This window comes from Vanessa cardui, chromosome 4, assembly GCF_905220365.1.
Source record: "Vanessa cardui chromosome 4, ilVanCard2.1, whole genome shotgun sequence".
Classification (NCBI taxonomy): Eukaryota; Metazoa; Arthropoda; class Insecta; order Lepidoptera; family Nymphalidae; genus Vanessa; species Vanessa cardui.
Genome location: NC_061126.1, coordinates 6,144,515 through 6,387,214, shown reverse-complemented (window position 1 = coordinate 6,387,214; position 242,700 = coordinate 6,144,515). Strand labels below are relative to the sequence as shown.

General features: G+C 32.9%; 19 protein-coding genes and 1 long non-coding RNA gene across 27 annotated transcripts; 11 read left to right on the top strand and 9 right to left on the bottom strand.

Annotated features, from left to right (window-relative positions):
- Window positions 1-11,180: 11,180 nt before the first annotated feature.
- Window positions 11,181-15,868, bottom strand: LOC124544461 (protein krueppel-like). Its single transcript, XM_047123026.1, has 3 exons — window positions 15,697-15,868; window positions 15,540-15,578; window positions 11,181-12,049 (listed from the first exon to the last, which is right to left on the bottom strand). Exons 2-3 carry the CDS (start codon window positions 15,574-15,576, stop codon window positions 11,181-11,183), a joined length of 906 nt encoding a protein of 301 aa, XP_046978982.1. The 5' UTR covers window positions 15,577-15,578; window positions 15,697-15,868.
- A 46,674-nt stretch (window positions 15,869-62,542) lies between these two features.
- On the bottom strand, window positions 62,543-66,762 carry LOC124544222 (SUN domain-containing protein 3-like). The gene is made up of 4 exons (XM_047122687.1): window positions 66,160-66,762; window positions 65,358-65,510; window positions 63,072-63,358; window positions 62,543-62,840 (listed from the first exon to the last, which is right to left on the bottom strand). Exons 1-4 carry the CDS (start codon window positions 66,343-66,345, stop codon window positions 62,543-62,545), a joined length of 924 nt encoding a protein of 307 aa, XP_046978643.1. The 5' UTR covers window positions 66,346-66,762.
- Window positions 66,763-66,930: 168 nt separating this feature from the next.
- LOC124544362 (eukaryotic translation initiation factor 3 subunit M) lies at window positions 66,931-70,909 on the bottom strand. Its single transcript, XM_047122880.1, has 7 exons — window positions 70,733-70,909; window positions 70,381-70,560; window positions 69,931-70,025; window positions 69,435-69,650; window positions 69,068-69,333; window positions 68,392-68,535; window positions 66,931-67,150 (listed from the first exon to the last, which is right to left on the bottom strand). The coding sequence occupies exons 1-7, from the start codon at window positions 70,775-70,777 to the stop codon at window positions 66,936-66,938; spliced, it is 1,161 nt and encodes a 386-aa protein (XP_046978836.1). The 5' UTR covers window positions 70,778-70,909; the 3' UTR covers window positions 66,931-66,935.
- Window positions 70,910-71,687: 778 nt separating this feature from the next.
- On the top strand, window positions 71,688-74,505 carry LOC124544102 (elongator complex protein 4). The gene is made up of 7 exons (XM_047122538.1): window positions 71,688-71,950; window positions 72,022-72,057; window positions 72,164-72,279; window positions 72,523-72,760; window positions 72,907-73,175; window positions 73,583-73,817; window positions 74,364-74,505. The coding sequence occupies exons 1-7, from the start codon at window positions 71,839-71,841 to the stop codon at window positions 74,453-74,455; spliced, it is 1,098 nt and encodes a 365-aa protein (XP_046978494.1). The 5' UTR covers window positions 71,688-71,838; the 3' UTR covers window positions 74,456-74,505.
- Window positions 74,506-74,712: 207 nt separating this feature from the next.
- LOC124544386 (CD151 antigen) lies at window positions 74,713-78,342 on the top strand. The gene is made up of 5 exons (XM_047122914.1): window positions 74,713-74,845; window positions 74,936-75,154; window positions 75,648-75,830; window positions 76,946-77,143; window positions 77,912-78,342. Exons 1-5 carry the CDS (start codon window positions 74,789-74,791, stop codon window positions 78,227-78,229), a joined length of 975 nt encoding a protein of 324 aa, XP_046978870.1. The 5' UTR covers window positions 74,713-74,788; the 3' UTR covers window positions 78,230-78,342.
- A 676-nt stretch (window positions 78,343-79,018) lies between these two features.
- Window positions 79,019-110,383, bottom strand: LOC124544054 (neurogenic protein mastermind-like). 4 transcript variants are annotated; one of them, XM_047122452.1, is made up of 9 exons: window positions 109,733-110,383; window positions 101,379-101,595; window positions 92,935-93,687; window positions 88,223-88,346; window positions 85,471-85,593; window positions 83,734-84,003; window positions 81,596-81,728; window positions 81,178-81,253; window positions 79,019-80,646 (listed from the first exon to the last, which is right to left on the bottom strand). In XM_047122452.1, the coding sequence occupies exons 1-9, from the start codon at window positions 109,795-109,797 to the stop codon at window positions 80,296-80,298; spliced, it is 2,112 nt and encodes a 703-aa protein (XP_046978408.1). In that variant the 5' UTR covers window positions 109,798-110,383; the 3' UTR covers window positions 79,019-80,295. The 4 variants fall into 4 exon arrangements, with proteins under 4 accessions (XP_046978408.1, XP_046978409.1, XP_046978410.1 ...); XM_047122453.1 differs by having other exon boundaries at window positions 83,734-83,997; XM_047122454.1 differs by having other exon boundaries at window positions 83,734-83,994.
- LOC124544055 lies at window positions 103,589-108,184 on the top strand. 2 transcript variants are annotated; one of them, XR_006967518.1, is made up of 4 exons: window positions 103,589-103,733; window positions 104,028-104,112; window positions 106,159-106,260; window positions 106,348-108,184. It is a non-coding gene; the product is annotated as an uncharacterized LOC124544055 (long non-coding RNA). The 2 variants fall into 2 exon arrangements; XR_006967517.1 differs by having other exon boundaries at window positions 103,589-104,112.
- A 2,520-nt stretch (window positions 110,384-112,903) lies between the features above and the next one.
- LOC124544194 (heat shock protein 75 kDa, mitochondrial) lies at window positions 112,904-118,070 on the top strand. The gene is made up of 13 exons (XM_047122654.1): window positions 112,904-113,214; window positions 113,300-113,448; window positions 113,524-113,685; window positions 113,774-114,009; window positions 114,093-114,202; window positions 114,284-114,357; window positions 114,445-114,721; window positions 116,273-116,342; window positions 116,429-116,576; window positions 116,862-116,989; window positions 117,107-117,294; window positions 117,377-117,608; window positions 117,785-118,070. The coding sequence occupies exons 1-13, from the start codon at window positions 113,097-113,099 to the stop codon at window positions 117,957-117,959; spliced, it is 2,067 nt and encodes a 688-aa protein (XP_046978610.1). The 5' UTR covers window positions 112,904-113,096; the 3' UTR covers window positions 117,960-118,070.
- A 3,086-nt stretch (window positions 118,071-121,156) lies between these two features.
- LOC124544252 (neurotactin) lies at window positions 121,157-127,527 on the top strand. Its single transcript, XM_047122725.1, has 7 exons — window positions 121,157-121,388; window positions 121,540-121,882; window positions 122,137-122,275; window positions 124,022-124,191; window positions 124,283-124,355; window positions 124,575-124,725; window positions 125,138-127,527. Exons 2-7 carry the CDS (start codon window positions 121,607-121,609, stop codon window positions 126,573-126,575), a joined length of 2,247 nt encoding a protein of 748 aa, XP_046978681.1. The 5' UTR covers window positions 121,157-121,388; window positions 121,540-121,606; the 3' UTR covers window positions 126,576-127,527.
- A 991-nt stretch (window positions 127,528-128,518) lies between these two features.
- Window positions 128,519-132,367, bottom strand: LOC124544482 (golgin IMH1). The gene is made up of 6 exons (XM_047123063.1): window positions 132,068-132,367; window positions 131,595-131,764; window positions 131,330-131,478; window positions 129,542-130,973; window positions 129,311-129,457; window positions 128,519-128,959 (listed from the first exon to the last, which is right to left on the bottom strand). The coding sequence occupies exons 1-6, from the start codon at window positions 132,099-132,101 to the stop codon at window positions 128,735-128,737; spliced, it is 2,157 nt and encodes a 718-aa protein (XP_046979019.1). The 5' UTR covers window positions 132,102-132,367; the 3' UTR covers window positions 128,519-128,734.
- Window positions 132,368-135,168: 2,801 nt separating this feature from the next.
- On the bottom strand, window positions 135,169-136,338 carry LOC124544133 (splicing factor 3A subunit 2). The gene is made up of 3 exons (XM_047122584.1): window positions 136,032-136,338; window positions 135,668-135,931; window positions 135,169-135,584 (listed from the first exon to the last, which is right to left on the bottom strand). The coding sequence occupies exons 1-3, from the start codon at window positions 136,183-136,185 to the stop codon at window positions 135,217-135,219; spliced, it is 786 nt and encodes a 261-aa protein (XP_046978540.1). The 5' UTR covers window positions 136,186-136,338; the 3' UTR covers window positions 135,169-135,216.
- Window positions 136,339-138,403: 2,065 nt separating this feature from the next.
- LOC124544440 (40S ribosomal protein S10) lies at window positions 138,404-140,007 on the top strand. Its single transcript, XM_047122995.1, has 4 exons — window positions 138,404-138,535; window positions 138,723-138,935; window positions 139,430-139,673; window positions 139,944-140,007. Exons 2-4 carry the CDS (start codon window positions 138,736-138,738, stop codon window positions 139,977-139,979), a joined length of 480 nt encoding a protein of 159 aa, XP_046978951.1. The 5' UTR covers window positions 138,404-138,535; window positions 138,723-138,735; the 3' UTR covers window positions 139,980-140,007.
- An 860-nt stretch (window positions 140,008-140,867) lies between these two features.
- On the bottom strand, window positions 140,868-145,479 carry LOC124544317 (NADH dehydrogenase [ubiquinone] 1 alpha subcomplex subunit 9, mitochondrial). The gene is made up of 7 exons (XM_047122814.1): window positions 145,321-145,479; window positions 144,944-145,137; window positions 144,144-144,367; window positions 143,827-144,030; window positions 142,863-143,024; window positions 142,509-142,695; window positions 140,868-141,164 (listed from the first exon to the last, which is right to left on the bottom strand). The coding sequence occupies exons 1-7, from the start codon at window positions 145,364-145,366 to the stop codon at window positions 140,982-140,984; spliced, it is 1,200 nt and encodes a 399-aa protein (XP_046978770.1). The 5' UTR covers window positions 145,367-145,479; the 3' UTR covers window positions 140,868-140,981.
- A 1,473-nt stretch (window positions 145,480-146,952) lies between these two features.
- LOC124544436 (synembryn-A) lies at window positions 146,953-152,476 on the top strand. The gene is made up of 8 exons (XM_047122986.1): window positions 146,953-147,171; window positions 147,249-147,388; window positions 147,465-147,933; window positions 148,110-148,315; window positions 148,439-148,577; window positions 149,360-149,603; window positions 149,982-150,199; window positions 152,278-152,476. The coding sequence occupies exons 1-8, from the start codon at window positions 147,091-147,093 to the stop codon at window positions 152,431-152,433; spliced, it is 1,653 nt and encodes a 550-aa protein (XP_046978942.1). The 5' UTR covers window positions 146,953-147,090; the 3' UTR covers window positions 152,434-152,476.
- Window positions 152,477-158,446: 5,970 nt separating this feature from the next.
- LOC124544497 (spondin-1-like) lies at window positions 158,447-168,530 on the top strand. 2 transcript variants are annotated; one of them, XM_047123088.1, is made up of 15 exons: window positions 158,447-158,680; window positions 158,790-159,022; window positions 159,179-159,370; window positions 159,454-159,660; window positions 159,738-160,004; window positions 160,180-160,345; window positions 160,545-160,764; window positions 161,397-161,609; window positions 161,711-161,759; window positions 162,747-162,932; window positions 163,224-163,374; window positions 165,597-165,776; window positions 165,875-165,967; window positions 167,190-167,281; window positions 167,848-168,530. In XM_047123088.1, exons 1-15 carry the CDS (start codon window positions 158,515-158,517, stop codon window positions 167,983-167,985), a joined length of 2,553 nt encoding a protein of 850 aa, XP_046979044.1. In that variant the 5' UTR covers window positions 158,447-158,514; the 3' UTR covers window positions 167,986-168,530. The 2 variants fall into 2 exon arrangements, with proteins under 2 accessions (XP_046979044.1, XP_046979043.1); XM_047123087.1 differs by lacking the exons at window positions 167,190-167,281; window positions 167,848-168,530 and having other exon boundaries at window positions 165,855-165,944.
- Window positions 168,531-168,771: 241 nt separating this feature from the next.
- Window positions 168,772-183,539, bottom strand: LOC124544348 (zinc transporter 1). The gene is made up of 8 exons (XM_047122853.1): window positions 183,317-183,539; window positions 175,385-175,594; window positions 174,873-175,125; window positions 173,483-173,593; window positions 172,641-172,763; window positions 171,487-171,662; window positions 170,799-170,898; window positions 168,772-170,443 (listed from the first exon to the last, which is right to left on the bottom strand). The coding sequence occupies exons 2-8, from the start codon at window positions 175,571-175,573 to the stop codon at window positions 170,316-170,318; spliced, it is 1,080 nt and encodes a 359-aa protein (XP_046978809.1). The 5' UTR covers window positions 175,574-175,594; window positions 183,317-183,539; the 3' UTR covers window positions 168,772-170,315.
- A 3,134-nt stretch (window positions 183,540-186,673) lies between these two features.
- LOC124544221 (cingulin-like) lies at window positions 186,674-199,431 on the top strand. The gene is made up of 18 exons (XM_047122686.1): window positions 186,674-186,779; window positions 187,453-187,544; window positions 188,968-189,030; window positions 189,154-189,259; window positions 189,348-189,460; window positions 189,543-189,723; window positions 190,330-190,478; window positions 191,010-191,131; window positions 193,839-193,992; window positions 194,499-194,681; window positions 195,214-195,329; window positions 195,409-195,517; window positions 197,235-197,385; window positions 197,511-197,650; window positions 197,722-197,834; window positions 197,911-198,028; window positions 198,409-198,615; window positions 199,177-199,431. Exons 1-18 carry the CDS (start codon window positions 186,749-186,751, stop codon window positions 199,429-199,431), a joined length of 2,403 nt encoding a protein of 800 aa, XP_046978642.1. The 5' UTR covers window positions 186,674-186,748.
- A 970-nt stretch (window positions 199,432-200,401) lies between these two features.
- LOC124544218 (interaptin-like) lies at window positions 200,402-213,507 on the bottom strand. Its single transcript, XM_047122683.1, has 19 exons — window positions 213,334-213,507; window positions 213,008-213,102; window positions 212,886-212,924; window positions 212,702-212,794; window positions 211,578-211,676; window positions 211,019-211,072; window positions 210,267-210,372; window positions 209,570-209,655; window positions 208,083-208,257; window positions 207,521-207,669; window positions 206,912-207,033; window positions 206,679-206,829; window positions 205,854-206,036; window positions 204,756-204,871; window positions 204,328-204,575; window positions 203,748-203,872; window positions 203,552-203,673; window positions 203,356-203,467; window positions 200,402-201,349 (listed from the first exon to the last, which is right to left on the bottom strand). Exons 1-19 carry the CDS (start codon window positions 213,368-213,370, stop codon window positions 200,402-200,404), a joined length of 3,060 nt encoding a protein of 1,019 aa, XP_046978639.1. The 5' UTR covers window positions 213,371-213,507.
- Window positions 213,508-214,234: 727 nt separating this feature from the next.
- LOC124544365 (centriolin-like) lies at window positions 214,235-223,918 on the top strand. 3 transcript variants are annotated; one of them, XM_047122884.1, is made up of 21 exons: window positions 214,235-214,374; window positions 214,704-214,846; window positions 215,557-215,613; window positions 215,690-215,740; window positions 215,817-215,949; window positions 216,136-216,189; window positions 216,318-216,667; window positions 216,752-216,965; window positions 217,070-217,200; window positions 217,362-217,492; window positions 217,647-217,791; window positions 218,039-218,221; window positions 218,461-218,576; window positions 218,673-218,905; window positions 218,991-219,127; window positions 221,528-221,646; window positions 221,726-221,843; window positions 222,522-222,653; window positions 222,811-222,918; window positions 223,485-223,693; window positions 223,777-223,918. In XM_047122884.1, the coding sequence occupies exons 1-21, from the start codon at window positions 214,332-214,334 to the stop codon at window positions 223,793-223,795; spliced, it is 2,826 nt and encodes a 941-aa protein (XP_046978840.1). In that variant the 5' UTR covers window positions 214,235-214,331; the 3' UTR covers window positions 223,796-223,918. The 3 variants fall into 3 exon arrangements, with proteins under 3 accessions (XP_046978840.1, XP_046978842.1, XP_046978841.1); XM_047122886.1 differs by lacking the exon at window positions 215,557-215,613; XM_047122885.1 differs by lacking the exon at window positions 216,136-216,189.
- An 863-nt stretch (window positions 223,919-224,781) lies between these two features.
- Window positions 224,782-230,902, top strand: LOC124544417 (splicing factor YJU2). The gene is made up of 5 exons (XM_047122949.1): window positions 224,782-224,953; window positions 225,038-225,250; window positions 225,668-225,842; window positions 226,230-226,407; window positions 230,410-230,902. The coding sequence occupies exons 1-5, from the start codon at window positions 224,930-224,932 to the stop codon at window positions 230,768-230,770; spliced, it is 951 nt and encodes a 316-aa protein (XP_046978905.1). The 5' UTR covers window positions 224,782-224,929; the 3' UTR covers window positions 230,771-230,902.
- Window positions 230,903-242,700: the final 11,798 nt, after the last annotated feature.

The following is a 242,700-nucleotide window of genomic DNA, read 5'->3' as shown; positions in this document are numbered from 1 at the left end:
TAATACTAAATTAATTTCATAATTTTTTTATTAATATTTAAAAAAAACATTGATTAACACAAAGTTACGCGGGGGTAAAAGTTATGCCCTGTGGTTATAACTTATAAACCGTATGTCGGGCGAGTGCAGGCTTAAGTCAAAAAAATTTAATAAAAAAACTATTTATGACAGCAACCATTATCGTTTAATAAATCAGCTGCCCACTCTTCTGTTTTCGATAATGATTCTATTATTATGGAAAGCGTTATATAACTGTAACTTTTTTTATGTGCCTATGTGTGGAATACGCTTTTTTGTTGTAAATACGCTATCTTGCTTTTAATGAAAAAAAAAAACGAAATATATATCAACTAATTAATAAAAAATGTATTGATTAAAGTATAAAACAATTATAAATAATACAAAAGATTGGATTGCATTACCTTAAGTATTGATAAAACAGGTAACATATGAGAGTTTCCGTAAGCTAAAAAACTGAATTCTCTATTTTAATATTTCCAAGACGTTTTCAACAGACTTTTGGACTACCTCTATAGTTATATGTGAAAAAAGAAGCTTTCTCTGTAGTGTTTAGCCGCGTAGGTTTTTATGCGTGTCGGTGGCGCGGCGCCCACTGCACGGACACAACGGGTTACAAATTGTGGGGTGAAAGGGGTAGTTTTTTTCTAATCGACTTTTCTAACAGTAATAAACGATATTTATCTTTCTTAATTATAGTTTCACTCCGTTATTTGGTAGCTACATTCGTGTTTTTACTATGGCTGCTTATGTTATTATCAAATTATGTCCATTTGTCGCTAACGTATTTTTTTGTATTCTCCTTTACATTATTTAAATTATTGACTGCTTGACTTTTTACGTAATTCAAATTAAAAAACGTAACAATAAAAAAGAAATATATATACTTTAAATTATCTGTCCGAAATAGATAGTGGTCGAATATATTTCCAATGTGAATATTTAGTAGTCTTATACGTCTATAATAAAACTTCTACTGATATACGTACGAACTTATTTACAAGTCAAATCTCTTGAATATATAAGAGTAATATAATATTGAAATGTTCTTCTTTTTAGGGCACGAGTGTCACTGGACACATCAATGAAGTGTAAATAACGTCTCGACTACAATAGACTCGCGAGAGATCAGATTCGTATAAAAGAGAATGATGTTCGCAATAGTTAGCACTACGTCACCGAGGCTTAAAAATATTACACGATATAAATATATATACTAACGTTACTATTATTATTTCTTATAACTACGTTATTTTTATTATTTCTTATGAATCCCTCTGTCTATTAGTGAAAGCTGCATGAAAATCGGTTTAGTAGTTTTGGAGTTCATCGCGAACATAAAGACAAACGGACGCGGCAAAGAAAGGACTTTGTTTTATATGTAGTGATAGTATATATGTATGTAATGTAACGTATAGTTAATTGTTTTATTGATCATATATTTTGATTTTTATTTGCATATACATCATTAGTCCGTTACTTAGTTCAGTCAGCTGGTTACCGTACAAAAAGATTCACAAACAGAGTACTAAAATACACTAAATAGTTGAACTTAATCCATTTATAAAAAGATTAAAATATACTAATATTTTCGCAACTTTGTTAAAATACAATTATTACATAGGAAATGTATTATAAACTTTTTATTGTAAGGTATCACCTTCTGAGATTAGAATGTTTTTGAAACGAACATAGTGTGGTTAAATTTTTATTAAATACTTTTTACACAAAAATTGTATAATTATTAAATTTTGAGTTATACAACATTAAAAAACAAATCGAATTATTGATGAGACGATAAATATCCCTTGCTATAGGTAAAGGTAAATTTAAAAATATTAACTACAATAATAAAAAATTAATTGTTTGTCTAACGGCATCGTCCTAATTTACCTGTAGTTTATTGTTGGTATAGCACTTATACTAAATGATATACTAAAAAAAAACTTGTGATATTTGAATTCAGAATACACTTTCGATTTAGATCTTATTATTTATCGGCAATACAAATTAAACATATTCAAAAGTAATTTTAAAACGAGAATCGAGGGCAGTGATCCCACGTGGCGCATGCGTAATAACAACCCTTTTTTACCCTTTCGCTTCCCTGAACGTTTTTTGTGAGTCTTTTTGTAAAGGGTTGTGTGTGGGGTACCTGCCACGCTACGGAAGGGTTAAGTTTTTTCTATATGAACCGTCACGCTTATAATGCTTACCCACGTTTTTTCTCTATGAAACGAGTGCAGAGAACAATAGAAAGTACATTGAACTCTCCACTAGCACATCAGCTGATGCCGTAATAGTGCACTTGTCCCTTTATTGTATTGATTTTTACTATCGTTCAAGGTCACACTATTGTTATTGACTATTATCTTATGGCTCACGCATTCTGAATGACACGATTGTATACAACACATAAATATATAAATAATTCATTAAAGTTATTCACTTGATTGGTATTCGAATACAAGTTTTGCTAGTCTTTGTTATTTATGCAATTACATTATATATAATTAGCAAATAAGAGACGATTAAGACGGCCAACGATGCATTTGAAAGTAAAGCGATATGAAGTACTGGTGAATAGCAACTAGCACGGATAACGGCTAGGCTTTAGCACCGGATGGTGTCAATTTACGCCGACGCGACACCCGTTCATTTTTTGACAATTGCAGGAAAAAATAAACAGTTTGCTGCATTCTAGTAACCCACATTGATCAAGGTGTTAAAGTTATCAAGTTGCAAGCCCGTTAGTGCACAATCATTCTTTTAAACCTTTGTCGAATCCTTTTTTGCGTATAAAAAAATGCCCCTTTATTTGTTACCCGTTGTGTGTTTTTAAACAAAAAACTGATAGAGAAAAAAGGATACGCGCTTCTTAATCTCGCACACCTTGTGTTGTTATAATTAGATACTTATAATTGTACTTTATTGACTAAAAGGAATAAAAAATATCGTAATACGAACTAAGAAACAAGAAAGGTCGTTTAGTATGATAATTAATAATTAAGATATAAATTCGGATTTTATCGAGCCCTTAAGATTAACCGAAACAATTTATCTCATTACGTTTCGTATCTTACATCTCAAAGATGACGAGAGTTTCTCCAGTACACGGGACATTTTTATGAGTTCTTTTTAATTATAATCTGTCTTCCTCAAACGAGGTCGTGGCTCAGGTGCCTCCATTATTTTCGTAATCTGTGTTTTGAATACAAGCAACGTGAAAATTATATTTCCGACGTTAATATAAGAGTAAACATTAAAATAAATTACGTTATACGTTATAATTAAAAATTTGAATAATTATTTTATTCAGGCAGGTACCTACTTATTAAAAGGTAAGGTAAATAATCACAATCATGTCTTCCTGCAAAGAGAATGCCGCTTCTGCTAAAAAAAATACACTAAGAAATACTTTTAATATTCGTGCGGGGTTTCGTCCTATCGTAGAAACAGTGAATAAAAGGAATTACAAACGGATTAAATGCAAACATACCCAGTGGCCAGGGTGTTGTTACATTAAACAACTAGTGCAAAGCGAACACAAACAAACACTTTTGTTAGAAGTCTTTCGGCATCGCCGGCTACATACAGCAATATACAAGTGACAATTAGGCATTGTTACTGGGCTACTGGGCGGCGTACGGGAGTGATACTCGGAGGATTAAAGGATTATGCGTATAGTAAACAACTTTGTGCGAAAGACTTTTCATCTTTTTTTGCTATAAATATATATTTTCTGTATTTGCTAAAAATATCACATCGAAATCTTTTGACATACATTTTCAAAGTTGTTTTATATAACTGATAAATTCGATTTCTTTACACTGAACTGAACAATATTAAGATGACTTGCTATCACATACATATGCAGAGGAACAATCTGAGCCGAATTGAATTCTTCAAGAATACACTCGATCGCGACAAGTTACATACGCGTTATTAATGACATTGTGCAGCTTCATTGTGCGCTCGAATTAAAAATGTTTTGTTAAAGGAAGTATGATTTCGATGAATGGAATTTTCGAAAAAGGGAATATTTGGCGTAAAAATCAATAATCAAACGACATCGCGACAATGGCCAGCGGTAAACCGAATTCACTATCAAAATAAAGTGTGCTGCGTGACGCGGCGCGGGTGGATTTTTTATTGCATCGGCTCGAACTAGAGTGGTGGGACGAATTCGCGCCATAATGCTCCGACGCTCTTACGACGCTCTACAATAACAAATATAAAAACACCTTGAGTTGCAATAAAAAGGATTATTACTTTCAGCTATTTATAAGTACTTCTTTATTCAGAAGATGAATACAATAAATAGTAATAGGTATATACTTAACTAATATAACTTGCATTAACGACACGTAGAGTGCATATAAACTATTTTGTATAATCAATCAATCATGTTACATTCAGGATTACAATTTGAAACAATTTCGATATATTTTTAATACTAACTAGTTCGTCTTCAAGGATTAAATATATATCGTGTAATATATATATTTTAAAATTAAAATATTTGACTTGATTTTTATTATAAAAATACAACTACAAAGAAAAAGGTTTTATACGTGGGATATAAAAAATATTTTAGTCAACATCATCATCATTATGATCATTTCACACAGTGGTTAATTAATATGATGCAAATTTTTTTTCGAACAAGACTTAAATAATAATGTGTAGCATCTCCGACGCACGTGCAGGCCAGTCGCGGATGCATACCAAATTCACTGCCTCGGCATGAAAGCACAAAGCGTATCGAAGGCATTGACGAGTATTTGCTTACTCCGATTATGAACTATTGATGCGAACTGAACCCTTGTGCTTTTATCGAAGATTCTTTAAAATCATTGTATTCTGTAAATGTCAACGTGAACGATTGGAACTCCCACGCTGCAACCCAGTTTTATTGGATTGTTTTCTATTGTTTCATCATAATACTTATTCTAATAAAATAATGAAAATTATCAAATTGTTTCAAATCTACGTTTTATGTATCTAAGTTTGTTAATTAGAATAAATTACGATACCGTGTCTGTAGAATTTAAAATTATACTATTAGTTTCGGTATAAACTTAATATGGTTAAAAGTATTTGAGTATAGGCATAATGATTATAGGTGTGCGTTCTGCCCGGGAGCAGAAACAGCCGGAGTGGCAAATGTTGCTGGGTTGAAACAGAATGTGGGCAAAAAGAGTATCTTCGTGTTATTAGCCGCGAAACAAAAACTAGCTTCCCGGTGCATCTTCCGGTAACCAAATTATTACTTGATTTCTTTGTTGGTTAAAGTTAAGATTTCAGATAATATACATTTTAAACACTTTGTAGTTTAGTCAAACGTTTATTAATTGTATAATATATATAATGTAAAAATAATTAATTAGTTCGTACATTGGTAAATTAATTAGTAGTTACATTCATAACACATTCATACATTTGTAAATTTTAACGATCTTTTTGGAAAAATAAAACAATTTTTTTTTATTTACTTTGAAAGCTATATATCTTAGATATCTAGAGCAGCACCTGTCGCTGTATGGAACAGAGCGGACGTACCTTAATCAATATCCACGTTTCGTTTCCGCCACTATGCACAAAAACAAATGAATCCTATACGAAAAAAATGTATAAAAGACGAAAGTGTTCCAAGCCGCAGATTATGAGCACGTTCATTTATTAATTTATACGTAGCATCGTGATAAAAAACTCAACCCCACTTAGACAAAAAACGTAGCGCGCGACGCTCCGGAGGGAAAGGGTGTCTCGGTCGACTCGCGTGCTGCATTTTGTTTTTAACCGAATTCTGTGGTTTGTTTTTTATAGACGAGTTTCTGTTTTTTAACAACACAATACCGTTGTTAAGAGATGTTTTAAGAACGTCATATCGACGCGCGCGAGTCGCTGTCAAGCGCTGGGCGCGAGCGGTTGGTTTACATAAAAAAGATTATTTTTAAATCTCTCTTCGAACGTATGGGAGGAACCCTTTCCGATGTTTAGTCACGGATGAGTTTTGGATGGATGTTTCTTGTGCGTGTTTTTTTTTCAACAATGTGATACTATAGAAGAAATAAAAGAGAAAATACATCACGTTCCCCTATGGTGTGATGTAGTTAACGAAATTAAAATTTTAATGTTGTCTTGATTGTGACTTATGATATGTAGTAATTGAGATATTTGGGTAACATTTTCTTTTTATTCGACTAACACAATCGGACCTAACAAATATTTTGTGATTCAAATATTATTTAGGCGGAGTCGTCTTTAATGACAGACTCGTGTTAAAACAATGACACCGATAAAATAACATTAATAATGTTAGGAATTCTTAAGAGCGCTATAAAACATGAGCCATGAAAATGCTATTAAATATTAAAAGTGGAGAAATGGAGAGCTTAACAAGAAATAAAACATCGTTATAAGAGGCAAGGAGAAGGCAAAGTCGCCCCCGGTCGGGCTATCGGCGCGCCTCAGTTAATGCCTACTTATACCTTATTATATAGCGGAGTTTGCGTTGAGGAACAAAATTAATTGGTTAAAACTCCTCTTGGTATCCAGGGCGGGCCTCCCCCCGTCTCCCTCTTAATTCTACTCCCCCCGCAGGACCCGCACCCCGCAAACTCCTTTGAACGCAACCTGCCTAAAAAAACAGAAAGTATGAAGTTCACTGAAAAAGAGTTGTAACTTAATTAATATTTAATTTTTTTTTTATATTTTAATAATTTATGAATAAATTCCAAACATTAAAAATTCTCACAATGTTGAAACCAAAAAGTATTTGTTTTTAAATATTTGTAAGATTCTAATATTTATTTGTAAATTTTTAAGATTTTTGTTCTAATAAATAGTGTTTCAATCATTAAATATATAAAGTGACAATTTCATTGATCTCATAGGGATGGGAGATAGTGATGATGAAAGTATGATGTGATAGGGAGATGATGATGAAAGTTATATACTTTAATTATTAAGCTAATTATGTCCCAATCATATTGGTAACCATTTACCAATCATGACAAATACCTACCTTGGTGACCCAAAAGTTGCAAAAATTAAAAATATTCGAGTTGCAACGTTGTTGTAGCGAGCGCGTAACGAAGGGCGAAAGCAAAGGGTAGGCCGGCGAACGGGGCGCGGGCGGCTCGTCGCCACTTCTCCAAATAAATTATAATTCGCTTGCTCCGTCCCTTTCGCTGATATGCCTTACTGACTACTATTTTGGCATATATTCATTAACAAAACTTGACTTTATTTTATTCTCCTTAGATTAACATTCATAGCGTTAAAAAATAAGTTATTTGAATAAATAATTAATTGTTCCAAAACAGTGTATACTGGAATTGAACATAAACAACTAATGTTCGATTTAAAGATATTGTGTAAAACTAATAATTAAGAAATGTTTTATTTATATATCATTGCTATAAGGATAACTTATAAAAAATATTAAAATGGTTATTGGAATTGCCAAGGTTCTAGATGGTTACTTTAAACACTAATACTCTACTTAGTCACTACTTCTACTCAATTTACGTAATAATACTTAAAACTATTAATTTAGTATAAAATCAATATATTGATATAATGTTTACTATCTATATATCAATAGAAATAATGAAATTTTTAACTATTTTTTTAAATAGGTTGATAGTGCAAAATAGGTGCTATTAAACAATCTTGACTTTGAATAAAAACTAACGGTTGGCCCAGACTATTTAATTGGCTATAGAACAAAATTTAGCAGAAAACAAAACACAGACAATGATCAGTTCGAGAATAGAGTCGCAGTCTCGTGTAATATGAATTCGTATACATATATTAGTATTATACTAAGTGAAAGTAAAGTAAATAACAGGACGTTCATTAGGTAAATATAATAATTAGAGGAATCGTAATCACATGGAATAGCGATGTTGAAAGGCCTATATAACGTTTCGAGGATGATAAACGATACTAATATTTATCGACGGGTTATGAAATGAATAATACCTAATTTATATCGTTTCAAGTCTCTTAAATAAAGCTAGTATTTTTGGCAGAAATAGCTGTACTGTGATAATTTTTAATATTGTCATTATCGACTCTGGCTAACAACAACAACAACAACAACAGCCTGTAAATTCCCACTGCTGCGCTAAAGGCCTCCTCTCCCTTTGAGGAGAAGGTTTGGAACATATTCCACCACGCTGTTCCAATGCGGGTTCGTGGAATACACGTGGCAGAATTTCTATGAAATCTGTCACATGTAGGTTTCCTCACGTTGTTTTCCTTCACCGCTGAGCACGAGATGAATTATAAAGACAAATTAAGCACATGAATCAGCGGTGCTTGCCTGGTTTTGAACCCGCAATCATCGGTTAAGATGCACACGTTCTAACCACTGGGCCATCTCGACTGGCTAATAAAATATCTGTATATATGAAGTAACTTTCCCTTTTTTGTAATAATAATGGCAAAGAGAATCTGCAATACACGTTAAGACCGTTACCAGCCAAACGTTCGGCAGATGTTCTTGGACAGACATTTATATTACGTCTTGCATCTATAAACACTAAATCAACAAAGGAGGTTATTCTAAATTCATATATATTTTAGTTATGACATACATTTGTCGTATTTTATGTTAATTGGTTTGTTAGAATATATATAATACTTATTAAAGGTGTAATAAAAGAGAAATTAAATAACAAACATCTCTTTATTTAATAATCATGTACTGGACATTTATAAAGAAATACATTTATGTAGTAGTACAATAACTATGTCACATGTATCTTATAGTAATTTGTACAATGAAAACGGTTAGGTTAAAATCGAGTCCATTTTAAAATAGAACACCTGAATTGCAACTATGAGGTAGTTTGTATAAATGGCAGTTTTTGTAAATTCAAACACAGGATCAATTTAACATATTTATCACATAATTTTCTATTTAATTGGTTGTTATAGGAAACAATTGAAAATTAATAAATGGCACAGAATTCTCGATATATTTTAATAACTATCAATATAAACAAATTTGCGATGAAACAATAAATTAAAAAATAATTATTAATAAAATAGGAACTCAAATCGATTGCGAATCATGATACAATCACAAATTTCTGAAAAACTTTTGAAAAATATAAAATTATTTTAGTAATAAGAACATCCCGCGTTAACGACGTCGTATGTTTAATTAAGTGACGGGAAACAAAACAAGCGCAATACATTGGAATAAATCAGTCTTAAACAGTGAAATTGTCTTCGATGTAATGTTACTGATAACGTTAGATAAACCTGTCGATTGTACATTGTCTCAAAAGAGGTGAACAATAGAAAATATTTGAAGAACTTTGGCTCTTTACCCTGACACGGTGTCACCACTCGAATGAGGTAGATAATGGCACAGCACTAACATTACTCTAACTACCAATAGTATAATTACAACATTGTAACATTGAAATTACTAATTCTAATTGATTTTAATTTTTTTGTACATATTTAATTTTGTACCTATAATTTCTTTGGGAAAAATATTTTCTTAGACTTACGTTGAAATATTACACTAGAGAAAACCCTTTCATGATCCCTTAACACTAAAGAAAAATAAAATAATAATAATCAACAATCAATACTGCTTAAATACATTCATACATTAAGTATAAATCATGTGCGCTAAAATATTCGGAACAACTAATAATTACATTCAATTAGATTAAAACGAAGAAAATAATCATACTACTCCTAATAGGAAACTAATACCCGTAGAACAAATTGCAATAATGCTCAGTATATTAAAACGTACGCTAGTACCGAAACGTTGCCACGCTTGACGTTTCTTCTTACATACATATACATACATACGTACACAATACAAGCCATGTACATTGCGAAATTCATCTTCATATTATATACAGAATTTTTAAATTAAATATTTTGACTCAATCTTAGGCTAAGAATATAATCTATAACAATGATAGTCCGCGATGTACATTGCTCAATGATTTACGACTTTAAATATTTCTATCTAAGTCGTGACACGAACTTTATAACTGTTGGACTGAACGATGCACACTACAGTAGCCTGTGCAGCTCGGCCGTAAATATATACATACGGTATTAACAATAATCGCTTCCACGATAGTTATAATTTATAAATTCCTACAAACTAACAGATAAATAATAAATAATTTTATAATAGAAATAGCCTTATGTACAAAAGCTTGCCGCGCCGGTCGACTCGTCCTTCAGCTCGTTAGCGCTCTCTGGACATTGACTCAAATACATAAGTAATTACTACATCTAAAGCTCCATTGATTCCTAATAACAGTCCCCTATCGTAATATTATTACTGTATATCGGTTACACAACGGTCCGCTTTTTGTTACAAAACAAATAAATACTTATAAAATAATCAAAGTTATAAAGCCATTGAAAACTTTAGGAAATGTTCACAAATAAGGGTAATTGAGAACTGGTTATTGAAAGGCGCATGGATTTGGGCGCGAACAAAAGCAACGTCTTTGTCGTGCAAACCTACTGACCGAATCAATACTCAATAATCGGCGATTGTTAACTAGTCATTGTAACTGAAATATAACGAAGCAATTTCGCGGCCTTCTCAGTCTCGATCCCATGACGGTTATCGTTGGACGAGCGTGAGGACATCAATTGAAGACGAATGTCGAATAAACTGAACGCATTTTTTTATCCCATTAAGAACAAAACATAATAAATCAAAAAATATCTTTTGTGCAACATGTTCTTTCTACATTTCGAAACAAAAGAACAAAAAAATGGTCTGGTTTTTGCACTACCTCGCCTTGCGATTATGCAAATGGCACGACAATAAACTTCCAAAGTGTAACATTCACGAAACGATATTTTTTATGGTGGACAATTGAAATCCTAAATAGTTTGTATAATAGACAACTACCTAACAATTCTATATCAGTCATCAGTCATCTTACCAAGAATATTTACACAAAAGTATAAACGACTGTTAGAATTTTTCAATAATATTAGGGTATACCAATGTACTTTTTATAATAATAGTGAATGTCGAAGAGAGCTAATGAGTACAAGTTGACATCAAGCGACGTTGGCGCGGCTCTACATGGGAGGAACTCGTATACCGGCTCAGCGTCACAAGGCGCTAGGCCCGACGCAAGCACCCACTACGCAGAGTGCATGCGTAAGTCAGTTGGCGAATCTGGCGTCGCCGGTCTTCGTGGGAGTGACAAGTCTTCTGGTTCTGTTTGCTCAGGCCACTCGTCCCAGCGCCAATCAGGCGCAACGGTTGCTGGGGGGCTCGGTGTGCCAGGCTCACAACCACTACCTGAGCATCGGTGAAGAGCGGCGGCCTGTCGCCGCCTAAATCTAGCACCGCAACGGCATGCGAATGGCGCATCTCCTTCGTGTACCAGTGCATGAGCTTTGAGCTGATTTGAATCTGAAAACCGAGCGGGACAGCGTGCGCACGCATACGGCCGTTCGCCAGTATGAACGCGGAGATGTCGCCTCAGATTAGCGACTTGTACGAAGTGACGTGGACAATGCGGGCAGCTGTAGGGTTTCTCTCCAGTATGAAGGCGAAGGTGCGTTTTCAAGTGATGGTCACGTGTGAAGCGTTTGTGGCATTCGCCACATTCGAACGGTTTCTCACCGGTATGCGTACGTTCGTGATTCTGAAGGACATGTTTGTAGCCGAAGGACCTAGAGCAAACCTTGCATGTAAATAGTTTGTCTCTAGGTGGATCAGTAGCTCCGGGTGAAGATCCAGATGAGGGAGGTGAAGGTGGTGCATTTGATGATGTATCATCGAGCTTTGGAGTGCGTCGGCGTTTGCGTGCTCGCTCCAACTCGGGTGCAGGTGGAGGTAATAAAGGTGCAGGCGGCGACGGCGGCCAGGCGGCTAACAATGCTCCAGAGTAAAGTTCTGCTGGTAGACCTGCCACTAAGGCGGCGGCTCGGCTCGCTAACAGTCTTTCCGCCAACATCGGTAGTGACTCCTCACGCATACTCGACAGCGATCTTACCGAGACTCCTGTGAACAAATAGTTATTGTTAGTAAATTGTTTATATTATATGCATAATATGTGCAATTATTTTACATGTAAAAATTTCTCATGAACACTTCCGTCATGGTTTAAGAAGTCTCGGCCTAAACAAACAGGAACCCATACCTATCGATAGCATACTTATCAGCAAAAGCGAACAAAAAAACTAGTAAAAACTACGTCAGTCGCAGTGAAGGAAACATTTGGTCGTAATCACGGCGTTGCAAGTTGTTTCCGCCCCGACCTGTTGCGCAAATGGCCACGGTGACTATTTGTACTTTTTTTTCTAATTTATATATTGAAACCTTGTCGTTCATTAATATTATGATAATTAAAGCTTAATATTGTAAACTGAGTTATGCTTCCGTTAATTATTGTAAGGAGGGTAGAGGTCGCGGGCGGCGTGCCCGTCCGGACCACTTACGTATATAATGGAATTAATTATTCCTCAAGCGGCAGACTCCGCCTGCGCGTTCCACCCAAATTATATTCAAATATTAATTCCGACGAAGAAAAGCCTTTTTGAGAACACTTAATTAAAATTAGACAAAATCATAATTGAAAGTTCTCCTCGAGGCGTGAAGACTCCGGCGAGGAGGGAAGCGCCTACCTAATATTATCTACTTAACTGTGGAATTAATTTTGGACCGGCTTCGAATTCTGTCCTTACACTTAATTAACTAAAGCTATGTCTTTTATCTATAAAATAATAGAAAACGAATTTCATAAATGTTTTTGTCGCACAATAATGTTAACTAATGAATTTATTATTCAAATTAATTAGTGAAAACTTAGATATTCTAAGTCTCGATAGCATTCACTTTAATAATAATGGAGCGAGCGTGTGGGTGCAACGAAGCTTGCAGATGAGTAATATATAATTATAGGAATGTGAATACTAATACAATAACATACTTTTGAATGCAGGTTTAGTTACAGTATATATTTACAATTTATGATTAGACAGAGCTCGCACGTACAGCGGGCTTATCCCTTAACTTTTTAATAACATTCCCCTCGTTGTTTCGAGGACGAAATGCGAACCGACTTGCGATCGGAATTATAATTTCACTAAAATTATAAACCTGGTGTGAATGTTTAAGGCGGTACGTTGATACATTTGACGCGATTTAGTGTTTGTTGTAAGTACTTGATAAGTATATCATTATGCTATTGGTCGAAATGCGCTCTAAACCATTGACTGCATATTGCTATCTTTCAATTTAGGCACAGCTGGACGACAATGTAATGATTTTTTTTTATTTGACATAACGTAAATAGAATGTGGTAATTAGCAGTATGAACGTGATCTATAAAAGTTTTATTTAATTGAATTTTAATTACATATTTGCAAAACGTTTTATGTGTTAATTTTAGCTTTATTAAACCTTACATTCCTACAAAGTTTTCTTTTCAAATTTTATTGGTACATATAGATAACAAATTTTAATAAATTGGTAAAATATATTGCTGTTATCAAAATATTGATTAAAGTCATTGAGGTAATAAAAATCATGTCGAAATATAATAGTATTGTTAGCGTCCTTTTTATTATTTAGGGACAATCCGTCGGGTAAAGAGGAGGCGATAAATTTGAGCATTACCTTATGGCGCACCCTTCCGTGGAGCGCTTTTTATGTGCTAAAGAGTTGTAATTATCCCCTCTTTATACGCCATAAATATTTGTCAATAACCCGTACTCAATACTTTTATGGACTGCCTGCGGCCGCCACTCCATAACTCATTATTGCGCAAGGGTTTCATCTCATACATAATGACTCAATGTATTTTTTGTAAGATACCGTACAAAGTGCCAACTCGCTAAAAGTATCATCTCTCTTTTCATGTATTCTACATTGTTAATGAATAAAATAGGTTTCAATTAATTGCTATAGGTATAGAATCCTAGCTTCATTTATGTTTACATGGTAAAATAGTTTATCTATTAGATTAGTTTTTGTTTATATACCGATTTTATCGTACAATCCTTTTTTACATTAGTATCTTTCTTTTAAATGTTTACCATGAAGCCTTCTGGAACTATATTAAAAACAGATGTTAATAAAACATTTACCATATGTATATAATACTGAGTTTAAGGAAAATTTTCTGTTTAAAATATAATTCATTTCGCATATAATTTTATTACTAAAAGTTATAAAATTATATGCGAAATGAAGACTCAGATAAAGACTCGGAGTAAATATATTGTCAAAACTTAATGTTGTTTGCTGAAAGGCGTTTCAAACCATAAACCCAATTTAATCAAGGTAACATTAATAGGATTTACCTATTTTGTTTTTAGTTTCAAGCTACGTAAGTGAACACCGAAATGTACGGATTACGAAATAGTATGGTTTCAGTCTTTAAGGGTTAAGCGAAAACCCGTACATGCCACAGAAAATTACTTTGGCTTCTCCAAAACTTTTAATTACGACACACATAATTCAGTAATTACCTTTCATACGGGTTATACCTGTTTTGTTTATAGCTTACAAGTTATTTGTACCAGATATTAAAAAAATAATTAAATGTATTAATTACTGTTATCTTTTTATAAATATTTTGAAGATACAATGTACTGTATATTGTTATAAGTTCTGTGAAGGTGATCGGATATTCGTTATATATCTTGGACATTATTACAAACTTTGCTTTTAATGGCTTTCTCAAATAGTATTAAAAATAATTATTATAATAGAGTAAAAAATTTACAATACACAAAATCAATAAACAAAACAGTGAACTGATTCTACTTTATTTTTATAAAGGGTCAATTAATAAAAATATTTTGTTTAAACGACTTTATAATCGTTTGAAACTTTATTTTAAGAAATGGGCTTATTACAACAGCAAAAACAAGTGTAATTAATAAATCACCCCATTATTGTGTAATAATACATTACTCAATTTTATAATTGGTTTATGTGAATTATCATAATAATAATTATCTTATAAGCTATATCTAATCACATATCGTTATTAAATTAAATGAATTATTATTATTAACTTACTATAAATAATTTGAGCTTGACATTATTCAATTTTATTTTTCTGTACACATAACGGAAAAAGATACACATTCTTAGATAATATTTATATTAATGTATAATCCAAATATTATTATTATGTATACACATAACAATAATTTCCACACATTCACGACACGTTCATTACAAAACAATAATATTTAAATTGATAAAAAAGTAGCCGTAAGTAAGTGCTACGCTAGCGTGTTTTTTATTATTCGTAGCGATTCGTAGCACGACACAAGACGCTCGCTACAGACTACGGTTCACTGAATCTGCAAAGCTCTCGAATGCAAATAAACCATGTGTGCGACAGCCTCGCTCGCTCGTCCAATCGCGGCGTTCGCTACACGCATGTCGTGAACCGCTAACTTTTAAAACTTTTCACATGTTACGCATTTGAGAACTCAAGATATAAAACATTAAAATAAATAAAAAATTTACAAACCTCTGGAATTCTGATTCGACTGCAACGACAAGGCCATCTCTCACTCCAACTTCATGAAATTCATTTATTGTCACACTCGAAACGTCTTAACTTGCGCGTTATAGGCTACTCAATGGGAATGATTAGCGATATTAATTAGAAACAAGTTAACTAGTACGACGAGGTTGACATGTTCCGCCGGTACGGACTCGCGTTTACGAATGAAGGTTGCGCAAAGTACGAACGCGCTCTGTGGGACCTACCACAACACTGGCGATGGCGCGCTGCTGTCCAGCCGCCCCTCGCCGTAAACACACCCCCACGCCCCTCCCCGGTCGCCGCTCGCCCCCCGCGCCCTGCACCCCACCCCGGTGCACTCCACGTGCACGCAATGCATTCACTTTTTATGGCCGCTACTACATTATGTTCCTCTCCTACTAGTTTTTTAGCCCCTGTAACGAGCATCACATAAGCACTTTTTTATGTTTACGAGCAGCTCCCGTTTTGAGCGGGCGGTGCTTTCTTCTGTTACTAATTTGAGTTCGTCCATAGTTTTTTTATCTTTAGTAAGACTTTTACTGCGAATATATACAAATTTATATATTTGTACCATTCTTTGCTTACACATTTCTTGTTTTTTTAATGGGTTGCGTTCTTAATTATTTGCGGTATGTAAGAAAAATTATTATGTAAACACATTATTTGTTTCTTTTATGATACAATTTTATTGAATTTAGTTAATATATTTTTTTTTCAGATCATGCCAATTATTTATAATTATGGACATTAAAAACAAAAATACAAGATCTTGTATGTATTTCTTTTTTTTAACGATAGGTCACAGGGTCAATGTTAGAATACAGGCGTTCATACGGATAACCCTGTTATGATACAGATTTTTTTTAGACTTCAACCGGATGCTTTAACACAAATGTTATACAATTTAGTTAATGAAAACCATTCAAGATTAACCTGTCAATCTAATTACTAAATATGCTAACGAAGTCGTTATCACTAAAGTTCAATTAATGAAATACATAGAAAACCTACTTAAATTTCTTTTGTAATACTATTTGTCACCCGCGGCTTCGCCTGCGTTTTAGGGGATTGGTTGTCATTTATTAGGCAAAAAAATATCCTATGTCCTTTCCTGAAGTACAACTCTGCTTCATACCAAATTTCGTCCAATTCCGTTCACTGGTTTGGCAGTGAAACAGGGACAGACAGACAGAGTTACTTTCACATTTATATTATTAGTATACATTAGTAAAATCATGTAACATTACCTATTGCTAATAATAAATATTAATAGTCAAAATAAAAAAAAACAACTGGGACGAATAACAACACGTGCCTTAACAAAGTATTTTTGTAATTATTTAATGTAGTATAGGCGTATTGCTCTTATATTCTGTTTCGTGACTTTGTCCTTCAATAACTCCCGAGGCAACTATTGACTCAAAGACAACACATAAAAAAACATAAGTGTCAGGACACAGTGGCGTATCGCGTAAATTAAACGTTTTTATCGCGCACACGGCTTCGTCTATTTTTACCGATTCCACTATTTATACCGGCTCCAGTAGCACGCGCCCTTCGCTCTGCGCGCTTTTTATCCAGACATGAGGAAGCTCTGCGGTCGTTCCTCTAATAACTCTATTATTAGGATAACTTACGTGACAGATGCTCGATGTTTATTACCTAACTTGTACATAAGAGAACTTCGTATTGTGTTAAAATCAGTTTCCAATTAAATAATATTAAAAAAAATTAATTAACAATCAAACGCTATTCAATTATTAACCCTAATTTATTTTATAATATTAGATCAGATGTATTAGATAAGCTTGTCATATCAAAAGTCTTTATATAGCATATTGCCTTCTATAGTTTTTCACTTAAGCAAATCTTGCTTTATTTGTATAAACAGTATCTGTAATGCATAGTAATAATATTAAAGTATATATACATACAACGGAAATGTATGATATTAAATTTAACTAACATAAAATACTATTATTAAAAAACAATCCTGCTTCTTTCACTGCGTACGGTTAAAAGATTGTTAGTTTTTTTAAAGAAGTGTTTCCCACCTGCTGTTGTCGCGTGCCGAAAGTCTCTGTTTAAATTTCAACTTTATTTCAATACTGATAAGAAGCATTTTTATTTTTTTAATATTTTAGACTGTGCAGTTTTTTATTCTTAAAAAAGTATTCTCCATCTCATTCGCTTGAAAGCCATTATCCTAGTTCATCAGGATGTTTAGGTTTGTTATCTCGCACACGCCGTCGCACCTTGCTTCGGTTTCGGCAGCATGCCCTCAATGTTTTACCAGGCTATCTATAAATTAGACAACAACAGGATCTTTGTCTCGCTAACATTTGCAGATAACGAACCTTTAGGGCAGGTGTTTGCGACTTTATCTATAATCAATATTAGTTATAAGTTAAACATTAATTAGCGAAATGTAAACCTCAAAAGACAAAATTCGGCATCTCGTTTTATTGGCAGATTTTATCGGCACAAAGTTGAAGATTTATGTTATGTGTCAATCTATTTAAACTGAGGTAGGTTCAGTTAATTTGACACTATCAATATTTTAAATCGCCATAAAAATGTGTAGGTACAGCACGTAAAGTATATTTATCTATTTATATATCAGTGTTAAAAATTACATATCTAAATTCCGAGCTCATTCAGGCTTTATATCCGTAACGTAATTTCATAGTCCTAGAATATCAAGTAGATAACATAGTTAATTAAACGAATTATTTAACTTATTTAAATTATTATTTTAAACATCCAAAGCTAGACATACTTCTATTATGTTACGTCGATTGTTTAGCTCCATCTTTTTTATATCCGACCGTACATTTGAGGACGTTATTTTCAGGCATTCCAATCATAGAGATCTTAATAAAACATTAGTTTCATTTGTGAAGTTACATTTTGATCAGAATTTATATCCGGTACATTGTTCTAGTTAAGTATTTCGGGATCTGTAAGCAAACTGCCGCGGAATCCCAGCCGATTCTAAAGGCAAGCAGGAACGACTGAAAACACTCCCCATGCAAATATATGTTATGTGTAAAATAGCAATACTTTCATTTTCCTTCATGTATATGTATATGTTATATAAGAAATTCATACCTTCGTTAAGACGAAAAAATACAAGATAAATACGAATTGACTACAAGTACGTCAAGTACTATAACCAAATAGATTACCAAGAAATTATTGTTATTAAAATTATTTGTTAAATATACATGCATAACTAATTACACGCATACATTTAAAATTTATAGACCGTGGCTCCCTTGTCTCTTCGCTTCAAAGTTTTATTTTATATTAAACGATAAGTTGATGCTTAAATAATAGAATAATTATAAATCACATACATTTAAAAATTGACATTCATAAACACTCTGGCCTATAATTATTTACTTACACTAATTTTGCCAATATGTTATTACAAAACTTGTGAAACATATTGCAAACATTTAAAAATCAGAAATTTATGTAGAATTTTATTTAAATGCATTAATAAATACATTTCTGTTAGTATTTTAGTTCAATGTAATAGCATTTTCAAATATTACTACTCGATCCATAATAATGACCCATACTTATAATTTTATATATTTGTATATTTCTTTCTCATATTTCTATCGTGATAAAAGTGAAAGTTCCTTTGTTTCGAAAGAGCCACGACCCTCTATAGAGCACTACGTCAAAGGAGCTAACTCTTTGAAGCCGTGAAACCACAATTAAGCCTTGCCGAGGAGAATTGAAGGACACGTCACTTTACCCCAAACGAAAGTACTTCTTAAAATCCATCCAACACTTTTGCTTTCTCTTTATTCGCATTGCTTATTCGCCTTTTGTCAAACTGTGTGTTTAAAAACAATAAACCCTTTTACAGTTCCCATAGACAACTCTCCGTGACCACCCAAACATTTGTTTATCTTGTTTAATATTGTTACTACGACTGTTTCGTATATCTATATAAGTTATTTGTAAAAGTAGTCAAAAAAAACGAGTAAAAAATTAAATAGATTTTGCTTGTTTAATTAAATATCAATAAATATTGTTAGACTTTTATAAAACATATTAAACATGTAGAATTTTATTCAAATCTAAATTAATGAATGAAATTTCAGTTTCTGAAATTTTATAGATATTCATTTAAATGATTATAAGTTAATTCATTTATTTGTTAATGATATCTTGATAAATTTCCATAAAAGAATACATATTCAATTGCAACTACTGGTATCGCCTACATATAGTTTTAATTATATGTAGTCATTAGAAAGACCGCACTAACTGCTTGTATAAATATAATAGCCTACAAATAATAAAAACATATATATGTATGTATTGCATAATTTATTCTCCTTTCACATTATAAAAGTAGGTAAGTTAAAGATGTAGTATAAGCTCTGTTGCATGATGATTGATTTTAAAATGTATCCTACACTTGCGTTACATTATGAAGTATCAGAAAGATAGACGATGGATATTTATGCATCTGTTGATTCTAAGTGAGGCAGCTTCAAAAGGCAAAATAAAGAGTACAACATAATTTCCTAGCATCCTAAACATTTTGCTATCTCAGTCCACGCGGGCAAATATGTATACTCATTCAGATAACTACCCCAACATCTATAGGTATAGTTTTTTTGATCACAATTGCAAACCTCTATAAGTCATTATGTAATCATAAATTCAAGTACGTATGATATTCTCTGTAACATGAATAACATGAAAACATTTTAAAAAGACAATCCTCAATTATCTTTTAAATTTTCATTTTAGTAAATTATTTTCAACGATAATATTATCACTCGCTTAGAATATTTTTTTTTCAGCGATATGGAATTCATTTATATATATTTATTATACAGTAGTAAAATTTTATACAATGCAATTAAAAGTTCAAGTCGAAGTTAAAAGTTTCCTATTTCCAAACAGCGGGTCACTAAAATTCCCTGTAATTTAAAATCGTAAAGTTTAAAAGCGAAAGCTAGGAATTCACTCGATTACAAAGTACCCCGACATGCGCAAGCAATTTGTCCAGTTGCGCTGCTAAATTAAAACAATAGGTAGTCAGTCTACTTACCTAAATTGGAGCAACCCGCTTTTATGACACTGGCATTGTTTGATAGATCCTTGCAAAACATATCAATGGTGCCGGCTGCCGGTAAGCATCTTAAAGACAATTGCGAAATCCGACGTTGACTATTATACTAACAAGGCAAAGTGTTTTAATATTTTATTTATTTATTAAATCGTTTTGTTATCAACAAAATGAAATAGTTACAACCGATTTTAATTGAAACTAGTAAAACCTTACTTTCTTGTTAAAAGTATTGTTTTGTGACTGTGAATGTGATTGCTGACAATGTGATTCGCTCCCTTCCGTGTGAACGACAGATGTGCACTAGCGCCGCGGAAATTATAAAAATTGTGAATATTTCATTCACATTATTGCGCATTCGGCCGTTACGAATCAATCGCGTACAATAGCATCGGCTTTAAGCAATTTTTTTTTTATTTGATGGTGATTTTAATGTAAATTTTAGGTAAAACGAACCGTCTGTTAAAATAAGGGTGAACCAGAAGCTAAAGTATAGTAACAATCTTGTGATTGATTACAAACTTGTTTTTACTTGTATTTAGATAGACTGACGTTTCCATGACACATAATTGACATATAATTGTATTTTTATAACAAATAATTCCAAAAAAATGTAATTAATTTTAACAGCTGATGAACCAATGAAATGAATCTTGATTGCGCTGTGTAGTGTTGGGTGAATCGAATCCAGTTGTATTCTTAACAAAACTTTAAGTACATATGTTCTCGGAGAATTTGTTAAAATTCCGTTAGTCCTTAAATAACTGAACGATACAAGGCAATATAACTTATAAAAATGTGATCCGTTGTTCGTTTATCGTTCCGGTACATCACGCAGGTGAGAGCCAGAGACAATTGAAAGAGGATAAAATATAAAATATCACCTCCAAAGGATTCGCATTGAATATTTATCCCCGGCCGCGTAGCCTTGTCCGAGCGCCCTTTGTTCTCGACGGCCGTTTAAACTTTTGATTCTGCAACGGCAACAGTAAACTGGACCCTCGGAGTTGACAAAATACCCTACACATGTCTCATTGCTGAACGAAAGTCAGCTATATCGCTTGCCATTTAAGGTTCAAACAATCCTGAATGCCTCAGCGGAAGATACGTCATTCGGTCAATGACAGGTGGCTATTTCTATGCTTGCGTCATGGACTCTCCCCTTCCGGGTGTGATGAATAATTCCCTTTTCTATTCGAGAGAATTGTCCTTGCCAACTAGCTCGGCGACTCGATACGCGCCGTCGGTTTCTTCGCATAAATGTGAATTATATCCTACACTATCCCACTTAGTGAACTCCTCTTTTTATTTCAACCCTAAAGCGGGATTTACGTTTTCTCCCAAGTGAACATTACGACCTTTTATATGTTCATATGCCTACGGAGGGAGCATTTAGGTATCCTACACCGGATTTACCGTATTACTGCTTACTTTGTAAGATAATTTTGCGGGTTACCTCTTTGATATTATTTGATTATATTGAATTTAAGACAATTTAAGAAATTAATCACTCGATTGGAAAATTTGAAAGATTACATATGTTAATAGAACTAATTAAATGGGCAGCAATTAGGGAATATTATTGGCCACATTTTGTGTACAAGGAGTAACAAAATAAAACGTATTATAGTATTCAGAGTGTAATCATAGAGTTCATTATAGTGACTTACAGTTTTACTGTGTGTGAAGGTTATTCGGGTACACAGCGTGTAATAAGTATATATTTGCAGAAAATGTCCGGCTGGACGCGATTAAGGGACAGCTCGATCACTCCTTCTATCCAACCCCATTCATAACGTCTTTCAAATGTCTCGGCTTTTGTGTCTCTTGCGATCGCCAAAGCTGTCACCTTTTGTAACGTGCGACTCATCTCGTCCGCTGTCAAACGTCTTGCACAAATTCAAAAATAACATCGACATGCATTTTTTTCGATGTTCCTGTACAAACGTTAGATAAGTTTAGCTTTTGGACTCTTTGTTTGATGCAAACAAGGGACGTGTCCTGTTCCTTATCTATATTTTTCGATCGCACGAATATATAATCGCGTATTGACTATAAAATTTCCTTTTTTCAATAGTAATATAAATATTATACATTATACAAAGTTTTACTTTAACAGTGATAAAAAAATTAGTTGACTAAAGTGGGTACTAGTTAATTCAAGTAGTCAATTAATCCATTTCTAAGCTGTTATCACGCCATATTTCGAAAAAGAACGATCACTATAGCTTACAAGTTAAACAATATATTATTAGTAAATAATACCCATTCGCATATTTATAGCAAACACTCAAACCTTAATTATGACATGTCTTCTGTTTGCACAAAATGTATTGTGAATGACAGTGGCTATCACAACACGAAGTGATATAAATGGTTGCGAATTAAATAAACGTTATCTTTTTTTTAACAACAAATTAGCTTACAATTTATATGTTTTATCTAAGATCTTATTTGTCACAGTTTTGAGGGTGAACATTTTATGTGGCGGAAAGACGCCACACACTACAATAGACTCTTAGCTTGACATCAATTCGCAATTTTTAAAAAACACAATGTCTACGCACTCGTGCCGCCGCGGGCGACGCGCGACTCCATTGTAATGCATTGAAATGCATAATTTGTTGAGCACATGTCGGTTTTTTACTTAAAAAGTAAAATAAAAAATGACCTATAGTTCGATAGGTAACAGGGATCCAATAGATCTCATTTGTTGAATAATAATTTGACCCGTGGACAGTGAACAAAGGAACGTCCAGGTGGGACCTCGAAAACGATACTACAATTCTATCCAAGTTTGTTGTTGCGTTAGAATATTATTTTTGTAGTAATGTTTTTTATCATAGGCAGAATTATCACAATAAAAAAGAATTCTGTTTTTCTAGTACAATCGTTCTTGTAGTTAGTATAACTAATAATAGTTAGGATTCATAAGTTGTATTACTGACAAATCTTAGAGAGTCTTAAAGTAGCACGGCGTTTAAAATAAACATTCGAATAATATCCCTTTTTTAAAAGGAGCACGAGCTATATTATTTCACTAGACGCGTTCAAGCAATATACACCCTGCAGAGCTAAAGTCTTGGTCAAATGTGATGTTTGAAAATACGAGGTATTAAATTTCTGATTGTGATAGTAAAATACATTAAATAAATATTGCAAATTGCAGTAAAATATTGAATTATGTTAAGTATGTGTGTATGTAATTAGTTTTTTTTTAATAGATGTTTATTTTTTATAATTTTTGGATTAAAATAATGAATTTACTGTATTATTATGATTGTATATAAATTATACAATAAGTTATAAAACTGACATTATACATATGAGACGGTATATTTTAAAAGACATATTTTACAAAGTGTTATAACAATAAAAATGAAAACAAAGCTCAAGATTTGAAATATACTGAATAAATCAGAACAATGTATTTGTACAGCATGTCCGGCGCTTTATAATCGGACGCAGCAAATCCTTCCGATACGTTGAGGCGGCGTAAGTGAGTGGACGAGCGACCTTTGTAGCCCTCGTCTGTCTTTGACAACTGCGATTCAGCTCTTAAGTAACTGCCTCGTACACCACACAACCATTTTGACATCAATTTTCAAAGACAAATCATGCTTAAATTGAATTCTATCAAAAATTCCAGAACGAAACCTTTGCCAATATTTCAAAATATATACCATAGACACACCAAGGGGTGTGTCTATGGTATATATCGTAATTCTATAACAATAAAAATGTAGTTTAGTCTTCTATAAATTGTTGCATAATTAATAAAAAAATTCAAGTGTGCCTTAGATGCAGATTTTTTAATGGTACAAAAGTAATACGATTACTCGAATAAGGTCGAAGTATATAAACTAAAAACTTACGAAAAAGAATTAAAAAAATGTTTGATCGGATTACCGGGACGGACAGCTGCGGGGCAGTACGCGGACCTCGAATTTTTTTTTAACTCTCGCAAAAATGTATCTCAAATTGCATCATTGATCAACCCTCCATACTTCCGATTTCAAAAGTCCAATTTCGATTCAACTCGGACGTATCTAATTCAAAAATCATTAATCTTATGTTAGAATGAAGATCAGCAACCAAATGTATCCACTTGTTCATGGTCAGTTGCTGACAGGAAATTGATTGTATTTTTTACCATTGATTCCCACAGGCAAATTATTACTTTGAACCTTTTAGTAAATAACGACTTTTTCATTATATTTAATTATTTATTGCTACGAATGATTGTAAATACAAAACAACTCAAATAAGCTGTTGATGTCTGTCTCTACAGAAAACATATAAAATTATGATTATATTTTATTAAAACGTTATCTATTATTTCTAACACTCTGTTTCAAAGATATATAATTCAATTTAAATGTTTCTTATACATATATTTGATACAGTAGATCAAAGTAATGGTATTTTTTAACTATAAATCTTTATATGACATCTTGAATGTCTAACTTGAATGCCACATCCTGTCCGATTTAGCATTTAATGCAATGTTATTGAAGATTTTTGATCACAAAAAGAGCATTTAATACCGATTTTGTATTGTGCGGCGACACCTACGTCACTCAAAATTAAATCAATTGTAATCGTTTTCGTGTAGCCGATATTCAGTGAATACCACGAATAAAAAATAAATGTAACTTAAATTCTTACTTATTTACTACATTTTACATTGTCTTTGTTAAATATTGAAATAATAATATTGCTTTAAATTGTTTTCTTCTTAATTTGCTTGAATGTTAAAGTTTTATTTGTAGCTTCTCCGATACGTTCCATAATGTATACTATCTGCAATTGTTCATTTATTATGTGTTATAATCTTTTTGCTCTAGATCAACATAATACCATCGAATATTATATTTCTCGAAAGAAAATATCCCATTTCCGCATCTTGCTATAACAATGGCAGCGCCCGTCCAACTATTCAAATATAGCACGGCGTGGGTAAACGCGAGGCTTTTTTGCACATCGAACGAATTAATGGATAACCAAAGATCGAACCAAAATAAAAAAACACATGCTTATTAAATGTTGGTTTCACGTAATAACACGTTCGTGGTTTCTTTCATTGTTTCCAAGAGCGCCGAAGTATCCGGTTACCGCCGTTAAATATTTTGGCTCTCGTTGAAAGGGAAACTTCATAGTTTTTTCATCGACATTTAGTTTTTGCTCCTCAAATACGGAAGTCGAATACTTATGCAAAAGCTGAAATTTGGAATCGATTTCGCTTTTAAGTTCAACAACGGTCGGTTGCAAATAACATACAATTACAAATATTCCATTCACCGAGTAACGAATGTAGGCAGTAATTGCGGCTTTATTGTTGGAGCTTCATGAGCTGAGTAATTTTTTTTATCATTCGAGCTCATAATTTAACGTTTTAATTGAAATATCTATTTTATTCTGAAGCCAAAGAATTTGCGCGAGGAACATTTATCAATTCACAAAGAGTGAAACCACTCAAAGAAGCCTGCGCCGGACAGATTTAATTTGTTGCGAAGGCCTTTATAATTGGAACATAAAGATTTTGAGTAATTAATTTTCGCAGCGAGTCAGAAGCAAAGAGACTGCATTGAGGCCGGGCGGCGCGGACAACCGCACCGAGCCTAATTAATATTAATGACCTCGGGAGGCGCCGGTGCCTCGGCCACCTCGCTCTGATCTTCTTTTAACTAGTCCTTCGTCATGCCAATTTTTTGATTTCTACTGGGAACATTTTGCCTTTCGCCATTGTATTTACTTCCACGATTCAAATAATCGAAACTTCGGTTTCCTATAGCAATTCCTTTAATCATTAACGTATGATTTCTAGTAAAATTTACAACAAATATAATTTTCATGACGAAATGTTTTTAATGGGTATTTTGGAATATGAAATCATTGAGCAAGTGATATTTCTTTTGCACTTGAGATAATGAATCTGAGGAAATATCAGATTTTGTGTATTAGTAAGTAGAGATCGGTGTGGGAGGCGCGGAGGTGCGACGGCGGTGACCGATGGGACGGCGCTAAAAGCCGGACGGAAGCCGCGGACGCCCGGCTCCGATTACACCAACCGTGGGAGTCGATGCAAACATCAACAGGGCTACCTCAATATAAGTTGAACTATTTGTATCATATATTATATAATACTTATAATACAACATTATATGAGAAAGTTTTGTTTTATATATTTTAATTCTTGATTCATAATGCTATAATCATTTCTATTTACCTCGTCAGATTGTTGATTTTGTGACGAACTTGGCAAAATTTCAAGCGTGAATACCGCAGGGCAGCTGAAATATATAATATTTATTTATTTATTATAAAAAAGTGTAGAAAATGAATGGAAAAGATTTGCCCTTTGCCTATAAACGCAGTATATTACGAGTGATCTATATTAAATGCACAATGCATTTTAGGTACTTAATTGGATAAAGAATATTGTTGTATTGCTTGAAATTACTTCGTAAACGATACCAAATTGTTACTGTGGATTTTCTTAAGACGTACAGATATACCATCGCGAACTTTTTTGTACACCTTTTTAACGTGTACAATGTTGTGGTTATTTCGATCTATTTCGTTGGGGTCAACTTGCGTTGGCAATGTAAACGCAAAAAATGTGTTTATTTATATTAACAGTCTTCCCTTTCAATATTATGCATGTTTTATACATGTAAACCTTTTTTAATAATTTTGAAATCAATAGCGTAGTTAAAAAACAAACATAGGGACAGACATACAGCGGGAAGCGACTTTGTTTCATACTACATGTGTAGTGATGAGTCATCCATTTTTATTAAAATGTTAATGAATATGTGACCGGTCAATTCGTATCTTACTATTAAAATATTATGACTTAATGAATAATATTTTAATAATTAAATTAAATTGAATCAATATCACTTAATAAACTGTGTGAAATCGTCATAAAAAGTGTAATTAATAAGGGAGACAGCTGAAAATCAGCAAAGGGATAAAAATCCCTCATAGCCTGAGCTGTCTCCGTTTGACTGCACACAAGTTTTATTTTCATTATATATATATATTTTTTCTTTATTATTATATCTTTTTTTGTTTATCTTGTTTTTATATATATATTTTTCTTTATATGTGTGTATGTTAATAAATGTTTTTTCTTTCTTCTAATTATTTCTTGAGTATATAAAATTGATGATATTATAAAATGTTGTGAGTTCGCGGCAGCCCTGGTATTATTGCACAAAGATGAGAGCTATGTATTCCGCGAGGCCTTCCTGCGTCCATGTGCGAGCCATCTCGTCTCTCGATGTGTTATCATAAACACGAACCTTACACCACACTTCAGTTTTTTTCTTTTCGCCCGAATCCACACTGTCTGCTAAGCATTCGTTTGTATGTTTCAACAGTGTTGTATTAAAATTTGTATTTTATATATATAATTGTTATATTGATATGAATTGTAAATATAAAAAATAATATATAAATTTGATGTATGCTAAAAATATAATTTCTATCCCACCAAAATAGTAAACCAACATCGAGCATCTAATTCGCGCCGATGTCTCAAAGATATATATATAAGAATACTAATAAGTTTATATTAAGGATGGCTTAGCTCTGCTCTGCTCTGCTCTCTCAACACTTTATCGACGGATGATCAAGATTTCGTCCATGTTTTTTTCTTTTTCCCAAACTATGATAAGCTAATTTCTATCAGGTTTAAAAAAAGTCTATATATTTTAATACCATATGTGAAAACACACAAACACACTGACAAATTGATTTCAATAAAATTTGTCAGGTGTTTTCACACACCACATATAGTTTTAATTGAAACGCTTCTTATATACTTCACGTAAAATGACCACCTTCTCTGTAAATATTGGCACCGCATGAAGGAATAGCCTCTTTAAGAAACCAACAGTACGTTAATTACTAGCCATGGAATATAAAATATTGTAATGAGAAACACATATGTTTGTAAATACAGTGGTAAGCTATTGCCGATAAAAACCCAGAATAGTTATGTTAAATAACTAATTAATTGTTTAGCTGAATTTATGCTTCCTACTATTTACTTACTATATTTTAATTTCATTCTGAATGTGATAATTGAAGTAACACTTTGTTAGTAATATATAGATTAAAATTGGAATTTTAATCGTTATTCACCTACTTTTGAAATACTCAGAATATGTTACAATTTTGGCGGCTTTACTTATACAAAGACCGAAGCAAATGTAGGTAAGAAGGTTATAATCGAGTCTAAAGTGGGTTAAGCAAAAAGCGGCATATGTTTTATTGTAAAAAATCCTTTGAAAGCGTAATCTGCACGTGTGCTCGCTCTCGAGTGCAGGCGAGCGAAAGTCTTCGCGTGCGACGTGGGCACATACACGCATAACTTTAACTGTTTCATTTCAACCGAGCAAAAAAAAAAATCATACACTCTTATATTAATTAACTTCAGTCAAAGAAAATTTTCATATTAAATTTAAAAAGGAGTAATAGTCTAGTAAGATTATATCAATTGTTGAAAAACAAACCAGAAATTGACATTCACAAAACCAATGAAATAAATGTATTTACTAATAAAATTACTAATCATATTTTACTTTTCTGCACACCTGAATAGCGAATATTGTTATCAAAGGTTTATTGTAACAGTTGTATGTGCTTTACTTGCAATTTTATGTGGTCTCTCAAGCAGCCGTGCGGCAGCGGTACTGCAACTTCAATCCACTAGAGTGTGAAATCACCCGTTCTCGAGCTTTTGTAGTACAGACCGACAAACGATACCTTCCTAATTCCGATGTTAAACATCATGCGGACAACAACACAACAAGTATGAGTAGCGTGTATTATAATTTATAAACATCATCATATTTTTTACTATCTGACTACATATGTACATGTCTCATTTCAACTTCTATAAATGTTGTATGTAAATAGATTAAAAAATATGAGTAAAATAAAAAACACTCTATCCTAATTTAATATCCAAATTAATAATAATAAATTATAAAACTCATAAATAAAGATTGCCTCAATTTTTATTCACTAAGTCGAAGTCTTCTTGTTGAAACTTGGGCGAGTACCACTGAATTTCAAATGCTTAGTATTAGCTTATAATTCGTCTCGTGCTCGACTGTAAAGAAAAACATCGTGAAGAAATATTCAGGAAGTATCATATATTAAAATCCATGCCAGAAGTAGTAAAACAAACCCCAAAAACCTAATCGAAAAACCAAGATATCTGAGCTCAGTAATGAGACATTTTCAAATTCCTAATCAAGAGTTATCAATCGTATATTATATACATCTAGGCTTAAAAAGTCTTTAGGAAATTGTATAGAGCCACACGTGAGGCACAAAAGAGTGCCATCGGATCTAACAGGCGATTGAAAGTGCAAGTGTTGCAATAATACTTCATTTCAATTCTTCTTTTCACATTCCGCTACTTTTTCTATCCCGAGTTTTATTCACCCGTCGAATACTAGTAATAAATGATCGAATCGCTGATATCGATTTACATCACTGAGTTCAAATTCACAAACACCGCATAAATTATTGAACGAATATCAACTGTATGCTCTGGGCGATAGAGCTCTCGCAGCGACTTAACTATTTATTTAACAAAAAATAAATTCTTTACCTGAATATAACAGAGAGAATTGCATTTGCTTACGAGATTTAAAACTTTCCGAGAATAATTGATGCAAGTGATTTCATTCTTCTTTGTAATAAAAATAATATTAAACATTCTCACTTAAATTGTTTCATAACGATATGTATATAAAACAGTTCCTAACCTATATGAAATTCAATTTAATTATTCTTTATTCTTTTATTTTTAAATATGAATTCAAAAGATGATTTTACTAATTGTTGTATTAGTATACCTATTCTGAATATTTATTTTGTCTTCTACAAACGTTTTATTTAATCTAAAATAACTTTTTATCAAACAAAATGCAAGTATTATTTCTGACTCGTAAATTAAAAAATGTTTGATCCTTTCATGGAAGCCAGCGAAAGAAGAGTAATTAACCCGCTTTTTGTGACTATCCCATATACATTTGATTTATTTTAGGACCCCTTCGAAATAGAAGAATTTGCAAAAATTGCAGTCCATTGCCGCAAGACCCACTGATTCTCAAACTATATTTATTTAAGGTAATTAAATTGGTTATTTTTCTCATTAAGGCACTTTTATATGTATCAAATTTATTAAATTAACAAGTTACAATAATACATTTTGATGATTATTTGTTTACTCCGAATTCTTGTACTATAACATTGTGTTCTGCCTTGGGCAAGGTATTATGTGTGCTAAAAAAATTCAAACACTCCAAATGTTTTATCATATCGCACTAGATGTTTACTATTTTCGAAAGTTTGAGAACAGTAGTCGGTTGCCTTTTCGATTCGTAGAATAGTGTAAAAAGCGCAGGTATAGATCGAGAGTGAAAGGGTCGATGCAATTCGAGAACTAGCCCAGTTTCACTCGTTTACTGACCCCGCTGTTTTTGCCTTCCATAAGCATCAGATGAGCCATTGATTGAGCACTCGCGTTCTGACGCGAATTTAAAGTAGAAACACGTGGGAACACATCCCGGCTGACAGATCTTACGATACTGCATTATTTGCATTTTCTAAACCATGGATGGCATTTATTGATCGTATATCGGATTACGCAAACCTTTCTTAGAACTAGGAACATACAATTTAAGCGTAGAAACAATGAGATTTATTGTGAATAAAAACGTCTTCTGTTATTATATCTTTTATATGTAGAACTACTAGTAGTATTTACACTGAGATCACGAACAAGCTTTTATAAATTTACGATTTATAGGCACAGCTTTGCTTGGTCACAGTAAGTAAATAAACGTGTTTTTGACATTTTTGCAATATAAATTAATTTTCTTGCGCAGGCAACTCCCGATTAGGTCCTAGAATATAAATTAAGGCCCATTTACTGGACAGTCTGTATTCGTCCACACTCAGTAAGCACTATTTAGTTGTACACATTATTAATAGTTTCAGATTCATTAGTTCAGGTCAGGTTCAGATTCATTACAGAATCATGCAGGTATTAATTGTACTAACCTGGTATTTTCCCAGCGATTTTGCGTACTCATTTTATTTTATTTAAAATCTATCAGTATTTCTTCCCACGCAATCATACAATAAGACTCTCTCCATTCAAATAAATCGGACCCTTTGAGGTAAAATTTAAATGTTTGACAGCAAATTTTATTTGCGCAACTTTTTTCAATATGCTCCATACGCGTTGCACTTTCTACACGTATCGTGGGAATGCAGGTGAGGAAGGGTTCTAACTTCTACCTACGCATACTTTTTGCTGGGTCCGAACCGTTGCGGTTGCACAAAAGTTAGAATTATTAGCCCTTTGTGAAAACGTCAAGTGATGTTCGACTAATAGATTATTTATGGAGCCATCGCGGAACATGTCTGACGCGCAACTTTAAATTATTAGGGTTTGCTGCTAATGCGGCTTCAAAAAGATTTTGCGATATGAATATGAGTCTTATCATAAACGAATGCCTTTAAAGAAATATTTTATGGCTTCCGATACCATAAAACACTTTAGGTAGTAAAACAAAGTTTGCTTACAATTTAGTTCGTTGGTATTAAATATCGTTTTTATTTACCTTATTTTTCATATTTTATTTAATCCTGCAAAATTTGTGATAGAAATGAAATACTAGACCAAAGCCATTTAAGTGAACTTACATTTTCTAGGTTTTCTTGACTCTTTTAAGTTAAAAATTTTAATGTTTTTTTTTAATATACCTATTTCTTTTACTTCTTAATCACGATATTACAAACAGTTAGTAGGTTTAGATGCGTCAATTTCGTCTTTTACTAATTTAACGACAAAATGAAACATTGTATTACTTTAATACCTCAATTATCACGAGTTAATCCATGTGTATGGAGATGTATGGATGTAAGAGTTTAAGCGTTGACAAGCGCTAAAACTGTAAATGAAATGAAAAAGGCACGGTGTTTGTAATCCGCGTGTAGTTGTCGGAGTCACGTCAGCGCGCCACGCGTCCTGCTTTACGATCAGCGATCACACTCAAAACTAACAAAAGTCAATTTTAAAAGTCATCAGATTAACGCTTAACAGTCACAATTCTTTGCGCAAAATTAAGTCATAACCAAATCCGCATTTTTGGGACACGTACCAACCATCACATCCAGAATAACTAATAGCAATTATATTTGACATAAATCTTTAAATTGATTATACCATAACTATTATTAGACCCCCCTACTAATATCCTCTATGTATTACAGACAACCCTTTCTCTCAAAGGCACCGCCTATATCCACACCCGTTGATGATGCATCGGATATATTTACATCATAACCCTTTCATATCAACCAATCAAAACGCGTCGTGGCAATGTAAAAAGTGTATGGAAGCTCTTGTAAAAAACGTAAAAGATGAATCGGGCGCGGCGCGAGTCGGCGCGCGCGCTGCTCGGATAGGGGTTTAATAATAACCCTTTCACATCAGAAGGGTTAACCGACCAATCGAAATCGAGGCGGGGCACCAGTATAATTATAATCACATTCAACATTTTTATTACTCTAGCTTTAGTCGTATTCAATATAAAAAAAAACGCTTTATTAGAAATCAAAAAGCAATATTAACAGTACAAAAATATGATTGATATATTTTGAATAATACAAGCAATGAAATGGTATTCTTTATTCACATTGACACTACGACAATATAAAACAGGAAATCGGTTAAATCATAATTGTTGCACAGTTAGATGCTTCAAGTATGTTTTCTGATAAAATACTCCCGCATGCACGGTCCGGCCACAAATGAATTAAATGCAGTCACCCTCTCCTAGCAATTGAAGACAACTGGCACGCATATTATTCGTACACTCACAAATAAAATATAAAAAAATAAGTTATATTTATGTTTTTATGACTATAAAATTGTATAAAACTCATGTATAAACTTACTGATACCTACAAAGCTTCTACACTTATTGTGTCATTTATTGGTAAAATTATTTTACCTTTATTACATTAACTTAGTAACTATTGATTCTTGTTGTCACTTTTATTTACATTTCTTACCGGTAGTTAATATTTAATATAAATATGTAAAGTGACGATTTGAAAGTCATTATAAAATATATATTATTTATTTATATTTTGATAAAATAGGATAATCTATAATATAAAGTGAAACTAAAGTGTACTATCATAATAAGTAAGTATTACGTATAAAATTTATTGTAATAGCTGAATGTAAGACGCGTTGACTGCACGACTGTATTTACAATTTAAAGAGTAGTATTTACAAATTATCACATTGTTGGTCATCTGCATGTATTACTTAAATATATCCTTGTTAATAATTTATATATTTGTTATTGTTATGTTACAGAGTTGTTGTTGCATTATGTTTGCAAAATTGGAACGTTATTACTTAGGATCGATTAAATTTGTGACCTTGTTTTTAAACGCTTATATTTGTACACTGAGAAAAACATATTAAAATGATATAGCTGAGATTACAGGTACTGGCCGATGATTACAGGTTCAAACACAGACAGGCACCGCTATATATATGTGCTTAATTTGTATTTACAATTAATATCGTGCTCGGCGGTGAAGGAAAACATCGTGAGGAAACCTGCATGTGTCTAATTTCATCGAAATCTGCTATATGTGCATTTCACTAACCCGCATTGAAACAGCGTGGTGGAATATGTTCCAAGCCCTCTCCTTAAAGGCAGAGGAGGCCTTATCCCCGCAGTGGAAAATTTACAGGCTGTTACTTTACTTTTTTTTATAGTTTTATCGAAACAATTAAATAGTTTTATTTACGAGCTTGATTTAACTTGCAATGTTAGTTTGTTAAGGTCATACTTTGCAAACAGAATTAGAATCAGTTAATGACATTAAATTTTTATGTTAAGTATGACCTTAATCTATAATGAAGAATGTTCCTTCAGACGAAGGAATTACTCTAACTTGTGTCAACAGTATAGACACGAAAATTTATAAATAGTATAGAACCAAGCCGTATATCGCCATCTGTCTTTGCTTAATTCTTCATAACGAATCTTGATGCGATTTCACTAATCGAAACGGCGATAAACGAAGTTTCGTATATACCTATAAAATTGTATTTTTCTTGTAAGTACAAAATGGTTTAATCATTACATGTTTTATTGAAAAATAAATTATACGCTTACATCTCTATCGCTGGTTAAACTTTAAGGTTGATTTGATTAAGATGATAGAGATGTAGAGATATGATATAAGGTAAGAAGGTATAAACCAAAACTAATTAGATAATTGTAGACATTAAAAAAGCTAAGCTATTCCTTATTTGGTCAAATATAATGTTGTCTTAAATTTTCGCGAATACACATTGAAATAAAACTAGCTATAACGGATTTGAATCGCGTATATTAATTATTTTTAACATCCCGACGTTTCGAGCACTTTACAGCGCTTTTATTTTGTATTTTTGTTGCTTTTAAATTTGTCTCTTACTCTTTATCATTCAAATGAAAACTTTAGAAGATATTACAGACTCCAAATTAAGTGTAACCCAAATTAATTCATTTTGACATTGGCATTTAAACTTGAATCTATAAGCCGTGATCAAAATACTCATCTAAGTAAGTTTCACAAACATATAACGAATCAAACCATTATGGTTTCGCGTTTGGCGAATGTCAAGCGTAGCTGTCACGCTCATCAAGACCGTAAAGTTGCCTTGTTTGTTTTAGTTCTTATGAAGTGTAGCATTTCTTCCAGATACACACGTAAACAATCTTAGATATAAAGTATGAGATACAAATTAATTGTACATATTATTAAACTCTAAACGAGCGAAGCGGAGCAGTTCGCCAGCTTTTATTTAATGATTTATTTATTTTTATTGTACTATTATGTTTTACTCTCTGGGTACATCTGTAGAATAATGAGCATTGATCGATAGTGAAATCGATCCGAAAACAAAACGTACAACTTATCTGGCAAGAGTTAGCGTATTATACAAAATAAAGAATATATTAAGATCATATAAAATTTAATTTGTTAACATTTTACAGTAAAATACGTATCAAATAGTTTAACATCAATAAAATTATCTTTACAATGTATACGCTTATGGTCTAAAAAGGTACTTATTTTTACTTTTACATGTATAATCACTTTTATTACATTATACATAACCATAAAGGGGCCTGTAATACGGCAACAGTTACCCTAAACTACTTTAATTTGTTACGAATGGAAATGGAATGAAATAACAGCACAGACACCTTCATTACATAAGTTATGTACGAACAACGCGTTACTATCACAAAACAAGTATGACAGAGCTGTGGGAATCATAAAATAGTCCCCTATCATCGGAGTCGAATAAGTTTTTAGACTTTTCTTTTTTTGTAAATATGTAATCGAGCTGGTAATGAGGCGGCTTTGAAATACTATAAAGAAAGCAGAAGTGGTTTAGCAAAAGCGCCAGTGTAGCGTCGATATAGGGGCGTATTCACCGTGGAGCCGCCATGAGGGCGATTGTTTCATGTCTAATTGGTTAAGTATCACGAACTAACAACCGCTGGACACGAAACTTACCGCGCGATTGATGTTACTATCATTTATATTCATTACAATCACAGAAATTCTAATAAAAATTTAGATCATGCCCTGAGTGTTAAATATTGTTAGATATAATTAATATAGCACATCTGTATAAAAGACGAAAGTCCAGTTGAATTTAGCAGTGTAAATATCACTTACGTAATCGATAGATCTGTTTTGTCGATTAGTGTATCATATGTTTCAAGCGAATTTTAAACAAATAATCATTTAACTAGCTTGTTTGTGGAGATGTCCTGTAAACAGTGACTCCTCATGTATATACATGAGGCTATCAGCAAGTAATCCGACCCGCAGCAGGCCGCTAAGGAGCATTAGTCAAATTAACACGGTATAAACTTTGCCCTGCCCCTGATTAGTTAGCAGAGCGACCCGCGGGCGCGACTCTACCTAATTGACCTAAAAGTGCTCAACACGAATCGGTCGAAATTACACTTTATAACACACAAGGGCTGTCGATGCCTGTCACTGTTATTATTGTAGTAAATAATTAAAAAAAACTACAATTTTGTTTATTCATATTAAGTTTTAAATTAAAAAAAACATGACGAGGTTAACTGCATAACTGAAATTTAAATAATTACAAATCTTTATCAATTATTTAAAAATGGAAGGCATTTTTATGCATGCAATATATGCTCGATACAAAAAAGAAAAATATTATTTTCATGTCATCAAATTGTGTCATAATTAGTCGAATACATGGTAAAGTACTTTGGAGGTTAGTTGTAGCCCTGATGTCCAGCGACATGGTAATGTGGCGGATTGATAGCCTCGCGCCCACTAACCCTAATCAAATTAATAGCGACTGGACTCTGATTAACACTGCGCGCAATATATTTCCATAGAGTCCCATCGCTAAAAGGTGTGCCTGATTTATCGCCTTGCTTCCTTTGATCTACTATCATTAATCCATTACTAATCATAATCGTTTGGCGATTGTAATCTTGCAATTTAAGCGGCATTATAAAGAGTTTCACATTTAAAACACATTTTTAAGGAAAAAAATATGCTTTCATTTATTTTAAAATAGTTATTATAAGTTTCACGATTCATGAAATTATGGCAATTTGAATAGAAATCGTATTATAAACTAAATAGTCTCTCTAAAATCTAGTCATTAGCGTGTTGTTGCCAACGCGTGCCGGCTGATTGGTGCTCATGAGTCAATATTAATGGCATCGACTCGGCTCCCGGCAAACTTCGACAACTTTGTTTGACGTAATTAAAATCCATCTCCCTTGAACGGCACGCAGGCATCCGACGTGTAATTTTCCTTTCAAAGAGAACTTCCGTTTTAGCTCCTCCCCACCCTAATGAAAGATTACTTTTCTGAGCCTAAAAAGGCTTTTAAGCAACGCCAGCAAAAAGACCGAAGTTTTATACTTTAATGACTTAGTACAAAATTTGCTGATTCCCAAAGAAATTTTAAACTTAGATTAAAATTTTGATGTTTGAAATTACGCGATGTTTTCTGAGGATTTTCAAGCGCCAACTACAAAGTATGAATATTAAGCAATCATGTCTAATTGCTTTTTAATTACTTTTCTGTACGATGGATTTTAAAACAAAGACAACGGCAATAACTAATTTTTGTAATGGCTGGGGAGTTAGTGAACGAAATTTCTGTATTATTAATAATTTATGTTTATACGAGTATTACATTCACCTTAGGGCCGCGTTTGTCACCATGGTTGCGTTGTCAATTGATAATACCTCGAATTTGTATCGCTTTGAAAACGAGGAAAAACGAAAGCCAAACAATAATCACTATGATTTTTTATTACAAAATAAGGTTTGGTTAAATAACGTGATATGATTTGTGAACTGTCAAATTGAAAGACCGCCTTAAGTTTGTATCTGCGTTTGACAGTATTGTCAATTGAAAATTAATCCGCATTCGATTATTTTAAGCGGTCTCTACACTTACATGATTTTCACTTGTTTAATAGTGCTCGAGTATGAGGATGGTTTTGTACTCGAACTCCGTTCTGTTACGGGTAGCGTGTGCGAATCGCAAACCTCCTGTAAGAGCAAACACAAAGATTTTTTTTACGATATTGAAAACACGCAATGTTGCGGCCATGACATAAGGTAATATTTTCATATAATTACGATCACATGAGCCAAACTAAACTATGGTAATAAGCTGTAAGTAAAGGCCTTTTAAAAATATATGTTTGCAGAAACCGATTCCTAGATATAATATTTATTCGTAAATATAAATTATTGTAACCTTATTTCAAGGAATTATATACAAAAACAATATCTGCCACATTTGCATTGTAACCCAATAAAATGGCTTCATAATAATTAATCAAAGAGAACCGAATATCAAAGCTTTTTCGTCTAAAGAGTATTTTTCAACTAGGCACCGTCATTGCCAGCCATGGATCTGTTCGTTTTTATAGTTATACTGAAATTAATATCAACGATTAGTTCTTAAGCGAAATATATGAACCGCGTATGCCTAACATAATCGTATGTCGAATGTCTGAAATCAGTTAATTTAAAAAGAAAAAGGAGTGTTGGTAGTGTGGTTTGAAAGCTTCTCGCGACGTAGGCAACGGCCGCACACTTATTAATTGCTCGCTCCCCTCATCACTGGACCCGCAGTGAGGGCGCAAAAACGTCCTCCCGAGTCCTGTCAGCGAGGGAAAAAATCAGTGAGCGATCGTCCCCTCGCGACCGAGTCCATCATATTGATTGAGGGTGGGGCTGCCATTGGTCAGCGTCCCCGCGCCCGTTCATTTATTATAGACAGTGATGCTGCCGCACAGCTCAGTACCGGTTCTACACACTAGTATAGTGTATCTATCTATTTGTACACTTTACAAACATATTTGATATTATTGGGTATATCCCATTAGGACAATTAACGGTTTCAATTTTTATTTATTACTCATAAGTCCCCTTAGTATTGCTTACCTACAGCTAAGTAGGTACAAAAATATTAACTAAATAATATAAGGTATGTCTTATACCACTTTTACATTTTAAGATAAATTACGAATGTAAGATATGTACATAAAATAAACAATACAAAGAACATTATATTTTTTAAGTAGCCGATAAAATAAAAGTTACACTATCAAAGGCAGTCTAATCCCTATAGTATTTTATTTGTCTCTTTAAAGGGATTTCTTTTAGTACGTAAAGATCTGTCACTACGACGGATAACGAGACAGGTAAAATTTGCTTAAAATAACTTTAGATAACTTTGTATAAAACACGTACTTATCTTCTCTTTAACATTATCTTCTCTTAAGTTAAATATAAAAAATATATACCCATAAAGAATACCTTTTTTGTAAATTTATTTATATTTATATTTCAATTCCTAATCAATTTGTGTAATTTCAATCAAAACGTACTATTCCACATTTTTGTAAGATTTCTCGTATCAAAAAATAGTGGCAGCACTTAAAAGAAAAAGGAAAAATAAAACCGGGGTGAAGAGAAAGTTTTATTCTCCTTAAAATATGTAGAGAAAGTGAAAAGTAAGTGGGGTGTGGGGGCGGCGGTCAGTAGGAATGATGGATCACCGGCGAGGCTGCCAGGGCTCTCTTTTCTTTTATTCCCAATTACACCTACAAACACAACAACTTATTTAACTTGCGATGGATATAGCCTTTTTATTGGTCAATACGAATATTTGCACGGATTTTTTTCTAAATCATATTCTCGAAGTGTGACAAAAATTTTGAAGCTTATTTACAATGGTATAATAATTTTATAAATGGTTATTTATTACAATAAGTAAAAAAATATATATTAGTATAGATACACATAAAATGCGATTGAAGTGTTTGGAAGTTGCAGTTAATATCATTAAGTCAACGAAGTGTGCGTATTGATTAAAAAGTCTTATGAGTTCTGGGTCCATGTGCATCTCGAAATAAAACTGTGTGTCATACATATGTGGGGTCGGATGCGGTAGTCGTGTGGGCGCCCCCGCCCCGCCGTTGCTTAGCAACCGTTTGTTTTCGCGCACCAGCCGACATTGGGCGGGATAGAAGGGGTAGGCTCCATGATTGATCAGCCTATCTCGGTACCGAATGCCTACAGCCACATTCGTTTCTTAATATAGTTCATGTTTTTGAGACTCACTCGAGTGATCATCGAGGCTACATAAAATCTCTGAAGAGTTACATATATTCAAATTTATTAACCTCATTTAATATTCATTTCGCGTATTACTTGCGCATACAATTTATGTGTTTAGTATTAAATAAATAAACATCTTAGGTACTGTATTATTGTACTCTATAATTACTGTATCACACTAAAATTAAACTTGTTAAATCGTTACAGAGACATCTCCGAGGGATTACTGAAAATCTTGAATCATTACAAGAATTATATGAACATTACGTAACATTACAAGTATTTAAAACGGGATATTTCCCATGTATTTTATTTTTCTTTAGTGGAGCTCGATATTTCAACATTATCTACGAATGTCTAGTTCACGATACTGACTCTAAAAAATACTACATTACAATATATAAAAAAGACATTTTTAAGGTATCTTATAAAAATAACTTCGTAGGCAGTGTTGTTAGTAAAACATAATCTAATCTAGCTGCGTGAGATCAAACAGCGACTGATGTGGCCTTGATTTTTGTGGGTTTTTTTTAATATCACGTATCAAACACGATAGTAGAAAAAGCTTACGCCGTTCAATCTGACGAAAATCTCCGTTTGATTACAATTTAAGGAGATCCCTATTCCTATTAGGATATGTTTTATTTGTAAATTCTATACCTAAATAATTAACACAATATGACAGAGAATTAAAAAAACCCACAAATTATGACTGCACAAATAGATGATTAGTAAGTGTTAATTAACATTGCGCTTAACATTGAAGTGCCTTAATATACATATACTTTTTTGTGGCATATGTTGGCGGACGAGTATATTGGCCACCTCATGATAGTGGTCATATAGTGGTAGTTACACTAACTCAATCCCCCTTCAAACCGGAATACAAAAATACCATGTACTGTTGTTTGGTGTCAGAATATTTGATGAGTGGATGGCACCTTCCTAGACGAGTTTGCACCAAGCCTTACCATATGTCTGTTTACAATTCACCAAAACCAACACAATTGCTTTTATTTTTTTCTTTGACTGTTTGTTTGGGTAATCTTTAAAACTGACCTAAAATACAAATGTAGATCATAAATCAAATCAAATCAAAATAAACTTTATTCAAGCAGGCTTTACAAGCACTTTTGAATCGTCATTTTACAATTAAGTGAAGCTACCACCGGTTCGGAAAGTAGATTCTACCGAGAAGAACCGGCAAGAAACTCAGTAGTTACTCTTTTTTAACATTTAAAAAATACAAAGTCATGTTAATTGAATACAATTATTTAAATTAATATATTCTGCTTGGAAGTCAACAAGTATTAACTTCACGCTTTTTTATCATCTATAAAATCTTGTATCGAATAATATGCTTTTTCTACCAATGTATTTTTTACAAACGATTTGAATTTACTAAACGGCAAAGTTAAAAATGTCTGCGGAATCATATGTATTTATTATTGGCAGTACCTAGGTTGTGTACAGTATTACCGTTACAGCTACTTTAGGAACATTTGTATGTAGTGGTCATCTCCGTTAGACTGTTCTAAAAAAATTTTAGTTGTTACATTAACCGAAGAATAATATATATAAACCAAACATTATTCCTGCGAATTATCGCGGATCTAGGCCCTTACGCTACTAAACTTATAATTATAATCGTTGTTTTTCTAGTGTTCATATTGTTAAATTTTAGGATGTTTATTATTTTGTATTTTCACACAAATTTAATGCTGGTAACACAGTCAGTCTATGACATAACGTAGTTGTATATGTATGCGAAATTTTAAATAGTTTAAATGTTTTACAATTGAACGATAACAACAAAAATGTTGGGCAAAAATTTATTGACCACATTGTTAACTGACAAAATTGGAACATTTTACTCAGTAAATACCATAAATTGTAGTTTACTTTTTAATTGTTTTATTACTTGTCAGTGGTAGGACCCTCTTTTTGCTAACACTAAAATACAATTTTGCACATTTAAAAATTAGATCACCATAGACTATGGAGTTCCAACCTCCATTTATAAACAGATACCGGCAATTACTTTTAAGTACACAACAATCTTACATGAAATTTGTATGTATAAAAGACACTAAACAAACAGTCATCTTCAAATTATGATTATTATTATACCTATCTTTTAATTTAGTTTTCTATTTTATCTGTTACCATTTTTAATACGTTTCATTGAATAAAAAAAACTGAATGTAATGTTTAATCATTTTATAATACGGATGGATGTACTGCCCTAGGATGTTTGTATTGACATTCCTTTTTAAGGTACATGATATTGTATGTTTATTAAAAATGAAGATGTGCACTGTTCTTGATATAAATTTAAACACTCTTAGAAGTTCGTTTTGATTTTGCTCTATTTGAGTATTATTTAAGAAAATAGAATAAGAAATCACAATATAAACAAGATAACATATAATAAAAATAAAATATAAAATAAAGTAATGGATAACGTTCAATATTTGTATAAAGATTGAAATCCGACCAATTCAACCTTGGAAAAGAATCAAATAACCTGACAAAAAAATCAAAGCTGACAAAAATCTATTCTCTGTTCAGAAGTTAATTATTCATGAAGCAAATTTTTTAGGACGCTACTTTATAATTATATAGACAAAAAGGTACTTGCAAAAAATTGGGTTCAATATTTTATAGTCTGCTTTACATTTTTGCATGTTTCCCGAAAGCGTGTCGACCATTTTTAGAAAATATCGCAATAACATTTAAAAATTTTTGCTCCTTTTCAAATGGCCTCTGTATTGTTTCGTCCGTAAACCTTTTATGTAGGCACAAAAGACTATGTTCGATATTTAAATTCGCAGAAAAATTAAATGCACAGTTTGCATAACCGTTTATGACAAGACTACGAATGTCGCTCAGTTTATAATTGTTCGTAAAATATTAATAAATATGTAAACTTATTTATAAGCTATGTGCAAATATTGTGTTATGCATATTATTTTACTATAATATTGTTTTTGATATTGTTTATGATGTTTGTGCATATGTGTTTTCGGCTAAATTTACACTTTTTTTATATAAATGTTGCATTTTTTCGGAATGATACCGTATACAAAAATTTAAAAAATCTCAACATTTAAACATTTTTTCAATAAACATAAAATGATATAATTCAAATTGTACGTTACGCTATGGTTATTTTAATTGTTTTTTAAAAAATATTTTTTATAGTTAAATATAGTCTAAGAGTTTTTATTTCTTATGCTTTTATCACCTGCCTTATATAGTCACATCAATCATATCCTTGGCCGTGGCAAAACGGAAAAGTTACACCTATAGATACACCTATACTCAGTAGTACTGGAAATTAACTTCACGTTGCAATCCTCAAGTACCTACTAGAAGAGTAAAAATTGCCTAGCCACTCGCGCAATTACCACTGTATATTCATATACTTAAATTCATCATATACTCGATGGTAAAGAAAACGATTTCTAACCAGTTCGCGTTGTCAAACCCACACCTCATAGAATCAAAAAACAGAGAAACTTAACTCGGCGGTAGTAAGTAACTCAGAATAATATTATTGGTAAGTAAGCACTTACCAATAATATTATTCTGGACGTGTAATAGTTCACCTCTAACAACAGCTACACTTGTCCAAATTACTAGTTAAATCAAATGAATTATATATTTAAAAGAATAAAGGAAGCAAACTAGCAGTGATTAGGGCCCACTTAATTGCCTTGACGGACTACTAAACTACTCCTTTAATAGAATTTAATGATAGGCCTTTGGAAAAAAAGTATAATTACACTGATCAACAGTGGTCATGCCACACGAACTCTTGTAGGTAATCCTATTTTAACTACCTACCCTCATTACGAAAGTGCACTTATTTTATTTCAATCACCCTCAGTGTTCTTGTGATAAGTCAAGTTCATTATTGGCTTTACAGCGATAAATGCATGTGAACGTTCGTAAGAAAACAGTGATAATTCCATTAATTTTCTTTATTAATTTAAATTGCGTTGTTCTAGTCAAATACTGTGCTTGTGCAAATATGTCTAGAAAGTGTATTAATAATCCTAACTCTTTTTGTTATGTTTGTGGTGAATTGACTTTCAAACAACAAAGGCGAAATTTTACAGAGCTAATATTGCAGTGTTATCACGAGTATTTTTCCTTTTCGGTTGCTCATCAAGATAAACCTTGGGCACCACATATTTGTTGTATAACATGTGTAAAAAATTTATTAGATTGGAAGAAAGGATTACGTCATATGCCGTTTGCTATTCCTATGATATGGACTGAGCCTAGAGATCATGTGTCGGATTGCTATTTCTGGGTTACTAAAATCAAAGGTATAAAACCTTTAGTTCCTGGACAGAAAAATGTGAAGCATTTACCACTTGTCAAGCCGTCTGATGTTTTTCTTCCGCCGCTCCATATCAAATTAGGTCTTATGAAAAATTTTGTAAAGGCGATGGATCGCAATGGATATGGTTTTTAGTATTTAAAAGATAAATTCCCCAAAATAAGTGATGCTAAAATCAAAGAGGGCATTTTTGTAGGACCTCAAATCAGGGAATTAATAAAAGACCAGAGATTCGAAGAAAAATTGAACGTTTTGGAAAAATCGGCATGGCAATGCTTCAAGAACGTAGTTGCAAATTTTTTGGGGAATCATAAAACTGAAAACTACAAAGAGTTAATTGACGAGCTCATATTGGCATACAAAGCTTTAAATTGTAACATGTCACTTAAAATTCATTTTCTAGATTCACATTTGGATTTTTTCCCTGAGAATTTAGGGGCTGTAAGTGATGAGCACGGGGAAAGGTTCCATCAGGACATTTCGGCAATGGAAAAGCGTTATCAAGGTAAATGGAGTCCAAGGATGTTGGCTGACTATTGCTGGACAATTAAAAGAGACCAACCGGAAGCTAAATATGCCAGAAAATCGTATTAACTTTTGTTTCATTCATATTTTTTTTTTATTTTCGAGAACTTTCTTTTTTTTCCTTATAATCAACTATAGCTAAATAAATAAAATTAATGGGTGATAAAAAAAAATTATCTGTTGATTTTTATTTACAACACCTTTTACTATTAAGAAAATATAAAAAACTTCGTGTGGCATGAAGAAGTTTAAATTTTGTTAACCAGTGTTATGAGTAAAAGGGAGATTTTAAAAATCAAACTTTAATAGAAATTTTACGTAGCAATCATTTTTCATATAACTTGAAATTGTAATTTGTATAATTCATAAGGTTAGGCTTATTATTCATTAACGATTCAATGTTGATCATTAAGCAAATTTTTTAATATGTTTTTTGTGATCTCTTCAAATCAAAGTGTGCTTTGGTCAAGTAGGTCACTTGGATTATAGATTACACCGAATGAACCGGCAAGAAGTAAGTAGTTTTCTCTTCTCTTCAATACATTAAATAACACGGATATGTTAATAAAATACAATACATTTTTAAATAATTTAGATCTATGAATAACATATTTCAAATTGTATTGCTTCTATATATTGCTTCTTATTGACTTTTGAACATTAAGTTCATCATAATAACTAAAACGAAAGTTAAGAAGTATTGATCACTAGCCCCGGCTTCGCAAGTGCAATGCTGGCACTAAATATACTACCGAATGTCTTTAAATACAATGTTCATTGCAGTCATTTCAGGGCCAGATTTGCCAATATTAAAGGCAGAATTTAAGGTACTTAATTGATAAGGATTAATGCTGTATTGCTTAAATTCGCTTCGTACATAAGCCGTTATTTCTCGTAAAAAGTAAAGGATAAAAAATGGTTATTGTGGGTTATCCCTAAGAGATAGATAGATATATACTAAACATCGGTACTGCTGTAGTACATTATTTTGATCTATCTCGTAGGATTAAGCTAGCGTTTGCAATGTAACCGCGAAAAAATGTGTTTTTTACGACATCACAGAATCCCAAAAATAAAGTGTTTGTCTTCCATATTATACATATAAACTTTCCTTTTGAATCACTCTATCTAACCCGCATCAAATTTAGTAACGTTTTAAAGTTCTAAACATACGTAAGGACAGACAGACAGCGGGAACCGAGAGCGTTTTATACTATCTAGTGATATTAAATGGTAACTATGTGAGTGTAATTATTACATAATAAACTTGTATTGAAATAAATAATAAAGTTATATTAATAAAGTGTATAAAATATTTAATTATATGGAATAAAATACGGGTGTCTTGATTAAATGGATTCATTTGAAAAAATGTAATAAGCCGGGCATATTTCCATGCATATCTTATCAGGACATTCCAGGGACGGACGCGTGCCGTCCTAAATTACTCCTATTATTTTATAATCCCTCCTACTTACGTTTTGAATATTAATGACATTCCAAAGCTTTTCTTCTACACGACCCATTCTGTGAAAGGAATTTCCGCCACTGTTACAATTTCGTTAATAAAGATGTACTTGTTCTCTTATCTTGAATAAAATCCTCGTAAGTATTGTGATATTACATTAAAAGATTATTTGATACATTAAAATTAATTTTTCTTTAATATATCTTTATTCTGCAATAGTCCTTAAATACATATATACATTACATCCAGGATATTTCAAAATATAGCATTATTATTTTTCGGTAATTAAAAAAATGTGAAGTTTTAAATCACTTACAATAATTAACTCACATCTATGCAAATTATTTTAATAACCTTATCAAAATAGTGTGCCTTATTAATCATTTAACTTGAACCGTGATAAGAATGCATTAATGTTTGTACCCTTTGCGTAATATTACTTTTCATTTATAAAACAGCTAGATAGTTGTTTTATGTTCTATTGTAAATAAATAGAGAAAAAAAAAGAAAAAATACAGACGAATTGATAAACTCCTTTTTGAAGTCGGTTGATAAATAATAAATTTGTTAGAACTACATATAAGTTTAATAATATTAGTTTTAATTAAAACTAATTTAACTGTTGCAAGAACAATAAAAACGTATTTGCATATATATGATCAAAATGTATAATTTATACAAAAAAAGTCATAAAAGAGAAGTCAAATTATTTCACATCCTGCAGCTTAGTGAACTGTCTAATTAAAACATTCACCTATCGCGTTACGACAGACGATAAAAAACTTAACCCTAACGGCTACAATAAGGTGAATTGAGGTTTTTATGAATGCTTATAAAAACAGCACACGCGCCTTTGAAATCCGATTAAAAAAGGGGTAAGAACGCGTGTCTAAGAAAAAACTCACGGGTCGTATAACCCTAATTCGGGCCGATACTGATAGAGCTATTTGAGCGTCTTTAAGGTTTGAAACGGTCGATTGTTTCGATATCTACTAATTGGATCATACAGTAATCGATAACCTTTCTGGGGCAATGTGTTTTTACATCTGCCCCTTAAAATATGCTATTTAATATTATTGAAAAAATACCTAACCCTTAAACAATATTATAATGTAAAGTATACGTTATTCAAACGGGCTTAATCGAATTGTTTTTCATAATCAGTTTCATTTAACAATGCACTGTTTCTTTTTTATAATCATAAATTTTTATTCTGAACATAAAATAATGAAATTTCAAAAAACCGTAATAGTTATATATTTTTAAACGATAATAATATTTGTTATAAAAGTAATAGATATTACGACTACACAAACTCAATCTCTTTAACGTTCCCATCTTTAATAATTTTTAAATAAATGTGTTAGAAGAATATTTAAAGACCTTACTTTGCTATCCTTTATCTATCCTATCCTACCCCTTTTACTGTCACGTGCAATTACATTAATTATATACCACATAACATAAATGAACCTTATTATATTAGAAAAGTAAAAACAGGCAAAGCAACACTATTATACATGTATATAGACCCACTAATCCAAATTAAATTATATGTCTACTGTTGTGTGAAATTCTTTATGACCATATCATCAACATAAAGTCCAGAATTTGGAACAATCAAACACATTTACTTCATCTCCTCTTCCATAACTATTTAAAATAAGCATGTACTAAATACAGGCAAGTGGTCACCGCCGTCCATTAAAATTAGAACTATAACAGATATGTATAGAATACAGAGTATTGCGGTTAGGCGGTAGAGATTGTGTGGTACCTCCCCTGATATGCTTCAAACAAACCAAGCCATACCCACATGTTATTTAGGCAGAATGTTGTGCTAAATTAGCGGAGTACCACCGTATAAAAGATAATAAAAGTATAAATACATTATTTTTATGGGTTATTAATACTTATTAGCTACAATGTATTTCTCTTGAATGGTTCTTATTGTTACACTTTTTACAATGACACCTGTATTTGAATACACATAAAATTATGATAGTTAATCTAATTCAATATTTTTGTATATACGTCTAACAGGTGACGGCTGAAAAAAAAGCCGTGTCCACAGAAAGCTGTTTCGATCAACTGTCACGGTTATATTATTTTTTGTCCGAAATAAAAACTTACGATGATAAAAAAAGAAATCAATAACAAGTTTTTAACCACATTTGCCGTCCTTAAAAGAGTTAAACAAAGGAATCTAAACAGTAATAAAAAATATGGGTTAAACAAGAGAAAAAGTAGACTTGTTTAGCCTTGAGTAGAATTATAAGTTTAATACATTACATTAATACTTATTTCATCTTGTGAACTAATAATAAATTGACTTACTCTTTTATATAAAAAAAAGTGAAATAACAATCATTTTCTCATTGACACACAAAAATATTAATGTGTTTGGCAGTTAAAGAGAAGTTGTTGAAACAGATGTCGTCATAATCTTAATCAATGTTAGAAGTGGAAATGACGACCTTTCAGTATCAGCTTCTTGGTAACACATATAGCTATTTCTTAAACAGCTATATTGCTAAGCTATATTAAAAGCACGATTTTTTACTTCAATATTACACACCGAAATAGATTAAATGTACCGTGAATTAACATTCATTAGTTAAATAGAGGCGCGTACAATGAACAAGTGCATCGATATAAAAACCTACAATAGAAGGGTTGGCGAAGGGTTGTAAAGGCATGATATCCGTGTAAATATCATGTAATTGCACGAGACAGGTAAAAGGGGTTTTGTATAAACATTTGGATAGTGAAGGTAGAGTTTTAAATATTCTTCTAACATATTAATTTAAAAATGATGTAAGATAGTGATGCTTAAAAAAAAGGAGTTTATGTAGCCGTAACATTTATTTCTTATTAAAAAGATGTAGAAATCGCTTCAATAAAAGATATCTACTACATAACATACTAAAAAAAAATTCAATAAGTTTGTATGCATAACTTTGTAAATATCATGAAAGTTTTACAGTGTAAGGTTTCTCATTAAAATTGGTCATATTAGATCAATAATAATGTTATTTAAATTTTTAATAGACATAATTCAAAGTTCCAACTACGACCACAAATGTTCATATGTGAACAGATCATAAATCTGTCGCAGATAATAAATAAAAAATTGGAAAAAAAACCTACTAACAATCAGTCGTACCCTTTTATTGCGGCCGATTGTATAACTGATAAAGGGATGAATACCGTAACTGTCCGCGAAACTAATTTATAAATGATTGAGACTTCATTTTTTTGACAATTTCAGGATATATGTATCTCTACGCATTGCATAGTTTAAAAGAAAAACCTGGACAAGAAGAAACATCATCTATTTATTTAAAACAAAAACAAATTAAGCTTCTTTTGTTTTTTTTTAAGTTCATTTTTATTAGAAAAATGAAATTATTTCTAATTGTTCGATTTCATCAAAGCAACATTACGAAACTGTAATCTCATAAGTTCTATAATTGGCTTATAATAAGAAAATAACGTTTACTGAAGTAATACTCCTTATAAAAAACACGAGATTTTATATTTTTTTGTATAATAACGGCAATCAATCGATGAAACGTAATGATTACTGGTTTCAAAGCACCCTTTCTGACCCACTTTTTATCCATTTTTAACAATTTTTCTTTTCCCTCTTCAAAAGCTCCCTTTGAAAGACCGGGCGTGAACGAGTTGATGATATTACATTTTTTTTTAAAAAAAGGGAATTTACGAACAATCTACTGTATTAACAACAAAACAGAGCTGTTGTGTCCTTTGTATTAGTTTTTTGCAAGATCGCGTGCGCTTGCGCGTCGGCGGGCGTCCTTGCAAACCCTTCCCAGAGCGCGGATTGAACTCAGAACCCTTCTCGCCTAGCCTATGTACGGGAGGGTTGCCCTACATGAATGTTACATTTATCTGAAAGGTCATAACTCCAACGGTAACTCTAAACACATACGTCTTTTTTTTCGTGACGTATCCGCTTCAATTCGCATGTGTGCGACCGACAGCTGCATCTAGTTTTTATATATGCTCTCACATTTTTTCACAATGGTCGAATGCAACGCACCCTTGAAACAGTTTGCGTAATCGATGACAAAACTAAACATTCCGCCCGATGATTTCCGTATTTAAGGATTTTATAATTTTGAAAATAAATTTAACCAATATCAAGATAAAATATGATCCTATATTTAACATGAGTTGGACTGTGTGTGAGCGATGGTGAACAGTTAAACAAATTTCATCAAATTATCGAATGAATTTAAACACTTTAGCAAAATTCACGACACATAATAAGTCATTCATTGTTTGTAAATTAAGTAGCTACTGCGCTCGTATATCAGATTGGAATAAGAAAAATTACCATCGTTTGACGTAATAAATCGTGTGTGATTTGTTTTATAGCAATTGAATTTTAATATGTACGAAAAAAATGGCGCAGGTATCACACTATCCGATCGATTTTTTAAGAACATTTTTACATATATCAGCTACTTATTAAAATTAACATATTACAATCGGTATATTTAAAAAGAAAAAAAAATCATACTCATATCATATCATCGTATCACATAGATATATAACGTAATGTTTACATATAAACATAATCAAGTGAATTATATCAAATTTTTTTTAATGAAATATATAAAAATTTAAAGTTACTTTCGCCAATAAATCTTTGTATATACTATTATCGACAATGATTTTATGTATTTCGTAACTGGTCGTTAGATGTAAGTTGATTAATGCACGGAAAAGCAATGCAATTGTCCACTTTTTGCAAAACAGCCGAGGGGTGAGTGGACAGTAGGGTAGAAAGTATACACGATGTATTCTTTCCATTCTATCCGTTGGAAAAAAAAATTGTTAGTTGTTACCATCAGGTTTAATTTAGCGATTAGTTGATATAAACTAAAATTGAATCAACAGCATTTAGCTATGTAATAATTACATCATTATCAAAATGAATAATATTTTCTTATTACATGAAGATCAAATTAAACTAATGCATAATTCTCGAATATTTAATATCATTGTGCCGAATGTATGAATAAACTGTTACTACATTGAAATAAACCTACCTATGACTACTTTACAGTAAGTAAAAAAAATAAATGTTTTTGCAAGGATCTATGACATATAAACAAAAGAACTAAAGATTATTTGTAAGTAATAAAAAATCAAATATCTGAGTCTGAGTATAAGTAATGTTATATATATAGATATACATATATAATGCTAAAATAATATTAAGAAGACTCGTAACGCGTACCCAGTGAAAGGGTCTTTCCTATCATAGTATCGATTGAAAGATACAATTAAAGTTAGAGTTAGGTAACTACGCGTTTGTTGTCTCACACACGCGTGTGTGTAGTTGCTTTAACCCCACAGAACTTTCATCTCCAGAGACCCTCCGTACGCTGGTGTGCGGGGAGGGCCGGTCCTCCCTCCGAAGGGAGTAAAAAGTTGTTGTGACTTGTTCACCTCTTTCGCTGTCGCCCTCCGAAGTCTCCGTAGTGTGCGTTTTATTATACTACAGTCGTTATATATTACATAACCACAGATGTCGATATTTTAATGCTGTATATTTTTAGAAACTTTCGTAATCGTCTAGAAACTTCTGATATATATGAACCTATGTATTTATATTTGATATACATTCATAATAAGTAGGTACTATGGCCAGTATGCAGGTGAACTATCCTAGATTTATACCATACCATTATTTATGTATGTATACGTATAAATATAACATATATGTACATTTGAGTTTAAAACTATTTTGTACTTTTCTATTTACACATTGTAATACCAATAAATAAAAATATACTTTTCTCATAATGCAATTAAAATCGATCTTGCTTATGCTTCTTAAAGAATTAAAAATCGAAACAATAGATCGAGCCTCTATTATAAAAACATGTGTCACAAGACGAGACAAGTAGACGTCTCATCGCTGGCAGCGTGGCACACACCAAACTATAAAAAATCCCTTCTCGACATAAAATAGAACGCGTGCTCATCCGACACGCAACAATTGAATTCAACTGCGAGGACACTTTTTTGACTAAAAAACTAATTTTTATTTTTAAAAAATACTTTTCCCCCGTTATAGTGTCGTTTAAAAAAGCCATAATGCGTCCCTGAACGACGAGCGCGCGCCGGCTGAAGATTTGACGCGCTCGCGCATGTGTTTATAATCGTCCCCTCGGAATTTACAATTTTTTCGTAAATTTCAATCCAACCAGTACACCGATAATGGCGATCGATATTTGGTTAAAAAAAAATCAAGAATTGTTACACGCATCGAGCGGACATCAAAAGAGTAAAAAAAATTAAGTAGGCAATACCGTACTTTTTCACCGCCGTCGGAGCCGACGGCTGGACATTATGGGCTCAGTATGTAAGTTCAACGGTTTTTGTGTGACCCCCAATTTACAACACAAGAAGGGACCGACCGTACCTCGACATCTTAGCATGTATGGAATCTAATGTAAATTTGGTACAAAAATGGGAATTTAAATAAGTGTAGCCCCAACGATTTTTGGGGAGCCCTTTGCATAAAGTGGCCGTTACTAATACCGGTCCTTCAACAAAGCACCTAAACGGAAAACAAAATGTCTGACGTCAATTCAATCATAAGATTATTTTAATATTTCCTTCGTTTGACTTCATATTTGAAATTTACATAACAGCTATAGTTAAATGTAAAATATTCGTACGATATAAAAAACAACCACATTCTGGCATGTATTGTATGTTCTATCCTATTTTACAAAGATAACTTACATTCGAAGTCGTACAGGAAATTAACATGATGCGAGTTTTCCTCTGGGTGAAGCTGAAGATATCGGTAATAAATAAAATTGCCAAAAGGCAACGCGGCCACGGACAGCCGACAGGGTGGAACAGATAAAAAACTAGTAGAGGAGAAACTTCATCCGACTACTGCTTTCGATTGTCGATATCGATAAATTAATCCTACATAATATAGTGTGTCAAATTTTCCTTTAAAAATGTCTGCTATAGACTGAACGAAGCGTATATAAACAAGAACTATGGAAAATTGAATATATATGATTGTGTTACAGTATTATTTCAACTTTATTACTGTTTCGATTAAATGTGCGTGTAGTTAATAGAAATGGAGGGATCAAAGCAAAGCTAGCAGGCGCTCTTCGGCGACGGGAGACTGCGAGGACGAAACTTGCTCTGTTAATCTAAACGCATTTACATCAATATATCGTTACTATCTTCCACTGCTCGCCTCGTCATCGACAATTGTTATCGAGTAAGATATCCCCTTTGATGAGTTTCATAATTTTTATTCCTGGCCACGAATTTATACCCCAAATCCAGAAATAAAATAAATAAATACCTACTTACGATTAAGCATTTTGTAAACATAAATGGCCATTTTTAAAAGTTTAAATCTCGCAACATCTGTAAGCAACGTTAAAAATATGATAGCTACCTACCTAAAGTAACCCGAACGGAGGACTTTTGTTTTTATTACTTTTGTAATGGTTTAATCCTAATATAATTTACCAGCCACTTATAGAGATTTCTTTAAAAAATCTTTAAAATATCATTGTCAGATAGTAACAGTTATCCAAGGTCACTTTGTATCAGCATAACTTGTGGATTATATTTTTTTCTTATGTACAAACACAAAGTATACAATAAATTGAAAAGTAGTTGCGATTCAACATGTTAATGTGGTGTTTCACTAAAGCGCTCACTATGTGGCACTACATAAATAGACAGTAGCGTGGAGAAGGAGAGGGTTAGTCGCCCTAACCCTTTACCGCGGCGGTATGGGGCTGGGCGGAGGCGGGCAGCGGAAGGGTTGCCGCCCGCGGACAGGGCGGCGCGGGAACTCTGACGCACCCCGCGCCCGACGCACTTTTACGACGAGGTTTTTTATCGTGCGTGTCGTCGTTTTTCCTTTTCTATTTTTTATGTTTATTTCCCCAAGATCATAAATTATGTTTGAAAGAAGGGAACTCTCGGACGTTCACGGCGACAAGAACCGGGGTGAGGCGGAGAGTTTTCAGCTTTCGTTTTTTTTTATGGCTTCCAGTATGTTGACGTAGGGCTGCAGCGTTACCATGACGACTGCATCGCATTAGACAAAGACGAGGGAGTCGCTACGTTTATCTATCGAATGGTAGCCTGATTATCGATGCCACATAAATAAACAAGAATATTTGTTGTTGTAACGCGATCTACGGCAAACACGTTTGTCTATATTCATTCCGGTCTTGTTTACGAACAAACTAGCGAGATGGACGCTATACCGCGTGTTTACCTACACTCACTAGTCTCTCAGCCGTGTAATTTCATCCGACAATATTATGGACCACATTTATAATGTGTAACTTCAGTTCCATAGTTTTAGTTTAGTCGGCTGTTTTCCCTTGAGATTGCCGTGGCCGAAATCGGTCACTACGGAATCATTATGCTCATTCATCATTTACTTTAGTTACAATTAACAAATCTTCAAAAATTATAAAGAATTTATAAGTATAATTATGAATAATATGAAATTAAAGCATACATTCTAAAAGCTTTTAACTACTACTAAATGTTGTTATGGAATATTTGTTACAAGAAAAAATAGTGCTAATTTTCATTGAAGAATTTCGATATGGTTAATTAATTTATTACTTGAATCAGAAGTCCCTTAAGTACAAACAAAAACATTTATGTAAAGCATTATTACTTACTGTATTATCATTTGTTACTGAATTGCGTAGGCACATATTTTATTATATTCAAGAAATATTACTCTGTAAGTTATAGTAAGCTACGCTTTTCAAAAACATCTACGCATTTTTTTTTTTAAATTTTTAGCATTGATGTTGTAATTGCGGTAAATTAATTATGGGTAGTTTCTTACATTGTAATATGTAATTGCGGATAACCCGCAAAGGACCAACAAAACGAGCCTTGTATTCGTTTAATTGGTTACCCGTGCCAGCTCCGAAAAAAACCGCAGCATATTGCGTCCAGCGGGTTAACCACCCGCGAAAGAGAAATTTTCAAATAAAGCTAAATAGTTACACGCTGCATTTAAAATTAGAACCCTTTAGGGCGCCACGCCGACAGACAAAGAGAGAATGGCGAATTGTCGGCAGGTAGCGAATATGCTACAGCGAACCCAATAATTACTAAGGGTTCCAGTTTAATAAATGGCTCTTTTTCTAAATTATGAAGGGCCGATCGCGCCATACGGACATACCTGCCACGAACCCTTCGCCTGCCGAAATAATGAGCTGACTATTGCCATTTGCTGATAAAACATTGGATATATTGATAATACCATGAAATTTTTATGTTTTATTGTCTGTCTCTGGTTACATTATATCAAAAGAAATAAATTTGAATCGTTCATAAAAGCAACTTTATTATATTCAACTTATTTGAAATGTTTCTTGATATACACACAATAGGAATAAATAAATGTTTTGCACTAAGTAAATACTTATACGTAAACACGTTACCTACGATATGAAAGGGTAAGGATGTGACAACAAACACCTTTTAGCCTGGAGGCAATGGAGTGGAGCATGATGATTTGTAATTCTGATGTTTTCGCTATTAAAATCGCATTTCCTATAGGCGACATTTAGCAAAGTCACTGAAGCGCACACGAGAGCATTCCTAATGCTGCTACAAAGCTCCGCTAAACAATACCTTCGAAGACGACCAAAAAAGAATCCATCCACATCGCCTTCTTGCGACGCACTCGTGGGTTCGGCTTAAGTTACAAGATGACACGTAAATTTTATTCCGAAAATATTTACTCAAACGTAAGTAATTAAGTACTTATTTATAATAAGTTTAACATATTTATATTCCGTAGATTTTTTTTAATAAAAACAATATTCGATTTATTATTATATCAGATAAATGAACATTAAAAAAAATAAAGATTCGTAAAAATACTCAAATATAAAATTAGTATATCTGAATATTTAACTTGTCACTGGCAGAGTTATAAATTTCTAAATGAATGTTTGAAAACCTCTTGCGTCCTTACATTTCCATCAATGACTCGTACATGATCGTTTTCGCTTTAGATTTGTACCATACGCGGAAGTTAACAGAAGGATCGAATGAGTGGCACGCTACCTACTAAACTATAGCAAGACACTCAACCGTAAAACTACTGCCGGTAATCCTTTACCGAAGCAAGCCTTTGACGAGCGATAGCCTAGAAATATTTGTTAAATATTTTGGCGGATGATACATTGTGTTCTTCATATAACAATTGCTAAATGGATCGATCGTTTGAAGCTTTGACGGAAGCAAAAAAAACCTTATACCTTAGTTTAATATCAAACGGATTAAACTTATGTGCTAGTAATTTCTACCATACCAGACCTATAGGTACTTAATATTGGAATATTTCATATACAAATTCTTCTTCTTCAATTTTTTAAGCATCCGATAGTTCTTTCAGGGTAGTATTCGTGGCGCTAGCATAATATTTCTACTTTTACCATAAGATGAACTAATTCGTTGGTACAGCGAGGCCACATTTAAGAATGCTAACACTGTCTTGAGCTAGGAGGTGTGATGACTATAACGCCAACTACTTATATTAGATTTACGGACAATTCACACTGTTTCTACCAATGCGTCGAATAGAACACCTCTTTCAATGGCTTATCCTTTAGATTGATGTCCCGTGAATGAAATTCGTTTAAGAGGATATACTTTAAGCACATACTTTAAATTTAATGAAACTTTATCTTACATTAATTCAATTCAATTCTTACAGCAATTCATATAGCACTCACTAATAAGGGGGGAAAATCAATAACAAGTTGGTATAAAAAGCATTACATTTACATTATTATCGTACGGCCAGTATTCACGTCATGCGATCTAAGTTAAAAAGTGTAATCGATTTCCTAGCGACTAACTAACTACATCTTATTTACGGGAATTTGAGAATTTGTATCATTCGATAATCGTTACTTATTCAGCAATTCCATAGGCTACAAACAAATTTGGAGCAGAAGTAATTTGGTGTATATCGTCGTTTAGCGCAAAATATATTGCAAATTTCATCTTAAATAGTTAAGACGACTTTTTATTTATGAAATGGTATATTCGAATGATCTAATGATAAATATCAACCGGATGCTATTATCTGTCAGTACCATATCTTTTAAACATTGCGAAAAATTCCTTTAAATATGTCATTTATATCGTCTAAGCACATTCATGTTTGTACAATATTACAATCAATTTAATTTAGGATATTGTCGAAAGGGAAAAACGTAGATTTACTTATAAGATATTTTATTTTATCTAAACATATCAACAAATATATAAAAGTAAATAGTGTTTCAATATTTTTCTGTTTTAATACACTCTACGGTGTAACACTCCAGTTGCTAATAAAGTTTTAAACTTTAAGGTTTTATTGCTATGAATCGAATTACATTAGTAATTACCATTATCAAAATCTTTATTAATGTTGATACTACGTCCAAGAATAAATAAATTCGCACACTTAAAATCATTGAATACAATATGTTGTAAATTATCAGAAGTTTTTTTGAATATTTATCTAGAGTATAATAGAAATTTGTAACACGTGTCCAGACATGGCAAAATGTATTGATTATTGTCAACTCTTCACTTAGATAGGTGAGCGGACAAAATCTGAACATAATCGCTTACCATTAATACGCGTCAAGCAAACTGCGACACTCATTTGAGCTAAGATCCCATCATTAATATTGAGTAATAAGTGTAGGCGGGCCCCGTAAGAATACATTTCATAGGAGACGCTTTCACCCTTTACGGCTCTCATCTATTTGTCACTGAAAAGGTATTCTTTCTATTGAGAAAAAAGAGGTCTACGATGGACAATTGTGCTTCCGAACTATATCCATTAACGAATATCAGAAAACTCCATGTTGCCGATTTACACGCTTGTCTTACGATTGCCACATCGACACATCTAAATCAGCTTAATTTCGTACATGTTTATATATTTATATTTCGTATATGTTTACGTATATGTATATATTTATACGTAGTACATTTTTTTATTTCAAACAGTAATGTGAAATAGTAGGTAAATGACATTAATGCTACAAACAATATTAACAATTCCTTGCAGAGTCAATGCACCAACCGTGGAAACCAATATTAATCTTATCCTTTGGGCCTGTAGTAACACTAGCTCACTCCCTTTTCAAACTGGACAAATACCGATACTGTTCTGAGTTGAGAACTCTCTAGAAAAGAGCGTACTTCTTCTTTTAAGGCAACGCACCTGTAAACCCCCAGGTGTTACAAATGAGCATCTACATATATGTGCGGTGGTAATTACTTTCCATCAGGTGAGTCTTCAGTTCGTTTTGGTGTTTGGTGGTAGAATATATAATAAGTGTATGTTCACTCCTAGTGTAATCCTTATATGTCGGACTTCCAAAAATCCATATCACCAAGTGAATACAATATAAGTTAATAATAATTGATACGATTGATCCATTTAGCAACTGTTATATGAAGAAAACAAAGTCGTTTCCCGTTGTCAGTCTATATATGCTTAGACTGATTTTTAGATTTTGATGCGGTTTTATCATTGGATAGATCGATTCTAGAGAAAAGCTTATATAAAAAGTAAATGCCTACTAGAGTTAAAAAAGACATTCATTTACATCATTTTAGAGATTTCCAAGATGATGTTAATGATTTATAAATGTATATTTTGCGCTTACATTGCAAACTCTACGAGATAGGTCAAAATAATATCCTACATTATACATCTTAAAACGCACTACAGAAAAGACCGCGAATACCGGTATAGATTTATCTCTCAGTGATAACCCACAATAACCATTTTTTATCCTTTACTTTTTACGAGAAATAATGGCTTACCTCATTGATTCTTATCCAATTAAGTAAGTAGGTACCTTAAATATATTGTACTCTACATTTAATATTCAAAATAACCCATAACAGCGTGTTATTTAAATGAATATATTCGGATATGTTATAGATTTAAAATGCAATGGACATTGTATATGAAGATTCTGTAGTATATTCAGTACTAGCATTATTTTATAAGCTTAATTATTAGTTAGTTAATTATTTTTTACACTTAAATAGATGAATATATAGCGGGAATACACGGATAAAATGTATATACATCAATTACAATTATAACCATAATTAATCAATAAGCATTTTGACTATATGTAATTCTAGAATATCATATCTTTAGCGTGCCTAATCAAATATACCCACGCCTTTTTATGCTGCTATATTTGTATGAAGTGCGAGTAGGCTTCGCATTCGATTCTCAAGGATTTATGACTTATTATTAGAATTCCACTTTCACCACAAATAATATTGTCAGTCGAACGTTATTGCTATGGTAACATATATCATATCTCCTCGCTGATACATATGTGTATGTAAAAGTATTGATTTGTTACAACACAAAAACTAATAAATATATGAAACAGCTTAAGTGAAACTGCCGCATTTAGGGTTGTCCCGTTTGTTTCTGCAATATTAGAGCCTACTTGTTCATTAGGTTTAGACTCTACAACTCGGCTGTGTCTTATTATAGTTGTTCGTGGCAAAACATTCAACTACCCAAACCATTAAGTACGGATTAATAGAAACATGACGAATATATAAATTAAACTTTAGAGGTTACTTATCATATGTTAGGCAAATAAAGTAGCCTATGTCCATTCCTGGGAGTTCAAGTTTGCTTTACATCAAATTTCATCTAATTCGGTTCATTGGTTTGCTCGTGAAAGAGCGACATACAGATTTACTTTCACGTTTATAATATTAGAAAAGATAAGATAATAATAATATGTATCATAATCATAATAATGTATAGTACAGATAATATAAAAATATCTATCTTGTAATATCACTATAATTAATTACTACATAAAAAGAAATATTTTAGTAATAATAATCAATTTCATTAGTATATTTTCGAACAAACAAATGCCCATATAATCGCACGACCGATTGGATCAAACTTTTTTTTTAATATCACTGAAAATGGCTGAAGATACGCTTAAGTTTAAATTAAACTGTTTGTTTAATTGCCAATGCTGGGCAAAGGCCGCCTCTCCCTTTTGAGGAGAAAGATGACAAGAATGAATACTAAGTGTTTCAAATAATTCTCACTTCATTTAAAGAAATATAGGTAAGTGTATTTAATATGTAACTAAAAAACATGAAATCGATTTCAATAACGAACTGTCTATAAAAAAACGGGTTTTAATATAAAAAAGCTAAATGGGTCTAAATGTATATTAAAAAAACAGCAGTGGCTAAGTGTGCAGCGACTACAATTCTCATTTTAGCACGACAGCACAACAAAAAGTTCTCTTATTTTTGAGATGATCGAAGGCAAATAATGAGGTACCTACATCATACATAGTATTTGATCATAAAACATACGAAATATTCTTATTATTTTTAATCTTTTTGAAATTAAATTTGCGACATGTTTTCAATAGGCACATTAGTATTTTAATTGCTTTTTTTTATAATATCTTGGTAAAAATGTATATGGGACAAATGGAGTATATTTTTTGTGGCATTACCCGTCTATTATTTATTTATTTAACGATATATTATCCTTTCACATGTCCGTCTGTGCATTGCAACCAGGCCTCTATACAAAAGGGGAGCCGTCGGTCAACCCATTAGCTCGGACGCACTGCGGGGGCTCATGATCAGTTTGCTCATGTTAATTTATGTACTTTGTTGCTTTGTACAATGACAATAGGGACATTTTATAGCATTCGGCTGCCGGGCAGCCAGATTAACTTCTATGCTCGCTTTCGGCTTTCACTCGTTTTGTGCAACACAACAGTCAAACAGGCACCTGGCAATAAAAGATTTAATGTCATGGAAACGAAAAAATACTTTTTTTTTCTTCTAAACAGCTTTTTCACATACCTGCTTTTAATTCTTATAATCAATTTACGATTAAATTTCGGGCGACACAAGTGCTGAATGTCTTTACGGAAACTGATCTGGGAATCATTAACTAGCAATGTAAGTATGCGTTCAACAGCAATTCTTGACGCTGCTCGGGTTATGTTGAATGTTGGTGAGTCAGTAAAATCAAATACATAAGACATATACCATACCTATCCTGCTGTTAATATCTCTGAGTGCTAATCTACTGTTGGTATCATTCTCTATTATTTATTTACCTGATTGTTATATCATTTTAGATTATGCCTTAAGTACTTTTGCTACAACTTTAGAATGATGACGTCCTCGTGGTATCGTGTTTAATCAGCCTTGACGGCGATCAACGGAGACTAGCTAACTGCATAGAACATTTTACAGCGCATAAGTGTTTTGTAAAAATTGATGCGCTCTATATTCCCTCATACTAATATTACGGTGAGACGGCAATGCGATACGACCGGTGTGGAAAGAGGTGCAGGACCAAAGTCCAAAAGCTTTACTTGTTTCAACTTAGTTTACGTGTGGCATAGCAGTGCTACACTGACTTACTAATTTCGGACCACTTCTGAATGTTTCTGAATAAACCAAATCATTAAGTGACCAAAACCACATTTCGAATAAGTACGTGCCATCTGCAGGCAGCTTTATTACCTAACCAAGCTAAAACACGGAGGCTGTTGAATAATGCTGGAGAATGTTTTCGACATTATTAAATAAAAGCTTGGTAATGTATCTTAATTTTATTGTACATCATCTTAAAAACAAAAATAAAATAAAAAATATTCCTACTCATTTTCAATAAGTAAATCATCATCCTTTGCAAGCCTGTGTGATCCACTTCCTGATACTAGCTCACCATGAATTCTCACACGATACACGCAAGTATACAACGAGTGGCCCCAGTTCGAATATATTTTTATACGAATCAAGTTGTATCCTTTATCTGGATTATGCAACACTTCGAAATATTGTATAGGCTTCCCCTCTCTTTCGTATTCGAATGTTCCAAAATCAAACGGATAAGGATCTCCTCGATACTCTAGTCCTTCGATTTGAAACAGCCGTGGTGCTGATGATATTTCCCTTAAAGTAATAATCATAGGTTCCTTATTTGAAAGATAGAATAAAAATAAAGAAAACATAGCTTCGATTAAAATTTATGAAGTTAAAAGCAAATTTATACAAAACCTATCTTATTTTTTTCAAATGCTAATTAAACAATTTGTAATATGTGTACTTATAAAATTATCCTGTTATTTATTTTTTGCAAAAAGATACTAAAATAACACAAACAAAAACATTACATTAAAGTACCTGGTGGGTGAAATATGAGATGGTATATGTTCAAGACTAATGCCGGTTACATGAACATTTCCGATTAATCGTATCGTCGCCTCTCCTCGAGAGCCTTTGAATGCCCAACATTCACCGGGCAGCGTTCCTGGTCTAATGATAGCACTGGCTCCGATACAATCGCGACAAAGCAAGGAGCTGATAACGTGTAACATCCATCCGACTGGAGATTCATAAATGACGTGCTCCAATGTATCGCCAGTGTCTATAATGCGAGCTCCGGCTGACTCCAATGCGTAATCAGCCATCTGTTATATAAAATTCATTTCTTAACATTTATAATAATAATCCAAGTAAATAAGAACCAAAGGGCATTACTTAGACCAAAACAATCTGATAAAAATAGTAGATTTTCAATTACACTATGTTAGTCGATGGCTTGAAAGTGTATTTATGTCGAAGTATATCTATTATTCGTCAATATGAAAATTTTTAAATAATAGTTTTCATGATTATAAATTTACGTTTTAAAGCAAGCTACCTTGTATCGTGTGGTGCGTATAGCGTATGCCCGCGGTTTCTAGTCGTAAGGGTAAGGGAAAAGTAACTTATGATCGGCCTTAGAGTTAAAGCTTGCTTTATATCAAATTCGGTTCTAGAATCCCAGGGTTTGTCCGTGAAAGAGTGACGGACAAACTCCGTTACTTTCACGTTCATATATTAGTAGAGTATCAGTATAGAAGAATAGAATATCAGTAAAGAAGTATAAATGTTTCGGGAAATATAAGCCCTGTCTTATACTAACTGATATAAAATTTACCTACTTATGTTATATGCAAAGCTAAAAATGTTGTTACGCGTTAATATTTTTGGATTACATATTAATATCGTACCGTATTGATACATAGCTTTCTTATAACAATGTTTAATTAATTGTTCATTTTAAGTAATTAGCTATATTAACTGTATAATTTAAAAAGAACATACAGTTTTATTGTACACCAATGAACTAAAATAACAAAGAAAAATAAAATAATGTTACAATAGGCATTCTTTTAAGATGAATCTCTTGTTTAGTGTCAGTGAATTTTGCAAGTCTAAAGTAAATCTGGAGATCAGCCTGGAGTCAGTATAAAAATGGCAGAGTAAAATTATATTACGCAAATAAACAGATACTATATAAAAATAGTGTCGGAAACTGGAGGAACCGAGGAGGACATCGCATCGAGGATCGCCAAGGGGTGAGCAACCTTCGCACAGCTCCGTGCTGTATGGCAAACGCGGAAATTGACCGGAGAGTAAGATAGCTCAAGATATTCCGGGCCAATGTCAAAACCGTATTGCTGTACGGATGCGAGACGTGGAGGGTCACCAAAGACATCTCGCGCCGACTCCAAGTTTTCGTCAACCGCTGCCTTCGCCGCATTCTCGGTGTATACTGGCCCGAGAAAATCTCCAGCCAAGATCTTTGGGATCGCTGCGATGAGACTCCGATCGATCTACAGATTAAACGTCGCAAGTGAAACTGGATCGGCCACACGCTCCGAAGGGACCTTAAACACATCCCGAGGCAAGCCCTAGACTGGGTTCCTCAAGGAAAGCGAAAACGTGGCCGCCCTAACCAATCCTGGCGGCGTACAGTCATCTCAGAAGCGGCGACCATTGGCAGAACGTAGAACGAAATTAACCGCGAAACTCAAGACCGAACCGGCTAGCGAAGCACTGTGGAGGCCTTCACTCTGCCCCATCTAGGGGACATAGGAACTTAAGTCAAGTCAAGTAAGTCATATAAAAATTTAAGAAAAGGTTTAAAGAATCTTTCCTCGAAATACACGATGGTACCTCTAAGTACACGCTGTTATCAGACAAAATCCTGGATTCGTATAAGCTAACAGTGCCCAAATAAAAGCAATGAAACTAGTTTATTTATCGATACAGGTAAAATTAAGCGCATTTGGAATAACTAGTATCTAAAATATCAAAATCACCAATATTCACACAAAATGAACATGTCAAGTAGATGTACTTGCCATATATTATATATCTACCTTTAAAATCTGTTAAAGATATATCTAATGAAATAAACAAAATAAGAGATATTGCTTTTAAACAAACGGTCTGTAAGGACTTTCTAAGTCTACATTCATGAATTTCGTTTATAAAGTAATGAAACTGTGACAATCTCTTTAAGATATATTAAGTGCCAATTATATGCGCCTCTTGAATGATTTTATAGACGAATTGTGAACTAATAGAAAACTTTTCTTTTATCGATCAATAAGGTCAATCCTTTTAGGATTTATATACCTGGCGATCGTAGTCCCGCATGTCAAAGGGATGAGATAGATGCTGCGAAGGTTCTAGCGCTTCTTTAGCTCTACCGGCTGCCGCTGCCACTGCTGGCAGTACAGAAGAGATACGTTCCATCTCATTTTGTAATCGTTCATGCTTGCGGTTAACCTAACAAATTTATGTTTGTAAAATGCTTAAAATTAAAAGTAAATATGAAAAAAATCCTCTTCTCTTAGCGTGGATATTTATAGCTTATTACGGAATTCTACAAGAAGTGGTCTCTAATTGGTTGGAAGGAAAATATCGTGAATAAATAAATATAAATAAATATGAGACAACATCACATACAATACTCTGATCCCAATGTAAGTAGCTGAAGCACTTGTGTTATGGAAATGAGAAGTAACGACGGCACCACAAAGAAGAAACCTACATGTGTCTAATTTAATCGAAATTCTGACATATGTGTACTCCACCAACCCGCATTGGAACAGCGTGGATGAATATGTTCCAAAACCTTCTCCACAAAGGGAGAGGAGGCCTTAGCCCAGGAGAAAGAAATTTACAGGCTCAGTAGTACAGTAAGATATACATATTTATCACGGCTAAGACAGAAATATAGCTCGATACTAATTGTATCAAATCTATAATATAAAAAAAACATGTATCGTAGGAAAATTAAGTCAGGAAAACAAAGGAAAATTAAAGCGTTTTATGTTTTTTTTATGATCCTACTTACCATATGTATCTTATCAACTAATGCCGTATAATCAAATGTCTGTCAATATGTTCGAATTAATGTAAAAAAAATAGTAACCTCTGTAAGCCCGTGTGTTAGTTGCATAACCACATATTTCATATCTGAAAAGTCTCCGTCTATTGCCTCCTGAGAGCCCCCGAAATGCATATACACTTGCATTCCGAGTAACAGTGTCAGCACCACGCAAACAAACGATCGAAAAGTGTTATGAAAATACCCTTCTGATTCGTATTCATAATCCATATAGCCACACAAGTTTTGTACTGTGCGAATATTTATAGAAAATAGTTTTTAAAACTCGTAGAAATTGATTTTGACAACGGTTTGATAGAAGTGAAGAAGGTTCAATTACGAACGTTTACAAACAGTTAGCATGGTAACGAGAAAGTTTAAAAAGTTTCCAAGACTGTAATGAGACTATAATAACAGACAGCAGTAATACTGCTTGCTGTGGCATTTCTTAAATTATTTTAGGTCAAAATAAACACATGCTGGGTTTATAACTTTATTGCTTTTTATACCAAAACTGTAAAGGTTGTGACAATACATAAAATAAATAATTGTAGTCCAATGTGTCAGTGGACAGCTCCACGGGAGTCATCCACACGCACTCGGCTAAAATTACCGACTTTTATACTGTTGTATGTCAATATAAAGTAACTTAATTGACAACGGAGGCATTTCACTATAATCGCTTTATTCTCAAAATAGATAAAAATATAAATAACTCGATTGACAACGGAGGCATTTCTCTATAATCGCTTTATTCTCAAAATAGATAAAATATAATACAATAAGAGTACAATGTAGTAAAGGGGGAGGGGGGGGGTGGTTTAGGGCTTCTGCTGCGCCACGGTGTACTCGATCTGCGCGGCGGCCACGGACTTCATGGACTCGTGCGCGTTGTGCACGTTGGCGCGCCAGGCCAGCAGCACGTCGCGCAGCTGCTGCCACTGCGCGTGGCCGAACGTGCGGTGCATGGTGCTCGACACGCGCACCGAGCGCGCCGCCTGGTCCATGCGCGCGCGCACCAGACGCGTCTTCAGGACTGCGCGTCACAAACATATTATTATCACTTACTAAATTACATTAAGTATATACATAGTAATAATAAAGGATGTGCATTTACATGTGGATATGCTAGGTGTGTGATTGCGAGTGAACGAGCGAGCAAGAATGTAAGAGCGAGGGTGTAACAGTGTAGCGATGACAAGGACAGCATGAGAGAGATCTATGAACAGCGTTGCCAATGTGTGGGGAATTCCCCAAATTGCGGGGAATCGCAAGTCGATAGGGGATTGGTGTGGGGATTGTCGTATGTGGGGAAAATGAGGGGAATTTATACTTATGCGTTTTATACCCAAACGATCAGTAATTGATTGTTTACCCGTTTTTAGTTAGTACAAAAAATGAAATTGTACTCGATTATTAGTTAGCATAGTGGCAAAAACACACTATATATAGACATTAACCATGACTAGTATGAAAAAAAAGATCGTCAGTAACCATGACCAGTCTGATTCAACGAGAAAAAAAATAGGTGAATAGGCATTGGCAACCCTGTCTATGAAGGTGTAAGTGACAGGAAGGGGAAAGAGACACGATGGCGGTACGATGTATAAGTGTGACGTACTAAATTTTAAATTGAAAACTAATAATAGTAGTGGTTGATATTTCGTGGTATCTTTCAACCCCACATCCCACATACGCTATATTTTTTTAATAACATTAATTTCCCTCTAGAATATGCATTATATAAATAAGCTATAGCAATGAAGAATGGACAGGGCTGGGTAGAGGTAAGGGGTTCTACTAATTAATTCATTTATCTTTCTTACATAAAATATAAATTAATAATAAGTATAAATTCGTTCAAAAGTTGCCTGATGGATATTGCTGATATCAGTGAGTTTGCACTCACTGTCTTAAGAGTAATGAAAATGAATTATGTGATATTTATAGGCATTATTTAGATCCTTTACCATTTATAGTATTGTGTAAAATTGGTATAAGCAGCTTGTGACATATACAAATGAGTGTCAATAGATACTTAAAGCTTAGTGTTGTCTTAAATTTTCGCGATTATTACACATTTAAATAAAACTAGTTATACCGGATTTGAATCGCGTATATTAATTTAAGCGTTCGTGGTCACGGGTCTACCCGTAGCTGTAAAGTGCTCGAAACGTCGGGATGCCAAAAATAATTAATATACGCGATTCAAATCCGGTATAACTAGTTTTATTTAAATACTTAAAGCTTGTTTTGAGCTTAATGTTGTAATAATACCTTCAATTATAAAAGCTTCTACATTTTTCTCTTCAATCTGCAATTCGGATATAATTTCGTCAAAAGTAATTTCTGAGTTTGATTCCGCCATTTGCATGAAGGACAATATTCTCATCTTCTTTATATTTTGTTCATGATTTAAGCCTGAAAAACAAATGAAATCAAATAATTATTTAAAGATACTTACGAAAATTTACATATTACATACTATTTTTTAAATGGCGATGAAACTGATATCGGAATTTTATTATTAGTTATTTTAAGTGGTATTTAAATTTGGATAAATAGTGTTGTATTATTAATAAAGGTATATTAATTATAAACACTTAGTAATGCACTATATACTTAAGCTGAGTTATTAACAGATCTTATGAATTATTTAAGTCTAAGGCTTGTTTATTTTTATTCCTACTTTGATTCAAATAGTTTATAAATATGTTTGAAAGGATTATATTTGTAATGTACTATATTCTCATCAAGAAACATTTTAGTAAAAGAAAGAATAATAAACAAGTTATCTGGTACTACTATGTCTAAATACCAAATAATTATGACAATTACAAAATATATATTTAGAAATCTGAAGTACTTATAAGTTTCAAATACAAATAATTTAACATTTTTTGCTTTAATCCATTACATAAATAAAAACTTAATGAATATATTTATATTTTACCTTGAGACTGTACAAACTCCTTATGATTGTTATAAAAAGTTTGGTAGCTCGACAATTTTTCCGAAACAAATATAGTGAGCAAGTCATAAATAAGCTCGCCTTCCAAGAAACGCACAGGTTTAAGTGACAACAGTGGGTCCAATAGGAATGTGTTGGGATCGGCAAGAGCTGTAACTATACACTTGATTGCATCCTCTCTTGCATATGAAGCATTCTCATCTGTATAAGTACCAAGTAATTCAATCATCACTTTTGAAGCCAGCTCACTGAAAACAAAAAAGATTAAATATTTAATCATAATTATACATTATCTGTGCAAGTTAAACTTGAGCAATATAACTGAGATTTATCTTTTCAATATATTCACCTGTTTTGATCTTTTAGTACTTGGTGTAACAGTCTGTAGAGTTTCTGCATTTGTTCATTAGAGGGAGGGCAGCTAGCAAATTCTCTTTTTAATTGATCCACTCCCTTAAATACTTCGCCCACTGAACTTACGCGAGCAGCCAACTCAATCACGTGATAGTACACATGGTACCGTAAAGGTGAATTGGCTTCTAAATTATTGTAGAGGCGCCACAGGCTAAAGTGTAAAAAATAATGGCATATTAATACATTTTTTATGTAGTTGATATTATAAATTCAGGAACAAGGAAAAAACCGAACATTTGGTGCAAGATAATAATTAAAATAAAATACCCTCTTGCAGTATTTCGACTGAAATACAGCTAATAATTTTTGTTTTTATATGTGTGGTCGAATTTTGCAACTAGTTCAATCCTTATTTGGCCCATTTTTATTTAGTATACTTTAATTTTGATGACAATGCTAATTAATTAAATGTATGTGTACACAATACTTACGATTGTAATGAAACAACACCAAGTTTTGGTCCAGGAGATTTAGTTAGCCTTTGACTGAATGCTAGGATAAGGTTTTCTCCTCTCTCCAATGGAATCTGGAAATGTAATCAAATAAATCAAAAAAGAGCACACTTTGCTTTGGATTCTTTCCATACATTTATTTGACAAGACATGAAAAAATATCCTACAGACAAAAATATGTAATCTTGTTATAAATAAATATTAAAATAAATACATACAATGTATGCCGATCACACTGAGTTTGGTTTGACATGATTGGTATTCATTTTTTTTTAATTTGGTATGTACACTAAAGTATTAAAAAATAAGTATATGAATAACCCAATTAATTAGTAGAATTAACAATCATAACTAAATAATACATAAAGTATTAAAATGTGTACAATTGTTTAAATATATTTATATCCATTGAAGACAAAAAATACTTACTGAAACCATAATAGACACAATACTGTTTAGAATAGCTTCAATATCAGCTTCATTATTTTCCTTGAAGCACACATCACATACTCCAACTATTTTGTGCAAATCATCTTCAATGCCTTTCGGAGACTTTTCCTCTGATATTTCGGCACCAAGACTTTTGAAATATTTTCTTAATTCTAGTGCCTATAATTATTAAATAACAATAAGTCACATATATATTTAGATGATGATAAATGTTTTATAAAACAATATCTTATTATCCAGGATGCTAGCTAGTAAATAGTTTTATTTAGAATAATTTCACATACGCCAAACATTCAAAACCCTTGTTAAGGTTATGTTCACGTGAACTTACTTGATCTTCAAGCGATATGTCCATAAAAACCGCTGGCCCTTGCATTTTGGCTTGTCAATACTTGCACTAATAAGTAATTGAATTATTCAGTTTAATTTCACAGTAAAATACAGTTTAAGCATTTATTTGTACGTGTGCCACCAAATCGCTTATGATAGTGACAGAAGTGACAGATGCATAATCCATAGATATACAAAGAGTAAAAAACACTGTTTGATTTTATACCTAGACCCTTAGTCAAAAATGTAGATTTAGAGTGTAAAGGTTAGGAGAAATAGAAAGATAGTATCTGATATATAACATCTGAATATCTTTATCCGAAAAGTATCTAGTTGTCTTATTTTTATAATTGTATCTTAAGTCTACTTTCATTTATTTTTTATTTAACTTAGTATCTTCGATTATTTTCCCATAACACAAGTGCTTTAGCTACTTACATTGGGATCAGAGTAATGCATGTGATGTTGTCTCATATATATTCGGCTGTTGACCTTACTTGCATAATAAGCTGAATACAAATTTGTCTATGTACATAAAAGGCTATTTGACAATGGGAAAAATAAAGAGGCAGTATATATTATGAGTTTTAAAATGGTTATGAATTAATGAAAGTTGGACATATTATTTAATTAATTAAAATCATTTCATATAAGATTTTAAATTAACATGGTTTTTTTATTTTTATTCGGTGGAGCTCGATATTTCGACATTATCTACGAATATCTTACTCACGAGAAAATAAAAAACATGGTATATATCCCGAAATTAATAACTTTAGTAATAAAATCATTTTTTTCAAAAATCCATAAATAAAAATTATACTTTAATTATAACGATACTTCGATTCGATTCACTGCTTTTCGATATCGATTTATTTAATCACATCAATTGAAGTTGATTGAGGATAGACATTGACATGTTATTTATTTACATTGTCAAACTGAAACTCATTCTGTAGCATTCATTATACGTAGACATAAAAAAACGTGTGTTGAGAAATAAAAAAAATAAAATCTTCATTTTTCATTTTTGTTTACTATTCATAAGCACAATTATATTTTCAAAGTACTGTTTAGCTATTTTAAATGGAATAGCTTCAATTCAAAATGTCAAGTTTTCATAAAACATCCCTCTCTATTTCAAGTATTAATGGAACTAAATTAAAAAATAACCTTCCTTATATCTCAAGTGGTATTCCATCATTAGATTTTATTATTGGTAAGATACAATACACTGTATAAAATTGATGTACTCAATGAAAAATATTAACTATTATATTATTCTTTTAGGAGGAGGATTACCTGTTGGTGGTATCTTTCTTGTAGGTTAGTATTATACTTATATCCAAATTATCTTTCTGTCCTACAATACTCATATAGAATGAGTTTAAATATATAAAATAAATATGTGTGTTGTCATTTGATTTTTCAGAAGAAGATGTTCTGGGCAGTTATAGTCGAGTCTTAACAAAATATTTTCTCGCTGAAGGTGTTGTGTGTAAGCATGACTTGTTTATTGCATCAGCTGACGAGAATACAGAAGAAATAGTATGTATCATTGATATATTTAAGAATTTAAATAATAAATCATACATAAGAATTAGAATGTTAATTTCTATTTGAATTACGGTTTCAAATGTTCTTATAATGAAACCAATAAGAAACTATAGTTTATATATTGAATGTGAATTAAAAATCTTGTTTGAATATCAGTCTTCTAATATATATAATAATCTTATTAGTGTATACACTATTTGAAAATATCTTAATAGAATATACTTTTTTTCTTAGGTCAAAGAATTGCCTCAAGTGTGTACATTGCCTTCTGATGAGAAAGCCAATGAAGTATCAAGTAATGAGATGAAAATTGCATGGAGATATGAGGGACTCGGTCAAGTGGAATCTTCATTTGGTAGTAATGCAAACTTTGGTCACAATTTTGATCTGAGCCGACACATCAGTATTGATACAATAAACAATTGTAATATCACACATTGTAGACTGGAACAAAATGAAAATAATGTAAATAGTAAGTAATGAGGAAAGTTAAATTAATTTCTGACATACCTGTTGCATATCATTAGTATATTAATAAATATTTTTTTAAGTAAAATTGCTGAAATTAATATGAAATAAGAAGGCTAAAAACAGTTTTGTAATGATTTTTTTTTACAGGCTTTAAAAATGATCTTTTCTACACACTTTTAATAAAAATAAAAGAGGCTCTGTTAAAAGAAGAATATAAGAATAATAGTAAAAATAAAAATATTCTCCGTGTATGTATTCAATCACTGGGGTCACCTATATGGATGGCAATGGATTGTGACGATGAAACACACATTACTTATGGACAAGATCTTTTAAAATTTGTATACTGTTTAAGAGTCTTACTCCGCAATACAAATGCAGTAGCATTTATTACAGTACCCTCACATTTATTTGATGTAAGTGATTGACAGATTTGTATTATGATATAATTTATTTAAAAAAATATAGCAAACAATATTTAGCAATATTTAGCTAATGTTTCTGATTCTATTAAAACTGATTTGACATTCAAAAAAAGACACATTAATTACCCTCAGAAGAAAATTTTCAGTACAGCTCTTTAACACTATAAGAAAGTACGACACACAGTGGCGGCATAAGGCGTGGGCGGTGTGGGCCACAGCCCACAACCTCGCGGTACAAAGGGCCTCGCGCCCGAAATTTGAAAAAATACAACATAACATTGGGATCAGAGTACTATCTCGCAGAGTATCTTGCCCACATTAAGATTCGCTTTTGCGCCGCCACTGCTAATACATATGTCATGTAACATCTTAAAACTTAACCATTTTGTTTTTTTTAGGATGACCGCATCATGAAAAGACTCCTATATTCAGTTGATAATGCAGTAAGAATAGAATCATTTGCGGGATCGAGCAAAGAAACGAATCCTGTATACAGTGAATACCATGGTCTTTTTCACATAACCAAGTTGTCTGCTGTTCATTCACTCGTTCCCTATGTACCCCCAAGTCTGGACCTAGCTTTTAAATTGAGAAGGAAGAAATTTGTCATAGAAAAACTGCATTTACCACCAGGTACTAACTTAATCTCTTGTTATATAAACCTGAAATTTTACTAATTATAAAATGAATCTAACTAAAAGATTGCAGGTTGAAATAAGCCAATCTTCTGACTGAGAGCTGAGAAGGCCCAGTGATTAGAACGCGTGCATCTTAACCGATGATTGCGGGTTCAAATCCAAGCAAGCACCACTATATGTATATATGTGCTTAATTTGTGTTTATAATTCATCTCGTGCTCGGCGGTGAAGGAAAACATCCTGAGGAAACCTGTATGTGTCTAATTTCTTCGAAATTCTGCCACATGTGCATTCCACCAACCCACATTGGAACAGCATGGTGGAATATTTTCCAGACCCTCTCCTTAATGGAAGAGGCCTTATCCCAGCAGTGGGAAATTTACAGGCTGTTACTTTACTTTTACCTACTTCTGCCCAATAAAGATTATAAGAGTTAGTAGAGTTATAATAGTATTTGCTATAATATCCAAAATGGGTTGGGTGGCTTAGGTGCTGTTACTTGAACTTGTTATACAATAATGTGTTTAATAACTTGTTCCAGAACTTCAAGAATCAAGTGAGCGTGAACAGGATGATATAACAGCGATTCCTAAAACATGTGGTGGATTTAAGAAAAAGGATATCGAATTTTAATAACATTTGTTACAATTTTAAAACTAATTAAAATATATATTTCTCACTAATTTCATTTTTTTATTTGACCTATTGACCCACGATAAAATATTTTATAGTTCATTTAAAGAGTTACAAACTGATGTTAAAATAGTTCATGCATTATTTTTAGGCAAAACTGACTTAATTATTATTAGTCACCCCACCTGTTCGGCAGAGCGTATCTCCCTAAAACCGGCAAATGTATTCATCGCATATTATTCAACGGCTTACCATAACACGATCACGCGCTGTGAACATATCGTATTTACACTTTGTAACACAGTTTTTATATATTTATTATTAAATTAAAAAATGAAAGAAATAGCGAGTGCACGAGTTTTATTTGGTTGTTTTAACACCATATTCTTCGTAAGTTAAATGAAATATTGTATTGGATAACATAAATAAATATGATTGTTAAAGTGATTATATTAATTGTTAATATTTCTTCATTGCAAGGGTTGTGGGTTTTTGAAAGTGGTCTGTGGATTCCTGCTTCTGAGTGATTCTCGAAGGATTCTTCTATCTCGATTGCTTGCGATGCCGGAGGACGGGCTGTATGAGCCTCCGTTCTACTACGTCGCTCTCGCGCTCTTGGGGGCTGGACTTATTGTCTGCACTGTAGCGGCTATCGGTGTTTGGGCCACTTACTTGCCTGGATACATTATTTTAACATTTGTAAGTATTCTTTTGTTGTTATATCTTTGATTAAATTGAATTAAACAAATCATGTTCGTAAAAAGGTAGGTTTTAATGTGAAAAAATCTCCGTAGCAGCCTGAAATTATGTAGCAATGTTTACATAACCTACTTGGATGAGCAGGACAGGTCCAACGACTTTAGTCCTGCACCTGATAAAATAGAATGATGAAAATTGAACTCCCAACACTAAAGGATAGCGATCCTTTAGTGTTGGGAGTTCTATTTTACTTATATATTCATTTATGATGGCTGTTTATCTGACCAACGATTTATTATAATGAGTTTGTTTATTATTGTAATATGGTTCCAATTTCAAAGTTCAAATGGCAATTTAAGACAGCAAACACGGTTAAAATATTTATATTATTGAACAAATAAAACTGAAGTACTTCAATAAAATGTTTTTGTTAAAGTTCAATGTTATGTTTTTTTTTTCTAATATATGCAACGAGGAAGAGTTTTGCTTCCAGTACTTCCTGATAGTGCTCGGCTTGCTACTTTGCGAGTGCGCCGCGGGTGTGTTAGCAGCAATATGGTTGCGGTGTTACGGCATCCAGGCCACCCGCGGCGGAGCGGTCGGCGCTCTACAGAGCTACTACGCGGTGCCTGACTTCGAACATTTCACAGCGGCATTGGATCTAGCGCAGACTGAGGTATATAATTTATACAAATCTGTTAAGGTCATCAATAATGTAACGCGCATTACACCGGTAGTGTATTGAGTACGAAAATAAGCAACATACTTGAAGTAGGCATACTTAATTATAATGACTGCTTTAGTTACAGTTTAATAAAGTAACAAAGATTGTCAAATATGTAAACGAATATTGGTACACTGAAATGTGAGTGTAAAATAAAATCGTCATCTCTATTGGTGGCTTTGTCCATATATAGGTAATTACATATTACTACTAAAAATGCCAGAATTTACTACTTACCACCAGCTAGCTATTGGTCTATTATTTATTTATGCTAGCCCGTCTCGATTTCGCACGGGCGAAATAAGATCATATTTGTTTCATTGTTTGGCGGTAGAATAACTGATGGGTGGGTGGTACGTACCCAGACAGTTCTTAGAAATAATCCTTTCGCAACGCCAGTACAATCTAAAACATCCAGAAAAAATACTAAAATAAAAAATATCAAAATCAAAATATATTTATTGTTCCCATATCAAATACATATCTCACAGAGGCCCTGTACTCCTAAACTAGGAAAACCCGTATCTTAGGGGCCAGTGACTTCCCAATCAATATTTTATTTTATATATAATAATCCAAGATATACGTAAAAATGGAGGTTTTAAAAGTTGTTACAACGAGATTATAACATATCGAATCAAACAAACAACAACAGCCTGTAAATTTCCCACTGCTGAGCTAAGGTACTCCTCTCCCTTTGAGAAGAAATTTGGAATATATTCCACCACGCTGTTCCAATTCGGGTTGATGAAATACGTTCTTACAAGTAGTAGAATTTCCATGAAATTAGACACATATAGGTTTCCTCACGATGTTTTCCTTCACCGCCAGGAACGAGATGAAATATTAACACAAAATAAACACGTGAATATTCAGCGGTGCTTGCCTGGGTTTCAAACTGCAATCATCGGTTAAGATGCATGCGTTCTAACCACTGGGCCATCTCTGTTCATTCTAACATATAATTTAAATTAATAAATACGACGATAAATCATTTTTATTATATATGTATTCATTCGTATCAATCGAAAAGTAAGTTTTTATACTAATCGATTATAAACATTCAGTTGCAATGCTGCGGCATGACGAGTGCTCGAAACTACGACATGTCGCTGTGGCAGCTGCGGCGACTCGGGCCGCGCGGCATGTCCGTGCCGCTCAGCTGCTGCGTGCAGACTGAGCACGTGTCGTATCTCAACCCCGCGCCCGTCAACCAGTCACGCTGCCAGGAGGTGCAACCCATTCCGCAATTCAGACATGTTCATGTAAGTTTGTTTCCCCTTAACTTGGGATTATATCAAAAAGGTTCAATGTTGGTGTAACTGATGTTGGTGTTTTATTTTATTCAATTATAAATTACAAAATATGATGTCAATATAATTTCTCCTAATAATATCTATAAAAACAACAACAACAGCAGCCTATAAATTCCCACTGCTGGGCTCAAGGCCTCCTCTCCCTTTGAGGAGAAGGTTTGGAATATATTCCACCACGCTGTTCCAATGCGGGTTGGTGGAATACACATGTGGCAGAATTTCTATGAAATTTGTCACATGCAGGTTTCCTCACGATGTTTTCCTTCACCGCTGAGCACGAGATGAATTATAAAGACAAATTAAGCACATGAATCAGCGGTGCTTGCCTGGGTTTGAACCCGCAATCATCAGTTAAGATGCACGCGTTCTAACCACTGGGCCATCTTGACTTTTATAATAATATCTTTAACTTCTTCCAAAATACTTTTCGCAACCCCTTTTACAACATGTAACTACTCAGACAAGTTACATATTCAATTTAAGATTTCATTTGCATCTCAGATAGTAAGAGAACTCAGTTGATGATGATGAGCAAGCACCACTTACACTTTTTAATTAATGTTCTCGGAGGCGAAGGTAACCTTCCATAGGAAATGCATCAACTCACACTAAGGCGTGGTAAAATAAGCTTAGAGCATTCTTCTTTAGACGGGAGGAGGCATCTGCCCAGCTGTAAAACCATTACTGTTTCTGTACTTCAATATTGTTTGATTTCAGGGCTGCCAAACAAAACTTGAAGACTGGTACCAGGAGCAATATTTCGTATTTATGTTAGCATTATTTGTAGTCGCCGTCTTCAAACTGGCGATATTATTAAGTACAGTGTTTTCATGTATTCGATTAAAAAAGAGCAAGCAGGTGAAGCATTTCTTTACGTTAAAAAGTATGCAGAGTAAATCGAATGAAAATATTTACGAACGCAATGTAAGCTTACACGATGAACCGATAACAGCTAAATATGTCCAACCGAATAATTTCTACAGTCCCCGTGTGCGCAATCCGAGGATCTTCAACAAGCCCAACGAGATGGTATGAGAATTAGCCGCGGAGATAAATGCTTTAGAGAGGAAGTTAGAGTCATTCTCGGATATACTGTATAAACATCAAGCGGACTCTATTATGTGGTGATAATTTTTTAATCTCTCCAACGATCAGATGTTTTAGAAAAGCATATTTGTTAGTGACTTTCGCCATATCCATGCAATGTTAAATATGTAGTGTTGTATGTGTATGTTGGCAATAGTTTTTCAAGTTATCATACTTTTATAATCAATCTTTTGATGGTAGATTATCAGGACACTTCATTTTATAACTGTTTATACAACTTTACTAATTTAATATAATAAAAAGGCGATTAAATCTACTTTTATATGGCCTAGATATGGACTTGCTCAACAATGAATACTTTTAATTATTATTATGTACAACCAGAGTAAGAAAACCTTCGTCAGTTAGATTCCTTTATCAAGTATTAAACTCTTAGTATCTTTTGAATCTATCGTTCAAATTATTGCGACGCAATACGTCATAAATCGGTAAAGCGGATTATCGCTCATACTAAGCACACAAAAATAGATCTTAAGGTTGCGAACATTTTCTTACCCCGGCTGTACATAACTCAGCTAAATCGGAAGTGCCATAATTATGTACAAAATATTTAGAACAAAAGCTTTAAAATCGATCAAATAACTGCTGCCTCGTGTTGTAGATTTCGCCATCTCTGAAGTTTTATCTCCGTTTATTTATAAGGATTTGTATTATAAGTAAAAGACTGTACCTAGATTATAAGATGTTATAAAATAAGTGTAGGAAATGAAAATCATGTTTCAATAAGTAATATTATTTTCAAAAGAACATTCAAAAATTGGTCCTAAAGTTAAAACATTGTTAACAATGGCTCTGGAATGTTTCTATCATTCATAAATGGATTTACAGTTGTAACAGAGAGCTAATGTTTCATTTTACGAAATGTTTGTCCATTTTATAAAGGAATAATAAGTGCATTATACATAATCATACGTTTTTTTCTTATTTAGCTATGCTTTTTTTTAATTAGAATATAAATTTTAATGCCATCTAAAATTGTAAAATGTTCATAATGTATAATATACATATGTATACGATAAGTTAATTTTAATAACATATTGACAGAAATTGTTGAATAAAGGTAAAAAAGAAACCAACATTCTGAATATTCCAGAATCCCACAAACCCTACGCGATACATGAGATCCTTAACAATAACAATATTCTATTCATAATAATTGATTCTATTTTAACCTATAGACCATTGAGACCGACATCACAGTATAATCTACTAATTACATCTTAGGTACAGGAATGACCTTAAAATAAACTTAATTAATAAAATTTACATTTGCACTATAAATTAAAATAGATTGGGTCGTTCACAGGCGGAAAATGAAACCTCGCTAACAATCCCGTTAACCGTATAAATAATTACAAACACAATCCCAGTAACTCGGCGCCCGCTGGCGACGGAAGATTATCAGCAAGGCTTAGATGGAGGTCCGGAAAACAATAAACTATATTGTAATGTCAATTTACCTCTATTATAATATTACAGACGTTGTAGATGTATTGCCCCAATTTACGTCGCCATTTCGATAAATAAATTTATAAGCGTGTAAATAAAATCGTTGAAATGTCTTTTGTGCTATTCACTTATATTAATATTTGTAATAAATATACATAGTATATAAAGACTACTTCGCAAAAAATGAGGAAATTATATATCTCACAAAGATAAAATTAAGTCATGTGAGAAATATTCCGCTACTAAGTTTAATTATTTTAATATTCTATAAACAACCTTACTATACAATATTTTTACAAACGAACTATGCATGAACAACCATAAAAACTATAAACTCTAAGAAATGGAATTCTTTTAGAATAAATATAGTTTATATAAAACAACGCATCAGAAATGTTTAAAAAACATCGGAAGAACCGCGGCGGGCGCGCTACATGGTTGAAAACTTTGGTCACAATTAGTTGCACGTTGGTCGCGAGTCGATGCTATGTACTATACGGAACATCAACAATGGGAGAAAATGACAAGACAATGAGCTATCCAACTCATAGGATATCGTTGAGGAACGAGTTATCCAGCGAATTGAGCAACTCCTGGGCGGTGAGGTTGCTGGCGTCCGTGGAAGGCATGTTGTCGAGGAAGTCGAGATTGAAGTCCGCAGTTTGTCCGGTGAAGGAAGACGCTGAGTGGAGCGAGGGGAAGTGGTGGGGGTTGTTCCCGTTGCCCTGCATGGGTCCGTTCTGGGCCATGATGGAGTTCTGCATGGCGTTTGTCTGCGCGTGCATGGGCTGCTGCGCGGTTTGCATGGGTTGCATGGGCGCGTGCGCGCTGAGCCCGCCCATGCCGGCCTGCTGCATGCTCATGCTCTGCGACTGCGACATGTGGATATTTGGCATCTGCAAGTTCACAGTTTTATTATATTTACTATTTTATGTAGGTAGCTCTTGGTATTAATGTAATCCTTCGTTTTGTTTATATATTGTGTATTGAGTCGAGATGGCCCAGTGGTTAGAACGCGTGAATCTTAACCGATGATTGCGGGTTCAAACCCAGGCAAGCACCGCTGATTCATGTGCTTAATTTGTGTATATAATTCATCTCGTGCTCAGCGGTGAAGGAAAACATCGTGAGGAAACCTGCATGTGACAAATTTCATAGAAATTATGCCACATGTGCATTCCACCAACCCGCATTGGAACAGCGTGGTGGAATATGTTCCTCAAAGGGAGAGGAGGCCTTTAGCCCAGCAGTGGGAATTTACAGACTGTTGTTGTAGGTAACGCTTAGTATTCATGTAATCCTTTGTTATAATAGTAAGTTTTGTTTATAAAAATATTAGGAAAGTCTATTTTTTTTAAAAATAAAATAGCACTGTATTTTAATAAATAAATCACAAAATGTGTAGTTGTTTTCAATTCAATGTTTACCTGTCCTTGCACGCTCATCATTTGATTTTGTTGCATAATTAGATGTGACATTGAAGACTGTTGCTGATTCGACGCCCTGGAAGTAAACAAACGCAATGAATAAACAACTGACGGCGTCAACGAGGTGAGCGCTGGAGGTTAAAGGGGGGGAAACGCAACTAGTTAATTAATCATTACATCACTATGATTGCTGATAACGAGATATATTTGTTTTATTCGTGTCCACTATTGTTTATATCAATTGTTTTGTATATTTCAGATTACAAAAAAAATATTAAAATAATAATTTAAAATAATATTTGCATCTATAATGACAAAAACAAAATTAGAAAGTATTTGCAGTTCATGAATTAGTTGTAATCATTGCATTAATATTTGAAAATGCATATTCGATAAGTATTCAATATTCTAAAGTTACCTTTGCTGTTGATGCTGCATTAGTTGCTGCTGTTGCTGCAGACGCGCCTGCTGCATTTGTAGCTGCTGTTGTTGTGCCATACTGCTCACTCCGCCAACATTGCCCATACCCCCCATACCACCCATATTGAATCCTGTAAAATAATTAATTATTAATTTCAATAAAATATGTAAAATAATTGGCTAATTATTGTTTATGTTGTCTTAATGATTAGCCGTTAAAATATCAATTGGCGAATAGATAATAAAGAAAAACTTTCAACGATATATTCAATATGGTAATGGAATAGTTACAATATATATTTCATTTTTAATTTATAAATACTTTAAATTATGAATAAATAAGTATGAGACAACATCACATACATTACTCTGATCCCAATGTAAGTAGCTCAAGCACTTGTGTTATGGGAAATCAGAAGTAACGACGGTACCACAAACACCCAGACCCGAGACAACATAGAAAACTATTAATAATCTACATCGACTCGGCCGGGAATCGAACCCAGGACCTCGGAGTGGCGTACCCATGAAAACCGGTGTACACACCACTCGACCACGGAAGTCGTCTTAATCATACAATATTATACAAAAATACACATACGGTATTACTTTAAAAACATTACGGTCGTATGAACCTTTACTCTACTCCTAAGTAATTCTAAGTCATATTTGAAACCATTACAAATCAGCAGCAAACAAGGTATTCGTAAGATTAAAACTCGTGTTTACTCTACTTCTAAGTCATTCTACGTCATATTTGATACCATTAGAATTTACAAATCAGCAGCAAACAAGGTATTCGTAAGAATAAAACTCGTGTTTAATAATGTGTCCAATAATCTTAGCTTGCAGTCTATACTCTAAACTAATAATTTTTCTTTCAAAATATCCTCCCCACTAATTTCAGTCATAGAAACCATCTCAAGGAAAAATAGACCATACTATAGTGCACTAGAGCATGTGCAACATAGGTGTAATTTATATTTGCACATTCATAATGAAACGGAAAATCCCAAACGAAATATTTGAGACTCATACCAATGATCTTACGTGCTTTCTGAGGAGGAGTGAACACTGATAGACTACGGGCTGGTATTAATTCCGAGATAATGATAGCGAGCCTCACTCTGAACAAACTTTTGAAAAGCCACGTTTAAGCGAACGAGCAATGGAAACGCGGCGCGCCCCGTGTCACGAAACGACCGTAGGCGTGTATTCTCTTAACAAAGGCGTAGGCGGTTTTACTTAAGCTTACTACTGGTAATTATACCTGAAATAAAGTTATTAATTGCGGGATATTTACCATGTTTTTTATTTTCATTCGGTGGAACTCGTTATTTCGACATTATCTACGAATGCCTTGTATGGTTATTACATGGTAAATATCCCGCAATTAATAACTTTAGTAATAAAAATAAACGTGTTAATTTAAAATCTTATATACCTGAAATAATTTTTCAGGTTTTTATTCGCAGATTTTGTAACATCTGTGATTATCATTTTGAGAATATATTGATGAGATTCCATTTCAGAAGGTAACAGAAGTATATTTAGCTAATGATTTCAGTCACCCGTACATAATGACATATGTAATAAAATAATAGCAACAAAGTTTCTCCTTTTCACCTCGTTGAATAATTCACATTCCATTCTGGTTGTAAATTAACGATTAACTGACACGATACATTTATTAAACAACGCTTTAAGAATGCTTGTTTCAAAACCTACTTCATAAAATGTTTCCATTAGATCTCATAAGCATTCAGTATCTGTCATAATTGTAATTTTTGTGGATAGGTACTTTTGTGTTTCGGCGTGATACCTTGGTTTCAAAACCTACTTCAATAAAATGTTACCATTCGTTCTTATAAGCATTCAGTATCTGTTATAGTTGTAATGTTTGTGGATAGGTACTTTTGTGTTTCGGCGTGATACCTTGGTTTCAAAACCTACTTCAATAAAATGTTACCATTCGTTCTTATAAGCATTCAGTATCTGTTATAGTTGTAATGTTTGTGGATAGGTACTTTTGTGTTTCGGCGTGATACCTTGGTATCAAAACCTACTTCAATAAAATGTTACCATTCGTTCTTATAAGCATTCAGTATCAGGTACTTTTGTGTTTCGTCGTGTTACCTTGGTGGTGGTGCGGGAACTGCTGGCGGGCGGTCTGTTGCTGTATGAGCACGTGGCGCCAGTCGGGCGCGTACTGGCGCGCGTGCGGCGCGAAGGCGCGCGGCGCGGGCGCGGCGGGGCGGCGCGGGGCGGGGGGCGCGCCCGCAAAGCGCGCCTTGTACTCCGGCGGCGGCGGCCGCATCTGCTGCTGCTGCGCGCGCAGCATCTGCTGCTGCTGCTGTTGCAGCAGTTTGGCTTGCTGCTCGCGCGATATGCCAGCCGCTGCTATCCCTGTTTTACATTAAGAATTGAAATTCGAAAGGACAATTACATTAAAGTAATTTTAAGGGCGCATCAAAATTACGATCTCTATCGAATTCTATGGTTTTTTATATTAGTATATCTATACTAATATAGATATTCTGATTGTCTGCCTGTTTGTCTAAACCAAACCACTAAACTGAATTTGATAAGATTTTGTATGAATCTGGCTTGAACCCCATGACATGGAGTACTTTTTATTACCTAACACTAACACAAAACGCGAGCGTAACCGCGAACTACAACTAGTTGCATAGTGTAATCAGGGCAATGCTTTATTTTTTAATATATACTTTTGGTATAAAAATATAAAAGGAATTAGTGTTGGATTATTGAATCCATTGTTACGCAACACCCAAAGAGTAAGAGAAAGTGTTATATGTTTAACAAAGCGTAAGTATAAGATGTGGAACGAAATTGAAATTAGTACATAGTGTATATAGTCAAACGTCAAATGCACTTTAATAACAAAAAGGTTTGACCAATTATTACCGTAGGTTTTTACTGTATTTTTATAATCTAACAACAATCAAAAACCGACAATTATCAAACATTATACTAAAAAAAACTCATTGTATAAATGAAATATTCATTAAAAAAATAATTTATATTAAGTAAAATAACATATTTAATTGAGCTCGAAATTACAATGTAATAATAAATAAAAAGAAAACGTAAATACGATTAAATATGTGCACATATCCGTCGTGTACGAATTGATGGCAAAGTCCGCTGAATGCGTTCTGTCTGCATTATTAAACATAACCTCATCTACTTGTACCGTCTGGGTACTGGATACCGCCGCCGTCTATAATGCATTCGACATGTCGACCTCGCCCATATAATTATTACCACGTAAAGATTTTCACATAATACCAATCGATACAGTAAGAAACGAGATCGTGTACTAATCGTATATTCCACGTAATAGATAAGCTAAATTTAATGTAATAATCGTTTGGATTACGTAAACATTCAGACCGTCGAAAACACTTTGTTATTAACTTTCTAACTTGTTCTTTTATTCATTCAATTGAAATAGTTTCGCTGTTCAGTTTTTTTTTTTTAAATTAGGTCGCTATATTTTTTAAAACGATAATATAATGTCAGTCAATAATATAGGGAGAAAAGACTAATACAATGTGCAAGGAAATACGAAATAGCAGTGCTTATTTGACTACATACTGTCATTAAAAAAATATACATGCTATTATTTCAGGAAAGTATGGAAAGTAATGATACTAAAAATATCCTGAAATAATTATACACTATGCATAATTGTTTTTGTCTATGGCAACATTTAAGGTTTTTTTTTATGAGTTTGAAAAGGCTGGCGAAATAAAACGGAACCAAAGTATCAACAACTAGATCTAAGCTGACTCAAACTACGATATCTACAAGTGTAACAGTCATGATGTTAGTCATGAGTTCCTTTACCCAGCGTTGGTCCCTGCCCAGGTCCTTGGTTCTGCTGCGGAGGTCCGGTCGGCCGCGGTCGCATCGACGGAGAGAAGTTAATGCTCTGCGACTGAGACACCGAGTAAGAGTCGCATCCGTTACCTGTTACAATAAAAAAAAATTATACATATATTCATTTTTAATTTTCGTCAAATAAAACAGTTATTTTGGTAATAACACATACAGATTTAATAATCAGCATTTATCTGCATTCATAAATTGACCGGTTGTAGAGCTAGTCTATCAAATTTTAAAAAAAATGAGGGACGTAATACTTTTTAACGGTCCATATATATGTTATATATAGATAATTTCATCATCGCTTTATTTATGATAAAAGTATAGTATTTTTATTTGTAATTATAATAAACTATATATACTTTGAAATTATTATATTTTTTTAATCCATAGCAGAAATAGATCTTTAATAAAATAATGACGATAATATAAGCATATGTTGGATCATTGAATTTACTGAAATACTAGCAGTCTCTCGCGGCTTCGGACGCGTTTTAGGACGCTTGTTGTCATGTTAATAAAAAACAAGCCTATATCCTTTCTTCAAGTTTAATGTTGCTTCATAACAAATTTCATCAAATTCGGTTACAGAGTTACTTTCACATTTATAATATTAAAATAGATATTTTGAACCATCAACTCGTACGTCATAATTTCGCTCAACGTTTTTTTTTACAACAACGTGACCGTTTTGTACGTTATGTTTATCACAATTCTTTATTGTTTATAAATAAACTTTGATAAGAAATGTTGAGTCACACGAGTACATGTATCAATTTCTGTATCGCAGCACACGTATGGAGCAAAAATGCAAGTTACGATTTTTTTTCGTTACAAGAATTGAAAAAGTAATAATTAAATCCAATCAATAATACATAAATTCTGATGTTTACCTTGAAAGATATTATAAATAATGGTATAATGTATTTTCATAATGCAGGTAATTATTGATTCACTTGATTAACAATTATCTAATTAAAAAGTTCTATTAATTATATAAGCTTTCGTCATATTTGTTTATATTCGTTTTTTTTTTTAATATTTTTCAGACACTGGTTTGTTTTTGTATAATTCTGTCGTCGTATTGTTTTTAGTTCCTTATAGAATTTAAAATATCATCATTACATAGCTCTAACATAGACTCTCATGATAGTCTGTCTCTACGTATGCTTAGATCTTTAAAATTATGTAACGGATTGTGTTGCGGTTTTTTTAATATATAGAGTGATTCAAGAGGAATATTTGTGTATATGATACAAAGACAATATAGTATCTAATCCTACAAGATATATCAAAGTAGCGGTTTGTGTTGTATAATGAAACGAAGCTCTGATTTTTGTATATTTAGTATCAGTACTGTACCCGTGCAAAGTCGGGTGGGTCGTTAGTTTTCCAATAAAGTAAAAACACCGCGATGATACTTATATATTTAATATGACTGTATAAACAAATACGAGGTATATAACGACATATATATGACAGTAAATAAAAATAGTAATAATGACTGTGATGAATAATGTAGATACGATTATACTCAGTGGGCAAGTTGTGATAACAAACGTCCACAGTTACATAACGCTTACTGCTAAATGTATTATTTTATATTTATGAAATTCAAATTGATTTTCCTCATATCATATTATGCTTAACTTGGAGCACTTTATTTTTTAAATTCAATATTAAAACATTTACTGTTCATTGTCTGTATTTATTTACGAAGTATATTTTAATGTTGTTCGAATTTAAAACGGGAGTTTTGCATATTATTATTGTTATTAATTAAACGCAGTTACGGTCATAATCATTAGGTTTTTTCTTAACTTTAACTAAAACCTTATCCGCCGTTGTGATGACATAATAAATATAAATGATAAACGAATATTATATTTGCTAAATCATTCAAAAGCTCTGATATCTTTGTGTAGAGAGTAGATACGTAGACATTTTACATGTAATGTTGCTCAAAGACGAGACGCCCATATAATCAACATGTATTATATCGGCGCGGTTTAAAAAGTATAACTAAAGTAGCTTGTGGAGTGAACGCAATAAAGACTTCAATCTATGTCATCCCCGAAGTGCGCGCGGCGCATTCTCGCCGATCGTCAACCTCAGAGCACACCCTCCCCCCGTTCACAGATCAACTGAACGGCTACTGCACTTTAACACATGTCGAAAGGCTTAACGCGACAACATAAGGTCTACTTTCGCACGCCACACCAACACACGAGACACTAAAGACAAGCTAGTAGAAATACACATACCCTTAGTGCATTGTACTGTGTTATGAAAAATAAACTTAGCACGCAACGTTACGTTGTTACTCGAGACTCGTGTTGAAAGATGTTTAAGTAATGTGCTTTGGAAAATTTAAACTTTTAAGTTATTTTTTACTATCATTTGTTAATATTCGATAGATCGTGTAGAGCGAATAAGAAACGACGTTGACTTTTAAAACTTTAAAAAACAAACTAAAAATGGCAATAGGTGTTTTTTTTTTGTTACTAAACCGGATGCTACGAGCCAAAAGGTTATCTACAATTCAACATTACTCCAAAAGGCCGGAAACGATATACATTCCGTATCCCAAATATTTGACCGAGAATATGATTTCACTTATGGGTACAATATAAATATTACCATTTTTCAAGAAGACGTTACTTATTTTCAAAGACGCTTGACTTAGACGCGCTAATTAGAATAAAAGGTATACCTTGATGATGCTGTGGAGATGGAGTGCCTTGGTGCTGGAAGGAGGCGTACATGCCCTGCTGGGCCGCCGCTGACACGTGACCGCCGCCCGCGCCGCTCACTTGCATATGTTGCGCTGCGGACACCTGTCAGAGAACAAGGATTTATTCTAAACATCTATAACAACTTTTAGACTATGACTTGACCCTATTAAATTCACCGGCATGTTGATAGGGCTTTTTTTTAAATCGATGACGAGTAGACATAACGAATAAAAAAAAAAAGATAACAATCACCGAACGTCGATTGTTTAATGTAAAGTAATACATAATATGTGTAACTTATTAGTTGAAAAGTATTACCTACTCGTAATTAGTATTTATATAAACAATGTAAATTATATCAATACGTATACAGTATCAGTTTCTATGATAGAAACCTGTTATTGCGAATAAGTATTTAGGTATTTGGAATATATTGCGCTGCGGTCGTTCTGGTTAGACTTACATTCATATAAACATTTTTTTAAATAGATAACAAGTCATTCTTTGTTATAACTACTGAGATTTATAATGGGACAACAAACAACTTTGTATAGAACTTAACTTATTGTGAACTAATTTTTTTAAAGAAAAAAATAAAACAAACAATTTAATAAGTATTTAAGCTCATTATCTCTAAGAAGAAGCTCCAATAAATCATTTCGATTCGCGTTGCAGGTTGCGAGGCATGAAATGTCTTCGCGGGTGACAGCTGTCCGTTCGAAGACACGGGCGATGGGTATACATCCACACAGCACACATCGTCGCCCAGCGCACAAACCAGTTCCGCGCCCCGCTCCGCTGCCTCAGTCTGCGACTCGCCGGCTCGATATAATATGCGTAATAGCCGCTAAGCTGTATTGTACAGCTAGACAAGCTAACGGAACCTCTTATCTAGTCGCGCATCGCCTTTCCGCGCGCGCCCGCGGATTTCTATCACGACGTGCATCTACAATAGTAAACTAGCCAATGGGAACTGCTCTTATGTGGAGCTTGCAACTTAGCCAGTTTCCCGTTACGATGCAATCGAAATCAGTGTTAAAAGGTCGTATCGTCCGTATGTTAGATAGCTGGCCGATGGCGTGTTTAGTCTTTTTACTTTTCTGACGACACAAGCCACTGAGCTTTTAGCAGTAGGTGGTCACGTGACCTCTATAAGACCCCTGTTACTCGTTCGTGCGATTTGGGATTCGTAATATCAAATGCATATTCAATTTGTTTAGAAACAACTGAGGTTAGGTAAAAGACTCGATTTGATCACGTAATCATCGCCTAGATTTACTTTGTATTATTTTATTGTACATTTTTTATTGAGGACAAAATGATTAACAAACTTCCGTTTTCAAGTATAACGATTATTATTATCGTCAATTGTAAGTTTTAAATTTAACTCATCAGTTTAAATTATTTGAAATCGCTTTTTATTTTAAAACTTCACACGTACAGGACACGACACACAACATTATTTCCTTAATAATTGATTTAGAAAAAAATCTCCTCGAATGGGATCGCATGACGTCATGGCTCGTCGCTGTAGCGGTTCGTGGAGTACGCCCACGAACCGACGTCACTGACACCCACAACTCGGATCAGACTTAAAGTTCATACTAATATTAAACCTGTAAATCATATGTTGCCACAACACACGTAATGGTTTAAAATAAGCTGAATGTTATTATTATTACGTAATGAGGAATCAATTGTATTAAATATATATTTCCCATGAGGAAAGCAAAACTGTAATGTTATATATTTTCCATTACGTCCACAATTTCCTCACAGTTATAAAGTTTTTATACAAAAACCATAAAAAATACAAATTTCTTCTATTGTACAGCAATTTGAAAATGAAAGAAACAAACTCACTTGACAACTTAAAATTTGTTTTATGAAATTGTATTCAAAGTATTACACAATAAGGAATTTGATACAGAGGCTTCGTCGCAAGTAATATTATGTAACAAGTTGCTATTTCGTACTCAATTCGAATTTATAAAAGAGAGTCACATAATGAACAATATCACAATTCACAAGTGTGGTACTCAACGTCATTACTCAAAATAAAAGGCCAAGAAATTCCAAAAACAAACATAAACATACCCAACAATGTTACCATTACAAAATCAAAGATTTTGCACAGATATATTTAATTTTTAGATTAATCTAATTATGTAAATATACTGCTAACACCTCTTTACTCCAACATTTAACATTTCCTAAATCATGTACCTTATGTAACTTGAGCAAGTAGTGATACATATTTTTTAAGGCTTTTGTGGGTATACTGAATGATATTTTATGATAAAATTAAATTTAAAGCTGTCACTAGTTTGGTGTAAATACTAACTCAACTCTAACTGAGAAGGATCGACAAGATACTCTGTAGTTATTACTTTTCGTTATTATCAGTAAGATAGTTTATTAAATATAACAATTTAATTATTACTTATAATGCTTAGAAATGAATGAATGACTCAACACTTTTTTATAATCCTACACATATAGATAAAGATTAATACTATTACTATATAGTTATCGACGACACTACTGAACTGGCTACTTATTTATAAACGACGTAAGTTTTGGTTGACGCCTCATTCTTTATGTCATTATAATATTAGTTTAGTTTGATGATTACGGGGTGGAACCCAAAAGTGTAAGAACAGCGAGAAGTACAGTAAATGTCCTAACAAATGCGCGAACCATGTCGGTACGGAGAATTTGGTATAATATCGAGAGGTAATTGTAACGTTTAGGGTCGATCTGATTTCTATTTGAATTTGCATTTTTTGATATCTGCTCTGTTTTCTTGACAGAGTACGATGGAACAAAAAACCTTTTTACCTTTATCAAAAAATTATAAAAAAGTGAAAAAATATCATTAAATTGAAAAATAAAACATACGTTATATCGTATGAACTAGAACCATGGATTAAATGAACTTATTTACCTAACTGTAAGAGATACAAACTTCATAGGAGGTACAACGTACGTATTGGAGTAGAACATTTTTAATTAAAAGAGCGTTAAGATAACTGTGGGTGGGACACGTGGTGTCAGTGCAGGAAGTAATCGGACGAGTGACTACAGTTTTTTTATCAGAACACTTCTAATGTCGCCAGCGGTGTTTAGACATCGTACAGTACATTACAGAGCGTGTTTCGGCACACGTTTTTGTAATAACTTAAAAATTTCTCTATACCGAACGATAATGATGCTAAGTTAATGAGTTTTTCAAACTATTATCCCATCAAAACATATTGGCCGTATTCCACTTAACGCTGCATCTATATTTTTAACGATATTACAAACATCGTAAACTCATTATACGTAAAGTTAAATTATAAAATCAAACATATGGCTCTAGCACATATGGGATTTGCGAATCCTATTTTGGACATGTGATTGAGGTCATTCAGCTTACATACATACTATTGTTTTACCATATTTGTGTTTTTTAAACTGGATACTAAAATATTTGCCGATTTAAATCGTCTATTCTATTGTTTTGAAAACGCTTATAAAATATATATCATATAATTTGCATTTTGTCCTTCGTAACATTCATACAATCCGAACTGTATGTATAAATAACCATACGACTATCTGAATCTATCATATTTGCGTTTACGTCAAGCTTTTGTTATGAGCATCACATGGGCTAGCTCTACCCTAAATTCTAGTACGATAGTTTATTATAAACAGCTGGCAAACCCACAAATCTGTTGATTATTTAAAATACGACTAATTAAAATAGTTGAATTGTTCATTTTATATACATAACACATATTTACAAACGACGAAAGATAGCTTACTAGAAATAAACTAGTCGTGTATAATCATTTCAGACTATTTATTGTTAGTGCCTTTTGAAAATTCCATGAATAAATATGAGTTTGCAAATAATTACATTTTGATTATATTATACTAGTTTGTACGCGAATCTTGCGTTACATAATTATGATTATTTTGTAAGCTTAAAATTCGTAGCGTTTATTTATAACTTTTTTATTAATTAAAATATGTAAATCGTATTAGGTAACTCTTTATTTATAACTCATACTGCACCAAGTTCATACTATATATTTAGTTACTAAGGCCAGCAAGTTACGCTCTGAAACCATGAAATGCCTTCTCGGATTTCTTTAGCGATAATATCAGTCGGTATCTATAGAAGTAGTTGGTGTAGCTATGCTAGAGGAAGACGGCAAGGATAGTCGCGTCGCGCTCGCTTCTAACCCTTCGGAGCCGCCGAGTAGCCGGCACTAGGCAGCGCGCGCACTCTGGGCCCGGTCGATACTACACCAGACTCCCATGTTTTTTATGTCCTTTCATGTCACGAATTACCCAATAAAGAAGACTTCCAATTACAAAACGCAATTTACTGCATACATTTTATGACATTCCGGAAAATTATCGTCGTAGTTTCAAAACAGGCGATACGTAACTCTCTGAATAATAGTTAAAATCTACACGTTAAACGGGCAACACCCGTTCATATTTCGCTTCTATTCTTATTGTTTGCTAACGATATTGACACGACACTATATATTATTTTATATGGAATAAAAATATATTTTGTAGTTACAAAGAAACCGAAAGCAATATAGGACCTAAGATAATAGTCGTTAGGCAAACCAAAGGATTTTTTGCTATTTAAATGAATAGGATGTGGGTAGTTGTTATCACTTACTTGCAAATTGTGATGAGGCTGTGAAAGATGGAGCTGCTGCTGTTGAGACATGTGTAGGTGTTCCATGGGCGGCTGTGTAGGTCGAGGCCGATAGCCTCCGTAGCCACGGTATCGCGCCCAGTCACCTCCTGCAGCCTGCTGATGTTGCTCCGCCATATGTTTCAGCGTCTGCGCTGCGGGGGACATTTCGCCTCCACCATAAGGTCGGGGTGCAGGTTCACCTTCCGGCGGTTCATGATTACCCATTCCGCCTCCTCCATTAACTTTGCCGCCATCAAGATCAAAGTCTTTCATGAGCTCGGGGTACTCGGATATTTCGGTGATGAGGTACTCGAATGCATCATCTCCGTCGTCCTCGCCGATGAGATCGGCAAGACCTGGGAAGGCCGAGGCGGCATCTCGTTCCAGAGCGGCCGCACACTCGTCGAGACCGACGAATTCGTCGTCGGCCACCTCCGACTTGCATTCGGCTTTGCATTCCCGCTCGCAGTCTAAGGGGGACGGTACGCGCGGAGGTTGCTGCGGCGGCGGCGAGCCGGATGTTTTCACCGCGTTGGCGAGCGCTTTCACTGTCACGTTCGTAGAGATCTGTTGCGGTTGCGAGTCCGCTGCGGAGGTGGTAAATTCGAGCTGCTGGACTATTTCAACGGAAAACTTAGTCAGTCCTTCGCCATTACCGCTCCCGGCGTTGTTGTTACCTCCACATTGTAATTTAGCTGGTGGCTCGTAATCACCACAACCAAATTTTTGTTGCTGCAACAATTATTTCTCAATTAGATTAAAAATATATTATACGATCTAAATTAAGTAGGTATATGTTGTTAGTTGTAATTGTTTAGTGTTTCAGAAATGAATGCCCTTATATTAATTTGAATTAAATATTTTCTCTTCGTGAAATAAAGAGAGTATTGGAATATAATTATTTCATAATCGTTAAGTGCATATTTACCCTTTTTCAACTAGACTAACATTAAACAAGAAAACATAAGTAGGTATTGATATTTAACACGTGAGTTACATATGTACGAGTCCAAAGCAAGATCCGCGTAGACGGGTAATATCCGGCCAACAACGAGATTCGACATCGTTTAGTAATGTTGTATGTTACACGCCCAATTAACATTTAGCAATGATTGACTCTTAAGCTATAGGATATCAATGTTTAGGTAAATTAATAATAGGAACGTATTAAAACGATTGGGCTTAAATGTTACGACAATAAAAAAGACGTCGTCGAGTACAGTGTGGACAGACCTTAAATATTTGTAAGATCACGTGTGCAAATAACTGCTAAACGTGTATGAGATGTTTACTACATGCGGCCAGACGGCTATCATTGATTTAATTCATATAGCGATGGTTACATTAAAAGTCAACCTAAAATACTTCATTCTAACAACAGAAAAACAATCTTTATCGCATATATTTGTAAAGTAATATGCAATTAAAAAAAAAGCAAATTACAGATAAGGTATAGTTAAGCTAATGCAATTGACTTAAATACGAATTTCATATTAAGAAGCACAGATTGTAGTGTAATTTATAAGTTATAGTTATTGCGACAATAGTGAGTTTATAGCCGATGGTCGGCGTAAGAATATATGTTAATATAAATACATTACTTACTAGCTTTCCAATCGGCACCACAAGAATACATTATGGATGATCCTATGACATATTATAACATCAGTTTTGTACCAAGCGAACCTCCTACACAGTTATAATAATAAGAGGCAAAACAAATCATACTTTAGTAATTCTAGTAGGCTAGTACAAAAAAAATCAAATAATCAAGACTAAGTACTTTTAAATACACACATTTTAAAATATCTAATGTAATGGCGCCAATGGAAATGTTTAAAGTCATTTATATTGATAATACGGTGCAAATGAAGTAATATTATGTCGAGTTAATGTTGGTGTCAGTTTTTCCTACTATTTTAAAAAGGAATAATGATCGTGTCAAGTCTTCAAGGGATAAATATATAAAACTTTTTATATATAAATTTGAATTGTACAAATATTTCTTATAGTTTTATATTAAGTCACTTTAGGATATTTCTATTTAGTACTTTGAATTCAAATCCGATCGAAATAAGCTTTTATATTAAGCTGGTTTATAAACTCAGGATAAACTCAAGCTCCATAATAAGTTTATGTCGTATATTTTTGATAGATATGTAGAATATTATTTCAACGTAATCTGAGAGAAAATTATTAGACCGGGCGCTGTCCGAGCGAAAGTGGAACCCTATTAAAAATACTATAACTACTATAATAAATTACGTTTGCGCACTGCGCACTACATCTATCGTTATCACAAAATAAATAAAATAAAAATGAACATTTTCTCAAATAAAAATCCCGTTTGCATGTTTCAATTTCGACCCGTACTTTAAGACATATTTAAAAATATTAAAATAAATGCAAGCGCTGTTAAAAGGCGGACACGCTCGAAGTGACACCGATTGTATCCAAATATTTAAAAAAATATATATTACGGTAGGTATTGTGACACAGTACAGTACAATAACAGTACTGACAGCTCTAGTCAGTTATGGTTTTGACAGTCTTTTCTAAGAAAAAAAACTGTCAAAATCTTATATGGCTACTATTCATCCTATAAAATTCCTAAATATTGTATGAATAAACTTTTAAAGCGATATAAACTTTTCAGGTTAATTAAAAAACATAAACCTATCTTTATTAAATTAGTATTTTAATAATACAAAAAAAAATGCGATTACATATTATATGTATGAAATAATAAGAGAACGCTACCACGAAATATTTTTTTCAACCTTGGGAATGAAACGATGACTGTCACGTACTGCATTTTTTTTAAAGCATTAACAAAGTATATAACAAATTTAATGACATACTGCCTCTCGTAGGTTTCAAGATTTTTTTTACTCTGAACTGTCGTTAATCTTTCCACAATCGATTAATGATAATCAATTAAAAAATTGAGTATAATACATGTTATTATGACTTTGTTATATATCGTATCAATTAATTATATCAATAATGATCGATGTTGGAAATTGTAAAGAATAAGCAATATTGAAATTTGAATGGTTGGAATGATTAGCGAAACTGTTATTGCAATTCACAATAACTATGACTGTTGATCACGCATTGTTGTGTCGTAACTACGTGATGGTGATAACATTCAATCATTTGTGTTAATTGCGATCTAAGTATAGAGAGTAATCTTTTCAAACGTTAATAACATTGCACGTGATTGAAAAATGCACTACAGTACCGGTTACTTGAATATGAATTATGTTTTAAAAAAACCTTAACTTGTGTAAGAAGTTGAAAATTTAGCTAGAGCGATACCTTAGGAAAGTGTGCGGGCTCGGAGGTCGTCGCAGTGAGCGGCGCGAGACAATACGAGGCGATGGTTGTGCAACGAAGCAGTTTACACAACCTCACTCCGCAGCCCTACCGAACTGCAGCTAGTAACGCTTAACAATAGCGAAGCTAAATATTCAAACGTTTGCTAAATTATAAATAAGTAAATATAATTAAGACTTCACTTCTATCTCTATCTCAATTAATTTAATCTGCAATCTGTTATAACATCATACAATAACGAACGTACGTTTTTCTTTAGTATACAAAGCCTGAATACCATTTTCTTTTTCTCGAACAAATATTTTATTTACGCACTATGTCGCGTCGCGTGTTAGGTATATACAATCGTAGTCGCAGTAACGACAACTACAAACACGTGCCAATCAAAAGTAAGGCATACTTTGTGACATTTTCCTATAATTGTTTTATAAAGGAAAAGAGAATCAATATCCAGTAAATACAAGAAATTATAAATAAATTGACTAGTTTCCACGTCTATTTCATAATTTCTATAATTCTTTAAGGTAATATGTTATTCAATAATCGAGTGATTACTTTGTCATTTCTAGTTTTATGCAATACTGTTTTCTTTAAAATGTGATGACAAACGGAATGAAACACGGGATGCGATGGCAGGGGTCAAGTCAATTGACATCGGGTTACATCCGGGCGCGATTCGTCGCGTCCCTGCGCCAGCACGTGCTGCTAAAACAATTATCATACATGGTTCGCCATCAATGGAACAGAGGTATATAAACTTCTTGGACGTATCGGGATAATTGGTTTTATAATATTCCGCGTAGCGTTAACTAATTTTTTTACCGGTTACGTTTTATAGCCATATAATATAACGTTTGATAAAATAGTACACATATAATAAGCATTTATATATTTAAAATGGTTGAGGCATTGAGGCTCAATATGGTAAAAACTAAACGACAGCTTTAATACTAGTAACTCTTTTGTTGTTGTAAATGTAATAAAAATTAACCGTCCTTAAAATCAGGATATCAATAAAAATTTTAACATTAATTACAAGTTAAGAATGATGTTAATTCTATCTTCGGCATATTGCTTATCGTTTAATCAGATCGAAATAACTTAATTATCACAACAATAAACATCCATTGTCTTGCTCTTGTCACTTCGTCGTGTACATTGATTTGATCATCTGAATATGACGTGTAAGTATCGATTCTTCAGGCTGATAATATACCATTCATATTAATTTACTTATTACTTAGAATATTGTAGAACGTTTTTCAATAAAAACATACTAAACCAAATTAGGAGTAGGAAGAATTCTAACCGTCTGGTAGGCTACCACTCACTGGCCATTTCTACCGACAAACTTACTGTGATTTGTTGTTCTTCTATTAAATTGAAGATTCAGTGTTATTATAAAGAACAAAAGAAAGTATCTACATAATATCATAAATCCCGTGATTGAAGGCGTTAGGAATGATTTGTGGAGTCGAAGGTCATTTGCTGTTCTGCCTTTATAAATTAAATGACTTTGAAAATAACAGTCCTTGATCAAATTAAAAAATATGGAAATGCTGATCAAATTAAAATTGTTAAATTAGTTTGTTCATAAACGAATATACACTACAATAATACGTAGGTACAGATTGCTTTCGTTGCACTAGATTGCGATGTGGGATATTCATTTACCGGTACCCCTTTGTAATGAAACCTCGAGTCTAAATGTCTCAAACGGTTTGGAAACATAAAGAATCGTCATGCCCATGTGGGGTTCGAACACAAACGTGCTATCAACATTATACGAAATTTGTCGGCAAGGTTTAGACGTGACAAAGTTTAATTTTTTTCAAAATGACCTTTAACAAAATGATACCCTATTGTGCACTTGTAAATATTTTTAAAGGTAACTTGCCTGGTCTATTTATTCGAGTATAACGGTACAATATTAAAAATAATATTATCATAGAATTATGTATTAAAACAATCGACGGAGCTAGATCCGTTTATAACTGGTTATCTCATTTTTTTATCTTCACCTTCTTTTGTATCGTACGAAGGTTTGAAGGTACAATTCTATCATCGCTGACACAGTTTTGCGCGTTGAAACTATGTAGGTACATAAATCTACGTTCGTTTAGGTATGAATATACAAGAATGAGCAAAATATATCAATTCTTGTACACGTAGTTACACTGGCTCTCTCACTTGTAAAACAAACACAACAATACTGTTTAGCAGTAGAATATGTGATGAGTGATTAGAGCTTAAGTAAAGTACGTACGTAGGACAAAAAGTAACCAAGTATCACTTACTGTTGAACATATAAATCAGGAACTAGTTATTATCACATACTTAAGTTCAAATTCAAGTGTGTTTTTATCCAAGAAAACTAGACATTAACACATTTTTGAATCGTCAATATTTCACCTCTAGCATCGTTTAGAAAAGAAGCCTCCAGCAATAAGAAACTGCAAGAAACGCACATATTTGCTGTTTCCAAATAAACTAGATTTTCAATTATGTAATGATATTCGTATTCACAATTATTGACCCTAATCAGGCCTGTGTTGGAACCTAAATCAAGGCGTCTTCATTACAAAAAGTATTATTTTAATAAGCAATAAAGCTTACTTAATAGATTCTATTTTCCCATGTTTTAGTATATATGCGTACAGATGCATATATACAAAAATATACCAGCAGCCAAAACCGTTCTCTGTACCGTAGGTAAGCGGAAAACAGGGTTGGGTAAAAATAAATATTGCTATATTCCATAAGTAATATCTTTTTAAAAACTTGACCGATCACCATGAAACTGTTCATATACATACGTAGACTCTATTCCAATCATAACGAAAATAAGAAATAAACAACATTTGTTGAGAGCTTGATTAATCTATGAAATTCACTACGGATTTGCGAAAAAATGGCGTTTCCAACTTGAATTCTTCTTTGAAGTAAAATTAGTGTAGAAGCTGAAGTATTCGAGTAGTAATAGTGTAGTATTCGAGGGTGATAGTGTCGTATTATAAATAAAGATATATTAATCAACTCTTAGTAGTGCATTATATAGCTGAGTTACTAGCAAATCTCCTGAAATACCTATATTATGGTTTGTTTACCTTTTTTCTTACCTCCATTGGAATAGGCATTGTATATATTTGTTATATATGCTGGCCAATTATTGTCACTAGATACTAGATGACGCTGCAGCGTATGAACTTAAATGTATTTCGAGCAATTACAATCATTTGGTATGCATGCATAAAACATAGACATGGAGGGCGTCTACAGGATTTACTTAGTGTTTTCAATTTTTAGTAATTCATTAAGTGCCTTTCAAACTTACGTTTATTCTTATGTATACTGATATTTTAAAGTAATCAGTTACTGATATCTAATTTGGTTTGTTACGTTAATTTTAATATCTCTGATAAGCCTCGAGAACCGAGTACTGCGGTATCTGCCATTCGTAATAACTTTTTATTGCTTAATCAAGTATTCACAACAGCAGTAAATAATGAATTCATCGTGAATTATAAAATTTGGCGGCGTATTGCAAAACTGAATATGCACCGTGAAACCTACGTAATTGTAAAAGAACTTCAGCGGCAAGGTTATATGCAATCGATCAATCGTAGTACCTACAGTATGGCACGTAGCATTAGGGATTGGCAAGGTTGATGTAATACGGTGAAGGGAGTGTATCGATTCAACCGAACATGTTTGATCTCCACTAACTAAAATTCGCTTGAAGTCAAAACCTGTACGAATTAATACTTGTATTTTATATAATATATTATAATATCGCAAACACTTTTGTCTGTATGAAATCGAAGGAAACATGAGGTCAAGTATCCAAGGTGACATTCAAACAAAACGCGCAACCAGTTATGTCGCGTACGAGCCGTGTTCGCGCTACGTTCGCGTGGAGTTTGCACTTTGATATCCATTGCTGTATTCAATATCGCGATATATATGGAGTCTCTTTGGAAAATCTAAATAATCATTCCAATATTATCACTACATAACATACTGATTATATCTACGTTATATCGCTTTGTGAGCGATTTTCACACCAGGCAGTTTTTTGTGAACTGTAACGTTTTCATAATACAGTACTTTAAAAAAAAGGAAATTAAAAAATCTACACAAATTTCTGTTTCAGCAAAGAAAGCACTAAAATAAATTCATTTTTTTTATAAAACTATTTTAATATCAGTATTTGGAGGTTTTTCACATAAATGTAAATCGCCCTTTAAACTTTGAAATTTAGACATTGGAGATTATCTTTATGCGGAAATCATTGGGCTATTATAATTAAATCTGATTAAAAAAAAAGCCTGGTGGTTACTGGTTTACTAGAAGAGGCTTACAGAGATTCGAGAGCTCTGTAGAAATTGTAGTATTCTAATTAATTTCAAATTAAAAGTACATATAAACGGGCTTCTGTATGTATCTAACTAGATGTTGTCTAAACTAGGGTTTAATGCAACACGATCTATCTGCTGGGCAAAAGCCTCCTCTATTGAGAAGGTATATTATAATATGTCATCTATAGCAATGTCTGTATCATCAATATTTAAATTACTACGATTTAACAAGAATGCTTTTATGAAAAGCTTTCACTTTTTATTAAACTCCAGTATTGCAGTGATTTTACATGTTGCAACCAACTTTCCTGTAAGCATTTAGAAATCTTCAAATCTTTCTTAAACCTGTGTTATGTCTATTAATTTTGCCAGTTCGATTGTGACATCTGAACCAATAATGTTCTCTCCAACTACGTTGAAATAATAAAATCCCCTGTATAACCTATGTTATAATGAACGTTCCATGTGATTTGGATTAGCATTATTTGGGCGAATCGCGTATAAAACTTACAAAAACTTACCTTCCTCAAAATTTCATATTTTATTTATAAATATATATTCTTTATATCAAATCAAATCATTCTTCCTCGTGTAACAAGATGAGTTCGGAACGATGTCTTTAGTATTTCTATTATATTTAGTGACAACATAAGGGCATTGGATACAGTAAACGCGTAAGTTAATTTGTAAAGCACTGTTAGTATAAAGTAATGTAAGATAGCTCACACAGCTCACATGCACGCTGCTGTGCAGATTGCTGCTGATGGCGGGCAGGTCGGGCTTGCGGTCAGTCTTCTTCGCCTGCCGCTTGGCCTTGCCCTCCAGGAAACGTTTTTGAAGCGCGCTCGTCTCAAGATTCTGCTGTTCGCAGGCTCCACTAAATGACTGGTCGAATCTTGGCACGCATTCCGACTGACGTCTTCTATACGTTTCTATTCTTCGCCTGGGAAACAAAAACATAAACTGAATTGATTAAATTTTTCATTATTACCTTTATTCATTAATATTTTTATCGTTGTCCTTCCTTATCATTGTTCGGAAGGTCATTGAATACACACAACGGCTTATCGATATATATTTATTAATATTTTTGCATAAGCAATCATATTAATTTTATTTCCGGTACAAATTGTTTAAGTTCATACGGTCTTTTTTATTATATTATAGGTTTGTGAGATTAAAAATTATAAATTTTGAGAAATCTCTATTTCGGGAATCAACTGAACAATGAACTCTTAAGCGAACAAAATAATATTATAATCCTTTGTGAAACAAAATATTCGTTGTACAATATTACCAACGTGTTGATGTTATTCTGAGTATCTCAAGAAAAATATTAAATTATTTTATCCAGCCGGCTTATATAGCTGCTGCTTATAGGATCCTATGTTAGGATACCGAAGAAAGTAATTGTGTTGTTCCCTCAAGATATATATGTATAATCAGTACAACCCAAAGTTAAGTTGGCGATGTTACACGCCTCAAATAACATGAACCTGATCACTATTCTGCCGTCCCGGATAACTCTAGTATGCTCTCATACTATCTGTGTGTTCTATAATATCAGATTCTGCGCAGTCTCAAGCCGAGAATGGCCGCCGTGCCCGAAATTGGGTAATAGCGAGTAACGGATTCACTAAGCGCGGGAATAATGTTAATAATTGGGTTATATTTGTTTATGTAGATAAGCAAAATTTTCATGAATATAATAATATGAAATTTATCCATTAAATGTCGAATAACTAATTAAACAGAAAACAATTGGCTTGAAAATAATTTAGAGTGTTTTAAGAGTTTAAGTCAGATTGGTCAAGACTGGTCTTCTTCAGGTGAAGATGAGGCACACGAAGGTGCCAAATGTGCTAAGCGATGTCGATGTTCAGTCAGCCGCAACTCCCGAGCGCGGTCACCTTGAGCAAATGTTAATGCGGACACTCGAACAAAAAAAATAATCACTACGTTATTCGTCAGCAGCTGTGTTACCAAACAGTGAAACATTCAAGGCTTACCTTCCTTACCTTCGTATTTTTCACAAGTCAACTCTTTTTCTTTATTATATAATATATAAATCAAGCATATATACAAATACGACTGAAATTTGCTCCTTTTATTATTTAATTGTTTGAAATTGACAAGTGTTTAATAATTGAACTGATTTAGTAATATGTAAAGCGCTTTTTAATATTTAACACGATTTGAATTTGCGTGCCGTATTTAGCATGCAAAAGCAGCACAATGTTTGGTTAGCTAATTGATTTTGATTATTGAACTATCAGCTCATTTGAAAATTTATTTACTGTTGTTAAGGAATTACAATAATATACCTAACATGAATAGTATTATTTATGCAAAAATCGTGTTAGAACACGAATGAAGTAGGCAAAACAATTTAAAAACACAGAGAGAAACTAATAACATATACAATTATTGGTTACGTATTAAAACGATAACCATTTTTGTCTCTTAGATACAATTGGAATAATAATAAGATAAAACCAAAATGAATTTATTTAGGGCTGTATTAAAAGACAACTCAAAGAATTATAAAGAAATGAACCAAAGAAGACTTAAACTGCAGGCCGCATTGATAGCTTTTAGAATTACAGGTCCCGAAAATACAGCTTTCATTCTCATATACAGCGACTAAACTTACAAAATCCATCATAAGGATATGCACCTAACTTGATACGGTACAAATCTAACGAAATATTTACAATATATTTTACTATCTTCTATTATTTCGAAATAATCTATTGTGATATTTAGTATATTTATAACACACAGGAAATACATATATCAAAATGTATAATCACATCTATATCTAACTGATAAAAATAATTATAATATGTTTTCGAATCTTATTCTATCTTATTTTACGTGTGTAATGCAAAATTTCGTCTAATAAATCGATTTTGAATATTTAACTTTCGCTCAGTCGTAACAATAATAACAGCGTAGTCATTCACCGCATCGTGTATGAGTTAGGTAATCTTTTCGATTTGTAGACGTTACATAACGAGTTAGTATCGGGGCAACGTCACTCGACGTTTCAAAGCCGATATCAGCGCGCATAGCTACGAGGTATTAGGCTGTATAAATTGTTAAGTGCGATAAGAACCTTGTTTAATTACTAGAATACCGTGACGCGTTACTGGTAGCAGTGATGCGCGCGCGTCGTTGTTTATATCGCGAGTTGCGTGGACGCTTTCGATGCCGAGTGCGACAGAGTTGTAACTATTACCCCACCTCGCAGCGTTATCCAGGGAATGGCAATAGATGACGTTACTTACAACGACCAGTTTAGCTCTATGCTACTTTCACTAACAAGAAGATACTTTTGTTATAATAAAACCGTTATAATACATATATGTTTAGTTTCAGGTGAACGAGGAACATATTTCGGATTCGATTTGTTTTTAGCGGATATCGAATTAGGTTGCTCATATAAGATGTATAGACGGTAAGTTAACGACTGCAATCGTTGTCGTATTTATTGTTATGTTCTATATACGATGCAACAGTAACTCAGACTACAAATAAGATCGATAATTGTCGAGTAAAATTCATAATAACAATTAAAAATTAAGTCAAATCTTGGTAATGTAAAACAATTATCGTCAGTAACTAGTTAAGTTACGAGATATAACACAAACTAGATTAACGCTCCGTCACCTCTGTCGGTCAAAAACCTGTCACATTCTGGTTTTCTGATAAGATAGATTTTATCATTCGTCAGTCAACAACAACTAATACGTTAAACATGTTTAAAATTAATATTTTAGCGTGGAAACACATCTAATAAAACACAATATATAAAACGTAGTTGAGATTTAATACAAAATCAACATTATCATATTTTATACGACAGAACAATATTTTTATTTATTTATAGTCAGTATCAGTCAGCGCATTGATCTTTGTAAATCATTAAAGGACAATATTAATTTTTTTAGTAATTCATTAAAATACGTAAGTATTTGTTTTAAGCGATAACCGCCTAATTGGTTATTATAAGAGCTGTTAACTTTAGTGATTTCGTTATTTTGAAGTTTAATTAAAGGACGATTCGGATGCATACATCGCTACGAGGGGCCCGGCGCAACGCGTGTTCGGGCGTACCGCACACCACCCGGTCGCACATAAACTCGTGGGTGTTTTTGTTTAGTTCATTGACCAGTACGACTGTCGCGCGCAACGCAAACAACGCCTCCGATAAGTCCCGATTGTATGTCACGCTATGTCACCGACACCGTAACGCTGTGTTCCCTCAGGTATCGTCTCCTGCTCTCTACGCCTGCCTTATATTATATTCTATTAAAGCCGCATCGATACTTTACATTAGCTTAGTTACGAAGGCAACAATTATTCCTCCTTACTACATAGTTATTAATAATAAAAGTGACATCACGGTTTGAATAATTTGATTTCATATTAGTCACTTTTCGTATTTAATGAATATTATAAATTCAAGTGAAATCACTGGTTTGTGATGAAGAATTAATTATTATAGATTTGTATCGTTATCGTTGTCTCATGATAAATGTATATATAGTATATTTTATTCGAATAGAACACCAAGCACCATCCTTTATTTCAACGAATCATTGAATAATCTTTAGTAGATCTGATTTCATCGTTGTTTCGCATTGTAAGTACAACTTTCTCTGCGACACGGACGCGATACACATACTGTAACCTCCAAATTCTGCTCCTTTCATATTAATAGTCCACACATACTACAGAACATCGACATTAAAATCAATTTTAATTGTCCACAATAATATTTTCACGGGATAAATTACGGAAAACGTGTAAAGTATATTTGAAATTCTAAACGGCATCATAGGCCTTTCTAATAATTAAACATTTTAAACTAAATTTACGTCTTGCATAATAACGTTGACCTTAATTTGGAACCGTAAATATTTCTCAGTATTTGCAGTAATCTAGCTTAGCATTTAGCATTTCCATTATTTTTTGCGGTTTCAAAATACTTATTTTCAAATCGACATGACTACGCAATAGTTAGAAAATAATAATCTAGAGTAAATTTAATATTATAACACTTACTATACCACTTACAAATAATACTAAAGTTTTCGTACCTAATTTTTTTTTACAAATTACATTTAGTGATTTATCAACGACACTTTGTTGTTTCGGTCCTTTTAATAATCAATACGGTGATTTTTATTCATTTCCGAGAATAATATGTCATATTCATGTAATTCATATTCCCGGCTATGTCCGGAAAATATGGTCGATGAACAAGCATATCGAAGCCAGCACTGCGGATTACGTTGAACTTACAACTTACGATCGATGAGCGTTGGCGTGAAGAAACTTATATACACCCAATATTCGTTTTACATTAATTGTATTACACACTTTAAAAAATTTAATTTATATAATGCAGATAAGCAATTCGTCTTTCATTATGACATTTAGTCTATAAAAAAGATTCCTTCAATATCCCAGAACACTTAAAAAGACAATTTTTTTCCAGAGGAGCAAGTCGAAACATCAATATGGGCGCAAAGGACGGTCATATCTAGGACACTTATTGTCTCTTAATGTCGGAATCAAAATGGTGGAACACTTGGACAATGTATGTGTAGTATATGAATAGTTTTTTATTATAATTTCTAGGAATAGGAACACGAAAATTTCTAACGTACTATATATATGATTTAAGGCTACGTCGGCCTTTCTAGACGGGGACTAGTCAAATATACAGGAGATTGGGTCCTCAAACAGAGGGGACTCTATTCGTTCACTCTCATGTTCCAACGGACCGGCAATCCGACAAGGCCGCTGAGTTCCGGCGCAGTAACAATTGCTTACCACGCACTAGGAGAAGCATTGCCTAACTTCCAAACTCTTGGCTACTAAAGAGAAAAACTTATTTATTTAACTTGACATAAACTTAACTTGACATAAAAACGAACTTAGAACTTGTATAGCCTGTATAACAATTTAAAGTGATTTTACACATTACAGTTTATTTTTGACAAACTAAAGGACGCGAAAGATTTTGTATAAAGTTGTTTGTTACACATTCACGATTGAAACTGTGATCGGATTCTAATGAGGCTTTGACAAGAAGTCGACGATATTATAATATGTTATATTGTAATTTGGCATATATTAAAATAATCAAGCTATAACTATTTACAGAATTGTCAAACCAGAATGACAACACTAACGTAATAAAGACTCAAGACATACGAAAAATAAGAGCGATAAAAAATTGTTAAACACCGTGATAGAGATTAATATAATTTCAATTTATAAAAATATGAATATCATTTAGGTATAATGTATAGCAAAATATATCTAGATAGTTTATCTTGAAATGCAGGTTTGCCGAGAAATAAATATAGTCGAGTGTATGCATGCAGTGACCGTTTTATACCGTTAGATTTAGCACGGGCGTAACATTGTACCTAGAACAGCTCAAAATATGCAGGTACATACTATGCAGTATCGTATCAACATAATGAATCAATATTATACATAGTCTCGAGGTAAACGGCACCTTTAAATAAAACTTTCGAGCAGACTTTAAACACTGAATTGGATTATCATAGTGACAACTGGAAAAAAAAATAATTTTAAAAATTCAATTATATAATTAATACACTGACGCATTAACTTTCGCAGGGTTAAGAAAATATGAGCTTGTCAAATATTATTTGAATAACTAATGTTATAGTATAAATACTTTTACTACAGTATTATTACTTTTGTTTCATATTTTATTTGGTTGAATGTGTCTCATGAAATGGACTGCAAGTAATTAGCACTATATTCTTTGTGGTCTATATTTTCTTTATTGTTACTACATTGTTTTGCAACCTTAAAACGCATCATTACCTATTTTGTAATGAAATTCATAAATCTCAGAAAACAAAGTACAGTGTAAACTCGTTATAACGAAATTCAAGGGACTGAACATTTTTCTTCGTTATAGAGTTATCGTTATATGGAGTGAACAAAAAAAAAAAATCAAATTGATCGAATCAAAATCTAAATAGATAAAATATGCTTATAAATAATTGTTTACGCATATAGTCGGATAACTTTGTGTGACTTTTTTTTATATGTGGTGGAATCGTCTTGATTAAACAACAAGAAAAAATTCTACCAACTCAGCGACAATTGGTGGTGATTCGGTTTCCGTCCACTTGATCATGTTCTTCATCTTAATAAAAAAATACGGATTGCAGCGAAAAATGCTAACTTAACTAACTTTTTTAACTCTATGCTTCGAAGATTAGATATCATTGGGTGAGCAGGATAATAAATAGTTACTGTCTAAAACTATGAGAATTGCTGTATCGCTATAAAGTGTATCAATATGTGGATTTCAAACCAACCAAATTGTTCTCACTTCTACTTTATAGAGAGTTTATCATTATAAAGGATAACATTATAAAGAGTTTACACTGTATTTTCTTACTACACAACAGCATGTTACTAGTGTTCATGAAGTACATATAACGATAGTTCATTATATGTACTTCATACAGAGTTTCAAACATTATATAATTTTTTAAAAATAAATATTTGTCATTATATTGTCCTGTCTTAATTATTTCAGCATTGACATACCTACATATCACAAAAAAACCCAGACATATTCTTCAATTTGGTAAACTATTTTTGATTCCAATGATTTACTTATCATCGGCAACCAAACTCATAGACTAGCTGACTACATAGGAATTATACATTGTGTACATGTAAGAGTGTGAATACAGATGCTCTCTCAGTTTCCTTCTAACTTAGGGGTACTAACTGAGAAATTACAGCAAAAGGTACAGTATATTTTATTACTCTATATATTTTATTAGATTCTGAAGTCATGATTTAAAATAAAAATTAGATTTAATAAATTGGATATACATTATACAACCTCATCAGCTTGCCATGCCACAATGCCACAATTAGCTAATTAAAAATTTGATACAATACATGGAGTTTTCTTGAGGCAACATATTCTCAATAAATCTCTTTAAAATGTCAAACATATTTCTCGGATGTTTTCGCTGTTCATCTTTCTTTTTAAAGCCTGTCTTCTTTGGCAATAGAAGAAGTGGTCTGAACACAACAAAGAGGTAGGCCGGAGACTGATACTGTACTTCTATCGAAATAGCTGTTTTTATAAGTATTTATTGTATCAACATATAACTACGAGTAAGCTGATACACATTATGATGATACACATTTTGTTTTAAATTTGCTATAACTCATTTGTTTTAATTAAAATCGTTCCAGTTAGAGTGCTCAAAATTTATAAATATTTTGTAATTTATTTAAAATAATTTAACCTTCATGTAATATTTTCTTCAAAAAATATTATTTCGTAAATCTAAATTTGGATATATTTAGCTATAATATATTTACCATTGCTTCATAAACAATTTTCAGAAATTCAATGAATAAATTTCTTCCTAATTTAAAAGAAGAAAAAAAGGGTTTAATATGAGTAAATCATATTACTCATTAAGTTGAAGTAATATTAAATTTTATACTAACTTATTTAGTTCAATTTTAAAAGCTAAGTCAAATGTATAATATGAATATCAATCTCTTCAACATCAACTCTTTTAAATCATAAAAAAATGTAATATCCTTAAAGATATTTTTCATTTTTAATTATAAATATTTTTCTAGAAACAAAATTGTGTGACATGCATCGCAACCATATGTGACTTGCTGTTCGAGTAGTGAAACGTTTTTATTGATGTTATAAGCCATTGTTACAGTTTCAATTCCTTGTAATATTTTGCTTTAAATACTGTTATCCAACAAATTCAAATAAAATAAATAGGCACAAGAGACACAGAGAGCTCAAATACTCATTGAATCTATTATAAATTATATAAATTTATAAGCAATTACAAAGACTTGAGCCATATAAACACACTTAATGAAGTAACATTGAGATTATATAAAATAGGATACATCTAATGCAGGGTGTTACAAGTACCTATTCATCTTACATTTATAATTATAGAGTAAAAGTATGTTTGAATTATCAATAAAGAGAATTTGTTTACTAAAAATTAGCTTACCTTAGTCGGTCAACAACAGCTTGACGTTTAGGTGGAAGGATCATTTCTTCCATTGGCTGCAGCATATTAGGTGGATGCTGGGCGGGCGAGGCGCCGGGCAGCAAGCCACCCGCGCCACCGCCTCCCACCAGATGCTCCACGGTGGTGACTGCTTGGCACTTTACCTTTGCCCCCTCATACTCTATTTCTTCTCAGAACCAAAATCCACTAAGTACTACAACGTAGTTGCGATAACACTATTAAAAAATAGCAATTCGTCCTGAATACACTAAGTACATTTTTCATATTGACACTTGAGTCTGAAGCACTTAATTATTTCAATTTATTTTAAACACGCCACAAACTAGAGCATATTTCTTAAAACATCTAACAAAAGTCGTAGATTGATAGTAATAGTCATAAAACAAATGTAGAATAAAACAAGTTATGAAGTCAGGGCCCAATCATCCACAGAAAAAAATATTTTGATTCGTGACACTGAATAATAAAATGGTGTAAAGTTGATAATAAAGAAGAGTTACGGATTTTTTTATTTGATAATAGTTTAGATAATACTGGTTTATTTTAAAAACATTTCAAAAGTTCAGTTTTGTAATCTAACTACGAACACACAACACCAGTAAGTTCTCAAACATCAACTGACTGACGGCGACGCTTGCTCTACTAAGTTGCTTGCTTGTTATTTTTTTAGAGACGCCATATCTGAATACTAACCTTTTTGCTCTGTACTTAATTTTATTTATATGACAAGAAATTAATTCATATTGTTGTCATTCATTTAAGCCTGGTATTTTTTCAAACATTTTTGTTTAGATTTATAAATCATATATTTTTACTAATATTATACATATTATTTATTTCCAGTCACTAATAAGAAATAAACGTCTTCAAAAATCTTATACGAACTGTAAATTTTTTATTATTGTATACCTATTACTAGAAAAAGTTACCCCTGCATTTATATATTTTACTGTTAAATTAAGTAAAGTATTTATTAAAAAAAAACTCATATAAAATTAAAAAAAAAAACAAAGGATGAATTTTTATTAAACTTTGCATTAATAGAAGCAGCAATTAGCGAGAGATTTGCGTTTATCATTTAAAAATATATTATTCAATGTAAATACCGTCATAGACGGTTTTTTTTGATGGTATAGGTTGGCGGACGAGCATATGGGCCACCTGATGGTAAGTGGTCACCATGACCCATAGACAATGACGCTGTAAGAAATATTAACTATTCCTTACTTCGTCAATGTGCCACCAACCTTGGGAACTAAGATGTTATGTCCCTTGTGCCTGTAGTTACACTGGCTCAATCACCCTTCAAACCGGAACACAACAATACTGAGTACTGTTATTTGGCGGAAGAATAAATGATGAGTGGGTGGTACCTACAGAATAACAGAAAATTCTGCGAAAAATGTAGTAAAGTATGGATTAGCTAAAAATAGTATGGATTATTTTTAAAGCCACCTCCTTTAATCAACTACTCAAACTTATAAAAGATGTATATTATGTATAGTGCTTGCAAATTATATCAGATAGCGCGCGCTTCCTCGGTTTTCTGTTACACATTTTATTCCATTTTCAGTCAGTGCGTCGGTCGGGAACTCCCTTGGTGACCAGTCATTTATACGCCTGACCTGACCTGACGTAGACCCATCCAATTATACGCCTGTAGCCATGACCTCCTTTTTTCTCCAAGGTAATGGAGTAAATTCTAAGCTGCCAGCTCCTGCGGTACGAAGAGAAGTACGAGCTGATTAAAGACCACAATGCGGTTTCTATCAGGGTCGTTCAGCCGATGATCTTCTAGTTTACCTTAGTCACAGACAGGCGAGATCAAGGGGGAGGCATTGGCAGCCACTCAGCCAGTGTGGACTGTGCCTTCGATCGTGTATGGCACAAAGCGCTTCTTTCGAAGCTCCCTTCCTACGGGCTACCGTAGGAAATAGTGCAATTAGTTCATTAGCTTTTTGGCAAATCGGGGCGTTAAAGTCGTTATGTATGGTGCATACTCTGATATAAAATTCGTCCACAACGGTGCGTTCTATCACCCAATCTGTTTCTTATGCATATCAATGATTTGTTGCAAATTATTAACATTAACTGCTATGCAGATGACAGTAGCGTAGACACCTCATACACCGGCCGTGCTAATATTTCTCGGGAAAACGTCGAAGAAAACCGCGGAATAAACTTGTGAATCGAGTCTCAATCAAAAAATCGAGTCATCATTTGTAGTTCGTGAATTAACCGCTTTAAAATTATCATTAGACGTACCTCTAAGGTTTCAGAACATTCCGATAGCTGCCACAGTAGTATCGGAATACTTGGCGTGGATATTACGAACCTCGTTCAGTTCCGCGGCCAATTGGAACGCAAAGCCAAATTTTATTTATCGACGATCAAGCCCATTCCGACCTGCTTGAAACTTTGGCTTTACGTATAGATGTTGGCTCACTCTGCACGTTTTACAGAATTTTTCACGACGAATATTCCGAGTAATTGTTCGGATTAATCCCGGCTGCGGAATTTCATTTTCATGATATCCGAAAATCCACAACAACGCAATTTTTTTTAATAAGACATTTTCTACCTCGCAAAACCACTCTGTGGAACCAGCTTTCGCCGACGGTTTTTCTGAACCGATATGACTTCAGAACCTTAAAAAAAGAGCCTATTCCTACCTTAAGAGCTTCTCCCCGGTGTTACAGATGTCCATGGGCCGTGGTAATCACTTTCCATCAGGTGAGCCTCTTGCTCGTTGGCCCCTCTAACCTAAAAAAGTCATCGGTTGCCTTTTAAATAAATTTGTATAAATTATATAAAATATTAATCTAGTTATGCTTATTTTAAAATTAAATCTGTTGCTTTTTATATCTGGAGCTCGAAACCCCGAAATGAAATCCTAGCTATGGCCCTGACCCTCATTATATAATTTAACAAACTTATTAAGAATTCAATATTATCGATATATTCCTTTGATTCTAAAGGCTTTAGTATTCTTACTAAATATTATAGTTTTAGATGAAACATACGAAAACTATGTATGTTATACAACATTGCATTTGTGGTGCATATTTTCCAAAAGGAAGATATATAAGAATAATTGTATATACAGATAAGTGGCTACACCCTGAATGTCAAGTCAATTGTCATTTGGCTCGATAGTCATTTGTCAATTTTACAACCTAGAAATAAAAAATAATCGTTGAATTCTTCAGCCATTCCTAGATAGTTTTTTCTTAATAAACTTAAGCATCCAGGGACTATAAAGAGTCTAAAGAAAACATAATAATACTGAAAACCGTTATCTTAAAGCAACTTAGTCAACAATTCCAATTTATTTTTTATTATAATGTCAGCCCTCCGTGCAAGACTATGTTCTACAGTGTTCGCTAGAAGATTGCTCTATAATACAAAAAATAATTCAAAAAGAATCATATATGACAAGCCTTTGTCTGTATATAACAATGGTATGTTTCATAATATATATTATATTACAATTATAGCAAAGAATTTTATGTACATAAATAACAACTGCTTAATTCTAAATTACAGATAAATTAACATTTATTTCATGCTACAGTACTGTTTCGGATCATCAACCAGCCGAAACAGTTAAAGGCAATGCAGAAAGGAAAGAATTTCAGGCAGAAACCAGAATGCTTTTAGATATTGTAGCTCGATCTCTTTATTCAGATAAAGAAGTAAGTAAATTGAAAAATTAAAACATTTATAAACCTTGTTTAATAGAATATAATATATTATAATGATTATTTTAGGTATTCATTAGAGAGTTAATATCCAATGCTAGTGATGCCTTGGAAAAATTTCGCTACTTAAGTGTGAGCTCAACACCAGAATCACCTAAATTAGAACAAGTCGATAGACCCTTAAATATCCAGCTAAGCACAGATAAACAGAATAGAACACTGACATTTCAGGTAAATAATTTTAAATACTAAAATATATTTCTGAATATTGAACTCAATATGATTATATAATGAAGTTTATTTTATTCATTTCTAATAGGATTCTGGTATAGGTATGACAAAAGAAGAAATGATACAAAATTTAGGAACAATAGCACGATCAGGCTCAAAATCATTCATAGAAGAAATTAAAAAACAAGGGGCTGAAGAAGCCAGTTCTATAATTGGACAATTTGGTGTAGGATTTTATTCAGCATTTATGGTTGCTGACAAAATTGAGGTCTTTACAAGAAGTAGCATTGAGGGATCCCAAGGATACAAATGGAGCTCTGATGGGTTAGTAAGTCATGTTGAATTAAGAGGCTTTTAAAGTTATTTAAGTTTATTACATAAATAAAATGTCTATAATTTTATTCAAGGTCTGGTTCATATGAAATTCAAGAAGTAGATGGAGTTCCAATTGGTACTAAAATAATTGTGTACTTGAAGACTGATTGCAGGGAATTTGCAGATGATACTACTGTGAAAAGTTTGTAATTATTTCATTAAAACTATTCCTTCAATATAAGTTTAACTAAAATAATGCAAAAAATATTTTTTCACTTTACAGATATTATAATGAAATATAGCAATTTTATTGGTAGCCCTATACTTCTGAATGATGAGCAAATAAATTCTATTAAGGTATGAATTACAAAATATATATGAGTTATAGAAAATTTGATCTTTTTACTTTTTTTTGAAGTTTTTTACTATGGATATTTCTTACAGCCACTTTGGTTGATGGAGCCCAAAGAAGTAACACAAGAGCAACATATTGAGTTTTATAGGTTTATCAGCAACTCCTATGACAAACCCCGTTTTACCCTTCATTATAAGACAGATGCACCCCTTAGTATAAGATCTATATTATATGTGCCAGAAGGCAAACCAGGCCTGTTTGAATTATCAAGAGATTCAGATGTTGGAGTTGCTCTGTACTCAAGGAAAATCCTGATTAAAAATAAGGCCGAAAATATCTTGCCTAAATGGTTAAGATTTGTAAAAGGTTAGATATATTTTGAATCTCACAATGTACATATTCTTACTTTAATATTACTTACATATGTTAGATAATTCTTTAAAATTATGTAATTATCCTCCTGACGCCTAAGCATTTACTAAGTTCACTTGCAACAAGGGCCGAATGTACTTTACATAGCAATAAACTGTTTTTGTTACAAAGGCCGAGACCTTGTCAGTTGAATAAAACATAAATTAGGGGTTCTCCCGAGTTTTCACTAAAACAAATGTTTCTTAACATTATTTGACGAAGACATTGAGCTTACATTTGTTTAGATATTTTTTGTCTTTTATAAAGGACTTCAGGTCATTAAGGCATAAGTAGGTTAATTGTATAAATAAAACAAATGATTACATTTATTCATATAATTTAATGTAACTTCACAAATGAAGTACCAAACATAAATATATTTATTTATTTTTATCAATATAATACAAAAAAGGTTACAAGACTACCCAATCAACATATGTCAATCTTCAAATGTGTACGACATTTGAAGAAAATCAAAATTCCTTGGTAAACCAAAATATCACATCATCAGTGGTGACATCAAGATCATATACTTCAATGAGTTCCGTAACTGAAAGTAGCACAGCCAGCACGCCGTCTGCCCCAACCTCGACAACTAGTAGTGCTCCCGAGGATACTAGAACCGCTTCGACCTCTTGACAAATTGCTATCAACGCTGTCTCAACTGTCGCTCATGCTTCATCTGCTGATGATCGGGATTCATTGCTAGAAGCCTCAGCGAAATTTTTATCCTCACTCGCGTTTTCAAACTCGGAGTTATTCAATAATTCCGTGATTCGTAACGCTGAAAATAATATTACGCTACTTTTGGTATGAACGCCGAATGTGATATACATACGCTCAATTCCATATATTTATACTATGAATAACGAACGAAGTGCCTTTCTATAGGTTTAATTTATTTACGACGGTTTATTTAATATATTATTTTTGTATTTCTCCCCAAAAGTACGCAAATTCCAAAGAATATTTACAAATTTTAAATTATGTAAAAAAAATCATTAAAACAAGTGAATTTAATAAAAATATTTTAAGTTTTACTAACCCTGTCGGTGGCGTGCCGTCATCTTCCTGAACTCCTGAGCACGCTTCGCAAGAATGGCCGCCACTAGGTTTGATATTTCTATCGAATTCCATGGACAAACTATCGCCATTGCTTAAATTTCATTGGCTACAAGCAATCACTTGACCAATACTTTTTTAGCGGGTGAATACAAACAATCGGGAATTAATGCTACATAAAGGACGGTCGTCCGATGTCGAAATAAGAAGTTCAAAAATATTCGGCGTTTAGAGTACGATTTATTTAGCACTTTGTAAAGTACGCGAGGTGTCAGGAGGTTATAGTACTTTAAAATAAATCAGTAACCTAGCCATGGGGGATTAAAAAGTAATAATATTAACTTATGATCATTAAGTCCTTTTGTGGATTTAGTCTCCAAACTATAATCACATGCTATAAAAGGTATAAGTGAGACCAATTCTATGATATTTATTTTATTTTAGGTGTTGTTGATTCTGAAGATATTCCTCTCAATCTTAGTAGAGAATTGTTGCAAAATAGTGCATTGATTGCGTATGTATCTTTTATTTAAATTTATTTATTATTACATTATTTTCATGTATGTATTTGAGAATATTAATAGTCATTATTATTTATAGGAAATTACGCCATGTGTTAACAAATAGATTTCTCAAATTCATGGTTGAAACAGCCAACAAAGACCCAGTAGGATATGATGCATTTTATAAAGATTACTCACTGTTCTTTAAAGAAGGAATTGTCACTGGTCAAAGTCCTTTAGAAAAGGTTGGTTATAAAAATCAGTCATCAGTTATTAAAGTTATTAATTTCGGGATATTTAGCATGTTTTTTATTTTTATTCGGTGGAGCTCGATATTTCGACATTATCTACGAATGACTTGTTCACGAGTCTCGTGAAAATAAAAAACATGGTAAATACCCGAAATTAATAACTTTAATAATAATAATAACCATGTTAATTTAATATCAGTCATTGGTTATTTTTGGTTTATATCTTCTTAACTTTTTTGATTGTTATTAACCATGGTTTTATATGATTTTTTATTACAGGAAGAAATAGCTAAATTACTTCGTTTTGAATCTTCTAAATTGGAAAGTGGATCTAAAACTTCTTTAGCAGATTACAATTCACGTCAAAGTAATGATCAAAGGAGTATATACTATTTAGCAGCTCCCAGGTGAGATAAACACTTTTATTCACAAACTATATTAATAAATTCTCGTGAATAAAATGGCTTTAAATTAAATTGTGATAATTTAATTAATACATTTGTAAAAAAAATCTAATATTTCAGTCGTGAATTAGCTCAATCATCACCCTACTATGAATCCCTGAAGAAACGTGATGTCGAAGTTTTATTCTGTTACGAAATGTACGATGAACTAGTTTTATTGGAACTAAAAGAGTTTGGTGGTAGACAACTAATTTCAGTGGAAAACGACATGCAAAAGGATCCTGCCGATAAATCAGACAGTATAATTGGTTGGTAACAATTTATTTTATAACTGTTTATTGTTGATTTTTATAATTATAGGTATATGACGTTTATGCCTTTAAATTACAGGGATTGATGATTTACAACAAAGTCAAGTCAGTGAAATTATAACATTCCTTAAATCAAATTTATCTGGTAAGGTATTTGAAGTACGTACAACGCAAAAATTAGATTCGCACCCTTGTGTAATTATTGTTCCGGAAATGGCGGCGGCGAGACATTTTATTCGAACTCAGGCACAGAACCTTAGCGAGGAAAACAGGTTTGCCTTGTTAAGGCCACAGTTAGAAATAAACGCTAAGTAAGTATCCCAGGATCAGAGTTTCTTATGAGTTAATATTTGAAAATTATGAACAATTCATATAATCTTTGTTAATTAACTTGAGGGTAAAAATGAACCAAACAATTACTGACTACTAATTATAAATATTAACGTTATTATTTCATTATGTTTTTAAATTTTTTTACATTTTACAGGCACCCCATCATCAAAAAACTACACAAGCTTATAAACAGCGACAAAGATCTGGCAAATATGGTGGCCCAGCAGCTGTTTGCTAATGCGATGGTGACGGCTGGCTTACTTATGGATGCTAGAAATTTAATTACAAATATTAATGATCTTTTAGTAAAAGCTTTAGAAAAACACTAAATTTAAAAATAATATATTATATTAAATTGATGTTATAATGTTGATGTTTTATCACTATTCCAACCTAATATTTATCTCTTTACATTATAATCAATTTATCAGCTGTTTCTTGCGAGTCAGTTTTCATGCCTTATCCCAGTAACCTGCTAGTGATTTAATTCCTTTTCGAAGCTATAGGGTAAGAAAATGTATAGTAATTTGGGCTTTTTTTTTTTGTTGACGCAGGGTAAAAGTAATTTGGGCTTAAGTACTCCACAAGGCTACTAAGATATGTTGGAAGCAAAGAGCGAAGATAAGTCATTGTTAACTAAATAGGCTATTTGACTGGTTTTTAAAATCCATTTTATATTATATAGTAGAAGTTAATGAACCCAGTAACAGTTGATTTTTTCATTTCTAGTGCATATTTGCCGAAATTTATTAGATTAAAAATTCCTTATTTAAATAGCTCGTAAAAACGCTACTTGGACAATATAGCGCTGCAATGGGTTGGTGACGTCACTTTCTTGTATTTTAATCTGTGCTACATATAGTAGAAAAGCCAGGTTTACAAGAAAGTAACTTCATCATAAGCCCGGCCAATCAGGAGCGTTTTGAGTCACGTGACAAACGTCTGAAAAAGTGCATTTTTATTGACGGATTTTTGAATAATTTAATTATTATTTCAACTTTCGTTAGTAAATAACCATTAAACTCATAATATACACTGATTACAATAATTTACAATTTATTTTTCGCATTGTCTAATAACCTATTGACTTTAGTTATATTAAACGCCGAATTCATGTTTACTCTAAATCGGGTCAAGTAAATATTACCCATTATTGCACGACTAAAAGTAAAATTATATGCTATAATTCAAATACTTAATTAAGACTTAACTTCCAATAATTGTCGTGCTTTGGGTCACGGTCGTAGCTAGGATTTCATTTTTTTTTTCGAGTCCCGAAATAAAAAGTACCAGGTTTATTTTAAAATGAGCATAAATATATCAAAATTTTATTTAATTAATAGAAATTTATTTAAAAGACACCCGACGACTTTTTTAGTTTATAAAAAAACAAACGAGCAGGAGGCTCACCAGGGAGCTTGCAGGTGCGTTGCCGGCCTTTAAGGAAGGAGTACGTTTTTTTTAAGGTCCGAAGTCGTATTGGTTCGGAAAAACTGCCGGTGAAAGCTGGTTCCACGGAATGGTTGTGCGAGGTAGAAAATATCTTGATGGCGCACAGTGATCCAACATCTCTACGCAAAACGAAAGGATCAAGCTGGTTGAAAAGGGCTTGATCGTCGATAATTCGAGCCGCTCTGCATTGGATACGCTCAAATGGAAGGAGTTGGTACTGAGGAGCAACCACAGAAGGATGAGAGCAGTATTCCATGTGGGGCAGAATTTGCGCCTTGTATATCTTAAGCGATGGGCTGACGTGAAATACTGTCTTGCCTTGCTGAACACATCGAGATTTTTTATGCCAATTTGGCTTTGCGTTTCAATTGATTGTGGAACTGAACGAGGCTCGAAATATCCACGTCAAGTATTCCGATACTAGCTGTGGCGCCTATCGGAATGTTCTGTAATCGTAGAGATACGACAAAACTTAATTTTGTAGCGGTTAACGCTCAAATTTGCCTTAGTTAGTAATTTGGAGTTGAAGTGAAATTTTAGCCCGCCAAGTCAAAGGCAAGTTTAATAATCCAAGACTTAGTTTAATGAAGACACGATTTCAGACTCAATTTGTTCCGGGTTTTCCAGAGAAATATTAGCCCGCCCTGTGTATGAGGTATCTACGGTGCTCTTGTCTGCATAGCAGTCAAAGTTAGAGATTTGTAACAAGTCATCGATATGCAGAAAAAACAGATTGGGTGATAGAACGCAGCCTTGTGGAACACCAGCATTGACGAATTTTATATCCAAGCATGCACCATAGATAACGACTTTAATGCTCCGATCTGCCAAAAAGCTGGTGATCCAATTGCACAATTTCCCGGGAATAGGATGGCAGCTTCGAAATATGTTCTTTGTGCCATACACAATCGAGGGCCTTCGCTATGTCCAAACTGGCCGCCAATGCCTCAGATGCCTAGAAGATCACCGCCTGAACAACACCAATGGTACTGCAGAAGCTGGCAGTTTATAATTGAAACCACTTGGAGAACAAGAAGGAACAAGGATGGCTATAGGCCTATAATTGGAGAGGTCTGAGCGATTACCCTATTTAGAGAACGGATGCACCTAAGCTGTCTTCCATAAAATATATACAGAATGTATCAGCAATTTTACAATCAGTCTTACCCAATTCAAAATTTTATGGTACTCTATAAAAGGTTCATCCTCTTTAGTACCTAAAACTACTAACATGACATTATGACATAAAAAAATAGTATCATAATAAAATGTAAGCTGTATGATTATTATCATGCCTCCGTGCGTAAAATAATTCATTTTGTTTAGATTTATTGTCTTATCTAGACTAAAGGCTAGACGGCTTTGCTTTGAACCCCTAAACTCTCCCCCAGCCTATGGCATGCTTTGGGTAATTGGGTGGTAGAGTGACTATCAAATAACATGACATCTTGAAATTTCCAGTTAATATTTGTGGCGTATTGGCGATGTAAAAGAATTATTGGAATTACTTGAAGCGTTAATGTTTACATCAATGGGCTTATTTAATTATATTATTTACTATATAAAAACCTTCCACAAATAAAATGAATAAAAAAAAGTTTAAAAGTGTAAAAAGGTAAGGAGAAGTACCTCTACCTCATTTTTTATTTTAATTAATTTGAATGTCTTAAGTTGATGGGAGATAGATTTATTAATATATATATTTTGTTGAAAGAGTAACCAAATATACAAAAATTTAAGAAACTGTATAGTTGATGCTCAATCAAGGATTCGTTATTTTTTTTTAATTTAAACTTGAATTGTTGAAATAGTTTAAAAAAGAAACAAAAGATTTAAGTTACCCTGGCAAATTAATAATCTTAATTTGCCTGGGTAACTTAAATCTTTTATACATAGACATACAAGACATTAAATAAAGGGAGACACAGAATCCATATCACAAAAAAAAAACTTCTTTTTACCTCTAAATCTGTTATTGTATATAATGTAAAACTAGATTTTTTTAATAAAAAATACGTTAAATCTAGAATTAAATTTTATATATAAAAAATTTCGTGTCATTTTAAAGAGTTAGTTGCAAAATATGCAAGTAAAAGAAAATTTATTTTTTCATTTTGCACGGCAAATAGCAATACTGAACTCGATTTTAATCGACCGAAGCGGCGGCGAATTTGTGATTGGCATTTGGCGTAGTCTGTCTGTATTCTGTAACGGTAGAATGGATTGTTATAGTATTAAACATTACAGTATACAATAAACTCTATCAAATAATTGTGACAAAAACTGATGTTAAGTTATTAACTAATGTAAGTGGGCAATTTTGATAACCTTTTGCTCATTTCCTGCTAATGTACACTTATAGCAAACTTTCCATGAATATTAAATTCATTATGCATCTTACAATTGTTGTATGATAATAAAATAATAATAATAAAAATACTTTCTTTTATATTATAGTCTCTAACTATCAAAACAAAGGAGTTAGCGTTTTCAATGTAAAGCGTGTGTAATACAAAAAGTAACCATGAGTGCAACCGATATAAATAAAGCTGACGAAGAAGAGACTAAAACGTTAGATAAGCAACAAATTGAAGCCGAAGAGAAAGAAGTGATGCTGAAAACGGAAAACGAAACAACGGAAGACGATGTAGAGCTACGACACGACGACGGCCCTGTTAAAGCGGCACTCTCGGGGGATATTACTGAACAGGGCCGTGAAGTTAAACCGAAATTCATACCAATTGGCGCTATTAAAATGCCTGGCTTTTTCACGAGGAATTCAGATAGAGAAAAATCAAAGGTAAAATTATTTGTAAACTATTATTAACTCGTTAATACATTTGCTGATTTTCTTTGTGAGTGTGCACAAGTTGACGTAAATCGAACTCATCTGGTAGACTTAAATACAAATGACTATAATAAAAGTACTTAACAATTTGACAAACATAATCATTCTATACAAAATTATATTATTTTAACATACTAACTGGTAAAAACAATTGGTAGGAGTAAATGTGAAATAAATAAGCAATTGATATTATTTTTTATCTCCAGGAAGAGGAAGCTATTGAGAAAGAAACTGATAATGATAAAAATCAGGAAAAGTGTGATGAAGACAAGTCTAAACAGCGCTTTCAGTTTTTACAAACTTGCCCATTTACAAAATTCTTGCAGCAGACTCCAAAGGAAAATGGTTTGTGAATAATTATTAAATTTACAAATTTTTAGTCAAATTTGTTATAAATTAACACGTTGACAGTCCCTGCATCACATATGATACAAATTTATCTTTCACCATACGTCCTTGCATCACATCTGATGCAAGTAGGCGTACAGACTCTACACCGTTAATTGGCGAGGACGTCTGAGTTAGGGAAATAAATATTATTAGGACGTCTAGAATAGATATTAAGAAAAGTAAAACACCAATGAACCAACACATTTTTTTTACTGAATGAAAATATTGCTAGGACGGTTGGGAACTCATTTTTACTAACTATTTTATGCAACAATAGATCTGCGATGCTCAATTAATTATGATTAACGTTTATAATTATTTTTATGCAACTACCGCAAGAAAACTAAAACAATTAGTTATATGAATACCCTCATTTTTTGCTTCGACGTTCCCTGCATCATATGTTATACAGTAAAGTTAAGGACGAGACGTCCTTGTATCACATGTGATACATGCTGAAAATAACTGTAATATTACAGTGACGGAGATTTCAAGTTTATATTTATTAAATGTGAAGTATTTCCAACTACCTTTAATAAAAAAAACCGCAGGACGCCACGTGAAGGTTGTTGGATTTGGCCTGGACAGTCAACATGTTAATTATATCATTCAAATTTTGCTTTAAATGAAATCTTCAATTTACTCCAATATTTTATATTGAATCTTATTTCTGGTATTGAACATAATAAAAAAAACTTCAGTGGCAAAAATGTCATTCCCAAGGTACACTTTACTTCAAGCAAAGTTAATTTTTAAGTACAACATTACCACCATTTAAAACCTTGACACATTTTCCATCCAACACAATAGATTTTATGTGTTAGTGTACACAATAATTGAAATAAAATACTTGGTGTTAGGCCCTTTTACAAGGCCGTCTTTGTAAGTACCACCAACAAATAAAACAATTTACTACAAGATAGCAATATTTGTCTAGCTATGTTCCAAAATAAGCTAGTGAGCTAAGCACAAGAAATATACCATCTTATTGACTGGCACCTTACAGTGCTAATGCTACAAGTAATCCTCAAGTAACTGTACTTTTACACAATACATTGTTTTTTTATTACTTTGTGTATATCTTGCAGGCAAATAGCTTAATCAGCAATCCAATTAACCATTTACCTAATTGCCTAACCACTTTACTAAATGATGCCTTCAATCAGCACCCTGAATAACACTCACAAAAATTTATTTATTGCTCATAAAATAGGGAAAGTTGTTTAAGGCTCTCCTCTCTTTAAAATTATTGTAATTGTAACCTTAAAATTAAGATGTCTATCAACAATATTGACACTAAGTAGCTTTCAGTGCTACATTATGTGTATTTGCTACATAATGTACATTCAATTTCCCCTTGCGTATCAATGCACAGGCATTATGTGCCATAGGAAGAGGATGTTGAACCCGGTGCTGAGTGTTCATATCATTTAAAGACAGTACAAAAATATAAGTAGCCAATAAAAATAAAATGTTAAAATCTAGGCTTATAATCAATGCATCACCAATCAATACATACAAGTTGCAATACTTCTAGATACTGAAAATGGCGAAATAGAGCCAAACTATCGAAATTCATCCAACTATCGAAACATCTTCATCAAATATAAACAAAATCTATGTTTAGATTTATTGTACACTAAAATAATTGCAATCCACAGATCCATAATGAATTCTTTATAAAACTCAAAATGATTTCAGATGGTGATTCTATTGGAGCAAAGAAAGGTTTTGGATTATTCAATGTTAGATATCCTAAATTATTTCAAAAACATTCTGCTACGGAGGCAGCACTTGCATCAATGGAAACTTTAGAAGATAAACTTGACACTCCAAATGATGGAATGGAAAATGTAAAATTGGATGTGACTGTTAGTAGTAATTCAATAATATCACCCACTAATATTGTTTTTAAATAGTTTCAATTAATATTAATTTTGAAATAATCTTATTCTACTTCAGGATGAGCAAGAGGGCAAAGTAGCAACAAGGCTTCCTCTAAAAGAAAGAATCCGACAGAAGAAGTTTATTATTGGTAAATATAATATTGATATTTCTTTCTTAAAGTAGTAATCATATCTTGTATAAATTAATTTTGAAATACAAGTAACAATGATTTCTTAGGTTCCAACATTTCATTTCATATTTTGTAGTAAAAATATTATTAATTTCCTTCTCTATTGAGCTCAAAATGGATATAATTACAAGATATATATTAAAGACAAATTATAATAGCTTAGTTGTACATTTTTAGATGACATAATGGTTTGTGGAGTAACTATATTAGTGTTACTCGCTGTTATTGTGGGGATAGTGATTGGAGCGCGTTCTGGACCGCCCACCGAGCGACCCCTCCGTCTTGGTCGATATATCACCACCCAAACCACATGCGGTTTGGTTGAAGGGTAAGTAATTTTTTTTATTTTTTAGTAAACTCATAAGAGCTCTTTTGATTTACATGTGTTGAGTTAAACATAAAATTACTAAAGGTATTAATTTCGGGATATTTACCAGGATTTTTATTCTTGTTCAATCTCGTGAACAAGACATTAATACCTTTAGTAATAAAAATACCCATGTTTGCACAAGTAGATTCAATCGAGTAGAACTGGCAAGAAGCTCAGTAATTACTGTTTCCATGTCTTGTTTATTAAGTTCAAAAAAATAAACAGTTGAAATCTTAATTGTACATACTACTATTTTCTCATTTATCTAACAAAAATTGTATTACAAACAATCATTATAATCTTAGTAGAGAGCCTCTCAGTACAACAAATCATTGAATATTTTTTACTTATTATTTTTTATTGTTTTTAGCATTCTGGACGATCAAGTCTACAATTTCTATAGCATACCATATGCAGTCCCTCCAATAGAAGATAAAAGATTTACATACGCACAACCATTGAACAATATTTCAATGTGTTGGAATGGTACATTGGAAGTTCATGAACCTGGTCCTCTTTGTTTGCAATTTTTGGAAAATGGAACGATTACTGGCGATGAAGATTGTTTAACTCTGGATGTCGTTACCCCTCACGTAAGATATGACAGTCCATTACCTGTTGTTGTATTAATTGGCGCTAACACATTAGCAGGTGGGATAAGTCCTGCTCAACCTTCAGCCATGTATGCAAGAACAAAAGAGGTTGTCTTTGTAAGACCCAATTTCAGACTGGGTCCATTTGGCTTTTTAGCCCTGGATATTTTGTCCAATTCTAAATACCCTCGTACATCTGGCAATTATGGTCTCAGTGATTTAATTGCAGCACTGCAATGGATAAAGTATAATATAAAACATTTTGGAGGTGATGCTGAATCTGTTACTCTGCTTGGGCATAGAGCTGGGGCAACATTAACTGCAGCCTTGACAACAGTTAATAAGGCTCAGAAGTTATATTCAAGAGTTTGGTTGTCTTCACCTTCCGTTATATTTCCCGGTGATAGTTTGGAGCAATCTCAAAAAGCAAATGAACCCTTTAAACAAATCAGCAAATGTAACGATGTGGATTGTTTACGTCGTATATCGCAGCTAGAAATTATGACAGCCACTCCTGATACATGGCTTGGAAGTGATATTAACTCTTTACCTGTCGCTGACGAACTAAAACGTTCCTGGCTAGTTCTTGACGGAGACTACTTAAGAACTCATGCATACGAAAGTTGGGATGCTCAAAAGGAAGCAAAAAATTCTGGCAAAAAGAAAGTGTTTAAGCCCATGGTTTTTGGAACCACGCAACATTCTGGCCACTCTGACGTACTACGAATGAAGTATATGAATTGGACAGCTGATATTGTAGAAAAAATGGTCAATGAAAGTTACATAGGCGAGAAAAATTTGACTAATGAAGTGTTTAAAATGTTTAATAAGTCATATGAAGGACTTGTAGAATTAATTTCTTCTATTCGTACATTATGCCCATTAATTAGCTTAGCTCGATTGCGCCTGGTCGTGCCAATGTATGTAGTGTTGGGTTCGGGCCCAGGTGGTGGCATAGCTGCTTCCGGAATGGCAGATATTAATTCTGATATTGAAGCTATTCTTGGTACTTTCGATTCGGAAATGCCAGAACAACGTCGTTTTATGGCAGCCATTCAACAATTATTTTATTATTATGTTTGGCATGGCCAACTACCAGGACCAGAAACTGGTTTGATTGCAATTGGACAGGACTTGCTAGCACACCATGGTCTGCCAGCGTGTGATTTACTCATACAAGAAGATGTTGTACCGAGACAAGCACACATTGACTAAGACATAATATCAGTTTTAATAGAAAGTTTTGCTGTCCCTTTTTGTGTGTTTATTTTATCGTATATTTAAAACAATCTCTTTTTTATTAACATTTATGTAAGTGTAGCTTTTTAGTACTTACAATGCACATGTTATAATATTTAGGTTATTAAATTGAATATCCTTATACTGATACAGCTGGTCTTCTAGAATAAGTATCTTATAATACTCATGTAAAAAAGATCTGGTCTAGTATATTTAAGTACAAATATTTTTAAATGTGTCTTAAATTCTTCACAAGGAATAATTCAAATAAACGAATAAGACTGATTTTCGAATCCCATCATACCAATGATCTCATGTAAACATTGAAACAGTCAGCTTATTTTATTAATAATTAATTTTTATACTGTTTAGCTTAATGTAAATCGTGTAGTTAGTTTTATTACTTTTATATACAAGTATTTTATAAACATTGTAAATTAATTCTATAAGATTCATTGATCATAATTTCTAATGAAAATAATTAAAATAAAAATTTAGACCCCACTTAAATGATAATTGTAGAATAAAATTTCTGAAATTGTCTCGTTTTCCAAAGAATCTTATCGATTTACTTAAAAGGCTGATGATCCAAAGAGTGATTTGTGAATAATATTTGTATTGATTTTTGAATAAACTAGCATTTCTACTATAATGTGTAATAGTGTGATAATTATTATTGACCGTGTCATTAATTCACATTGATCTTGCCAAATAGTAGGGCATTTTGCCATAGTTTTTTAGGTGTGTAATTTTAATTAGCAGCTTTAAAAATTAATATCGAATCTTTGTTATGATAGCAGGTAAATTAACCAGCAGATTGCATTTGACCAGCTGCACTTATTGTGTGTACTTCTTTATGTCATTAGGGTAGTTCTGTAGTCATTAAATTATGTTTAATATGTTATAATTTAATAAATGTATGACGCTATCCAAAATGTTTTATTTGTTTTTAATAATCAATCTGAATATCCCTAATAATATAAATGCAAAAATAACTGTTACCTCTTCATGCTTAAACCGCGGAACCGATTTAAATAAAATTTGATATATAGATAGTTTGAGCCTGAAGTTTTTTTTGCACGGAAAGCGTCTCACATGGTTGTAAAAAAAGGAGCGGATATAATAATTTCATATGGAATATAAACTCAATATTATCCTTAATAATGATTTATAATGTTTTAACAGTATGTAAGGACTCGATAAATTCTTCGAACTTGTAGTAGATAGTGCATCTATTAAAAAAGTGATAGCAAAAGCAGCTTTGTGTCTAACGCGACTAAGCTACTGAACAGATTTTGATAAATGGTATGGAGAAAATCGGGGCTGTGGGTTGGCGTGCTATTTTTATAATTTTGCATTTAACGGTTCAGTTAGTTTGAATGTAAACAGCGTCCGAGCAATAAAAACCAACTAAAATTTATTAACAGAACAGGTCTATAAGATTTATTGCTATGCTGTTTTAAACTAAAAAATAATATTTATATAATTTGTGTTCAGTAACTGTGATCTTCCGTAGTCTATTGAGAATATAAATATTACCTATCTTCGATAAGTAGGGAAGGTAATATTATTAATTAAATAGTAAAACTAAACACAATTATTAGGTCTAGTTGTCTCTCGCCAAGATTGCATCTTTATAGCTCGCATACTAGCCACCTTATCTATTTAAAAAAAAATCCATTGGCACAATTGAATGGACTTATTAGATGCTTGTGAGATTTTGTGATGAAAAAGTAAAAACTTTGTCTTGTGAAGAGGCTGAACTCATGCTCATGTCAGAACATCGCTAGTAGTCAACGATTCGATAAAATTGTCGAAATCGGTCTTTCGTTACTTTCTTCCTTTTATATTATGCAGTAAAAGTTGAAAATAACTACGTTACTTTTATATTACATGAGAAATGAAAAACCATATCTGCTTGAGTCTATATTTCAAATCAAACTTATTAATATTATGATTACAATAAATAAAAAATACATTACGTAATTTCCTAATTGGAGTGTAACATGCCAATAAATTAAAACATAAATAAATAAACGACAATTAGAAACAAATTTCGGTAATCGGCAGTGAAAAAGTTTGTCAACATTTTGACATTAATATGACCAAGTTCACAACATTCCTTGTTTTCATAATTAATGGTTACGTTCCCTAAGAGGAGAAATAACTTGCATGTTCTCCTTTCCAATTTTATGACTTTTACGTATTACAGAAGGGGATTTAGGTTTCATCTGTACTTGTTCTGCATCTTTTCTCAGTTTATCCATAACAGAAGATTGTTTTGCAACGGTCATTGTCAATTCCTCATTCTCTTGTCGCAGTAGTGACAATTCAACGACTAAAGATTGTTGATCTTGAATCTGTTACAATTAAAAAAAAAGGTCACTGATTAATATTTTATAAATAAATTACTCTGTAGCTAGAAATAAAAATTAATTATAGGTAATGCCAGGATACTTCCTAGAAAAAAAAAAATGACGCTCTTAACTGACTAATTAAATAGGTAATTGATTTATATTTAGCACATTGCCTTTGCACATGTAGTAAACTTGTATACTTGCATATTAAGATGTGTGCAAGTTTTGATCACTTATACACCCAATCTTCCGATAGCAGTTTCTACGACTTTTTATACGCTGTTTTTTTCGAGAATCCATAATGAATATTATAATTTCTTGAATATATAATGTATTATTATTAATTATACATACCTGCTGTTGGATGCAATGATTTTCGCTCTCGAGTCGCGATATCTCCGCAGCTGCCTGTGCCAGTAGTACACGAGACTGTTCTGCTGCTGCCGTAGCTTGTCCAGCATGCTCTGTCGCTAACTGACACAAAACGCGTTTCTTTTCCACCTATAATATAAGTTAATAAATAAAGACGAAACTTCATTAAAATATTTTATAATAGATGAAAAGTGTGATCGATGAGATTCTCACCTCCTCCCTCAACATTTGTATTTGAGATTTTGATTCTTTTTTAATAATTTCTACATCTTCTATTAGCTCGTTTTTTATAGAGCCAAGTTCACGATAAGCTTCCTTTTCAACATTTTGTAAACTTTCTATGAGAGACACATTATGTTCCATAATTCGATTGTGCTCTTTAGCCAAAGCTGCTTTAGATTTCAGTATATTCACAAGAGCTTCTTTGTATTCATTACATTCCAAGACTGTGTTATTAAGTGTATTCTTAAATGTCGCTAATTCCGACTCTAAAACCTCTTTTGAATTAGTCAAAGTTTGAACTTGGCTTTCCAAGTGCTCTAATTCATTGTCAGATTCTCTTAAACGCATAGTTAAAACTTGTACAATATCTCTTGTAACTGATAAGGACATTTCAAATTTATTTTTTTCCTTAATAGCTCTGTCAACCTCCACTGTCAATTTATTGATTTCATTTTCATAATCTATAACTTTCTTCTTTGATTCATCTCTCATAACTTCTAGATCCTGCATCAAAGTCTTCTTTTCATTTCTCAAAATATCATTTTCATTTTGCATATTTTTAATTTCCTTATTTAAAGCAACATTTTTTTCTTCATTTATATTTAATGAATGTTTTAAATCTCTTATCTCAGCTTCTAAGCACTGTATTTCTCTTTGCTGTTGTGTCCAGTGCTCCTGTAAATGTCTACTACGTTCCTCAAACTGTATTTCACAGAGTTTCAACTTTTCTTGTGTTGCTTCATCAATTTGATCTAATTTAGCTTTCATTTCTTTATCTTTTGCAGCCAGAGCATGAAGCAACTCCTGTATCTTATCATCTTTTTCTTTTTTAAGTTGATTTTTAATTGAATCTATTAAAGAACTGTACTTTAGTTTCAAATTCTCTTGGTCAGCTTTAGATTTAGCAACAATTGCTTGCTTTTCTTCATCAAGTTTTATTTTGAGTGTTTCTAACTCAGCTTTGTACTCGCGTCGGATACTCTCATTTGCCTCTAGAGCCAAAGCATGATGCCCCTTGACCATTTCTAATCTTTGGTGAGTTTCTTCCAAACAAGTTTCTACATCTGTAAGCTTTTTCTGAAGATCTGTACACAAGCTATCTCTAATTGTGATAACTTCCTCAAGAGATGTAAGTTCAACTTGCTTATAGCTGACTTCATTTTCTAATTTTTCACATTGCTTTTGTAATTCGAATATCTCAGACTTTAAATTATTAATAACAGTAATTACATTAGCTTCAGTCAATATTTCATTGTTTTTGTTTGGTTGTTCATCACTAATAATTATCATACCCAGCTTCTTATTGATTTTCTCAACATCTTCACAATTGTTGTTTTCTTGTAATATTTTTTGTAAACTAGCTATTTCGTTTTTGAGCTCATCTATTTGTTTATTATATTCAGTTATAGTGCAATCTTTGTTCCTAAAAGTTTAAAATATGTTATATATATTGTTTAGACGAAAAATGTATGTACCAAGACATACTTAATATACCAAGAACTCGAACAAATATGTAATATTATGCTCTACATTTTTAAAATATAAAATTATTATCTTTTTCTAAGCAGTACTCTGTAATGAAATCCTTTTACAAATAAGTTTATTGCATATTGTTTATTGTAATACGAAATTGTAAAATAACTGTTAGAAATTAGTAAAATTAAATAAGATATTGTTAATTTATGTAATATGCAACCTTATTTCCACTTAACGATGGGGCCGACATATAGGCTGCCTACATATGTAAGGCCCCTTAAAAATAAAAGAATAAAAAAAAACCTTATTTCAACTTGATAAGCTTTGATGAGTTCTTCTTGATCTTTCGTGTCATTATTTTTAGGCAAATTTTTGTTAGGTGGTAACAATGTTTTCTTGAGGCTACCAGTTAATGTTTTACTTGTAGTACTTGAATGCTTTATAGGCCTAGGCTGAAAATTAAAGATTAATTTATTGATCCACTTTTTTATATCATTAAATAATTTTTAATTATTTTTTTTATATTGAAAATCTATATATTTTCATATCTATAGAAAACTTTACTTACAGTTTTAAATGATTTGGTACTTGTAACTGAACTGCATTGAGATTTCACATCAAAGTTTTCCTTTGAAGGTGTTGAGGTAGGCACTTTGTTTTTCGTAACAACAGGCGCTTTACTCTGGTTCTTCTCTATATCTCGTTTAGGTAAAACTTTTGATTGAGTTTTGATTAATGCTGCGAAATATAGAAACAACAATAAAGTGCGATGATTTTGCGATATGAGATTTTGAGAAAAGTAAATTATTACAAACTAGTTCCTCCACGCGGTTTCCTTCGCGTAATAGATGTACTATGAGGTAGCTTACTATAAAACTTAGTTTTAATGCTTTATAATAGGTTGAGACGGTCAAAGCATGAAAGTAAAATTTTTAAGTTCCCAACACGTATTACCCAATTATACTGTACGCGTAAAATTTGAGGTAATTAGCTAGTTAAATTAATGTTTAATAAGTTTTATAGTATAGAAAATGTACTTACCTGATGGTTCAAATCTTTTAGCTTTCGAGAACATACTTCAATTAATATGTATACTTTTATTAATTCTTTAACTAAATAAATTAAAAATCTTCCTAATTCTTATAATAGTAACCAAACAATTAAATTTAATAATTTCACCGTAAACTAGAGCATATACTGTTTAATGTCTACTGGCTGCCAGAAATCGCGCGCGAAAATAAAAGGACGAAACCTTTGTTTTGATTTCTTTTGTATTCAATTCCTTAACGCTCAGTCAGTGACCGTTAAATCTACGTTCCAAATCACGCTTTGAATTATTGAAATATAGGGTGACCAGTTAAAAAATACGGAATTATAATTTTTTAAGACTTAAAGAACTTAAACTTAAAGAAGTTTATAAAAAAAACTGTTATTCATAAAACTCCAAAGACTATAAAACTTATTAATTTTAGTTAATCATCTTTTACGTTCACTTCTTATGGGTAGGTGTAAACGTTATGTATGTTATGTAAAACATTACGGCGCCAGTCTTTATGGGTTCCCTATCTCTTAGTATTGTTGTATTCTATTGCCAGTTTATTTGTATATGTTGTATATCCTCATAAAAACCACAAAAATATATTTGGCCAAAATAAGCACCTTTTCTTGCGAATGATAATAAAATTTAAACCTTTTTATTCCCGCAAAAAACGCTGTCAGTCATTTTGATGATGTCACACCTGTATAAATAACAGTCCATATTCATAAATACGACAGACATTCTGTTTTTTTCCTCTCCGGAGGCGTGGAGTAGGAGTGTGGTCGTCCTGTTCTTCAAAAAGGAGGCCCCGCTGAAGAACTATCGTCCCATATCCCTACTGAGCCACGTCTATAACCTGTTTTCAAGAGTCATCACAAACCGCCTTGCGCGAAGATTTGACGAATTCCAACCCTCGGAACAGGCCGTGTTTCGGACCGGATACGGCACCATAATCATCATCATCGGCCCATTTTTGTCCACAGCTGGACATAAGCCTCTCCAAGTGCACGCCACTGTGGTCTTTCTCCTGCGACTCGCATCCAGCTCCTGCCTGCCGTCTTGTGTATATCGTCACTCCAACATGCCAGAGGACGTCCTACACTACGTTTACCGAGACGCGGTCTCCACTCTAGAACACGTTTACCCCAACGGTTGTCAGTTCTACGACAAATATGACCAGCCCACAGCCAACCCTTTCCATATTCATAGAACATGTTCTACCGGAACCGACTGCGATACACGATACCGTTCTCGAAGTTGTTCAAAAATATGTCTACCTCGGGCAGACTCTGCGATTAGGTAGAACCAACCTTGAGGACGAGGTGAATAGAAAAATTCAGCTAGGTTGGGCAGTTGAGAAGTTACATCGAATTTTTACATAGTCGATCCCACAGTGCCTCAAGACGAAAGTCTTTAACCAGTGCGTCCTACCCATCATGATATTTGGAGCCGAAACGTGGACACTCACGACAAGGCTGGTCTACCAGTTTAAAGTCGCTCGGCATGCTTTAGAAAGGGCTATGCTCGGCGTTTCACTGAGGGATCACATCAGAAATGAGGTAATCCGTCAAAGAACCAAAACCAACCAATGTATGCAAGGCAGCAGGCAGGAGCTGGATGCGAATTGCCGGTGAAAGTCCACAGTGGCGTGCACATAGAGAGGCCAAGAGTGGACAAAAACAGGCTGATGATGATGATGATTCTAATTTTACAAATGCCGTTTGTATGTTAATAAATACACGTACAAATAAAATTTACTTCGATTTTTTTTATTTCATTAATTAAAAAAAAACTATTAACTTAATTTAACATTTTAAAGTAAATCCCAGAAGTTAAAGTCGATAGATATAGTTTAACTGTTGATAACTTAACACTGAACCGACCGTATTTGCCGCACTTACGTCACACCATGGCGGCTCGTGTTTTAGTTCATGTAACATGTAGATTAAAAATTACGACTTTTTAATTTAGTATAATAAAGTAATAGTATGCTTTTATGACTCAAATCAGAGTTTCTAAGTATATTTCCATATAATCTTTAAGTTTTATCAACTTTCATAATTTATATTTTATTACCGAAAGTACCCTATTCTTCTCATATATAATATAGTCAGATGAAAAGATTTTTGTTCTTATTTGCTTGTTATATAAAAATAAACAGTTATTTACTAACATTGTATCATGTAGAATGACAAATATATTTAACAAATAAACTTTCTTGATAAAAAATTATGAAAATCTAAAAAACTTTATATCTAAGGTACCCGATATTCTACTTCAATCAAAAACACCAATTTGTAATTTTATTGCTAGCGGAATCGTAAATGATCTATACTAGTATCGTAAATGCGAAAGTATCTCTGTCTGTCACTCTTTCATAACCAAACCACTGAACCTAATTTTGTATGAACCTCAACGACGGGCATATCTACTTTTTATATCTAAAACAACCATCAACCCGTAAAACACGAGCGATGCCTTGGGCGACAACGAATTTACTCTATGCAGTAAATTTAAACACAAGTTAATTTTATGTACCTAACTCTGTCATGGCGGTAAAGACGTTTTGAAAAAAAATACAGACGAATTGATAACCTCCTCCTTTTTGAAGTCGGTTGAAAAACCGGCATGTTGCAGATTAGCATTTTTCATTTGTACTCACAAACACTATGAAGTAGCGTGTCCTCGTCTAAACGGAAGAGTCCGTTAAGCAGTATGACATTATTATTAATGTTACTTTCGTTTTTTATATCTTAAAATTTTGTAGTTTACGAAATCGCGTGTGCCTAAGTGCAGGACATGCTAACTGGCGTTGGGTAAGCACTAAGCCCTAAACATATTTAATTGCACATTTAAATATATACAACTGCAATATTTATAGTTTAAAATAAGTGAAATAAGTAAAAAACCACAAAGTTATTGTAATATTTACCGTATCATTATCATTTATATGTCATAACATTTGTATTGTAGTTGATACATAATTATGTATTAGGCTAGAATTTTAAAAAGGCTCTTTAATTTTTTTTTAAATTAAATTAAATAAACTCTTAACTTTAGTGAAATATCAATTATCTTAAGGCTTAGATGGTAAAAAAATATGTATACAGAAAATTTATATTTATTTATTAATATTCATAACCTAACTAAATTACATAGATGGAGGGGGTGGGGGTACAGGCAGTAATGGGGGTGGAGGCGGTACACCCATCATTGGGGCCCCAGGTGGTGGAGGCAACCTAATACCATGGTTTTCCCACATCTTCGGAGGAGGAGGAGGCATTCTTAGTGGTTCCATTTTAAATGCAAATTGGAGGAAAAACTGTTTTGTGTCTTTGTTCCAGTGGGTCCAGAACTTAGAATCATGTTTTTCTACCTCACGGCTGGGCACTTTAAAAGCTATTGTTTCATAAGGCTCAGCAGCAAAAAGAAGGTATTGCCACCTACGATCTGGTGGTTCAATTTTCTGCTCATAAGCTGACATAAAACGATGTCTGGGTTGGACACCTTCAGCAATTTCTGAAAAATTCAAATAAATATTTATTTGTCATTCAATTATGATGTGACTAAAAAAAGTAATATATTAATAATATTGTCTGTACCAGGATAATCAACTTGAAATAGCAAACTTTGCTGTCCATTTTCTGGGTCTTTTTGCTTAGTTACTCTATAACCGGGTCTACCAATTTTAACGAACTTTTTAGGTTCAATTCTTGGTTTCTCAGGGGCTAACTGTTGTGGAGCTTCCTTAGCTTCCTTAGCAGCTCTGCGCGCCAAGTTAGCTTGATGCTTCTTTCCTTGGGTATGAGCCAAGTAACTGCCTTCATTATTGTGGAGTGTTAAACACAATTTACATTCATATGAACCTGAAAAACGGTAACAAATTAATTAGGTTATATGAAAATCAATAATTTCAAAAAACTATAAACACACATTTTATTTATTTTAATTTTATTAGCAACTTACCCAAATGATTTTTCATAAAATATGGATCTTTATTTAAATCTATAGTCTCTAAAGCTAATTGCCGAAGTCTTTCGCGGCGATCGCGATTGCTTTCGGACCATGATGCTACACCTCCTCCACCGGTTTTACCGCCAGGGCGGTTTTGGAAATCCATATTATCTTTCTTGTTTTGTAATAATGTACACTATATATTAAAATCTACATTTAATATTTGAAATCTGTAAAAGTCTCTGTATCCAAATAATGAAGCGAGGATACCGTAGAAAGTTTAATTAATATTTGACGTCTTTGACAAATGTCAACTAGTCACAGTCAGTCGACGCTTGGCATAGATAATACATATAGACTCGTGACATACACATACATACACATTAATATGTGTTCGAAAAGCCAAACACAATTTATGTAATAACTAGAGTAAGTAAATAACAGCCTGTAACTTTCCCACTGCTGGGATAAGGCCTCCTCTTCCATTACGGAGAGGGTTTGGAACATATTCTACCACGCTGTTCCAATGCGGGTTGGTGCAATGCACATGTGGCAGAATTTCAATGAAATTTGACACACGCAGGTTTCCTCACGATGTTTTCCTTCACCGCCGAGCGCACACGTTCATGCACGCGTTCCAACCACTGGGCCATCTCAGATCTTATATGTATGTATAATAACTATTTAAAAAAAAAAGTATTATATATGATAATTTCTTGCATAATCATAAACCTTGTGTGTCATACATATGATGAATTTACGTCGGTAGTTACACAGACCGACTTCAAAAGGTGATTAAAAAATCGTAAATTGGATATGGATGTAACTGATTATTTTTTTCTTTTTAGTTCATTTTTGAAGGCGGTTTTTTTTATTTATAAAAATTTATTTAATGCTTTTCAGTGTTGTTTTGTTATTTATAATTACAATTGGTAGTGTTTGTCATTCACTTTATTATACTCAGTACATTTCGGCTTTCGACTCTAAACATAACTCAACGCCGTTTCAATACGATGTGGACTGCAACTCAAATTAAGCGTTACCTAAGTTACAATAGCCTAATGTTAACTGTTCATCGCCAATTAGACAATACCATTTTTCCCGATGCAATGCCGTTAATCATTGAGGAATTCTCCTGGTAGTCCACCATTAGCTAGACTTCATCATAGGCATGTTTACTAACATCAATTGCTTGGCGACTATCTTAAGGAAATAGAACTAAACCTGTAAAATAGTTACTTACTAATAGGTTCTGATTACCAGTTGTGGTCTTCATCATCAGTTCCACTTCATCAAATGTCACTTTTCGTGAGCATATGGCCTAGGCACTTTGAATAAAAACGAAATCACTATAGGTGTGCCTATAAAATTTGAGGAGTTCCCTCGATTTCTCCAGGATCCCATCATCAGATCCTGATCTCCTGACAATGGGACCACCTGCAAAACATGCCCTTTCAAACAAAAAAAGAATTGTCAAAATCGGCCCAGCCACCTTCGAGTAATTCGGTAACATACATAAAAAATAAAAAAATAAAAAAAGGCCCCGACGAATTGAGAACCTCCTCCTTTTTTTGAAGTTTACGGTTAAAAATAGGCCTCTAAATTAGATATTATGTAAATATGTTTTAACTTTATGAGTCTGTTCTTAAGCTGGGACAACAACAACAACAGCCTGTAAATTTCTTACTGCTAGGCTAAGGCCACCTTTCCGTTTGAGGAGAAGGTTCGAAACATATACTAATAGCGGTTTAGTCACTTTCCATCAGGCATAGCAATCTCAGGCACGTTTGCTTAAAAATAAAATGTATTGTATTATGTTTGTGTAAGAATGTCGCAATTTTTTTAAGCTGAGATGGATAAGTGGTTTGCTTGATAAGTTCAAGCCCAGGCAAGCAGCACTGAATATTCACGTGCTTAATTTGTGTTTCTAATATATTTCGTGTTTGGCGGAGAAGGAAAACATTGTGATGAAACCTGAATGCGTCGAATTTCATAAAAATTCTCCCACATCAGTATTACACCAATCTACGGCGTGGGGAAATATGTACCAAAACCTTCTCCTCAAAAACAAAGTAGATAGAGGAGGCCTTAGCAAAGCAGTGGGAAATTTACAGTCTGATGTTGTTGTTGTTGTATTTTGTAGCCAAACAAGACTTATTTTGATAAAGACACGATTTCAGATGCAAGTTTGTTCTGGTTATCGTCGATTTTTTGCCGAAAAATGTAGTATGGCCGGTGTCTACACGTCACATATTATATAAGGAATTTTATAGATTACTATGAAAGACATAAATAATTTAAAACATATCGTCAAAACTTTAAAAAAAGCAATGATTATGCAGTTGTTTGAAATTGATGTTTGAATTGATAAGTCCAGATATAATAAACTTTCTGTTTTAGAAAAAAAGTTTTCGAACGGCAATATCTGTTAATGTCAAATTATAAATGACAGAAAGTGTTGGCAATCTGTGGTAAAACAATTTTAACCTCTTTTCTGTTGTCAAAATAGGCGAAAGGTAGTGTTTTGTAATAAAATCTGAATTTATCCTAACAATCAGTGAAATACACTAAAAACATTTATTTCTAAAGTATTTAAAATGATATTTCTGCAGTTAAAATATCAATATTTAATATTATTGTGTATTAGAAAAGTTGAAATACTTAACCTTTTGGTTTATAATATTGAATGTCTCAATGTTTTAGGTAGTGGGTCAAGATGTTGATGCCAAAACAGAATCGCGTTGCGATCTATGAATTCCTCTTCAAAGAGGGTGTCATGGTAGCCAAAAAAGATTACCATGCACCCAAGCATCCGGATCTTGAAAAGATTCCCAACCTTCAAGTTATTAAGGCAATGCAATCATTAAAATCTAGAGGTTATGTGAAGGAACAATTTGCGTGGAGGCATTTCTACTGGTACGTACTGATTATTAGTCTATTTTGAGTTAATTACACGTATGTGACAGTGGTGTTTTAAAGTAAAAAGTTATAGTCTAAAAGCTACTTACTGAATTCATTGTCCTTGAACTATTGTGTTTATTGAATACATATTTCTGTACTCGTGCATGGATACTATAGTGAAATAATATTTATTATCAAAGATCAATTAATTATTGTAGATTTATCACGATAATAAAAAGTTAAAGATCAAGTATTGTAATAATGATCTAATGCGTCATGTTAGCTTCTAAACCACCAGCTTAAAATTATAACTTCAGATGACAAGACAGTCCATAAGAGTGATTATAACCATATTATGTTCTGAAAACAGATTTAAGTTGTTTAAAGTATAACTACTAAAAATTTTGTTCATTTGAGTTTTGTATTGAATCATAGAAACTCCCTAAATATTTTGTACCTATTTTAAATTATTTCGTAGTATCATGACAATGATTGATAAATTTTTCTAGGTATCTTACAAATGAAGGTATTGAATACCTAAGGATCTTCCTTCATCTGCCACCTGAAATTGTGCCCGCTACACTTAAGCGCTCAGTGCGTATTGAGACAGTCCGTCGTGGTGCTGTTGGCCGCTCCGATGCCCCAGCTCGCTCTGCTGAAGACAGATCCATGTACCGTCGTGCACCTACCACACCTGATGCACCACATGATAAGAAGGCTGATGTTGGCCCTGGCTCTGGCAGAGTTGAATTCGTGAGTATTTATAATTCATTAATTTTAATAAGTTTTCTCTTGACATACAATTAAATAAATATTTTCAGAAGAATGAGAATATAAAATATCTTAAACTGATTGAACAATAGACTTGTTACTTAACATTTTTTTAAATTTCTTTAAATAAAACATATTGTAGGTACAGTTCAATTCATGTACATAAGTAAATTTCAATTCATATAAATAATCATTACCATTCCACAGTAACTTAATTTAAATGCTTAACATAAAATTTGTTCATTGTTACAGAGAGGAGGATTTGGCCGTGGCAGACCAGCTCCTTAATTAAGCTTAATAAAAAAAATTATCCACACTTTGTCGTCTAATTTACAATACCTATTAAAAAAAAAAATTTGCTATATAATTTTCAAATACAATATTAGTAATTGAAAAATATCAATGACAAAAGACTATTACATCTGGAAGCTATTCATTTAATTTGTTGTATTAATATTATTATTATTTATTTTTACAAAAGCACAGTACACCTAATACTGTGCATAATTCAGGTTACATAACAACATAGTATAAATGAGTAATAAATTTTTTTGTATGGTTAATGACAATTATGTGAATATAATAAAAATCACTAACAAAACTTCAAGAATTACAGTATAGTTTTATCTTATTTAATTCAAAGTTTGTGGTGAATTAATACAAATCACAGTTAATAAACCTGTATACGATAAAGATGTTACAAAATTTCCTAGTACTTTTACCGCGTGGCCGTTCACACCGCGCGAAATTTCGCGTCGGCGAATTTCCCGGGGCCAGGCGGTTAGAATATGATCGCTGGTAGCCTTATGGGTTATCTAGCTTATGTACTAATGTAAATATATACATATATATATCAAGACATACTACTAACATATATCTGCTTACACAATTTTTACTATCATAGTATCAAGTTTTCATGTCACGGAAACCAGGAATATTTTCGCTCAAATAGATCGCCTGTAATTCGCCGTCAAGATCTACCGGCATTACGTTCAACTTTGTTACAAAATTGGCCCTTAAAACTAAAAGTCCATTTATTTTAACGGCCTACATTACAGCTTTTATTAATTGCCAGTGCTGTAGGCTGAAATTCTTAAGATTTCCTGGATGTAAGAATGTAGAAGTTATATGTACTTATTTAAGATCTGTAGATTTATTGTGATATAAAACGAAATATTTAATAAAACGAAACATAATTTATTCATTTTAACATTCTACAGAGTTGTACCACATGGATTAGATTTGACATGTACAACATTTTACTGAATATATATAATTTAGCAGTTTCTCTTAATATGCTGGTTGAACTTTTGGATTAGGAGGTCTGGGGAACTCTCCAAGTTTGTCAATGTAGTACTGATAGGCACGGTAGGGCTTCAATTCCCATGGCACCTGGTCTTCCATGTTTGTCAGGGTGACTCCAAGATCCTCTAGTGTAGGCATTCCTTTTACAAGAACGTCCGTAGTAGCTTCCTAAACAATAAAGTTAAGCATTACTTATAAGGGTTATTTTGGACACATTAGATAAAATAATTTGACATCAAGTATTAAGTTTATTCTATTTCGATCACGAGAAACTCCATACCAAAGTTTTTTTTTTGGCTATATTGTGCAATAACCATAGTTCTTGAATAGAATGTCATTATTATATTATATATGTCACCGTAAGATTAAAAAATTCGTTAGATTATAATCTGTCTCGTCAAATAATTTTTCTCTATATTGTAATCTATCGAAGTTAAACTGTAAAGGCTCGCGCAAACTATAGCCGCGGCGGGCCTCAACGCATCGCATTGCAAAATTGCGCCAAAGCATATAGCAGGCGCATCGGGCCGCACCGCAACCCAATATCTTATAATCAGTCAGGTTTTGGCTATCTAAGAAGATGGATAGTTCTGACGAAGAGCTTTTTTTATTCAATATGCTGTTTAACGAAGAGATGAAGAAGAAAATAAAAAGAAAACGTAGAAATTTGCAAAGAGAGAAATGTGTATGGTGAATTTCACTCCCTTTTTAAAGATTTATTAGAAGATGAAAGAAAGTTTTTTCAATATTTTAGAATGACATATGAAAAATATTCTGAGCTTCTTGAAACATTACGCCCAGTTTTGAAAAAATAAGTAACTGCTAACGCACACTGAGACGGGCCGTATTGCAATGCATAACATCGCCGCAAAAATACGCCTGGCTAGCGATGCGCCAATGCGTTGCGATGCGGCCCGTTGCGGCCAGCCTGAGGTGTGCGTTAGCCCATACAAAATGTATGAAACTGATTCAGGAGAATTTTTGTTATGCGTTGCGGCCCGCCTCAGTGTGCGCCTATCTTTAGATTACAATTAATCTGTCCCGCGTCAAATTGTCAACTGTTAAAAGTTCTTCCGAGTTGCCGGTCTTATTGTAAGAGCGACCAATCACGACCAGGCCTTATATTTTGTGGTAAGTTATAATCTATCGAAGTTAATTTCAGTGAAAGTATAAAAAGTCTAACCTAACCGAAATATTATGAGCTATTGAAATTGTTTATATTTTATTGCAAATTGAATAAACCTTCACAAACTATCATTTATCTTTAAACCTTTTTCGATTGGAATACACTATAATCACTTAGTTGTTTGAATTATCTATTTTACTGTAGTGGGTAGGCATATAAATACAAAAAATATATTATTATACCATTAAAACTTGAATCGGAAAGTCTTGTTTCCTTTTGGTAACAACAAATTTGATTTGATCATAATTTTTATGGCAAGGTTAAGGCATTGGAGATATTAGGAAATTTATATGTTTTATAATACATGAAAGCATTTTATATTTTACCTTTTCCAAGCTTTCCCAGTGCAGGTTTCCAAATGGATAGGCAGGCGATATCATGTTAACCACCATAACCTTCAGAGGCAATAGAGGGTCGTATTTCATGTCCATCAGGCGGAATCCCCAATTCTCGTCTTTTCTCATTAATTGGTAGAACCAGATGACAAGGTCACGTAGTAGATAACGTTTAGGTCTGAAAAAAGCATGACAAGTAAATTTTAGTAACAGATCTACATTATATTCTGATATTACTATATTTTTTGTTACAAAGAAGTAATATACAAATGAGGTAGTGAATTACGTGTAGTCAACTATTATATGAAAACAATCTTTATTGAAGGTTTACTTTTATTAACCTACCCAACCGCTTGATATGTTAAGCATCTGGTGTCAGGGTCGCGGGCAGCATTCAGGATGGCTTGGGCCACATCACCAACATACACTGGTTGCTTAATTGTTGCTTCACCATTCTTGTACAGTGACATGATATGGCTATGAATGCGCCAAAGAGAAGCAAAAGCTCTAAAAAAAATACAAAGAGATCATGATTAAAACTTACTAAAATATTACAATATTTCTGATTTCTGTGAGGAATGTAAGCTTAATTCACAAGGAACAGGATTCTTTGACCTTGGCCCTTAGTTTTGTGATCTTACTAATTATTATTGTGTAAAATAATTTGTTTATTTTTATCAAAAAGCCAAATGGATTACTGACAGTAAGTGGTCTCATTTATCTATAGATGAGGTCAGGGGAGTGAAGGTGGCATCTTTGGCTAAGGAATTAAGGTCTTATATGTTGTTTACACAATATAGATGTATCACCTTGAATGTTACCTATATCAAATATTAATTTTAAGTGTTCAGTGATAAGTTCATGGTGTAATTTTTATAATAAATATATAAATATACTAAAAGGGCCAAGATAGATTTCAAAACTAAGAATTTTGAATTCTGATTTTTGTTTTTAATTTGCTGATATTACATCTGTTTATAGTTTAATTACCACATTAAACTATGTTTAAAACATTTTATAAAAAAATAAACTGGTTAAATTATTCATCAAAGAACTATATGCCCTATATTCAGGCTCTTGTGGTTCTGTTTGGCATTGTACAATATATCATATTTTTCAAGCAAGATTTTGGCTTTCATGTCTTTAAAATTGAAAGCAAGACACAGCCAAAGTTATGTCAAATAACTGATGTAATTTTCTAGTCAAGCTTGCTTTATTATTTATATATTTAGCATATGTGCCAATTTTTATGTGATATGAAAACGGCAAATAAACACATTTGTAGGTAAAACTAATAAACCTGAAGTACCTTAAGAATCTGTCTTCTGAACCATAGATATCAGAAGCTCTTAGAATTGTTGCAGTAGGAAACTCCTCTCTAACAGCACATTCTCCCAAGTACTTGCTGATTTTATACATGGATGGCTTCTTCATGACAAGAGGAGTTGGATGTTCCTCGGCATTTAAATAAGATAAATGGATGAATCTCTCTACTCCCATTTCTCTACTGATTCTGAAATTGTTTATTTTGAAATAAGCATTTGGAAGGGTTTAATACTGTTCAATGCATTTATAATGATAAGTCAAGGCAGTATTGTAAATAAATCAAGAGTTACTCTTATGTACCTTGCTAGACGCCTGGCTCCATCAACATGTACATCATTAAACTTAAAGTTTTTAGTCTCATAGTCTCTGCCTATAAGGTTAATGACAACATTGGAGTAACGGACTGCTTTAGCAATGGATTCGTCATCTTGTAAGTGAAATGGTGTAAACAAAACTTGACCAAGATCACCACAAACTTTCAACCTTGCGGCATCATAAAAGTCACCTCTATAAGGCAATATCATCTGCAATATAACAATTACTTTAATTACTTGATCTATTTTTACATATTGAGCTAGAGTTCAGAAATGCAACAAAGTTATTTCTATTGGGAGAATTATTTATAGTAATAGTAAGTCCTTTCCATCTACACTATATTTAAAAGAAAGATAAAGTAGTAATTGTATACATTTTTGGTACATATGCTGTAAATTTTTTTAAACTCTTAGTTTGGTTACAATTTGAATATGCACCTATTTCGTGCATATTCAAATTGTAACCAAAGTTATATCATTATATAGTACACTCCATAACAAGAAGTAATCTAATCATAAAAATAAACATTATCAATAGTTTTGATTCAATGACTACACAGGAATTAATGATATTCTTTATTTAATAGTGATATGAAAAAGTTAGGACGTAAGGAAATTAGAATTGCAATTTTCCTTGAATTTTCCTGCACACCTTCAGCTTTCGTTTCCCTGACCTTCCAGCAAATATCTTGAATGTTTGCTTGTATAAAGTATAATAATATAATAAAAAGAAATGAAACATTTAAAGAAAAATATATTTTATATATTGATCATGGAGTCACTGACCTGGGTACCAGTTTTGCCCAGCTTGTTGCAAACATACCGCCCAACAAACCCTGTACAGCCAAACACTGTCGCCACTACTCCATTGAAACTACTACGACCACCAGTTCCTCTCTTGTAAGAGGCCAAATTGAGTTTTCCTTCATTGCTATATTGCGCAGACTTGATGTAAACAATACTCATGTACCCATTTTTAGCTAGTAATTGGATAAAATTATAAACGAAATTAAGTTCTGCATGTTAATGATTATATTCCAATTAATCATAATAGATAACTTATTTTTGTTGTTGAAAAAAATGTCAAATATAAGCAGAGAATTATGTAAGAGCTTTATATTTTTATTATAATAGAAAAATGTGTAATATTTAAGTCAACTTACGTATAATTTTAGTTGCCAAATGGCCTGTTAAAGCTACTGGAGCCATTTTCAGGCCTTTCTGAATTACCTTTAAATGATAAGACCTGAAACCTGGTCGTCTCTGATTCTAAAATATGTAATTCTGTATAGTTTGATTTAAAAGTCAAAATTTTATGTCAGTGTCAAAAATTCAATGACCACAGTACCAACACACACAGTACAGACCCAAATATAGGTTACGAAATATAACTTTGATTGCATATTTTTCTAAAAACCAGGTATAAAATCAATTTCACTAGTAATAGAAAAACTCAAACAATATGCTCAAACTTTGTAGAGTTTATCGAAAAACTTTTTTTCATATGTACTATTTTGAAAAGTACATATATATGTGGAGACCTTAAATAATTAATAAAATTATATGTTAATATTATGTTTATAAATTTATATGCTAATGCATACATACACAATTAATTTTAGTTAGTTAATTTTATTCTCAATCTATTGGCGGGCTGTAATAAGTACTAAGCAATTAACAATACCTTACTCGCCTATGTACTAACAAACGTAGGGTAGTTGGAACTAAGTTGAAATATAACTTGTCACTGAATAATAAAAATATTCAAACTGGATCACGACCATCTTAAGTGCTGCAATTTCGCGGTAGAATATATAATGAGATAGCAATATCTATCTTGAAGCTTTACCATCAAGTAAAATAATTTATTATTTTGTAAGAGGTTTACCTCTCTCTCTCTAACATCATTTCACAGAAGATTAAAATAAAATATTTTTTCTAAATAATAACACCGACTTCAAAGTGATAAATAAAAAGTAATAAAATAATTTGATTTAAACACGTATTATTGAAGTTGGACGATTTTGAGTGAAAAACAAAATATAGAAATATTTACATACGATCTGCCGATTATTTTTTAGAAAAAATATTTTATTTTACTCTTTTTAGTGTTATTTTCTCAAAATAGAAATTAAAAGACCTTACGTAACAAATGGTTACATAAGGCTATTTTTCAAAAAGCGCTGAACCTATTTCAGTAAAACTTATACGGTACCACTTCTGGAGCATGATATATCAAACAATAACATAGCAAAAGAAATGTTTAGTGAACCTGTACTTCTCTTCATAAAAGCTACGACGAAACTATTTCCTAACTCCTAGTAATTGAGGACTTACACCTTCCATCATCAATCAGCAATATAACATTATGATTGCCATAAGCCAATAAAATGCCAATATAACTTGAGAAAATAAAATACACGGTACATGTGCCTATAAAATTTAAGGGTTCCCCTCGATTTCTCCAGGATCACATCATTACACTTTGATATCTTCATCATGGTACCTTTCCAGAAGTATCTTCTTTCTACCTAAATAAAAAAAATCATCAACATCTGTTCACGAATGGCGAAGTAATCGGCGAACAAACATAAAAAATATATATATGTATATATATACCGGTTGAATTGAGAACACTCACGAACACGAACACAGCAGCGCCATTTATACTTCATCCATTTTAAGGCACAGTTTTATTCACATATACATCCCCTTACATCAACAGTAAACTATGGAGAGTTGTATTAGTTCTGTATGATTCTGAAATTGTCAATATTCGTGGGACTGGCATATCATGTCAATTGTCAGTTGTCATATTTATCATTTGTAATTAAAATTGGTCTCTGTTTTCATTTGATTCCTGTTAAAATTATAATCAACCTCGAGATCAATTAAATTTAATAAATAAAAAACGGTATCACTATACTATAATTATGAACGAAGACGAAATAACCGTTTTAAGTGGTAATAATTTCAGTGAAATCATCCAAATATTAGAGAATTTTTTAAAAGTTGTAAGTTTTTAATAGTGTAATTCTTTAGTTGTTATTGATTTAAATATTAAGACTTTAAATTTTAAATGTATTTTCAGAATGACAACGTATTTTCGTTTCCTTTCCTATTGGCGAATAACAGACGTGTTTCATTATGGGCAGCATTATTTCAACATCTTCAATCAAAGTCCTCGGAAAGTATTCATGTTCTTTGCTTAACTACAATAAGGCTTTTAAGGTAAATTTTAAAATTTTATTTAAGTATTGATTTGTTGTAATGAGCATATTAAAATGTTATTTTCATTCTAATTCAGCCGAGATAAAACTGAGCTTGAGAGTTTGATCTGCGAAAAATGGATTATAACATTAATAGAAAAGGCAGGTTTGTTCAATTTTGTTGATCCCGAGGATACAATGGATGTTGATATGCCTGTGAAGGAAGTGGTAGTTGAAGCATTGAAATGTTTGTGCAACATAGCTTTCAACAGTGAAGTGGCTCGGGCTTTGTGTGCCCATACAAGCATAGCACAAGGTCTAGTGGCAAGACTGCGGTCCTATAAAGAAATATCCTTTAAAGATGAGATAATGCTTTTTGATATGAAATTGCTATTCATCTTGACAGCCTTAAGGCAAGACATAAAGGCTAAAATAAAAAATGATTTACATGGAATGGATTACTTAATAAGTTGTTTGAATGAGCTTGTTGTCGAAGCAACTGAGCCACAAATGGAGGTAGCTGGAGTGAGTGATGTAATTGAGGGATCCCATAACTGTTATTTACAGGTAATTTTTTTTATTTAATAACAACAATGAGTATTCAAAATATAGGTTCTCATCTAGTGGTAGCATTATAATCAATAAAATTATGTAATGTTTGTTTTTAATGAGATTGTAATTAACCATTTTTAATTTTAATTTGAGGTATAACCTATATAATTTTTGGTATTTTATTTTGCCAGGAAAACCAACAAGCAATAATGTGTGAAATATTGAAGACACAGTTCAACCTTATGTTGCATTCTGGTTCTGAGGAGCCAGTGAGTGAGGAAGATGAAGGAATGTATCTAAGATTAATGCCAGCATTAACTACATTACTGTATGCTCATGTTCCAACACAAGAGAAGTTAATGGAGTTACACAGTAACATTGCTAACTTATTAACCAGGTAAGCCAAATAATCTATTTTATCATTTATTTGGTAATATTAAATATTATTAATTAAACTTTTTTACTTAGTATGATGTATATCATTCATAATGTAGATGTTTGATATGATTTTTTTTTCTAGTGTTCCACCAGTTTTCTATCAGTATTTGACACCAGAGTTGAATGATGGAGAAACAGCACAAAATATATATGATGGCAGAAACATGGATGCTTTACAAGCCTTGCTCCAGCTTTTGCAATATAGGCTCTCAATAACAACTGTAAGAATATTTAAATTACATAGAATTTGTTAATAAGTGATCATTAATTTCAATTATCAAACTTTTTTTGTTACCACCAAGTACAATGTGAGTCTTCTTTGATTACCATAATATTATACAATATTAAGGTGATCAAAGAAATTGTTCTATGTTTACCTTAATTGTATACTTAAGTAGTAACCTAATTAACATGTTAGTATCAGCTACCTTGACTTACATCAAGAGTAGTGTACTCATCCATCTAGCATTTTAATGTACATTACATTTCGGAATTAAAACCATAACAGCCAGTTAACTCTTGGTATACCCCAGGTAGGAGTTAAGTTTGTTAATGAATAAAATGGAGTTTTTACATAGTCCAATATTTGGAGGAAATATTTACCTTAACAGTATTTACCTTAACAGAGTTTTGAAAAAAAAAACAATTCTGTGATCCCAAGTCTAAGTGAATTATAGTGTATAAGAATATCACAAAGAATATAGGGAGTTAAACAGTATTACTTACTAGTATTTGTAATCTGACATGTTTAACAGTTGTTGTTCTATTTCAACTTATTTAGACAACAAACATATGTAGAGATGGCCAAATGATTTTTCAACCATACCAATGGAGTAACTAAAGTAGAGTTTACTAGTCAAATATTTCAGTCTGAATTAAGATTAAATAAAATTAAAATCAAACATTTTAATGTTTTATAGAAAATCTATTTTATTCCATATTTTTGTTAGTTCATTATAATTTTTATTAAATGTACAAATAAAGCATTATTATTTTGTTACAGAGTACCAAAAATCAATATGAAAACCTGTCTCCGATTCTTACCGTTTTGAACAAAAGTTCTCGCGGTTGTCGAGCTCAACGAAAGTATTTAAGGCAAGTTGTGCTGCCGCCCTTACGTGATGTCTCTAGACCCCCTGAGAAGGGACATACACTTCGTAATCAGCTGTGCCGGCTTCTTACTACGCCTGTAACATCTGTTAGAGACCTGGTCGCAGAGTTTCTTTTCATTCTATGCAAAGAAAAGGGTGAGTGTTATTAATGAATTCAGTTTATCATTATTGTAACGAGCCGTGTATCTATAGGATATTTCATCGGAAACTTTATTTAGACATTTGTCGAATTTTCTTATTAGAGTGTACTTCCCATATCCTCATTTAAATGTGTTCACTGCAAACTAATAAAACTCTGGATATAGTTTTTAATAACTTGCATAAAATCCTAAGCTTAATCTCCTTGTATTTATTATGTATTTTTTAGATTCGTTACCTTTGATCTGTCATCACGGCACTTATCTCATATACACTAATATCTCATGTGTGATGAGCAGATGGAAGTCTTTGATGATGATGAAATCGCTCAGAACTACTATTCTATGACTTAATATAACAATATGCTTTTTCTAGTGGGTCGGATGGTAAAGTATACAGGATTCGGTAACGCGGCCGGTCACTTAGCACAAAAGGGTTTGATGGGCAGCAGCCGCGGCCCCGTGCTGTACTCATCCAGCAGCGAAGACTCCGACACTGAAGAGTACTTGGAAGCTCAACCTCGCATCGACCCAGTCGTGGGCTGCACGAGGCCGCCTCGCTCGAATCCCTTCGAGGGCATGACCGATGAGCAGGTAAACATTAGTTTGTGACTAATAAAATAACGGGAAGGACATATTATCCATTCAAGCAATGGCGGCGCAAGATCGAATCTTAATATGGGCAAGATACAGTTTGCGAGGCCCTTGTTTTTTTTTTACAGTACTCTGATCCCAATGTTGTGTTGTACTTTTTTTTGGGCCTTAGGTTGTTGGGCCCATACCGCCCACGCCTTACGCCGCCACTGGATTCAAGCAGTGGAAGTAAGATGTTGTCTCTTGTAATTAGTTTAGGGCGTTGGTTATTTTGTGTCAGGCACAAAAAGTAGCCTATGTCCTTTCTTGGAGTTTAAATTTTCTTCATACGAAATTTCATCAAAATCGGTTCAGCGGTTTTGTCGTGAAAAATCGACAGACAGACAGACTAATATGAATATAGATTTAGGATGATGTAAATATTAAATATTATTAAACACGTATTTTTTTTACAAATGACGTATTTGGACATAGTTGAACAATATGATAGACCATTTGTATTATAGATCATGTGTATTTGTGTATAGTGTAGTGACTGACGTTTTTACTTCCCTACCACGTGTGTCGAGTAAAAATGGCGGCTACACTCAATCGACTGAATGCGTCAATAGATCGTTTATGTTATTTCAATTGGCAAATTATTATTTTTTGTTAGATATTCTTAAGGCAGCCGTTGTTATTCGTATTAAAACTAATTTGAAATTTCGCGTGTGTCATTTTAATGTGAGCAATGTTTAACTAGCGATCCCCGTTTTGCACGGGTGCAATACGTCAGTAAAAAACAAATTATGTAGTATTTTTAGTATCAACTAAAAATACTACATAATTTGTTTATTTACGACATCAATAAAAATTACTGCATCAAAATACGTTGCGTAATTTTTAATTTGTAAGCATACATCCCTATATATGTCCCTACATACAGCGGTCAGCACATTTGTTTTATACTATGAAATGATAGTATCGAATAGGTAGCGGATATTTGCTTGAAAATCATTTCTTTGCGTACAATTCAATAATAATGATAATATATCTTGGTACTTACGTCAAACCACACAAACGCTAACCGCAAGATTTCATTGGATTCACGTTTGACAAGTGTAAACTTATACGTGAAATCGATACAGATGTTTGAGTTTTCGTAAAATATATATTCTTACTAAATAGTTTCGCTCGCAGCGTTATTCGTGTTTTATGGGCCATCCAACAACACTCGCATTTATAATATTAGTAAAAATGTTTTGAATCTATTTTGCAATATTTTTATTTTAATCTATATTCATATTATAAATGTGAAAGTAACTCTTTCTATCTGTTTGTCGCTCATTCACGACCAAATCGCTGAACCGATTTTGATGGAATTTGATATGAAGCAAACTTGAACTGCAAGAAAAGACATAGGCTACTTTTTTGTCTGATACATGACAACAAACAGTGGCGTAAAAAGGGCGGTGGCATCGGTGCCCAGGCACAGGGGGTAGACTCTTGGGGGCGCAAGAATAGACAGACTGGGCAGGACTATTGTTTTTTTGTTTTGCTCTTGTTAAGATACCGCTGAGCCCCTAGTACTCGATTCCAATACAAACATTTTTTTGGCAGCGCACGAGCATATTTGTGTTTAGTGTTTATCGTTAATGGTCAACGCATTTTCAGGAGTGATCCTGCGTTTAAGTTTTAGTGAGTGAGACTGTAAAATAGGCACAGGGTCTGCTTAAATAGGGCGCAGTTATAGAAGCTCGCACAGGGTGCAGAAAAGGCTATTTACGGCACTAACAACAAACACCCTAAAACCCGAGCGAAGCAGCGGTCGACTAATAGTTTAATATATAATCTTATCGCTTATGTTATGTTTTTGAAATAAGGTAAATCAGAGTAGCATGTTAACCGCCAGCCGTACGCGTCGTATGTTTTCAACTAGTCATCATTGACGATTTATCGCATCTGTAATATCACCAAGCATTAAGACGTAAAGAACACGCTTTACAATATTATTATAGCAAGGGTACAGAGATAATACAGTAATAGATATACACAGGTGGTGTTTTGGATGGAAAATATATATATTTGATGACTTTTAGAAAGAATACGAGGCTATGAAGCTGGTGAACCTGTTCGACAAGATGTTGTCGGAGGGCGCGGTGAAGCCGGCGCGCATCGGGCCCGACGGCCGCCCGCAGCCGCTCGACCACGTGCTCGACATCCGCGAGCGCCCGCCCAACCGCCCGCAGTCCTAACTCGCTAGACCCCCCCCCCCCGCGCCGCAGTCCTAACTCGCTAGCCCCCTCCCCCCGCGCTGCAGTCCTATCTCGCTAGCCCCCCCCCGCGCCGCAGTCCTAACTCGCAAGCCCCCCCCCCCCCCGCGCCGCAGTCCTAACTCGCTAGCCCCCCCCGCGCCGCAGTACTAACTCGCTAGTCCCCCCCCGCGCCGCAGTCCTAACTCGCTAGCCCCCCCCGCGCCGCAGTCCTAACTCGCTAGCCCCCCCCGCGCCGCAGTACTAACTCGCTAGTCCCCCCCCGCGCCGCAGTCCTAACTCGCTCGACACCCCCCGCCCCCCCCGCTACCGACGCTACCCGACATCATATTCCATATATAATATCAAATCTAGCGATTGATATCCGTAGAAGCATGTGCGGTTAGTATTCATTCGTCACGTTGAATTATATTAAAAGGAAAGCATAGAAAACAAAAATAGTGAGTTCGCTTTTTGATTAAATATATTAATTATAGGTAACAATGAGATATTCTCTAATTTAAAAGATACCGCCTTTAAATAGGTTACTCTTGTTTGGACTTGATTAGAAATATGTCGTATACATTGATTTATCATCAGTGTTAAAAGTTTATGATATGCATTCCTCTCGTTTACTAATATCATTCATTCAATTAAATTTCTTGAAATTACAATTGATATCAATGTAAGGCTTTTATAATAATTTATCAATGAAATGATATCTGTGAGCCATCTATCGGCAGATATGGAATATTAGAGATTTTGCTACGTCACGTGCTCACGTTCGTGCACGCTACGTGCGTGGACGCTACGAACGGTTGATATGATTTACACTTACGACATTGTAGAAGTCTTGTTTCATAATCATTGTTACGGTCCGACTAGGAAAATGTCGTTATTATGTGTGAACATTTATAGAAAATCTTCTTTATATAAACGAGTAAACTATTTGATTGACAAGATTTTAGTAATCTGTAATGATGATATGATGTAACTATGGTGTGTTATTTGTGTACCAACCGAATTTGTAACGATATGTTACATTATAAGTTGATGTTGTGGTTGTCATGTTCATTTTTATTCAACACAGACGAATCAATATGTAAACAGTTTTACTTCACCCATTACATAATTCACGACCTGAGATGGCCCAGTGGTTAAAACGCGTCTTAACGTCGCATCCTAACCGATGATTGCGGGTTCAAACCCAGGCAAGCACCACTATATATATATGTGTTTATAATTCAAACATCGTGAGGAGACCGGCAATTGTCTAATTTCATCGAAATTCTGCCACATGTGCATTCCACCAACCCGCATTGGAACAGCGTTGTGGAATATGTTCGAAACCCTCTCCTTAATGGAAGAGGAGGCCTTATCTCAGCAGTGGGAAATGTACAGGCTGTTACTTTACTCTTCATAATTCATACTAAAATCGTGTTAGCATAACGTACAAACTTTTTTTTAAATATTCAAAGAGACCAGTTATTGTCTCTTCATTGTCTATGACACAAAAAAACATTTCAATATAATTAATGCTATTTCTATTTCATATATTTTTGTTCATGTATATTGTGTAAAATATATTATGTACTTGTAATTAGTAAATCGACGGGCTGTTATTCAACAATTCTTTATTAATTATAGCAAATTAAATATTTAGATTTTAAAAGGTCTTCGCATCGCATAGAGTAGTCGCTGTTTGGTGTTTGTCTTTGTGCACTTTGAAATAGGATAGGCCAAAGTTATATTTTATTTATAAGATTTTCTAGTTATACTAGTCACTATGATTATTTAATTATATAATTAGATTTTCTTGCAGAGTATATGCATTGTTTATTATATAAATAAATTTGTAACTTTTAAATATCACTAGATTTTGATCTAGAACTACTAATATTAGTCGAATTACGAAACTAGATAATATTTTCAAAGACGTTTTATTCAATTTAGATGTATCTTTTTTATATCTCTTAAATTTAGAATTAAGATATGGTTAAGTATTTGCTAAAACAGATTGTTTTAGTAAAATTTTAGTAATTTTTGATTATTAAATGTCTTTCTAAGCTTTAAGTATTTTAAAATAAATATTTAAATTAACTAAAGATGCTTGTTTTATTTCACGTTCTATGTGTTTATGTATTGTTGTATGAAAATATTTATGTAGAAAATATATTACGTATTTATTCTACAATAGTTCGAACTGCAATTCTCTTATTGCTTTAAGAATCTTATATCTTTTTATGAGTCGAGATGGCCCAGTGGTTAGAACGTGCGTATCTTTACCGATGATTGCGGGTTCAAACCCAGGCAAGCACCGCTGTTTCATGTGCATGTAATTTGTCTTTATAATTAATCTCGTGCTCAGCGGTGAAGGAAAACATCGTGAGGAAACCTGCATGTGACAAATTTCATAGAAATTCTGCCACATGTGCATTCCACCAACCCGCACTGGAACAGCGTGGTGGAATATGTTCCACACCTTCTCCTCAAAGGGAGAGGAGGCCTTTAGCCCAGCAGTGGGAATTTATAGGCTGTTGTTGTTGTATATCTTTTATACAAAGGTTTTCTGGGAGAGATTTCTTTCGCAGAGATAAGATCTATTTTTGTACACATAACAAATCTTACTTTTGTCTATATGGGTGTTTTAACTCTCGGTACACAATTAGGGGTGTATTAGATTTGCCTGCTCAGTTGAGACATGGAACATTTCCATTGATGTAAGTAAAGAACGAAAATTGAATAATGTATAAGACATAAATAATAAAAAAAAACAGAGTAATATACCTAAATGAGTTTTGGTTAATACAAATTTTGTGTACGTTGCGTTTAGTGTTAGTCCGTTCCTTTGGATCGTATCTACCGTAGATACGGTCCAAAGGAACGGTAATAATGATCTATATGTAGACAACGCGTGTTTCCAATAGGATTTCACACAAATACCTAAATATGTTTTGTGGTGGTATATGGTCCCTCAAAAATGTGTAGTGATTAGCCACCAAAATCGTGCGATTAGACCCCGTTAGTAGTAGTCAGTTTTTTCATTGTGGGGTTTCCGAAGTCTAAACACGAATACTAAGAAGCCGTAAACAAAACGTGAGCAGCTGATACTTGGATGTATTATTTACATGTGTATGTAATTTTAAAAAAGATCAACTACTGGGTTACTTACCGGATCTTCTCGGTAGAATATGGATTCCGAACCGGTGGTAGCTACACTTAGGTATTATAGTTTGTTAAATGACGAATCAAAAGTGTTTGTAATAGCCTCCTTGAATAAAGTATATTTTGATTAAAAACCTTAAGTTCATTACGTAGGTTTTCTTGTTTGGGTGAGTTGAAAATCAGATTAATAAAATAGTTATTATTTTAATAAACAGTACTTGTAAATGTATAAAGGATTAACTTCAGATTCATATTTCAGAATTCAATTTTTACTATAACTTTCATTCATTTTTTACCCCTTACAAATTGTTCGAAGTATTCAATAATGTTACGTATTAAATGTACATGTTAATTCACCCTTAGCATTCAAGATTCGTTCATACATTCGCATTTCACAGTTCAGCCCCGCAACTCGCGAAGGGCGGGCGGCTTTACGTGCGTGCACCTTTTAAAACGAATTAATCGCGATGATTTATTTAAAATAACTGAATAAAACTCAAAATTATAGTAATTTTACTTAACTAAAATTAAATATGATAGCAAATATTATTAATTTGTGAACTAAATAAGTGGGTTAGTGACCTTTCTTTGTTTAGGCTAGCGTTTCGACCCTTTGTTTGTTAAGTAGGATTACGTACTTATTAAATTTCAATATGTTACACAGTCGTGTCAAGACGGATTTAGAGGGATATGCGAGGATTGCTATATTGTTTAAAGGAAATAAATATCTATATAAATAAATAAATAAATAATAATCTATTTGTAATTTGGTTGTTTATTCTTTCTTGCATAATAACGTTGACTTTAAATATATACATATTAATATAATATATTTTATTTGCATAAAAATGTAGTTAAAAAAAATCATCCGTTAAAAGTGTACCTAAAGGAAAAAGTAATAAAATATGAATCTCCCACTGCTGGGCTAAAGTGTCCTCTCTTTGAGAAGAAGGTTTGGACCTGATTTAAACGATAAGAGTTACCTAGTAGCTAGCCTATATAGTTTTATTAATTGTAAAGAGATATTTTATCTGTTATTTTTTTAATGTAGACATAAACTATTTACTGACGACTAGCTTTTTCTCGTGTTCCAGGTTTATCAAGTTTTTCCCGTTTTTTCTCTCAAAGTTTTTCAATTAAATCCAGTTCAGTGATTTAGTCAAAGAAATTAATAATATATGTTTTTAAAATTTATGTTTTCCGTTCATTGGTTGCTAGCTTTTATAATACTAAAACCATTTTGTATATATTCTGACAAAAATAATTAAGATTTAATGTTATTCAACTTTAAAACAAACTATTACATAATTTTATAATTAACTACAGCTCAATATTTTTTTATGATTTTATTTAATTTTTTATAAAAATATAGGTAATTTGATTTTAAAATTACAAGCCTAAATATAATTTTTCTAAACAATAGGACTAAATTTTTATGTTTAATTAAGGACATTTGGTATTAATGTTTATTAGGAATTAACCTAAAAACTTATAGCTTCAAATTACTTAAAGATGACAATACTATTTACAAAACAATTTATATTGATAATCACGCAACACCAATTCTAATCTCAAACTTTAACTTCTCTAAATTTACTTTTTAGAGTCTTGAGTGAGCATATATTGTCAGAAGGTCCGCAGTTCTCATAACATCTGTAATGCACTGTTATTTATTATTCATATCTTGGTACAGATTGATATTTATTTTGTAGATACTATATGTGTTTGTATTTATATTTTTTATTTTTTTCTACAGTGTTATATTCAGGGTTATTGGTAATTCGACGTATATCCGTTAAGAGGCGATAGAAGTGACTATTTGCAATGATTTTAATATGAATGAATATGTAACGTGAATAGTGAACTATTTTTGAGTTATCACGTTTGTTAGGTTTTTTCAAAATTTGTCAGAAATGCAACTTCAAAAATTTATTTAAAAAAAGTGTCAATTAATGTCAATTTTTTTCTTCTGTTTTATAAAAATGATTAAACACTGGACATTTGTCAATGTTTAAATTATTATTATCTCCCCAAAGTTAAAAATTGGAGACGATAAAAAAAATTATTTCAATATTTTTTTCCTTAAAACTGCTTTAAGGACAAAATCATTATGAAACTTGGCCTGCATCTTATTTAAAAAACATGCCCATTTTCTAGACTTTTCAAAAATGTATAAAAAATAGGAATTTATTTCAAAGCAACCTAAATAAAATGACCAGAAAGGACGTTGGTGGAAATTCGTATTTGAACATAAACGAATTCGTACTAAAGGTCGCTCTTTAAAAAGTTCCCAAAAAGTTAACCAAAAATAATATCCAATGAAAAAAAGCTTACTTACTTACTTAAGTATTAATAACTTAATACAAATTTAAAATAAAAAATAGAAACAGAAACTGTTCAATAGTTAAATTATAACTAAGACCTTTTGTAATAAAGGCTAAATAAAGTTGTAATAAAAGAATCTGAAAAACTCTCTATAATGGAGCACATCACACATAGCCTGTTCTACAGTGAGTAATGCAGGATTCTATCCTTATCATTATCCTCACGAAGAGGTCCCTGAGGGGTCACTTTCTAACGGATATACGTCGAATTACCAATAACCCTGTATATGTATGTATATTTTTATATATTGTCAATTATTAACTACCGCTTTTATGGTTTTCTGTTTTGAAGGTTTACGGCCAGAGAGCCTTAAGGCCTTAAGGCATTAATTCCGCCTTTTGTTCCATTTACTTTGTAGTGCTCAATAAAGTCTTGAAATAAATAAAATAAATAAATTCCAATCGGTAACATTGAGATTCAGAAATCATCACATTTAGTTAAATATTTTGTTTTTAGGTTTCTAAATTCGAAAAATATTTTTTGCTATCAACCCACTGATCAGTCGGTAGGGCCATTTAGTTACATCGACTCAACATGCTTCTGCTATTTATAATATGTGTGATGGGAGAGACATTTGCTTCGAATACTACATTGAAACCATGCGAACAAGCGCCTCCCCACGCGCAGCCCGCAGATTCACTCTACAAGTTAGGAGTTGCTGGCGACCCTGATTTATTCTTACCAGGAGAACTTTATACAGGTACTATCATGATTGTCATGAAAGGGAATTCTTTTAAATTGCTCCTTGTAAATAACTATTCAATATAGTACTGCATTAATTAAATATTAATTTATATACATTTATTTAGTGTCTCTGCAAGGCGTAGATAGCGGACAAGGTCCAACGCCTTTCGTGGGTTTTATGATATGGGCCGAAGTTGTGGAAGACTCGCAAAATGATAGTACAAATGGTACCAATAGTAGTAAAGTAAATAGTTTGGCATTTGGAGCGTTTCAAGCATTTGACGCGCAGACTAAATCTTTCGAAGAATGTAATCCAGCAGTGGACAACGCGACGGCACATCCAAAAACTGAAGTTCAAGTAAGCTAAGACAACTGTAAACTTTTGAAATTATCAAGTAAAAATTGTCTAACCGAAAATTAGTTTTAAATTTGGTTCTTGGAATTCAATCACTTATCAATTTTGATCGATAAAAAAAAAGTATGTCGAAATCAAAAATGTTGATTTTACCAATAGGTGATATGGAGCGCACCATCTATCGTAGCCGAGTCTTGCGTGCGATTGTGTGCTCGAGCTTCTCATGCGGAAGGATCAAAGACTTCCATATTAGCGCGAAAGATTTGCCCTGCCCCAACTGGATCCGCTAGTCTCAGCCGTCAGCCGCCAATCATTGAGCCTTGTTGTGCATGTGATGAGGCTAAATATGAAGTAAGCATGACTATGGAGGTTCTGTCTATATAGCATTTGATTAAATTTGACAAATAATTGATAATTGACATTGTTATCTTCAGATTACATTTGAAGGTCTTTGGAGTCGTAATACTCATCCACGTGAGTTTCCTCCGGAGAGTGCACGAGCACATTTCGGTGACGTCATTGGTGCATCTCATACGGCACAGTATCGAGTGTGGCAGGAAGGTAGAGTTGCAAGTACGGGTGTGCGACGTTTAGCTGACGATGGTACCACTATCGCGCTTGAGAAAGAACTGAAGGCTGAAGTGAGAAATTATTATTTCTTACGCTCTAATATATTCTTGTTGAATAATTGAATATTTACTTTATAATATTGTTTCAGAGCGATCACATTCGCACGATAATTAAAGCCCGCGGTATTTCATGGCAGCAAGTTGCAAGTGGTGGCATACCGACTACTTTTGCTGTGTTCCGAGTGGACGCTAAGCATCATCTTATATCTTTGGCTGCAAAATTAGCACCCTCTCCTGACTGGATTGTAGGCATTTCTGCCTTAGAACTGTGTAATGCGAACTGCACTTGGCGACGTTCAGCTACTCTACCACTCTATCCATATGATGCTGGAACTGATAATGGAATAAATTATACGGTAATTTCCTACAAAAAGACTATATGATTAATTTACTTGGGATTGTTATAAGTAAACTCAGCTGCACCTTAAATATGTCGTATGTATTCAGCAAATGCTTTTTTCTGTAAAGGCTCGTTATAAAATGAAACGAGTGTTAGTTTTATTAATTTGTTTTTTTATTATGTATTAATAGTCTCGTCGTAGTCCAACAATCCCGCCCACTCCAGTAAGAGCGATTCGACCAGACTGGCCTCGCGATGCGCGATCCCCTTTCTTTAGTTCCACCGGCGAGATGCGTCCATTCGCTCGACTCAGACTAACCAGGTTACGACTTTACGAAAAAAGCTGTGAAGTTGTAGGTATTTATGAAGTTTATTTTATATATTTTAAACCGAATTATTGAAAAATGTTCTTCATTGATTTTTTCTTGAATTTGCACTCTTGCTCTCAAAATATTATGTAATGACAATCAGAGGAAATGCAATTCATTTTTCAAATATTATATTATACATTTCAACAATGCGCAAGAATATTTACTCTCTAGTATATTTATATTAGAATCCGGTGGCCTGCAATCCACCGACGGTTTAGTGAGTGGTCCTGGTGGTTCATGCGCCACTCATGCGTGGGGCCCGTGGGGGCCTTGCAGCGTGACTTGCGGGTCAGGACGGGCGGCTCGTCAGCGACACTACATGTATCCTGCGCGCGCTAGAGCCGACGCATGTCGGGCTTCTCTCACTGACTATCGCTCTTGTCACGGACCGAGGCTGCATTGCAGGTTAAACTTTTGTTAAGCATTAAAATTGTTAAAGTAACATTTTCTTAACTTTAAAATAACTGGTTACTGAATACATTCATAGTACCGATTTTCATCATAGTTATCATATAAATAGTTTAACAATTGTCGTTCTATAGAGAAAAACTTTGTTTGTTTATTTGTAATGAATAGGCTCAAAAACTCCTGGACAGATTTAAAAAATTCATTCATCATTCGAAAGCTACATTATCCCCCAGTAACATAGGCTATATTTATGGCTAGAAAAGATCCTTACTAAAACTTAAGTAACGTAACCCAAATGGTAATAAAATTTATGTCCATCCGTGAGAAGCTGGGACGGGCCGCTAGTAAATTATATACTTAAATCTTCCTTATGTATTCCTTTGGCTATTAGTGAAAACTGAATGAAAATCAGTTCAGTAATTTTGGATTTTATCGCGAACATACAGACAGACTGACGCCACCGGGGGACTTTGTTTTATAAGACGTAGTGATAAAATAGAAAACTAATGATAATCTACATCGAATCAGCCGGGAATCGAACCCTCGGAGTGGCGTACCCATGAAAACCGGTGTACACACTACTCAACCACGGAGGTCGTCGATGATAAATTAGTTTTATCCATAAACAGAGTAAAGTCAGATTACGAGCCAGAAGCGGCAGAAACGACGGGTCCGTGTGCAATGTCGGCGTGGTCGGAGTGGTCGCCGTGCGTGGGCTGCGGCGTGCGCGCGCGTACCAGGCACTACCTGGTACCGCGCGCGCACAAGCGCTGCAGCGTCGGCTTCCGCGCGCGCGCTGTCATGAGCCAGGCCATGCCGTGCGACGCTGGGCCTTGTTTCAAGTTAGTGCTCTGCACTTTGGACAATAATGTAGAAAATTATAAAACCTCTTTGGTATTTCAAAATTATCGTAATGTCAATGATTTATTATTTTCCGTTACAGACCTACTGGGGACTTAGCAAATGCTACAAACTACGATTGGTTTTTTGTAGTGAGTATATGTAAATATAACTTAATAGATTAAAAACAACCAACAGACGTTTCCTGGCTTGATATTTTTCATTAATGTTGTTATGCTGTACCCTAAGTGGCCGAAGTATCAACTGCTCTTTACGACGTACGAATACAAAATAGAACGAAAAGGAATAACTCTTTACGACTTACTAATACAAAATGTAACGAAAAGGAAATGTCTGAGGTATATGACCTATGGCAGAAAATCAATACTAATGCAATAAATTTGAAACGACGGTGTCTGTTTGTTACGCTTTCACGATTAAGCCACTGAACCGAGTTTGATAAAATTTCATATGAAACAAGTTCGAGTCTTTTTGTACCTAAAACCTACGCGGACTCTTCTATTAGGTATGCGGACTTTGAAAGGAAAAGTACATAAAAGTATTGAAATGGAGGGTTTTTGTATTTATTACATCTAAAGATATATTAATCAAGAAGTACCTGTAGTAGTATCTTTTTTTTTTTTCTTTTTTCTCGCTGGAAAAACGCATTACGCGCTTCCCCCACGTGATGGAAAGTGGGGGGTGTGTAGGACTCCCCGGAGCCCTGGACGCCGAGTGCACCCAAGTACCGGGTTTACCCCCAAAAAAACCAGCGGTACCCTTTCCGTCTTTCGATGGACGCCACGGGATCGCTTACGCATGCTACCGTGACGCCCTGACGGTCGGCCCACCTATTCGGTCCTCTAACACCTAGGGGTGATTCTCGGGGTACTGGGACCTGTAGTAGTATCTGTGCTATATTTTGCTTATTATAGATGTTATAGACATTTGTAGATAAATATATCATGAGCAAATAACATGAAATATATAAATCTAGCATTTGATTTTTACACGTTTATCAATTGGAATAGGGTTTTATGAACACTTTTGGTATCTATCAATGATAATGTTATGTTTTATGAGAAGAAGGTATCCTAGTCTTAATAAGAAGTAGTATAGCAAAACGTTTTTGTTTTTAGGACAATCCGCGATCTGATTGTCCCATAACCGCATGGGGTGGGTGGTCACCGTGTTCGGCGCGTTGCGGGCGCGGGCGTAGGATCCGCACACGCCTCTATGTATCTCGTGACTCGAGGGTGCAGAAACAACTAACGAGAAGACTCTTACAAGATTGGAACATTCGATTCGCCGAATTGCAGAACATTGTAAGACAGATATATGTTTTTAAATACCAATCATTATTATTAACTACTTTATTAATCAACACTATACACACTTATAACTTATTATAATTTGTAATAACTAAGGCAACAAAGACACGTCTACACTGTCCAATGCACTATTCCGAAGTAACCGATTCAGCTAGCGTATAGTTGCCTCGTACGAACTTCACGTTGCACAGTGCTGACATCCGTTGAGATGAAATTTGACCGGAAATCAGACGGCGATAACATTATCTACAAAATATAAGAATTTTAATGGTTAATTTGTAACAGGAGCTCCCGTTTGAGAATATAACAAGTGACGATCCAAAAGTAGACTCACTGGTGCAGGAACACTTGGATCGTTGTCAGTTCACAATGACACAGCAGGAGGCGCTGTGCGACGGAGAGGACAGTACCTGCGAGAATGAGACCATCTCAGAAGGTTATAATTTTGAATCTATTATTTATACATTTAATAGTAAAACTCAGAGTCGAGATGGCCCAGTGGTTAGAACTCGTGCATCTTAACCGATGATTGCGGGTTCAAATCCAGGCAAGCACCGCTGATTCATGTGCTGGATTTGTGTTTATAATTCATCTCGTGCTCAGCGGTGAAGGAAAACATCGTGAGGAAACCTGCATGTGACAAATTTCATAGAAATTCTGCTACATGTGTATTCCACCAACCCGCATTGGAACAGCGTGGTGGAATATGTTCCAAACTTTCTCCTCAAAGGGAGAGGAGGCCTTTAGCCCAACAGTGGGAATTTACAGGCTGTTGTTGTTGTAGTAAAACTGCCAGAGTGGTACGATATCTTACCATCTTGTTCTTTTTCTGCCTGCCATTTATTAATCAGCTATTGCCAGGGTCTGTCCTCCGGATAAGTCTACTCCACTTTGCACGGTCTTTAGTGTCATTCTGTATGAGTCCATTGGCTCTCATGTCCTGCTTCACGACATCCAACCATCGCTTCTTTGGGCACCCGGGAGGCCTAGTTATAGAGAGTAGGTCTACGTTATCACATCTATACACATAAAAAAAACCGCGTGTATGTTTGTAATATTAAAATAACCGCTTTTTACTAAATTGATATGTATTTATGTATATATGTACACAGTACTTACATATATATTAACAATTTTTACAATATTTGTCTATCCATCTATCTGTTTGTTCCGGCTAATCTCTAGAACAGCTGGACCGATTTTGACGGGACTTTCAATGGCGATAGCTGATATACTAAGGAGTAACTTAGCCTACTTTTATTTTAGAATTATATACATATAATAAAAAAATATAATTATGAGTGACAATTATTTTTCATAAAATAACTGTGTGTATTATTATACATAATATATTATATATTATTAAATATAATATTTCAGAAATATATTATGATTCGTATTTCATTTTATTTTCTGTACAGTTAAAAATAAAACGAATAGAAAATATATAATGTAATAGCATCACGATGTTTTATACTGATTTGTTTCGTTAAAGTGGTTATTATTATACACGCATACGTTACATGCAACAAGCTTAAAAATAGCAAAAATTGACAAGCGGCAATTTTAATAAGCGCTCGTATGCCTGTTCAGCGGGAGGTCACGGCCTCTCCTTTCAAGCTAATCGTCAATCTTTCCGCCGTCATCGCCGCAGCTTTATATTTTTTCTTTTTTTGTATTTCACGTGTTTTTATTTAGCTTCTTTTGGAAGCTGAGTGATACAATCAAATATTTAAAGAAGCAATCGGTTTCGCAGGCAGAGTTGAGTTGGTTAAATCATAAAAAAGTAATATAACTACACTTTTCTTGAATATTATATAAATAAATAAGTACTATAAATAAATACGTATAATCACTTTCTTTAAAAATTTCAATATATATATATTTGGATTAGATATTAGGTTTATGTTTTTGAGATTATGTTTGTATCTGTAAATGAAGTCAAAGAGAAAGTTGCCGATGTGGGCGTTTTCCTTAAACAATAGTTTATGAGTATATTAGAATAATTATAATGACAGGCATGAGTTGAATTTTATATGAGAGATCTAAATACATTAACTTTTGAAGATAAGGTTTTAAAATTATAGGCTTTGATTAGTCAAAGCGTATAATTTTAATAACCTTTTGTCCAAATTACAATTTTATAATTATTGAGTTTAAGGAAAATGTTACCGAAATACATATATTGATTGTATCTTATAGTGGAGTTTTCCTCTTGGTGTGACCTTGTCTTTATTATAAAATACAACAACAATAGCCCGTAAATTCCCACTGCTGGGCTAGAGGCCTCCTCTCCCTTTGAGGAGAAGGTTTTTTTGGAACATATTCCACCACGCTGTTCCTATGCGGGTTGGTGAAATACACATGTGGCAGAATTTCTATGAAATTTGTCACATGCAGGTTTCCTCACGATGTTTTTCTTCACCGCTGAGCACGAGATGAATTATAAAGTCAAATTAAGCACATGAATCAGCGGTGCTTGCCTGGGTTTGAACCCGCAATCATCGATTAAGATGCACGCGTTCTAACCACTGGGCCATCTCGACTCTATTATAAAATAACTAATATATTGTAATATATTGTAACTGTTATGTCAGTCTATCAATCTACAGTAGCAAAGCAAACACAAATTTATAATGACTAAAAATGTCTTTGCAGACGTGTGTAAGTTGCCTGTATCGGTGGGACCTTGCAGAGGCTACGAAGAGCGCTGGTTCTATGATGCCTCTCGTGGTGTATGCGAACCATTTGGCTATACAGGATGCGGAGGAAACGCTAATAATTTCAAAACCAGAGAGAATTGTCAAAGGGCCTGTGTAACCCAAAACGAAACCACAGGTAATACACGTTTCTAAAGTAAGTAAACGTATTTATTTAATTTATTAAGTTCCAAAGATAATGTAGGTTGTAATAAAGGGAATGTTATTTGCTAATAGTGACGTCATCACTTTTGGAAGCGATTACGAAGAGAGTGAAAGCAACTCCTTCAACTGAAGACAACGAGGTGATGCAGAATGATTCTCCAACTGGTGAGCTTTATTTTAATTAAGTACAACATTATTTACAGTCTGAAGAAATACCAAAAATTATAGTTAATTTTAGATCTTTTAATTGTTGTGATAATAAATGTTTATAGGACGAATTTTATAATGAATTGTTTTATTTTATTAAGTTACCAGCAGAAATATTCTGCAACCAACTCGAAACTCATCACCGAACTTTTAAATGAATATCGCCTAATGAAAATCGAATCTATCTTCAAGAGTCGTTTATTACAACTGCATCATTCCACTATAAATAAAACCTATTCTGTAAATAGTTTGTTGATAGCTTATTAATTAATTTTATTCGCTATACATATATCTCTGTATCTATCGCTATACCGAATTCGATTTAGTTGAAGTTGAATCGGTATAGAATCGAGAAATTTAAATTGCGATTGTTGATAATTTGTTTATAAGTACAATTATAAAACAAAGACTCCGTTATTGGAGGTAACCTATTCTGTAAATAGTTTGTTGAAAGCTTATTAATTCATTTTATTCGCTATACAGATATCTTTGATTTTTTCCGACGTTACCGAATTCGATTTAGTCGAATTTGAATCGGTATAGAATCGAGAAATGTAAATTGCGATTGCTGATTATTTGTTTATAAGTACAATTATCAAACAAAGACTCCGTTATTGGAATTACTAAAGGTATTAATTTCGGGATATTTACCATATTTTTTAATTTTGTTCGGTGCTCGATATTTCGATATTATCTACGAATGTCTCGTGACCAAGACAATTAAAAAACATGGTAAATATCCCGAAATTAATACCTTTAGTCAATGATATTCTAATAAACAGATATGTTATATCCATACTAAACAACAGAAAAAAGTGTGCCGCGCCGGGGACCGTTTATATTAGTTCATTTTTACATTTCGTTAAAAGTAAAAAGGATAGCTTGATAAAAACAATAAGTAAAAGGGATAACTAGATGTTTTAATTACGCAAAACGTATTACTACGTAATTATGATGTATTATAACGTATTACTACGTAAAACAACTTAAGGCAAACGTCTCAATTAGGACGTTTTCTAGTCTTCACTTTTTGCGCGTTAATAACATATCTGTTTACTACAACATCATTGCCTTTAGTAATAAAAATAACCATGTAAATTTAAAATCCGTTATTGGAAGTCTTCAATACTGGTGTATAATTAATTGTAAACGAATCTTCTCATTGCGGGTGACGTATAAGACGTTAACTGTGAGATGGGGCCGTGGCTCGGGTGGAGCGAGTGTTTTGGCGACTGCGAGTTCTCCGTCAAACTGAACTACCGTCACATTCTGGTGAGGGAATCTTTATCATTGCTAAGTAAGCCGGGGTGACCTAGATGACAATCTTAACCGATGATTGCACGGCCAAAGCCAGACAAGCAGAGCATTGCTTAATTTTCATACGCTTGATTTGTGAGTATAATTCATGTGACGTTCGGCGATTAAGGAAAACATCGTGATGAAACCTGCATGTATTTGCTTGTTAATTTGCTTGCTTATAAAGATAAGTAAGTTTTAAATTAATTGTTTTAATAGGAACGAAAGCGAAATTTCCCTTACAACTTTCCATGCATTAGATTGAAACTGGTATAAAGAAAAGAAAAAAGGCTTACTAATAAACTTCTTAAGCTATCGTCCATCTCTTAATTTATGAAGTCCTTTAGATATAATATTATATAATAAGTAGTGTCTGACAGAACCTACGGTTTCTGACAGCTTTGTCCAAAAATACATTCGGCCAAACCACAAACATTCGGCTTCGGTAAAAAATGCTGAATGTTTGGCTAAGACCGAAGCTATGAGATGGAAAATTCCTACACAATGCGGTCCAATTAACGATAGTCTTATTGTTCTTTCAGCGTCCCGCTTCTGGATCAGGTAAGCCATGTCATAAAGTGGTTAAAAGTCGTGTCTGTAAGCCTTTACATTGCAAACGACTTCACTTAGTGTATACTAACTCCTCCGAGATGTATCATGCTGATGAGCATGAGGACTAATTTATTTTGATTTAGAAACATGTAGATTAACGTAATAATAATTTACAACCTGGTCAAAATATCCGTGGTTCTGGCGACGATGTCGTAATACATATCTACAAGTATGCAAACTCAAACTCAAATTCCTTTATTCAATGTAAAAGCATTACATTTACTTTTTGGTGGTTAAATTAAATACTACCATCGGTTGGGAAAAAGAAACACCCTGACCCGAGAAGAACCGACTGGTATTTTTTAGTCAAATTAATTGAATGCATATTAAATATGAATAGAAATAGCCAGGAGGCAATCATTTCATTCCCAAGGTACACCTTGTAGGCACACCATGGGAATGAAATGATTGCCAGTGAGCAATCGCACACAAGCGTTCCATATATATATTTCTTTTTATTTGGCAAAAGAAGCATTTTTAATTGAACGCAAAGAGTTATTGACTCCATGCAGTCAACAACTGTACTAATGCAATAGAATGAGAGGGGGAGGGGAGTTGAGTGAGGATGCGGGGTTATCGCATTCCGGTGAGGTCCACAGATTTTTTGACAGGGTCATATGTAATGTGTAATGGCAAACGTCTGTGTATAAATCTAACCTAATGCATGAAAATAACCGGATAGGTTTCGCAAATGAGGTATTATTATTTGTGTTTTTCTTTTTTTATTTAACTTTGAAATGTAAACGACACATGCAATAATTTATAATAATTTTTCGAAATAGAAAGTATATTAAGTACAGATTAAAAATAATTTTTCTAGTAATTCTTAGTGTTGCTAGGTAATAATTTTAATCGCGTAAATAAGACTTAATTAGATTATAAAACAATATTTCTTAAGTATAAGGGGCTCAAGCTGTATTGTTGATATAATAATAAAAATCATGTTATGAAAGTTATTACTTATTAAAACTTAAGCGAAAACTTAGAAATTGTTAAATTAAAATACACTTCATTGTTCATATATAATATTTATATTACAATCAATAATCAACAAAACTTTGTATACAACTTATCTTAATTATTGTCAATAAGAGTAATTCGTTTAGTAACTAAATAACATTATCAACGTGCTATCCATAATATAATACTGTCTAGGAACATCACAATTATTTGAATCGATTACCTAGTATTCGGATAATAACAAAAGTCGATATATCAAACGATGTTTACATTTGTCACACTAATTATCATACAATTGAATAGAAGTAAAATTTAGTTATTAACGGTTATAGTGGTGATTAGATACACAATGCTGTCTTCTTTTTTCGGATGTCAAATCGATGTTGGTAGAAAGAGAGGAACAGAGTTTAATTATACATCTCTAAATTACATTTATATAATGGCATAAGTATTTGTTATGGTTCCTTTGTTAAGTCAATAGTGAGTTACATAAAATAAGAATAAAGCACTGTTTGTTGGATTGTATCTTTTAATAAATCGTGTAATTATACCCCTCTGTTTTATTGAAGAACCTCCTTTAGTTATCAATTATAAAATAGCATAAGAAAAATTGTTAAATATAAATTAGTAAGGCCTTTTAACATCACTTTTAATAATAATTTCGTAAGTTTTCTTAAATACTAAATTATAATATATCTTTTATACAAACACTAATCCTTAACTAATATAATTAAATTGGCAAGTTGTCAATGAGGTTTTAATTAACTGGTGGGAATAATGTAACAAATCAACATAAATATCAAATCCACGTAATAACTTTTATTGAATATATTTCTTTCTTTCTAAATAATATTATATTATTAGACTATAATCTCGATCACAACAATGACATTTTGTTTCGTACAAAAATAGTAAAAATATACGTACAATATCGAAGCGACCTTCTATCACGTCTTTTCGACTTTCTCTCCGATATACAAATGAATAACTGCTACGTATATAAAAACATTTGCTATGACTTCCGAAAGTTCTTTGGTTGTACTAGTTTCTGTATTTGTGGTACAATCTTAACAACTACTTATATGTAATATGTACAAATAACTCATAACGAGTTCAAATTAATAAAATTGAGCGGTTATTCATGTTTAATTCATGTGCATCCGCTAAAGTTTTAAGTGATATTAATCGTATAACAAAAAGCCTCACACTAAACACCTACATTTTCCAAAATATGAGCACAATCTTTACCCTGTTACCATTATGTAATGATATGTCTAAATAATGATCGTTTTCAAAATATTTTGATTCAGATTATAATAATCTTATTATTAACTGAATTGTACACCAATGTTTGTTTAATTTTCCAACGGTGTGAATGTCACACTCGGACTTCAATTGTCAATGGTTCCGATAAGTCATCTTCAATAAAAAAATATACTCAAATGCGAGTAATGGAGGGTATCTGAGCAGCTTGGCAACACCGAGGCGCGGTGCACTCTTTAGCGCATGGACAGGAACAAGCCACATTTGCAAAATCTATCAACATTTTCTTTTCTTCATCTGTACCTGTTAGAGATTTAAAATTACTATAGAAACGTCATTTTTATAAAATTTAAAATAAGAACGAGTACTACAAGTACTCGTTCTTTTAATATGTTAACTTAAGCATTAGATTGCTTAAGTTAACAGATTAAAAAATAAAAAGTAGTTACCGGTTGTGAGAGTTTTCATTGGTATTCTGTTTTTATTTTTATTTTAAATTGTTGAGGTTATCGGAGCTTTTAATCTTTAATCAAGAATGCAATTACTACTGTGTATTGTACATACAAAATGTAACTATCATTATTTGTAAAATTGAATTTTAATATTAAAAAAAAATTAGATACGTGTTCTTTCTTAAACGAATAAAAAATATTCTTACCAGACATTGTGGAGAGAGTGAATTCTGGTTGTAATGTGACTAAACCAATCCCATGGCGCTTAAATATATCGCAGACGACACTCGAACTGCGGAAGTATGCCTAGAAATGATCAATTGACATATTAGTTACAAAAGTAATTAATTCGAATTTCGAAGGTAATTTGTCAAAGAAGAATAAGGAATACAGGCCATAATTGCATCTAACTGAAACTGAAAAGATTTAAAAATATTGAAATATCGATAATGATCTAAAATTTATAATTCCGCTGTCTAAAATTAATGATTCTTTAAATTGTAATCCTTTTTCATTTTCTGTACAATGTCTACGACCACAGTTCTTTTTTTTCTTGCCGGTTCTTCTTGGTAGAATCTACTTTCCGAACCGGTGGTAGTTTCACTTAATTGTAAAATGACGATTCAAAAGTGCTTGTAAAAGCCTACTTGAATAAAGTTTATTTTGATTTTGCAGCCTTATTATCGCCCCACAATGACGCTTACCTTATTAATATATAAGATTGTTAGGAAATTTAAATCTTTGAAAAGAAAAGTCGGTGTCATCATAAACAAGTATGACGAATTAAATTTTCCAATCTTTCTCCATAATAGTCGAGGAAAGTCTTTTGGGTTTTTAGACTAAACATTTCTTGTATTTCTAAAATATTATTATAAATAGATTGTTGCACATTACCTCTTGCGAATCATACGAGATGTGCGCCGTGGCGACGAGTCGGTCTCTGTGCAGCTGCCACACGTGCAGCTCGTGTATGGCGAGCACGCCGGGCACGCGCAACGCGGCCGCACGCAGCTCGCACGCGCCCAGACCTTCGGGCACTGTTTGCAGCAACACTAGCCCCGCAGCGCGCACTGTTACACGCGCACAAATATAAGCTGTGTTCACATTCATTTAAGTGACATAATGAGTTTTTTTTTTTATGGAATCGGTTTGCGGACGAGCATATGGGCCACCTGATGGTAGTTGGTCCCCATCACCCATAGACAATGACACTGTAATAAATATTAAATATTCCTTACATCGTCAATGCGCCCCCAACCATGGGAACTAAGATGCTATGTCTCTTGTGCCTATAGTTACACTGGCTCACTCACCCTTCAAACCGGAACACAACAATATTGCGTACTGTTGTTTAGCGGTAGAATATCTTATGAGTGGGTGGTACCTACCCAGGCGGGCCTGCACAAAGCCCTACCAAATAATATATAATAATAAAGATCATAATAGCTTTTAATAATTATATAATACGAAAACTTTAAAAGCAAATTTTACACTCATAAAAAACCACAAGAAACCAAAAAGATTTTTGGATAAAAAAACACCCATGTACGTACGTCTAAAAGTTCATTGTTGTTAATAATAAAACAAACTAAAAAATAATATATGCCTTTGAATACTCATATTTTGGGACGATAGCAAAAAGTTTTTATATAAATTTACATTGAAATTTTAATTCAGATTTTGTTTGTGATACAACTACCTACATAAAGGTATATATGTACGTATTATACTTTATTACAAATAAACAATTTGCTTCCACAAATACTTGTAGACATGTCATTGACCCAACTTCGTAATATGAACTACCATAACGGCCAGACATGTAAAGGCATGCATAAATTTAATCAGAAGATGAGTCTTCTTGACAGCATTCATAAGGTGAACAATGAATATATAATGAGTTACGAAGCCTTACTTGATTGAATTAAACATTTGATACTTTATACTTCAGAGTACATGAAATGCATAAAACAATTCCATTTTTGAAATTAAAAAAATATAAGAAATAAAATGTTGTGTTCTTAATTTGAAATTTTGGAATGACTTACTGAAGGGATAGTTGAATATGACGAGGATAATGGCGGCGCTGGCCGAGAGAGCGGGGTCGGCTAGCTTAGCTGCAATGGGTTCCCATTCCAGAGTCAAGCCTGCTCCCATCACAAATAGACTACCTGAGAATTTCAAGCACACTATAACATATTCTTGTGAGTTAAGTAGTTACACTGTTATATATTTCAGAGTCTGAGTGTATATAATTCGCCCATTCACCTTGACCCGCCCATAGAGGTAATAAAAATATAATTAGATAAAGCATTTAAACTCGGGCTAAACAGATTTTCATGAGAACATCGTCTGGAATCCTTCATGTAATACATGCGTTCCACCAACCTATATGGGGAACGGCATGGTGGAATAGTTTCTAAACCATTTTTTTATGCGTTGTGCGCAAAGGAATATTTACCGGTTGTACTATTTTAATTACAACGACTCCCATTTACAGACCGAGATAATAAAATAAATCTGTTGAATTTCTGTTAAGAGTTAGAAGTCAGAGAGAGTGTGAATTTTCTGGTACTGTGCTTTTTATGTTTCCACTCGTATTCTATGACATTATGAGTATAAAGAAAAGACAATAAATTCATTCATTATAAAAACAGTAACTACTTAGTTACTTGCTGATTTTCTCGGTAGATTCTGTATTTCGAACCAGTAGTAGCTTCAATTGATACAATTGTAAAATAACCATTCAACTGTGCTAGTAAAAGCCTCCTTGAATAAAGTATATTTCGATGTTGATTTTACTCTTGCTCCTGTTTGGACTCTGGATCATCAGCTAGATTAAAAGACGTGGACATTATTATTATATGATATTAAATACAATTTAACTTACTGGCTATATCAGTCGGTGCGTGAGCGAGCACAGGCTCTGCTGATCCAGTCTTTAGTATTACTTCGCCTCCCTCTGTCATACTCAACCGTCGACTGTAGCTTAGTTCTCTACCTGAGATTTCCAAATAATAACAATATTATAATAAAAACAACAACAACAGCCTGTAAATTCCCACTGCTGGGCTAAAGGCCTCCTGTCCCTTTGAGGAGAAGGTTTGGAACATATTCCACCACGCTGTTCCAATACGAGTTGGTGGAATACACATGTGGCAGAATTTCTATGAAATATGTCACATGCAGGTTTCACCACGATGTTTTCCTTCACCGCTGAGCACGAGATGAATTATAAAGACAAATTAAGCACATGAATCAGCGGTGCTTGCCTGGGTTTGAACCCGCAACCATCGGTTAAGATGCACGCGTTCTAACCACTGGGACATCTCGACTCTTCTATTATATTGTAACATAATGTGTAATATATATTTATAACACTACTGAGAGCTAAATTGCATTTTGTTACTTCGATTATATTTTCACGCTGTGGTTAAAACGTTCGTGGTTTCGTGGTCGTTGACATAACAGTGACTACGATAGTGCTATAAAAATAATATAAAAAATTTTTTTTTGATATTATGTACCAGATAATGACTGTATTAAAATAAATTACATTATAATTTGGTTATATAAATTAAATTAAACGACATTACTAAATCCTATATTATTAAATAGTTTCCAGTTGTGATATAATTCTTAATAATAAATATTTATCTCGTACCTAGTCCTCCCAGTGGTTAGAACACGTGTATCCTAACCGATGATTTCGGGTTCAAAGCCAGGCAAGCACCACTATACATATGTATATATGTGCTTAATTTGAGTTTATAATTCATCTCGGGCTCGGCGGTGAAAGAAAACATCGTGAGGAAACCTGCATGTGTCTAATTTCATTGAAATTCTGCCACATGTGCATTCCATCAACCCGCATTGGAACAGCGTGGTGGAATATGTTCCAAGCCCTCTCCTTAATGGGAGAGGAGGTCATTAGCTCAGCAGTGGGAAATTTACAGGCTGTTACTTTACCTAGTCCTGTATGTAGAAAACAACTAAACTACTACAATAATTGAATATACCTGTGAACGTGTATGTACGGCACCTTCAACTTCCGTGGAAGATATCACAGTAGTAGTTATATACTGATCTTGCCGTACAATAACATATTTAATATTATAATTATCTCTATTCCATATAATTGAGTTATCAATTGATAACTGCGCTCATGCATTGGGCTTGTGTGCTTGTTTTGTATTTTACAACCCTGTGTTGAAACGTGCTAATGGTTAACCTACGTAAACTTTTTTTATGAAGCTACTTAAACATTGCGACATGCTTACCAGCAAGTAGCATGTAGTTGATGGCATTAAACAGAAGACCAATGACAGCACTGCTGACTATCACTCTCGGGTAGCGAGGCGGCTGCACGTGAGAGGAGTGGACGCCGAGTTGCAGCGCGTTTACGACGAGGGCGAGCGCAAACGATGCGAACAATATGTGCACGGACAGACGGCCCACAACTTCGATACGAGCCCATCCAAATGTGTTCCGTAGCCGACCCTCGCGCCCGGTGCCCTCATCCGCACGCTCATACTAAACACAAACATACATTCATAAACATTTACACCAATTAATTATGTCTGGTCCATTTACTAATTTGAAATTCCTCAATTAGTTGTAGTCATGGATAATAATTGTTTTATAATTAGCACAAATCGATTTCATGCCACAATACTCTTTATAATGATAATGGTTTTGTGTAAGCTGTTTAAACGTTTTGCTGAATATTTTAAGCAATTCAATGTTGAAACAGTGTGAAACTCTTTATTATTAGATCATTTAAATTAGATACCTTATAGGCTAGTAAAGTAGTTATAAGACCGACGAGTCGGCATAGAGAGTGGCAAGTGTCGACGAGAAGTGTCGGCGAATGTGTCACGTGGGCAGCGAAGAGCCGGCCGCTGAAGCCAGCCACGGCGATCAGCAATGCAAGCAGCGACCGAGGTGGCGGTAACCATTGCAGCCATTCCTTCATTGCCATGCCTGCTAGAACGTAGAATCTCTGACGAAAGAAAAAAAACATTTTTTTTACTACATTTTGATTATTGCATTGGTCGTGTATTTTTATTTCTAACATCATACATTTTTAACTTTTTAAAGTTGTTTTTGGTTCTTAAAGATGATATTATTCATTAATCTATTAGGCATTCCATTTACATATATATGTAATGGAAGGAATGAAATTTCATATATATGTAGGAAAGTGTGCACGATTAAAATCAATAGAGCTGATATCATCAATAGCATAGAAATTTTGTATCTCTATAAAAATATATGAAACAATTAGGCATTAAAAATATTATATGCTTCAAATGTATATTTCTAAGACGACCCTTTTAGTTAAAAATGAGGGTGTTGACACAAAGGCTTTTTTCTTTTTAATTCAAACTTTATTCGTGACAATGTAAAATAAAGGCGGCGTTTACTTATTACCAGACATCGGATGATATGCATTGCATATGCAAATGCATATAATAATAATAATAATAATTCATTTATTTTCAGACAATAATAGTCCATATTTGTTAGTATACAATTTAACTTATTCTATGTTAGTATTACATAATTAATATTTATTTATTTAATATTATTAATTTCTCAGAACATGTAGTTCAGTGAATCTCCTGTACAAGTCTGAGTCCATTCTTTCACTAATTAAATTCAAAATTTTATTCGTGCTTTCTCGAACACGCCGTACTAATGACGCTACCTTTTTGCGCAAAATAGCATAAAAGTCATTAACTCCAGCATCAGCAAACATAGCTGAAGCACTGCAATGTCGAGGAAGCCAGAATAGAGCTCTAAATACATTATTGTATTGAATACGTAAGGAACTGTAGGCCCGTTGTGTAAAGCTTGCCCATAGACTGCCAGAATAGAGGTTTTGGCAATAAGCTTTAAAAAGTGTTATTTTAATTTCTCTTGTACATCTAGCAAATCTATGTGCCAACATATTACCCCGGACCGACAATGCCCTACGCTCTCTCTCAATATCTTGGTCATCACTTAATGTCTCAGTCAATATAATACTATTTATACAGCGTTATTGCATATTTGGGCACTTTTTCATTAAGAGTGCTTATTTCCGTAGTTTAGAAATGTTAGGCGTGTAATATAATAAAAACCGGTCTTGATGGGGCAAAAAAAATTGACGCCTTTATCATCGGCACCGGACAAACTCTTCCTGGAGAGGTATCTACAGGAATGGTGCCAAATTTCAAGTTTTGTCCGGTAACGTCAGTTAGTGTCGAAAGGTCATTTTCGGCGTATAAATTGAATATTAAGTGAAAAACGTCACAAGTTTGCTGAGGAAAACATGGAAAATGTGTTATTTTTTAATATCACTAAAATTATAATAAATAAGTTGTGTTTTTTCTAGGGTTTTTAGGTCTTATAGATTATAATTAATTATAACTAGAGGTTATACTTTAAATAAATGCCAAAATCTAATTATAAATGTTTTTTTTTTGTGCTATTTCGCCATTTTGAGTGCATATTTGCATGCATATTTTGGCATTTTGATAGTGCATATAATCCGATGTCTACTTATTACTTATGCATGTGAGGACAAAATATAGTTGCGGTGAACGTGTTAGTCTGTTCAATTACTGCACGTTAAGCGGGAAGTGTGTGGGGAGCGTTTATGAAATAATGCACAAATGACAGCTGTTTTATAATTTGAATATAATGTGTTCGTTAAGATTTGCAAAAAAAAAACAATCATTGTCTTAACGCAAAGTATAAATTCATAATATTTTATAAATTCTCGTTTATTTTGAGATTTCTTCCGACTTGTATCTTTATTACGTTATAGGATTTCTTTCTGGATATTTTTATATTGAACATTGTATATTCTTGTTATTAATTAAAACGATTAGGAACTTTGTAAAACTTAAGTTACTTTCACAAACAGCTTCAATGGTAAATGTTGTATGTAATTTCTCCTGACCTTTACCTGACCTGGCTAGTGCTAAATGCATGGGACATTTTATACACCACAGATCCCCTCGCATACATGACAGGACAACAAATTCGAAAGAAGTTCTGGTACAAGAATATGTTTGAATCACATATATGTTTTATTTTGTTTGTTTTATATATATTTTCTTTGGTCTTTAATGTTGTTTCTCGGAGTGCCCAACTAAATACAAACAAATAATTAATTTGATTACTAGTCTGATATTTACGAATGTGTCTTTTAAAATAAATGGCAAATTCAGCTACGTGTTGCTAAATTGCACGTATTAGGCATCTTTGTTCTAGTTTCGTCATATAATTTCCTATAGAGGATGGATTTAGTTCAAGCGGCAAACGAAAGTTGTTATAGAGTAGGGTATAGATCGTCTAACGGTGACGGTACAAAAAAGCTATACTTGTTTGTGTGGGTGACAAGATTACGGAGATGAAAAAAATACTCAATACGAATGGAACTTGTAAATGGGTTTTTAAAATTGATTAAACATAAAATTATAATCAAAATATACATAAAAGAAATGACATTTAAAAAGTGTGTCAAATCAAATCAAAATAAACTTTATTCAAGAAAGCTTTTACAAGCACTTTTGAATCGTCATTTTACAATTAAGTGAAGCGACCACCGGTTCGGAAAATAGATTCTGTCGAGAAGAGCCGGCAAGAAACTCAGTAATTACTCTTTTTTAAAATTTAAAATATACAAAGCCAAGTTAGTCAAATACAATTGTTTCAATTAATATATCCTGTAATGTATGGAAACTATGCAAAATATAAGCTTATGTAGGAGATTTATGTAATCAGTCTTAAGATAAGATTGTTATAAATAAAAGGTTGTATTTTCAAAATTTTCCATGTAATTAGTGTTTTATGTTTATTAGAAAAAATATTAAATATACTAGCTAACCGTTTCGAGACAGGTAAAGTAAATTTACTACATGTTTTTTATAATCATAAAAATATAAACTAATATGTTTTAGAAAAATATGTGATAAATTAGAAATATATCTAAGTCTAGTGATCTATACGCTCCGTGTAAACATAAGTTTTTTTTAAAAGAAAATACTTAAAATTAATATGATATTTACTTCGATAAGGATTAACCTTAAGGATCAAATAAATTGACCTAAGGTTATCTTACATATTTTTAAACATAAAATAGTAACTCTATCTCGTATAAAGAAGATACACACGGTCGGAATTTTAAAGATCTACATTTATTTTCCACAAAATTTTGGTGGCATCTCTTATACTCTTCGTAGTGCTTCCTTGGATAGACTGTCCGTTTTTTTACTAGTAATAAGTCGGCAAAAATATTTTTTTCCACAAAAACACGTAATTAACTCTTAAACATACGGTATAGCCTCTTAAAGTCCACTTATTATACGATATCATTATATAATAGTGTTAACTGGATTTCGTTTTTCCGTAAAATCTAAAACCAAAAAACAATGGAATATCATAACATTGTATTTAAGTACTGACAACGTTAGATGATACGTAAATAAGTGCAGTAATTTTTTTTTTAAATATAAAAAATCTAAAGGATACATGAATAAACATACGTATAAACAACATATGTGGGTATGATCCGACTTTCTATTAACCCTGTATTATTCACAAATTAAGTATTCATATACCAAGACTTCTCATAAACGTAATATTAAGCGAACTTCGAGGAAGTAAGCATTCAGACAATATCCGGCGAGTCGACCAGTATAGTTTATAGGTGAGTACCACTTATTGCAATTCAATGGGTACATTCATGTCGATAAATGTTTGCTCAGAGATAACAGTTATTTAAGATAACCAATGATCAATATGTAATATAACGGTTAACGACTTGTCTCATTTAGTAACGCTCCATTGTCATTAAATTTCACACTTGACAAGATAAAACGGTACATTTATCTCTATAGCTGATTTGTAACTTTTAGTTATTTACATATATTGCGATTTTACATACACATAAAATGTATTCGACCCAAGATTTTGGCTGCTCTTTTAAATCCTCAACACAAATCTTCAAATGAGTAATAAAGCTTGTAAAACTGTTCGCCACCATTCGAATGAAAACTTGTACCTACTAACCCATTTCTTAGCTATGTTTAACTCGCAGAAACAAATTCGCACAAGTAGGTTAATACATCGATATAAAAGTGCTGCAAAATAAAATTCTATAGTAGTCGTATCATGAATTTACAATTGAATGTAAGATATATTTTCCATATTAACATAACAAATATTGAACATTTTAAATTCTATTAATAGTGAAATATCTGTCATAGTGACTATTATAGTCTAAGATCCTAAGAGCTTTTTATAGAGTATTTCTCTATATAGAGTTGGAGTTAACATATTGAATTTTTTTTAAGAACTATTTCTTTTTTACAGAAGAATCGTGTCACATTTAATAGTATGTTCAATGTATTTCTGTCGCTCATCAATGCTTGAAATGTATAAAGCCTAGGAAAAGCAATTATGACGCAGGTACCAGAGACATTTATAAAATAAAAAAAAAAAAAACTAAAATATATAATCTTTATTTTAATATATATTTCAATTAGAAATCAGATCGGTGCAATTCCTTATACCGACTTACCTGTTTATAGCTGCTTGCTCAATAATAAGGAAGAGAAGAATGTAGGCGATACAACATTCGCATATTCCATAAATGTAATATAATATTGCTTACATTAGGTCTGTTCGGTGAAGAAGAGGGTAAAAGATAAATATATATTTTAATTATAATATCTATATATATCAATATAATTACTATAACTACTACAGAATATATTTATTAAAAAAATATTGTTAAGGACATCCTTTTTTTCAGATCTTGTTCTAGTAACCGTTCCAAAAGTTCAAACGAGGAAGTTTTGTTAAAATTAATATAGTTATAATTACTTTTAATGTTTGGTATATTATATTATTTTATTAATAATAATTAAGATTATTTTATTCATAAAATGGACACTACTAAAATCTTGTAAATTTTACTTTATTAGTATAAAGATGGTAGATTATACAAAACGGCCTTTCTTATAATTGTACAAAATAATTATTTAAACGACTTCGTATTTTGGTGATGCTTTTTATTATGGCTTTGCTTGATATTTAATTTCAAATAGAGATAGAAAGAATAAAGATGGGAAGATTTTATAATTCGGACATTTTTATAATTGTAAAGAATTTACAATCATTATTTAAAAAAGCCTGCGACATTTAGTGATGTTTTTTATTATGGCGCTGCTTGGCATTTAATTTGAAATAGAGATTATAGGATTTAATATCGAACGTATGTAGGTTGTAGATAGAGCTTATTGCGAGCGTTGTCTGTGTAAGTACTCTTATCTATAGACTGCCAAAATATATCTGCTAACAAAGTATGAGTACGTTACGTAGGTTACCGACCACGTTCTTGGCTGACTCTTTTACATTTATTTTTAGCTATATCTCGAGATATAATTGTACATTTATTTACAAATTAATATTCAAACAGCATACAATTTAATGTGCACGTATAATCATAAGTCTAAGAGTTTGATCATTATTATTATTGAATAAATGTAATGAATGTGGTAATAGATTAGCAATGTTTTGATAAATGAGTAACGGTGGTCGCGTCACTGGCAGCTAGTCTAATGTTTTTATTTTTTTATTTTTCAATATCAAAGATATAATGGGCGGCTGCCATGTCTGTACAAAGTAATTTGTAGAAATATCTTAAATAAAAACCTAGTTTTAAATGTAAATAGCTGTACTAAAATAAAAACAATGTATTAAAGCTATTTATCAAAAATATACTATCAAATGTCAACATTAAATTCATAATACCTAATATAGTCCAAATAAATAGGCCAAGTATGTTTCAGCAATCAAAAACGTCATCAAGATTAAAAAATACAATAAAATTTAAATATAAGTTGATTTACTTTAACTTCTGTTTATATATTTCGGTCATTTATAATTCTGTGCATGTCACGGACATGAAGACCTCCGATTTTTATTAAATTATTATAGATTATTGTTCTTATTTATATTCCAAATTTGATTCATTTTAATTGGTCTAATAAAGACTACTTAATATTCAATTTTCTTTGGATCTATGCTCGTATCCAAATAGAATTTAATAACTTGCAGCAGAGTTATTTCAATGGCTTTTGTTATATTGAACGGCTACACATATAAATATATATGTAGCTGTATGTAGCATGATTATAAACAAATATTGAGAAAATCAGATAAGTATTTTGTATTTCACAAATAGTAGAATGTCGTTGTAAATCTATGGGTGTGTATGTTCTATAACTTATACAAGAGTACAAATGAATAATAGCTCTCAGAATTTTATGAAAAGGAATGTTTGTCAAATTAATTCGTTCGAAAAGTACAAAAATACAGTTTTAGAAAATATCTGTATTTAATCCTACGTACTGTTTTATATGAATTTTATTTCCAGTTTCATAAAAAGCTTACATTCTTTTTTTCAATAATAAAGTCGAATTAAAAACCTACATATTTGATCTGACGCTGTTCTCTATACGACGTCATCTGTATCAGCAACGCTGAGAAAAGGTTTCTTATTTTCCCTTAGCGTTTATGTTTTTGTTTGTAGAAACACATCGTTTGAATTATCAGTTCTTGTTATATTGTTATTTACCAGAACTTCTTCAGAAAAGATCACAAGTTGTAACATGTATTGGTCAGTTAGCAATAGAAGTTGCAAGATGAGTTAGTCTTTCTTTATTGCAAAATAATCATTTGTTTTTCAGTATCAAAGCCGATTACAAAATAAAAAATAGTAGATTTAAGTCTTGCAAAATTTTGGGTAGAGTTATCTTTGGTTTTCTTCCTAAACCTGCTAATCGACTTTTTACAATTTATATTGATTTAATAACAAAAGGGGCTTAAGGTTTGTTGCATATCTTTGTGTTAAATTATTAGTATTATGCCTTAAAGTGCATGGTGTTTAAGTTTTTTGAAATATAAATATAATAAAAATATAAATATTCCATACATTTACAGCTTATTTCATGTCAATCGAACAGATGTTTCTTAACGAAAACTCAAGGTGAGAGCCGTAACGAAAATCGTTACTGAATTATTTCACAAATAAACAAAAATGTTAACATCTATTTCTTCGGTATCGCTCCATTTACTTAATTACCATTGAATTAAAAAGATGAAAAAAATACTAAGATCTTTTGTTACTTTAAAAGCATACTCATGATAAGAGTTGTTGAATGTTTTACAATTTAAACAAAAACAATATATAAACTTGCACTTATATTTAAAACGTGTAACGAATTAAGTTAACTAATTATTTAGCCTTGTATACTTTTATTTATCCAATCAATTTACATAGTACTAATAGTTCCCGTTTTAGTGAGAGTGAGCGTGATTCTCAACTGTATGTAGCGACAGTGTAAACGTGAGATGGAAAATGTTTATTTTTATTGAAATAACTTAAGAAAGTTTGAACATGAGAGGTATCTATAGTGAGTGAAAATAGATCCAAGTTGCCGGTTACGGTCGGCTGCGCTGTCGGACGACACTCGGCGCTAGGCTAGTTGTTGTCAATTACAGGCAGTTAGCAGTTACTTTCCGCATCGCCATAACAAATAAACTCCACGGTCACCGTGTGTCGGTATCATTTTATTTTCACTATCGACGTGATCTGTTCTAATCTGCTTCTTAACTTAAACACTTTCACACGAGATAAAACTTAGTAGTGAATATTTAAACTTACCAGTCAACTCGCAGCGTTATTCTCCCACTAAACTGTACAAGTTAAAGTTAAATGCGATGTTCGGCACAACACAAAAGTTTACTAAACACGGACCGGCAGTTTAGTAATATTGTTTATATTTTCAAACGTGTAGCGGTCATATCGTTTCAGTGGACAGTGGAGCCGTGATCACCGTGAGCTAGTGCGCCGGCGTCTATTACGGCACTGACGACTGCGTGCGCGCAGACCGCCTTATCGTCAAACCTTGCGTACCCGATAAGCGAACTGTCGAACTGTTAAGTACTGAGGCATATTGCTCGGAAACTGGCGTTAATGTGAAAAATATTACCAATTTTATAGGTTAAAGTCTATTCTCGATGAAGCGACGGGATAAAGTATACAGCGCATATTTTCAAATAGATCTAAACATTTAAAACAATATAGGTAGATGAAAAATAATAAAAATGTAAGTAGACTGCAAAATGTCAATGAACTTATGTTTATAAATAAAAATTACTTTCGTTAAGTACAAAAGAAAATATGTCGTAGATTTTCATATTTTAAGACATATTTTTATACTAGATAGAACTAGTGGTAGTTGGTGCTTTATTCAGCCCGGATGATCCAGATATAAAAAAAACGTAAACATGTGCCGTTTCACGAGACGAGTTCGTTAGAAAATGTATGAAACGCTTTCGGGTCACGGCCGAGCGTCGTTATTTCCGCAGCGGCGCAGGCTCAAAATATCTTCTCTACAATTTTGCGTGTAGATAAATAAATCGAAGCGAAAAAAAATTTCGTTAAACATTTCACAGTTGTTATCTTATAGAATTCAACGCTGTTTAGTTTATTGAAAAAAATTGAAAAAAAAAGAAGTTTAAAAATCCGGAAAAGTATTAACCTAAAAAAGATTAGTTGGATTTTATTATAGAGATGTTTGGGTTATTCTTCATTTTTTCATCATAATATAGTAAGTTCACGGTAAGTCTAATATGCTACGGACATTGAGTAATTAGTAATGGGTTAATCATAAAGAAATTGGGTTTATTTTTTTTCTAACAAATATTTTTAATATCATTGAAATAAATAATAACATTAAATTTAACGACGGTTTTTGTTTTTGTAATTCCAATATTTTTAAATAAAAATTCTTGTTCTTTGAACTCAAAGCAACTGTATGTAAATGCGTGTATAAATATACATATATAGAACAGTAGCTCTAGGTAAAAATAAGTACGTGTACTGTTGCATATTTTAACACGAAAATGCTGTCATATACCACTTAATAAACAGAATTTTATAAGAAAAGTTTTATAGTTTTGTTAAATATAGCAGATATTTTATGTAACATTTGTGATAAGGAAAAATTTGTCTGAAGATGTTATTTGACAATTAAGGTACTAGATACGTTTTATAAATAAATACCTTTTTGCTGTTGTGTGTAAATATTTTATACCTAAATATGGCTATATAAAGCCAATGATAAAATTGTGACAACAATTTCTGTTCACATTTAGTATCTAAAAATTTACAAAAATGTACGGTATATTAAAGTGTCCCTAGTCAGAGGTAATTATTTGAATAGAATTAGATGATTATTTTTATCAAGGATACTACTGTTTACGAAGAGCGATAGTAATCAGCACACCTTATCAGCCTACATTTTGTAAGCAAACGAGTAACACAATTCCATCAAAAATATATGTTTATATAACGATGGTTAGAAAATGCCTGACCAGCAAATACAAAACAAAAATTTTGGTCATTTCATCCGAACTAGAAAAGAGAAGGAAAGTTGATTGTAACTTTGCCAGCGTACAACATTTACAAGGGATAAATGTTGTTCAAATACTTCGTTCTATTCTAATTTAGGCCAAAGATAAGATTCGATGTTATAATCGTAATCAAATTGTTTTAATGCAAGTATAGCCTATCGTTTACTTAAGATAAATAATATGCCTACTTGTTTAGCAACACGTATCTTATTCATGAGATAACAATGAAGGTGCAATAAAACTTGTAAATTATAATTCGTGTCTATTTGTAAAAATACTACTTGCTCGACCCGACTTCAGTCGACCCATATTATTTTTATTAGGTATTTAATTTTTTTGTTTGATTCACGTTCACAGCGCTACCAGCCGGGTCCAATCCACGCGGAAAACACATAAAAAAATTGATAATTAAAAGAATTGGTTCAGTCGTTACTCATTTGTTTAGTGACATAATCTACAAAATGATTCTGAATATAAAAATATATAAATGAATGTTGTAGTATTTTTTTGAGATTTTAACGCAGTTTAACGTATTGCCATAATTGTGTTGCAGTACATTAACTCCTATATAGTGTGAAGACAATTGTAATCCAAATGTTAATGATACTCTATTACGAAAAGTTACTTACAAAATTAAGTAACGAGTCCCTAGTTTAATGTAGAGTTCATTAATTATTTAAACAAACTGCATACTTAAGTTCTTATTCTTAATTAATTGCTGACAATTGGATAAAATTAGCATAGCATTAATTGATTTGATAGCCATATTCTTTCTATTACCTAATTTTCCCTTAGAGACAATCGATTTATACGATAAAATCTGTTGTTGCGAATCGAATTATTGAAAACTTAATCAGGTAATCATTACGCGTCATGCAACATTATGCACGTTCGTGATTTTTTTTAACAATATTATATAAACTATACTCTTGATTAGATTCTGTACTGTCCGTAATATACAATAATTCAACAAGATACCATCCTTTACGCACTTATTTCTAATGTTATTTTCGTGTAACGTAAAGAGCTTACAAACGCAGACGTTTGGCGGTTGGTCGTTTCGTATAAACATTTTTATTCGTTTTTCATGAATAGATGTTAGTGATTCTGAGTAAAATGTTCATTATATGTTGTTTAGAAATCATTTAGATGCCCTTGATGGCTTCAAATTAAATATTTTGAAGTTATCGCGACGTTCTTGACTAACCTTAAAATAAATCTTTAGGTAAATAATGATAACGCTGATATTGCGATTTTGTTGCAAAACATACAGATTGAAGTACTTTTCTTCTTTATATTGAGTTAATATATATAAAGTATTTATCTATGGTAGATTTTTTATGCAGCATTTGTTATCGTTACACAAAATCGTGGTTTAATATTTAGATAAGGTAACTACGTAAGTGAGGCTAGACAAATATATCGTATACGAGTATGTTATATTTGTTAGAAACTTTTGAGCTTCATTGAATTCGCGTTTTAATGAAAAAAAATTTTTAGATCAGTAAGAATAAATACAATTGTAATGACATACCTAGTTATGTAAACTTTTTATAAGCAATGGGTAATTCTATCTAGATATATAGAAAAGAAAAATCTGTCAAAATTATCAAAAACTGTCAAAAATTCCAGTTTTATTTAAAGGTTTTAAAGTAAAAAATTAAAAAAAAAACTTGCTATGATCAAGGGACAGTGTAACTCCAGTCCAGGTTAATAATATTAATGATTATACGAGAAAAATAATTAAGCAATACAGTTGTATCATATGATATGCATTAATTAATGTACAAACTAAAATGTTTGTTTACGATTTGTCAAACCAAATAAACTCTTACAAGGAAAGAAACTGGCATATGTAGTAAACTATAATCCATAATTTTCAATTCAATATAAGCCAGAAAATAACTTGTAGGCAGATAAAATAAACTAAATCCAAATAACTGAAGAAATATACTAAAAGCAAAGATGACAGATGTCTGTAGATATTATTTGAGAAATTAGATAATATACATATAAATATGTACGACAAATCGATAAAATTCACATTGTGTAAAAGCAGAGTGGGTATATCTATTAACACAACGAAAAAATTCCGTTATAAAATATCAGTGCCAAAAAAAGGGCCGTGATCTATAATACATATTATTTCCATTAGAACCTTGATCAGTTTCACCTTGGTAGTTAGTGTTATTTATGATTGGTTTTATCTTTACGATTCAGATTAAGTTCGTCGCTATCGCATTTTTGGGCTTTATAAAGGTGATTAAAATATATAATATAAAAAATAAATTATTGATGTTTGAATGACTTAAACTATCTGAAAAAGAAGGTGAGACGTTATGACAATATTGGAACAAATGTTAATGAAATTATTTCCTTTAGGCGAGGATGCTGCATCTAAAAGAAAACGGATGATGCGAACACTGGCACATAAAAGGGCGCAATCAGCAAGCCCTTTTGCTGCAAATACACGCGTAAGAATTGTTTTTATTAAGTGCTAGTAGACGCCCGCGGCTTCGCTTGCGTATTAGGGTGCTCGTTATCATGTGTCAGGAAAAAACTTGGTGGTAGGTTTTACTTGGTGGTAGGGCAGATATTCTACCGCTAAACAACAGTATTGTTGTATTCCGGTTTGAAAGGTGAGTGAGCCAGTGTAACTACAGGCACAAGGGATATAGCATCTTAGTTCCCAAGGTTGGTGGCGCATTGACGATGTCAGGAATAGTTAATATTTCTTACAGCGTCATTGTTTATGGGTGATGGTGAGCACTTAACATCAGGTGGCCCATATGCTCCTCTGCCAAACTATTCCACAAAAAAAGAAAAAAAAAAGTAGCCAATTCCAATTTCATCAAATTCGGTTCAGCGGTTTGGTCGTGAAAGAACGACAGACAGACAGAGTTTCTTTCACATTTATAATATTAATATATATTTAATTTTATCAGTTAAATCTGTAGTTCTTTGCATTTTAATAGTTAAGTATGATAAGCAAATATAATTAAAGGAGTTAGCAATATTAGTGTTTTTGTATTTGAGTTAACGATATACCAAATATCATAATGTATAAACATCGTTTATTGATTACGGATCGTTTAAGAATAGCTACGATATTGTTTTAATATAATGTATTCCACAGAAAATAAAATATTAGTTAAAAATTATCATATACCGGATATTGCTGAATTATATCAACTTAATTTAGAATTGAAATATAAGGAACTATTTATATTCAACTAGCGACCCGCCCGGCTTCGCACGGGTGCAATGCTGATACTAAATATACTACAGAATGTCTTCATACGCAACGTTCACGACTTTTTGTCATTAGACAATACAAACAGCTATTTTCTGCATTTTAAAACTGATATTATTCCATAACGATCTTTAATAAACGCCCAATTTATTTAAGGTCTTTAATTGGATAAGGATTAATGTTGTTTGAATTCGCCTCGTAAATAAGTCACTATTTCTCGTGAAGGATGAAAAAAATTTACCGTAGACTAACCTTAAAAAATAGACAGAAATAGACATACATATATGTACAAAGAAATATCATATTATGCTTGTTGTATTGTACATTATTTTGATCGAATTTTTGATTCTGATTTGCAATATAAGTGCAAAAAAAGTCAAATACCGTTGCGTAATTTTAAAGTATTAGAATACCAGGGACAGACAGATAGCGTGAAGCAACTTTGTTTTATATCATGTCGTGATGATTTATTTCTAGAACCATCATGCTTCTCCGCCCTTAAAAGAAAGATTTAATAAAATAAGTTAAAGTTTTATACGTTTGTTTTTTCTACGAACTTTTAAGGTTTTTGTTCTTGTTGCGGTTACTCCGTATTCCTTACCGCTTTGGTCTTTTAACATTCAACTGTTATATGTATCTTTTAGAACTCTTCCCAGGTGAGGATACAGGCAAAAGATCGAAGATGTCAGAGTCTACCTCCTCTTGATGTATGTATGCTTATAATATGTTCTATTCATAAATGTTATATTTATAGGTTATTTCTTTGCATGCCTAATCAATAAATTAGTTTTTATGATAAAATATGCATTTATTTGCTTATTTAATGACAGAAAGAATCAAAAACGCCATTAGACAATGTTGAGTATTCGCAGCAGTGTGTGACGACTCCAAAAGATACAACCGAACAATTACAAAACTCTGCGTTTCGAGAACAAGGTATACTTGTACTTGATATTATTATTATAAGAGCATTACTAAAATTTAATTTGATATAAACACATATGTTACTTATAATTAAAATTAGTTCCAGAAAAAGATGTTGCAATGCCTCATTGTGTAATTTCTAAAACTGTGCGATCTTTCGCCACAAAGAAAAGGGAATTTATTAAATTAAAGAAGAACGTGATTGCTCAACAAGTAAGGATATCAAATTACGAATTAACTTCATTACAAGGAATATGAGTCTACATCTCGAGTAATGTTAAAATTCTGATTACAGAATTTGTTACTAGAAAATTACGCTTTTCTAAAAGATTTAGAATCAAGAGCTGGAATTGTTGATAAGGACTTGGGTGATATACGCATTCTATCAGTGAAAGGCTGGCCAGCACATGACCTGCTGCTACTAGTAAGAGGCGACCTCGAAATGCCAATGAACTCGGAGATAAGCGGCATTTTTGGTAGAGTACTTTATCTTGTCGATAGCACGTACTTTATTTGTCTTTATCGGTAATTCGAAATTATCAAAATCTTTTTATAGAGTCCGGCAATGTCTGTAAGGGACGTTGCAGACGCGCGCTGAACATGCTTAAGGCTGTTCCGCTATAACATAAATCAACTTTCAAGCACATATAATAACATAAATTGACTGAAGCTACATTAATACAGAATCATTTAAACATTTCCATTTAGAATTAGTACTGGTGCATAAAATAAATAACTTAATTTATCGATATTCACAATTTAATACTACGTTTAAATGAAACAGTCAAACTAATATAAATCAAAGAATTTATTATAGTCTTACATAAAGCTATGTAATATGCTATAACTCCCGTTTTTGTTACGTGAGTATATACTATATATCAAAATGTATATATATGTATAAATCGTCAATTGTAAACGCAGGCACATTTGAAATAAAGAAAATACAAATTAGGATACACCAAATCGACGGATAACATTTTATTGAACTATAAAAATAATACGTATTAGTTACAACTTTTTTTACGAAAACGTTTGTATTATTTATGTAATGGTTTTAAAGTATATTTTAAATAAATTAGGTCCTCAAGTTTTACAGCAACTGCAAGCGCAGTTGAATCCTATTCCCGAGGATGTGCTCGGTATGGGCGCCGAGATCATGGCGCGGCGTATTGAGATCTTGAATCTGCTGCGTTACAAGCACCGCAGTGATCGCGCTACCTACCTAACTGCAAGTTTTTCTGATATATATTTTTTTGTTTCCTGTCCCATTTAGTTCTTATATCGAGAATCCTTTTTGTCGTGCCAATATTAAATAAAATAGTATATAATCACAGGCTTTAGTGCTTATGTTTTTAATTCATGCAAAAATAGAATACATATTTTAAGTGGTATTTCATTAGTGGTAAATCTTAACGTAATAACGTAATCTTACCAAGATTTTAATCCGGTAATTTTTCATGTGTTGAATTTGTGTCATGATTGATTTTGTATAAGGCAGCGAGATAATGGCCTTTACGAATCCTCAATGGTTCGGGAGAAACTCTGACACATGTCTAACTGTCAAATTATGATAAACGAGTGTGATGGTAACATCAGAAGAGAGAAGCAAATATATGATAACTGCACAGTGAACCGTGGTTATGTGATAAGTCTGCATACCCCAAGATTGGACTATTGCATTGCCTGATAAATATATTTCATGAATAAGTATCGAGTTACTTCGGAAGCTAGTGGTATATATTACAATTATTGATTGTAGAATATGGAGTGGAAGGCGAAAAATATTGAATTTGACAATATAACGGAACAGTTGCACAGAATGGTAGCTGGAGTTGCAGAAAATCTAAAAGCAAAAATAAACTATTCTCTGGATCTAGCCAAGTAAGTATATCATGATGTATATAATAATGATAGAGATTATTACTAAACAATTTTCAATTTACATTTTTAATTAAATACGAGAATATTATATAATAATCGTTGTAATAAGCTAATCGTTGTAATAAGCTCTGCCGTGATGCTCAGCGTAAGTTTATTGCAAATGCTATTGAGAATAGCGATACATCCAAAGTTTGGCGGTTTTTAAAATCATTGGGAATTGGGCGTCAACGGGAAAATTTTTCTTTTAACTTCGATCTCAATGATCTTAACAAACATTTCATTTCTTCTTCCTCTATAAATGCACAAGACAAACTTAATACAATCAATTATCTCAATACACTGCCCACCCCTTATAATCCTTCCTTCCAATTCAGTTCTGTCACCATTGGCGAATTAAAGAAGCACATCTTTAGCATCAAATCAGACTCAATTGGTTGTGATGGAATAAGTCGAAGTCTGATTATCCTTACCCTTAATAGCATTTTACCTGCTTTATGTCATATATTTAACTATTCCTTATCAACTGGTACTTTCCCATCTCTATCGCGCAAAGCTGTAGTGATCCCTATTCCTAAAGTTCCCAATCCTTCTTTACCTTCTCATTTTAGACCCATATCTGTTCTTCCTTTTCTCTCAAAGGTGCTGGAGCGTGTTGTTCATTTACAACTGAACCAATTTCTCTCAATTAACAAAATCCTCTCTCCTTTCCAATCTGGGTTTAGAAAAGGCCATAGTACAGTTACTGCGCTCACTAAAGTATGTGACGATATACGCTGTGGAATTGATAATAAATCTGTAACTGTTCTAGCTCTCCTAGACTTTTCAAACGCCTTTAATAGTATTGACTACGATATATGTTTGGCAATCCTAAGATCTCTAAACATAGATCCTACTGCTGTAGATTGGTTTCGCTCTTACCTATTAAATAGACAGCAATGCATAAAGGCGAATGGTAAGATCTCGACTTATTTAGATATTCCTTCTGGTGTCCCGCAAGGTGGTGTACTGTCTCCCCTTCTCTTTTCTATCTTCATCAATACTCTCTCCACACTTATCTCTTCCTCCTATCATCTATATGCTGATGATCTTCAAATTTATGTTACCGCTCCTTTGGACGGTATCGACAAGGCTGTTGCAACGTTGAATAATGATTTGGCAAAAATCTGTGAATGGTGTAGATCTTACGGGCTCCAAGTGAATCCGAGGAAGTCACAGGTAGCTGTTTTTGGCAGTGTTAAGCTTCTGTCGAGGATTAAAGACAAAAATCTACCTCCAATAATGTTTGATGGCCACATATTACCACTGCAAGAAACGGCTAAAAATCTTGGGCTAATTCTGGATGCTTCCTTCTCCTGGGTCCCTCAGGTTGCAGAAATAAGCCGTAAGATGTATGCCATCATTGGTTTTTTAAGGCGATGGAAAAATCTACTGCCAATCAAGGCTAAGATCAACTTAGCCAATTCGTTCCTGTTTCCAATATTGGATTATGCCGACGCCTGCTACACTGACTTAACTGAGAACCTTCTAAACAAATTAGAACGACTGCAGAATTTAGCCATTAGATTTATCTTTGGTCTACGTAAATTCGATCATGTCTCGCAGTATCGGTCTCAGTTAAAGTGGCTGCCAATCAGGCTTCGACGAAATTTGCACGCCTTATCTCTTCTTTACTCTTTGCTATATGTTGAACATACACCACCTTACCTGAAAGAACGCTTCAAATTTCTTGGGTGTGACAGTATACTCAACCTGCGTTCTAGTAACGATAATAAGCTTGTAACGCCCTGCAGCCGGACACAAACTTACAGTAGCTCTTTTACTGTGAAAACCGTCAAACTTTGGAATGCACTACCCAACGATATTCGGCAATCGAAATCCTTGTCCATCTTTAAACATCGCTTGAAAAACTATTATCTGTCCATATCCCAAGAATGTATGTAAGTATGAAATAATATGTAGTTTATAATTATGTATATATATTGATATATATTATATGTATATTATTTTATTATATGTGTATTATTTGGATGTAGTTGTGTGTAGTTTATTATTATACTGCAATATTAGTCTACTTAAATTATAGTTATTATCTCTTAACTATTAATTCTATTTGCACTTACCTGTTCTCTCGTCTTAAGTTCCTGTCACCAAAGGTTGTCTGTGAGAGATCGCTATAAGCGATAAGACCGCCTTTGCGCACCATTTGTTGTTTTTTTGTCTCTCTATTACCCATTGTCGTGTAATGTGTTGTGCAATAAAGTATTTTAAATAAATAAATAAATAAAATAAAATAAATATTAGAGAATGCCAGAGTATATTTCGTTCCTCCGTAAGCATAAAAGGGGGCTGCGAATCAGACGAGTATATCATATTTGTTAATCTTCACTCCTTCTAGTTTCGTTAAGAATAGAGTATACAACTCTGAGCGTCATAATAATTGGCTCGAGCTGTATTACCAATGACGTTCTGAGGCCTTTATTGTAAGGTTGCATTTTGGGAGATGATGGTGTTTTTTAAACCAAAAAATCAAAACTTTACTATAATCTGCTGCGCAGTTCAAGTGCAAATTTGCTTAATTAATTTTGATACGTGCATTGCTCACTACACACAAACGTACATAAATCTATAGAAATGACCAGTACGAAAGTAATTTTAATTCATCCTTTAACCATTCTTGATTATTAGTATATTCAATTATTTTTTATAGAATACCTTGGATAGATCGTGATACTATTTTAAAAAAAGTTGAGCGATTACAGAAAGAAAATGCAATTCTGCAACATAAAATTGACGATGTTAGTAAAAAAGAAATAGTGGAAAACAAAGAACCATGTAAGAAAGAAAGTACTACCAATTATCAGGTACACTTTAGAAAGTTAACTTTACTTATACAGTATGTAATATATACTTATATTACTTGCATACATTACCATTTTCGAACGCTTGGAAGTTTGTTTAAATTGTATATTATATATATTATTGAAAGGGCTTTGTGTCTGGGTAGGTACCACCCACTCATCAGTTATTCTACCGCCAAATAACAGTACTCAGTATTGTTGTGTTCCGGTTTGAAGGGTGACTGAGTCAGTGTAACTACAGGCACGAGGGACATGACATCTTAGTTCCCAAGGTTGGTGGCACATTGACGATTTATGGAATTGTAATATTTCTTACAGCGTCATTGTCTACGGGTGATGGTGACCACTTACCATCAGGTGGCCCATATGATTGTCCGCCAAACTATATCATAAAAAAAGTTATCACAATAATTATCTGAGTAATCATTTTAATCTGAAATACCAACCTAACCAAACCAAACCAAAATGTACCAACAGAATGAGAATTAAAATTCCTCTGACTTTATCAGGAAATAAGCAATGAATTAGCTAAGGAAAGAGCTGCTCGAGCGTCTCTGAAGGAGGTGGTGTCAGCGGCGGAGAACATGCTACGCGTGGCTCGCGGCCGAATAGTTTCGTTAGAGAGGGAATTGAAGAGCACGAAAACTGAGCTGGACGTGATGCACCGGAAAAATAAGGAAATGGAACAACTTGTAAGTAAAGCTAATCATCATTTTATTAAACACTAGTGGCCCGTCCTGCCTTTGCACGGATGGACGTAAGATTTTTTCAATTTTTAGCTTTTATTGATATATTTTGTTTCTTTATTAAAAAAGAAAAAAAAATATTGTAGCCTAAGTTACTCCCTATTTAATCAGTCCCTATTAAATCTGTCAGTGAAAGTCCCATCAAAATTGATCCAGCCGTTCCAGAGATTAGCCAGAACAAACAGACAGACAGACAGACCGACAAAAATTGTAAAAATGTTATATTGGTATATGTACCATGTATAGATACATATGCATTTAGTAAAAAAGGGCTATTTTAATATTACAAACAGACACTCCAATTTTATTATATGTAAGTATAGATTCGAATATTCCTCTGAATTTGTTATTATTAGAAGCAACAGATTTCCTCGAATATCCTCCAGACCTCTATCCCATTACTTATATATATTATATATTATATACATATAATATTCGTTATTTTTCCTTAAATATAATGATATAATTTAACTTTAAGTTTCGACATCGGGAGACAAGTTATGATGTGCGCTCAAAAAAACTAATTGAGGTTTCGAAGACTGGAGAAATAACAATTGAAACTCTGTCTCGTCAACGTGATATACTGGAGCTAAGGTTAAGATTGATAATATTGTATAGAAAAAGTATGTACTAAAAATTGATCAATGCTTATTACTCTACTTTTAACCAATAGAGTTAAAGAATTACGGGAGCAGGCGGAAGCTGCTGAGCGTGCAGCAGAGAGCCGAGTAGCAGAAGAAAAATCTCGCTCCGAGACGCTGCAGGCGAAGGTAGCAAAACAGGTGCCATGAAATAATAGCTTACCATAGTTACACTAGCCGAGATGGCCCAGTGGTTAGAACGCGTGCCGCGCCGAACCGAGGCAGGCACCAATCAATATCCATGTGCTTAATTCATCTCATGCTCGGAGGTGAAGGATACGTCGCGAGGAAACCTGCTTGTGTCAAATTTCATACAAATTCTGCCACATGTGTATTCCACCAACCCGCATTGGAACAACGTGGTGGAATATGTTCCAACCTTCCCTCAAAGGGAGAGGAGGTCTTAAGCAGTAGGAAATTTACAGGCTCTCGTTGTTGTTGTATAGTTACACTAGAAAGTTTTAATGGTTAAAATTATGTTTTATATTAAACATCAGAAAAGAAAATTACATACAAGCTTTGACCCAAACCAAGTGCGATTCGTAACGAGTGTCCATTTTCTTTTTACGTTCAGTTTCGATTCATATCTATTCTATTATACTGCCGGCCATATAAACTACATCCAAAGTACAGGACGACTTTGAAGTAAATGTTTTATCAACATTTTCATACAAATTTAAGAATTACAGATTGCTTCATTCAACTTTCAAACAGCCTAGTATCCTTGGGTTTAAGTTTGTTTACTGGACAATTCAAACCGTTTTCTTCCACTTGACCGTGTTTAATGTAGGGCGGGAGTTATCGACGATAAAGCCCTTCCCGACCTCCTTGACCCTTCGGCTTTAACACAGAAATGTTGGATCACCCTGAATCTTCAACCCCACTCTCAAGGGCAATATGCCATGGAATTGTTTCAATTAATCCCTGTCGCTGAATTTTAACTTTTTTTGTGTGAGAAGTCCAAGCAATAAAACATTTTAAAACCTTATCACGCTCTGAAACCCATGATACTTGTTTTTATGAAATCAGATATAAAAAAGATATCTATTTACTAAAATATACCTACTATAATAATAATATTAATGAATGTGCTCAAATGTATATACATATGTATCTAAAGCAAGCTTATTTGTTAGCCGCAGAAAACTCTGGACTATTTTGTGGTGTAAAAATGATAAAGGACCGAATGATGAAGAAAGGACCTTTAGCCCCCCTTTTTTATTGGTCTTGGACTTGAAGAACGTAATTCAGATTGATTTGATTTAAGAAATTAATTTTGCAATAAAGTTCACACAAGAAATCGGTTGTCACGACGAGATGTTATTAGAATTGTGCCGGTTTATTTTAGAAGAACTTATCTCTTTCTTGTACTTTCAGTACACTCTAGAAAACGTAGAATTATTTAAATTTAAATTTCTAGGAGTCCTTCGTTGATTCTAGCTTTATCGCTATAATTTTTAATATTATAATTTTTGTCTTTTGTTTGAACCAAGTATCCATATCATTAACAGCTTAACTAGTAAATGAAGAAGTCAATAACCGTCAGTTTAAAACGTTACTGCAACGCGCAATTCTGACCCCGTGTTTTATTATTCTGACTAATAAACTTTTGGTGCAGTTGCATTTTCAAATACATTTTTTATTACGTTTAAAATACTGGCTAGCCTACAATTTTATTCTATACAACACTAAAAAAATGCATACTCATTACAGGTTCATTAGCAAGTAGTCTTGAACCTTGCCGTTGTAGTTTATCTGTCCCCCGACAGCCGACTTTTGTAGCCGACTACAAAAGTAACTACCTAATAAAGGTAATATGGTCACTGCAGTTTTCATTGAAGCCTCTTATGTTTCGTAGGAAAAAGACAAGAAACTTGCTGAAGATACAATAAGAGAATTAGAAGGACGTATTAAAGAGTTAGAAGAGCAATTACAATCTTTACGTGAACGTTCTTTACGATTAGTTGATTTGGAGCGCAAACGTTGTCTTGGATACGTCCCCTGTAAAGGTGTAGATTTAATTTATTAATGCATTATAAATGCTGGTGTCATTTGTAGTGAAATTTGTAATCCTCATTATAATGGTAATGCACTGGTTAAATATGTAGGATAAGATAGAGATAAGTATTTTCAGAGAGTGAACCCACAGATAAAGAAACTGAAATTTGGAAAGAATTACAACTCAGCCGACTGGCTTTGTCGCGCACTGAAGAAGAGCTGCGTCAGAGTCGTGCTGATAAGGAAAACTTCTTAAATTCACTGGCAAAGATTGCGGTAAGGTTATATATTACAGTTTATGTATTCTGTTGATATACTGAAATATTTTAAAAATGTATGCATTTTAGCAAGAGGAAGGTGATAAGGAAGATAAAATGGCAGGTGAGCTTTTAAATAGAGAACAAAAAATTATGAAGTTGCAACAGGTTATTGAAGAATTACGAGAGAACGAAAAAATGATGTATGTACTCTCTTTTTATACTTAATTACGAATATAATTGAAATAAATATTTCAGATAATTTATTTAAATTTGCAGGGAGCAAAGCATGACCAGTTACGAAAATCAAATGGCGTCGCTTCGTTTAGAAGTTATGAGATTGAGAAATTATGACTGTTATACTAAGGAAATCCCGTACCAAGACTTACAGACTGAGGTTTATATCAGTTTGATTTTTTCATCTCTCTTCTATATTATAAGTAATATCCGCCTGGAAATTTGTGGCCATGACGGCTAAACCATATATGCTATACAAAATTTCTTAACAAATGATCTCGATAATTTTTATTTTGCGGATTGAGTAGACTAAATAGTAAGTCCAAAGTATGAGTATTGTTCCAAATGCAAAAAAGTGTATCCGATACTAGGTGGTCTCCGAGACATCTTTTTGTATTCGAATCAATTGAATATCATTATTTAGTATTAATAAGGCTAACGTTTCTTATTTAAATTGGGGATTAAAGCTCTATTTCATAGCAAGGATTCGTTCAAAAAAAATTGTGTGACCTTATCTATTGTCTGACGTTTGTTTATCAGTTATTGGAAATGCATATGCAAGTAGAAACCCTGACTCGAGAACGTTCGGCTTTAATGTCGGCAGCTGCTTCCCGTGGGCTTATGTTAGAGCGGCATGAGCGCGCAGCAGAACTTTTCGCGCGCATGACTCGAGTGCGTCGGGAACTAGCCGCATTCCTCAATGGTCAGACCGATCCTCCATCTACCGATGAATGTTTCCATATTGAGGTATAAATCAGTATTTAAATAATGTTATCCGTTTAACCGCTTATTTTGTACCGGATATGTGAATCAGATATATACTCAGTACTAATACTACGTAAGTAATTATGTTTGATTTTTTTCGTTTTGACCCTTTTCTACTTGAATTTAAATATAAATAAATAAATTATAATAAATAATGTTTCAATGAGTTTGATACCCATGTATGTAATAAATAAGTATATTACGGATCTTAAACGACTAACTGATCCAAACTATTTAAAAAGAAAATGTTTCTTTTGAAAGTATAATATAAACTAAAAATTGCCTGCCATTTTTAAAAGAGTTCAATATTTCATTTTTGATGTTTTGTTATTACTTTCATACATTTGAAAGGATTTTCAAGATACTATTCCCTAACCTAATTAAGAACAAATTTTATACCGCTTAACATAAAATATACCCATTGTCGTGCAAAATAGCATTCGTGATTGAACTTGAAAAACTGTGATTCCTTTTCGTGGAATTTGTTGCCTTTGCAGTATATACATTAAACAATATACTTAAAACAGTTCCATTTTTTTGAAGGTTTCCAGGTCGTTGTCGTCGCTGTGCGCCTGCTCGGCAGATACTTGGTCGGCCCTTCGAGCTGAACGTGCTCGTGTCCTTCGGCTGGAGAGTGCAGTATTGGCCCAAAGTCTTCAACTGGAAAAGGAAGGGAGAGTTCGGACCCAACTTGAGCGACACAAGGCCGTGCTCGAGAGAGAGATACTTCGCATGCGAAATTCTTTATCAACCGATAAAGTTACACAAAATCAAAGTTTGATATTTTTTAATATTTGATTACGTTTTTTTAGTTGCTTCTGTTTTATCTGACTTTTAAAAAGATTTGGTTATCAGTTCGACATGTATGCATGAAATATTTTTCAATTTAATTATATTTGAATACCAAGATCCATTTAAGCTTCCAAGCACGTGTGCTTAATTTCGTAACGGTATGTTTGTCCACGAATTTCCCGAAAAGTAAAAATCGTATTGAGATCATCATTTTTAATTTAAGTTAGGTACACTTGAACTTAGAGATCATTGTGAATTTTATTAAAGTTGGTCTAGTAGTTTCATAGATATACATTTTTATTTTGAGTTCACTGGCTGTTTCTTTTAATGTAGGTTAATTTTTTTTATAAATTATTTATTTATTTATTGATATTATCATTCTAATTTTTTTTTCTGAACTAGCAATCAATATATCGAAAACCGATAAATTATAAGCCAATGAATTGAATATTTAAGTAACAATTATATTGGAATTTAAAATCACATTTGTACATACAGACATGTTTTTAATAATTTACATCATTGCGATAAAATATTGATAAGTCAAATTTAAAAAATTATGATTTTGGTAGGACCAGATTCATTGCAAACTATAACTTAATAGAATCCGTCGTGGTATCTCAAAAAGCTGTAATGAACTTGTTGGTACAGGTATACTAATAGATTTTCCTAAATCCTCGAAGGAACGTTTTCATTTTTCATCTTAAAGACAAACAATCAACCACAAAAAAACATGTCTTCCTAGTTCTTCTTGTTGAAATGCCTGTTATTTTAACAAAAAGTGGAGTTTCTCTACATTTTCAATAATGTATTCTTTTTCTTTTCAGAAACCAACTTCTTTTTCTACTGATTGTAAAATAGAGGGAATAAAAAAATTTAAACTCGCAAAATGTTTTATTAAAAACAATGTAAAACTATTTTAAATAAACAGATAATGTAAATCACGAACAATTTTAAAAAGTACAAAATATATTTACTATAGTTGGTGACTAGAATTTTTAAACATTTTATATATTTTTTGGTCACGAGCCTGATTCATTTCAATATAATGTAATTTTCTTAATTTCTCTTTCGAAAGCATAAGTGGTCTTTTCTCTTTGACGCATAAAAATGTGTCATTATTGAAATGCGACACAGGAATAAAAGTGCTTTTGCTATCGGTACTTGCTGTCCATTTCTGAGCATCGATATTGGTTTTGGCATGTTTCCGCGCAAGATATTCGGCATTCTGTTTACCATCATTATTATTAGAATTGATGTTTTTTTGTTCGCAGGTTACCCTCACATGTTTTGTTGCTGCCTTATCTTTTTCTATTTGTGTGAAAGATTGTTTTTTATCGTAATCTTTATATTCGCCACGGTCAGCTATAATATTTTCATTATGATTGATATTATTGAAATAATTATGATCTGTGTTAATTATTGGCGATTCAATTGTTGGTGTAAGTTGACCTCCTAATTCATCTTCGAGTATTTTAATAATATTATCCAGATCGTTAGATGGAACATTTTTGATTTTATGCCTTACACAATATTCGTATTCAAAAACCCTTTTTTCAAGTGCGCAAATTTTATCGTGATCTCTTCGCTTTTGAATACAGGCCTTGCGGTTTCGGTCTTCTAAAGTAAGAACAATTTTTTCTAATTGATCTATTTGTTCCTTCCTGGATTCCAAACTACTCAAAAGAGCTTCGATTTCGGCGTTCTTTTCAAAAATCTGTCTATTTAATTTTAAAAGATCTTCTTGTTCGCCTTGTTTTTCAGAAAGTTTTTGCAATAAGTTTTCTTTTTCCTTAATTAGGTCGTCTTTTTCATCTATTGAATCGGTTAATTGGTTCAAAATACCTTTTTTATTTTCTATTTCTTGAAGCAGTTCATTATTTTGGCGTTTCGTATCATTTAGTGTAGCATTTTCTTTGTTTATCTAAAACATAACACAAATAATTTAAGTAATTGCTCTCAAACAGCTTATAAATGGCAAAGCCCCTGGAGAGGACTGAATTACTACAAAGTTATAAAGCAGGAGGTAAACCGGTACTAAGGGCTAGAAGCTTTTTAATTTTGTCCGCTTCACTCTGTGTAACTCTTCCTCCTCTCTTCTATGACCACACAGTCCTGTTTTTCAAAAAAGGAGACAATGCCCTGTTGAAGAACTATCGTCCCAAATTCCTACTGAGCCATGTCTACGAGCTGTTTTTAAGAGTGATCACGAACCGTCCAGCGCGAATATTCGAAAGTTACAATCGCCGGAACCGGCCGGTTTCGGAACGGATACGACACCATAGACCACATCCACACAGTGCGGCAGATTATACAGAAGTCCCAGGAGTATAATCGCCTTATATGTCTAGCATTCGTGGACTATGAGAAGGTCTTTAACTCGGTTGAAATCTGGGCTTTCCCGGCAGCGTGGCCAAGTTGATTGGCGATACATCTAAGTGATGAGGTGTCTATACGAAGCTGCTACAATATCCGCCCAAATACAAAATCAGCAAAAATTCAGCTGAGTTGGGCAGCGTTTGAGAAGTTACGTCTAATCTTTACATCGTCAATCCCGCAGTGCCTTAAGGCGAAAGTCTTTACCAGTGCGTCCTACCCTTCATAACATACGGAGCCGAAACTTGGACACTCACGGCAAGGCTGGTCCACCAGTTTAAAGTTGCTCAGCATGCTATGGGAAGGGTTATGCTCGGAGTTTTTCTGAGGGATCGCATCAGAAAGGAGGCGATCAGTAAGAGAATCAAAGTCATCGACATAGCCCACCGGATTAGAAAGCTGAAGTGGCAGTGGACCAGCCATATTGATCGTACAACCGATAACCGTTCGGGAAAACGTGTTCTAGAGTGGAGAACGCGTCTCGGCAAACATAGTGTAGGGCGTCCTCAGGTACAGTGGAGTGACGATTTGTGCAAAACGGCTGGCAGGAGCTAGATGCGGGTAGCCGAAAAAAGATCACAGTGGCGTGCATTTGGAGAGGCGACGAATATGGGCTGCTGCTGATTTCGAATTTAAATAGCCTTAAAAGACTTGAGTACCAAGACTTTAAATAATAAAACTTAAGCATTTGGAGGATCAAAGTATAATTAAGGATATAAATACAAATATAATAAATTATACTATTCCGCTTAAAACGCATAAGCTTACGCATAGACCGTATGCGAAAGCTGTGGTTTAGTGAGTAACCTATAGAGTAACCTATAATTGTATTGCAAAACATATAATTATCCATAATTATGTTTATTTGTACAAATAAACGTATCATAATCGTACAAGTAAACATGATAACAAAATCTAATGATATTCAAACAGACTTTCTTATTAAGCGGTTCATCCATTTAGGCTGATGCCATAGAAAGGTATATTACGTACACAACTGAGATGCAAAATTCGTAAAACCGATCACATCCGAATTGAGTACGCTATCCCAAATTATCAATATTTATTTCTCATGTGAATATGATCGTTAGACAAACGTAATAACTTGTAATATCACATGACCTAATATATTCGTCAATTTGACACGTCGATTTAAATGAACTTGCTTTCTCGGGTTCAACTGACGCGAGAATCTATAGCGACGAATAGCGTCGAATGGCGCGATAAGGAGCTATTTCTATTGGTTGTGTAAATCGGCACTAATCGGTTTTGTTTTCATTTCATTGCATTTTCCGATGCACAAACACGTTAAAATTTTGTGATTGATTTAATTTATATGTATTTGTCCGGAGTCTTTTAATTTAGATATCGCGACTCAGGAGACAGTAAACTTTAAAGGACTATGAAGACTCTTGACATTCTAATATTCTTAGTTGCGATTTTTGATGAAGTCGAGCCGAATTTTATACGAAGTTAAAAATAGAAAGCTTTTTAGTTTTTAACGCTAAATTTAAGACATTTTTTTATAAAACGTAATCAATATTTATGTATTACCATTTCTTGAAGATTGTTTAGGTTTTCGAATTCGCCAAAATGTTCTTTTAACTTTGTTATGTGTTTTTTTAATGAAAGTAATTGATCTTCATACATTTCCATTTTGGATTCACTGTAAAACAGAAGTAATATTATATTATTTAATGTAATTAATTAAAAATGTTTGCAAAATACGTATATCAATATAGAATTATACTTTTCATGTGATTGTTCAATCAAAAGTTGTTTCTTGATTTCCAATTCTTTTATGTACTCCGTTTTTTTATGAATGTCTTCATTTAATCTGTTTTCTACTTCATAGGACTTATTCAAATTTTGCTGTAAAATGTAAACAGAAATATATAGTAAAGTGAAATTTTAAATTATAGTTCAAATATTAATTAGTATTCGACCTCTAGTTTGTGAATGGTGTCCATATATTCTGCCATGTGTTTTTTACATTTCTCCATTTCAACTGTTGTTTCATCCAATGCCTTTTGGACTTCTTCGAATTTACTTTTATAAATGACTAGTTCACCTAAAAGTTACAATTATTTTAAGTAGGTACATCCAAAAACCTATGTATACATTTGTTTCGTTTTCGTAATATTCTAGACCTTGTCGTTAGTGGTAAGTGTGTTGTCAGTACTGTTGACCGCCACATTGATTTGGAATTGCTCAGTGTTTTAATTCTCAGTGTTTAGTGAATTATTGTGATTAGTGTTTTTCAAAAATATGGTGATTTTGTTAAAACTTCTAGAGACGTACTACGACAGTAATCCTATTCTTGCCCAAATGTCCAATGTAATATAGGTATGTATTTCACTACTAAGGACGTTTTATTTTAAGCCTTTAGTACTTAAGTTAAAAAAAAATTAATAACATATAAAAAAATTTTTAGTGTATTTTTTTTAAACCATCTGTATTTGCAGTAGTTTTAGTAGAAAATGTTTATAATATTAGATATTATATAAAAGCAAATTGTATTCTTACCCAATGCGGACTCTTTTTCTTGCAACTTTTGCAACATTTCTTTATTACGTAATTCCGATTCGACTAAATGGGCGCATTGAGATTCAATTGTTGTTTGCAAATTCTTTTTGATTTCAATTTCATCGTTGTATTTTTTTTCAACGTCAATCAGATTAATGATATTTTTATTTATTTCCTGTTTCATATTTGACATGGATTCTTCATAATGCTTAGATAATTCTTCAAGTTTGGCTTTCAGTTCTTCTTTTCTGATAGACAATATTGAAAAATACGATATTTTGTACAAAACTAATCAAAGACAATTAGATTTAGGCATAGACAATTTTAATATTTTATGTATGTATACCTATATATAACGTGCTTCTAAATAAAAAGTAAGTTATACCTAATATTTTTTAAAACATGGATATAAAAGAAATTATACTTACTCCTCTTGCAACTTTTCTTTAGCGAGAGCAATTTCTTCTAAATGAATCGTATTTTGTTTCATAGATACTTTTAACTTTTCCAATTCGGAGTTAAACTCTTCTTGTAACTGTTGATTCTAAATATTAAATAATAATAATATGTAGCATAGCAATTTACAAAAACTATTTTTAATATACTTAATATTTTACCGATGTTCAATTAATTGCAATAGAATAATTTATAATATTAAATGATATAAGTTTTATTTTTGTCAAAGTAGAGCAGTTTTGCAGTTATTTTGCCATGAAAAAGCAGTTTTCTTGAAGAAATAGCTCATAAGCCGTCCCTATTACCTTGCGTAAAACACAAAGTTTAATTCTATAACACAGGTCTGTTACTATAATGTTTTCATTATTTGCAAAATAAAGAGTTATAATAAATAAATAAATAAATAAATATGAGACAACATCACATACATTACTCTGATCCCAATGTAAGTCGCTGAAGCACTTGTGTTAGGGAAATCAGCAGTAACGACGGTACCACAAACACTCAGACCCAAGACAACATAGAAAACTAATCTACTACATCGAATCGGCCGGGAATCGAACCCGGGACCTCAAAGTGGCGTACCCATGAAAACCGGTGTACACACCACTCGACCACGGAGGTCGTCGAAAAATAAAGAGTTATTATTATGATTAGTAAATTATTTGTGTAGAAATAACATTTTGTAATAATTCTTATGCATCGGTACATTTGATCATTTTTATGTCTGCATTCGTAAGAATAAACCGCTATAGCTTAAGTTTCCTTCTAGTAACCTTTTCTCCCTTTGATTTGACGGTTAGTCAATCAGCTGATCAGTGGCGTAGTTATTGTTGGGCCATGTGGGGTCCTCTAAACTAAACCTTAAGCTTCTGAAGCTAGAAAATCACGACCGTGCTCACAAGATTTCTTATTTGGTATATATAATTTTAAAGGGTAATTATTAGTTAAAAAGGGATGGGGAAAGAGTGGGGTGAGGGCCCGATTCTTTTTCTATGCATCTTCCTCACCTAACTACGCCACTGCAGCTGATATAATACTCAGCTTTATTATACAAGGATAAAATGTACCTTTTCATGCAGCTGTTGTTTCGTGCGTTCTAACGTTCGAGTTTGGGCTTGCGCTTCATTCAGAGCGGATTCGAGAAGAGTCGCTCGTTCTTCGCCGATCTTAATTTGTCCCTCCGCGCGAGACAACCTGTCTTTCATGGTCATTCTCTTCATTTTTTCCTGTTTCAGTTCTGCTTCTAAGCCCTATCATAAAATAAAAAATAAAATAAATCATATAATAAAAAGTCAACAACAACAACAACAGCCTGTAAATTCCCACTGCTGGGCAAAAGGCCTCCTCTCCCTTTGAGGAAAAGGTTTGAAACATGTTTCACCACGCTGTTCCAATGCGGGTTGGTGGAATACACATGAGGCAGAATTTTTTTTTTATGAAATTTGTCACATGCAGGTTTCCTCACGATGTTTTCCTTCACCGCTGAGCACGAGATGAATTATAAAGACAAATTAAGCTCATGAATCAGCGGCGCTTGCCTGGATTTCAACCCGCAATCATCGGTTAAGATGCACGCGGTCTAATCACTGGGCCATCTCGGCTCAATATTTATTTATACTTTATTGCACCAATACTTAAAACTAAATCGTACATATGGATTAAGCAAACAATTCGTATGAATGCAACATGCAGGGTTTATTTAGTTCTAATAACTTGTGTTTCAACATCCTATACAGGTTTACATGCTTAACATCAATTGACTTTTACATTACATATTTCTGAAATATGTATTTTTTTATATATCTTAATTAGTTCTCAGATAAGATAATCATAATAATATTCATAATAACAAAGTAAGCTCTATTTACATAGGATCTGACTGATATAAGTACCTCAATTTTTGCTTTGTTTATGTGTGTTTTCTGATGCTCGAAATTGGTTATTTGTTTTTTAAGATTAGCATTCAAGGCATTTAACTCTGACAATTCATAAATCAAGCCTTCGTTGCGTAGCTGTACGGATATTGCCTCATTCCAACAAGTTCTGCAAATAATAAAATAAAGTATAAAATCTGAAGCTATAAAAGAATGATACGTCATTTTATAAATGAGCAAGTTATGCATACCTTATGATCTCACTAATTTCCTTGAGAAATTCATTCTCTTGATTTTTCAATGAACTACTTAACATTTCGTTTTCTGCAATGAACTCATTTATCTTTTTCCCAAGAGTACTCTTTGGACAGCCCTGAAATGATAAGCGCTTAGAGATATTTATTTATGTCTAATCAACTATTATTATTTTGTTCTTAATAAGAATGAAAAGTGAGAATTATTTTATTTCTTAAAATTAGAAAAAAAAGGATTTAAACGCTTTTAATTTAAAAAAAAAAAAGTAATTTGCATTTTCACTTAAAATAAGCTCCTGATGTTTTCGCATAGATTATTTTTAGATAACCTATTTCTTTGACCATTTGCCGAACATATTGATTAAAAACTTAATTTAAAAATATATTAGTAATGACTTAAACTGTCCGAAATACGAACATACGTAATAACTTCAACAATGAATGTTGGAATTTATTGCATTTTTTTTATATAAAATATGAATTACATCTTTTGAATGAAAGGATAGGTTGGATTTTAGGACGTTGTTTAAGTTTAATATAAAGAACTTTTAATGACATTAGCGAAAAAAAATAATATGTTTATGGATAAAATATTACACTGAGTACCTTGTCACAATTTTTTAAATTTTCGAGCCATTCTATAACATTTTTTCTGGCATCCAAAGCGTGTTCGCATGTAGCCACTAACTTCGCAGGAATATCGCGTAACCTCTTCATATCAATTGTCACGGTGTTCTTAGTATCTTCTTTAACTTCTGTGATATTGAAAATAATTTACTACTTAAAATTAATTGTAATATTCTTAAAAAATCACAGAATAATTGTAGGTGAATATTTCTATTTAAAATAATTTACAATTTGTCATGAAATACCAATTTGTTATCTATAGTAGTAAATTTATAAATGTAAAAGTAATTCTCTCTCTCTCTCTGTCTATCGCTCTTTGACGACCAAACCGCTGAACCGATTATGATGAAATTGGGTATGAAGCCAATTTAAACTCCAAGGAAGCGCATAGGCTACTTTTTTGCCTAACACTTGACAACCAAATCCAGAAAAGGCGAGTGATGCCACCAGTGACAATTTGTAAATTATATTTATAGTTATTGTATCAGAACTAGCATGTTAGTGCAAGGATTTTAGTTATTTTAAAACATCATGTATTTACCAATTTTTTGACATTTTGTCTCAGTCCACATCTTTAACAGGTGACTCGGTTCAGACACGCTGGTTTCATTAGTTACGTGTAAGTCACTCGTAGACGGTAAATTTGCGCTTTGACCCAATGCTGACAACTTCTCCTTAGTGCTCCGTAACGACGAGTAAAGTTCCACTATAGTATTCTACGGCAGTTAAATTACTTATATATACGTATATTTGAACAAACATCCTCTTCCTCAAAGGACAGCGGTTTTATTATTAATAATATGAAAACATTATTTTGGCAAGAATTTTGATCTATACTAATGTTATAAATGCTGATGAAAGTTACTGCTTATTGATCTATTTGTCTGTCCATCCATTACTGAAGCGAATTTTATGAAATTTGTTATGAAGAAAGCGAACCCCAAGAAAGGAAAAAGGCATTATATATTGAAATAGAACTAGTTTTAACGGATTTAAGTCGCGTATATTATTAGTCTACCCGTGACCACGAACGCTGTGTTCGAAACGTCGGGATGATAAAAATAATTAATATACGCGATTTAAATCCGTTAAAACTAGTTTTATTTCAATGTGTAATAATCGCGAAAATCTAAGACAACATTAAGGCATTATATACCTAACACCTGATGACCAGCTCTTATACACGAACCAATCCGCGACGACATCTATTATTGCAAAATTTGTGATGTCGTGTTGTTGTGTACTACAGGCACAAGGGACATAACATTTTGTTCCTATGGCGCATTGGCGATGATAGGAATGGTTAAATTTTCTTACAGCGCCATTGTATATGAGCGGTGGTGACCACTTACCTTCAGATGGCCCATATGATCATCCGCCAACTAACAGCATTTACACAACATTTATGGGTTAGAAAAAAATATCACAGAATTTTGTGAACAAGTGTCACCGAACACATAGAAATGTAACGGCATTTGTTGATACTTTTAAATTTGTATTAATAATGAATATGCAAGCTATATCATGCGAAGAAGTTGTTAATACAAAAACTTTACTTGAAAATAATAAGTTAATAAAGTTAGAAGTAATATGTATATGTTAAAACAGTTAGATGATCTTCAAAAATTCTGATTACATTTTCGATACGATACGCAGAATATTTACAATCGGCGAGACGGTTTATTTTTTAATTTTCGATGTGTTCAAACTCCTGCTGGGATGACGTATGAGAGCTGTATATTCTAATTGATCAAAATGATTGATTGTTAAACTTTTAGAGAATAACTTGCAAAAAGACTCAAAAGGCAGTATTGTGTTTTTTTTAAATAATGAATAAAAATTAAGAAAAAAGTTAGTATAAACATCGAAATTTTTAAACAATATATATATGTATGTATGTATTTACTTACTCTTTGCATGGATATTTTCTAAAAATGTATGTATAAACATTAAATATATAATAAAAATCTACATTTATAAAATTGTTACTTTTTAGTGATTGAACAGATCACTGATGTAGTTTCTTACCTTTCGATCATTCAATTCATTTTTCATTCCTTCGAATTGTGTATTTGTAAGTTTTATTACTTTATCATTTTTCGAAGTGACAGAATCTAAAAAATTATAATCAAATTTAGTGGTAAACGAAACGGCTTTTCTTAATAGTTGATTATTGGTTGATTATTGATACTCAAAGTAATTTCAGTAGCCGAGATTATGTCAATGATAGAAAGTAGGTATAGTATGAAAAGTAGGTATACAACTTAAACGTAGCATGGGCAAAAACCGATCATACCCAAATTAAGTACGCTGTCACAAATTATCAATATTTATTACTTGCGTGAATGATCTTTACGTAAATGTAAAGATAACTTGTAATATCACATGACCAAATATTTTCGTCAATTTGACACGTCGATTTACATGCACTTGCTTTCTCGGTTTGAACTGACGCGGGAATCTATAGTGACGAATAGCGTCGAATTGCGCGATATGGAGCTATTTCTATTGGTTGTATAAATCGGCAGTAATCGTTTTTATTGAATTTGCCAATGCTATATCTAAATTTTGTCGTGCTATACATCTTACACATGAGTTTGCTTTAATATGTAATATATCTTGTTTCTTAGTGTCCCATGAAAATAAACACTGCGATTGGTTAAACAACAGACTAAATTAATTCGATATAACGATATAAGACTGCAAATATGTTTAATACTTTTACCCCCTTCGTTGTATACCACGAAAACTTCTTGGATGTCATTGCTCAAGGGGCTTCTATCGGAAAAATCTTGTTTTATTTCTAAATCTTCGTATTTCTTTATAGTTTCCTGTGTTATTTTAATAAAATAATATCATAATAAATATGATATAGTGAGTTGTCTAACGGAAACATTATTCAGAAACAGTAGAAAGTATGATAGTATGATATTTATTACCTTTAACTTTAACTCATAAACAAAAGACTAAACACCGATATCCATATTTATAACTAAAACAAACTTGACACTATACTTTCATCCTTAATTTCCTTCTCAAAATAACTCATAATATTTTTGAATTTGCATATAAAATTCATCTCATTAATTCTTGATACCTAAGAAGGGGATGAGTTTTTTTTTAACTTCATCCTTTGTGTGCGGACAAATTTCATCCTGTTAGACACACCAGTTTAGTCCCTCCACTCTATTGCTAAGCCATTCATTTAATCATTAAGAACTACACAAACAAACATACTACGAAAAATACGTTTTATTTTAGTACAGCTTGTCGCATCATTTGTACTGTATTTTATATATCCCTTTATGGGCATTTTTTGTAGTTATTTAGGATAAGACAGATATAATAAAGTACACAAACAAATATAACGAGTTAATCGCGAACTGGGAATGAACGTTTCGGATGGATATTTTTTAGGAGATTTATTCAATATCTGGTACAATTATTAACGAGTACGGATTTCCCTTGATTTTTTACCTGATCGGGGAGATTTATCAGTTTGTTTTGGTTGTTCGATTTTGAAATGGCTCTCTGTAAAAGAAATATAAATTATAACAATACATTAATACTAAAAAATGATGTAAATGTTACTCTGTGGCGTCTATACTAATCCTCAGACCGTCAAAAAATTTTGCATACACTCTTTCAAGAGTTTAGAAAAGAACAAACAGCCATTACCAGTGTTAAAAGCGGCTTAAACAGCGTAAGTACTGCAGCTAGTAAATGAAATACGAGAAACCTAACATGGCCGTTTAAAGTCATCCCTAAAAAGTATTTTGTATGATATTGGAAACTATCTATGTTATAAATATTTTTGTGCTGTGATACAATACTTGATGTAATTTTTTGTTCGTTCAAGATTTTCATATGTATGTAGCCTATACTTAATACGTTTTTTTATTTCAACATCATAGCAAGAGCTATAAATATATATGAGCCCACGGTGCGTTAATATAATAAGTCCCATTAAAAAAGCAATGTAGAAAAATAATATTTTACTAAAGATTCAACTTTTACATTATTTTTTTGTGCATACCTGTTTGAATGGCACGGTAATAACATGCTTCCCAACTTTGTTAGTAGACGCGCCGTGCAATTTCTCATTCGGAGCTTTTTTATTCAATGGTACCGGATTCTAAAACAATCGTAAATTTAATACAACCTATAATTACTTAACTTGCTTACACTTTTAAATTAAAAAAAACATAAATTTCTAAAGAACTATTTTATTTTTATCGATTATTGGCTATGTATAGCTTAGATGATTTAATTTTACTCTAACATATTATATTTCAATTGCAATTATCATGTAAGCACTGCGTATTCTTTAAGACACATTAATTTTCTACCGAACGAAAACAAAGCCTCGTCAGATTCGAGTCGTATGCTTTATTTTAAGCAACAATAATAAAATGCGGAGGTTCGCAATTTGATACGTATTTATTTTTTTAAATAAGAGCTTTATAAAATTACTTTTTAATGTATTATTTTGTATATACAAAGCATATTTTATTAGTAACATTATTTACGTTTAACGATGACTTTTTAAAAGACCTTTACCATTATATTAATACAAAAGAATTGCATGGCAATTATAAACTATTGTACGTCAAGTACACAACACAGTTTCACCTTGTTTTCTATGAAAAATTGTTAATATTTCAATTTGATTCGTCATGTATAACTGTTAAAACGTATACAGGGTCTCTGTCTAATATACATATTGTTGACTAATAGTTGTAAGTTACAGTAAGTACCATATATAAAAATTTAAACTATATATATAAATATTCATAACATACATACATTTTTCGTATAAGAGTATGCTTATACTTGTTTAAGAAGAGTTGTAAAATTAGAAGTAGTAGATAAATATTTTTGGTAGCGATCTCCTTAACATACATATAGTACACCAAAAACTATAATAAAAATAATATGATACGATAATTGTAAATGAAAAAGTTTGCTTAAACATTGGCGACGTCAATGTTCTTTTTGAGACGATCGCTCATATACTAGTAAATTACTCGTATATTTGTCGAATATCATTTGATCGACGCGACGGTAAAAACACATTCACTTCCAATAAAAAAGGTGGTAAGAATACTTCAATTTCTATAAAATTCTTATTATCTTTAAAATAAATATTATAATTTTTACCTTGTGAGTAGGATAATGCTTTTCCCGCTCAAGTCGAGATGATCGTGAATCGCCCAATCCGTCACTGACACGATTTGCAGATTTTGGACGAACCTATTTTTATTATTATTATAAAATTAATTACTCTGGACTTTCAAACATGACAAAATAAAGAAAAAATCTTAAAGGAATAGACTAGACTAACCTCACCCAAATACGACCTTCCTTTTGAACCATCGTTTTTCTAAAAAAAATATGAAAACATTTTCACAATATATTGTCACTATGTATTACTATTACAATATTTTTTTGTCGTTTATGACATACCACTTCGTTTGAGTTACTTTTTCCAGATCGTTGACGTGCGGATGATAAACGCTGTGGAATGCGGCATTTGGTGTGACAAACTATTGCATCTGATTCTGACAATAAAAAAAACGAATATTGTATAACGCTTTTTAATTTGATTCAGTAAGATCCAACTTATCTGAGTCGAGTTCATAGAAAAAATGTTTGATGTTAAAACTTGGTGGCTTTATGCATAAGTATGAAGACATTGCGGTATAGCCGAATCTACAATTTCAGCACAATGTATCAATACAACCTTTCAGACTTATTTGTTATAATAATAGCAAATATAGTGAACAACAAACCATGTGTTTTCGGATCTCCAGACATTGCCAGCAACATATTACATCACATTTATTATGTCATAAGAATATTCTTATTTCTGTAGCCTTTTGTTACTCAAAATTTTATCACAAAATACATTTAAGTGAGCCAAACTAAAAGAGAGTTTTGACAATTCTAATAAAGAAAAATACAAAGACAACTTTGTCTAATAGTTTATTTTTCTTTACATGTTGAAGATGATCAAAGAGTATGTAAATTTACTGCGAAAAATAATATGCTGTGGACGAGCAAGCATAGACTACGTACAGAACTACAATACCTATATATATCTGATAAACATATATAAAATGGATTTGGTATTGATTTTAGATATTTTTACTAACAAGAGCACACCTTCTTCTGTAAATAGATCCACATATTTGTTTAAGATTAATAAAATAAGCCTCGCCGCTATTTGACTGATTAGCATGTAAGTTGACACGATCTTATATCGTATTTCTTGATAAATTAATGGAGATTATCCTCTGATTATTAAAAAAATGAGATGTAAACTTTTTTATTGCAACCAAATCGTACCAAGAGATCTGCGACGATCTTTTTTTTACATTTCGGATCGATCTACTTGATTCGAAATGTAAAAAGTAAAGTATGTGATGTTTTCCAATTTGGGACTAATTCAATTTATTAATCGAATGGATGGATCCGAAAGATAAAGACCATTTTTGATGGCAGAACAAGCTTAAAATGAATTTGTAATTGATGTTCTATTACAAAGTTTTAGTTTGGAGAATCTAAGTTTCCCTCCTGTAAAATCGCAATCGTTAAGTAAAACCAAAATGAATTGAGAAACTCACTGAGAAGAAATAGTAATTAATGAAACTATTTGATTTAAAAAGTTATACTATTTGTCATTTTTCAAAAATGGAATACTAATTAGACATTTAACGTTATATATCAAAATTGCATACGTTTTCAAATAAATACATTTTTATTCATTTTATTGCTAATTTTTCAGTGAATGTGTATAATGACGACTACAAAACCACAGAAAGATAAACCACGTATGTTCTACTTTATTCCTTACGAGATAACGTTCCCCACTTCTATAAAAAATACAAAAAATGCAATACATAAACGTTGACTTGTCAATAATCTAGAAAAACAGATGAGCAGAAGGTATGCCCATTCTAAGTTTAATGTAAATAGTCTTTTCTATGCTTTTAGGCATACCTACTGGTAACATCTTAATTTTATTATTATGAAACTTAAATAATAATCAATTACTAAACCTAAATAAAGTACAAATAAAAATCTTTTGATTTTGAAAAATATTGGCAGGTGTACACAGGTACCGTGTCTAATCCACTTATGATTTATTCATTCGGGACAGATGCTTTAAGCCCGCGCCTGGCGCCGCGACCGACAGCCGCTTCTGCGGCACGAGCTGCTCGCAACGCCATGAATCGTAACCTTGCTCTGCCCACACAGCGTCAATCGCCTATGCGATCTCCACCCTCTCCGAGCTCTTCGAAGGTCAATACTATACATACTACTTATGTGTATATATCAAAGAAAGTACAATATGTGTTAAAATATTATAAACAACAAGAAGTATACTCGTCTCATTTAGGGCTTTCTTCAATCATGTAAGGATTTACCCCCTCTTCTTCTTCTAAACCACTTATATAAAACCTACAATTAGGGGAGGTAGACGCAATCGCGTCTTTTAATACCTTTCCTAATGGTATTTATAAATAATTGTGTTCAATTAGTGTTATCCTTTTATGATTACCATTTAAGAAATCATTAAATTTAACTTCCTTACTCATTTTGGCCAAGTTATTGGAGCATAAAATTTAATTTTGCAGCATTAAATTAATCCTAAATTAGCACAATATTTTACAAAAACTTGAGCTATTCTATCCAAATGGATATTTTAGCTTTGTAGACGTTTATACAATCATACTCATATGACGACTTATTGCATTAATTTTATTGTAATAAAAATTTAAATATTTTTTTTTATCGCTGGAAAAATGCTTTACGCGCTTCCCCCAAGTGATGGAAAGTGAGACTCTCCTGAGCCCTGGACGCCGAGTGCGCCCAAGCACACCGGATTTACCCACTAAAAAACCATCGGTACCCTCTCCGTCATTCAGCGGACTCCACGGGATCGCTTACGCATAGCATGCGTAAGGAAAAATTGAAATAATTCTTCTACTTCATTAATGATAATATTACAGATTCGAACTGCTATTACACGTAACTGCCCAAGATCTGATTCCAAAACAGAAATGAAAGTACGCACATTACAAAATTAATTGTTATTTAATTAATTTTATTTAAAATTACTCATTTATATCAATATATTTTTAGATTAATAGAAATTGGGACAGTGATGCTCAACTTGCCGTTTCGGATTTTGATGTAAGTGTTAAATTAAGGGCGATCATTACATTTATATTTTGAGAATATTATTAATAAAACGTATTAAATCTTTTAGGAGATGCCCGTAAAACAAGAAGTGGAGCCAGTCAATATAACAGAGGAGGAAATAGATGTAGACCAGAATCACACGCAACATGCAAGAGATGAAAATACTGAAGATTTACATTATACCAGCTTGGACTCTTTTGGTATGTTATGAATGTATTATTTTCTTTCTGTTTAATTTTTTTAAATTTTAAGTGTAAGACTTTTTTGGGCTTTATGGACGTAGATTTATATGTCAGAATTGGTTAAAGCGTTTGAGTTAAAGTATTTAATAATAATAATGAAAAGGAAATAATTTCTTGAAGTTAAATTATATTTTTGTTTATTAGATACACAAAACGAGGGAGAAAATTCAATAGGTGCTATATTAGTCTCAGAAACAGGTAGAAATTTGTATTGAACAAGAACAAAAAAAAATTTGTTTCTTTCAATTAAAATATTATTCTAATCAATATAATTTATTTAATATCTATGTATAAAATTTATCTACGTAATATTTAAATACTTACAGAGCAAAACCAGAGGAAGCGTCCACAGACACCAGTACAAGATCGACCACAAACTCCAAAAAGTGTTTCTAGTCGCCCTCAAACACCAAAAAGCCCAAGTCGGTCAGGCACACCCGCACTTTTAACACAGCGCCACAGTACTCCTGTCAGCCGGCCTAATACACCAAAACGACAAACACCAACAACGCGACCTAAAACACCATCAATGTCTACAAATTCACAGCGCCCTGTAACACCAGTAACTTCTCATAATAATCCAACATCTATAAAAGATGAAGACTGTCTAAAATCGTCTTATTTGGCAAAACAAAAACAATTTCATCTAATGAAAAAGGAACTTGACCTAAAACAGGTATTTTTTAGCACAACATAATAAATTCGTGACTTATATGTATTAAATACAGTGTTCAGTTAATTAAAAATTTGTTTTTTAAAGCAAGCTGTATTAGAAATTTTTGACATTCTTCAAAATCTGCGAGAACAAATGTTACGCGAGGGTATCAGTGCAGGTGGTGAAGGGCAAAATGAGTTAGTGGTTTTCAATGTGGCGGATTGGGCCCCAAACGAAGTGTCGCAGCTATGTCGTGATGCAGCTGCTTCCTCTGCTACCGATGGTGCTGTGGAACTTTTTACGACGGCTTTACCAATTGGTATACAAGTTTATTTTTTAACTGTACTATTCAAAGCAGTTTTTTGTGTATCAAAAATAGGGGCATTTGTTATTGACTACAAATAAGCTTTTTGTTGATTATAGATGAGTGTACCCTGGCAGAAGTCTATTCGAAAGTAGTCAAAATTCCAGCATGTTTTGCTGAACTATGCCTTCAAGCATTTTCAGCCCGACAGGAGTTAATAGATTGGATTAAGAAGTTAATTGAAAAAGATGTATGTAAATTTATGGAACATTAAATGAAACGTAATATAGACATTTATATTTCGCTATTATAGTCCAAATATTACTTTTTTATGTCAATTTGCTGTTTTTCGTACTCTTACTCATAATTTTATTGCTACCAAAATAAGATACGCCTTATTCACTAACGCAGGACATTGTGGACAATGAAGCTTTGGATAAAATTGCCCAGTATAACTCTCAGGGGCTCGAACTTTGTGAATCTCTCCGAAATCTCAAAACACAAGCAGATGACGCTTTAGATATAGTTACCTCGCTAACGAAGTATGTTTCACTATAAATTTTTTCACTTACATACTTTCTTTTGACTAATTTAGCTTTCAAATCTGTTATATAATATAATTCGTGATCTTATAGTAGTATATGCGAGTACAAATTAAAGAAAATAATATTGATATGTTACCATTTTTGCTAACAGGCGAGTATGTAAAGAGCGATCTACTTTAGTTGCGGTTGGCGAAGCATTAGTGCGAGAGGTGGCACAATTACGCCAAGATTTTGATACCAAAGTTCTAAAAACTGAATTGCGGGAACCAGATACTGAAATTGCAAAAGATCTAGAGGTAATGAATAATCGCTATTTGATTTCATTATCCCTAACTAAATCTGACTTCCATAAGGTCATCAATAACCAAGATTTGCGAAGGGTGTCTATAACTCTATATATATAAATATTATCATTATTCGAAATACAAATGTATTGGAAGCATTAAAAAATCCAAATATTATACGAAACTTAAATAAAAACACAATTCATTACTATAAGTTTAAATATATTTTTTAAATAATGTAACATTTTTTATTGTTTAGGACACACGCCGGGAATTAGAAGAAGAGCGGGCTGCAAAATTGGCTCTAAAAGATAAATTAGCAACGACAGAGTCACATCTGCGGCAAACGCGTATGCGTGTCTCAAAAATGGACCGTCAGCTCCGAGAAGCAGAAGCGAGTATAGCCAGTCTAACGGGCACTGTTAAAACTTTAGAAGATCAGGTACACAATTTGTCCAGATTTTTGTCATAATCTGTATAGTGTACCTCGAGAACTACTAATCTAATTTCAATAAAATTCTATACATTAAACCTAAAAAGTGAAGCCATATCACTGAATTTTATACGAGCTTTGATGCCTGAAATAAATAAACAAGTTAATCGTTATATCAGACGGTACGTATTGTGTACACAAGCATTGTTTATTATAACCTGTACTATATTTTTCCTTATCTTTTTAAGAGCCGACAACGAGAAGTACAGTTAGAAGCAAGGGCAAGAAAATTAAAAGAATCTCTTAAGACAGGTGAAGTAGCCAGTAGCCATCTAGCTCAAAAGCGCGATTCTCTACAAATAGAGTAAGTTAATATAACAAACATATTACTAAACTGCTTTCATTAATTTATCGAGCACAAATAAAATAATAATAAAACTTGTATATATTTATCTACCAGAGTAAATAATCTTAAAGAAGAAAATCAAATAATGGCTTTGCAACACAAGACAGAAGTACAAGAATTAAATAAGAAATTAAAAGAAGTTATGACTGCCCTAGAAGAAGAAAAGAATTTATTACAAAGAGAAACGGAACAAAAACAGAATCTTGAAAGCTCGCTCCAAGAGAGTCAAAACATCATAGAAGAATTACAAGCTAAAATTACTGAACTCGAAAATAAACAAAATCCCGGTATGGAACGAGGCATTATGTTTGATGGCTACTCACTTATTTTTGTAAAATAGGAAAATAAACTATTGAACTTATTTTTTTGTAGAATTACCAACAGAACGAGAAATGGATTTATGGGCTGAACTTCAAGCTACAAAGGACATATTACGAGGCGCGGAAGAAGAAATTAAAGCGTCTAAATCGGAAAAAGTCCGCTTTCTGGAGACATTTACTAAAATTGCGGTGATTATCAACCAGAAACAAATATTTCTTTAATTTTATTATATACTTACTAGCTTTACCCACCCGCTTCGCTGGGCATTAGTCGCAGCAAAATATTTTTTTAAAAATTTAGTTTCTAATTAATTATTCATCATTAATAACAATGACAAATAAAAAAGGAACAAATCAAGAAACATGCGAGTCCTACTTAAATACTTCAAAATTATTTCATTTAATATTCGCCATCTTCTTAGATGATGTTCCCGATAGGCTGCAGATTGTTCATGACACCCATAAACTTATTTGTCAAGATCACTTTTTATTGAATCCGGAAACAAATATGGTTCATGAGAATGTTTCGTAGGTGTAATCTCGATGTAAAGTTGATTGTACCTTATTATTTAAATTTCTATAGTCTGTAGAAGTTTCCATCAAACCAACATGTTTTAACTCTTTTAACCGCTTCTATTAAATACCGATGTTATTACATTTCCAACATTGTCCATACGTGCGAACATAGGTCAAAACATCCTGAGCGTGTTCGTGCACATGTCTTGGACTTCGAGTGTACGAAGATGGAAGTATTACTCTTCATCCAATATCAGCAGCTAATTTATCAGTCGATATAGTATCTCGTAAATTACTGTACTCTTCGACTCGAAGTTTTAATCGGTTGTATTGAACGCAATTTAATCGTTCGTTCTCGACCTTAGCATACACGTCAACAATGAATTGTTGAAGCAGTTAACGACACTTCAGAATATGGTTAGATTGATTAATTATATTTATTTATTTAACGATACGCATAAAAATCCATACAATTAAGTCTCTTCGAAGTTACAGAGCCTGTCGTAAGATTAGTTTGATACAGTTCGAGATGAAATCCACCTTCTGCTCGCAGATACGGAATTGGAGAATCGTTATAATGGTCACACGACCAGTATGTTTTGGACTTTTGCTTGGTTTTGGCTTGCGTAGTGATAACAATATCTCGTTTTGTAATTTATGTACCCAAAATTACAGATGCGACTTCAGGAGCCATGTGAGCATTTTCATGCTTATACAATGGCGTTATTTCTGCTTGAATAATTAATTTGAAATCATCTGTTGTTTCCAATTCTAGAGCAGTTTTAAAATCTCTAATTAAATACATGCATTTTGTATTATGAAATGAAGAAAAAATACTTAGGTAAGAAGAGGTTGTGGTGGTTCAATAACTTGTGATAGATAAACTTTACCAATTGAGCAGCACATACATGAGTGTTTTTAAACTTCATAGCGTGACAATATGGGCATACTATATTCATTGAGCCAAAGATAACATCGGGATTCATCTTGTTATCACAACCTCTATCGTAATTGAAGGCTTATTTATTCACATTGGTTCTAGTTATTGACTTAGTCTGTTTTAATCGTTGGTCATCCAGTTGGTGGACTCGCTCGTCAGGTTATTCAGTAGCTCTTCATGAAGATGTCTTTGTTCGCAGATCTGCAACTTGATCATTACGTCGACTAACTGTATCAGAAGCTCTCGAAGAAGAGATTTGGATTCTATTTCTTGTTAATGTTTCGATATTTTGTTTTTTCGGTGGCATTGTAAATAATGTAAAGAGTGTAGCTCCAGCTTTCTATTTATATAAATAAGTTACTGCTTATTTGTCTCACGTTTTCACTTTAAGAGCGGAGATGGTCCACTGGTTAGAGTGCGTGTATCTTAACCGATGATTGCGGGCTCAAACCCAGGCAAGCATCACTGAAAATTAGTGCTTAATTTCTGTTATAAATCGTCTCATTCTCGGCGATGAAGATAGAAGTACATAGCGATATATGTCACGGCCATCAAGTCTAATTTTGAATTATACGGATGGAATAATCACTTTATCCACGAAAATATACTTTTACGTACTCATTTTCATGACAATCGGTTGAAGGATGTAGAAGTCTTTATGTCACAGCGCCGCCTGGTGGCGAGTTACGTCAATGGGGATAGCATACAAACATTCTCATGTGAAAAAATACATATACATATAAATTTTCACTATGATAGGTCAAATAGTTTCTCAGTCATGACACACATACAAACACATCCATTATGGTAAATATAGATAGTCTATCATTTGCGCAAGCACATGTTTTTATAAAGGTCGGTTCAGCCCTTCTCGAGTTATAGCGGGACATACAGACAAACAGACAGAAAATTTCAAAACTGGTAAAATTGAACTCAGTCAGTCATAAAAAGTATACTAATGAAGAAATTCGACAAAAAAAATAGTGTACAGACAGACTCTAGAGATTTATATAGTAGCATAGATTGTATAAAGCTGAAGTTACTTATTTAAATAGTCTGTCAGTAACTTTATAATGTAAATGTATATATCGTGGTATTTCCAAAAATATACTTATCGATATAGTTGATTTTAGGAATCTGAGAATAAATTAGGTATGCAGCAAAAGTTAACAGCTGAACTCCTAAACAAAGAAGATATAATTGGTAAAATGCAAATTCAAATAAGGGACTTAACGAAAAATAACAAACTTTTGTAAGTAACTATACTACAACTTAACCTTTGTTATGAATTTGACTAAGCAAATAAGTCTTGTAAATTTATGCTTTTTCAGTGAACAAAAAGTAATTCAATATGAGCAATATTTCCGCGATTTGCAAGCCCACAATCGCGCTTCAGCAAAATGTCAGGATATGGAAAATGGTATCAGCTACCAAGATCTTCAAGAAGAGGTACTTGTATTACTATTTTTGTATTACTTTATTGATCGATATCGGGTATTGAGCTATTGTTAAGGAACCGATTACGCGGGACAAATTATGGTCCACAGTTTGTGCGCAAACACAAGTACACTCTCTATTCCTCTCATAATCCGATAGGACGGCAAATCTAATACGGTAGGAAAGACTTTACACACAGGATCGACAGGCTTTATGTGTTTCCCGAGGCTGGAAACTGTACACAGTCCAGACTTCCAGACTCCGGGCAGTTACTGATAAGTTTCAATCAGTCCGATTTGCGGTTTGAACATAGGACTTTAAGATCTGTGGCCTTATCTATAAATGAATTAGCTACTATTGCCATATTATATCTTATAACTATTAGACCAACTGGGCAGTCAAGTTTTGATAAACAAGTAGGCGGATTGGCGAATAGGCTGCCTGAGGATAAGTGGTCAGCCCAACCCATCCATAGACATAGATTAGCGCTGTAAGATCAATGTCATCAACTTCACAATTGTTCACATGGGTACTGCACCACCTTGCGAATTAGTAATTCACTTATGTCGGTAGTAGTATTATAAAAACATCCACATTCTTGTAGATCCATGTTGACTATGTGTTTCTATTTATAGAAGCTCACTCGTTCTTGAGCAATATTAGTTAAAATGTACCTATCTTATTTATTAGATTATGAACATGAAGATGAGTCTCTTGGATGCGGTACATCGTAATGAAGAGTTATCAGAACTTATAATACAAAAAGATCAGCTACTTGAACATCAGGACAAAACATCGCGTGCCCAGGCAAGGGTCATTAAGGTTGCTCGTCTGTTCAAACTCGTTGGATTATTATATATATATATATATATATATATATATATATATATATATATATATATATATATATATTCTTTATTTTATTATTTTTTTATATAAATATTGTATGCTGTTATTTTAAATACCTAACAATATTTAGGTACGCGAGGAACTGATAGATATGCTTAAGGATAAAGAGACTGAACAAAGTCGCGAACTTACGGAATTACAGCAAGACCTTGAGCATCGAATGAAAATTGTTGATGAAGTGAGATTTTTTTTTTATAATATTTTCATTGCGATTTCTATATAAAGGTGCTACATATACACAACAATTAACAAAATTAATAATTTCGGAATTCAAATAAATTAACTTATTTCTCGATTTAGATATGGCATTTTTTGTGGCAATTTTTTTTACGCGTCATAAGAATAGCTGTAATAATAATAGATAACAAAAGAAAATAGCATAACACGCGGTTCATTTATGTGTTATGTAGTTTTTAATCAAGGTAAAAAGGTAAGGTGTTTAATAAGCTACGATAATTAATACCAAACAGTAAAATATTTTGAGAGCATTTGTATTTTTACACATTAATTGGTTATTGTTATTGCTTTAAGTAGTTATAAATAATCTTAACTAGACAACAATGACCTGACCACACGTTGTTGTGCCTACGTTATACGTTTAATATTATTGTATTGATTACTTTAAAACACCTTTTAATGTTAAATTTTTATTCTAAATATTCAGGGACTGTTTTTGTAATGTGCTTAAAATAAAACAATAATCTTTTAATACATATAGATAAATAAATTAGTCTCATGTTTTAGGTAAACAAACAAATAGCTGCAAAGGCTGATGAAATTCAAGAGCTGTTTTCGACATTGGAAAACAAGCAGCAACAGATCCATCGATTGGAAAAGATTGTACTAGCTTTAGAGGAACAGCAGCGGCGTGCGCAAGCTCAGCGCACGCGCCATGAAGAAAAAATCGCGGCCCTCGAGCATGAACTTGCAGCTGGGGGCAATCGACGTGAACGGTATATATAGTTTAATTTTAGGTTTTCCTTAAAAATAATTGAAAATTTGAAAATATTTATTTATGTATAACGCTTTGTTTCAGAAAATTTTTATTTTTCTAAAACTTGGAAAAACAAGATGGTCGTTGATGGGGATGGTCATATTTTAGACATGGAAATAAACTTTTGCTGATGGCTAGTGCAATTGTAAACAGCGGTTACATTATGCAGATTGTTTCCTTTTATACAACAATAAATCTTTTTTAAAATGATTTTTGCTTCCTATATTTTGTATAAAAATAGTAGGATTATAAACGAAATATGATCAAAAACTACTAATTTGTTTCATATAGAACTTTTAGCTTAGTTTTTCATGCGCACTCTGTGGAACTAAGTTTTGTCGGCGGCTTTCCGAATCGATATGACTCGGGAATCTGCATTCTGCAAGCCTCCCACACATGTTGCAAATGTCCATGGAAGGTGCCTTCTACTCATGTTCCGTAATAGAAAAAAAATGTAAAGTTTATATAATTTATTCCCTGTGACTGTTTGTTATAGTGTTGCCCACCTTAAAATCATAGCGACTACAATCAATAAATTTCTGAACACCTGGATGATTTCAGTAGCAATGGTTGTCATTTCTAGTTTTTGATTCTACTGACATTCACAGTGAAGCAAGGGTATTACAACTTCTCTTCAGTATTTATAAGGTCAATTTAACAATTACGACGATAATCGAAATGTTGTTGTGACATTTTTGCAATACCTTAAATATATTAAAATTGCTTCGCAATATATATGTAAATTTGTTTTAACAGAGGCGATGATGAAAAAGTTTTTCTGGTTCTTCTTTCTTTTAAAAAAACAAATGTTTAACTTTATTTCCATTTATACGACAGTAATACATATCTCATATCAACTTAATTTAATTCAGTGTATTTTGATTTAATTAAATTGTTTTAAGTTTTCAATTATACTGAAAATTAAAAAAAAATTAAAATTGTAATACTAAAAAGCGGAATAGTGCATTACCTTTGCCTATTCCATAAAGAAGGATTAAAAAAAAACGATATCATATTTGACAGATGTATATGTGAGATACATGATACATCTGTCAAATCACATTGTGAGTAAATTCTCCTCGTTAAACTAAGGGATTGTATCAGGACTGAATTATTATAAATCGTAATTAACTAAATATTAACATATATTTTTACTACAGAGTTGCTGTAAAGTTGTGAAACTTTACATTACAAAATGTCGGAAAGAAAAGTTTTAAATGTAAGTAGTAACTTATTTATATTCTATCCTGTTACTTAGTACTTGTATAAAATAATATTTTGACACAGTTTCATATGTTTTCAGAAATATTATCCCCCGGACTTCGATCCATCGAAGATCCCTCGTATGAAATTAGCCAAGAACCGCCAGTATACTGTTCGTTTGATGGCTCCATTCAATATGCGATGTGCTACGTGCGGTGAGTACATTTACAAAGGGAAGAAGTTTAATGCTCGCAAAGAGGATGTAGAGAACGAAGATTATCTTGGAATAAGGATTTATAGATTTTATATAAAAGTAAGTCAAAGTTATAATTCAACTTTACAGTATTTGCCGCATGAGTGTTAAGAAGAAAAAAAACTTTAATAAATCACATGTTTCTTATAATGTGATAATTTGAGATATCTTAAAATTTATATATTACTGTTATAGATATTGTAAAAGTTATTTTACAGTACAATCTTTTGAATGTGCATTTCAAAGATATTAACTTAATTATCAGTGAAAAAAAATGAATTTTGGAAAATGGTTTACATCTATAGATTCTTAGACTATGTTTTGACAGCTAATTTTTTACTTTCTGACTATTTATAAAATATACTTAATTGGAAATAAATTAGATATTCAAATCCTTTTTTACATATACCAATATGAACAATAATAAATGCATAAATATGTATATAACTGTAAAACCAAATACATATGTTATTTCAGTGTACAAGGTGCCTTCAAGAGATATCTTTCAAAACTGATCCAAAAAATACAGATTATGAGATAGAAGCGGGAGCTACCAGAAATTTTATGGCTTTGAAACTTGCAGAGGAACAAGCAAAGAGAGAAGAAGAAGAGCAAAAAGAAGAGGAAGCTAATAATCCAATGAAATTACTCGGTGCGATTATATTTTGTATTAATATTTAGCTTTACTGTCGTGCAATTAAAGTTGAAAATGCCAATTATGAGTGCAATAATATAACATCTCATTAAGTTAAATTCTAATAAATAGTATTGCTTCTCATCCTAGTAAGAAGTAACCTAATCATAACATCTTGAATTAAATGAGTTATTTGATGCTTATTTTTTTTTTAATTGGTCCGTAATACTCATTTATCCTGAGACTGCTGCATTAAAACATATAAATTAATTAGTTTTATAAAAGTTATAGTCATTTATAAGTTTACGGAAATATAATGTGTTAACTAATTTTATTGGTATGGTATTAAATATTTCAACATCTTATATTACACAATATCAAATAATTTTTATGTACAAATTCCAGAATACAGAACTGAACAGTCGAGGCAAGAAATTGAGTTGTTGGAGAGCCTCGAGGAACTAAAGGAACTCAATAGACGGCAGCGCACTGTTGACTATGAGGGAATGCTGAAACAGTTCCAGTCTGAATCTGTTGAGGAAAGGAAAGCCAGAGAGGAGAAAGAAGATAATGAGTTCATAAAGTAAGTTTTTTGAATGTGATTTGTTAATGTCCTGTTATAGTGTGGCCAGTGTAACCATATCAAAACAGGGAGACATTAGAGGCTCATACTACGGAATTCACCTAATAGGTTTTGTTATTGAGAACTATGAACTCTCACTTACATAAGTCTTAAAATTATTTTTTACTCCATATAAACTATAAACTTTTTCTTTTTTCGATATATGCTAGAGATATTTTTTCATTAGTATTACATTACATTCGTATCTAAACAAATTTACCTTTCCTTTCTTTGACTGGTACCAATTCCGAAAATAACTGGTTTGTGGTATTTCTTTTTTTATTTAAATAAAATTAATCATTCATTTATATAATATACATAATTTTCTTTTACATAGAAGAAAAAAAATAATTACTTTAATAATTACTTAATGGCTTTGTAGTAACTAATAGAAAAACAATAATACAGTTGAATATTATGTTTGTTACATACCTAAACCACTTTAAAATGTTAATATAAAAGAAATTTTAAACAGACGAAGATAGTGATTGCAAGGCAGATCATATCATGAAATTATCTCTAAGCACTTTTGAACCATTATTGGTATCTCTTCAAGGGTCTTCTTTCTGTATTTTCACGCACTCATACGCTATGCCTTCACACATTTTCATGTAAACCCAACATAGGTCCTTGGAAAGATTAATGAATAGCATTGAACCCATGGGTTTTCTGTGTATGATGTACATACTCGTGGTATGAAGGATGTAACCCTGCAGGTGACCTCATGTCTAATATTTGTCATTAAATGTACATTAAAAGTATTGAAATATTAATAAGGAGAAATAAATTATTTACTCTACGATCATGTGACATTAGTGAACAACCTTTTTATAATTGTAGTAGTATTTGCTAATAATCTGATGATTGATTATTTAATTTTATAAGATAACACGATTTATCTATGATTCATACATTTGGGGAACTAAAATATCACAGTATGTTAATACAATCGAGACAGTAAGAAATATAATGAAAATATTTAATATAACTCAAATAAATCTAGCAGTGAATATAAAAGTAATTGAGCTTACAGTCAATGTATGATATATTTTTAAAGTTATTGACAGAATGTTTATTAGAAAAATTACCACACATTGGTCCCTGAATAGATTAAAGTATATAACATTATTATAGCCGGTCACCGAAACGCTAGCCCAATTTTGATAGGATTTAAATTGATACTTCAACTTCAATAAAAGATCTCAATTAATTCAATCAATTCAAAATCTCAACTAATTTCAATTATAATAAAAGTAACAATGTCAGGTGAGCGTAGTCGCCTGGCCTAAACGATTTGAAAACACCAGCATAGTCGCCTGGCCCAAACGATTTGAAAACACCAGCCAATATTTAAGCAAGGGGGCAACCCCGTGCTTAAATATTTATCTTTTGAACTGCCATAATATCGCAATGACTAATAATAATTATATTTCGTATAATTCAGTATTTTTCGTATTGATTTACTCCTTATAATTATTCATCAATGTCTTGCAAAGTCAAGGTCCAAAATGATGCGGAAATATAGGTGAATAGAGGAGGCAGTACTTGTTTAGTGTCATACTAATTACGAACTTACTTGGTGGTAGGGCTTTGTGCCCGACTGGCTAGGTACCGCCCACTCATCAGTTATTCTACCGCCAAACAACAGTACTCAATGTTGTTGAAGGGTGAGTGAGCCAGTGTAACTACAGGCACAAGGGACATAATATCTTAGTTCCCAAGGTTGGTGCCGCATTGACGATTTAAGGAATAGTTAATATTTCTTACAGCGTCATTGTCTACGGGTAATGGTGACCACTTACCATCAGGTGGCCCATATGCTCGTCCGTCAACATATACCATAAAAAAAGTTATTTTTTAAACTTAAAAACTCTATATTTAAAAACTCTTAGGATACTTGTGATGTTACAATCCTGTCAACCTCGACAAACAAATCATAGAAAAAAATATCATCATACTATCAAGCTTCTCACTAAATAAAAAAACGAAAATTCCTTGTTTTGATTGATGCTCTACTAAAGTAGGAAAGGATATTAGATATTGAAGACGCCCCTCACTTGAAGATTTAAGATACGAAATCAAATATCATCCATAGATTAGAAAAAGTAACATGGGAAGATGGCCGTGAAGGAAAAGTCAGTCGACGCGTGGGCCGTTTTTGGGGCTCTCAGGGAAAAAATAGTATTATTTAACATGCGTTGATGACTTTGAGCCTGAATCCAAACGAGTCGATCTAATAGTACTAAAAGGATACGTAACTATTGTAGGAATCGGTTGCTACGATTATCGTAGTATTGCAAAAATTTTATTAATTGGTACTACAATAACCGGAAGCTTACTAAAGGTGTGGTCCATTATTGTTACGCCGATATATAAAAGTATGCAATGGTTGCTCTTCAATATATGTCACTTTTTCGTCCATCTTATTAGAGAAAATAGGCTCCCAACGATATTAATGTTTTATTATTTAGCGTAAAGAAAGATTTAAGGATAAATATAGTATTAAACAGTTTGTTTTGGAATATGTTAAATACATAAATATTAAAGAAACGTAAAAAAGCTTGTTTGCATATGGATGTATATAGCAAATAACTTTATCGAATTAGATGTATTTTTTAATTAATTAATCAAAACTATAGTTTTGATTAATTAATCGTAAAGCAGCGGTAATAAACACTATAAGTCTGCCGCACGACCTCTATGCGACCACTATGCGACCAAAAAGTAACTTATGCGTCCGCTACATGGCTCTTTTAGGACACTAAGTCGTATAAAATGGGCCTTTTCTTGGTGATATCGACGTTATAGCGGCATAACGGCGACCAACTTATAGAACCAAAAGTTACAGTTGGCACGTTGTGGCGACCTGTTAAATGTTTGTTGGGTAAGCAATGAAAATGATAAGTAGTAAATATAGGTATTTACGTAATCGAACCATATTATTCCAAATATTTGCGAGATCCAGCAGTGTGATTGAATTGAGAGCACCGAGGTGAGACCAGTACTCCATGTGGGGCCCAATTTGTGCATTGTATATTCTTAGGCTTTCGGCCGACGTGAAATATTGTCTTGCCTTCCTGAGTACAACGAGCTTTTTTGATGACTTCGCCTTCCGATTGAACGTGGAAGTGAACAAATATTCCTATAGCAGCTGTGGCAGCAATTGAAATGTTCTCAAATCGAGGAGATACGACAAATGGTGATTTTTTTGCGGTTAACGCTCAAACTTGTCTTTTTGGGGTCGAAGTGGACTTGGTTTAGCCGACCCCAGTCGGAGACTGAGTTGTTTAATGAAGAACTAGATAGAGAGACAAGTTTGTTTCGGTTTTCTTCAACGTATAACATTGCCTGGTGCGCAAACTAAATGCTTCAGCACTTTTACCGCCCGTAACACGTATGATCTACACTTCTCTGTTATTCCTCCAATCCAGCGGGAAACCGCAAAATTTTCGACCGAGATTAGCCCCGCAAAATGTATGGGATTCCGTAATCACAACCTAATATTTTGTTTTAAAAATGTACATGAATTTTTCTGTTCCTTGAATCAATGTGTCGAATATTCCAAAAAGTTACGTCATTATTCCTTTATAGTAACTTCATCATTTCTGCCTTTTTGCATGTGAATTTAATTGCATTTATAAAAAACATAATAAATATACCAATGAATTGGCTTTTGAGTAAACATACGAGAAACAAACAAGCACCAAAATTGACTAACGTCGGAATTGTACCATCAGCAATTTTATGTTTTCGTCGTCATAATTTGACACATGCGAGAACATAAAATGAAACAGATATTTCGTTCTAGAATAGTGGCAAAGTTTATATAGGACTTACAACAAAGTAAAGGAAACATCTTTGTAAAATACTCGTATTCTCTCTGCCCAAAAAGCTTTCAAAAAAGACTTTTAGTATATTTAACTAGTGCAAAGATAAGACTGTACATGATACTTTTACTTTCAGATCAGTGAAATTCACCAACGCACCAAAACATAAAATCGTGACAGAAGAAATTATAGAAGATGTACAAGACGCCGAAGAACCTAAAATAAAAAATCCCAAAGTTGAAACATTACCACCAAAGACAGTTGAAGCTAAGAAAAGTGAATCATGGAACCGAAGTATAGGGGTCCTATCAAAGAAACCAGCTCTAAGTAATCTTGTAAGGGCGAAGAAATCAGAAGTGAAGGTTGAAAAAGAAGCAACAGAGTCTCCAGATGTACAGGACAATTCTTCAAATAAAACTTCTGTAAAAAATGAACCGTCAGCGTCAGGACTTTCGTTGTTGGCAAACTATTCTGGCAGTGATAGTGATTCACAGTGAGTGATGTTTACATTGTTTTATTTAATGTTACAATCTGAAATGCATGTTCTTCTATTTCTGATGTTATAAACAAGGTAAATGTATAAAAAGGACACAAATCATTAATCTGAATAAATAAGTTGACAACACAGTTGATTTAATTTAATATTTTTTTGAGCTGAAATTAATTCCAAAGAAAATGTACGTCGAGTTTATTATATTATATACGGTGCTATTATAAATAATTATTAAAATAATTCTACGTTTATAAATAAAAGCGTATGCATTAAATTAAAAAGGTAACTAAGTTAGTCACAAAATTTTTGTATAATTTCCCAGTCTTTAAAAAGTCACTAATTAATAATTTATCAATATTTATGAAAAACAAATATATTATATAAAGCATTGATAGAATATATGCTTAAAGTAATGATGCGATATGTCAATAGTTATAAAATTCGTATTAATATTAATTACGAAATTTCTAAATAATTTAAGACATTTATTATAACTTTGGTACGTATTTTTGCTGATCGATATTTTAAGGAAGATTTCTCCTTGTGCGCTTTTTAAAATAAAAGGCTATTTCGCCTCTTGCCTTGTCTTTCTGAGTTTATTAAAACTTTTAAACCATGAGACCGATAATACTGATATCCAGACCACTAATATTCCTAAGGCTAGCTAGTGGAATATCCTCTGATTAAAATATATGTGTAGTAAGAATTCTATTCTAACGGTTTACAAAACTAAATGCAATTTTCATGTAAATATCAGATATAAATCTATTCATCATTATCATTGATATATTGTTTATGCATGATACCAATTATTAAAAAAGTGCAAATCGATAACAGGACAATACCGCCATTATTTCCTTATTAAAATAGAATATTACCATAGACCGAATACATTATTTTAAATAACTATATCCATATATGAAAGTCATGTGATTTACTTATTGTTTGGCAAAAATACATTATGGAGAAAATAATTCATCGCCCTTTTTAACAAATCGATACTTTTCCTGTTTTGTTCTGAATCGTAATCCTCAACGAAATAAAACATGGGCAAATTATCATATCCCAATATGCTTACTTGCTCCCCGTATATATTTTTACGATAACTTATATCTCTGAAATACTTTTATGGTAATATTCAGAGTATACCATTTAAAAACAGTTAAATATAATATCATTTAGCATCATGGTAATGTTGCCCTCCTGATCGAATTTTTGTCACGACGATCAAGCATCACTAATCACCTGTACAAGTTATATAACTGTACACAAATGAGTATTCTCACGTTTATTTATTTTACCCTCTTAGTCCGGTTGGACGGGAATCCGAAATAGAGACATTTTGGCATTTGAAAACTGTCTTGACCCAGGATTTGAAATCATGAAATCCGAGTTAGAATCTTATAATCTTGTCTCTAAAAACAATTGGTACAAAATTTCGTCGTATTGAAGATTTATTTTGGGATATATGTAAATTGTTATATTTACAATGTATTATGAAATTGGAACAGATTTCTTTTGGTACTAAAAAAATTGTTTAAAATTGTCTGCCTTTTGTGAAAAGTAACGTTTAACGTTACGTTACGTTGATCTTGAAATTTTACTTGATAAAGTTTCGATTTATACCCAAAAGTTTCACTTTGTTCAATAAAATAGATTATTTTCGATAAGCGTTCACACTATAGACTATTTTATCTGTATACTAACTTTTAGCCGCTTTTATCTATCGTCGGACACTAAATAATAAAAAAATAAAAGATAATTTCAAATTTAAAAAAAAAAGTAATCTTCCATCAACGAATAATTCCGAGTCGTTTGGTCAGTCCCCAACCGATACGTTCAGTTGTTCTCGCGTGATTGACGCACAAGTAAAATTCATTTTGGGTACAAATTTTATCTCCTTTATCAATAAGAGAAGTGTAATCCCGTAACAACAGACAATCGTAAAAAACTGTGTAATGAAACCATTTCGTATTGGTAACATTAAAGTCACAATTTAGCATCGTGCGACACGTTTATAGTAGAAGAAAAACAGATTATAGCCAGACGGATGACAATCGGCTTAAATCGAAGTCAAACCGACTGAATACCACCGTTCCGCACTTTTTGCCGCCCGACCTTCCATTTATAAAGGTGTCAAGTGCATTCATGCTATGAAACTCGGCTTTCTCAGCCCGATCCTCCTCTATTCGAAAACAGGTGAATAATACAATTTGTAATTTTTTTATATAAATCAACCTAAATTATATTTAATTTCCAATGTGGACCGTAACATAGATATTTATTACAAAATTCCTTTTCAGGCGAGTTTTAAAGCATGTCATCGTAATTCGTCACAGTAACGAGTTCTCGAATGCAAATTATTAAAATTCTAATTAACCGTACATCAACATTCTGAAGTTAAAAATTTAAATTGTCGCAATTTGCAAGCTCGAAATAAAAATTGTCTGCAAGGAGGCGCTTTATTTCTTATTATACTTAAATATCTCGTTTCTGACGTCTGTATATAAAATACTTGTTATAGTCATCAATTTTCACATAAACATCAAAACGTCGAAAGTATTTTAAGAGAAGAATTTAATCTTCTTTTTTGTAAATCTCGTAGATACCTGGCCCTTTATGGAATTAATTGATTGGAAGGGGCCGCCCAATGTAAACGGTGAAAAGGAGATTAATGTTAGAGTATGTTATTTTAAGTTACCCTGACGCCCTTAAAACACTAGTATGTTATTAGAAAATCGTAAATGACATATATTATGAAATAATGTGTCACTTACTTTTGTCTAATGACATTATATTGTTCACAATCTCTAAGTAAAAACAGTAAGCGGCTTACTTAACTCCTTATCGTAATTCTTTGAGACTTACAAAAGTACAGATGTGCGATCTGATAAACAGAGTTCGTATTTACACTATTATCGTTGTACGTGTTCTTTCTCACCATTTGTAAAATAGGATTCTAAAAATAATAAACGTCAGACTTTATGAAAGCGAACACGTCGACTTTGTAAACTCGCCATCTCAAAATAGCTGGCCAACAATAATAGGGACATTAAACGGGGTTGCATTCTGATGAAGTAACCAGCATTTTTGTTAATTAGTCATTACAGCAACTAGTTTAATTTTATATATATATATGTATGTATATAGATTAGATCAAATGTGGTCGAAGTGTAACGTACTTTTTGTTTTCTTTAGTTTGCCTATGAGTATCGATCCTACAAATCGATATTCATACAAAAAGCTCACGGTTTTTAGATAAATACGGCTTGGATCCCGATTTTTTCGTCGACATAAATATAATTTTTTTCAAAATGTAACGGCTTCGAGCCGACACGTTGGAGTTCAGTTCTGAGAAGTAGAGTTGTCGCGGCGCCGCCCTGCGCCTGTGTTCGTTGCTCATCTAATAAATAAAAGGCTGCTTGGGAAATATTATGTTACGTCTCGGGGTGTTTTTTGGGTGAATGCTTGCACTGTGGTCGGCCGTTTTGGCCACTCGAGCCGGCGTAATGAGACAGTCTCTCAGAGCTCGTAACAAATACATAATAATATATAGTGTATATCAGATGATTATTTGCATTTTATTTACCCATCTTTAATTCATAAAGTCAAATGATTACTTTCGTTGTTGTATCAAGCTATACTTCAAATGTCATATAGTCATATCATTGCGTTAATTGAATTATTACGGTCATAGAAAGTTAAAGATTGTATTAATTGTAAATATTAACAAAAACATCAAACTTGATGTATTAAACAAACATTAAATTTAATTCAAATGGTCAGCATATATTGAACAATTGTCGACACCGGATGCTACTTATAGCCCACATGATTGATTAAAAGCCGCAACTTATTCATCCCATTATAAATAAAGTTGTTAATGGAAGGCGGCTCGCTAGTAATTGGACCTTAAAATTCTTTAACGCACACACACGCAGAGCCCTCCGAATCCTTCTGGTGGGAGGAGAGATTCCCTCCCCGCTATCGAGTTAGGGTAGACCGGTATCATTCAAATAACGTTCAACGATCCTTTCACTTAAAACCTCAGACGTGTATCATACGTTCGTATACGTTTTGTTAATAGCTTATTCTTTCCCATCGCGAATTTCTTTGTAGATAGTGTTGAAGTATAAGCTTCCCGCATTAATTTGATGAATGAAAGTACCCTGTGAGGTCGTTCATATGTACATACTGAATTCCGAAGTCTGTCATGCAATAAAAGCCCTTACACTTAAGACGTCTTTTGTAGACACGCCATTCATAACTTGCTTGTACCAACATACAACGGTTTCGTATGACCGTTAATTTTAAATTTCTGTCAAATTAAACTACATAATATATACGAGCATTCATAAAATATACTTATTGCTGCCAGTAATTAAATGCTCGTCTGGATATAAAAAGAGAGGTTACCTATATTTTATCATTGATAAAAAATAAGTATGTTGATCGAAGAGCTGATGAACGAAGAAATATTTTTAACTTATAGTGACAATACTTGTAGCTACAATGACATTTTCGATATGTTTAATCTGTTGGAATTAAAATAGTTATTTGCCGTCATTGAATATTCAGGTCGCTATCAGATTTATATAATGTCTGAGAAACTGCCCATTAAAATTATGACAGGCCATCTACATTCCTGAACAACAAAGGCCGACCTACGATTAAAATAACACCTCCTTCGTAGAACGTATACATACATTTTATTTCACAAGGGCCCGTAACGTTTCCGCTGGGGTCCGATGATACCTTTTTTCCGAAGCCTTTGAAAAAACTTGGCGTCCCATTAACAATAAGATCAAAACTAGCCGCACGCTACAATGGCCGGCGAGCGCCAGCCTCCGACCGCTTGGATACTTCCAAGAATTGCGCCCTTTTGAAAAATATCCAACTCATCCTGGGCGTGTGAGAGTTGGCGAACTTGCATTCCTGATGCAGATCCACTGCACTCCTATGTTGAGCGTCTAAACCTGATATACTCTGCGGCTTCTCCACCTATACTAAAACTAATGAACAAAAGTAATTACTCTGTAATACTGAGAATGTAATGCAATCAAGTCAGTATCGAATGGCTGTCAAAAATGTTATCTTGAGTCTTACTATGTTATCAGAAATTATTGTAAATGTTACACTACATTTACGTATACTTTACTGTGGTAGAAATTGCAGAGTACCTACAGGTAGTTGTTACGTAATCCTGCTAACAACGAATAACGAAAATACCGAGTACAATTTACCTTCAATAGTTTAATAAAACTGGTACGCTGTATCAGATCTTTTAGGAGAATAAAAATACTTTTTACAAAGGTAGGACAATCTTATCTTGAATTTAAAGCCCTTATAACTGCAGTTTTAATTTTCAAGTACATGTTTGTAAGGAGTTCAACACAATTGAAATGGAATGTAATTTTGTATATTTATATCAATTTCAATGGTCTACAGGTAAAATATATTATGATATTAGCCGTCTCATAAAACAATTTCAGTCGTACAAAAAAGTAAATCGTATAATATGTGGTACCGAGATCCTTTATAACCATTATGCAATATGGTTAGTCACAATGTAAGGACTGGTATAAAAACGTTTGACAACAATACAAAAGTAATAAGATTTTGAACATCCATTAGTGAATACCCCCGCATAGCTCCCACGCTCGATTGTCCTTCAGGGTGGTTGATTTACCTTCAATAGCCGTATGTCACGCTTAAAAAAAACAATGATTTTTTTCCTATGTATCTTAATGGCCGTCTAAAATTTTAAGGAATTTAGATATGCGAATTTGAAAATAATTTATTAAATATATAATCGACGCATTTTTCAAATAACCAATGCATTCTTTCAAACTATTCGAATTTTCAATAAAATCTCATTATTCATGTCAATAAAACATCAACCATTAATTTCTGTCCTAGTCATAGTATTTCTAACCTCGACAAAGTCCTCACCGTCATCAGACCCCCCGCAAGGAACACATTTATTTACCACAAGTTCCTTTCGTCTACATAATTATTTAGTGTAATGCTCAACGAAAACATAGACTTAAAGAAAATAAACACTTATAAAGTATATACGTTGAATTCATGATATCAGAATTTTATTTAAAGGGTTTTCTTAAAGTGCTCATATTATATGTAATTCAGTCACAAAATAATTGACTTTTTATTCGTGAGTATGAGAATTTAAGATGTGATGTTTATTGCCCGTATCAAGTATAAACGGTGGCCTCAAAAATTCCAACTGACTATGCAAACACTTGTCGCAGACCGTAAAATTTATAACACAAATATAGGTATAATATAAAATGCCTCGGTCGCCGGGAATGCTGTCTTTAAGTTTTATTTTGCTACGTGTGTGTATGCGTGTACGCATGTAATGGTTACCATGGACGGATCCTTTGTCTTGGTTTGCATCTCCACTTTTACTTCAATATACTCGGATTCATTACATACGTTAATACTCAACACAGCACGAGCAAAAATTAACAAGTACTTTTATGTTTTTACATTTAAATCCAAATAGCTGATACGGTAGCTAATTGAGTATGGGTAATTTGAATCGTTGGATTAATATACAACTTATTTAAGAAATCTAATCTTATCTACAGGTATTCATAGACGATTACATTTGTATAAGTATTCATTAGTAACCGGAAAAACATCCGATCTCATATATTATGTAATACGTCTGTAATTTTTAATTATGACGCTCTTATTTTTAATAAGACCGGTTGTTATTAGTTTCGATCACTCGTTGACCTTACAACTATCATTATTTTATATGTATAATATGTATAGTTTTAAAGAATGTAAGACCGTGTTTACATTAATGTCCATATGATACTCTTACGATACCTCGTACTTGCTACGAAAGCGATCGCTTATCACTCGCAAGCACTAGTCTCCGGCCCGTCAGACATATGATAACTGCATGGGAAATGCACCATGGGAACTAAGAACTTACAAGGTACATTAATCTATATAAACTCGGCATCGAATATTGAACCTTTTTGGATTATAATTCATATAGTTGTGATAAAAATCACAAAGAGCAAATAAATTGCATTGAAACTTATTTAATATGGAAAAAATTAAATGTGTGAATTTTAAGTATGTTTATCGTTATAATGATTGATTATAGAGTATATCTATAGATACATTGACGAGGACGGTTTTTACAATTATTTATATCTTTGGATTTCCTAATTGAACGATCGGTGACACCGAGTTTTGGAAATGAGCTCATCAATTTTGTAATCAGCACGTTCCTGAACTTATGCAATCCATATACGGGCGTTGTATCGCTTACCGACGGGCAAACGGGCTGTTATAAATAATACAACGTAATAATCACATCGTACAGTAACCCTATTCACCTAATCAGAATCCCCTAATTTCGCTTCACGAGGCAATTGTAGCGAATTCGCGGCACGTGACCGCTATTTAGTGTTACTGTATCGCCTTTATTGTTGCATTCAGCCCATTCGTGAACTCTATTAAGTCATCTCATAATAAACGATGCGGGTTACTTGATTAGAGTTTGCGATACGAACATGCGAATACGTGCTATTTGGTTGACTTTGTAAACTTGTAATTCAGCAATAATTTATAAGGGATACGCTTCATTGAGACTGTATTGATAAGAGCCGGGAATGCGGCGAGACGGTACGTCCGGTCGACGATGTTGTGATAAACTATTCACATAAACTTAGGCAAACAAATATTAATGACATGGCTTCGATAAATCAGCTATGAGAAATAAATTATGGTTTTGCAACAACGCCTCAAATAAATTACATTTTTGTATATAAATTAACTAACTATATATAACAATTTGAAAAGTACTAGGACATATATAAATAAATTACATTTTTGTATATAAATTAACTAACTATATATAACAATTTGAAAAGTACTAGGACATATTGATTACTGATAATAAGGGACTTCTTTATGATATAATAGTTATTATTTTTATATTGTTACTATAACAACAAATTAATTGAAAGGAGCTCACCCGAGTCTGAATTTCAAGGAAACTGTCTATGGATAAAGTACTCTTAGCGGTTTTTACGGATGTAAAAATAGAGAATAGACCTCAGAGTCTTAACAATAGGATACGGATATCTGGCGCCAGCGCGTCGCACTCACAACAAATGCCTAACGGTCGCATTAACCTGCCGTACTGAATTCCCGACAAATTGTATGCGTACCTGCTCTTTGTATTACAGGTATCTACTATCCATAGTGTTCCTTTTATTGCTTGCATTACAAACAGAGTGAGAATTGAACAGGAAGCGATATTATACCTTAAATTTGACAATAATCCACAGAATAACACTTTATTTCACGTAGTTCTTTGTACTCAATTTCTGTACCGTGTAAAGTGTTTACTTTCGGTTTCCAAAACTTCCCTGTATTCAATGTATTTATTTAAAATATCAGTAGATAGTATTTAGACATTTTCTTTCAATTTGAAAGCTACTTTAAGTTACAATAAAAACTTTGCATTTGTGGTATTATTTATATCTACAGTCAAGTAAAGTTTTTTTGAGTCTAAATCCTAATTACCTTTTGTAGTTATTAAAACTATCGTGCGCCTCAAAATTTCTTTTATTTTAAAAATATGAGTTTTTTTTGCAGTATAGGTAGGCGGATGGGAAAATGAGCCACCTGATGATAAGTGGTCACCAACGCCCATGGACATTGTTTCTATAAGAAATATTAACCGCACCAAATGACTAACGTTATATGGGCATCCATGTGGTAATTAATAACATTAGTTTTTTCGTTTTTTTTTATTCACTAATTGGACGAAGAAACAAATTAGCGGATATAATATATGGTGGTAACTCTATATTAGCTTTATTTATATATCTTAATTTCATCTATATAATAAACTGATTCAACAATTTTATTCTAATTTTAATACTTTAGTTAGAAAAACCGTATATATTACGAAATATTCGTATTTTTATTTCGCTCTGGTGATTTCGGTTACATCGTATTTTATATTAGAGCCTTAAACGAAACACCCCACAAACTTCGAGAGAAAGTGAAATTAACGGTATTTACACTGGGGGTCTATAGTTTACGTAACAATAACCGCATCACATGGTTCGCGTAAACGTGACAAGCTTTTGTTTCATGTAAAGGCCGTTCTCCGAAACATAAAGTCCTTTTGCATAAGTTGCGCCATATGTCCAGAGCCGTGGGGTAGCGGGTTCGAGGGTGCACATGTGTTTACGCATTCATTCATTGCGGTGCTATTAATGGGTCCATTCAGCATTGTCTTGCACATGCACCGGATATTGCATCTCGCCCCGCCTTCCTCGCTTTGCGACAAATTAGCAGAAACGATTATGACGAAGTCTGTACGCCTCATGGCTGACACGTTTCTTTTAACAACATTTTTATTGACTTATGATTTAATGAAAGTACGATTGATACGATTATTTTTTATATAAAATGTAATAGATAAAACATATTTGTTTTTAGATTAGACTATTATTGTTTTTAATTTTCTATACAAAATGTAATAAAAGCTTACTTGTTTAAAGCAAAATATGTAATTATATTTAATGATAAAAATAACAAGCATAGACTCCACTACTGAACAGAAATAAATAACTAGCTAAATATTCAAGTGTCTTTCAATACTATGTGATTTATAGTCTGTTCTTGTTTAAACTATTCTACGGTAAAATAAAATGAGTACCACTTGTATTTGGTAACCTACTGCTACGACTGTCGTAGCGAACGTAGCAGTAGGCTACGAATTTTATCTGTGAATCTTAATCTCACGCCTACAGGTAGATACAGTCTATATCATTTGCTACATTGGATATTTTTTAGGCGTTCTTTTAATAATATTTATATAATGTATATGTTGACGCACCTAAAATATCTCATTGCATGTTTTTAATAAATAACGATAAAAAGGGCTTTTGTTTAAACTCCATTGAGTTTCCGAGATTTTTCAAAAGACAGTAGATTTCTAAACAATAAGCATTACAATTTGGAAAAAAGTAAAGTCGTGTGAAATTCCACCTCGTATCACGTCTATCTCCGTCCCATAAATTCCAGCTTAAAATCGGGTACCTTCGGATAACCACCCATTGCGCCGCTTTCAGGCGACCGACACTAGAGAGCTGATAATTGACTCGTTCGACTAGTTTGCGTCCGGCCACCCTTTCCATAAATATTTCCCGATCAAATTATAATGCGTTCTAAAAAATGCCACGAGCTCAATTCTCGGAAACCTCCGCTTAGGGCGGTTATATTCAAAGTTAGCGACAGGGACAGGTTTATGAGTTGCGTAACAAGTTTGAATGAGAGAGTTGCTGAATGGAATGAGGTTCAGAACAGTCAAAAGGGCGAGCTGTGAGAATTACAAGAAATGGATTTATTTATTGATCTTGCCTGTTCCGTTATAGTGTTGTGACTGTTAGTATACAAATGTGATCATTATCGGTTAGGTTTCGCAGGGAGTAAATAACGACGAATTCATGTTTGTAATATCTTATGATACAACATTCATTCGGTAACGAACATGAACAATATATTGATTGTGGTTTGTAGAGTGATTTGATAACATTATAAAAGTCACACTTTATTTTATTACTAGCAGTCGCCCGCGGTTTCGCGCGCGTTTTAGGAGTTGGCTGTCATGTGTCAGGCAGAAATCTAGCCTATGTCCTTTCTTGAGTTCAAGTTTGCTTCATACCAAATTTCAAAAAATTCGATTAAGCGGCTTGGTCGTGAAAAAGCAACAAACATACTGAAAGAGTTACTTTTACATTTATAATAGTAATGAAAAATTTTGCGATGATTGGTTCCTTTGACCGGATTAATCAAATTACAAATAATAACAACTAATTCAGAACGTTTTCGTAATGACTTTTAGGAAAATTTAGAGGAGGACGCTTCCAGACTCAAACTATGCCGTTGTTTCTCGAGCATAACAACAACTGTTCCATATAATTCTATTTGTGCGGTCTTGGAAGTCTAGCGCTAATTGCTACATATTTTTGCCATTACACATTAACTATTTATATTATTAGATTGTTAAACAACACGCTTAATGGGTAGTTTTATTTTCTGCAGCACAATTAAGCTTTTATCATTTTATTAGACCAATAAAATAGTTGTAAACGTGTTTGTGAATATTATTTCAAATGTGTAAATATTTTTCATAAAATGCTTAGACACTCAACACAGTGAAAGAAATAATTCCCTTGTTCCTAGTGTATTTAATCTTTATTGGAACAGAAAAATATAATCATGGGATAAGTTTTCCGTAAATAAAATTAAAAATGTGAGGAAAAAGTATCAACTTTTCTATCTGTCAAAGAATTCATGCTAATACTTAATGTAATAAGCGATCACTTTATAAAGTGACCCTTCACTTTGATTGCCATTGAAATTATTGATATAAAATATTAACAATACAAAGTACCCGCCATGAAAACAGTGATTTTTAAACTAGGCTTCAATCTATTAAATATATTACTTTATCTAACATAAGAATATAACTAATATATTACTTTAAATTTATGTCATGTATACTTCAAATAAATCATGAAAAAAAAACGTCTCATATAATTGACTCTAATTGGGTCTTGTACTCTATTTCATTCATTCCTATTACACTATCTATCTATCTACTAAATGTACGTCTGTGATGATTTCACAACTTTATTTTAGGGCAAGCTAATTTACCTGATAACTTAGATTTACTCTATGCGATTCACTAATAACTCTGCTATATTATACACAACAAACAGGACTAAATTTATTGACCTTGAGGCAACAAATGAATGGAGGTCTGAGTACGTTATCGCTGATCAAATTAGATTATTAAAAATATATAAATATTTCATTTTGTGCACGTCCCAGAGGTGCAACCCCGAATGCCCCTAAATAATGCCT

Excerpts from the sequence above, each read along its gene's own strand:
- LOC124544482 (XM_047123063.1), bottom strand. The coding sequence starts at position 132,101 with ATGTTCTCGAAAGCTAAAAGATTTGAACCATCAG. Across the intron at positions 131,765-132,067 it reads TAAAAGATTTGAACCATCAG|CATTAATCAAAACTCAATCA; the intron begins GTAAGTACATTT and ends TATATTTCGCAG. Across the intron at positions 131,479-131,594 it reads GTACCAAATCATTTAAAACT|CCTAGGCCTATAAAGCATTC; the intron begins GTAAGTAAAGTT and ends TTTAATTTTCAG.
- LOC124544348 (XM_047122853.1), bottom strand. The coding sequence starts at position 175,573 with ATGGCAATGAAGGAATGGCTGCAATGGTTACCGCCACCTCGGTCGCTG. Across the intron at positions 170,899-171,486 it reads TCTCGTATGATTCGCAAGAG|GCATACTTCCGCAGTTCGAG; the intron begins GTAATGTGCAAC and ends GATCATTTCTAG. Across the intron at positions 170,444-170,798 it reads CACTCTCTCCACAATGTCTG|GTACAGATGAAGAAAAGAAA; the intron begins GTAAGAATATTT and ends AATCTCTAACAG.
- LOC124544054 (XM_047122452.1), bottom strand. The coding sequence starts at position 109,797 with ATGCTGCAGCCAATGGAAGAAATGATCCTTCCACCTAAACGTCAAGCT. Across the intron at positions 101,596-109,732 it reads GCTGTTGTTGACCGACTAAG|GCGAAGAATAGAAACGTATA; the intron begins GTAAGCTAATTT and ends TTTGTTTCCCAG. Across the intron at positions 80,647-81,177 it reads TGATGAGCGTGCAAGGACAG|ATGCCAAATATCCACATGTC; the intron begins GTAAACATTGAA and ends GTGAACTTGCAG.
- LOC124544317 (XM_047122814.1), bottom strand. The coding sequence starts at position 145,366 with ATGGCTCCAGTAGCTTTAACAGGCCATTTGGCAACTAAAATTATAC. Across the intron at positions 145,138-145,320 it reads TTTGGCAACTAAAATTATAC|CTAAAAATGGGTACATGAGT; the intron begins GTAAGTTGACTT and ends TCCAATTACTAG. Across the intron at positions 144,368-144,943 it reads TGGGCAAAACTGGTACCCAG|ATGATATTGCCTTATAGAGG; the intron begins GTCAGTGACTCC and ends GTTATATTGCAG.
- LOC124544436 (XM_047122986.1), top strand. The coding sequence starts at position 147,091 with ATGAACGAAGACGAAATAACCGTTTTAAGTGGTAATAATTTCAGTGAA. Across the intron at positions 147,389-147,464 it reads ACTACAATAAGGCTTTTAAG|CCGAGATAAAACTGAGCTTG; the intron begins GTAAATTTTAAA and ends ATTCTAATTCAG. Across the intron at positions 150,200-152,277 it reads AGGGCATGACCGATGAGCAG|AAAGAATACGAGGCTATGAA; the intron begins GTAAACATTAGT and ends GATGACTTTTAG.
- LOC124544365 (XM_047122884.1), top strand. The coding sequence starts at position 214,332 with ATGTGTATAATGACGACTACAAAACCACAGAAAGATAAACCAC. Across the intron at positions 221,844-222,521 it reads ACCAAGATCTTCAAGAAGAG|ATTATGAACATGAAGATGAG; the intron begins GTACTTGTATTA and ends CTTATTTATTAG. Across the intron at positions 222,654-222,810 it reads CCCAGGCAAGGGTCATTAAG|GTACGCGAGGAACTGATAGA; the intron begins GTTGCTCGTCTG and ends AACAATATTTAG.
- LOC124544133 (XM_047122584.1), bottom strand. The coding sequence starts at position 136,185 with ATGGATTTCCAAAACCGCCCTGGCGGTAAAACCGGTGGAGGAGGTGTA. Across the intron at positions 135,932-136,031 it reads TTTTATGAAAAATCATTTGG|GTTCATATGAATGTAAATTG; the intron begins GTAAGTTGCTAA and ends ACCGTTTTTCAG. Across the intron at positions 135,585-135,667 it reads ATTTCAAGTTGATTATCCTG|AAATTGCTGAAGGTGTCCAA; the intron begins GTACAGACAATA and ends TGAATTTTTCAG.
- LOC124544252 (XM_047122725.1), top strand. The coding sequence starts at position 121,607 with ATGAGTGCAACCGATATAAATAAAGCTGACGAAGAAGAGACTAAAACG. Across the intron at positions 122,276-124,021 it reads GCAGACTCCAAAGGAAAATG|ATGGTGATTCTATTGGAGCA; the intron begins GTTTGTGAATAA and ends AAATGATTTCAG. Across the intron at positions 124,726-125,137 it reads ACATGCGGTTTGGTTGAAGG|CATTCTGGACGATCAAGTCT; the intron begins GTAAGTAATTTT and ends TATTGTTTTTAG.
- LOC124544417 (XM_047122949.1), top strand. The coding sequence starts at position 224,930 with ATGTCGGAAAGAAAAGTTTTAAAT. Across the intron at positions 225,251-225,667 it reads TTTATAGATTTTATATAAAA|TGTACAAGGTGCCTTCAAGA; the intron begins GTAAGTCAAAGT and ends ATGTTATTTCAG. Across the intron at positions 226,408-230,409 it reads GAAGATAATGAGTTCATAAA|ATCAGTGAAATTCACCAACG; the intron begins GTAAGTTTTTTG and ends TTTTACTTTCAG.
- LOC124544497 (XM_047123088.1), top strand. The coding sequence starts at position 158,515 with ATGCTTCTGCTATTTATAATATGTGTGATGGGAGAGACATTTGCTTCG. Across the intron at positions 159,371-159,453 it reads GTGATGAGGCTAAATATGAA|ATTACATTTGAAGGTCTTTG; the intron begins GTAAGCATGACT and ends TGTTATCTTCAG. Across the intron at positions 165,968-167,189 it reads GCAGAATGATTCTCCAACTG|ACGTTAACTGTGAGATGGGG; the intron begins GTGAGCTTTATT and ends GTGACGTATAAG.
- LOC124544222 (XM_047122687.1), bottom strand. The coding sequence starts at position 66,345 with ATGGATTATGAATACGAATCAGAAGGGTATTTTCATAACACTTTTCGA. Across the intron at positions 65,511-66,159 it reads TAACACACGGGCTTACAGAG|GTTAACCGCAAGCATGAACG; the intron begins GTTACTATTTTT and ends TAAATTTGTTAG. Across the intron at positions 62,841-63,071 it reads TCTCATATTTCACCCACCAG|GGAAATATCATCAGCACCAC; the intron begins GTACTTTAATGT and ends TATTACTTTAAG.
- LOC124544362 (XM_047122880.1), bottom strand. The coding sequence starts at position 70,777 with ATGCAAGGGCCAGCGGTTTTTATGGACATATCGCTTGAAGATCAA. Across the intron at positions 70,026-70,380 it reads TTGTGTCTATTATGGTTTCA|ATTCCATTGGAGAGAGGAGA; the intron begins GTAAGTATTTTT and ends TTACATTTCCAG. Across the intron at positions 68,536-69,067 it reads GGAGTTTGTACAGTCTCAAG|GCTTAAATCATGAACAAAAT; the intron begins GTAAAATATAAA and ends TTTGTTTTTCAG.
- LOC124544221 (XM_047122686.1), top strand. The coding sequence starts at position 186,749 with ATGATCAAGGGACAGTGTAACTCCAGTCCAG. Across the intron at positions 190,479-191,009 it reads ATCGCGCTACCTACCTAACT|AATATGGAGTGGAAGGCGAA; the intron begins GCAAGTTTTTCT and ends TATTGATTGTAG. Across the intron at positions 194,682-195,213 it reads ATAAGGAAATGGAACAACTT|TTTCGACATCGGGAGACAAG; the intron begins GTAAGTAAAGCT and ends TTTAACTTTAAG.
- LOC124544194 (XM_047122654.1), top strand. The coding sequence starts at position 113,097 with ATGTCAGCCCTCCGTGCAAGACTATGTTCTACAGTGTTCGCTAGAAGA. Across the intron at positions 114,010-114,092 it reads TACAAATGGAGCTCTGATGG|GTCTGGTTCATATGAAATTC; the intron begins GTTAGTAAGTCA and ends ATTTTATTCAAG. Across the intron at positions 116,343-116,428 it reads CAAAATAGTGCATTGATTGC|GAAATTACGCCATGTGTTAA; the intron begins GTATGTATCTTT and ends TATTATTTATAG.
- LOC124544218 (XM_047122683.1), bottom strand. The coding sequence starts at position 213,370 with ATGTTGCTGGCAATGTCTGGAGATCCGAAAACACATG. Across the intron at positions 212,925-213,007 it reads AAAGTAACTCAAACGAAGTG|AAAAACGATGGTTCAAAAGG; the intron begins GTATGTCATAAA and ends TATTTTTTTTAG. Across the intron at positions 207,034-207,520 it reads ATTTAAAAAATTGTGACAAG|GGCTGTCCAAAGAGTACTCT; the intron begins GTACTCAGTGTA and ends TTATCATTTCAG.
- LOC124544386 (XM_047122914.1), top strand. The coding sequence starts at position 74,789 with ATGAAAGAAATAGCGAGTGCACGAGTTTTATTTGGTTGTTTTAACACC. Across the intron at positions 75,155-75,647 it reads GATACATTATTTTAACATTT|TACTTCCTGATAGTGCTCGG; the intron begins GTAAGTATTCTT and ends TTTTGCTTCCAG. Across the intron at positions 75,831-76,945 it reads TGGATCTAGCGCAGACTGAG|TTGCAATGCTGCGGCATGAC; the intron begins GTATATAATTTA and ends ATAAACATTCAG.
- LOC124544440 (XM_047122995.1), top strand. The coding sequence starts at position 138,736 with ATGTTGATGCCAAAACAGAATCGCGTTGCGATCTATGAATTCCTCTTC. Across the intron at positions 138,936-139,429 it reads GCGTGGAGGCATTTCTACTG|GTATCTTACAAATGAAGGTA; the intron begins GTACGTACTGAT and ends AAATTTTTCTAG. Across the intron at positions 139,674-139,943 it reads GCTCTGGCAGAGTTGAATTC|AGAGGAGGATTTGGCCGTGG; the intron begins GTGAGTATTTAT and ends TCATTGTTACAG.
- LOC124544461 (XM_047123026.1), bottom strand. The coding sequence starts at position 15,576 with ATGGCCTTGTCGTTGCAGTCGAATCAGAATTCCAGAG. Across the intron at positions 12,050-15,539 it reads GTCGAATCAGAATTCCAGAG|GAGTCTCGGTAAGATCGCTG; the intron begins GTTTGTAAATTT and ends ATTTGTTCACAG.
- LOC124544102 (XM_047122538.1), top strand. The coding sequence starts at position 71,839 with ATGTCAAGTTTTCATAAAACATCCCTCTCTATTTCAAGTATTAATGGA. Across the intron at positions 72,761-72,906 it reads AAATGAAAATAATGTAAATA|GCTTTAAAAATGATCTTTTC; the intron begins GTAAGTAATGAG and ends TTTTTTTTACAG. Across the intron at positions 73,818-74,363 it reads AAAACTGCATTTACCACCAG|AACTTCAAGAATCAAGTGAG; the intron begins GTACTAACTTAA and ends AACTTGTTCCAG.